The sequence below is a fragment of the Podarcis tiliguerta genome, assembly GCF_965153285.1.
Source record: "Podarcis tiliguerta genome assembly, chromosome: 6".
NCBI classification, from domain to species: domain Eukaryota; kingdom Metazoa; phylum Chordata; class Lepidosauria; order Squamata; family Lacertidae; genus Podarcis; species Podarcis tiliguerta.
In genome coordinates, this window is record NC_139539.1 from 61,160,433 (window position 1) to 61,448,790 (window position 288,358).

The window sequence follows — 288,358 nt, forward strand, 5'->3', positions numbered from 1 at the left end:
AAACCAGTTTCTCAAGAAGCGCTTTTCGGGGTGCGGGGGTGGGGGGTGTATGCAATAGATCTAGATTGTGTGTATTCTGCATATATAAAAAATCTAGTCTCCATGGATTCTAGAATATAATATGTGTACACAGCCTTCTACCGAGTCAGTCCACTGGTCAATCTAGTTCAGCATTGTCAACACTGAGCAGCGGAGTACTAGGTCAGTGTCTCAGAATGTCAAGGATTGAACATGAGAACTTCTGCATGCAAACCAGTTATTTTCCTACTTCTCTGCAACATTTTTTTTTTTTTTTGTAGAGAAGAGTTGGGAACAGTAAGATCAATGGACTCTGCTATTCACAGATCTCATCTCAAAACCAGTTATAAATAATATGTAGGCGATATGACAGGTGTACTTTGAGTAGACTAACTGTAGCCACTGAGACTTCAGTTAGTCATGACTAACTTACATTCTGTTGGTTTCAGTTGGTTAGCTCTAAGCATCACTAAGTCAGCAACTAACCTAATGTTTCAAACAATTGCAATATATATGAAGGTTCACAGGATAGGTTCCATGTCTTCTGCTTCCTTTCTAAACATTTTGACATGGCACTTGCTGCTTCCAAACTAGATTAACCTTAGTTGGTCAATGGTTTAACTTCCCAATGAATTGATATCAATAAGACTAGTTCAGTGTACTGTAAGTGTGAATGAAATGTCCTCTAAAGAACACTTTGAAAGCACCAGGCATATATAATTCAAAGAAGTAATATTCCAATAATATTATGCTCAATTTTCCTATAGCAGGTAATGTTGACAGAATTTAAGACTCTGTATTTCATATTCACAGCTGCAGGGGGAGCATAATGGGGTTGAGGGTGAGGTTTAAAGACTGTCTTCAAGGCAAATCTTTAAAAATGTAGTATAAACACTGACAACTGGGAAACAATGGCCTGCGAGCGCTCCAGTTGGAGAACAGCCTTTACCAAAGGTGTCATGGGTTTTGAAGACACTCAAACTCAGGACGCAAGGGAGAAACGTGCTAAGAGGAAGGCACACTTGGCAAATCCACACCATGATCAACTCTTGCCCGGAAACCAATGTCCCCACTGTGGAAGGACATGTGGATCCAGAATTGGCCTCCACAGTCACTTACGGACTCATTGTTAAAGCCGTGTTTATGGAAGACAATCTTACTCGGCTACGAGTGATCGCCGAAGAAGAGAAGAAGAAGATCTGGGCAGTCATGTGAAAGCTAACTATCCATGGTTGCCCGATTTACACAGTCACTGAGATTAGCTGGTTGGACATCCCAGGGTAATTGTAATAATAATAATAATAATAATAATAAATTTTATTTATATCCCGCCCTCCCCAGCCGAAGCCGGGCTCAGGGCGGCTAACAACAATTAAATAATCAAACAATCAAATAATCAAACATTCTAAAAACATTCCATTATAAAAATTAATTAAGGTCAAATTAATGGCAACCGTTGAGCAAAATTCTGTGCAGGTTGCCAGAGGAGGGAGTCAGGCTGGGACCTGACCAAAGGCCTGGTGGAACAACTCTGTCTTGCAGGCTCTGCGGAAAGATGTCAGGTCCCGCAGGGCCCTAGTCTCTTGTGACAGAGCGTTCCACCAGATTGGAGCCGCAGCCGAGAAAGCCCTGGCTCTAGTTGAGGCCAGCCTAACCTCTCTGAGGCCTGGGACCTTCAGGATGTTTTTATTTGATGAGCGTAGGTTTCTCTGTGGGGCATACCAGGAGAGGCGGTCCCGTAGGTACGAGGGTCCTAGGCCGTATAGGGCTTTAAAGGTTAAAACCAGCACCTTAAACCTGATCCTGTACTCCACCGGGAGCCAGTGCAGCTGGTATAGCACCGGATGAATGTGATCTCGCAGTGAAGACCCTGTAAGGAGTCTCGCTGCGGCATTCTGCACCCTCTGGAGTTTCTGGGTCAGTCTCAAGGGCAGCCCCACGTAGAGCGAGTTACAATAATCCAGTCTGGAGGTGACCGTCGCATGGATCACAGTGGCTAGGTCAGGGCGAGAGAGGTAAGGAGCCAACTGCTTAGCTTGGCGGAGATGAAAAAATGCCGCCTTTGTTATAAATGGTCTAGCACCATTTGATGTTCTCCCATTGCTGAAGTTGAGCCAAACTAGTTATTATCCTGATGTCTGGTTTCTGCTAAAAACAGTGGATGTGTTGTTAACCATTTAATCTCTAACATTCAGTAGAATTTTATATTGTGTCATGTGGAGCTGAATCCACCCCACATAACTGGCTGCTAGTGGGGCTCAGGGAGACAGGGGATATACAAAACATAGTGATGTCTAGAGTTCTGCTAGATAGTAAGGGGACTGAAGATCTAGGTGAATATAGGGCAATATCTCGTTTGGGTGTGGACGTTATTCTAGAGACTGCCCTGTGTTAAAGCTCTTTTGAACATTCTAAAGGAACAGTACAGTATTATAACAATAGGAAAGGAATAACGGCGGAAAGCATATTTTATGTGAAAGTGACTAGTCTAGCTAAATGGTTACTAACAAATCTTTTCAAGTAAATGAAACTGCAAAGCAACACCAACTAGAAGACCCAAGTCTAACAATAGAAGAAGAGGAAAAGAAACTGGTGATCCCTGCAGTCTCAGATTCTCAGTCAGTTTTTGCTCATTTTGCTATCTTGAGGTTAATAGCAGTGATGGTTTGGAAACTGACATTAAAATTGTATCCTTTGTAGATAGTAAGTTATACGTTGTACAGAGAAATAGATTGCTTGTGCTGCTGATTCCCCACCCCCCAAGGTTCACTATTTGTTTTACTATATTGAAAAGAGAAGGTGGGATACATCTTACAAACATCTGTTTCTTTATAAAGGTAAGTAGTAAATTGTAGTTTGTTTTTTGTTCTCTCTCTTTCTCTTGCTTTTTCTTTCAACACGTATCTCCTCGTGAAGCTAAGTGGTAAATCAGAGTTTACTATTACTATTTATTAAATTTGTATACCACCCTTCATCCAAAGATCACAGGGAGGTTCACAACATAAAAATACAAAAGAGGAACACAAAATACACAATGAAAACCAGAACAAACCAAACCCCCAGCTCCCACAAACCCAATCAAAAGGACATCAAATGTTAATCAGCCCAACACCTGGTTTTTCTGGAAAATGCTTTCAAAGTATATGATGAAATTTTACAAAACTCTTGTAAAACACTTTTTTCTAAAACTACATACAAGAGGCACTGCTACAGTATCTCTGAATCAGTTGGCCATCCTTAAACCTTGGTTTAAAATCCTGCAATGAAGGAAAACCTACCACCTTCTGCAACAGTCTTCCCCACTGCTGAGCAGCTTGTATCAACAAGGAGTTCTTCTCCTTGTTGGCCAAAATCCTTTTTTGGCCAAAATCCCCTTTCTTGTCATTTGATCCTGTTGGTTCAAGTCTTACCCTCTGGAGCAGAAAAAAAAGCAAATCGGATCCATTTTTTCTAGCCTTTGAAGACAACTTTCATTGCATATCACACTTGTATCTTCTCCATGCTAAACATACCCAACTCCTTCAGTTTTTCCGTGGTCCCTAACCATCTCTTCCACCCACTGTGTATTCTTCTTATTTTCTTTGTCACTGTGTTGTACTCGCATTCTAAAATCACTTTCTTCAAACAACTTCAGTAATTACAAATGGAATAAAAATGGACTTTTTCCAATCCCACTTAGTAAAAGATGAGGGCTAATTCAGACTTGCATTTGACCTGTACCTAGAAAGCACAAGACAAGTGGGAAACAATTCAGACCAGGGCTTTCTAAGCACACCTGGTTTTGCCCTTGCTCTGCTGCTTTCCCCAGGAAAACCAACTCTAGCGCTAAATCAGAACAAATGTCAGTCCTAAGAAAATCTGATTGATGTTTGCTCCAATTCAGCAAGAAAGATCAGGTTTCCGCAGGGAAAAGTAGTGGGGCAAGGGCAAATCTGGAAGAGCACAGAGTTGTCTTTCTGAACTTGATTAATTTACTAAGAAATAAATCAATTGGAACAATAGATGAGAAAATAACCAGTGACATATGTTTTGAAAAGGATGGAGAGGATAAATTGCCATTAGACACACAAACATACACAAAATGGGTCTATAGGTTCTGAAAGATTAACATGTTTGTTCAAACAGTTGCGAGAATGTGACCTGAAATGCAGAATATGGATTATGAGTTGTGTTGGTTCCCAAACAAAACTTGGGAACGTGTATTGTTTTTGGTTGTTTTTAATCAATGAAACAGGAAAGAATCACGATCTTGCTAATGTAGGGTTCGAGCCCCCCATTAGGCAAAAGAGTCCAGCATTGCACCTTTCCAACTCTGCAGTTCTATCATTCTTTGATCCCATCCCAAATGGAAGATAGATGCACCATGAAGGAACTTCCTGAATAGCAGGAATTGTTATTCACATCACAGATATGCAGTGCCAATGAGAAGAAACTAGTGCGATGCTAAACTGCAGCACTGACCTGCCCCCCCCCTTTTTAACGAATGATTTAAAACCTCACTATCAAGTTGGTTTATAACTTGCTCCTTTCCTTCCCTTTCCTAAAAAGGAATTACTTAGCACCTCATGATTAAAGTTGGTTTATGAAATATATTAGAACAGCGACTGCTCAAGAGGTGGGAGGGGGAGAGAAAGTGCAATGAAAGGGTAAAAGAAGCCACAGTTTTAATTTTTATCCCCATTCACCGTTTTGTAGCCTGAAGCCAACCAGGTCTGACAGAGAAAGCTGAATGGGGGGAAATAGTCACCTGGGACTGAGTGAGGCTCAAGGCACCTTTCGTGCAAATGTGGCTGTACATGGCACCTTACTGACAAGAAACAGAATTGTCAGGTGGTGAGTGAGGAAGCCAGTATGGGCGGAGAGAGGGAGACTGATGTCTAAGCAGGCAGGAACTTTGACTGCTGCTTTCACACAGACACACACACACAGCGCTCTAAGCAGCTTCTGTGAGGCCAGCCCATGAGGTGCCGATGGGAAGAGGAACTTACATCTGCAGTGAACCGGGGTGAGTTGCCGCATAGATGCAGATAATAGATATATACTTTTTTTCTGGGGGGACGACGCAGGGGTATGCATACTCCGAAACATTTTGTGAATCTTTGTACTTTTGTCCATTTACTGTATTTATTTTTCCTGGTTTGAACTATAAAATGGTGATTTTGAGTCGCAATGAGAGTACCCCTAAACATTTTTTAAAAGAAAAAATAGCCCTGGATATATAACTGAAAAGGAAGGGGAAGAAGGAGCTCGTATTTGCTTGGCACCTGAGGAGAAATCAGGGACATAAGCTTCCTTACTGGGCAAAAGTATAGTGGCTTGCTCCCCCTCATTTTTTTTAAGCAGAAAGAAGCCAAATTGTTCCCTCTGATTCCATAGTAAGATCTATGGTTTTAAAATAGAGAGTCCTATTTGGTTCACAGAGTCATTGGGTATGGGTTTAGAGCCCTTCTTGAACATAGTGCAGGTAAGGTCCCAGCTGGGAATGGGCAGTGCCCACAGAAATGCTACAGCTCCTGGTGTATCAAAACTTTTGCTAAAGAGAAAAGTTGAGGAGTGGAGAAGGAGTCAGAAGCATGTACATAAGCAGTGGAGATGCCTTGCCAAAGAATCAAACAGGTGAACAAGGCATGGAAATGCTCTACTTCACACCTTGTGTGGAAGCAGCTCTCTTAAGGGAGAACTTGTAGGAGGGAATAGAGGCCCTTTCCAAAAGCTTTCCAAATGCTTTTTTATTTAATTTAATTTTTTAATTAAGCTAGCCTTGAGCCAGTACAATAAACTAATTGCACCAAGTGGATAAGCCAGGTTAAATGGTGTTGCAGTGGATTCATGTTTCAAAAATCTCTAAATGGTGTGTGTATATTTCCCCCCCCCCAAAAAATAAAAAAAGATGAAATGCAGAGCCTACAAATAATGCATTGTTTTTAAAATAAAAAGTTTTGTAAACTATCAGGACACTGATGTGACAGGAGATTTGCTGGTGTTTGCCATTTCACAAATGATTTTGGGGGAGATGGGGGTGCTGAGCCCACTAATTTTGCCTTAAATAAATCTAAGTGGTGCAGGCATGGGGCAGAGAGGAGCTCATTATTATAGTATGATCGCTATCCAAAAAGTGCCCACCTAGTCTTCATACAGCTGGGTAACAACTGCAAAGTTAATAATAAATCAGTGGAAAAGTCCCTGGCAATGATGGGGAAGCTGTTCTAGGCAGGTGCTTCATGGCAAAGGACTCAGTTGAAAGAGCAAGGGGCCAAGGAGAGATGAGTTTGCTGTGCAAAGCATGGCTGCAGCAAGAAGCAGGGGGTGGGAGATGATCAGCAGGACAAAGTGATTTCAAAGTGAAGACTAGAACATTAAAGCTGCTATACAAATCAGGGTATCACTTGCGTGTGTCTGTGTGTAAGACGTAGTCAAAGATTGGGGAATGTGGAAGATTACCAAGCAGATTCCGTTTTAAGAAATGTGTAGTACTGAAAAGGAATGCCTCAAATTCCCTGATCCCTTTACGAAGGATTTAAGCATTTGAAAACCCCACAGCTGAATGCACATCTTCTTTGTTCTCAACTCTTCCCCTCTTTATCACAAATGTAACAATTTTAAAAATCATTTGTATGCCCACTTTCTTGTTTAATTCTCCTCTTGATGAAGTTGGTATAACTGGCACTTGCAAACAATTGTTGTTGCTCCCACAATTTTTCCTTCCGTAACAATCCCATTTGTGAAAAGTACTTTTTCTTTATTTTTAGGTTTCTATATTGTTTAGAGGGTGTGGAGAGAGAGGGAAAGAGGTTACAGTCTGTGCGTAGATATATTTGAAGATCAGAGGAGCTTTATAAAGCTGCTGCCTTATATTGCCCCACAACTGGTTTCTCACTTTCCCATCCTCACTCCCCTCTAATTTTTACATTAGGAAAGGACCATGGCCCAGTGGGACAAGATCTGCCTTGCATGCAGAAAGTCCAAGGTTCAAGGTTCTGGGGTCTTCAAGTAGGGCTTGGAAAAACACTTTCCTGAAACCCTGGACAGCAGCTTCCAGTTGATGTAGGCCAGGCATAGGCAAACTCAGCCCTTCAGATGTTCTGGGACTACAACTCCCATCATCCCTAGCTAACAGGATCAGTGGTCAGGGATGATGGGAACTGCAGTCTCAAAACACCTGGAGGGCCGAGTTTGCCTATGACTGATGTAAGCAGTACTGAACTAAATGGAGCCATAGTCTGACACGCTATAAGGCAGCTTCCTATGTTCTCATAGCATTGGTGGACTTGGAGACAGTATGGTACCCAGTAGGCTTCTGGGTATATGGTTTCAGGCAAAGGGACATATGATTCTAAAGACAGAATTCCATGAATTGGTCCCCACTGGAAGAATTCCAAAGAGGATCAGTTGATATTTTCCGACTTAAACCTGTGAGGTATTTTCCTTTGCTTCCCTCAACAAACTGCCTACATTAAAAACAATTCTTGTAAAAAGGAATCACACTTCTTTCTTGTAAATGGCCTGGACTGCTCACTCATCCATTTCTGAGTGCTTGACAGAAAAAGAAACCAAAAAGAAAAGCAATTCATCTGGTTTGCTTTGTTACCTGACGTATCAACCTGAACAAGCCAGATAGCCATGCACCATCTCCCAAAGAGACTGTGGGAACAAGATTTAATGAATAAATTTATATTCCTTCCTGATGGTGAAAGAAAAGGCTCAAAAAGAAGGTCCAAATTTCCTACAAACAACAATTTTCTACAGTGACTGTGGAGCTGGAAGCAGTCTGTAGTAATCCCACTAAGGCGATCATTTTATGCTGTTGTAGACAGCAATGTGCAATAGTGGCAGGACCAGTGATATTTGGTGTGGAGACACTAAGGAGAACACAAGACCATCCTTACCTTCATTTTGGAAATGCTGGAGGATGTGGAAATATAAAATATAGCACATTATTGAAGTACTACTATTACATAATACTTTTGTTGGCAAAATATCCTCCATTTCAGTTCTATTTTTCTAGAAAAAGAGTTGCCGGAACTCACCACAAATGCCTCCCCTGTTCTCTTAGAATGGCAATGGCACCCACTTGAGAGATGCCGGAACTTAGTTCTGGTGAGTTCCTGCTGGGGAAAAAAGCCCTGCCCTATTTGGTTGCTCCTGCCTCCCTCCCCCCCCCCCAAAACAACTGTACTCAGTGACGGTATTGTCACCCACATGAGATGGCTTAGATATTCAAAGGCGACATAATTAAACCATTTTTGTTCTTGGCACACAAGCTATTTTCCTTTCTCTCTAGCTGGGTCCTGTAATTCTGAAATGTTAACAGAAATCTGTTAAACCTGTTTGAGCAGATGTGGGGAGGGAGGGACTGATATTGTACACACAGAGACACACAAAGTGAGCGGTGTTGACTCTCTTGTCATACCAATTCAAAATCTCTGGAGAAACTATCATGTGCCCAGAATGCCAGCATAACGGAACACAACCGGTGGTGTATGGTTACATAAAAAAAGAACACACTGCAGTGTAGCCAGAAATGTCATTTAAAGCTTTTTCCAGTCACAGAAGGGATGTTTCTGACTTACAGATTAGCACTGTGTGAGAAAAGAGGAGCATCCAGAAAAGTAGGTTGTTGTTTCCCTCCCACATTTGCACAAGTTCCAGAGTAAGGCTTCTGAAAAGCCAGTTCTTAATATATTCTTTTCTAAATGGACACTTTATACTTATATTTTCCTTTTTCACAATTTTTATATTGTAACACAAAATAGTATGGGGAACCATTGGTTTTCCACATGTTGCTGAACTACCACTATCATTCCTGGTCATTGGCCATACTGGCCGGGGTTGATGCGAACTGTAGCCCAACAACTTCTGGAGGGCCAAATGTTCCCACCCCTATGTTAAATAGCTCATTGTCTGAAAACATTAATGGTACACATTTAGCTTTAGATCCATGTGGGTTGACTGAATTTTCCTTCTTGTTGATTCAGGTCAATTATACATTCACACTTTCACTGTCAAAAAGAGACCTGTGCAAATGATGATTATAATAAATGAAAAAAATCCAATTTGTTACCGTTATTATCATTATTATTTATTAATTTTTTTAAACTGCCTTTTAAATGCGACTCATTTACAAACGTACCATAAAAACAGCTTTGCATCATTAAAAAAAGTACCAGAAATAATAACTAAAGATAGATTTAGTAACAAAATGAACACCTAAAGGCAGAGACATTTTCATCCAGCTAAAAAGGCTTTTCGAAACAAAAATGTATTTGTTTTTTCCAGAAGGTATAGATAATGAACACCTGTTCTAGTTCAACATTACTAGTTAAGTTGTTACATTTTTATTGCCAATTATATTACCTATGGCACAAAGCATATGAAAGCAGAAGTAATTTTTGCAGACAAAAACAACTTTTGAGGAACTTTTCCATTTGTGCAGATTTCTGCTGACAATACTCCCCAATTAAGTATACATATGATTCCAATTGGATTCATTTGCACTTGCAATTCCTCTGAAAGATTCAAAGATCAATTCATGTATATTGTACCTTTTCTCGTAATGTGTAATCTAAGTTATTTCAGCACAGCAAACAAAATAGAATGGGACTGCTGCTCTTTAACAACCCTTCACAGTCCTAACCTGGCCCCACTATTCTTGCTCTTCCACCTCACAAGCCTGCAGAGGCCAACAAAACCCTAATTTTGCCCCTTGGCAGGTAAGGGGTGGCAACCATTTCAATGGTTCCACCATACATGAATATAGACCACAAGTGAGCAAACTATAGCAACTGCATCCAATGCAGCACTGATACTTCTTTGGTTGTATGGCTTAAGGGAAAGGTTTCCCACCCAACTAACTGACAACAAATTAGGAGGATCCAGTTGTGTGTGTAGCACACTAAAGTAAGAAAGTAATTACCGGTACTTTTATTTGCTTTTCAGAACTGGCTGTAGCTGGTCTACTGTACAAAATGAATCAGTAAATATCATTAGACAATAACCCCATTAAACCCAGTGGGGTATATCACATAGGATCTGTGGTAACCATGGTGAAAATGGAAGCAAGACAGTCTATATCTGAAGTATACTTATATCTTGTAGTGATTTCATGCTCTTTACTGCAGCTTGTAAAAAAGTGAATCAATTGCCCCCCAAACCTCAGGCTTTTATATACATTATTTACACAATGAGTCCCGTCTGATTGGCTGATTCTGCTTCCCTCCTGGAGCCTGATTGGTCTTTTCCTGCAGGCCAATCAGTTGTTGCATTCTAGGATTCTACTTGCCTATTGTTCTAGGATCCAAGGTTAGTACATAACAATATCCTGGATTAGTTAATCCAAAACATCTTCATCTCTGGGTCTGCCTGCCACCAGCAATGTGATTTTTGAAAGAAGGAAGGTTGCCCACTGCCCTGACTCAGGCACCCTCTTTTCAGAGAGGACCTGGCAACTCTAACGCTATGAGCAGCACATTTTGAAAAAAATCAGCACTAGGATGTTTATCTGAGTTGATGCAACCCAAAGGCTGCTATGACCTTTGGAATGATTCTGTTTCTCTGTTTTTGTTTAAGCACTTGTGCTTCCAGAAAAGACAGAGAAGCAGCAGCAGTTGGTCACGAACCAGAAAAGAAACCCAAGAAATATTGCTCATGAAAGGCAAAATTAAAAAATTACAAAGAGCTGGGGAATCCCTAAAATTAGGCCCTGCTGCTAGAATGAGCTTCATGTTTTATTGTAACTGTCTTGTAAAATCCAGATGCTCAACGTTGCACTGAAAAGTCCCAGGAGCTTGGGATGTGGTGGTGGAGAAGCTCTGCCTTCCTGTTCTGAGAAGTAGAAAAGATCCCTCAACCCCATTACCTTTGATGAGTAGCTAAAGGGTTATTCCCCCTCCCCCACCACAGAGATTTATTTGTTTGTTTTAAAACAGGGCAAGCAAACCCCAGCAAAAACCCATGCATCAAGATGTTCTTCACGGCACATGTTCCCTTAAAGGTTTGGCTTTTAGTACACATGGGAATAGGTAAGTATTTATAATCCCAAACAAATGCAGTGGCTTCACTATTTGGGGTTGGGGGGGATCCTTGGCCCAAACACCCTCAGTAGGATTCCTAAACCTAGAAGTGTTCTGTGCATGGCAGGCGCAAACATGAGAATCTTCTCATGAAGATGCTCCTACCAAGTAAGATGATTGGCTCCCTTTGGCCCAGTACAGTCTACTCTGACCTATTGCAAGTCCCAAAGGCTTTAGGCAGAGGTCTCTCTCATCACCTGCTGTCTAACGTGCTTTTAACTTGGAGGTTTCAGAGGTTAAGCCTAAATCCTCATGAATGCAAATAACATGGCCTGCTATCACCGTGATGCATAGTACCATCCCCAGCAGGGAGTGATGAGCATAACAACATAAGGAGTGCCTGCTGGATCAGGCCAGTGGCCCAGTTAGTCCACCATCTTGTTTTCCCAGTGGTCAACTAGACACCTATGGAAAGCCCGCAAGCAAGTCCTGAGCCTTCTCGCCTCCTGCAGTTTCCAGACACTGGTATTCAAATGCATACTGTCCCCAACCAACCTTTTATCAGGCTTCCACTAAATCCCAGTCTCAGCACCCTTTGGGGACTACTGTCTTTGCCACAGTGAGTTTCCATCTGTTAAGAAACCTTGCCCATTTGGGGGGGGGGGGGACTGCATGTTCTGGGGGGAAAACTCTTCCTTTTATTTGAACTGTTCTATCAGAAAGCATCACATTTTTCTTTCCTTTTCTCAATCTAGGAGTACATTTTGGGAGCTCAGTTGCTTGCATCAGTAAACAGTTGAGTAGCATTGCTCTCTCGCTTTCTCTCTCTCTCTCTAAAACGAATATTCTGTTTATGTATTAGGCTAAAAACATTGTTAAGAACCACCCATCAGAGTTCCTAATTGTATATCACTCTGCAGAGCCGATACATAGATTTACCTACTAGGAACTGCATATTGACTGTGGGGCCTATTACTGCAGCAATTGTAGTTGCAGATAAGCAGACAGGCTGAATTATCTCTAAAGAACCTGTATTGATATTGACACAGGAACTACTTATGCCTTAAGGGATATGGTTATTTCATTTTCTGTAATTGTTTCCAGCCATTTTCAGTTGTGTGCGAGAGTGCAGGAATCTGCCCTATGGCCATATATACTTTACAGTTTATTGAGAAGTCCTTCTACAATAAAATGGCTCATTTGTTGCTTTTGATCGCAAGTAGGGGCTCATCCAAACTTCCGTATGTCCCACAGCTAGGGTTGCCATGTTTTGAAGAAGAAGAAAAAATGAGGACACATTTGCCAGCAACTGGGGTAGGGGGGAGGGGATGTGTGAGCAGGGCCACGCCATGGTGGGGTGTGCATGGGAGTAACATTGGTGGGCACCAGAGAGTGACACGGGAAAATTCGGTGTCAAAGGAAACTCCCCGGACATTTTGGCAAATTCAAAAAATCTACCCAAACAGAAATTTAACTCTGAAAAAGAGGACTTGTCCTGGAAAAGGAGGATGTATAGCAACCCTACACAACTTTCCCACAGGAAAAACCACTCTTTAGCGCTGAATCGAAGCAAATGTCAATCAGGTTTTCCATGCATTGACATTTGCTCTGATTCAGTGCTAAAGAACAAGTTTTCCTGGGTGAAGGGGCAATGCGAACAGAAAACTGCTCAGACCCCCTACTTAGAAAGCACAGGGGAAGCCAAAAAATTAATGGACAAGCCCTAAATTAATTAATTAGGATCAAATCACTGGAAAATATAACTGTTCAAGCTAAAATGAGCACCAACTGTATTATTTCTGTATATACACTGAAAGAATTCACTTGCTCCCTACGTTGTAATTATATAATGTCAGACCTGCCAGGCACATACCGCATTTTCCCATCTATTAGATGCCCCCATGTAGAAGACACCCCCCCTATTTTGGGGGACTCAATTTTAAGAAATGGAGGGGAGATGGCCCAAAGTTGGACATGGTTTTTGAGTAAAAAAAACCTTGTCTAATACGCAGAAAAATACAGTAGTTGTAGAAGGGATCATTTCCCCTTAATCTCCTTTCTTCACAAGAAGCAAGGCTCAGTCCCCCTCCAAACCCCATGGAATCTGGCTGCCCTGAGAGACACAGGAATTCATTGCAAGGGAAACAGACACCTGTAGGTGGGGGTTTTCTGATCGTCTGCCTGAATCTAAAGAATGATGGAAGCAAAAGCAGCAGGCATGCTGGTAGCACAGGGTTGGGTGTGTGCAATTAGTTATGTAAAAGGCTAGACAAGAGGACCTGGAAAGCCCAGACCTGTGTCTAGAAAGCACGGAACAAAGTTAAGTGTGGGCGATGGGGATCCCCTGTGAAGGGGATGAAATTGATCCCACCATTCTGCAGCTGATCAGTCATCTGAGAGAGGGAGTTTTCTTCCCAATCACAGCATGCTGGACTGGCAGGTTTAAACCTTAATTCTAAAGTTTAGCAGTATATGGTGACAAAAATATCCTTTCATTTGGGGGGGGGGGTAACAGCTGTCAGCATCAGGATGGTTGCTCCAGACACCCTGATTTAGAACACATCTCTCTTACCATATAAAGGCAATATGTGAAGCAATTTTCCATTGCGGTATTCAAAGTTGATTAAGTTTCCAATAAATTATTGCAGCACATGTCATGTTTGTTTCCTGCATTATAGGGGAGGCATGAATGCTAGTGACACAGTCGTGTCAAATGGATCAACTGTGATTCTGTCCTGCTGGCTAAACAACAGTGGATCATCTAGCAATTTGCAGAGCAAACATACAATAACTATTTTACACAACCACTCAGCAGTAAGCAGCAGCTCTGGCTTTTTGGTCAGTGCTCACATTTCACAGCACACATTTGGGAGGCAGACATTCAAATGCCAACGGAGTTCTCCGCAGGGAAGGAAAGTGATCGTATGTGGAGTTTACGTCGATGTTGGAAGTAAGGAGGTGCTTTTGTCTGTAAGTGTTTTGCCGGTGTTCACAGACAATATGTGTGTGTGCAAACAAAAAATATATAATATAACACGGCAGCAAGGATGGCAAAATCAAGAGACTCTGGTGCCTTTCACTCAATAACTTTCATTTATTGAGGAATGGAATGTTGTGTCATAGAAAAATGAGGTATTATTCTTTCCATATACTTTTTTTTTAACCCAGTCGGGCTTTTCACAGAGACATCCCTGGATTGCGCCCAGCAGCACAATCCAGCTAGAAGTCAAGCATTTATAAATCCCATTCTCAATCAAAGAGATTTAAGCCAGTGATTTACTTTCCCATTGAAATCAATGGGACATAGCTTGGGGTAGTCATTCCATATTTTCAGACCTGTGTAAAGGGAGGGGGGAATCTTATTTTTTCAGCTATTTTATTCTTTAGTAATATTATATTGTGCACCGAACTCTTAGCATAAAAAGGGCATCAGACTCAGGGCATTCCTTGCCCCCCACTTTCTTTTTCTTTTTGCGATAGATTTACTGTTGTGCAGCATGACTTTCCTCAAGGCATTTTTTTTTGTTGCAGGGAGAGAGTGTTTTACAAGCACTTTTGCACCAGGCAAAATCTGATCATCGCTAGATATCCATCCCCCCCTCTATGCCTCTTTACCATTCATTCATTGATGGACTCTGAATTATGCTTTAGAACTTTGGGTCAGCAGCACAATCCTATTTTGCACTTAACACTTTCTCCTAATAAAAATAATGAAATAAGCAAATATGAACTCTTTACAAACATGTAATCTACAGGCCTATTTAATTAAGAATAAATGGATAAATACAAGTCCTAGATGCCAAAGGAAGGATTCATATTAACAAATATTAAGCCACTTACGTTGTCTCCTTTTAAGTTCCTCCAGCCCAGCCCAAAAATATACTCTGCATTCAGCATGGAAAGGATGGAAGTACTATTTGCACTTGGGATAAAGGACACTATACCTACCTTGATACTAACTATACATTACAGTAAGTCTCACTTGTGTCTCAGTTTTTACTGTATTCCTGTTCACTTGCACCTGCCTGTTGCCTGAGTTCTTGCTACCTTAACCTCCTAAAGCCCCACCACCACCAGCATATTGCACTTGTGCTGGAGACATGTCTCCTTGTGAAAGCACCTTGTGAAAGTGTCCACAAATGGACTTGCATGTATTGTTTTGTACTGTTTCCTTCTAGGATTTTCTTGCTACTTTCTGAACTACTTTGTGGGTTGCTAATTGTGTCATCTGCTATGGCCCCAACTCCTGGACCTAAGCAGCTCTGGGTTCAGATCATGTAATCTGCTTAACAGAAGTGTCAATTGACTGTACTGTATATAATATGGTACTGAGCAGTATTCCATTAACTGTCGCACAATGTTTTATGGGTGTGAAATTATTCTAATCTCAGCAACAAAGCAACATTCTTTGAGGGTAGAAAAGGGATGACCTATTCATCCAGGTTTATCTTTCTATTGCAGGCTAACAAATGGAAACACCAATGAAGCAACAGTATGGAAAGATGAAAGGAATCAAAATAGCTCATATGGCTCAGTAGAGCTCAGAGTGAAGTTGAATTTTCAGTCCACCTATACAGTTGTCATCAATGCCACCAATGGACTGGGAAAGGTTTCTTCCCAACCAATTCAATTCACATTAATTGACATAGGTAAATGTCAGGAATTTGCCTCCATTAAATTCATATTATTTGGCTGGCACTCCAAAGGCTTTCTAGAGAGTATTTGTTTGGGTGCAATTTCCTTTCACCCACCAAAAAGCCAATGAAACAAAAGAAACCTGTGCCAAAATTCACTTGGTCAGTGGCAGAGGTGCCAGCTTGAATAAAATATTGGGGGCGGGGCAGATAAGCCCCACCCACATAATCAATTACAAGACACAGCACACACACACACTATTTGAATGACAATGCCCGTCAACTTTGGGGTGGCCTGGCCCCCTCAAATATTTTAGGGAGGGCGCGAAAGGACCTTGCCCCCTAGGATTTGGCTCCTACCGTCAGTGGTGATTTTTTGCTTTCTTGTCTAAACGGCAGGCTCCCACTCTATCACAGTATATCAGAAATAGGGGGGTTGTGTGCACAATTGTTCAGAAGTGAAATTAAATGCTGTATACAGAGAATGACGTGTTAAACTCGGACTACAGTTCAGTAGTTAACTTGTGAGAACGGCAGTATTATTAATCAGCACTGACTCACACACGAAACATTGAATCATCTTTTTTTATTAAAAAAAAAAGCCTTAATTGCAGAGTTCCCATATGAGTGAGTCATGTGAAGAGGGAGGACTTCACGTAGTGGCCATATTGCTTAGCATGTTTTTGAAAAAGCACATGGTGGCAAAGTCCTTTGCAGTGGAACCTGCTTGTTTCCATTAAAATCTGACGCCCATAAAGAGAAAAAGAGGTGCTGTTTATCTTTTAGATTTGTTAGCCACCTGTACTCCTAATTGTCCCAAGTAGAGATATAGTTAGAATAATAGGTTATCAAGAACAGTGATATATAGCAGTGGGAATAAAGAACAGTTGGAGGTGAAAATGCAGAGGGGCTAATGCATGCCAGCACATATCAGCATTTTACCAGTCAGTCATTTGTATTTGACTGGTACATCTGTTATTTATTTTTGTGAGGGTGTGGGGGAAAGGAGTTGGACTCTGTCTTCTTTAAATGAACATGGTCAAGGCTCCCCATGTCATACAGTTGACCAGGCAGCTCCTACTGCAGCAACAGGAATGGACTCATAAAATAGCATACGTTGCTGGACGCAATATGTTTTCACGAGCAGTTCCCAATCCAGCAGAGGGGTCTATAGCTCATTCCTCAAAAAATAAGGATCACTAGTATAAGCTTTCTGCGTATGGCCACTGGCAATTTCAAGAATACTAACTTCTGTGTTTTCATTTATTTCATTTCCTTCAAATGTAATTTTTGGTCTCCATAAATCAGTGAAGCCACGTGCACCCGTGAACCTCTCAGTAGCATTTGATGGTTTTGATGCAAGAAACTGCAGCATTTCGTGGCAAGATCAACAAGAGGCACAACACTTTAGATTAAGATACCAACCAATGAACAGCAGCTCTTGGACCACGGTAATGTCTTCTAAATGTATTCTTGTATTACTAAATGGCAAAACAACTTGGTTGTTTACAAATTATTTAGAGTAATGTAAATTCCTCTTTCCATACCCAAGCTAAGCAATCCATACTGAAGGAATTAAGAACATGTTATACAGAATTAAGTTTTGGATATTTATCTCAGAATTACTAGACTTGGAATATCTCCCAGGACAACCTGCTCATAGATGATCCTGTGTATACATACTTGTTTGAACACTGCAAGGATGAAAAAGAAGCAGCATAGAAAAATATGGTTGGTGTGTACACAACACACACACTTCAAATTCTGCAGTCATCCTAGTTTCAGATCAGGAACAGGCAACTTTGCATAGACTCACAACCCAGTTACCAACTTAGCTCATACTTCTAAATGGATTTCTACTGATAGAAGCAAGGAACCTAGAAGTTCCTGGGCACTAGGCTCCTCTATACATTTCTTCGCCATTTTATAGGCCTACAGATAATATGTAAATCTTGCATTCATAGAGTTCATCATAGTAAAAGCAGTACTGCATTTAGAGAAAGGTTTTGGGCTGATGTCCAGGGCCCCTGTCAGCAGAAGGAAGAGGAGGGCCCCTAAACACAGAAGGGCTGTCCTAAAACACTCTTAAGGAAATGAAGCGAAAGTCCATTAGCATCTAAAGCAGGGGTGGCTAACCTTGTTTGGACTCCAACTCCCATCAGCCCAAGCTAGCATGACCAACAGCCAGGGACGACGGAAGCTATGTGTCTGAAGTGCCACATTCTCACCACCCCAATGCAAATAGATGCCCCCACCAGGATCATGAGGTCTAAAATTACCTAAATGTACCACCACCAAGCATAAGGTAAAAAATCATGTGATTCTCCAGGTGACAGTGAAAGAAATGACCTCACAACCTGCTGTTCCATTCAACTTTAATGGGTTAATGAGGTGCTAATGGCGCCAACACTGCTAATTACTCCTCAGTTACACACACTCTGAAGAGACAGGATGAGAGCTTGTGGTAAAGGAGACGCACCATTCGTTCCATTCAGCAATTAGTAGTATACAGTACTGTGATCCTGTATTGACCTAGCAAAGTGTTTCCCAAACTTAGGGTCTCCAGCTGTTTTTGGACTAGAACTCCCATCATCCCTAGCTAGCAGGACCAGTGGTCAGGGGTGATGGGACTTGTAGTCCAAAGACAGCTAGAGACCCACGTCTGGGAAACAGTGACCCAGCACTTGGTTTAGAAAACAGTTTTGATGCTCACTGTATTTTCCTTTTCATTCAAGCTTGAAAATATAAACAGCAGAAGATATTATCTACATGACCTGAAGCCAGATACAGCATATGAATTCCAGGTTTCCTGCAGGTTCCTGCCCAACACAGGATTATGGAGTGACTGGAGTATGTTGTTTCAAACAGAAGCAGGTGATACAATTTTGAAATGCCCAGCATTTATTTTTGTACCTATGTAGAAATCAGCTACGGATAACACATTCATGCTTGCAGCCAAACTATCATCTCATAGGAATTCGGTGAGGAATAGAAATAATATTCATATGGCCTGGAGACCCAAGCAACAAAACAAGACATAAGAAAGAAATATTTTTCTCTGTTCAGTGAAACAGATACACAAGACTAGATCAGAAGAATCAAGGGTCTATAGTGAAAAGCTCTCATAGCAGTCATCACAAATCAGCAACAATACATGCAGAATACCCACTAACACGGCAAGGATGCGGAACCAATGTTGTGTGGCCTACACAACAGAACTTCCCAGCCTTGTCCTCTCCCTGCAGGCTCCAATATCTGTCCCGGAGGGTCCTCCAAGCCTCTAGAGCAGATTTTGAGGGTATACGGGGGGCTGCAAGAGGGAAGTAAGAGGAGAAGGTTCCACTGCAGGAGTAAGTCTGATGCATGAGCACAACAGCCTTTGGCCAGTCTGAAAGGTATTCAGATTCTAACATTCAAGACCTGCTTCATACTTATAAAAAACATTGTCCACTTTCCTTCAAACTGGACCATCGCACAGAACCATGCCACAAAGTCTTCATTTCCTCTGTGACTTAGAAAACTTTTAGCAATGATTTGTAGCTATGGCAATTTGTAGCTTATGGTCTTTGATGTCTTTGTGGGTTTCTGTCAAGCACAGAAAGACGTTACTATAAATTGTCACCCTTGCATCACTGACCACTAGTGACATAATCAGTTCCTGTCAATGACAGATGCAGCAAGAGGTGTGAACGTCTCCCTCTCACCCCTTCGTGGCAACTGACATTTTATAGTAGTACCTGCAAACCTTTTAAAAGGGCTTGGAATAAATGGAGGATAAGGGTATCAATAGCTACTAGCCATGATAGCTATTGCTGCCTCTGGAATCAGAGACAGCATGCATTTGTTTGACAATTCAACAGTGAGAGAGGGCTGTTGCCCTCATCTCGGTTTAGGGGCTTCCCAGAAAGATCTGGTTGGTTTCTGTGGTAAACAATGCCATAGGTCAGCATGGAGAACTAGCCAAAAAATTGCTCTGGTTGTAGAGGAAGTAATAATACAGTTACCCAAGAAAACAGAGTAAAGATGGCGAAATAAGGGGAGGAAGCAACAACACATGATGATTATGCCATTCAGGCACATCACCATTCCACTATCCCCCCCCCCCCCCGCTTGATCCAACAGTGGCCCAACCACCATGACATCTTTTGGATGAAAATATTCATTTGGCTAGGTCATGGTTAGGTGAAGTGCAGGGGGGCTTTTATAGTTGCTTGCCAGGCAACTACACCAACCTACCTCATTCTTCAGTGGGGACCCGCTACTATATAAAACAACTCTTCCTTCCCATTTGTTTTCTATGTGCTGTCCAAATCAACTATGCAATGTGTTATAAAGCTCTTCTTTCTCCTTTCATCCAGTACCACTTCAGCCAATTGATGTCTGGTATTTAATGGAAGATGTGTCTTCTGAAATGCAGAATATCACACTTTTTTGGAAGGTAAGAATATCCATGCACCTATACCGTTTTGAGGGTGTTGCTGTATGCGTATCTAAACCAAAAGCATAATAGTTCTTTACCCTAATTTAGGGGTGGGAAATCTGTGGCTGCCCAGGTTTTGTTGGGACTACAACTGCCAAGCTGGCTGGGGTTGATGGGAGTTGGGTAAGCGACCCCATTACTGCATTAGAAAAGCAACTCCTCTTCAAAGAGCAAAAGTACATAGCAGAGTTCCCAATTTCTCTGGATCCGCTGACATTCCATAGAATAGTGAGCTGCCAAAGGGTGGTGTAATAGTTGGCCTGTTAAAACTTGACTGGAGAGACCTGGGATTGCATCCCTGATAAGCCATATGGCATGACTGCAATCCTATGAATAGCTTGCCCCATTGAATTCAGTGGTGCTTTTGGTGGCCTAGGTGTAACTTGTAAAACACATCAGGTTGAATTCAAGGAAGTTGTAGCCAGAAGAGACCCATTAAAATTGATGGGCCTAAATTAGTCATTTCCATTCATTTCAACAGGTCCACTTTGAGTTTGACTAACATGGCATACAACCCAAAAAAAGACCTTTTCCTAGTGGAAATGCAACATTTGACTTTTCATTGCAAATGCACAGAAGAAATAAGTACATAGAAGTACAAAACACAGAGAAGTACAAAGAAGTGCTACCATTTAAACCACTAACATGTAGTATGAGAATGAGGGAAATAATCAAGGGCTCGGGACTGATTTCCTTTGATGAGGATCCAACTCTAGGTGCCTCCAGATGAGGCGTGTTTAAATACTTAGCATTCATCCTTACTTACTGGCACAAAGTTTACATGTTGGTTAGACTAGGTCTGATCTCCATGAAACACTCATTCTGATTTCTTTAGAAAGTGTTACACATCATCTTGTTGATAATTCATTCATCCCACATTTTCAATGCATTTCCCTGTCACTTTCCAAACTGCAAGAAGTCTTTTCGCATATGTGGTTTTGCACTAGGGTAACAGAGCACCTGAATCCACTTTAAATGCGCAAACTTAAAGTTCTGGAATGTGCTTAAATCCCCACCTCAAAATACATGCACCCTTCCTCCAAGCCAATCTCTCCACAAAGCAAACTTAGAAACTATGCACATGCCAGACCAATGAAGGTACATCAGTTGCTCCGGCAGATAACACCATTCCTGCCCTGAGAAAAGGCCATAAGCAAAGTTCTCTCCCCACATACCCACTTCCTGTTCCACTATACCACTGCCTTCCCCTCATTCCCCTCTGCTACTCAATTCTTAGTACAGCTTTGCTCAAACAAGCAGTTTCTTACCTGTTTTAGTTATTCACACTGAAAGCAGATTCTCATTCATACTGGCTGCTTCTTAGAAGAGAGGAAAGCCATGCTGCAGTTTCACCTGTGCTTTCTTCAGCTTGTGGTATTCTTGGTTCCACCCATTTGTCACCTTTGCCTCTGTTTGAGAGTTAAGAATCCTTAATGAGGCACACCCTACAATTCTACAATGAAATGCACTAGTAGACTATGATGTCTTTCCCTCACATTCCCTCTGAGAAGTTCAATAATGGCAATGTTTTGCTTCATAATACTAGCATCAAAACACACACACAAACACACACACACACGACTTCCCCAAATAATCCTGGAATTCTAAGTAGTTTAACAATCAATCCCTCTTCCCATGGAACTCTGGGAACTGTCGCTCTCTGAGGGGAGTTGGGGTCTCCTAACATCTCTCAGTACCCTTCACAAACACCAGCTCCCTGGGTTCTTTAAGGGAAGCCATGATGGTTTAAAGTAGCATGAAACTGCTTTAAATGTGAAGGGACATGGAGCCTCAATATAAGGGGAATTAATAAGGAGAGTTTGTATTTCATGTACCCAAGTCTGCTCTTAAATGAAAGTAGCCTGTGCCAAGCTAGTGAAGTATGCTCTTGACTAATTTTTTTTTGTCAAGAGCACTTTGAGAGGGGTTTTTTTTGGGGGGGGGGGGATATACTTGCTACAATTGGACCAGCCATGGGCCCACTTCACCTTCCATGAAATGCATTGTGGGAGGTGAAGCTTCTTACACACACACACTCAGCCACTTCCCTCAAGCCAGCTTCTCATCAAAATGAAAGGAGTCTGAGGGAAGAAGAGATGTTTTCTTTTGCCACGGCAGCCAAATTCATTCTCTCTCAGCTCCAATTCCCCATCTGTCAAATTGGAACAACACCAGAGGGCTTTTGTGAGGGCAGTCTGAAAGAAACCTGCATCTTAAAATGCTGCACCGATACTGAGGGACAGCAGCTTGCTTCAATATGGGAAGCCAAGTACCACATCCGCACTCACCCCAAAATACTAACAAGGATTATTTGAACAAGCCTCCTTCTCTCAGCCTGGCTTCCCTTGGAAATTTCTTAGACTGACACTTGTGTGTTAGAAAATGCTGTAGAAATTCCTTTTAAAATATAACAAATGGTAACCTCTCAGGAGCCTGTCATTTCTGCCCCACCTTTTCTTAAGGCGGCTTGCATGACTCCCCTCTGCTCCCATTTTATCCTCACAATCTCCCTGCAAGGAAGGCCAGTTATGCTTGGAAGGGGTATATGTGGCTGGCCCAAGTTCATCCAGAGAGCTTCATGGTTGGGGGGGCGGAGGCGGAGAGGAGAGGGAATTTGAACCTAAGTCTCTAATGGCCAACTAAATGAACACTGGCTTCAAACTGCTGCTAAAACTTGTTTCGTGTGTGGGCGTTGGTGAAACATGCAAAGAAAAACATACGCTATTTTATTTTTTAATAGATGAGTGTATTAGAAGTGAGAAGGAAAAGTCTTGAGTATAGAGTGACGTTTTCAGCCCTAAACCAGATGCGTCAAAGAGACACGGGAACAAATTCTACAGTGCAGACCACATTCTCACAAATCATTCCTAAGACAGACTATAGCATTACAATTTGTTCTCACAACTCACGGGGAATATCCCAACCCATTTATATCACTACTAAACTAGGAATTACAGGTAAGACCCTTTCCTCCGATTCATCTGATTTCAATATGTTTCTGTCTATTACAAAGCTGCACTGCGATGTTTTATACATGGCAAACCATCATTTTAAGTTTATTAGATTTTTTTACTCCAGTTGTAAGTAATAGGTCAGCATTGTCCTGAGGAGGGAGGAACACATACAGCTTTGTTTAGATTTGTGTTTAGTATTTGATCACAGGTACCCCTCCCATAATTTCCTAGTGGAAAGAGAAAACCCTTAACTGGCAAGGACCGTGGCATTAACTAGGGTAACTATTATGTTCCTGTATAGTGCCTAGCAATTTTAGGTGCTTTATAAATAATGTATTATTGTTGTTTTACTGTATTTGTTATCAGTGCTACACAAATGACTTAGAATTACACTTGAGTCCAGGCTAAGAAAGTTCTGATTTAGTCCCACTTGAAATCGATGGGACAAGTTAGCCATGATCAACAGAACTAAAACATGATTTATTATAGTCTAGACTTAATCCATATTGCTTAGTTCCAGTTCTTATTCCATCTCAAGTTACTTTTACTCTTGGATAATTTTGATTTCTGATGTTGTACTCCTGTGCTCAGCTAAGGATTTAATATTTTTCCTGGTCTCTCTCTCCCTCCCCCCCAAAAAAACTTTTCAAAAGATCTGCCACCCCCAAACCATCTTTCTGCTGTATCACTGGGGAACGGAAGAATCTCTGTTGCATGGGAAGCCCCTATTGCACCTTTCCCTTTTATCAATGGCTATGTTCTACAGTGGGCAGAGCTCCATCACAGCAGTGACTGGAGAACTCCCATAACCTGGCTCAAAATCCCCGTCTCCAATCTCACAGCAACAACAGGTAAGTTGCACAGGAGAGCAGTGGGCATCGCTGTGGGCTTTGTTAGGGGGAAGGCTGGCTCTGTGCACCTGGCAAAGGATGGACAATTACAGTTTTTTGGATAGCGCTTCACCCTCACACACATTAGGCTGCAGCTTTGCACTGCACAATAGTTCGTTCTGCCTTCCAATTTTTCCAGATGGCATGAGATTATCTCTTTTGAGCTGCAGCTCTCATCATAGTCACTGGAGGCAAAAGAGGAATTTGTGTCCTGTCAGTCTCAATGAGCTGAGCTCATCTAATAAAAGCAAGCTGCTCAACACCTTATTACTACCAAACTCAATGCTAGCTTTCGGTTTCCTCCATGTCCTTTTTTATTATTATTGCACATTCGGGATGATTTGTGCTAATGATGCTCTCAGGGTGGGCATACATGATCCCACATTCAATACCGTTTGCAACTGGAAAGGTTTTGGGGTTTGGAAAAGCTTCCTTTCCAGTCAGTGCATAGCCCATTGCTTCCAGCTGAAATGCCATAACTTTTTATATCACAAAAGTTGTGGTTTATTTTCCTTTCGCTTTTGAAGTTCTGTAGCCCCTCCAGACAGCAATAATGTAATAGCATTGGGGAAGCCTCACAGGACTGGCAAAACAGAACAAATCCGCCACTAAAGCATTATCATTATTTTCCTTTGTTCCCTGTTTATTCGGGTCATTCCATCTGACTCACGGGAATAGCAGCTTTGTAAATGCAGTGCTCTAAAAACCATGCTTTATACCTATGTCCAATCCATGACTAAATACCAGGTGTTGTTCAGCCCATGCTTTCTCAAACTAGGCTTGGACTCGGTCTCACAATAGACAGATTTGCATCAAATACCATTATTGTCCTTTCTAGAGAGCCTAAAGCCTAACACCTGTTATCAAATCAGTGTGTTTGCCCTCTACCAGAACAGAGCAGGAAGAGCCGCTTCCACAACAGAAGATGTATCAGCAAAAGGTAAGGGCAAAGGCACTCCAGATCTAAACATACCTTTGAGACCCAACATAGTCAATTCAGATTTCTCAAGATGATTTCATGTTTTGCAGCCCCATTAAAAGGACCTCAAATTAACACAACAGTAAAAGAAAGAAGCATTTTGGTCTCCTGGCAGGAAATTCCGGATGATCATCGATTGGGCTGCATTGTTCACTTCAAGTTATACTTGCAAAAGCAATTTGTCATGGTGCCCCCTAAAGTCTATGGTAGGTATCTGTTAAAATTAGGGCTTGGATCCCTCTACTGGAGGTGGCAAATCTGTGGCCATACAGATGCTGCTGAAACTTCCAACTCCCATTGGCTCCAGCCATCATGGTCAAAGGTGATAGGTGTGGGGGGGGGGCCTTGCAACATCTGGAGCTGTCCCTCTATGGAAAAAGATGGGAGCAAAGTTTCTCAACAGAGGGGAGGAGTGCTCCCATCCCACAACATGACAACAGATGCACAAATCACTTCGATACACTGTTGTCATTCTTTTGTTTTAGCTTAGATTTTGTTAATTAATGCTGGGCATTTTACTGTGAAAGCAAATTTTGGATGAAAAGATATTGGGAGACATCCAGTGATGGTGCCTGCTTGCGTAAGGGGACTTCGTTTCTTTCCCCTTGATGCACCCTCAAAATACGCTCTGGAGAAGATCCCAATCCTCTGGAGCAGATTTCAGGGATGTGTAAGGAGGAGCTGCAGAGGGGACGGGAGGAAGGACAATCTCTGCTGCACAAGCAGGAGCCACACTGGGTTTCACTTCAGAAACAAATTAACTGCTGAGACCCTAGGCAGAAATGGTTGGCAGCAGATGGAGAAGCTCAGAAGTGCTTGTTGAAGTTGTAGACTACTGCAAATGCTTGGTGAAAGATGGCTGTGGATGGGAGAAAGTACTTGTGACTTGATACTAGCTGATACTCCTATTTCCCTCGTTCTCTTCCTTTTCAACCCTCTCCCCGCTCCCAACAGATATACCTAGCACAGCCCCACAGCCGTTCTCTGTAAGAAGTGTAGAGCCTGGTGCTGCATATGTTTTATGGATGACAGCTTCCACAAAAGCTGGAGAGAGCCCTGAAGGAAACAAACAAGAGGTTTACATAAAAGGTCATTATTGGGGGTGGGGGGGAATTAAAGGTTTTGGCTCCATAGTAGTACACTGAAGGCACTTCCAACTTTGCACACCACAGGATGAGCTACTGGCATTGAAGACAGGTTTGGGGAAGAGTTTGGTCACCGGTGTGGGTGGATGTATCAGCTTGGCTCAGATGTAATTCTGCCTATCAAGCATCATTAGGAATGCAAAAGCTGGCCTATACTGAATCAAGCCATTTGTCTAGCTCAGTATTGTCTGTAATGACAATGGCTCTCCAGGTTTTCAGGCAAGGGTCTCTCCCAGCCTTACCTGAAGACTGAATCTTCTGCATGCAAATAATTTGTTCTGCCACAAAGTTGTGCCATTTCCTCAACATAGTGAACAGCATCATACATCTGAAATAATACTAGTTCTGCATAAGAATTGCTTAAGGCATCAGAGGAGCGCACCTCTGATTTTTAGCAATAGGTTGGAGAATGTTTTAAAGCTCTCTTCCCATTAGAAGTTGGCATAATTGTGATAAATAAGTCTTTCTAAAGTAACAGATATCTTGCACTTACAGATGCACCCAGCTGGGGTTCTGCTCTAACAATCTGCATTATTGTGGGTCTTTCCATCTGTCTCTGCTTTGTGCCATCCATTAGGCAAATGTAAGTGAATGCTTTCTTTCTAAACATTTAACAGCATGCAAATGGTATACTGAAGAACAGTAATGATAAAAAAAAAAAAAATGTATACAGAAAAAGGTGTTCAGGTTACACAGTCAGGCCCTACGCTCATTAAACCCAAACTCCAAATCTCCTGTTGCCTTCTCAATAGGTTTTAAACTGAAGACTCCAAAGAGAATAAAAAATGCTGTGACTTTCACAAGCTATCAATAAATCTGATTTTGACAATTTCAGTACTTCAGTGTATCTCTGAGGAATACTTTGGAAATCTATGCTACAGGAGAGTGTTAATGAGCCAATAGTGGCTCATAGGCAGCTTATGTCAGGAGAACTAAAAGATACACAGCTTCATGATGTGACCCTCCCCCAGCCAAGAGTACTAGCAGGTAGAAGGTCCAACCGAAGGGGCTCCATGGATACAGCAGTTTCTTGGAACAAGAAGAAACAGCACAGAGACTGGCTTGAGTGTGAAGGAAAGTAAAAGGAGAAATAAAAGTGAGCGGCCACAATGTGGTTGAGGAAGCAGAATTAGTGGTAGGGGTGGTGTATGTTGCATTTATAGATAAGGGACATTTTGGTGGGAGTTTCTTAGGTTTAGGAGCATCAGTAGTCCCTAAGATTAAGGACCATAAAGGTAAAGGTAAAGGGACCCCTGACCATTAGGTCCAGTTGTGGCCGACTCTGGGTTTGCGGCGCTCATCTCGCTTTATTGATCAAGGGAGCCGGCATACAGCTTTCAGGTCATGTGGCCAGCATGACTAGGCCACTTCTGGCGAACCAGAGCAGCACATGGAAACACAGTTTACCTTCCTGCCAGAGCAGTACCTATTTATCTACTTGTACTTTGACGTGCTTTCGAACTACTAGGTTGGCAGGAGCTGGGACCGAGCAATGGGCGCTCACCCCGTTGTGGGGATTCGAACCACCGACCTTCTGATCGGCAAGTCCTAAGCTCTGTGGTTTAACCCATAGCGCCACCCGCGTCCCATAAGATAAAGGACCATAGCTGAATGCTAACCATAATTACCACAATTTTTAACTTGAATATGATTATCATAAAACAGAGACATAGAGGCCGAGCCATTTAACTTCATTCGGCCCAGCAGAGACCCCATCAACATAAGGAAAACAGCATCATGTATAAAATCCCAGCATATTGTGCTAGAAACATAGGTAAAGGTAAAGGTACCCCTGCCCATACGGGCCAGTCTTGCCAGACTCTAGGGTTGTGCGCTCATCTCACTCTATAGGCCAGGAGCCAGCGCTGTCCGCAGACACTTCTGGGTCACGTGGCCAGCGTGACAAGCTGCATCTGGCGAGCCAGCGCAGCACACGGAAACACCGTTTACCTTCCCACTAGTAAGCGGTCCCTATTTATCTATTTGCACCCGGGAGTGCTTTCGAACTGCTAGGTTGGCAGGCGCTGGGACCGAACAGCGGGAGCGCACCCCGCCGCGGGGATTCGAACCGCCGACCTTTCGATCGGCAAGCCCTAGGCGCTGAGGCTTTAACCCACAGCGCCACCCGCGTCCCTTGGTAGAAACATGTCTCCTTGCATAACTATCTGGATTGGTATTTCACAAAGAGATTGGCAAGTACTATATTGTTTTGTACTGGTTCCTTCTAGGCTTTCCTCGCTGCTTTCTGTTCTGCTTTGTGGGTGGCAAGGGAAAGCTGTTCCAGATCCAGCCAACTCTTCATGTACTAAAGAGTTTGCATCTGTAGAGGTAAGTTTGCCTGTCACTGGTGTCACCTCTTTGCTGATGAGCTAGTTTCTGCAAAGAGCCAAATAGCTGCCTTAAATACCTGGCCAGCAGAGAAACAACTGCAGAAGATGCAAATAATTTTGCTACTCCCAGTTGCCAGGAGGGGGAAAGGAAGGAAATTTACCAGGAACATTTTGTTCCTGGTAACTTTCTCTCACACAAATTTCATAGCCTGCTACATGCTGTAGCAAGTCCCCGGCCATCACTGGCTTTTATGCAAAAGCAGTTTGCTTTTAGGGAAAGGTAGAAAATACTTGTGCATTAACTGAAATTTCTCCCCTCTCTCCTCAAAAAGGGTGAACACAGCTTCTATTCTACACAGTTCCTAAAGAACCAGAACAGCACTGAAGAGCCTGAAACTCTACAAATAGAGGAGGTCCTCATGAAGAGGCAACAGATGCCATCTGTGGATGTGTCCCTCTTCAAACCCACAGAAGGAGGAGGGAGCCACAACTGGCCAACTGCTGTCAGCTTCCAGGAAGAGGATCCAATTGTGAAAAACTTGGACTATGACCCTTTGATCACCAGCAGGACAGATGATGCCAGCCAGCACCAGCTGCTGCCTTTGTACAGAAAGGTTGGACCCGAAGAACCAACTCAAGGCCAGGAATTTTCAGTGTACCTTGCCAGTCCACATGGCAATGTAACAGTGGACTACTTACCGACTATTTCACCTGCCATTATGGACACTGGGGAAGACAACGGCGAATCTGAACTAAACCCATTATTTATTTTCCAAAGAACCTCTTTTCTACCACAGACATTCCCCTTTGGTGGAAAGCTTACTCTAGACGCTATACAAATGGACTGTGATTCTTTCGGAGAGTAAGGCCACATTCGTGTAACATCTTACCCAGGAATGCTTTAAACTTAATGGGAGTAGGCATGATAGGATATAGCACAACAGGCCTTCCTTAATCCCCTCACCACCTTCATGTGAAACCTAGAATGAGGAAGTTCATGAGGACAAAGGCCCTTATTTAGGTTCCAGCATAAATATGAGGCAGTAATTGCTGCACTAGCTCAGTCACACAAGTTAAAAAGTTGCCGCATCTAGAATACAGTGAGAATGTACAGTGGTACCTCAGGTTAAGTACTTAATTCGTTCTGGAGGTCCGTACTTAACCTGAAACTGTTCTTAACCTGAAGCACCACTTTAGCTAATGGGGCCTCCTGCTGCTGCCGCGCCGCTGGAGCACGATTTCTGTTCTCATCCTGAAGCAAAGTTCTTAACCTGAAGCACTATTTCTGGGTTAGCGGAGTCTGTAACCTGAAGTGTATGTAACCTGAAGCGTATGTAACCCAAGGTACCACTGTATATCAAAGGTGGTTTCAGAGAACTGTGGGTTGTAGCCAAGTTAGCCCATTTAGGCAAGGAATTCTGCCTATGCAGCCAGACTTCTCCCCGTGTGCCCCCATCTGCTCCCAAGGGTTGAGGGAACCCCTGGAACAGATGTGGGGACATGTGGAGAGGAAATCCTGTTGTGCAGGTCAAAGTCCTTGTTCTAACAGGGTGTTTTCATTGGATACAATTCTGAATGTGTATGAAGCTCCCAATTAAAAAACCAAACAGGCTGCAATGCAGAGGAGTGTGAGGGAGATGTTTGATCCCAGTGGGACTTTCTGGTTGTTGGCTCTTCTCAAGTAGAAGCCCCCTGCCTCCTACTCCATTGCACAGCAAGCATCCATTGTCCACAGTCCATGAACAATGTGGATGTGATGCATTGCCCTTGCCTCTCAAGCCTAGAGGTAATTATTTTGAGACTGGAAAACCTGAAGTCCAGCACAGGCATGGAGGTCCACCATCTTACCGACACAGTTCATTGTCTGAGGATGTATCTAAATCAACATCATGATATTGTGTAATGATTTCCCTACACAGTCTAGACTATTGGGTTTAGATGCAGGAAAAATAAGGCCCCAATTCTTAAAAGGGTTGCGGTAAGAATAACACACTACCAGGATAGGATACTAAAGTGACAAAAGATACAATTATTAACAGATATCCACTGAATATCCTCAGAAAAGCATCACTTTATAGCCAGCTATTATGGTAGCAGCATAATACCATCATAATAGTTGCCTCTCATCTTCTACAGGTTATTAAGACTGCCATCATCTCTTCCTCATCTCACACATGGCAAGGTAGTTCTAGACACTAAAGTGTAGTGATTATTTGCAGTTTTCATTGTAGCAATAATAAAAATCTACCCAAAACAATGTTTTCTGTGTAATAAACCCTTTCCCCCCCAACAGTAGCAGCACTAACAAAGGAACAGGGAGAATGAATCAGCACTGCCAGAAATAAATGAATGAACCAATGCAGATTCAGAGCTCATTGCATTAATTAAAAAGTAAAGAGCTAAAAACATGGTTTAATTTTCAAATCCTATGCATGCATTTCCAAGTGATTCTCCATACATTTTCAATGTAGGAAACCTGAAACAGAACCCCATACTTTCCAATAGACACCAGCATTGCCTAGCTTGTAAGACCTTCCACAGTAAAATGTGTTTACTAAAACAATCTTACCTTTACAGCATGCTCTCTCTCAATTTTCCGCCTTCTTTAACATTTGCTATTCCTAATTTGCAATTTCTAAATGCTTGTATGAAATGCCATATGGCGAAGATCTCAATGGAACAACTCGGTCTCTGTGACAGTGGAGCAGAAACCTTCATTTTTCTTGCAGACATGAAATGAGTTCTGCAGCTATTTAATCATAGGCACCTGGCAACTTTTGCACAACTTCAGCTGACTCCTGTTGACAGAGTATCACTGCTACTAATTCCTTGAAAGAAAATTCCAATTATTGGGTGTCCTCAGGTAAGGCAGGTGAGGCTCTTATAGTAGTAATGAGTAGTAACTTAAGGCAGGTTTGACCTGTTATGGCTGCAAAATTCTGAGATTTCTACTTTGCCTTGTTATAAAAATTGTCATTTTGACAAAGCAGCCATTCCTGGTCACCTGCAATGCCTAAACCATACATTTTATTAAAAGAACAAGAACAAGGTTTGGCTTAAAGCTCCAAACCTGAAAACTTGTTCCACCAGAGGTCAGTTTATTGTGATATTGATGCCTACTCCCAAGACATACCTTGGTCATTGTGTTTCTCTAGAGCAGGGCTAGCCAACCTCTCCAGAGGTTTCAGATGAAAACTCGTCATCCCTGACCCACTGGCCACACTGCTTTGGGCTGATGGGAGTTTTAAACCACATTACTTAAGGATAATAGTTCCATCACCAGTTAGCTTGCCTCTTGTTCTTTCTAGGGTAGGAGATTAAAGCCAAACTATAGTTTTCTTTGAGCCTTTAAATCTCTTGAAGTGAGCTCATGGGTTGCTCTCCAAGAATAACTGATCGTTAAGAGCAGGTCCTTAAAACAGAGCTTACCAAGTTGAAGGATTTACACTTTTTGTTACACTTGCTTCCATTATCACTCCCTCTATTTCCAATTCACATCTTTCCCAGTTGTCCAGATGTATCAAAAACTGCATAAACACACACACACACAGAGAGAGAGAGAGAGAGAGACCCAGAGGTTTGCAGGAATAGGGGGGAAATAACTAGAAAAATCCTAAGAGGGGGGACCCCAGAAGCAGCCCAATGAGGACTTAAGAGGGCATGGAGTCGTGTGTGTGTGAAAACAGGTTGGAGGGGGAAAGGCATGGAGTGACTGGAAAATGAAAGCTGAGGAAGAGACTTATCACAATGTAGACAGAATCAGCTCATTGTCTGGATAGTCCTGCTTAACAATGAGAAGCTATTTTTAAATGTTCGCAAGGACAAAGTGAGAGCTATTCACATAAACCGGTGGAGAAATTGAACATTTTAAGGTAGCTGGGATTGGATGTGTGTGCTAACCTCACCCAAAAGCACCGTGTGTGTGTGTGTGTGTGTGTGTGTGTGTGTGTGTGTTCAAAGCTGCCTAGTGAGAACAGTGCATGCTCGTGGGGAAAGGGAACTATGGACTATAGAATGGAGTGACTGGAACTTTGAACAAAAGCACTTCATACTGCAACATATTGTTACAGGGCTCCCAGTTCCGACTGCCAGTCCTTGCATAACCAAACTGACCACCAATGCACAAGGGATGAGTGTAAGCAGACTTTGGGGAACCCAGAAGTTGGAAACACTACAAAAGGTCTGTAAGGGGGGGGCGAGGGAGGAGTAGAATGCAGCAGCTGGAATCCTGAACAGCAGCACCTCATGTTGCAATGTCTTGTTAGAGGCTCCATGGGTCTCTGCTAGTGCAAGATGACCAGGTTAAAATGGTAGTAAGATGACCAGCTGCTACACTTCCAGCACAACAGAAGTGGTATTGGGGGAACCTGCAGAAGGAAGAATCTGCAAAAATCACACAGCGCTCCAGTGGGGAGTTACAACTAGAGTGGAGCCCTTCCGTTCATGGAACTGGGCAGACTGGATCAAACATTCTGGATTTTGTACCACACAATTCCAAGACAGCAAAGATATATTGCAACAGGACACAAACATTTACATCAACAATGTCTTAACCCCTCCATACTTTGCAGTTAACAGTTGCATCAGAAGTACCATAACAGTAGAAGACTGCTCTTTCTATGGCACTTAAGATGAATTACAACTCTGCCTTTACATGCACACCTTGTTCATTTAGATACACTTCTTAGGTAGCCTTGTGAGCTCTTCTCCAGCACCATACTGCAGTACTTCTGAGCATTGCACACAGAGAACCTTGCTGCTATTGATTTACGCAAAGCGTAAATGCACCTAAAATGCAATTGTGTTATCCTAGAGTGATGGGTCTCACCACTTTCCCAAAGAAATTTGTATTGATCCAAGGTTGTATAGACCAAATCTAACAACTGCCATTTCCCAGGTGTTGGGAGCATTCCACCATGCAGAGTGCCACACTTGACAGAAGCTTGTGTCTGAAAGCAGCTTAGATTTGCAATGTTTTAACGCTGATATAACGTAAGAGGCATCAAATGCCTATTTTTGACATGCAACATCAATCTCACCCGTATAATGGGAACGGTAGCTTTCTTTGTGGTCAATATCCCCTTACAGAAGGGTTTTGGAGCTGTCACTGACTTGTATGATGATTTATACACTTTTGAAAAAGGAAAAGCCTGAAGATTCACGTGCCAGTGGAAGCTTTCTGTTGATAATACCATGTAAATAATTCACTCTCTGGCTGGGCACCTACTGTTAAGAGCACCATGGATCAACCCCTTTTCATTACCCCTTGTGTCTCACTAAATCTAGCTCAGATTATACCTCTTTTTCAGAGGAAGCAATCCCCGCTTCTTTAGAAGTTCACAAGATGGTTCTGTCGAGGGAGACTACCAACTCCATCTGGTACTCCATCTGAGATCCTACCTGGCTACAGCACTGTCTTGCCAGAGTGGTGCATGCTTTGGTTATTTCCCACTTGGACTACTGCAATACGCGCAGCATGGGACCACCTTTGAAATGATTTGGAAACTACAATTAATCCTGAATGTGGCTGCCAGGCTGGTGACTGGGAGCAGCCACCAGGACTGTAGAACACTGGTCCTTGTTGTTTTTTAAAAAACTCCCAATTCTCTCAACTTTGTACAAGATCACCTCAAGTAGCATGAAACATGAGGGGAAAGAAGAGCTGGAACATATACCGTATTTTTCGCTCTATAGGACACTTTTCCCCCTTCAAAAATGAAGGGAAAATGTGTGTGCGTCCTATGGCAGGAGCCTCTAAAGCCGCGCACCACCTCTTCAGCTGGGACAGCATGTGCGGGGCTAAAGAAGCCATAGCCCCGCGACCCTCTCCCAGCTGGAGAAGTGATGTGCGACTATGGCAGCAGCCTCTCCACTGCGCCTTTCCGCTGCTCCCTGACCTGCTCTTTGGGGCTGGTAGTGGGCTTCCCCCCGCCAGCCCCAAAGAGCAGGTCGAAAGGAACCTGAAGCCTGGAGAGCAAGAGGGGTCGGTGTCGGTGTGCACCGACCCCTCTCGCTCTCCAGGCTTCCAAGGTAGCTGTCTGAACGCACCTTAAACGGCACATTGTTTTAGAGCGGGAAAACAAGAGGGGGAAAATTCTCCCTCTCTCTGCGCAGCGCCTCCTGCCGCTTCGCTGAAGGGGCGAGGGGCAGAGAGGGGGAGTTTTTTCTTGTTCTCCCCCCTCTAAAACAAGGTGCGTCCTATTGTCCGGTGCGTCCTATGGTGCGAAAAATACGGTACTTTCAGACAGTGATTTTCCAAAGCACTGGCTACATATTATGAGGATTCCAACAAGAGCTGTATTTCAGCTTTCTTCATCACTTTTATACCCACAAAGTCCAATATGCTATGATCGTATCCATTCTTGAAGAGATCATCTCTACAGCCCCTAAAGTATTCAGAAGACGTTTTATATACAGAAACCCAAACAATCCACTGCATGTTTGCTTAAAAAGAAAGCCAGTGTGAAGAAATAAATGAATTAAAATGGTAACTAGACACTTTTTTGGTGCCTACAACCCAGGTCCCAGGAGCCACATGGCTCCTACCTTTACTATCCCAGTTTTGAACACTGCTTCAAAGCCTACAACATTGAAGTCAAGTCATTGTGACCGGCAACCAAAATGACTGTATGACATATGAGAAATGTAGTCTGTGTATTTCCCAAATGGGGATTGTTTTCTGTTGGCTAATCGTAGCAGGTTGAGGGATCCTAACTTCCAGAGTATTAGGTTCATAGCAAGGAATGTTGAAATGTGAATACATGAATAAAAATATGTGGATACAAGCAACCCAAAATCTCTACTGCAATGTATGCTAAATTGCGAACAGAATTTGATCTACACATCCTATTTTTTGTAGAAATACATGTTCATTGATTTCCAAACACTAAGACTTTATGGTGCTCTGCAGTCTATATTCTTCTAAAAATATTTATTTGCTCCTAATTGTCTCCCCTCCCATTATTTTAATATGCTAGAGCTTACTGTACAGCTTGTCTACTTTACTGTGCGCACAAGTGAAAACTATTTCAAAACCTCAGAAGCTTCAATGTATGCATTTTCATAGCAGAGGCAGGCAGATTTCAGACTTCTGTTTGTTTGTTTTTTTACTAGAATTCTGGGTTCTGTCAATTAAGAGCCAAACTGGTGGCTCAGGGGGCAGAGCCAGTGACAATATGCTGCATCCTTCAAAGTGTACACTTGTGTGACCACACCTACTGGGATCAATTCACATCTGGAGCTACTGATGGAGCAATGATTCCAATTAAAAATATACCAGGGGAGCTGCACAACTTGGTCAAAGACAGGTGAGGAAAATAAAAATGAGTGAGAAGTCAAAACCAAAATGAACCAACCCAACTAAAGCTGCATGCAATTCAAAGTACTTACACAAAGCCCCATTCAAATCAGTAGGAAAATTGCTTATGAACAGATATGCAGAGGCTCAGCCTGCAAATTCCAGAAAATGCAGAGTATTTCTGCACACAGCTATTCATTTAAGTCTCGTCCACCCCTATCAACCTAGAACATAAAACACTGTCCAAGTTCAGAAAATTTTAAAGACAAGCTGAAATATAGTTCATACAACCAAATGTAATAATATATAGCAATGCACAATTTACCAAAAGAGAGAGAGAGGTCGTCACTGGTTAGTGTTTAATGCATAAGTGCTTTAAGGCTTTAAAAACAAACAAGTTTGTTTTTTCTCAACCAGGACTTGAGTTCTAAAATATGGAACTAGGGGGGGGGGAAATACCTCTAAGCATCTGCAAAGTACTCTTTCCCTCTGCTTGCCAAGCAACCAGAGTCTGTTCCCACACACTTAAGAATCAAACATGTGGTGGCTGCAATACTATTATACTAGCTCCACTTCTGATTTTCAACCAAGGCACTTATTAAATTATGAGTCAGCTCGCTTTTAAAAAAAGAAAGTGACCTTTAACTGTTATTTGTACCCTCCCAACTTTAGTTTTTTAACCCAACAAACGAGTTTTGCCTATTTAACAGATCTCCAGAAGGCAGCAAGAGCTAACAGATTGTATTTCTATACGGTTCTCATTCACCCCTTCTGCACTGTGTTTCTGAGATATAAACAGAGCTCAAAAGTTATCCAGTATTCTTTAACTTGTTTTTGTTTACGCCTTCCCTTATGCATTGCCAAGTCTCAAGACATGCCGCCCCCCAACTTACAACAAATTACAAAACTGAGCCAAGGCCAAGTGTTTACAGATGCAGTTACGAAATAAAAGCCTAAACTGGTGGAAGCAGTGACAAACGCAATGAACCTGAAATCACAGGCAAGAAGCAAGTGAAATCATGCTTATTGTAAGAGTGAAGACAACCAATGCATCCCTTTTAGAGCTGCTGCCCCCCCCCCAAAATCTACATAGCCCTTAGTGGCTTTTCTAAAGCTTCAACTGGATTGCATCAAGAAGTAGTAGGGTAGCCAACAGTTCTCTTCAGTGCACCGCAAACCTTGTGAATTAGGATAGATGTTCTGCCCATGTCTGCTGAAAAGCAGCAATAAACCGTCACCATACAGTGATCTGTGCATTTTCCAAGATCACACAAACCTGCAAAAAGGCAGCTGCCTTACTACAATTTCTTATTTCAGCTCACACCCCAACTAGTATTCAGCTGAAGGTGAATGCATATCTATACTCTGAGCACTCAAGACAGCGAGAAGCATCAGTCCTGCTTTTATTAAGTCAACAGGTATGGTATGCAAGTGAATCTCATCGGGCAAGATGTAATCAACCATTAGATGTAGTACCCATCCAACAGAAAGACGATGTATATTCACAACAGACATAGTTTTGATCCTTAGGGTTACCTTAGAAGGTCTTGTGCTCTTTTTCTTTTTCCCTTTTACTAATTTGGTTAACTTCTCTGCCTGTCAGTTGACACAAGATGAACTTTCATGCTCAAACATTAAAATAAGTCAATTAATTCATATTCAACTGACCCATGTTTTTTAAGAGAGGCATCATCTCTAAATGCAGTGGTGCAACAGCAGGATAAGCAAGCAGGAGAAAATGAGGTCAAATTTGTTAATAGCTAATACTAGAATTAGAATATACAGGTAGGTATTTTGCCAAACCTGCTGCTGATGGATCCACAAGGGCACCATCCTGTGGGGAAAAGATTTAGGGGCTTGTAGGCCGGAAATCAAGTAAGAAGCCTGACATTAGAGGCATTCATAATGCCTACCTTCCATTACGTTTTTATAAAAGAGCATGAAAATAAACCTGTATTTAACACGCACCAATATTAAAGAGAAAAAAATTCACAGCTTGACACAAATTAAGAACACAGCTATTAAAAGAACAGCAAATGGGTAGTCTTTAAAAAGCCTTCCTATGCCTGTTCTATATTACATATATGCTATAAGATGAAGAAAGCATGTGTCAAGTATCAAATTGGCATGGCATGGGATGTGTGGCTTTCAGGAATAACATGTATAAAAGGGCTATGGTTTGGGGTGGGAAAAGTCATTATTAGCCTGGAAAGGGGGGGGGGGAGAGAATATAAAGAACAGCAAAAAAACTATTCAGTAAGCATGTCTTTGGGGACCAGAATACTCACACAGCGGTTATATGAAAATGCTCTTTAAGGATACAGACAACATCCACTATTTTCCAACATATTCTGAACTATGAGATGAGGAGGGGCAGGGAACAAAGAACTACTGAAAACGTATGTACCTGTTGACGCAAGAAATTTGACTACCTCCAAAATGGGATATTTCCATGCTAAGCACCAAGAAAACTTTGAAAGAATGCTTAGCATTTTTAACAACCACCCTCCTAGGGGCAAAATCGATTTCATACAGTTAAAAATGTGATTATTTCTTCTTCTTCATCTTCCTGGCTGCAAGGATGATTTTGAGTGTACCAGAAGTCCGATAAAATACAGTAACCTTTGCTTATGTAAACAAATGTTCATTAAAAAATCATTCAGATAATGCAAGCCAACTGAACACTGCAATCGTTGAGTTTATATTCAGCTGTCCAATACTGTTGCCCATCCTGTAGCTTTAAAAAAAAATAGGGCATCACCGTTAAGCTTTCTACCTAAGAAACCCATGAATGCTATACACACTACTCAAAGTGTCGAAACCTTAAATAGATGGGTTATTTCCTGCTCTAGCCTCCTAACAAAAGTTGCAGACAAAAAGCCTAAGTAGTCCTTTTTATTATTTGCTGTTCAAGTCCTTTTGTGTTTTGAAAGTGGTAACATTCCTGTTCACAGGGATTAAGTTAAACTATTAAGAAAATTCTACAGTGGAAGGAGAACTTCTTACAATCGCCCTCTGAAAATAAAACATTCACTTGTCAGCTAGCAGAGACCAGGAGCTGAAACAGTAGGAGCAAAAATCCACATTTCAATTAGGTGGAGAGGTTTTGGTTTCTGTCCCACGGAGACCACAGCCGTCCCACTTTGATGCTCTTTGTTCTCCAACTTACACAAGTCAAGTAATCCTCCTCCCAAGTAGCACACAGTGCCCTTTGGTTTCTTCTTTAGGCCCAGGGTTGCATCTAATGAAAGTGTTTGAATGCATCCAGCATAGGTGCATTTTTTTGTGTAGATATACTGCACTGCCAGACAAATATCAAATGTAGTTTAAACGAACTGTATTAGAAATAGATGCCGCTCCCCAACCTCCCATGTTTTGAAAAAAAAAGTTGCTCCAGTCTACAAAGTATTTTTGGTAGCAACAATATTAACAAGTTTAAACAAAGTTTACCAAACAAACAACTAGTTTTGTTGAAGAAAAAAAGGGAGTAAGATAAAAGAGGTGTATATGAGAGGTGTAACACCGAGTTTTTTTAAATGGCTTAGACCAATTATCCAAACAGAGCTGCTGGATTCATAAGAAGGTATTTGAGTAAAAACCAATGTGCTTTGACTATTTTTCAAGTATCTGATATCAATTTTGTATAAAGACTTTGAATACACAAACTACCAAAGATAGAAGAAAATTGACTTTTCCAAGTTTGAATTTAAGTATTAAAAACTTAAAATACTTCAGAAGTTAGTATTCCACACAGTACTAACAATTTTCCAAATTATTTTTGTACATATCCCAGCTGACTGTGGACTGAAAACAATCTGCTAAGCAGTATTAAAAGAGTGTGCAAGAGTTAAATTGTTTGTAGTTCGGGGAAAAACATCTAAAAACCTAACTTAAAAAAATAAAAACAAATGAAGTGAAAGCTTTAACTGGTACACACTGTTCACACCTATATTTCAAGTTTGGAAACGCATATTTTCAAGCAGCAATACAAAAAAGTATCCATGAAGAATGCATAATTTCTGAAAAAAATTATGAAAACATCCCTGCTACCATTACATTTCTAAATACAAAACTGACTACCATATTGTTGCTTCTGTGTAGCAAGAGAAGTTCATTTTCAAAACAGGTAAAATTCAGTCTTCAGGTGTGAATGGTATGAATGAGAGTCCCCTTTTTAATTTCTTAAGTTGTTTTTAGGATCCTTAAGCATGCAAGCCTTGTAGAGGAGGGCCCAACAAGGGGCAGGGTTGGCTTAGGGCATCCAGTTTAGGACAGAGCTGGGAAAGCTTCTGGGTCATCAACATCAGGAGCAGAAGCACTTGACTGAAAGAAAAACAGAATGTACGTTATCCGGAGAGTCCACGTAACCATTTTCATTTGCGGCATTCTGTAAGGTAACAGAACGTTCACATTGAATTAATACACTGAATCAGGGCCTGGCTGTAATGATGAACTGGATGAGGGTCAACAAACTGAAGCTTAATTTAGACAAGGCTCAGTCACTGCTAGTGGGTGGTTGTCTTGTCTGGCTGAGCAGTGTGCAGCCTGCTCTAGATATCCACTGCCATCACAGATGGCCTTGGTGGTTAGAAGTACCTTCCATCAGTTTAGGTTGGTGGCCCAACTATGACCCTATCTGGCCTGGAATAACCCAGCTACAATAATCTATGCTCTGTTAACCTCAGTATTTGATCGCTTTACATGGGGCTGCCTTTGAACACTGTTTGGAAACTACTACTAGTGCAGAATGTAGCTACCCAATGCTGATATGCTCATGGCAAACTGATCATATAACACTGAACTTGGCACAACTGCACTGGCTGCCTATAAGTTTCCAGGCCCCATTCAAAGTGCTAGTTTTGACCTATAAATCCTTATATGGCGCAGAACCTTGAAATATTTTGGAACACCCCTCCCAATATAAACCTACCAGACCCTGATCTTCTTGGTGCCTTCTCTGAGCTTACTCACTTTGTAGACAATTATGTGCACTCATACACAAGTCCAGTACAAGAAAATCTTGAACTGGGATTTTTAATTCTATTCTGTTGTTATGTTTAGAAGTATGGAACCATAAGTAATCCAGACTTGAAGTGTATGCTCTAGTTATTATGTACATTTGTATCACACCTCTCTTCCATCACGGAACTCAACGTACTGTAAATAGGATTTCCAGTTAGTCTCCTGCCAGGCACTGACCAGACCCAGACTTGCTTAGCTTCAAGCAAGGTGGTTGCATCATTTACCTTCAGGCCATGCCTGTGCACATTGCACACACACAACTTTTCAGTTGTAGAAGGAGAAAGAGGCATGAGCACAGGTGATTTGGTGTTAAATGGAAAATCCATCACTAGCAAAAATATTTACACCTGTGCTCATGATACAATTGAATCTATGTTGATCTGATAGAAAGGATGCCAAGTCCTGTTTATGTGGGAGCTGTATACTTTAATTCTACACATGTATCTTTTGTCTTCAGCTCAGTAACATCTTAATATAAACCCCAAATGAAGTTGAAGAAATTTGCAATATGATACAGCTCACTTGCTTTGACAAGGACTTTCAAGCTTTGATCGGCTTCACATTATAACACTGCAACACTCCATTTATAAAACCTATTTCTGGAGATAGTGTGCAGAAAAATGGATTCTTAGAACCCATGTAACTATAATAAATTATAGTAAATTATGAAGCCTTGCCTACTTCCACATAAGGACAGAGTTTCATCCGGATGCTACTTCCAAGACAACCTACATGTAAATGCTATGTTATGTTGTATGCTGATGGTAAACAGGTATCTTCATTTTAGATGACATTAAGAAACCCCAATAGCCTAGATGCCAAGAACAATTCCCAGAATGGAGGGAAACTGTTACTGTGGGTTTTGTGATCTGTCTAAATTTTAAAAACAATACCTTAATAACATCATGGTTACAGTTACAGTGTTTCTATTTTATACCCAATACAACCTCAAACAGCCCTGACATGCAAGCATTACAGAAACAAAGACATGTCAAAGCCGGGGGGAAAGTCCAGGAGGGTTAAAAAATGGTTGTCATCTATAAATGCTGCAGGCAAGCAAAAAAAAATGTGAAAGCAGGTTGTCGTTTTTAACCAAACAACAAAGACAAATTAAGAGTATCAAAATGCATGCAAAAACTAACACTTTAACCAGAAATTCTGATAAATGTTACATATGATTTAATTCATCCTTAACACTGACTTTCACCAATGAAAAATGTCTGAGCAGGATTAAGGCTACAATTGTATACACATCCTGAGAGATTTATAAACAAGTCACCAACCTGGCTGGGTGTGTGGATCACATCAAACTCCTTAACCAACTAGAAGGAAACACAGCCAAGACACAAGTATTAGTGTGGATCTGCACATTCATAATGAGCAAAATCACAAAACAGAAATGCTGGATTCTCAATTAGTTCTAGTGGAAAAGCCTTTCAAAAAGAGAAATCCAGCAACTGAATTCATAGTGAAAATAGACTACTCTCTCTCTTTTTAAACACATTAAAGCCAATAAAGAAAAACATTCCCGCTTATGATCGAGAAATCACTGGAGTATCAATTGCTGTTTGCAAGCTGTGGTACCCACCCAGCATATTTGGGAACTTCATGTTTTGCATGAGAAATAGGCATAATTAAGTTGCATCCAAAGTGTGCAAAGACAACACATGAAATATACATGGTAACATCGTGAGCATGTCTACATTTTGTCAAGAAAACAATGTCTTAAATCCAAATTTGTATGAGGGTGCTTCTGTTCAGTCTAGAGGATGTTTCAGTCCCTTCCTTCTAGCTATATCCCTTAGTATTTCACAAAGATAAAAGATTCCATGAAATAGTTTTCAGTCATGCACATGTGGGGAAAAGCTTAAGTAACACCCAAAGTACTTGCAGAAGTGTCTACTGTTCAGACAGGTGATTTGGATTCAAGCCTATGTCAACTTTCAAACTCATGGTGGCAAACTAATGTATTCTGCACACGCACACATGGATTAAAGCCACCAACATTAAAATAAGTACCACCTCTTAAACTAAATTTTTGCTCCACTACAAAGGACTATTAATTAGGGCACAGGTGTAAAGGGAAAGACTAGGAGGATAGATCTATGCGTAATATTATGGTAACTTGCTCGGCGGCAGCTTAGTCGCTGAAACATGCTCATGTTGTTTTTAAGTACCATCAACAGGTATACAAGAAACCTCTTTCGTTTAAATAGAAAGAACTGTTACCTTGTCAGTTCTGCTTCCACGATTAGCTCTTCCCCCGCGTCCGCGTCCTCCTCTTCCACCTCTGCCACCACGCCCAGGACGACCAAGATCTCCAAAATTGATTTCCAGCTGAGATGTGATATCATTTGCTGGCTTGCGGAAGTGATGATCCATTGCAGAGTCTTCAGCATGAGACTAAAATGAAAATAAGAAAGTCAGGACCACCACTGAAAAGGTATTTTCACTAAATACCAGATACAACCCACAATGCAAAACTGGGTGTGGGGGAGGGGGGATTACAGCACTCAAACATCACTTGTATGAAATGCTGGTCAAAAACTGCCACAAATGGCCCCAGCCCTTTTGACTACAGGAAGGACAGCCAAGAGCAAAAGCAGAATGTAGCACATGTACACCTAAGCACAGTGTGCTTTCATTTATTGTTTGCTTATTTAGCTGAATGCTGGAACTATATCAATATACAGTAAATATTTACCAAATTCCAGGTACTGGTACTTATTCATCTCTATTTTAGCATTCACTAGCTAATAAGAGATATGATTGTATCCAAAACATGCAGAAAAAAATGCAGAGGTGGGATGGTGGAATCCAGTAGAAGCAGCCATATTAGGTAAATCGTACCCAAGCCTGCCTCATCCTCTGCAAACCACCTTGAATTTCAGAAGTGATACAGAGAAAATTGCTCAGAAGCCTCAAAAACAAAATATTGCCTGCCACTTAATTAAAATGTCCTATTCAACGCATCTCTATTAACTGGAAAGGCTTCTACAAGCTAGAACAGGCTTCTGGGTGCCAACCATCAGGTGACAGGCAGTATGTACTTTTTAAAGTCACTGTCTCCTGGAGCGCCCCATATCCTGCAAACATCTATGTTTAGCCTCAAGCAGACCTATACTGACCTTGCTGCTCTCAGCTTCTGCTTATCAGTTAGGCTTGTGTTACTGAAGTGTCCTCCTATGGCAGAGGTGGAGAATGCTTGGATCTTTTAATTTAATCCCTAAAATAAGATTGCATATACCTGCTAATGTGTTACTGCATCCAAACTGCCAGGCAATGAACTTTAGTATACAGATCACAGAACAGAGATCAACTGAGAGACAAAACTTAGATGACTGGACAGTAAAAGCAGTGAACACAATGGGACTTTCTCCTTTATGTTGGCTCCTCACTTACAACACAGCCAACAGCTGTCTCAGGCATGGAACCTGCTTCCCATGGCCATGACTGGGGAAGGTGTAATAAAAAGGTGCTTCCCTAGACCTACAGAACCAAAGTGAGGCATAGGCTGGCCTCTTGCCACTGTGGAGAGCATCCAGCGCCACTGGCAGGCTGCACCACCTGATTCCCAGGAAGAACTTCATGGCAAGAGGCAGACCAACCTGGCCCCATCCAGGCAGCCAAAGAGCAGCTGCTCCAAAGCCCTTTCCTCTTCACTCCTTGCTCCTTTCATAAGACAGCTATTACGTAAGGAACCTTCCACAGGTTCCCTGTCCTACCTTTTATTTTATTTGTTGGCATTTACAGACTGCTCTTCACCATGCAGGAATTATATTCATATATTCATTCACTCACACAACTTAGAAAAATGTAATGCTTTATAACTGTTTAAGGACAACATCAACATTACCACATATAGTGTTCGTACCTCATTGGATTCCATCTGACTCCCTTGCATCTCTGTCACCCCCTTTGTCTGATGCAAATTGTATGTCAATACACGAGAGAAAAAAGTAAATGAGAATTTGCATATTAAAATAACATGCTCTATGGTTCAAGGTAGGTGAACCCAATAGGATACAAGTGACTAAACAAGTGGACAGAGCAAAAGAAGTAAGCAGATTATACAAATATAAAATTTGGGCAAAATCTAACATCACATCAGCAAATGCAACATTTCCCCTTCCTCTCCTCCTGTACCCCGCCAATCTGTTCCAGGAGTCCCCCAACCCTCCGGAGCATATTTTAGGGGCACACAGAAGCCTGCTATTTCTGTATTTTTCGCTCTATAAGACGCACCAGACCATAAGACGCAACTAGTTTTTGGAGGAGGAAAACGAAGAAAAAAATATTCTGATTCTCAGAAGCCAGAGCAGCAAGAGGTATCGCTGCGCAGTGAAAGCAGCGATCCCCCTTGCTGTTCTGGCTTCTGGGATAGCTGCGCAGCCTGCATTCACTCCATAAGACGCACACACATTTCCCCTTACTTTTTAGGAGGGAAAAAGTGAGTCTTATGGAGCAAAAAAAAACGGTAATTTCTGGCTTGCACATTACCCTAAGGGTTATAAGCTTTTTTGTTTTTTGCAACATCAACACCAATTAAGTGTTGAGAAACCATTGGGGGGGGGCTAAACAATGGATCACATTAGAATACAATGGGGTGAATAACTAAATCTGGCAAATGGGTCTGATGTTATCTCCTCTGTGGAACAAGTTTGAAAGGAGGGTGGGGCCAATCACCTGACTCAATTGCCAGAATGATGTCAGATGACCTTTTCTGACCAGTTTGTGTAATCAAACTGCACAGCAGATGCTGCTGACAGAGCACCTTTCAAAGTGCTTCACAATACCAGACAATCAGCTGATCTGCAGTACCTACAAGGCAGATTTTTACCAGCCTCACACCTGACATCATGTATAACAAAGTGTAGGGCAAGTGGGCGTCGCTTGGCCAAATATGGAGGACTGGCAGGCTTAATCAGGTCCCTACATTGGTTTCCTAACCATGGAATAAAGTAGTAATCTTTAGTTGGTCTTAAAGGAGCTGCACAACTGTAAAACACATTTAAAGGCTGCAATTCCAAGCAAACCTAACCAGGAGTAAGCCTCAACAGTGGGAAGTTACATCCAAGTAAATATGCAATGGATTTTTCAGTTAGGTGTCCATTATTTCCCACATTTATGTGCCTTAGCAAATATTCCAAAATCAGAGAGAATTGGTGGTAAAAATAAGTGTAAACTCCAAACCACTGGAATGAAAATTCCAAGTCATTTTGCAAGTATCTGCACCAGCATAAAATTAATCACATTGAAATTTCACCAGGTACTGAGAGTTGGACAAGCAGAACCCCACTCACAACAGGACTTCCGAGCCTAGGTCAACTAAAAGCACCTTTTCCCTTGACACTGCTAGCTCTCTGTGGACTTATAAAATGGTGTCTGTGGTGCGTGCTTGAATTACTCATCAGAAGTGGTACCATAATAGAATGAAGTATCCCACACATGAATTCTACATTTTTTAATGTGCCCTAGGATTCAGGTTTCAATAAATTATGGACACAATCAATATCCCAGTGGTAAACCTCCCACTGAATTCAGCAGAGCTGGAATGCGTATTTTCATCTAGACCTTGAATGCCCACACACCAAGAACTGAAAGCTTTACTAAGCTTGACCTATGTTGGAGACTTTACCAGATAGCAACTGGGTCTCCATGGTTTTCTCTCAAAGAGAGAAAACTTCTAGCCTTTCTAGCAAAGGCTAGAAACGTTTGTTTCAAAGTGATTAAAACAGGACTGGTTTCTGCACATGGTAAAGGCAAAACATCTGCTATAGAGAATGTAAATATTGATAGGATACCTTAAACTACTTACTCTTAAAGGTGTGAGTAAAATGAAAACATCAGATAGCACAGTTAGTAGAGTATGAGACTCTTAATCTCAGGGTTGCGAGTTCGAGTCCTATGTTGGGCAAGATTCCTGCACTGTGGGGGGTTGGACTGGATAACCTTTGTGGTTCCTTCCAACTCTACAATTCAGTGATTCCATGAAGACAAGATAATCCAGAAAAACCCACCTCCTCACTCTTTGACTTATGAAGAACAAAACCTTTTTTCCATTGTCCATCAGCACCTTCATTTGGTTTACGGATGTTGAATTCAACTTTTGCACGATCTTTATTTTGAATAGCTTTCCATTCATCCAGAGTCATTTCCTTAGGACCTTCTTCCTTGACTTCTTCTACTTCATTCTCTCTGAAATAAGTTTACAATGGTGGAAACGCATTTCATAGTCTTTGTCACACTCAGAATGGTGAAGTCTCAATATCGGAATGCTGGAAGCAACCAGGAAGGCCACACTTCTAGAATTTATTGTTCACACAAAAAGCTGTACTTTAATGGATGTTATTTTCAATTCAGACAAAATACTGTGCTATTCGAAATCACGTGACCACATAAACTCTGGCTTCATGACAAGTTGCATTAATCCAAGTGTGCAACACATTGTTGATAACTAATAGCTGGCAGCTAACGATAGTCACCTTATATGCATTTTAGCAGACCACAGAGATAGAACAGTTCTGCTTAATTCCTCCTTACCAGTCCTTCTTCAGCAATTACGAAGCAATTGTTTCTCCCAACAGATACAATACCTTAACAATTTTCAATGGTTTGCCTCCCACCCCCTCCAGTCATGTCATGACAGCTTGCCATATGGAGAAAGACAAGTTAAAGCACAGACTGTATGTCTTACGTACATCAGTACTAAGGCATTCCCCCAAAGCAAGATTTTGCACAACAGCTTCAAATGCTGATTCTCCCAGAGGCATTATGACTTAACTGATATATCAGTATACCAATTTCATTGCCATATCTATTTTGGGAGGGGGGGGGAAGGAAAATGGCTTCAAAACTTCACCAGCAACAACAATGAGCAGCTTGCTATGTGCAAAACAAAATGGAAACCTGTCCCAAGTAGTTACATCAATGATCAGCTGTAAACCTCCTGACTTAAAAAATGAATCAAGTTGTTTCATTCATGACCTCTGGTAAGGGCTCACAATTAAAGTTAGTTAATGTTAAATGAAATCCCAGCTTATACTTAGTAACCAAGAATAAAAGACTGATTTCCGAAGTAAGTATTGCCTGAAAGCTCCCAAAGTGCATGCATGGGCCAAGTTCACATGTAGGACATCCAAATAATGGCATTGCATGATTGTGCTGAGTTATCTACAGCACAACAGCCACTTAACCAAGGCATGTAGGCTTCCTATGCTGCTGAAAGATCTTTTCCACTCTAAAAGTTCAAGTCAGTAAGTATTGTTATCTGCGTCAATGCCCATCAGTCTATGATAGTCCTGCACCTAAGTACCACCTCCACTCCCCATTTCTCATCCAATTTTATGATTTTACACAGCACTTCTGTGACGTGTCAAAACGAAGTGGCAAATGCATGACAAGCCACTATGCAAGAAAGAAATGTTTAGCTAGCTCAAAATGCCAATAGGTTCTTCAGCATCATTGTGCAACTACAAAGGCTCAAATAGGAAGGTTGGAATCCAACACTTTGTGGATTGCATGCACAACAGGGCTCCCTCGTCCTTTCATCATGCAGTTCCACAAACCTGCTCTGGAAGGTCCTTTGCTGTCATTCATGGACACCATCGGATTCCATCCTACAACCTTATTTACACAGACAATCCTGTAGTTTTTGAAGTAGCTACTTTTTAGCTAGCACCAATGTTGGATTCCAGTTTTATCACTGCCAATTCAAGACCAGAGCTTCTCAACTGGACTCACCATTTCACAAGTTTAGATTTATGAGGATTTTAAGCTAAAATTCCACGTAAGCATCTCAACCTGAGTCTGCCAATCATGTAAAAAAGGAAATTTAAATAAGTAAACAGATTTTCCTGTTTTTAGAGAAAAACTTTATACAAAAAACAACCAACCACCTCCTTTTGACATGAAAGGAGCCTAGCAACCTCAGAAATGATCAAACAAGGATTCTGGCAATGTAATACTTACTTATTCTCTGAGTCGGCAGGTGGATGCTCCTCCCCCTCTGGTGTTTCCTCTGTCACATTTGATTGATCCAAATCACTGGAATTAAAGACAGTTTAAAAATATCTGATGCTTCATATGAGCACTGCCTACCCACCTGATATTCAATGACCTCAAAATTATACCAAAGCTTACAGTGGAACGTCAAAGAATATTCACTCCACAATATAAACACTGCCCCACCATCAAACCCTAGCTGCATTGCTGACAAAAGCATGGGTGATTTTCTATGCCAACACAACAGAGGCAAATTTGGGATCTAGAGTTGTAATTCCAAATTTTAAAAAAAAGCTTGCCATTTGCTATACTGCTGCTATACTGATGCCCCTTCAGGAAAGCACACAGGCAGGATGCATATATATATATATATATATATATATATATATATATATATATATACACACACACACTGATAAATGGAAATGATCCTGCACTAAGCCAGAAAAATGGGTGATGCATACATTAGGGATATCCAACATTAATCATACTCACGAGACCACCTACTGAAATCAATGTGCTGGCATTCCTTAACTCCATTTATTTTAAAGGGCCTACGGAGGCTATCTATTAGGTATCACCAATAATGTTTGTATCAAAATTGAGTATGTTTCTTATAAATCTGCTCTTCTTGGGGAACAGTAAAGAGCTACTCAGAACAATGAATGGGAAATCCTGCTCCTTTTCACTACCTCTCCTGAATTTTTTCACTCATTATGTGATCTTGCAAACTTAAAATACCCATGGTCTTTTCTTATAATTTAGTTTATTCTGAACAAGTATTTCAATACAAAATACTAACGTTAGTTCATCTTTGACAGTTCCCCAGTTGTGCGATCCACTTCCACCACGCTTGTCCTCATGCTTTAGACCACTGAAATGTGAATGTGAAAGAGAACTAACAAAACTGAGTTAACATAATAGTGTTGGAATACAGATTTTCAAAAGCAAATTTTCAAAGTATTATTCTGATATGAATGCACTTTAAAAAAGAACGAGTTTAAGACTTACGATCTGTCGCTTCCACTATGCCTATCAAATTCACGTTTGCCTCGGGAGTCAAAACCATCTCCTCTGCCCATTCCACGTCCTCTGCCACCACGGCCCCCTCTTCCACCTGGTCCACCACGGCCACGCATTGGACGATCAATAATGGGTCTATTGTAAAATAAAGCGAAATTAGGAATGACACTAAAAACTCTACTTCTACCTTGGCAGTGCTAGTAATCATCTTTCTTAATATTATATCAAGTTCTAAAATTATGCTGCAACTACTTAAGAGCTATTAATGTTATTTGTATCTTTTTCCATTTCAGTATTCACCTACTGCCCAACAACAAACGTTCCCTGGTCAATGTAACAGTAATAATTATAACCATAGATAAAATACAGCATGAAAACATGAACCAGTACAAAGCAATGAAATAAAATAAGAAGCAGAGATTTTTTTTAAGTACAGCTGATTTAAAAAGCCTAGGAAAGTAACATTTTTACCTGACACTGAAAAGACCATAAAGTAGGTGTCAGGCAAGTCTCTCTGGTGAAAGCATCACATAGCTGTGGTATCAACAATAAAAAGGTCCTCTCTCAAGAAGCCACCCACCCCATCTCACTTGGCAGGGTACACAGAAGGCTTGAGAAGATTTTGTTTTACTTATTTAATAAATTGTATACTAATTTTCAAGTGAAGTCCTCTAAGACTTGACTTCTGTATAAAGCCAGATGATCTTAGGCTTCATGTAGGGGTGTGTGTATGAAAAGGCAATTCTTCAGGTACCCTGGCCCCAAGTCATTTATGGCCTTTATGCTTTATAGAGACATTCTGAATTGGCCCCAGAAACAAAATGGAAATCAGTGTAGATGGCAAAGCACAAGTGCTGTATCCATCAGTTCTTGTCAGTAATCTTAATCCTATTCAGGACCAGTTGTAGCTTCCATATTGTTTTCAAAGGCAGCCATACATATACAATATTGCAGTAATCCATATGAGAGACTACCCAAGTGTTAATAAGAGTGGCTAAGCTATATGCTGAAATACAGTGTTAGAAATTCACGAGGCACAGGTACCATGCCGAGGTCTCTCAATGCTAGGTTGGCAACTGACACCTCTTTCTTAAGCAGGTAAACAGAAGAGCTTAGTTACTGCGTTTATTTCCCACCTTTTCTCCAAGCAATACATGGTTCTTGCCACTCCTCAGTTAATCCCTACAACCACCCTGTGAGGTAGGTTAAGAGGCTGTGACTGGCCCAAGGTCACAGTGTGAGTTTCATGAATGAGTGGGGATTTAAACCCTGATCTCCCAGGTCCTAGTCAGACACTCTAAACACTATATCACATTGGCTTCCTAGAGGACTTCTGCTATGGGGCAGCTAAAAAAAAATTAAGGTGGTAAATAAATTCAGGGACAGCATAGAAAAGGAGCTGAAATATTTTCCATTAAGCTTAATTTGTTTTATTCTGGGTTGTTTCATTTGCTGTTTTAATGTGTTGCAAATTGCTTGGATTTCTTTTCTTTAAAAGATAAAGTGGTATAGAAATGATGATGATGATAACAATAATAATAATGTTCATTGTTTGGGGAAAAAAATCATGGTGTTTAGACATCCCGTTGTGGCGACCATAGCCTAGGTTTAAGGTGCCATTTGACAATTAGCTTACATATCTGAGTTTCTAACAATGCTGATAGATAAAATGCATTTTGAGCAACCAAGGCTGTCTGTGCCTCCAGTGACAGTAGATGATCCAGGAGAATGCTTATACCAAAACTTTGATCCTTTAGGGGGAGCACAATATCCTAAAACAGGTTCATATTAAAATACAAAAGCATGCCACATTAAGACAAATACATACCGCACTACCTAATGAAAACCCATTAACAGACTAATCAGAGAACATCTTGCTATAACCAGAGGACATCCTGCATACAATTTTCTCTGCCAATCAATCTTAAAATGTTCAGTTCTTACTTATCAACAGAAAATTCTCCTCCTTCACCCTTTTCTTCAGCAGGTTTGTCAAACCTGCGTTCACGAGGAGGCCGTCTCTCTTGCCTCCTCTCAATAGGCTTGCCTTCTCCCTGAGGCTGCTGTTGATCAGGCCTTCTGCCAATTCGCCTTATCCCTAAAATAGAAAGCAATCCGCATCAGTAAGTTATTTAGCTACTTCCACAAAGCAACTGTTATTCTTGAACACACAGCAGAGGAATCCTGTAGAAGACACTAGTTGTTCTAAGGCTTGGAGGTAGTATCATAAAACTACTCCACATAACAAATAAAGATATCCAAATTTTAGCCAAGTAACACCTCTGCTGTACTAATGGAAGTTTTCATTTAAAAAATAACCATGTTATTTGAAACTTACACGGCAAAAAATGTGGCAATGTGCCTTTAAAGGTGTGGATGAAGGTTGCGTCGTGTAAGGGGCATGGTGGGAATACAACACCAATATAGCCAGTTGTGAGGGATGATGAGACTTGTATTCCAACATCCTCTAGAAGTCAGCTCACTGGCTACCCCTGCCCAAGCTGATATAAGTAGATATTAGGTATTGGGTGAGTTTATTCCTTCCATGGGGCAGTCAGGAGTTCTAACATTTCAGACAGATTGTTTTGTACACTGAAGCACAGCTGGAAACTAGGAAAGTGTGTATAATTTTGCTTTGATAGTTTGATATCATACAGAACATGATATAGACTATAATAAAGCAGAGAATTGTGTGTACCTTGCAGGAAGTAATTTTCCAATATAGAAGATTTATCAAGTTCGAAGAATTACAACACACAACTATCCTGGAAAGACGAGTGCACATCATGCACTGAAATCTGGTAAGACACCCCCCACCCCCGCCTTCAAGAAATTAGAAGTTATAATTCATTTGGAGAAACTTGAAAAAGACTACTGAAACTGATGTTTTACCAATGACCTGTAATATTTAGATATTTTTGTACGCAATTAAAACTCAATTAGTATGATTTGTGTCTGTATTTGTTATGCAGACTATTGTTATGAGACCCTCATGGGGTGTATTTTAATCATAGTATTATAGTCTCATAGTATTATAGTCTCATAGTATTTTATGCTTTTGAACATAAAAATGACTGCTTACCATGGAGAATGACATCTGGTCAAACTAATTTTTCAGCTTTTTAATACTACTTCAACCTGTACTCTGGAAAAGTCAAATCTAAGCCCCTAGAAGCATACACTGCCAAACCCCTTCTTTCTGTTTAAAGGAAACCCATAAGAAAATTTTCTTATTTTTAAGCTCCTCTGGTGGTGTAAAGGGGTGAAGCTGTTTCCAATCTGATCTATCAATACCACTCCACAGCCTTATAAAAGAGTAAGGAAAGCAGCCATAGTTAGGGAAGGAGAGGACCATCACTCTCCTCACTACGTATGAAAATGTACTGAGTTATTTATTCTGGATGATGGCTTGTGCTGTGGTAGGGTAAGAAAGTTGGACCCATAGCTCCAAAAAGCGAGCTGCTAGAGCAGCAATAAGCCCTACCTTGTGGCTATTTCCTTCTTTAGGAGTAGTTGTGACAGCACCAACAACTCCCATCATCCCAGACCACACTTCTGGTCACAATGGCTGAGACAAAGAAGCTGTAGTCCACAACATCAGGAGAGCATCTGGTTGGGGGAGGCTGTCTTAAAGACTCTGTGTATCAGCCCCCAAAGGTTTCCATCCAAATACAAAATGAAATTTACATTAATTTATGTGTTACAAAGGATTTTCCTCTTGGCACCAAGGGCTGCTGCAAACATTACTTTACTACCAATATCATGTGCAAAACCAAAAGGCCTAAACCCCCAATTAACATTAAAATGATACTCTGGAGTGGCTTCCAGAACTCTGTTGAATGCTAAATCCATGTCTTCACTGTGAAACAGACATGTATGTCAACTTTCTACCTGAGCTCCTGTGCTCAACTTGCACGTAATGCTCAACCATGGTTTATGAAGATAGCTTATTTAACTACTCAGAGATTATTTCAAACCTGGATTCCTGGTTTCAATACATCTTTTAAAGCAACATTAAGTTATGCCATAGTCCTCCTTCCAGCGATGAGAGAGGGAGCTTGTGAGCCGAACACTCTTTTCAGGCTCATTCACATAGCACTAAAATATGGCCTAACATTACATGCAGTGAACTTTGCTGCACTCCAGAAGGTTCCTGTACATTACAGTTAAGAAATGTAGGCTACTACCAAAAGGTAGCTAGAAGAGCAGTATTGTTAATGAAAATCAATGGTAAAATTTAATACTTCTTTTAAGCAGAGGAGAAATAAAATCTGCTCTCCCTGAACAGAAATGGATCAAAGGTCCACTCAAGAGGTTGCCACTGGTGACTGGGTCTTTTAATATCTATGTCTTGATCAAGTCCACTATTGAGGCTACCTGCTGTGGCTTCAGATTACAGGAAAGGGAATTCTGAACTACCACTGTTATTATACTCCTTCCACATGTTTAGGAATCATGGGGAAAATCCTCCTTGTCTATTCTCCCTGCTCCCTTTCAAACTCCCAAGCAGGTCAAACATGCTCTCTTCCTAACCCCTGAACTCTGAAAAGATCCCCAGGCAGCTCATCCAATCCATGTTCTTCCAAAGTCACTGCATGCTAGAATGTGCTCATGTTGCCCTGACAACTCTTCTCTTCTATGCCACTCTGTGGCAGCTTGTCCTGGCTTGTCTATGCAGGCCTAGAACTGAGCTTCTCCTCTACAAAGTCTACTTTAAAATGTGGTGGAGACATAAGCAAGTGTTTTGTCCTGACAGTCACACGGGCCTTTGCAGTTGATCTTTGCTTCCAAGTACCTCTAATGAGCAGAGTGAGAAAGCTTTGATTTGTGAGAAGAGGCAGGAATGTTCGCTATCATGAAATTAAGGCTAAAATGGTAAATTCGTGGAATTCAAAGTACTATAAATTAAACATGCACTTAAAGCTGTATTTGAATAATTGAATTTTTAAATAAAAAAATAGATGTGGTACCAATTATTCAGATGAAATGCTTTCCTTAAGCAGTATATAGCTGGAGATTACAGTGTAAGTCTGTGGCTCTTTTGCTGCTGTTACATACTTTGTAAAATGCCTTAATGTGCGGGATATAAAGCTGGAGAAAACAGCAGTGGGAAGACTAGTTAAAACTAGTTTTAAGGCAGTTAAAAGGCGTTCTTGTGCCACTGAAGCAGCAGATTTTAAGCTGTGTTTACGGTTGAAAGGCTTGTTTGATGGTTATCCAACACTCTCCCCTCTAGTATAACATACACTGAATTACACACAACTGTCACTTAATAATTTGAATAATTTGGGACAAACTTGTGCGCATATCAACAGATCCTTGATCTCAAGACTGGTCAATGACTGAAATAAACAACTGACTTTTAGAAGACATCTGAAGGCAGCCCTGTACTGGGAAATTTTAACGTCTGGTGTTTTACCATTTTTTACATGTGCTGTAAGCCGCCCAAAGTGGCTGGGGAAACCCAGCCAGATGGGCGGGGTATAAATAATAAAATTATTTTTAGGCCAAAATATCACCAAAATTTAAAGCAAACTTTAAAAATAGTCTTAAAGCACAGGATGAGAGTATAGCAGCAAGAGCATGTCAGCAGGATTACTTGCACTACCTAATAGTTGTCCACAGCACTCCTATGAGATGAACTCTTCTTCTGTCAATACCAGTTTTGCAGAATGGCTTCAAAATTTCTGAAAAATTATAATCTGTATACAACCCTTATGTTCCACCATTCTTCAAAGGAAGTTTACTGCACATTTTTTAAAAAATTAAGTTTCCCTCTTCAAGTGACAGTATAACAAGCAATCCATAAATTACCATTGCCACTGGCCCCAACAGTCCTCTTGTTCAAAATGAGACACAAACACATTCTTTCGTGTTGAGGAAGGAGAAATTATCATGTTATGCCAAGCAGGGACCCTTTGCTAACAGTGGAAATCTATGCTGGACTAGATGGGCAATAGGTCTGATCCAGCAGGCCATTGTTATGTTCTTAATATTGATTTTATGTTTGTATCAACTGCACTATTTTTTTTTCCATTTTCAGCATTTGTACTTAGCCTCCCATTTATGGAGACCGTTTAATTGTTTTTAAAATCAGGGCTGTTTTATCCTGTTTCAATTAAAGCTTTTGCAATTTTTTGGTTATTTCATTTATTACAGATTGTCTTTTACATGGGTTGTAAGCCAACCAGGCAATATGTGCACTTAATAAATACAGGGTTTTTTTTAAAGCAACAACAACAACCCCCATCCCATTATACTGTATCAATGCCCAAGGTAAAATGAGTTATCAACATGAACAGATTGTTCATCTCTTTGGAAGTTTGATACTCATATGTGAAGAGGAGTGATAATATGCAGATGGGTCCCCCCCCCCCCCAAAAAAAACCACATCTTTAATTGCTATAACAAAAAATTAGCATGAAAATGGGAGGACGTGGCATGGCTTATGAAAAAGAACACTGTAAAAACCTAATGGCATGGATTGTTGATGGCACACACCATAACACTCTCAAGAGGGTAAGCAGGACTGGCCCTGGAAAGGAAATTTGCCACAAGACTTCCTGAGAACTCCACAAAGATATTTGTGAAGGAATCATTACAGAAATATGTGCCCATTAATATATGAAACTTACTTAAAACCATGGGCCTGAAATGGATTTAAGTGCCTTAAAATTTGAAATATTTTATTTCTTGCAATGAGCAGAGCACACATACCCCAGCCAGGTTGGAAATGGACAATGATATAAGAACTACAGTGGTACCTTGGGTTAAGAACTTAATTCGTTCTGGAGGTCCGTAATTAACCTGAATCTGTTCTTAACCTGAGGTACCACTTTAGCTAATGGGGCCTCCTGCTGCCGCCGCCCAATTTCTGTTCTCATCCTGAAGCAAAGTTCTTAACCCAAGGTACTATTTCTGGGTTAGCGGAGTCTGTAACCTGAAGCCTCTGTAACCCGAGGTACCACTGTAATGTCAAAAAAAAGTCCATATCTCGCAAAAAAACAAGTCACCCGAGTTTCCTTAACTAAAGCTAAACATTCCACACTCAAAGTTCATGTAAAAATGTGTTCAACCATGACTGACTCAAAGGGTTGAATCCGGAGTGCTTGGGAATTGAACTCTACACACAAGATGCTCCTCTGCTAGAGGAAGGAGGGAAAAGGCAACATTCCTCCTTATTAATTTATTTTCCAAACTTTCATAAAAATGTATCAAAGTAGTATACAACTTATAAAAATAAAATTAGCAAAAAGCATCCACAAAAATGTCACTAGGACATCAATAAATACTAATTGCTTAAAAACAGAAAATTAAGATAGCAAAGGTCTATCTAAACCAGGGGTCAGCAAACTTACCACACCTCGGGCTGGTGTCTCCAGCGCCGATCGCACAGCGGGTGGAGGAGCGCATGCCCATACGCGTGCGCACACCCTACTTCCGGGTCGGAGGAGCACCAGAAATAGCTTGTGCGCATGAGCATGGGCCTTCTCCAACCCAGATGTGCACTGGAAATAACACTTGTGCACAAGCTATTTCCGCTGCTCCTCCAACCCGGAAGTGGGCAGCCGCACAGCGCAGGTAAGAGCGGGCGGCGGCAGCAGGCATGGCCACAGGCCGGATAAATGAGTCCCTCGGGCCTTATCCAGTCCACAGGCCTAAGTTTGGTGACCCCTGATCTAAACAATAGTTTTCAAAAGACATCTGAAAGGAGGGAGGGATGGTTCCTGCTGAACCTCTACTGTAGCTCCCTGAAAAGCTGCTCCAGAGGGCTGCAAAATCCTCTGGAACCATGAGGGAGGCTGTGGGAAGGGGTGTTTGGAGGCTCCAGTGGACCTCAGGCCCTTTTGTGAATGAAAGAGGTTCTTCCATTCAATGCATGGGAATATGCATCTAGTTACTTCCTACAGGCACTGGTGCTGTATTGACATTTAAGTTTTCAGATTCTGCCACTCTATTTTATACGTGCCTCTGACGGTCACACAAGACACTGTATCCGTATTAACACAGGGTGTAAACTTAAATATTCCAAATCTTGGTTTTTAATGTGTTAATTACAAAGTCATCTCCCTTCCTGAGGAACAGCCTTACTTACCATTTGAAGCTACTTGTATACAAAAAACCTTTACTTATAAGCACAAAAATGTAAATGCCACAATAATTTTGAATTTCAAAATTTTACACTTTACTTTTAGAACTGTGCAGTTTCAGAACTGCTTTAGAAGTGTTTCAAATTATTATTAAATATATATATTTTCTTGCATTTACATCCTCTGCCTTTCTTCCACTGTGAAGCCCAAGGCATCATACACGTGCACAGTCAGTCATCCAGGTACCTCATGTGCCCTCAGACCATCATCACCAACCTAAACATACTTATTTATTGGTTAATCCACTGACCACAGCTAAGTTTTTTCTTAATTCATTGAGCCAATATTTCGCTATAATAATTTAACATTCATTTGCTGTTGCCATTCTACAATAGCCGGTTTTATTTATTTGTTAATTGTCAAAAAGCCAATCCTCCCACCAACACCTAACTAAGCCACATGCTACTGCTGCCACTACTCCAATATTCACAAGTCCCCTTTCCCCCTCATTTTTTTTCCCTTTTTTTTTGCTCAACCTGGTAACTTCATAGTCTAGCTGAAATCTACAAGGTTCTTCAATTTTCCCTCCCTGCTGAAAGAGAGTCACCACAAGATTACAGTACAACTGCAAGCTGGTGGTGGGAAGAGAAATTAAGAGCCTCCATAATTGGGCCAACAAGCAGTTTAAAAAGATACATATGACACAAGGACTAGCAGTTACTGATTACAGCTCAAATGCTTATTTCATAGCATATAAAAAATAAATGAAGTGCCTTATTTATCAGGTTCTCAAATACTTTGGACGGTAGTTATGACATTAGTACACTGTCAATTAACAGATGTCAGGTCTGCACTATTCAAAAATCTTAGCACATTTGCTGTTGGGATACAGCAGCGTTTCCATGATCAAGAGAATGCTTAAGTACTAAAGCAATTTTTGAAAGAACACACTTCATGCTTTTTGCAAATTATTTGTAAGCATAAAGCAGTGAATTACTCACACTAAGTAGCTATTCATTTGTAGCAAGTAATCTGGAAAATGCACACTAGCAGTCCAGTCTTAAGAAAAATGTTACTGCATTAAGCCCAATACACAAAAGGTTTTTTTTAAAGTGTTTACTTCATTTGTAACCAACTCTTAATTGTTCAATTTATGTACTTTAGAATGTTGTATATGTCACAACTCAATTACAACTTGACACTTAATTTTTATCATCAAGTTACAGGCCCACGGTTCTCCCTCCTAATTAAAGTACATGGGAAAACAGTGCAACACATGGTTCTTTTTGTCTTATTCAGGTTCAGAGAAATAAACCCAATTATCACCATGAAGCTGGGTACTATTTACCAAATGTTCTGAAAATTTAGACATTTATAGCCCAAACCTTTATGTGCCTACTCAGAAATAAGTCCCACTGAATTCAGTAGGACGTATTCCGCGGTAACTGTAATCTTAAGCACATTAAACATGTGGGTTCCTTAATTAGTGCAGAGTGACAGAAAACTATCAATACTTTCTTAGGTCCCAACTTTAAAACAAAAAATTGGTGTGTTCTGCATACTACACAAGTTACAAAGGGGTGAGAGGTTCACATCGGTGCACAGTTCTTAAAATTTCATCTCAGAACATGTACAACTCATTTGATATCCACATCAGAAAAGAAGTGCAAACACTGAACTAAATAGAGACCTCCATGGCAAATCCTAGCCGCTCTCAATTGGAAATAACACCTACTGAAGTGAAGATTACGTCCTAATAAGCATCCCTAGCATTGGGTGGCATGCCTGCAATTAAAACTTAAGACCTATATTCAAAAAGTGCCTTTTTCACGTTAGCCTGCAAGGCCCAACTTAAAGCACACCAAGGGCTCACTCCATTTTGTCTCTTCCCTCAGCTCCTAGTAGGCGGCAGCAGCAGATAGCTGGAGCCAAGCAACACGCGGGCCACGCACGTGGCCAGGTGCAAATGGGCTAAACTTCATTAGCAGCGGCAATCCAGGACGCTGCTGCCTGCGCGCTTGCAGCTTGGCAAATCTGAGCCCCTCTCCTCGCAAAAAGCACTCTCCGCTCGCAGGCCTTTTCGCCCTCAAAGAAGCGCCACCATTACAAACATTGGAGGCCCGCCACTAACTTGCCCCCCTTCCCGGGCAAGGCCTAAGTATCCTGACACACACCTGCCCAGCAACCCTCACCTTCCTTGCTTCCCTCCCTCAGAAGAAGTGCAGGGGCCCAGCGAGCCGCCTCTCCCCGTTTCCCCCCTCCCATGAGGCGCGCGTTCACACGGCGCTTGGTCGACACGAGGTGGTCGACCCTTGCCTGCACGCAAGGCAACGCGAGCACAGCACCCCAGGCCGCCCTAATAAAGCGTGGAGGAAAGGGATCGTGTCTTTTCTAGGAAATCTATCTAGGAAGGGACGGGGGGGGGGGATCCTGCTCCAGCACCACGTGCTGCGTCAAAGGCGGGCCGGGGGCTCTTACTGCGGGCCGGACTCGCTGGGTGACGGGGGGGGGGGAGGCTGCCTCCGCCCGCGCAAGCGAGACGTTGCCCTGGTTTCTGGGGAGGGAGGCCCTGGCTTCCCCCCTAAAAGGAGGCACCCCTCCCTCCACTTACCTTCCTTCCTGAGGGGCGCGGAGCCAGGCTGCCCGCCGCCGCCGCCATCCTCTCTTCGGTCGCCGGCGCCGCCAGGCCCAGAGGAGGAGGAGGCGAAGGGCGGCAGAGGGTTTTTGCGCTCCTTCTGCGACTCCCTGCGCAGCTGCTTGGCCGCGCTGCCGCTCCCGCCGCCGGAGCCGGGCTGGCCCGACCCGCCGCTTGAGGAGGAGTTGGCCTGGGCCGCCTGCCCGCCGCCACCGCCGCGGCCGCCCTGATGGCCCCCTCCGCCGCCGCCGCCTCCCCCGCCGCCGCCGCTCTCTTTCTTGCGGCTCTCGGCCGCCTGGATCACCTCGAAGGGGTCGGATTCGTCGTCCAAGAGCTGGTCAAAGCGGTTGGTGACGACGCAACCGAAGCCTTCCTGCAGGTGTCCGGGCATGATGGGCCCCTCTCGGTGGGATCCTCCTCCGATGCTGCCCAGGCCCCTGGCCCACCCCCTCCGCGCTCGCTTGCTGCCCACACAAGATGGCCGGCCCCCTAAGAAACTCGCTTCTCTTCCGGCGAGAGCGACATCCGGGAAACAGGCGGCAGGAGGCCGCGGGCGCCCGCAAAGGGTCTCGGGAAGCGGAGGCCTGGCCCTCCGACTGCTGGAGTAATCGGCACGCCTCGAAGAGCGGGACCACAATTCCCGGCAGGCACCGCGGCAAGGAGAGACAAGGAGGCAGAGGCGAACATCCCAATGCGTTCCCGCCTCCCCCAGCCTCAGACTATCCTCTTGGGAGGGGAGCGGGAAAGAGAGCGGCAGGCAGTTGCCCCCTTTCTTAGAATGATTTTAAACAAAAATCAGGCTGAAAACCTGAAAGGTCAATAAGGCTCTTTTCTGCTAACTCAAAAGACTAGTGAGGGGGGGGGGGTTATTTTTTGATAGCTTCAGCTATTTTGTTTTTGTGGATATATGTAACACCCATATAGATATAGACGGTATAGATACCGTCCGCTGTAATGTGCATGCAGTACAGTAAATGTTTGTGCAAGTGAAGAAGGCAGTGTGCAGATTGCCAGTTTCTCTTGCTAGTTTCTGTGCAGAATTCGATCAAGGCTGCAATCCTATAAAATCTTACTTCCAAATACGCATTAATAGGATTGTAACTACAAATGACAGCCTTCAGGTTCCTGGAAAGAAAGAAAATCAAGCTACGAACTAAAAAAAATGGTAGTAAAATTGTGGTCTCTTCTGTATTCAACATGATGCTTGTCACAGGATCTGAAATCAGTATTAAACTGTTCTAGAATTAACAACCATGCTTTGATTCCACGTTTACACATAATCAGGTCACCCATAAGCATGAAAGAAAAAGGCAGACGAGGTTAGCCTTAATATCCCATTGGGGGGAAAAATTATTTGTTTCTTTAGAACATTTGTATCCACCCTCATCAGCCCCAAAGGCTGCCAGAGGGGCTTACATACAATCACTGTGTCTCTTAAACAATGCTGCCCTTCTATTAGAGATCATGCACATCTAAGTATTTGTGGAAGCAACAAATTGACCATGCAAAAGAAGGTTGCTGCATCAGATTCATCTAGATATATAATGAACTAATTATTAAAGTTTTGTTCCACATGATATTCCCACATTAGGAAAGGAGGAATGGGAAGCCACATGTACATGTTTAAAAAGGTAAAGATAAAGAACCCCTGACAGTTAAGTCCAGTCGCGAACAAGTCTGGAGTTGCGGCGCTTATCTCGCTTTACTGGCCAAGGGAGCCGTTTGTCCGCAGTTTTTCCAGGTCACGTGGCCACCATGACTAAGCTGCTTCTGGCGAACCAGAGCAGTGCACGGAAACGCCATTAACCTTCCCCGCCAGAGTGGTACCTATTTATCTACTTGCACTTTGACGTGCTTTCGAACTAGTAGGTTGGCAGGAGCTGGGACTGAGCAACGGGAACTCACCCCGTCACGGGGATTTGAACCGCCAACCTTCTGATCAGCAAGTCCATTTTAGCAGGAGGCAAAAAGAGTACAGGGAAGGTGCCTGCCTGATGCCCACAGGCAGGGAGTCCCAAAGTTTTAGGCAAATCTTCTTCCTCAGTAGCCCCCCCACACCTCACTTGACATTGTTCAAGAGAGCTTTAGGCTGTAGACAGGAGCAGGGTAACAAGAAACACTCACTTCTTTATTTCTTTATTAAATTTGTATACTGCTCTACATAAATCTCAGGGCGGTTCGCAACATAAAATTACAATACAAGAAACAAAATACATAATAAAAATGAGATTCTAAGTTGATGCTCTCGTGCAAAAACCCTCAGCTGTAGAAAAAAAAATTATTAGTCACTCTTCAAAAAATAAATTTTAAGAGCAGATTCACACAATTTTTTGGTGTTCGCTTTCAAAAAATATAATGAAGGCAAGCAGGTGCATAATTACAGGTATGGCAGTCAGAGAAGTGTGGTTGCTATTATGGGATTAATCATGCACCCAAAATGTAAGCAAAGGCTAAACAATAGGCGTGTTTCCTCCATAATGTTTCCTCCATTCATACCTAAAGCAGAGCTTGGTCAGAGGGGAGAATCTGACAGGAAACTCTTGCAAAATCCTCCTTTCCAATTTGTAGGAGTAAGTCAGATCAAGTTTTCTCATTTTTTTAGCCTTGTCTGACAAGCTGTACAGAGCAGAGCTAGAGATGTTGGTTCCAATTATTTATGTGTATAATTAGATATTATAATGTACATGTTTTTTAAAAGGAATTCCAGAGACATATGCAAAGCCAGTTGCACATTTGTAAGTTTTGCAGGTATATCTTCAACTCACAAGCAGGAGGAGAACTAATAATCGAATAAAATGCCACTCCCTTGTTTTGTATAATGGTATCTGTCGCTTTCTTTGTAAAACACACACAAGCACACAATCCAGACGCAATGGACACACATATTCCAGTCTTGTGACCTAAACCAATGTGATCTGAAATTTAGAAAGCAACTAATGGAACAAAGCGAGACTTTATTCTTAAATCTAATTCTCTCCAAGCTGGAAAGGAACGAGGAAAAGAAATAAAGAATGCTTAGTTTTGGTTACCCGTCACTGGCCTTTGGCTTAAATTGCTGCAGTCAAGGAAAGCAACCATATTAGCATCACTTAAATTTAAGATTTCATTTTGTAACTTTCCCCACTTTAGCCACCTAAACTGCACCCTGGTACCTGTTTGCCTCTGGGGCATATTTCTGAATAGACATTTATTGGATAGGACTCTTAAGCACTGTAATAAATTTATCTAGAAAGTTCTGCATTTTCAGTCCATTTCTTTGAGCCCTGAGGTATTGTTGAGTGACTGAGTCCAATAGCAATCCACACACACCAAGTATTTTGGCTTACTCTCCATAATGGTATTCACTCTTCAGAGCCAAAGTCCATCAACGGAAAGATGGAACATTCTGAAGCCTGCAATTCACATTCAGGGCTGGCTTGAATTGGTGTGGTGAGCAAGCAAGATGAATGGCTCCATATAGAACTCTGAAAATGTAAAGTCGTCATGCAACTGCTATGTGGTATCATTGCACGTCAAGTTGTAAGCACACGGTAAAGCAAGCATATGACTGCTTGCTTAATACTACAATCCAAGATCTGTGTAAGAGCCAACCCAACCCACACTCTTAATTTACTAATCAGCTCTACAAATGATTCCTGAATTACAGCCATCAGGCCAAAGTAAATAAAATGTTTAAAGGCAAGATGTCTGGATAGTGTGGGAGGAATTAAGAGAACAGGAAAGGAGGAAGAGGCAGGAAATAGTGAGAATTCAACATATTGGAGTTGTCGCTCAGAAAATTAACTGAAAACATGGTACAGTTCTCCACAGTCTTTCCCAGCGTAGTGTCCTCCTGGTTTTTTAGACTACAACTCTCAGTCCCAGCTAGCACAGCTGAGGTTGATGGGAATTGTAGTCCAAATCATCTAGAGGGCACCAGCTTGCAGAAGCTTGCCATAGACTGCACTACATTTATCTTTGAATTATGTGCATGGATTACTTGTATGGGGGGGGGGGGCGCCAACACCAGCAAAACCTACTTTATTTAAAGTTCTCCTTGCATGTGAAAAGGCAATGCACCATTGAGTAGTCTTGCCTAAATGCTTGAATTAGCCACAGACTGAAGAGTAGGGTTGTGGTTTTTTAAAAAAGACGTTTCATTGCATGCATTCATGGAACCGCTTCCAACACTGAGATTGGATATTCATTGCCTACGGCACACATCCTCATCTCCCTGTAATCCTTGGTCAAAATTAGTTTTACAACTCTTTCCTGCCGCTTTAAACTCCTCGAATCTTGTTTGATCAAAGGCAACAGCAGGGCAAAAGAAATTAGTACCCACGTGATAGAAAGCAAGGCTTCCAACATACCACCCTCTAAGTACTGTATGCCTGGTGGAGATCATCCCTCATGATCCCAGTTTTTTCTTCTCCACAAGCCTTCCTTCACTCTCTCTAGCTGGTTACTCAAGAACCTCCTTTGAACAGCTGTCACTGTCTGTCCATCTGGAGCAACTCACTGCATACTACAAGCCATGGATTGCGTCACTCCAAATCACCTTTTATTTTAAATTGTTGTCCATCAAAGGAAACAAATTAGGAAAGTGCATGGAAAATTGAGCCAAGTTTCCTCAAGACTCCATTGCTAAATATTATCTATCTTGAGGGCAATTGCATTGCTTTCTTTGAACTCTCTTGTATATATTCACTATGAAATGTTAACTTGTATCTGAATAACATACCATTATTATTTCTGTGTTAACATCGTCCTTTAGTGTTAAAAAAGTAATAATCGCCATCCATCGAGAGGATTCCAGAATGTCACAAAACATACAAATAAAACATAAAATCAAATACATAGAACAACATACTGCAAAAGCACGAAGCAGATTGAAAAGCCTAAAACTAAAGGGAAGACATATACAGATGTTGCTCTACCGCAATAAAGCTGAGTAAGAATCTGGTCGTTTTTTATATATCTATATCATAAAAAGTAGATTACATTTGCAGTTTATTCCTTGTGACTTTCCAGGCATTCTCAGGATTCCGAAGCTTTTGCTACCTGTAACATTTGTTTTTAAGCAGTGTTCACAGGGGTGGGTGGGTTTGAAAACCTGCGCCTCACTCTTCAAATTAGCTGTGCACCCAGAAGCATTAACAAACTTAAATAAGTCATTTTCATACAAGCTGGAGATTGACGATTTCTAAGAATTCAATCAATTTCTGAAGCACTGAGCTTCTGCAGAAGAAGCTTATTCTATTAGTCACTATTTAGCCCTGGAGTAAAGCCAGCACTTCCAGCAGCTACAGAAAGAAGAAGCTGGAGCTATTTATGGCTACAGAATGAAAGCAGCATAACTTGGCTCACATGGACTCGTCCATAACCTACCTAAGGAACTGCCCCTGCACTCCTTTACCAAAAGTGGAGCCCAGTGCTTTGTGACACACTGTGCTGCTTGTGCTATTTTCAAGCAGGGAGCCAACAGCTGCTGTCAGACTCCTTATTAAAGCAGCACCAAGCAAGCAGCAGCCAATGCAACAAACTGATCCTGGAGACCCAGGGCCTCTCCAGGCAGGAGTTTTATTGCACGTGAATTTGGCAACCTATTCTTGGCACAATAATAGTGAATTTGTTATTTTGTTTTACTTATTTACTGCTTTATTGTAGTAAAACCTCAAAACAGTCTACAAAAAGACCGGGGGGGGGGGGGGGACACCATCCATTTAAAAAGCTAAAGACTATTTTAAACCTTTAGATTCTTTTTTTTAAAGGGGGAAAAATAAGCTAAAAAACAAATTAAAATACCTGCCGACATTTGATATGTCTGAATAGGTTTGCCTAAACAAAACTAATTTTAAAAAGGTAAAGGGACCCCTGACCATTAGGTCCAGTCGTGACCAACTCTGGGGTTGCGGCGCTCATCTCGCTTTATTGGCTGAGGGAGCCAGCGTACAGCTTCCGGGTAATAATAATAATAATAATAATAATAATAATAAATTTTATTTATATCCCGCCCTCCCCAGCCAAAGCCGGGCTCAGGGCGGCAGTAATGTGGCCAGCATGACTAAGCCACTTCTGGAGAACCGGAGCAGCGCACGGAAACGCCGTTTACCTTCCCACCAGAGTGGTACCTATTTATCTACTTGCACTTTGACGTGCTTTTGAACTGCTAGGTTGGCAGGAGCTGGGACCAAGCAACAGGAGCTCACCCTGTTGCGGGGATTCGAACCGCCAACCTTCTGATCAGCAAGTCCATTTTAGCAGGAGGCAAAAAGAGTACAGGGAAGGTGCCTGCCTGATGCCCACAGGCAGGGAGTCCCAAAGTTCAGATGCTACCACACTGAAAGATCAATTTCTTACCAATGTGGAATGATGATGATGATGATGATTATGCGGCAACCGGGGGGAAATGGCAGTTCTGCCGACCAAATCAGTCAAGTGGGCATATATGAAGTAAAGCAATCTAGCAAGTACACTAGTTCCAAGCTGTTAAGGGCTTTCATCTACTAATAGTAGCTATGGGAGGAAATTAGAATCCCTGTGACTCGTGTGCAGGGTAAATAACAAAAGAATCAGCTGGGTGCCTGGATTCAAAATGCAGGGCTAAATTCACTCTCCAGTAGGAGACAGTCCTAAGTAGCAGAGTTTAAACTCACAAAAGTCAAGCATCTGTAAAGTGGTAGGAATATAAGTTGTTATACCCTTTAATACTATTTAGTCCACTTGCAAACAGCGCACCTCTCTTTCTATTTCTCTTGCAGTGAACAGACCACACACTGTTAAGTAAGTTTAAAAAGCTGTACTTACAAAACGTTCCAAGGGTCAGATTCATGCATTTAGCCAAGCAGCAGCAAGGAGATCACAGTCAGAATATTCTTGGGTAGAAAATTCAAAAGCATACTAGCTAGTACAAGTAGATAAATAGGTACCACTGTGGCGGGAAGGTAAACAGCATTCCCGTGCACTCTGGCTTCTGTCTCGGTGTTCCATTGTGCCAGATGTGGTTTAGCCATGCTGGCCACATGACCTGGAAAACTGTCTGTGGCTTCCTCTATCTGAAGCAAGATGAGAGCCACACCCCATAGTTGCCTTTGACTGCCTTTAACTGTCCAGGGGTCCTTTACCTTTGACCTTTATAACTTCAAACATGTGCTCTAATCTTGGGGCTTGCTTAGGCATGTCTTCCTTGGTCAACACAGAGAGGGAACAGGAAGAGTACTTCTGCAAGTACAGTACTTAGATAAACCCCTGGAAAGCAAACTGTAGCACCACTTTCAGCAAAATTCAGTGGTCAGTGCCATTTCTTCCACTTCCAACATACACTTCTCTTCCTCTTAGCATTACCAAGCAAAGGCTTTGCTGAATCATATTCAGCTTCTATAAGCATATATAAGTTATACAAAGTCACAACAATGCAGCAGGTCTCTAGCAATGCAATCTCATATACAGTGTGTCTAACTCAAGAGGTAAGACCCACTGAGTCCAGTAGGGCTTCTTCCTGATAAGTGGGTATAAAATTACAGTTTAATTGACTTTACTCGTTTCTCTTAAAAGAACCCGTAGAGCAGGTCATGTTACTTACTCCTCTATTAGAGGGACAAGCAAAATGACTTAAGTAAATGAAAGATATGAGCAGACAGAGACACTCCCCATTACCTTTTCAGCTGTGTCTGAAACATCATCACTGCTTCTTCCATTAAGTGCTTTAGCAGAACTCCCTCATACATTCTCATGCTTTAAAGTGGGCATGCTCAGTTACACCGAGCATTTTACCGCTGCAGGAAGTTCAGCTGAGAATCCTAATCCTAAACAGACTGACAGCTGGATCCCAAATCTCACCAAATTAAACAGGATTTTGGGTTTCTATTGTGGTCAGGACTAAGGATGCGCAGATTGTTCCGTTTCAGTTTCTCATTTTTTCCAATCAGAAGTTCAGTTCCTCACATTTCAAGATTGGTCTCCATATCAGCAATTTGCTGCAATTTTTTCCTGATATACACACGCTCCTTTTTGAAAGTGATTTCTCCTAATATAATGCATTTTTGTATGTTATTTTCACTAACACAATTTCTCCAAGTATATGCTTTTTTTGCATACATTTATTGGTTGGAGAATCGCGCTGTGAAATTCACATGACTCTGAATTTTGAAAGGTAGCTGTGTTTTGGCTCCAGTTTTACACAGTGTGAATTAGGTAGGTTCGCCTTTAAATGTGAACTGAATCAAACTTATCCCCCATCTCAACTGAAATTCCACTTATTTCAACATATATTATTGCACACCATCCCAATCTCCAAGCAGCAGAAGATCCCTGGGGTTCCAGGTGCTTACTCAGGGTTCATGTTTCCTTTGGAATGAGGGACAACAGAGACTGTGGTGTCTTTAGGATATATGGTTTATTTACACACACACACACACACACACAACCTGAGCCTACAATGGAGGGGTTCACAGATTAACACCCCAAGAGGGTCTCACATCTTCCATTTCCACAGTCTTTGATTCTAGCAAAAATCAGGCATTGTTCTGTTTCCTGTCTGCCCAGCCTATCTACCCACCCATTTGTTATCTGGCACAGAGGCACTTCCTTTGTTGCCTTAATGGCCTATACTTAGAGGACCGTTATCTCACCAGGAAGCTAGCCTGGCTATTCCAGGAGTTGAATCTGTGTTGGATCCAGGAATTAGAAGCGGGCTCAGGCACATAGCCTACCCCCGCTCCAAACTTTTAACCATATGTTTAGACTGCTTTTAGGATATGGCTGCAATTTTTCCCTAGCAGGATTCTGTGCCCTGAGTACCACTGTGACAGGCAGAAATCCATCAGATGAAGCTTTTCATATCATTTCATCTGCATATCAAGAAACGCCTACGAGCTTTTCTATTTTCATGTAATGGCTGGGGCTCCACATTTGCTGCTTGGCAGCAAACATAATGTATAAATTGTCCCTGGACAACTACGTAAAAAACAAAACAAAACTATTTTCACTGTTTTGCTGTAACTTAATAAATGAACACTATTTGTATGCTTTTTTAATTTACATGATGCCAGTAAGAAGCATATACAGTGGTACCTCGGGTTACATACACTTCAGGTTATATACGCTTCAGGTTACAAACTCTGCTAACCCAGAAATAGTGCTTCAGGTTAAGAACTTTGCTTCAGGGTGAGAACAGAAATCGTGCTCCAGCAGCGTGGCGGCAGCAGGAGGCCCCATTAGCTAAAGTGGTGCTTCAGGTTAAGAACAGTTTCAGGTTCAGTACGGACCTCTGGAACGAATTAAGTACTTAACCCGAGGTACCACTGTATTAAAAAATGGGTCATTTTCTTCAGTAAAACATCATAGACTTTGATAGACTGTGCAGCATCATTATTTTACTGAATGTACATTAGTAGACATTTTATTCATATCCTTCTGCAAAAGTATCATTTGACACTAGCTCAGAGTTCTCCAGCAAACTGTAACAACAGTTCGTGCTACTTTGCCTCCTTTCTCAAAGAATGTGTGCTTCAAAAAAAGGAATGATCTAGTTACTTTTCATTGACATTCTTTCTTTTTCCCCTGCTCTGCCCATTCATGCAAAAGTGCTAATTTATACAAATGTAACTAGGTACAACCTGCATATTTCTTAGGGACAGCCCCTTGTTACAGTCTTCAAATGTTGCAATCTTGAAACGGATTAACCTTTTGCCCTTGTATATAAGCATAAGACATGCTTCTGTTTGCTGTCTCTCTTTTTATAATATACATGGTTTTTCCTTTCAGATAACTTAAGCTATCAATTATATCTGGCTTATTACCTTAGAACTTTTCAGTTAGAATGCTAAGGGAACATGAGATCTTTCTAGTAAGCTAAGGGAACATGAGATCTTTCTAGTAAGCTGCTTCAGAACTTATTGAAAACACATCACTACGTAAACTGATTTAATATTTAGTTTCCAATAATCTTGGGAGTGGAATTTTAAAAAGAGAATGATGATTTGCAGTATTTTGGGGTGGGATTCAATTACATGCATACATATTATTTATAAATAATACCATTATTATTATTATTATTATTATTATTATTATTATTATTATTCACAGTGGTGCCTTCGCTGTGGAACGCCCTCCCATCAGATGTCAAGGAGGTAAATAACACTACAACTTTTAGAAGACATCTGAAGGCAGCCCTGGAACAGGAGATTTTATAATGTTTTTCTATGTGTTCGAAGCAGCCCAGAGTGGCAGGGTATAAATAGTAAAATTATTATTTTTTATTATTATATTATTATTATACCAGCAAATTCAAGTTGTGCTGTTGCACAACAAACCCTCCCCCCCCCAAAAAAAAGAGGAAACCCCCCCCAGGAAATTGTGGTGAGGAAAGTGACTAGGAAATGCACTGGGAAGAGTTGTGTGACAATTGCTTGATGCAATGTTATATAACCTCCCTATAAACAAATTCAGAATGAATGAACAATAAATAGCTGATGTCAGCCTCCTTCAGACTTTTTTTTTTTTTTAAAAGCAATAATGGCGCATTAGTGGAGGACATACCTATTGGACCATCCACAAACCATTCTACTTTGTTTCCCCAATGTTACTGCATTATTGCTGTTTGAACTCTTGTGCTGTAGCAGAAGAAAAGTGGAACATTTGTGATGTGAACAGTTACAGGATTTTAGCAGGGAAATATTGTAAACGAAGCGGTCTGACTGCCACGTATTATTTGGAGGTGCAAATGGTATTGAAAGCACAATTGTGGGGGTTGTGGGGTTGGTTTTGTTTCGATTATGCATGTTGTGTTTTTATATTTTGATTTTATCTTGTGAACCGCCTTGAGACCTGTGGGTATGGGGTGGCATACAAATTTAATTTATGATGATGATGATGATGATTATTGCTTAGCTGCCCCAATAGCATATGAGCACAAATTATTATGAATGCTCAGTATCATCAAAATTGTATGGAGGCGTTTATTGTCTAACATTGCTGCAGGCAAATTGGGATGGATGCTCAACAAGGTCACCTGGAAGCAACCCTACAGATTCTCGGCACTCTTCAAAAGGATTCCCTGGGGGCCATGAAGGTGATGGCTATGATCCAGCAAAGTGCCTTACATATGTGCAATAATTATTTGCAGGCATTGGGGTTTATCTGGTGCTTTCTTCTTTAGCTCTCTCTTCTTCAACCACAATCTACATTTTAAGCTTAGACTTGCAGAAAAATAATATTCTAATAAGCCTTGTCACATGCCATTGGATTGCAGCCAGCATCTCTGATTATGTCTAGTTCTGCAGAACCTGCAAACTTTACCAGCCATATGCCGGTTATTTGCCAGGTTTGTGAGCAAAAGTAAAAAATAAAAGGGCATTATGGGCTTACAGTCTTCTTTCATAATTCAAAATACCCTCTAAGCATTTTCTAGGTAAAATTGAACTTTGAAAAAGTTCTCCAGATAGAATAGGTATGGGGAAAGGTGGTGTTGCTGCTTATAGCAAGAGACGTCACAGCTACTAGCCAATAGGTGATGGTAACTCTCTAAAGATTTGACTCTCTATGCACTCTATGTGGGGCTGACCTTGGGTCTGGTTTGGAAGCTCCAGCTGGTGCAAAGCTATACAGCCAGGTTGCTGATGGGAGCTTCAGGCCGATAACATGTGACACCATTGTTATAATAGCTGCACTAGTTGACCATCTACTACTGAGCCAGGTTCAAAATTAGTTTAGGAACCCCTGGACAATTTGGGTCCAGAGTACCTAAGGGACTGCCTAAAACGCTTCCTCACTCTCAGTCACTGAGATTATTTGTAGCAGTGCAATTGGTTGTCTCCTGTGTTGGCAAGGCTTGCTTGACACCAACTCGAAGTAGAGCTTTTAGTGTCACTGGCCCAGACCTGTGGAGCACCTTGCCAACAAGAGATCCAGTGGGTCTGAAGCCTCTTACCGCAGAGACAGCTCATTTCCATCATGCCATCCCTAGCACGTTGCTGAGAGGTGTTCTTGTGAAAATTGCTCCTCCACACTATGAGCAGCTACACATGGAGAGCTCAGCTGGTTAGAGCATGGTGCTGATAACACCGAGGTCGCAGGTTCGGTCCCTGTATGGGACAGCTGCAAATTCCTGCATGGCAGGGAGTTGGACTAGATAATCCTCAACTCTACAATTCTGATTGACTCACCATGCTGAAGCCACCATGCAGCTATTGGTGGGAACTGGGCCTAAGAAGCCATTGCTCTTGGCCCTTGAAGTTACCACAGACAGCACATCTCCTGTACGTTCTTTGGAGTGCCTCTGTGCTGCTGCAGCTACACTTTGGGGTCACACCCATTCTTCCCGAACCTGTCTCACCACACCCAAGTATTTAATTGCCCAAAGCTGGCTTTTTTTCTGCTGAGCACTATTCACACTGCTCCCCTCCCTTCAACTCAGATACTCTCCACAAGGGCATGCCACAACTAATAAGCTTCACTGTTATCCTCATATGCAGTTTAACTGTGACTCACTTTAGAGTGGGCAGCACAGCTTTCCTTCTAAGCCTCCACACAATGTATTCATGCTAAAATTCTGGCTGTGGCATTTGTTTTCTTATTGTCAAAGGCATGAGCGTTTAACAGAGAGGAGAGGACACTGTTGGGTTTTCAAATGTGCTGTGTGGAAACTGAAGGCAGCAGTCAGGGCAAGGAAGGCTCTGTTGTATACCCCCAATGTTGAAATCCTATGAATGTTTATGCAGAAGTAAGCACCACTCCCAAATATGTGTGTATATAATTGCACCCTAAATGCTGTTACTTCCAACACCTTTGCCAGGAACAACAGTGTTTGTTTTACTTTAGTTTGAGTTATGTTGTTGTTGTTTAGTCGTTTAGTCGTGTCCGACTCTTCGTGACCCCATGGACCAGAGCACGCCAGGCACTTCTGTCTTCCACTGTCTCCCGCAGTTTGGTCAAACTCATGCTGGTAGCTTCGAGAACACTGTCCAACCATCTCATCTTCTGTCGTCCCCTTCTCCTTGTGCCCTCCATCTTTCCCAACATCAGGGTCTTTTCCAGGGAGTCTTCTCTTCTCATGAGGTGGCCAAAGTATTGGAGCCTCAGCTTCACGATCTGTCCTTCCAGTGAGCACTCAGGGCTAATTTCCTTCAGAATGGAGAGGTTGGATCTTCTTGCAGTCCATGGGACTCTCAACAGTCTCCTCCAGCATCATAATTCAAAAGCATAAATTCTTCGGCGATCAGCCTTCAGTTTGAGTTATACACCACCCTATTTTAGAGACTAACAGTGCAAACCATGTATAGTCAACAATAAGTCCTATTGGGGCTTACTCCCAGGTAAGTAGGGTTAGGATTATAAAATGAGGGATTGGGGGTTTGGTGAGCCAAATCGTTGCATTCTTGTGCTATACCATTCCTTGTCCACACTGGAGTTTACTGTGTGTTGGCAGCGGTTTGAGTTCCCATTTAATTTGGACAGCCCACATGACATTATGCTCGAACGACACCTGTCTTGATGCAGACCAATACATCTACTCTCCTGGAATAATTATTTCCTTCTGACATTAGTGTGCTGCATACACACACACCTATAGCAAGAGGAATTTTAATGGACATAAAGCAGCATTTATTTATTATTATACCTCCCCATTCTCCAAGGAGCTCAAGGTGGCATCCGTTGTTCTCCCTCTCCCCATTTTGTCCTCACAACAACCCTGGGAGGTAGGTTACTCTGAGAGACAGTGACTGGCCCAAAGTTACCCAGTGAGCTTCAGGGCTGAGTGGGGATTGAACTCTGGTCTCCCAGGTCCTAGTCTGACACTTTAACCACTACACCACACTGGCTCTTTCCAAGTGGAACTAAGGTGGTCAGATATAAAAGAGGCCATAGCTGCTGCACTTTAAATTCCCTCTTCTAAACCATGACTGAAGATGAAGGAACCCTGGCCTCTTTTGTATCTGTCCATTCAGTGAGAATCTTGTAACCGAAATTGAACTATAAACAATGATGTTACATTCTGAGTCTGGTTAAAGAAGAATGTCCCGTGCTATCAAAACTAGCTAAATCATTGCAGCATGAACTTTTGCAGATAATAGTCTGTATTACCACATGGGGACAGTGCAGCTGATAGTTCTTTAAAGTATAGGAAGATTTCAGCCATTACTGCACTACCCGAATTACAACCCATGTGGGTTTGTGAGAGAGATAAAATGACCCCGCCTTCTAAAACCAAGGAAACAAAATAATCTCAGCAAGGTTTAGGGGAAATCCAGATTTAAATGGAGAGTGGGGAGTCGTTTGCCACGTGGCTAACTGAGCCCCCAAATTATACAAAACTAGAGAACTTTTGCCTGAAAAGAAAACGATTCCATACATGATTAGACACAAATGATGCTGTTGAGTCACAGGCAAGACTTGCTGTGTTTGGCTGAACAGCAAATTACATGCTTTCCTTCCCAACTAAAAACACCTGTCCAACTAGATCACCAGGTTACTTCTGAAGGAAAAAAACAAACAAACCAAAAAATGATTCCCTTGGAGCCATCCTTGTGGCACCACGGCAATGTACTATAAGAGAAACTGGTGGCCACATCCTGTGCTTTGCCATCTGCATTGTACATGATTTGAGAGAAAACTCTCCATTTGATCTCTTGGTCACACCCAAATCTTATTTTGGAGGGCGGACTTTCTTTCTCCAATTTCGCTCCACAATGCCCCACACATGCTAAGGGGCAGCAGACCAACTGAAGATCAGTTGCTGGAGAGGAATAGCAGGAAAGGGCTCTTGTCTTAAGACAGGGAGCATCTTAATTTGCCCAGAGATTTGTGTAGTAGCTGGATGTGGGGTGTGTGTGTGTGTAAAAAGGAGATTAGGATCCCATACATGCACCATCACAAAAAGGATAAGACACAGACCTGCATTCAATTGCATAAGCTTATTTATATGCACGGATACAAATTTAGAAATACAGTCATACCTTGGAAGTCAAATGGAATCTGTCCCAGAAGGCTGTTCAACTTCCAAAATGTTCGGAAACGAAGGCACAGCTTCCAATTGGCTGCAAGAAGCTCCTGCAGCCAATTGGAAGTCACATCGGATGTTCAGGTTCCAAATAACATTCACAAACCAAAATACTCACTTCCGGGTTTGCGGCGTTTGGGAGCCAAAACGTTCAACTCACAAGGCATTTGGGATCCAAGGTACGACTGCAATTGCTATCGTTTGCATAGAAATACATCTCGCCCTATTGGGGAAGACAGTGACCTGTGTGCTTGCTCTGTCTACTGTCCAAATGCTGGCTGCTGACAGGTAGGTTCCAGACCCCATTTCCCCTTCTGAGAGTCCTTTTCTTTAATCTGAGCTTGGGACTGGATAGCCCTTCTGGTAGAGGACACCTTCAAAGAGAGGCGTTTCCTCTGACAGCCCTTCAAAAAGCGGATTATTATTCTCTGTGAAGTATGAAACATGACCACCCTAAAGGAGATGGAGGTAAGTGTGCGCGCGCGCAGGAAAGAGACAAAGTACCTAGCAGGGTCCCTGCCTTCAGGCCCTCCTAGCAGCCTCCTTCTGTGAAACATCTGGCCAAGCATTGCGGGAAGCTGAACGCTGGATGGGGGGGGGCTTTAGGACTGATCCCAGCAGGCCTCTTCATAGGACTTCCAATTCTAGAACATAAAGCACTACAATGGAGTATGCAATAGAGTATTGCAATAGAGTACATAAGTGATACAATTAATACATGTAAAAATTATTAATGAGACTATATTGTACTGTATTTTATTGGTTAATTTATCTCTTTCTTTCCTTTCAAATTATCCACATTCCTTTCCTTTGACATTATTTTTTCCCACTGAAAACTTTTGAGATATGCTTCTCGTCTTTATTATTTGCTTTCGGGGAAAAGAACAAAACAACGCAACGCTCATGAAAAGAGGCAGTGACTCTCATAAGGCAGGCTATTGAAACAGGGGGATTCAAACACTTGATTATACCTACAGAAGAATGGTGCTCCCATTTGGCGCCCTAGGGACTTTTGCATTTAGAGTAGAAATGTTGAATGCTCTGCACAGCAGACCCCTTTTCGGCTTTGCGAAGCAAGCGCTTAATATCTCTGAGTCATGGAACACTTAAAAAGGTATGAAGCAATTAGCCAAGCATTATGTTAAAAAGAAAATCAAGTCAAACCAGTAATATTTTTGCATGGTTGCCAGGTTTTCCTTTTTCTTTATTAGCAGAGCTGGCAGCTGCCCATCTGCAGGACAGCAGCCAAATGATCTGACAAGATGGAAGGCAAAACCAGCCATGGCAGCAGAACATCATGTATGCAAAACAGAGGTTGCCACCCAATCCCTGTAAAGTGTGTGCATGTGAGTGAGAGATTCAAAGTGGAACATGGGTAGATAGGCTGATAAAATACAGCAGAAAGCCTTAAGCTCACTCTGTACGTGAATCCTAGAATATACAGCACAGAGGGGCCCCCTCCTGAGGGTTTTTTCCTCCAGGCTGCAGCACTTTTCTTCCTGCAACATGTGGTGGGATTCTAGTAATTATTACATATGCACACCCACTGGATGCAAATGGAATAATAATAATAATAATACCACCAGCAAAACTGCAGGCACCTTTAAACTCAATTTCCCAAGGTGCCAAGGCAAGGAAACTCAGCAAAGGAGCAACAGGGTGGGAAGCAGAGAGACTGCCATTTTTATTTTATTTTTGGGGGTAGTTGTTGCGCATACAATGATAGTGTGTTGGTGGCAGATTTATATGTGTGGACCTGACTGTCCACACATCGTTTCCTTCATTCGTTGTTCTGCAGTCCCTCCAAAATCTTGCAAAGCAAACAACTCCTCCAAGGCTGCGCCTGATGTCTGTCATTGGACTGAGACATTGCACATGCATCTGACATCTCCACCCTGGAGCAGCCCCCGCCCTGCCAGGCAGTATCAGCCCTGCGTGCTGCAGATAAGGCTGCAAGAGCATGGTGGGTGGATCTTATCATTTCTATAACCTTCATGATGTGCCAAGCATTTCACAGACTTTACTGTGTCGCACTCGCAACAAGCCTGTGTGACTGTTACTACCATTTTGAAAAAGGAGAGAGAGAGAGCAGTTTGGCCAAGGCCAGGCAGCAAAATGCTAGTTTTGAACCCGGATCCATGTCCACAAAACTCAATCTGCCAGCCCAGGCTCAGCTCTCAGGCAAGGTCCATCAACCTTTTAGCCTGGGTATGTCTCTCTCAGTTCTCAGGCCAGCTCTCACCCCTTATATGGCCTGTGACCCACTGTAATCATGTGACCATTTCTGCCCTGCCCCTTTTCTTTAAAGGGCTATATGCAACACAATAAGCACAGGGGTCCATTAGAACTTCAGAGGAGACAGCCAAATTACCTCAGAATCTCTCTTATTCTGAGTAAAACATTCCCATTTCTGTTCAAAGCTTTACATTTTTCTAAGCCTTTGGCTTCACAAGTTAATTTTAGCATGTTCAGAATCCCCCACGTGTTAAGCATCCGTCCCATCTCATTGTTAAATTTCCAATACGTCAGCTTTTTAAAGAGCTACTTTCAACTGCTGCCTGTAATGTCTCATTGAAATTACGAATGCATTTTTCAAATTTGCTTCTGTTATTTGCTTGATTGTGCTTCAGACTCCATCCCAGAATATGTGTGTGTGTTCTTTCCATCTTCTAATTTTTATACTTTTGCAGATCTAAGATGCTCTCTTTTCTCTTCAAGATTGCCAGATGTATTTATAATAGTGGTTACTTCAGAGGATAGCAGAACTATTCACATTTTTCTAGAAAAAGAGGCGCGTTCACCATGAACACCTCCCTCATTCTCTTATACAGTAATGGCAATGGCGCCCACCTGACAGGTGCTGGAACTGGGTTCCGGTGAGTTCCGGATGAAAAAAGCCTGGCACATGACCAAGTTTGACATCATTCTCATCAGCTTGGGATGGTGAGGAGGAGGAAAGAAGTAGGCATGTAGATTAGAGGCTTTATGGTGCAGTGAAAAGTAGGACACATTGTGCCAGACAATGGAATGGCTCCTTTGAAATTTGACCAGAACACTGCATTCTACTGATTTCATGGTGGCTCAAGACCTTGGCAGTTGAGAATGCAAATTTATTTATCAAGACTTGGTGGGTAGCCACTGGCTAGTAAAGGCTGAAATTATGGTGCTCTGGCTAAGTCATTCTGTTATCTGGGGCATGATAACAGGGGGCTAGAAAAGAAGATGGAACTTAAAAGTCATCAACTGTAGACATGTTTACAGAATTAACCACTATTATAAATATACGGACCCATTAAAAAGTTGAGTAGCAGCTACTTCTGTCCCAAATATCCCACCTGAAACAAATCCCTATAGAATTTATGGTGGGCGTACCTGAAAGTAATTAGGCACTGGGCTCAGATTGTACAATATATAAAGTATAAACTCTGCGTACATCACATGTATAATAGAGTACATTTGACTACTTTGATTGCAGTTACAGTCTTACAAGGAGAACAAATCCCAGTAATACAAAGGGACCCTGCTGGTCTTTTATCAACAGCAGCAAAATTTCAATTACATGATTGCTGGAAATGCAGCCGGACACCTTCCATGGAGGAATGGTTTGATGAAGTATTGAAAATGCTTGATACAAGAGAATTCTTGAAAAGTGTTTCCCCTTCCTAACACATATGGACAACAAGAAGAAAAAAATCAGAGATGTTAAGTCCCATCCTTATTCTATAACACGAGCACCAAAGTTTCAGAATGACTTGGGGGACAGACTGAGAGACTGGTGTTCTGATATGGAGTTTGGATTTTGATATCCCGCTTTATCACTACCCGAAGGAGTCTCAAAGCGGCTAACATTCTCCTTTCCCTTCCTCCCCCACAACAAACACTCTGTGAGGTGAGTGAGGCTGAGAGACTTCAGAGAAGTGTGACTAGCCCAAGGTCACCCAGCAGCTGCATGTGGAGGAGCAGGGAAGCGAACCCAGTTCACCAGATTATGAGTCCACCGCTCTTAACCACTACACCACACTGGCCCAGGGAACCCTGCTGAACCCTGAGAGAATTTGACCAGAACATTGCATTCTACTGAATGCTGAACCCTGAGAGTTAATTCTTCCAAGATGGCTCACGTCATACTAATACATAAATAATTACCGGTATATAAGATAAACACGAGAACTTGGGGAAAACGCTGCTAGAGCTGACCAGTGGCCCATCTAGTCGAGCATCCTGTTCTCACAAATCAGATGCCTATGGGAAGCCTGAAAGCAGGACATGAGCACAACAACACTCTTTTGTCATAAAACATGCAGTGCCAGCCCAAGGTATTTTGCTGCCTGAAGTGGAATCTACCGTAAGCAGTCCCCCAGAACCAACACTTCACAAAGTTTCCCTGCACTATTCAGATTTCAATTCCTCCTTCCTTCATCTACAGCTATTCCAGTGTGCCTCCTCCCACCATGACCACCTGAAGCAGGTTGTTTCCTCTTGTCAATGTGGCAAGGCTGCCTTCATCAAAGTGAAATTTCCCTCAGGTTTCGACTTTCTTTCTTCTGGAACTTTCTCTTTGTCTTGAAAATACAAAGCGTCACTCTAGCGACTTGAGGCCTTCCTGTCAACAACACCTGCGATGATTCAACTTCTTCCACCCATTTCGCCTCCTCTTGGGAATTTCACACCAATAAGCTTTAACTGTTAGAATTTTTCTGCAAATCATGCAGTGAAATATGAAATCTACATTGATTTGGGTGGTGCTGGTGGGGTGTGGATCTCCACACGTTAGAGGTTCATTGATAAGACTGATGATATTAGGAATATAACTATTGCAGGTGTAATTTTTCTTTGCTTTATAGCAGGGATGGGGATCCTTTGCCCCCCCCCCCCGATGTTCTGGACCTGCAACTCCTACCAGTCTCACCCAACATGGCATGTGGTCAAGGATGATAGGCATTGTAGTCTAGTACCTCAGGTTGTCCACCCCTGCTTTAAAGAATTTAAAGAAGGCTGAGAATGATTTAATGTAGAACTATTTCTCGTTGGGTTGATAAACAGCTTTTGTCGGGATGTTTTTAATGTCTGATGTTTTGTTATGTTTTTATATATATTTCGTTCTGTGTATATGCTGTAAGCTGCCCAGAGTGGTTAGGGAAACCCAGCCACATGGGTGGGGTATAATTAGACGAAGAAGAAGAAGAAGAAGAAGAAGAAGAAGAAGAAGAAGAAGAAGAAGAAAGATGGTGAGAGTTAGTTTTATAATTAAAGAAGGTTACAAACTAGGAGGGCCAAAAGCCCTGCATCTATGAGCTTCCTGGCTGAAACAGCATCTCTTAACCTGAAATAGTTCCAGAGACTATTTCTGATGAGAGATATGTAAAAGTGTCATTATTTAATTTAAACACTAGGCGGCACTGGGCTTATTTGTAGCTAGATGGCGGCCCACAGTTCTTATGGCTGTTCTGTTTTTGTCTAGACATTCTGACTAGACTATTATTATTATTATTATTATTATTATCATCATCACCACCACCACCACCGTTATAGCATTAATTTCCTCCCTTTGTTTCTAAGGCGCTCAATGTAGTATACATGGTTCTCCTCTTCATTTTTTATCCTCACAACCAGGGGGGAGGGAGGCAACTGCACCCCCATCAAGTAAATCAATAAAAAAACTTAACTAACTGAGGTTCGTCCCCCCCCCCGTAAAGCCTGCCCCCCTAACATAAATCCTGGCTATACCAGACAGACAACCACCATGTGATGTAGGCTAGGCTGAGTGAGAGACTGTGACTGGCCCAAGGTCTCCCAGCGACCTTCATGGCTGAGTGGGGATTTGAAGCCTGTGGTCTCCCAGGTTCCAGTCCAACACTCTAACCACTACACCACGGTGCATCTGCTTCAACCTCTGAGTGCTGCAAAGCACATTGGAAAGGGGGGGGGGTTTCAAAGGGAAGGCTGAGATGAGCCTGTCACCTTCAGATGCCTGCTCCTCCCAACACACACATCATGGTATAAAGTATGAATGTGACAAAATAGGCATCTGGAATCACATATATCATACAGGTTAAAAGGTGTATGATGAGTTGCATCTCCTTTTGGAGTGGCTGGTGGCACTGTGTTTCTCCATCTCTTTGTTCAGTTTAATTAGTTGTACCTTACAGTGCAATCCTAAATGGGGCTGGACTGGGTGCAAAGAGGTAGATCTTCTGTCATTCCTAAAGCCCTGGACTAGCGGGAGCCGGAGTAGGTGATATTGGGAGATCTACCTTCATTTTTAACTCCAAGCAGGTTTCTTTTGCAATCTCCCCAGCTGATTCCACTAGGGGATGAATCAATATTTACACCCACTCTAGGTTGGTGTGGATTGATTCTGGGACCTCTTCAGGTCATAATTCAGCAGATTCCAGTCAACCTCACCTGCCCCTGCAGAATGCACATTTCAGAGCCCCACAACATCGCTTGTGGTTGATCTAGGCTGGCCCTATTTCCCATGGTGTCTGTGTGCTCTGTGAGAGGAGCAGCCTCCCTGTCAACAAGACAGGGCTGCTGTTCCTAACTCTGTCCATCCAGCAGATCATTTTAATATTGCTCAACGTTTGGGACTGGATTTCTCCTATTGATGTTGCAAATCCCTTCCCTAGAATGAAGTGTCCGTTAGGGACAAATCTGGGGAAAACTTAAGTAACTAGGTAGGGGTGTGTGTGGGTGTGTGCAGTAATTAGCATAATGTTTCAACAGATCAATTTGGAAAGACAAAAACTAGGGTTGGAATTAATGTTCAAGACAATAATTATTAGTCTGCGAATGAAAAAAATAGCCACAAGATGGCACTAGAGATGTAGGGGAAGCACTGCAAATGTTTTGCTTCAATAATATGATGGCCCGTTTTAGCTTTTCATTTGTTTGTAACATTTTATTTTGCAGGATTTTCATGTGTGCAAAATTGGTGCACAAACAGTTTAAGTACCTAAGGTTGCCACTCTTGAAAAAAATGGAGCTGTACCACAGAGTGTTTATCTTTATGCTTTGAAAAATCACATACAGTACCGGTACTTATTGCTCTTAGGTTTGAGTTTCTGTTTTTTTACCTTTTAGTGTTGGTTGTGTTATTTGTCCTGTGATATGCTTTTCATAAATTGGTTGCACTTGAATTGTATTATCTAGAAGTGAAGTGTGTACGGGCAACAGCAGAGAGAGCAGAACCGTGCAGCGATTAAATTTCCAATAGTGCCGAACACTAATCCTTGGTGTTAGAACACGAGTGTTGCAACTACACAAGAATGTCTTCCTGTCGTTTGTAAATCCACAACTGGTTTTCTGTCCTGTAGGAAGGAAGCCCTTAAAAAACACACTGGGCCTTCTTTTTTTTAATCAATATGCTCCCACCCCACCCCAATAATTTAGCTATCTTGTTGGCTTGTTTGAATGCCTTGCAAGTTTCCTTAGGCTGCAGTCCTATGAGTGAGCTCTGTTGACTTACTTCTGAGTAGACATGTATGCAGAGATTGTGCTGTTTGTCCCACAGGCGCCAACCCTGCCCCAGCCTCAGCCCGTGCCCTTTGCACACTTGACTGACTTTTACCCAGCTGCAGAGTGCTTAGCACTTAGTAAGCTCAACTGTCTGACCAGCCAAGGGATAAAATACAAACATGTTTGCTCTGAAAACAAGAATATGCACATCCATACCCTTACAGATTTTTTGGACAGACAGATGACTTGTGCCATCTGCTCATCCACATCTTTTATTTAAATCAGTACAAGGGTCTGTCTTTCCTATATTCCCATCCACCTTCAGGGATCACTTTATTTTTGAAATCCCTTCCACAATCTGTGACATCTTTGCAAATCACACCTTCCTTGCAGAGGTGCCAACTTTTCAGCTGAGCCCTGTAGCCCTCCCTTCAACAAATATTTTTATCAACAGCAGTTAGCAGGTGATGATGTTTACTTCCACACCAGGGCAAGAGACAGGAGAAGGACAGGCCTCTTCCTTCTTGATGCCATTACCTGATCTGCTGTGATGTCACAGCAATGTCAGAGGTCCTCTGGTCCCCATTGTCTTGACTGCTCTCTTCTCATGTGCTGCTTCCACTTCAGCTCATTGCTTTTCTGCAATAATCTGAAAACCAAATCAAAACCATTGTTCCATATGACTCAACACAGAAAGAGTAGAAGTTATATTGCTTGATTTTATATTGCTCTAAAGTTTCCATATGAATTGTTGCATGATTAGTTTGATTTCATGCCCCATCTGCACTGTATATTTATAGCAGCATCATACCCCTTTAAGCATGACTTCCTGGGAGCTGTGGTTTGTTAAGGGTGCTGAGAGTTTCCTTCAAAGAGCAAAAGTTCTCAAAAGTTCCCTGGAAAGAGGGATTGACCAGTACTACATCTCTGTGGGGGGAAATGGAGGTTTCCTAACATCTGTCCCCCTCCAAAAGCTCAATAACAGATTTACACTTTTGGGAATATGCTCCCTGCAGGTGGGAACTTTTAATTTCTGGCTTTCTCTTGTTCTTCCACTGCCTTTTTAAACTGTAAAATGGTGCTGTTGGATGCTAGCCAATTAAGATAAGCTTTGCTGGGTTGCCATCATTATGGTTCAATTAAATAAATCTTAGTCAGTAAATCACCAATTGATTGATTAAATTCCCACTAATTGTGCATCTGCAGAAAAATCAATAGTCCTCATTTAAAATGAGAAGGTTCCCCCCCTTTTGACAAAAAAAGAGGCTTTTACAGGCTTCCCCAAAGTGAGGGATCTAGGAATAAGGCCCAATTACTACCCCCCAATTGTTTCATTATAGCAACCCATAATAAGCCTAAGTGATAGACTACAGCCCAGCCCAGGCTGTAAAATACAATAAATCATGAACAAACCAGATGGAAGAGGTATGTCTTTAGGGCCTTCCAAAAGGCTTGAAGCATGGGAGACCACCACAGATCCAGCGCAGGAAGTCCCAAGGCTATGAGGCCACCACAGAAAAGGCCCTCTCCCTTTTTCCACCAGGAGACCTATCTTCATCATCAGAGCGAAGGAAGCCTGGATCCTTGATGGGCCCAGCATGCTATTCCCACGCCTCTGTGGCTCTGACAGCAAGGTAGTTGAGTTCATGCCTGAGGATCCTTTCCCGCTGGTCCCCACATGGAGCAGCTTTACCCTGCTGGACCACAGCCTAAACTCCTGTGTTTCCTACTGGGCCAGGGGTAGAGGCCATGAAGAGCTGGGAATTTGTCCGGCTGGCTTGGGGAGGGGAAGCCACATATAACCGGGGTGGAGGAATGTTTCATTTGACTGAGATAATTTTAGTAGATCGATTTGCAGCCCTATAACTATTTATTGATCACACTCGAGCCTATTATTGGTTTAGAAATTTGAATGGCTTCCTAGCAGATCTCCCACCCATTAGCTGGATCCAGTCCAGACCTCCTTAGCTTCACCACACTACTATAGGATTGGTGTTCCCAGACCAGGCACTTGGCTCAAATCCCGGCAAAACATCTGCTGCCATAGGTAATCTGACCCCAAAGATCAGACATTTTTGACGCTGTATTAAGTAGCAGTGATAAGAGGAAGGCAGCAGCTAAGGCCGGGGAGGGGGGCCTGAGCAGTGCTGGTGCCATCCACTAGAATTGCCAACTTGAGAGCTCTTGTGCTTTTCAGAGCAGGCAAAAATTCAACAGGTGTAGCAGGCTTTCACAGTAGGCAGAGGAAGCAACAAGGGCAACACTTCTGGCTGTTGCGAAGCTGCAAACCTTGAGTATATGGGTTTCATTTAACTAGTGCTCCTTGCCAGAGCTCATGAAAGCAAATCCTCTGGCCAAGGAGATTAGCTATGGCAAGCAGTCCTGGCTTAAGTTAAGCCCTGGACATGAGTTGGGGGCAGAAAGGTGAATATGGCTTCTAGCAATCTCCCCCCACTCAAATGAGCAGCTGCAAGGTCTCTCTATCTTTCTCTGTCTCTCCCCCACACAGAGAGACACAGAAAAAGGAAAGTGTGTCTTATCTCCAAAGTAGAAGCCATGCTTGTGTTTTATTGTGGGTTTATTCTTCAACTCTTCTTGACACAACAACAGTGCATTAGTGGCAAATTTATTCTGCTTTATCAGTTGTTATGTGACGCTTCCCCAATCCTACCACATTTTGCTGTCCGGAGGAGTTGCAGCACAATAAATGTAGGACGACAAAGAGAAAAACAAAAACCCCTCAGACTCAGAACATTGTGGCAAGAAAAGTTATGGAACTTCCGAAGGAAGTTGCAGGGTCTGCACTGATTGGAAATGAAGTTGTATGACCACCCCAAAACGTCTGCAGGCACAAACAATATTGAAAGAAGATCATAAGCACAAATAATCATAATTTTAAAAAGGATGCTTGGAGGATTCCTGTTCTGTTTCTGGGTAGAGGCCAGTTCAGGTGAAATTCTGTCTTAAAACAGTTAGGTTACTTGCATACGATGCATATAATCCTGGGAACCGTGTTATGTTGAGAGTCTTGGTTGTGGTAGCTCTATGAGAGGCAAACTCTAGCTCCTGGGGGGTCTCTGGAGAAAGTCATGTGCTTTAATTGTATGACGTGGGTGTGATCTTAAAGGCACAGCGTCTGCTTCCAGCCCTTCAGCAACATCCTAGCACACCTCATGGGGCGATGGAAGGGGAATCAGCCCTAGGAGGTCTCACTTGAGCCAGAGATCCCAGTCCTCGACTAGGGTGGGCAGGTGAAAAAGAGGACAGGGCAGCGCAAAAGAGGGAATTGCACCTGGTGAAATTCCCTCTTCTACACAACTACCAAAGGTGCAGGGAGCCCAGCTCTCTTTTTCACTCGGCTACCTTACCCAGGATATAGGTTTAGAAGGATGGGGGTTCACGGCAGCATAGTGGGGGTCCTGAGCAAGTGATTTTCCATTTCAGTTCCCATCTGTGAAATGAGAGCAACGATTTTTACCTAATGTAGGAGGCTATTAGGAGGAGGGAAAACACAAGCAGGATAATAAAGCACTTTGCAAAAATCAACGCTTCAATCCTATGCGCACCAATCTGGGAGGAAGTCTTGTTGAGCTCAGCAGGAACTTGCACCTGAGCAAACATACTTTGGGCCTTGCTGCACTTTACAGTATCTCTCTAGGTTTCCCTGCCGTTTCTCTTCTGAAAACTTTAAAGCTTCATCCAGACGTCAGGAAGTTGCTTTGGGAGGAGTGAGCAACACACTCTTTGTCCTGCACGACTCAACGATGTCCTCATGCCACACAGGCAAAAAGAAAATGCTCTTGCCTCCCTTTCCCATCCCAGCAGGCCTTTTGAGCAGCAGTTTCCCATGTTGTTTTGTTTGCCTTGATAATCTAGCTGGACGTGGGGGCTGACACAGACAAACAGCAACCAGCCCTTTTCAAAACACGTTGGTAGGTGGCTGCAGTTCACGAGAAGCATTTTGTGTCAAGATCACCACAGGGGAAAAATATCAAATGGCAGAGGACAAGGATATTCTATCAGCCTTTGTGCAAAACTGTGTTACTTTTTCCCAAGGCTTCAGCAGCTAAAAAGGGTGGACCAGCGAGCAGCACGAGAGGAATGCCTCGTCTCCAATGGGTGCCACTTGTGGGATGTAAAAGGATATTGTTCAATGGGCCAAGAGCTCTACTTGAAACACTGTACCAGATGACCTTTCAGGAACATGAATAAAATGAATAAACATTCTGCTTAAAAAAGGAGGAAAACTCTGCAAGCTACAACTTGGAATTAAATCATATAATCCAGGCTCCACCCCTGATTGTGGATAGTGGAGAACAGAATATCATGGCAAACAACAGTGCCATTTTTAGTTCTTTTCTCTTTAACGGCGGACACTTTGGGTGCCAAAGGAATTAAGGAAGTGGCAATAACTAACTGCCTGTTATAGTTTAACTTTCTTTCCTTTTTTTGCCTGCCTGATCGGGACAACCAAAATACCCAACCGTTTTTTGTCCTTGAAAAACGTACCAGGAAGTGCAGGTTTGCTTCAGCTTTGTACAGTCACTCCCTTCCAGGAAAAGCAGAGACTCTGCTTCTGCCAAGTCAGCCTTGCTCTTGCCTCATTAAGTTCCTGAGCAACCTTTTCCGAGTATCTGCTGTGGTTTCTCCTCTCTTTCTTTCTGCAGAGGCCAATTATAAGCAAAGGCTTCAATGGCAATTGGAGGTTGCAGATCGCAGAGGCCAAAATACTGCAAGCACTTAGGTAAGCTTCGCTCTGTCGAAAGCTGTCAGTTTATGCTCCTCACCAACCTTCCATAAAGACCAAATTAGATATGGCAGGGGTCAGCAACCTTTTTCAGCCGTGGGCAGGTCCACAGTCCCTCAGACCATGTGGTGGGCCAGACTATATTTTTTTGGGGGGGGGGTGAACGAATTCCTATGCCCCACAAATAACCCAGAGATGCAGTCTACTCATGTAAAAACACACTGATTCCCAGACCGTTCGCAGGCCGGATTGAGAAGGCGATTGGGCTGCATCTGGCCCCCGGACCTTCGTTTGCCTACCCCTGAGATATGGCATTTACCTTGCATCTATGCAAAGATGCACTTGGGTTGCAATCCTAACCATGCCTCCTCAGAATTCAATTGCTATTGAATTCAGTGGGACTTATTCCCAGGTAAGCGGAGTTAGGATTGCACCGCTTATTAACGCCGCTTATGCAATGTCCCTGTGTGTGTGCGTGCGTGCTGCTGTCCAACATTTTGTCAGTAAAATTATCCGCATCCACCCTGGTAGCTCTTGTCTTCTATTCTGCTGCATTAAAGGTGCAGATTTAGGACGGCCATGTGAATGAAGATGACACACATCTGCTGAAATCCCTTCTGGATAACTATTAAAGGTGCAGAAGCTTTGTCCTGTTTTCCATCTAGCTCCCTCCCCCTCCAATTCTGGTGGTCCCAGCCCTGGTTGGAGGAGACAGCTCTCCCTATGTTTCAGCACTGGGCCAAACCTCTCCCAGCTCGAAGGATTCATCCTTCTGAGAATTTAACAGAATGACAAATTCCACCCAGTTCAATTTTTCACGTCTTCGATGCACTCTAATGAGAACAACCTGAGAGAGGGAGTTCAGTCAGCCCAAAGCATTTCACTGCCTGAACTGAAGGACAAGATGTCTCTCCCACTCCCAATTCATGTGCAGAATCCAGCCATCCTGGCAGGTGAATCTCATTTCAAAACTTATTTCAGCATCTTATTTCAACATTCGCAGATATTGCAGAGATGTGCAGACCAAAACAAGATTAACACATTCTTTTGCCTTGCTCTTTCAATAGACACGGCACCGTTCATCACCACTCAGCTATGTATGTAACTTGCTGGGCCAGACGCACTCTCAGACTGACCTATTTCACAGGGTTCTTGTGTGGATAAAATGGGGGAACACAGGGAAATGCCTTTCACCAAGTCAGACCAGTGCTCAATACTGTCAGACTGGCAGTGGCTGATTCGAGGCAGGAATCCTCCCCAGCCCTATTGGGAGTGAGGATTGATCTTGAGACCTTTTTGCGTGCAAAGTAGCTGCTCTGTCCCTGAACTATGGCCCTTTAGAACCTTGCCTTGAGTTTCTAGAGGGATATAAGTAAGATAGCATTATACTTGCAATGCTAAGTGACTAGTAAGGGGAAGTATCCAGTGACCAAGGGGTCGCGTTGTAGGATCTGAGTTGCCTTGCACAAAAATGCTGCTTTAGTTGCCGCAGCCCAAGCCTTTGTTTACACCACAGCCACTGAAGCAACACTATACAACTGGCCTGTTGAGATGCCACTCAGTTAAGGGAGGACAGAGGAAACTGTGCAGGCCTAAATGGGTCAAACCCTTTGGATTCCTACCAACGACTCTGATGGCAGCCTTGCAGGGCCCCTCCCAGCCCCTCAGATGCTGTGACCTTTTCCAGCCCTTGCTCTGCAGGTTCTTGCGTGCATGCTGACCACAGGGCTTAGTCACCAAGCTCAGTGTGGTGGTCCTCCCTCACAAGCAGTGCAGAGGGTAAACAAGCGGCAGAAATTATACTGTGGAGCGCCCTGGACTGGTTGCTCCCCAGCACTCTGCACGGAGCAGAGCTTTGCAAGCGACGGCAGTTGACGGCGTAAACAAGCCTCCCCAGTGGACTGCCTTGACCCAGACTTTGAGGAAAGCAGCTGGCCAACTGCCCGTGCTCTCATGTTCAGCCACATGGCGCAGGAGCAGCCAAACAGGCGGAGAGGGTTGCATTTTCCCAGCTGTGTGATCCACTCTCTACGCTTGGCCAAGAATCCACATGCAAGCCCAGCGAGGAGAAGAAAGGAAGCAGCAGCTCCAGCTCCATTGTGCTCCCCCTGCAATAGAAACCAAGGCTCTGCAGGTTGCCAGATGTCTCTTTATTTTAATAGGCATTTGTAATGCTTGAGAGCTGGTTTCTCTTCCAGAATATTACAGCAATTATTGCTGCAAGATCTTTCTGGTTCAGTCAGTCTGCCAGTCTGCAGAGAGAAGGATACTATCAGTCTGGGGGCTTGGGTCTAGCCTGTTGGCCTCAGTTGCTCACCCCAACCCCCCAATCAGAAACCTTAGCGCCTATCTAGGTATCCTTTATAATGCACATGTATGATTATTTATGCTCATGATGGCTATAGGAAACCCCACTTTCAACACCGTTTGAGCCTTCTAAAGTTTCAAGATAGACATACTGCTTCATTTCCAATCAGCACCTGTTGCGTAGCTTCTTGCTGAAATTCTAGGGCCTCTGGCTTATATGTGCTCATGATGGTATCAGGCCAGTCAAATGCAGTTTCAATTCTGATTTCACTGAAACTGTTTCGGAGCAATAACACGGCTTCAGTTCCAGTCAGTGCATATCCCATAACTTCTCGCTGAAATTCTGTACCTTTTTGTTACCAGACATGCTCTGGTTTTGGGTTTTGTTTTTAAACTTTTTGGCCTGCTTTTCATAGAATGGTAGTGCTGTAGAGTTGGAAGGGACCCAGAGGATCATCTAATCCGACCCCATGCATTGCAGGAATCTCAACATGCGGTTCCCCACCCAATTGGAAACTGTACCGGACCCTGCTTAGCTTTGCAAGCTATGCTAGTTACTGCTGTGCCACTAGGAGGACATAGCGGTATAGTTCAAGACTGCACCTCCAGACAGCAGCAATGCAGTAACATCATAGAAGCATCGCAGAACAAATTATGAAGAGAAATGATGTGTGGACAGTGCAGTATAAAAACTGCTGATGCACTATTATTGCATCAACTACATTGTGCAAAATGCACCTGCCAAAAAACAACATTCTGGAGTGACCCGTTATGCACACCCCTTAATTACCCCTTGGCTTTCTACTTCTCACCCTGTGCACAGCCAGTTATGTTCTAAGAGGGGTCCAGCTCGTTCTCGCCCTGACAGCTCCCCATTGCTCAATATGCCCTTAGAGTAAAGGCAGCATTCCCTCTCTAGCAAGGCTTCCTTCCTGGGCAGTGAAGCTCCTGGCAGCAGCTCCTGTGCATTGCCAAGCAAACAAAATATCCCTGGGGCATTTTATTCAAGCTGTGCCATGACGATGCTTATTCCTTGGAAATCCAGTGAGGTCATAGCCGCTGGAAATGTCCAGCAACAACTTGGTTACGGATTATTTATTTACCATCAAGCTGTACTTATTGATTTCAGGATTTTGCATAAGCCAGGGTTACTGTGGGTAATGTGAGAATGGAGGGGAAAGTGTAATAAATTCCTATGTTTTCCTGACTTCTGTTTCTTGTGAACCGCAGGGCTACTGGGCAGGGATTGGGCTGCTTCCATGCCTAGGACACTGCAGGAAAGATACAAATGCTAATAACCAGTAGTGTGGTAACTGGACAGTGTAGTGTACTGGTTAGAGTGTTGGGTTAGGACCCGGGAGATCAGGGTTTGAATCCTCACTGAGCCTTGAAGCTCATGTACTGAGTGACTTTGGGCCAGCCCTTGCTATCCTACCTCACAGGGTGGTTGTGATGGTAAAATGGGGAGAGTGAGAGTTGTGTACACCAGTTTGAGCTCCTTGGAGGAAAAGATAGGTTATAAATATAAGAATAAATAAATAATTGCATGGCATAGTGTAACTTTACTTTTTTATTATTAAAATAAATAAAATAGCCACCCTGGGCTGCTTTGTGAAGCTGAGATGTAAAAATAAATAAAAATAGCGGTGCTGTTGAAAATATTTTGTATTGGTTGAATTTGAAAAAAAATGATATTGCAACCTAGACACTAAAAAAAATAGAACAAGCCCCAACATTGGAGGACGGGATGGGCTGTATTTAATTTCCTCTTTGGGACCCCGCAGAAAATATCCATTCTTTCTTCTTTTGTATGGACATGTTTATATAGGAGTGGAGCACAAGGCTTTTACTCTGCCGTGACGTGTCTAAAAGAGGGAACCTGTGCGGTTGGGGCAAAGCTGTAGAGTCAACAACAGGAAGGATGCAGTACGGTGACTGCAACACGGGATATAGTCGAGAACTCATGGCGTGGAAGAAACTGGGCTGGCAGCAATTGCATCAGTAAGGAGGGGTTTTTTTGCAGGTAGGTGGGGAGGAATAACCCATGAAACAGGAAGAGAAACAGACAGAACTCATTGTCCCCAGTAAAGAAAATAAATAACAGCTCCCTTGTACTCTGTAGGTATCTAATACGTCAAGACTTCAAGAGTGAGCTTTCAGAGACGCATCTTGCTTCAAAACCAAGTTGCACCTTTGCATCTTGTATGTTTAATACCACTTTTCTGTTAGTCAAATAGTTCATTTCTAATTGCTTGCTCGATTCATTAGGCAAGCCAGGACATAACCTAAGAAAGGTGCCCAAATAGCACGGAAACCTGACATGCATTTCCTCAGACCTGATTTTCTTCTGGCAGTTTCTCTCTACGCCCACCCCCCACAAGCGTCATTCCTCACAGAACAAAATAGGGTTTCCAGGCCTCATGAAGAAGGCAGCTGTTGCTGCTGCTTCCACCAGCGCACGCTGCTCTCAGGGAAAACCCACACTAGTTGAAAAATTGCCTTCTGCAAAATGACAGGCCTGCAGTTTACTGATCAATGAAGGAAAGAAGATAGCAAGCTCCTGTTGGCCAGAATGGACAGTGTCATCAACAGCCCATCTGGGATATCCCATTTCTTTTTAGCCCTCCCACACTGACTGCCCATTTCTCTGGTAAATTGTCTGAGAATACCAAGGTTGCAGAGGGTGCTTTTTTATCCTTCTTAAAAAATGTTGAGGGGTACTCTCATTTTCCTACTCATATTGAAATACTGCCCCTCAATGAGTCCAAACTAAAATGTTTAGGGGTATGCGGACCCCTGCGTCCCCCAAGAAAATAAACACTGGTTGCAGGTTTGATCCCCGTTTGGGACAGCTGCATATTCTTGCATTGCAGGAAGTTGGACTAGATGAGCCTCAGGATTCCTTCCGACTATGATACTATGGTTCTATGATTCTAAGAAATGGAGCCTTCCCATTAACATCTGCACAGCAGCATACAGATGTGTGTGTGTATGAATAAATATGAATTCTTGTTCACCTCTGTACAGTACAAGACACTTCTGAAGACTCTGATGCTAGTGTTTGATCTACAAATCTAAAATATGCTTCATGCTTTTTATAGGTATCTAGGAATGCAGCAATTGCTTGCTAAAATGCTTCTGGAAACAGAACAGGCGTGAGGTCTGAATGAATTTGGCTCACAATGAAAACAGGAAAAAGAAACACTGGTTTGCAGTATCTGCCTTGTTCAGTCATCACTGTTACTAAACTGGTTTCCATTATCGGCTCCTCTGCCAACGTGACTGTTATGTACAGTCATACCTCGGGATGAATACGCTTCGGGTTAAGCATTTTCGGGTTGCGCTCTGCAGCGACCCGGAAGTAATGGAGTGCGTTACGTCCGTGCTTTGCCGCGCGCGCATGCGCAGACTGTCAAAATGTGACACGCGCATGTGCAGATGCGCAGAAACGGGTTACGTTCGCTTCGGGATGCGAACGGGCTCCGGAACGGATCCCGTTCGCATCCCAAGGTACCACTGTACTAAGCTTGGATTCTAGAACAATAGGCAAGTAGGATCCTAGAATGCAACAACTGATTGGCCTGCAGGAAAAGAGCAATCAGGCTCCAGGAGGGAAGCAGAATCAGCCAATCAGCCAGGACTCATTGTGTAAATAATGTATATACAAGCCTGAGATTTGGGGGGGGGGGGCAATTGATTCACTTTTTTACAAGCTGCAATAAAGAGCATGAAATCACTACAGGACTCCGAGTGTATTTCAGTGACATTCCCTCTTGGAGCAGATAGTGGTTTGGGGGCACAGTTTAATGGGGCCATGAAGCAAGGCTTAAAGATTCAAGCCATAGTTTCCTCACCCCTGAATTAGCCTGATTCACAAAGCCCTGAAGAATATAATATGATGGACCAGATCCTCTTGGCCATGGTGATTAAGGTTTGGCCAGCTTGATGTTCTAGTTTCTATTTTTAACTCTTATGTTGAGCAGTCCACAAAAGTGGGAGATGGCTGGGTTGTATCTGTGTGTGCTGCGTTGTGTCTTGCTAGTTAGCATGAGAAGGGGCTAAGTCCACAGAGCTCTATTGCTGGTAGGCAGCTGGTCAAACCACAGAAATACAACTGGTAGAGAGGGATCTGTGTGATGTCATTTCCCCTCCTCTCCTAGAATGGAAGGAGCATATAGTACTTCCTGTTCCCCTTCCTCTTCCTTTGACCAGCATTGGTTACAGACATGCCTTCCCCTTTTCCAGTTTTAGGCCCATGCCTGAAGCTGGTTATACTGTAAATATAAGTATTTTGACTGCGTAGTTTTTACTGCTGCCATTGTTGTGAACCAATGCATAATTATAAAGTAAGTAAATCTTATTTTTAAACTTACTTTACAAGCTGTTGCCTGATTCTTTGTTAAGCGGGGTAAGAAGGGGGGAAACCAGCTTACTTCATTAGCTGGCCTTCCTCAAAGCAAGGCTTTACAGCCTAATTCCTTTTAATTCTGCTGCCAGCAAGGATGGAATTTTGAAACTGTTCAACCCACACACGTGGGAGCCTGGAGGGATAAGTTGCAATTAATATGTCCTCTCCCGTTGAAACCCATGCCATAATTGACACATTGCTAGTGAATAAGTATGTTGACATTCTTTTGTTTTTAGGAGGCCACAGTGGAGCTAGGATGTCTAGGATGGTATGAACTGACCCAGTTTAGTAAGAATATACTTCTAACTATGGTCCACCTAAAAGCTTCCCAAGTTCCTGACTGAGTGCCTTTAGCACACACCAGGATGACACAACCCAGAAGGAAAGGTCTTGCTCAGGATCATTGCATCTTTCTGCTGCCTGTAAATAAGCCTGCAATTCCACCAATCTGCAGTGCCAAAAGTGCAAGGGCCACTAGGAACGAGCCAGGTCGCTTTGGTGACACGGATGAGAATGCGTTTGCCCACATGCTGAACTGATGTGTGTCTGTTTTATTTCTAAAATATAGCAACTGTTTCACCATGAATTCAGTGTACACAGCAAAAAACAACAACCCACCAACCCTAAATGGCAGATAGTCATAAAGATGCTAAAATCAATCAATCAGTCATAATACAGCAGAATGGCATATCATAATTCACAGTCAGAGCCCTTTCACTACTACAAATCAACCACAGTTAGGCATCATACCTGAGATTTGCTGAAGGGGCAACTTCCAAGCTTGGTCGCTCACTCTAATTTTTGGAAATGAAGCACAGGATGTGAACACCAGACGACTTTTCTTCCCCATCCTTGAAACTCAAAACAGATGCCTTTAGCCTATGGGAATAGAGGGTATATTATGCAGGGCTGCTATGCACTCCGCAGTTCTACAGTGGTGCAGAAGAAGTGTTTTTGTTTTTTCTTCTTTTCTATCCTGCCTTTCCTCCAAGGAGTTTAGGAAAGTGTACATGGTTCCCCACAACCTTATATTCACAATAACCCTGCAAGGTAGGTCAGGCTGAGAGATAGTGATTTGTTGAAGGTCACCCAGTGAGGTTTATGGCTTTATGGAATTTGAATGCTGGATCTGCTTGGTTTCTGATTTGACACTGACTTCTGCACCACACCGCAGGCTGATAAATCTCAACTTGCATTTAAAACTGAAACAAAACCCTAGCCATGATGGCTGGGAAGATAAGATATACTTGGAAGTGTGTAAACAGAGGTGGCTGAACAAGAGTCCCAGAAGCTGGGGTAGGGCTTCAGTGCCATGAACAGCTCCTTGTCTGTTCTGCAACTAGAAAAACCAGAATAAGTTATGCACAACAGTCAAAATTGTAGAAAAAGTTCTGAAAAATAAGACAAACGATGAAAATTCTGAACTTGCATAATTTATACGGATAAGAGAATCCTAATGTTCTTGGTGCAACATTTGGATTGCCCATTAATAGAATTCGACATGTTTTTGGACAGGGGAACTATCCTTGGAATTGCTGATGGCTTCACCTTTCCTGAGTTAGAAGTAAGAGGAACACCAGAAAGCATGAGATTTATTATCACAGCGTATTTGTTTAACGCAAACCATACACAATTTGCATAAATTTCAAGAGCATTTTGAGGCTCTCCCATCGAGCGGATGCAAACAACTTCCCAAAATAGCTTGGAAAACCAGTTTAGTTTTCTTTCTTTCATTTCTATACTGCCTTTCATCCAAGGATCCCAGGGCAGTTTACATTATAAAAGCACAAAAATACATAATATAGTAACAAACAAACAATACTGTTCCCTCCCGAGCAATAGCTGGGGTTTTTTTTTAGAAGCCCAGTTTATAAATGACAAGGAACTTTGCTCAATTTATTCTTGACATGGTTACTGTTCAAACAGCTTCCCTTACACAATTTACTATTTCCCCCTCCACCCCGCCCACAGAGCTCAAACAGATGGCTCTTGCTTTGACACGCAAGAAGCTTTTTCACTTTTAATGCACCTCTTCTGTTAGTCTACCTAGCTTAATGAAGCATGTGTGATTCTTACGGTTATACAAAGGGTGGCATAAGCCATCTAAGGACTCAGGTTATGTACCTGTGCATGTCCCCTCTTTTTCACTTCCCACAAAAATTTGTAATTGCTAATCACTCTCTTAAAATTTCTTTCTGAAAATACATGTACCTCTTCTCATATATATGAAGATGTAACACCTCTGCCTGGCCTCAGTTTTGTAAATACATGGGGGTTTTCCTCCCCCCCATCAGGACTGCAAAGCCGTCAGTAAATTATCCAGACAAAATGACCTCAGCAAGCACTCCGCTTGCGGGGGAATTGGTGTTTGCCCATACTTGAAACCACTAAGTCAAGTTGCTGGTCAATTGCTACTCTTCATTCAGCAAGCGCAGCTCTCATGGCTGTTTTGCTCTGGAGATGGCAGTTGTGCTGGTATAATTAGCGACCCTCTGGGATAATGCTCATAATATAACAGGGGACGTCAACAGTTCCATTTCTGCCTCCTGCACCATTTTGAAATCCATTCCCGTCAACAGTCCCGATTTGACTGGGACACTCTGGAATGACAGAAGGTACCCTGGCTTCGGTGCTGAGCTCTTGCATGAGTCAGCTGGCTCCCATGTGAGTTCGGCACTAAAAGATGTGTCTTTCGCACTAAAGAAGGCACCCGAGCTGGAACCCATGGAGGGGGAGCTGCTGGTGGTGCAGACCAGGCACAGAGGCTACGCCACCTCCTCCTGACGCCACCCCTGCTGAAGGAGGAGAAAAAAGCCAGTGAAGATGAGGATGATGAGGGTGGGGAAGAGGAAGAGGAGGAGCTGGAGGTGCCGGTGTGGTGCTTGCTGAGGGAGCTGCTGCCAGTCAGGGGCTGGGGTAGGGCAGCCCCAGCTGGCTCACACAGGAGCATGGTAGCGCAAGATGTGAGTCCCGATTTTGATCGGCAGAATGTTGGAGGGTACAGAAATCCCCACCAGTTTTGAACTTCTCCTCTGCTTTTTATTTCTTCTTGTCAAACTTATTCCCTAGAGGCCTTGCATGTATTCTCTCCAATGCATGCTTCCTACAATTAAAGCTGGAGTGCTCACAGGTCTCCCACACACTTCCATTATGTGAACGCTGCATGATACAACAGGCACAAACAGCTTCACAAGTAACCAGGGTTCTTTTTATTTAATTTACGCAACTTTCCTCTTATAGTAGCTCCACCATTTCCAGGCTCAGTTCAAAAGGCTGCTTACCTTCAAAGACCCAAACTGCGTGGACCCACAATACTTCTGTTGGTGGCAAGGGATAAAATAGGTATAAAAAGGAGAATTCCTGGAAGCCAAGATCTTAGTTTGGGGCAAGTAATCTTTGGTAAGAGAATCACAACATAAGCAATAAAGTAAAGCATGGAAATATAGGTAGTTAGTGCTTTAAAATATGCCATTGTGAGTTCGAAAACTTCACTCTTCCCTTAGCATTAAAAAATAAATAAATCACACATTTGGTAAATTTAAAATGGTTTACTTACGAACTCCCCAAAGGTCAGATTTATGTGCTTTTCCATACAGCATTCATAAAAAGTTACACTGGCAGTAAAACATGGCCTAGTTACAATGGTGAAAGTTCCTAAATTATTGATATAGGAACACCTGAATGGCTTGTGAAAGTCATGCAGCTAAGCTGGAGCAACCTGTTTAGCCTCTTCACCCACTGAGCTTCTAAGGGAGACTGGAGGGGAACAGTGGCTTGATTACCTAGTCCCTCCCAAGGTGAGCTAAGCCTGGCAGGACAGCTTATTCAATTGTCTTAAGTCCTTCATGCACTAATTAGACTTAAGCAGGTTAGTTATGAGGTTGCTTATCCTGCAATTGAAAGGTCCATGTCCTCTCCATATTACTGCCTGCTCATTTCGAATCTCAGTCTCTGAAATCCTTCTCAGTGTCCCACTGCCACTTTCAGAGGAGCCCATTTTGCACAGCTGAATGTGCAGAAAGGTGTCCTCTGTTGTGGTACCCAGGATGTGAAACTCCCTGCTGCAGATGATCTATCATGTCCCTGTTTATGTTTTGATGACAGCTAAAGACGCCTCTGTTCTGACAAGTCTTTCAGCCAGGTGAGCCTTCTTTGAATTTATAGCTCCTGCTTCCCCAATTTTCTTTGCTGCTCCCTTTGTGTGGGTTAAGTTTTGAGTTAAATTTTGATATTTGTGGCCTTGGGCACTGCAATTTGAAATAGAAAGGCAGGATAGGAACATATGAATGAGCAAGTTGCAGAAAGCAGCATTGCTCCCGTGGGAATCTTGGCTTGGAACATCCGAGAGTCAAGGTTGGGTTGTCTCTTTATGCCTTCATTGCATTAGCACATGTCCATGATTGGTCCCTCCATGGATATAACCTGCACAGTTGGCAGCCCACTACCATCCCAGCATGACCCAGCTCCACTCTGCACTGTGAATACCTGCACTGTAAACTCTGCGCCAAACAAAACATTGCACACAATGCATGTCTATTTTTTTAATAGGAAAAGCAGCTTGCGGAGGGGGGAATTTAGAGTGCAACAGCAGTGTAGGGCCCTTAACCCTTTCCTTGCCCACCACAACTTCTCTCCAGCCTCTTCCATCCCCCACCATTGGTGGGATTCACACTTTTGCAGATATGTTTTTAGAACCCCATTGGAGGAGAACAGCTTGGGGGGGGGGTTGGATTTCAGAATAAAAGCAGCTGACTAAGGTAATATTAACTTTGGCAACCCACACCCACCAACAGGCTACTTCCCCGCTTCAAATCACTCCCTTTGCCAAGCAGCTGTTGGGAGTTTCACTGTACACATTTCTGTATAAAGCGTCGTTTGGCCTGGAATCTAAATAACTGGATGAAACCTCCTCCCAATTATATTACATTACATAAGGCATGCTCCAATTTCCTCCAGTTGTATTGTTATTTATAGGTGTTGCATTGCATGACGAGGAACTAAGACGGGTCTGCAGAAACGGCGTAGTTAAGACTGCTTTGATTGTCAACTCTCCTTTTTTTGTCAGAAGATTCGATTGAGCCATTTTGGTGGCTTATCTGGTTAGGAGAATCTGGAACTTCTGATTCCCATGTAGACTCTTTGGGTAAATGAAAGACTTCAGCTTATCCTGTCATGCAAACACATACCACCCATATTCTTCACTCCTCCACATACTCTCAGTTGGACCATTAAGGAAGTCATTCTCTGCGGTTTGCCAGGAAAGTGTCAATGGCTTTTGCTTTGGCATGGGCATCATTAAGGGAAATGAGAGAACAAGCACTACCATCCTGATGGTTTGGATCACATGTGATTTCACATAAAGTGTTTTTAAAAAAAACCTAACCACTACAAATGCACCCCCATTGCTTTGAGGCAATTTAATATTGAATATATCTGAGATCAGGGCTCTTGAAATTTGCCCTGCTTTGCTGAAATTCATCTCTCTTTGGGATTCTAAAATTTGAAATAGTACTTTGGATCTCATTTAAACTATTCTATGTTGGTTGATGTGGGGTAGCAGAACTTGGTATACAAGAACAGCCACACCACAAGAGATATCTGTGATAAAGAAGTGTTCACTCATTGCTTACTCGGACCAGAATTGTTGCACCCGGACTCAGCTCCTACACTTCTGTAAGCTGTTTTTACATGTGGCAAAAGAATCAGGGGAGGACATTCTGACATGTCCTTCATGAGCCAAAAACACAGAAATTTGTGGCTTATGGGTTGCCATCTCTAAGTGCAAGGACATGGAGTGGCTTTCTGAGACTTTGAGTGGCTTTCAGAACCACAGGATGGGCAAGCAGAAGCTGCTAGAGTGTGGCCACTTATGCATTGCCAAAAAAGAGGTGTGTGTGGAAAAGAAGCTTATGACTGCACCACAAGTGCCCTTTGGTTCAGGTCAAGGATCCATCTAGTCTCCAAAAGTGGCCAGCAAGATAACCTCTGGAAAATCTACAGAGAATGTAAGCCTAAGGTTGCTGGTATTCAGAGACAGACTGCCTAGGGACAGTGAGCATTTAGAAATTAGAGCTATTCCCCAGAAACCAGCAGCCAAGGCTGATCATACTATATTTTGCTGCCTGAAGGAAAGGAATAGATGGCAACTTCTTCACAACCTGGAAACTAACCAGATTGGCAGCTGAACATTACCTCACCAATGGCAATGGGGCAGAGTCCTCCACAGCACATGAGGGCAGCAGAGCAGCCTTAAGGCATGCAGAGTGACTGCTAAAGTGGCACAGTCTAAGAGTTAATGCATAAGTGGTTTTCTGTGCCCTTTCCAACTCCTACCATACCTCATTTGCGATTGGCTGATTGGTATTGTGCGTCATATTTATGGAGCCAATGAGCTCCATAAAAAGGGAGTTCCAGCCAGGAGCCTGGCAAATTATGAAAGTAAAGATTAAAGCACAAAGGTCCATATGGGGAAGAAACACCCTTTGCAGTTTCTTGGCAGGTGATCTGAAGTACTTTTAGTGACAGCTGCCAGATGGAAACCGATGTGCGAGTATGAATTCATGCTGGACATAAGCTTGTTGGAAAGCTCTTGGACTCCTCTCCTGGTGAGGCTGAGGGGGGAAGTTTCGTTTTCGGGCCTTACTGCCGCATAACCAGGATCTCCTCAGGTTTACCCAAAGAAACATTTAAGCCTTGTTATATAAGATAAAACTTTGTTTGCATTAGCCAATGGCCATAGCAACAGTAAAACATTACAGTATACAGTGGTACCTCGGGTTAAGTACTTAATTTGTTCCGGGGGTCTGTTCTTAACCTGAAACTGTTCTTAACCTGAAGCACCACTTCAGCAAACGGGGCCTCCCGCTGCCGCCACGCCGCCGGAGCCCAATTTCTGTTCTCATCCTGAAGCAAAGTTCTTAACCTGAGGTACTGTTTCTGGGTTAGCTGAGTCTGTAACCTGAAGCGTATGTAACCTGAGGTACCACTGTACGCAGAAAAGGAAATTTGATATAAGAGCACAATTTAAAGTCCTGAATCAGCCGTCAGTTAGTGGCCCTTATTCTGACTGCCCCTGCTATGAACCTAGCAACCTTTGCTGTTATCTACTCATTTTGATCTGATAGAAGAAAGGACATTGTGGCAGTGGTTGAGCACCCTGGGATGGTTAGTATAAATGGGAGCGCCTCATTAAGTATTTAAAACACCACCCATACCAGCTACTTATTCATTCCCCTTTTCCTTGCTTCGGATGCACAACCCACGTCGGAGAGTCTGCCTCCCTAGTCGCTTCCTTCCTCAGCCCAGCTCCGATACACCGGTACTTGGCTGGCACAAAGTGTTATGGGAGAAGGCCTGAGGGGGCATAAGCTGCCAACAGACGAGACTTCTGTCTGCCACGCCTCCCCTTTTGCTGTTAAATTCAGACCCATTACTGCTTGTTTTCTGTATCTGGGTACAAACTTGCTTTTACTCCACATCCATAGTGTTTCCACCACAATCAGTCTCCATGGGTGTAGCCAGGGGGCGGGGGGCAGCTGCCCTCCTCCTCCAATCAAGTAAATAAATAAAATTGCTTAACTAAAAGTAGAAATAACCAGAATATTTCAAACTGAAATGCTCCCTGCGGTCACTTGGATGACGGTGTGGTGCATTCTAGCAACGCAACTGGAAACCTGACAGGAGCAATAGAGAGAGCTAGACAGAGTGTGATGACAGGTGAATATCCCGCCCCCTAAAATAAATGCTAGCTACGCCTATGTCAGTCACTATCATCAGCCTGGATAGCTCGTTTAGTTAGAGCATGGTGCTGACAATGCCAAGGTTGCAAGTTTGATCCACGTATGGGACAGCTGTGTATTCCTGTGGGGTTGGCCCAGATAATCCTCTGGGTCCCTTCCAACTCTACAATTCTATCCTGTCATTTCTGATGAAAATACTGCTTTTTTACAAATCTACCCTCTGAAACCAGCTTCAATCCGTATTGAGGAAAAGAACAACTTTGTCTGCATTTCAAGCCGGTCATGTGTAGTACACAGCCGATGAAACCGAGCCAGATCTGTGTTTACACACCCAGGTTTAATTTGGTCCTAAGGGTGAGGTTTTAATGTACATTGGGCTGGCTGACCTAGCCTGCCTTTCTCCCACAGCACTTTCCAGAGTCTATTTCTGGCTCACACCTACAACCGTTTTTGATATGCTGGCACAGTGCCTCTCAGCATGCGCAGAGTTCCTTTTCCTAAAGGTGAAATACAAGGGTTTTTTTTTTTGTTTTTTTTTAAGGGCCAAAGGGTACCATGGTGCTGCAGAGTGTGAATAAAATGCTCCCTTGCCTGTCTGGAGGGTAAACAGGCATATTTGGGGATCTGGTGTCCTGGATCAGCTTGCTTGCCTACGCAAGAGAAGCACAGTGTGCTGACTGAGAACAAACAACCTGAAATGTGGCATCAGGCCGTCAAGCAACTGTTCGGAAAAAGCTTAGGCGCTACTCTGGGTGGATGGGCAAGACAATTGGGATACAGTCGTACCTCGGAAGTCAAACGGAATCCGTTCCGGAAGTCCGTTCAACTTCCAAAACATTCGGAAACCAAGACGCGACTTCCGATTGGCTGCAGGAAACTCCTGCAGCCAATCGGAAGCCGTGGAAACTGCACTGGACATTCGGGTTCCAAAGAACATTCACAAACTGTAACACTCACTTCCAGGTTTGCGGCATTCGGGAGCCAAAACGTTCAAGTCACAAGGCGTTCGACTTCCGAGGTATGACTGTACACACACACAACCCCCCCCCAATCCACCCTGATACATGGTCCAACAGTCTATGAAGGTCTATTCAGAGCACAAAGTTTTCACAACATAATTGCATAATTGCAGCGGGTTGGACTAGATGACCCTCAGGGTCCCTTCCAACTCTTGGGTTCTATGTTATATATCATTTATTTATTTATTTATTTACTTCATTCATTCATTCATTCATTCATTCATTCATTCATGTAAACAATTTATGTACCGCCAAATTGCAATAGTACCCACACATACCCTCCAACACTTTGAAGCCAAAATCCGGGATGCCATCTTCCCAAACAACATCTCCCCCCCCCCCTTCCGTGAGAGCATGGCATCCATGATCTCACATGATTTTGCCTTGTGGTTCCCCCCAAAAAAGCACTTTGGGAGAGCCTGGTGCCCCAAAATGTGCATTTTGGGTCACCGTGCAAGATTGTGGAGGGGACATCACGCGCTCATGATACCCCCCCCCAATTGTCCCAGTTTTTCCAGGACACTTGCAGAATATGCCCACATGGTTTACAATGATACAGTACCAAAAAAATTAAAAACCGGGGGGGGGGGGGGGATATTAAATTGCCTGCTGGAATAAAACTCTTCAGTAGGTTCTGGAAGTTAAGTAGAGAAGGAGGCCTGTCTGACTTGAATTGTAAGGGAGTCCTGAAAAACGGGGCCCATAATACTAAAAAGGATGGCTTCTGGTGGAATCGAACCATGGAGGACCACTAACAGTGACTCCCCCAAAGACACGTGTGGGGATGCACACACCTGAGATGGGCAAACAGGTGCTGTAGTCTTGTGTGGAGCCTTGCTTCCAAAGAATCATCCTATTTTGCTCCTGGCTATTGGCAAAAGCACCAACCAGTAGGACCGAAAGAGCTTGTAATTGTGGCCCCAAAGTTTAAGACAGAATTGGTCATGCCAAGGAGAACAGAAGGATTCATTTCAGCTTCTGCCATGTCACACTTTTTTTTACTTTAGAACTCCTTTGCATTGCTATTCCAGCTCTATCGAGTGTAGGAGTGGCTTGAAGCAGATTCCCACATCAAGGCTGCAATCTCAGCAACCTCGGAGGCCCTTGTTTTGGAAAATGCTTTTCTCCTTTTGGAAGAGGGCCCCAGTAGAAAGGCAAACTCTGTGACAGTCAGCGGTCTCTTTTGCACTTCAGCCAAGTGAGAAGAGAAGGGAGTTACCCTCCAGCTGAAAATACTCCCAGGAAAATAAACATTTTTCCAAGCTCTGCAGCGTATTTTCTCATGCCCTGGTGTCAGGGGCTGTTCTCACCTAGAACGAGCGAGAGGGAAGACATTTGTTTGGTGGCTAGCTTTAAAGAAGATTTAGCACAATAAGTGATTACAGATGGTCTAGTTCTGACTGCTTGCCCGCTGGATAAACCTGATGCTGCGCAAGAGACAATCGTTGCTGGGATTTAGCAGAGATCCAACAAAATAAGCAAGCTTAATTCAGGCTATCTTCAAACAATGCCTCCACCTGTTTTACTGCTGCCTTACCATCTGCTGCTCCCTTTCTACCTGCTGCAAGAGCAGCTTTCCCAGGCATCAGGCTTGACGATGTGTCACATCACATCTCGTCACGAAATACGGCGGTGGCGTAGTCTGAGCTATCCTAGCGAGATCAAAAGTTGAAGTGTGGCCCTCAGTTTGCAGATCTGTGTTTTGCCCTGGGAGAAGCGACTGCCTTATAATCACTGATTCACCCAGGATTACAGGAAATAACGTTATCACGATCTACTGGTAACAAAACGGACATTGTGTTTTTAAGGGAGCTTACCAGCGCATAAGAACTACATTATAAAGATATTCTGGTTAAGAGCGTGGTGCTGATAATGCCAAGGTTGCAGGTTCAATCCCTGTATGGGATAGCTGCATATTCCTGCATTGCAGAGGCTTGGACTGCATGATCGTCAGGGGCCCTTCCAACTCTACAGTCTATGATTCCATAAATCTGATTTACGTTAGACTACACTGAATGTTTCAGATCCAACACAGCAGCAAAAGGAGGGTGGGGTGACGGCATTCACCTCCCCAAAACTGAGTTGCTGCTGCTTATTGGGAAGGAAAGGGGGGCAAGGGGGCAGGGAGGTTGGTGCCAGCACACTGGCAGCGGCCCTGGACTGGCACCATGCCAACCTTGGCCCTCTCTTTCCCATTAAGCAGTGGCGACTCAGCTGTCAGGAGGTCAGGTTAAGTGCCATTGCCCCACTATGCCACCCACTTCTGGCCTAAAGACATTCCTCTAGCAAAACATGCCTTTGTGGTGTAATGGTTAGCGTGTTGGACTAGGACCTGGGAGACCAGGGTCTGAATCCCCACTCAGCCGTGAAGCTTGCTGGGTGACTTTGTGCCAGTCACTGTCTCTCAGCCTAACGTACCTCTCAGGGTTGTTTTGAGGATGAAATGGAGAGGAAGAGAACCATGCACACCGCCTTGAGCTCCTTGGAAGATAAATGTAATAAATAATGATCAAATGACATGGGATAGCATTAGGCAGGGATGAGAACCTGTGGCTCTCCAAACGTTTCTGGATCCCAACTCCCATCAACCCCAGTCGACATGGACTGATACAATGTGGACAGTATTTTTGTTGGGATTATTGTTTCTCCAGTTTTTGCAGTTGTGATATTATGGTGGTGGATTCGGGGAGCCCTGAAACAGGAAATCAATGTCACGCTAGCATCACTCTGGGCAGTGATGGCGAACTTGTGCTCTCCCACAGTTGTTGTTGGACCTCAACTCTCATCAGCCCCTGCCAGGATGGGCAGTGATCAGGGATGATGGGAGTTGTAGTCCCTTGGAGGGCACCAAGTTCCCTACCCTTGTTCCAAGGCCGCAGAAATATTCATAGAATCAAAAATACTCAAAACAGAGAGAAATGCTAGAACTGATTAGAATGTCTTGATAGTACAGCCTGTTCAACAGCAGAACAGACTGCCTTATCAGAAGGGGGTTGACTCTCCTTTGCAAGAGGTTTTATTATGAGGTAATCGGTTTCCTACATTGGCAGCGAACTGGGCTAAACAATCTTTGACTCTGATTCTATGATAAAGTACCCATAACCTTCATGTAAAGTTCTGGCACAGTATGAACTGCTTTCTTCCTACCAGCAGCCCAGTGATACTAAAAAGACAGCTGAATTTGGTAACCAGTAATTTCAGGAGTTCCGATATCTGCACATCTCACTGACGCAGAAACCAGACATGCTGCTTTATCTCCGCTGCTTGAGAAAACCCCTTCCATTTCCTCATCATACTTCCTGTCCAAATGCCCCAAATGCGGTCAAAAGATCTCACTCTAGATTTTGCCATTGGGACTTTGAAGAAAATTTGCGGGTAGTGAATCCTCCCTCTTAATAATTATTCCTTTATTCTTATTTATTCCATAATCTCCTCTTTTTTTTAATGCTTTCTTGTTCTTTGCCTTGTAATGTTTGCATGAAAGGTTGTATAGAAATAGCTTGAATAAAGAATGGCAAGAATCTTTTTCTTTAAAGTTTCATTCCAGTCAAGCAGAACAATCACTCTCCCCTTGGTTTGTCTACTCCAAACACCCACCCCTGCAACTCTCAACATTTCATGGCCGTTTAGAATGCTCAGTCCTCACAGAGCTGGTTTGGAGATACTCCTCCAGAGTGGTTTTTTAAATGGACTTCTGCAAACTTCCACTCCCCCTTGCCTTCAGCAGATGGCCTCATATTTTCAACTCCTTTGAAATCTCTTTTTTTTTAAGTTGACAAATATTTCAATGACTAAAAGTATTTGAGCACAGCTGAAGCATAGCAGAAGACGCAAAACTGACTGACCCAGTACTCTTATCAACCCTGCTTTGTACCTCTGTAATCTGCATTCTAGCTATAGAAGGAAGTTGGTTTCCCTTCTATAACTCCTCTGTGCTAATTTCTTTGTCGTGGCCAAGGGGAGGAAATGCTGACTCAAGGAGGTGAGCATATCAAGAACTTTGCACCTCCTCTAACATGTAGCTAAGGAATGTCAATGTCATTGGACAACCAGGGCTAAATCTGCAAGTAAAGGAGGGCTGCCCATAAATCACATCATTCGTTTTTCGATTAGTTATCAAGTTCCCACAGAAAAGGGTTTGTTGCAGTGTTGCACAGGTCAGTGGGTGGTATAAAACAAATCATTTAAAGAAAAATAGGTAGTAAACCTAATTATTCTTCCCTTCCCAGTGCCAGCCCTTCCATTAGACAAAGTAAGACAAGGGCAGATGCTGGACAGCAGCAGCAGCAGATGCTGGCTGTCCCTCCTAAAAGCTCTAACTATTCCCATCTGAATATACTAGATGACCTGCTCTGCTTCCCCTACTCTGCAAACTAGACTCCTGCTTCAGGTGCACTGGAGGATGCAATCCCATCATCATTGCATTGCAGGGGATTGGACTAGTCAAGACACCCCCCCCCGCCTCAGCCTCAGCTGATGTGGAAAGCAGAGCAATACATTTGGTACCACCTTGGCTGCAGGAGTTGCTGGAAGGTGTACAAGGCGCCGTCCAACTGAGACTCCACCCCAGATTTGTGTAGCCTTTTCCTCTCCCAAAGATATCCCACAAGGCTTAGGATCAGAGTTTTCTTTTTCCTAGATAGGCTACTTTCCCAGGTTGACAAACCTCATCTGCCCCTCACTTCCCTCTACAGCATGTGCAGAAACCACCTAACTCACTGAGGGTTTGAGACTTATCAGCTACCCTCATGTGGTTTAGCTGACCAGGAAAAGCCGTTTCCCAGCCACTGTTGCATACTGACAGCTTCTAGGAGCTGAGTGCAGGGTGGGGACCAAAGGTGGACAAACTACCCCAGAAGGAACATGACATGTCCCCCACGAGAAGTACTACCCCTCCCCTAACACCCCATACACCCCAAAGTTGAAAGCAGAACTTAAATAAAAACAATTTCCTTTGCACACAAACCCTTGGATATCTAAAAACCTGTCTTACATGTAGTTTTGTCCCTTGCCCCCCCCCCCCAGGAAAGGTATTGAACAAAATGCACCCCTTTGTATTGTTTGCTAACAATCTTATGTGCTTCTCTCGGGCAGAAAATAGGATACCCATTTATATACCTAATCCTTTTTTCCAGGACCCGGTTTCTCAAAGCAACCCTTGTGACATTAATAGCTTGAGGGCTCAACCCTTCCTGTTTCGACAGAGGTACAAAGTTTCTCACCATATCTTCTGCCTCAGCTCTTACGTCAATAATTTACTGGAAAAAGAAGGGAGTGAGAAAATCAAGATGTTGACTGCGTTTTCAAAAGGAAGGCAGTACGAAAGGCTATGTGGCCCATTCCCTAATGCTGAGATGTGGGCGCTTGTCTACGCATGCCGAGTTGGGGAAATTCAACAAAAGAGGTATGGCTGGCCCAAGGCATTTTGTTATCTGAGACGAAACAACAAATAGTGCCCCCACCATCCATGTCAAGGTGGATAGTTAAGAACATAAGAAGAATCTGCTGAATTAGGCCTGTTTACCTGCACTCTGCTCACTTGCAATTCCGAGCAACTTGTATTCAAAGTCATACTGCCTGTGATAGTGCTGGTGGAACATATTGGTCAACAGTCATTGATATCTAAAGCAGGGACACCACATTTTCCAAGTGCCCTGGAACAAATGGGCCACCCTGTTTTTTTCTTGCAAGATCTCGGCAGCAATTTTGGGTCCCATGATCTTGCTGGGAAAAGTGCCTTTTCCAGGGCTGCAACATTGTGCAGTGCCCCCAAACACACATTTTTGGGCACCGTGTAAGATCTTGCACACCCCAAAAGGGTGAGGAACAGGAAGTGCGTCCCGGAAGACATATGTCCCAGTTTTGCGTTGGAAGGTATGAAGCCAAGGCTGGCCCAGTTATCTTGTCACATGAAGCAGAAAATCCCATAAATGTCTCTCATGGAGAGCAAAAATAATAAGTTAAATACCTAAGAATGTGCAGCCCTTTCGTGACACCACCTTACTCCCTAAACCTGCTCCTGAAAAGAGGGCTGTCTCCTCACCTGCTTGTTTCTTCCTGGAATGGCAAGGAGTATGCACCTTTGCACTTGTTCTTCCTTGCCCCAGTGAGTTATTGGGGCACCCTTTGTGAATGCAGAGTCCGCACCAGCAAAGACTAACCCAAGGATTATTTGTATGTATGAAGCTCACTAGTACACTTTTCAAAACCTTGCTCCATTTGGCTGTGCTATTCAGCAGACTGCAGATCTTCTTCTTTACAAATGGGAAGGAGCCAAGATAGAGCCCTTCTGCACCAGAAGGTCTGCTCCCTCTTAGAAGATCCCATTTGTGGGGAGCAGCTGCATCCGGATGTACAAAGCAGTGGGCTAGAAAACCTCCTGGCTACAGGATGTGGAGGAAGGCTCCAGCTTGCCATTTGCAAGCAGATCCACTTGCAGAGAGCATTGTTTGATAGGCTGGAGAAGATGGCTTCGTAGTGTTGTTGTTGTTTAAATTTCCATACTGCCCTACATTCTACCAAGAGGAATAGCCCAGAAGCCTGCACCCTAATTTGGGACACTACCGGATTGAGGAGTGTTCCACGACAACTTTTTGTGGGTCACATCTCCCAGGAGAACCATGGACATGGATACTGATTAAGACAAATTGAATCGTGACCCTCTATATAAGCATGCACTGAAAAGTTGGGTAAAATATCTCTCATTACCACAAAGATAAAAACACAAAAACGGCAGATATATTGCTTCCAAACTCCAGCAGAGCTAGGCTGCAGAACTGAATCCAGTTTTTAAAAAGCATGCAGAAATGTCTCCATTATTCCCCTCTTCCAATTTTCCCCACCTCCTTTCCTCTACTTGCAAAGAAAATTCACACACACCATGTAACCATACTTCCTTATTACTCCTTAAAAATCTGCATTGCAATTACCTTTCCTTTGTGCTCTGTCTCTCATCCATTAAGCCTCATAAGGCTAATGCACATTTAATAGTACACAGTATACACAGTGCAATCCTACACGTTTCTACTTCAACACAAATCTCACTGAGTTCTATGGGACTTGCTCCCAAGTCAGGCTATAGGATCACAGCCTAAATCAGCTATATCCACCTGCTTCCTTCTTCTATGGTTCTCAAAACCTGCCCTTTGCTCTAAACGCACACGTACCCTATTTTTATTTTATTTTATTTATTTATCTTGTTTCCTCTCTCCATTCATCTTGGGGTAATTAGAAGAGGCAGAACTTTATCCTACAAATGCAGTTATGGGTCTGGAAAACAGAAATGAGATGCCAGATGGAGGGCAGAAAGGAAGCAGACGGATTTGGTTAGAACGGATTTCCTAACATGGAATGCATCAGTGAATCGTGGGAACCTTCCAACAGCAGGTGAAAGCAGAGCAGCACCATTAAAAAAAAAAAAAAGTTTTCTCATTCCAGTCAACGATGTGATAAAAACGGATGTTTCACATTTCTGTTCCAAACCAAATCAAAGCTGAACACACTTACTAAGGCATATGCCTTGCTGAACTACACAGGGTTGACTTCTGAGTAAACAGGCAGAGAATTGCATTGTCTGGTTGCAATCCTATGCACTTACTTGGGAGAAAGCCTTATTCAATAATTACTTCTCAATAGACATATATTGAATTGGGCTACACACACACACACACAAAGCGAGAGAGAGAGAGAGGATTGAGTGTCTACCAGTTTGAAACCAACCAAGATAGCACTGTAGTTTCTCTGTACTTAGGATATTGCCTAGAAAGGCTGAAGTATTTATGCCTATAAATTAAAGGGGGGGGGGCCTTTAAAACTGAGAATGCTCAATGGTCTCTATGAGCCATGATATTTTGAGAGCTGGTTGGAAAAGGAGAAACAGAAAACTGGGAATTTACTTTCTTTCACCCCTAACATAGGGGTGGGGAACCTTTTTTTAAGAATTCCTCCCACCCCTTTTATTTTCACTGCTTAGTGACTCCTTACTTTCCTCAAGCTAGCCAAAGGGCCCTCTGGTAGTTTTCAGCTGTTTTCTCTCAACTGGGTCTTGTGCAAACACTCCAAAACATCTTCTGTGTTTCCTTCATTAACACTTCCCAGTGTACTAAATGTAAGGCTGGATAAGAAACTACACACACACACACACACACACACACACACACATGATTAGGCTGCATATATAGAAGAATATATCATTTGTGTGGGTTTTTAATCTCTGTAGTTTGAAAGTGTAAGCTTATGTATCTACGGTGCTGATTTTTTATATAGGACCCCAGGCAGAAATTAATATTTGGGAAGTGGGTATTGTGGCCTTGAAGAGGAAATAAAAAAACAAGTATGGAATAGAAAGCATCCAGATTATGGGGGGCGGGGACAGAAAAGAAAAGAAAAGAGAAAGAGTTTTGAGACTGGCTCCTGGATCTACTAACTAGAGGCATATTAAAGTCATTGCATCCTTTATGTATGTATTCTTTCATTTGGAGGTTGCAAAGGAGGAAGGAGCACATGCAGCATCAAGCCTGCCTTGCTCCCCTGTCACCAGTCTTGGAGATTTACAGAAAGGCACACTGCAGTGGTCAGGGCAGCACACACGGCACATGCTCAGAGGCACCTTTTTATCACTTCATGAATGCCGAAGCTTAGTCCTGACATTCAAAACCAGATCCAGGAATTAAAACCTGGCACAAATAACACTCTGTGTGGCTCTCCCCGCTCCCCAGTAACTATAGTCCAACTGCTCCAACCAGACATGACATTTCAGCACGTTTGAGTTGTTCTTGCCATGAATAGTCTTGCTCTCTGACAGGCCTCCTAATGACCACTTTAATACAGTGGTGTGGTTGCCACTTAAAAGGGAATTGTGTAAATTTAATGCATAAAACAATTGGAGTGAACCAGGTAGTTGTGACTTGTGACACTCTTTTTTTAAAAAAAGGGGGGGGGGATTCAATTAGTGTGACTGAAATTGCCACAACTGCGTGAGGAGTTAATTCACACAAACAATGTTCTACATGGAACCATCTCCTCGGATGCAGCTCCGTTTTGAAATGAACCGGGCCTAACAGCCGCCTCAGACCTCAAGGCCTCCATGAGGGATTTACTAACAAGAACAAAAGTCACGTTAGCTTCTTCTCAACATGGAAGCTGTAATGTTTGAAATGTGTTTTACTCTTGGTTTCACCTAGTCACATGGAAACGCTCTGTGCCTGCGTTAGGCACCTCATGGAATGGGTGCCTTCGAAAAACAATCACCTGTGACCTCCATGTGAGGTGATTAGATTCTGGCCAACAACAGTAATATCATTAGGAAGAAAATAGGAAGCAGGAAACTCCTCCCCTTTATAGGCCTTTCAATTGGAGAAGAGGACTCTTCAATGCTTCACTTGATTGTCAGTCAGACCAGAAGCTTTCCTCATTGGCCTGAATGCAAAAGGGATGGGAGAGGAGAATTCTTTTACACCAAGCCAACCTGCATATTTTGCCCTGAGATGACAGGTTTAAAAATGTCATTAACTTGCAAAATTATCTGTTGAAACCATGTGCATTTATGCATATAGATCCACACCAACCCCAGTTAACAGGGTGAAATGTGAAGAATGTAAATTAGGGAAGGGAAAGAAGAATGCGTACTTCATGATTATTTTGTCCTGTTTGGTTCTTATTCTCCACTTCTCCTGCACCGAATGATTGAATAAAACATATTTTTCACACAGTTTGTGTAAAAAATAATAATTCCTTGGCATTACTAGTGAACTGTTGGGTTTTCATTCTGCTTCAGAGTGCTTGCTGGGAAGAATAAGGGAAAGTGCTTTTGCCTTATCAGTCTTTTGAAGATCTGCTGACAGATCTTAAATAGCTGCTCTCATCCCGCTGCCGCCCCCCCCGACCCCAGTGTATAGAACTATAATATTTGGTTTAGTGGTTAGAGCATTGGACTAGGACCTGGGAGGCCAGAGTTCGAAATCCTGCTCAGTCATGAAACTCGTTGGATGACCTTGCACCAGTCACAGTCTCTCAGCCTACACCTCAGGGTTGCTGTGAGGATAGAATGAGGAGGGAGAGAACCTTGAGCTCCTTGTAGGAAATATGGGGTAGAAATGCAACAAATAAAGAAAAATGTTATTTGTACAATCAGGATTGGTTCATGCATGCATGTATTTAACTTATGGTGTTCACACAACCCTCCCCATGTGGCAAAACACTGGTGGAGGGGGGGGGCTGGGGGCTGCACTGGTGCCTCACTGCTGGGTTGCCCCTCTACTGCCTACACATTCAAACAGTGTGGGAAACGGCTCTCTCCAGATACTGGTGTGTGCAGGTAAAACTCCTCCACCCAGAGTTGGATTCTGGCCCAATCGTGGCCCCTCATTGCTTGCAGCTCCACCCACATATACCAGTATCCAGGGGAGAGCCCTTTTACACACATTGCAAACATGCAAAGGTGTGGGGAGGTGGGGCAAGAGGAAGTCTGCCAAGTGGGGCTGGCCTCTCTCACTGAGTGAAGCGGTACATGTTGTTCATGTTCCCTTTTATCAGGCAGCTGAAAAAGCTAATGGTATAGACTGAACTGCATTGGGTTGTCCCCAACATAGGGGTTATCCACACTTACCTTTTCTCTGCTCTTTTCAGGCATCTTGGGAGCCAACTCCTAGGGGCTGAGGTCCCTTGCCTGGCCTCCAAATAAAATATTTGAGGGGGTGCCCCCCCCAAGTTGATGGGCATTGCCATTTAATTGATGTGTATGTGCCACATTTTGTGATTATGCAGGGTGGGGTTGAACTCCCCTGCCCCCCAATATTTTATTCAAGTTGGCACCCTTGTCAGGCATTGTCCACCGGAGCAAGAAAGCTTGGGGAGGTGGGGAGTGCAGAAATCTTCCTGGAAAGCAGTGGAAAAGTTAAGTGTGGAGAAGCCCTCAGAGCAGACCTACGGCTACCAATGCCCTTTAGTCTGTGGAAGGTGTGGTCGCAGTGCTTTATCTTTGATGGCTCACTCTTCACACATGCAATACCTCACTTGGGGCAGCTGTCATCGAGTGATAGTGCAAAGGCCTCAGCTGACCCGAGACAAAGCTGAGGCAAGAGGAGGCCGCCCTGCCTCTTCCAAAGCTTGGTTACCTCAATGTCACTTGCCTCACACACACTTGGAAAACTGCAGTATAAGCACAATTCTCCATAGACTAAAGCGGTTTGCTTCCCTGACATTCACCTCTACAGTAGGTAGGCGGGCTGGGGTGTAAGTGTAAGTACCTCTGGTACTCTCTGGACGTTTTGCTCAGCTCCCAACACCCCGGAGCTGGGAGAGGCGGGAGCAGGAGCCCAACACCACCTGAGGGCAAGTTCCCCATCCCGGATCTTGAGCAAGCGGCCAGCTCCTCCCCATTTAAATCAAGCTGCATCTTACGACCCAAAGGTCACACAGATCACTGCCCGCTTAAGAAACAAGAGCCCGAAACTCAAATCCCCGCAACCTGTCTAATTAAACGCGCCCATAAAATTCTGCCGTGCGTGCCATCCTAACAACCCACAGTGTCCTTAGGAGCTGGAAAACAGCGGCGGCAGCAGCAAGCGGGGGAACAGGACTCATTCCGGGGTGGCGATTCCCATATCTACACGAGCACCAGGCGCCGATCGAGTTAAAACAGCCGCTGCTGCGAGCCCGCTCCCTCCTGGCTTTTGCAACTTTGCTTACTAACAACTATTTATTGTCAGGGGTGATCTGCAGAGCATTAAGCCCACAAACAGAAGCTCGCGCGCAATCCCCCCTCCCCTTTCTCAAAACAAAGAGAGAGAGGGAGGGGGGGGGAATATGCAACCAGCAAAGAAAAAACAGCTGAGGCGGGAGAGCAACCAGGCACCCGCAGCAAACTCCGCCCCCCAAAACTTCTCCCTCTGCCAATCAGCGCCGGGCGAGGGCAGGGAAAGTTACTGACCCAGCTTTCCCAGCCTGGATCTCTCCCCCCCCCCCGGGTGGCCCCAAGTCGAACGCCCCGGCTCATTTGCATGCCCCAATAGGGTGGCCGCATGCAAACGAGCCGGGAGACGGTTGGCTGGGGGTTGGCAGGATAACTCCTGCCCGGGGAGCCCTTTGTCCCTCAAAGTGGCAGCGCCGTGTGGGGAGAGGGAGGAGCGGGGAAGTGCGCGAAGGGATCGGCCTGAGCAGCGGGGCTGCAAGTGCCCGGGTGGGCGAGGAAGGCGAAAGGCAGGAGCGAAGCAGCGCCGCCGCCCCGAAGGATTTGACTTACTGGAGGGGACACTTACCCAGATTCCCCTGAGGGCAGCCGGAGGAGCCGAGAAGCAAGGCAGAGGGCGCAGGGCGAGGAGGAGGATTGAAGGCTGCCTCTCCCGTTCCCCCCGTTGGATTGGTTTCTTTGCAGGGATCTGCAGCTGCAATATGACTCTGGAAGACCTCGCTGGGGAGCACCAGACTTTCGGAAGGTACGCGATGGCAGCAGCTGCAGCTCGGTTTTGCGATGCGTGGAGGTTGGAGGGACAGGAGTTTGCCCGCTGCAGATTTCGCTGAGCTCTCCGGATCGAGGCAGTACAGGGTCGCCCAGCTCGCCGCCGCGACCGCCAGTCGCCTCACAGCTGGGGCCGGTGGCGGGGAGGGAGAAAAAAATGCTCTGGTGCAAAAAAATAAAATTGCCTGGAGGGGATCTGCGGAAGAAAGTAGATCCGCGCGTAAGGAAGAAAACCGGGAGTCGATTGCAGAGTGTGCGTGTGTCAGAGAGAGAGAGAGAGAGAGGCGTGGCGGGTTGTAGCCTTTTCCCTTCTTTTCTTTTTCCTGACAGGATAAGCAAGCGCACCTTTAACTCCAAATAACCTGCGCTTGGAAGCGATTTTCCTGTGGGAGCACTTGGCTCCCGCTTATTTCTGAACAGATCCCATTCAGGGGAGTTTCCAGCTCAGCTTCCCCTCAGTTTTGCAGGGCATGAGGGCGCCAGGAGGGAATGTGGGCTGGGGGGGGAGCTACTTAAGGCAAGGTGATCTATTCTCCCCCCCCCCCTTGGATTTGTTTGGTGTGTTTTATTTAAATAAAAACGCTAATTAGAGCCTCTCGCTGCTTCCCCACCCCCCTTTTTATTTTTTCTTCGGATGCCATCAGCATGGAGAAGGTAGGGGATGCCCTGGAGGAAGTCCTGAGCAAAGCCCTGACTCAGAGAAGCATCACCATCGGAGTGTATGAGGCTGCCAAGCTGCTCAACGTGTAAGTGAGAAACTGGCTTGCTGGTGCCCTTTTGTATTGATGAGTAACAAGAAACAGGTCCTCCCACCTCTCTTAGGGCAGCTGTGCCTGAGGACTTTTCTGAAGAAACACTAGATCAGTTAAGAGGCAAACTTGCACTGTGCAGATAGGAAAACTTCCGGGCAGCTGTGTGGACATTGAATACTTGATCATGCATAACTGCCCCTACTTAGGCACAGAGTTTCGTCTGTGGGGCAGATTTCAGAAAAAAACCTCTCCCCTTTTTACCCACAATGCCAGAGTTCCAAGCACCCAGTTGACAGTTGACACAATGGGAACTGCTGAACAGCGGTTTTGAAAATGTGCCCGTCCCCTTTAGTTTGGTGCTGAAATGTAATCGGGTTCCCCTCCCCCTTTGTGTCTGTGTGTGTGTGGGGGGGAGAAAGTGCAACAAAAACCCTCCCCCTTGCTCCACAGACCTTAGATAGCCCTTGAAAATTCAGCTCTTAAAATCCAGGGTGTGAAAGGTCAACCACATTGGGTGATAGCCAATGAAGTTTGTCTTGAAATAGATGTAATAATCATGTTCATTGATTTCAGTGGTGAGTGAAATTTAGCTGAGTACAGTTCATAGAAAATAACATAATAGGACCCCACCCCCCCGTGTATAGTATATAGACAGTCGCGTTACCATGTGTTCATATGCCCTGTGACTTTGGTTCCTGTTTTGTCTCCCTTATGTCGTTGAAAAATGCATCATTGTTTGTTGGGGCTGTGACTAACTTAGCTGGCATTGTTTTATCCCTCCAGGGATCCAGATAATGTGGTGCTTTGTCTGCTGGCAGCCGATGAGGAAGACAACCAGGATGTTGCACTACAAATTCACTTCACCCTGATCCAAGCTTTCTGTTGTGAGAATGACATTAACATACTCCGAGTGAGCAACCCAAGTCGGCTAGCGGAGCTGCTGCTCCTGGGGGCGAGTGGAGGGGGCGAGCAGCCTGCAGACCTGCACTGTGTGCTTGTGACAGTAAGTGCTGTGTTTCATTAACATGTTGGGCATAGAGGGCAGCCAGCATGACCTCACTGTTGCTTCAGAGTCTCCTTCTGGACTGTACAGCATTTCTTTGAAAGAAGCTGAATTGCAAATTGTAAAAATCTGTCTAAATACTCTAATCTCACTCTGGCTTAAAACAAAAACTGTAGTGGTTTCTTCAGTGTCCTTGCACTGGTGCACCTCTGCTTCTGTGGTTTGAAGGAAAGATCAGCATGACCTCTTTCACTAACCTTTTCCCCTGCACAAATCGTACCACGCTTCCTACTTTGCTCATAGGGATTTTCGAGGCAAAGACATGTTCAAGCATGTTTCATCCTGCTGTCAGCAGGAGAAAACAACCCCATGAGTCACTTTCTACAGTAACTCCCTGTCTATATTTGTCTTTCCTTATTACTAATTGGCTCAGAGGTCATTATTAGATAACTCAGTTGAACTGTGATGAAAATACTCAGTCACTGTTACTCAATTCACCCAATTGAATGGGAATTGTGGACTTGTTAACCATAGCACAGGAACATTGGTTTGTTTTTGAAAAATGATGTTTCTTTTACTGGTTTTAAAGAAAATAATTCCAAAATACCCTGTTGAATGTGCTACAAACTCAAAATTTACGCAGATCATTTATATTCAGTCTCTTTTACTGTTAGCAGTATCATTTAATTTTATTTTGTGCTGACAATGATCCTTTTCCCTTTCTCCCCTTTCAGAATCCACATGCCTCTCAATGGAAGGATCCAGCCTTAAGTCAGCTGATTTGCTTTTGCCGGGAAAGCCGCTACATGGACCAGTGGGTTCCAGTGATTAACCTTCCCGAACGATGACAGCATATGGATGAAGCTGAATTGAACAGAAAAATTGCACTGAAGTTTCAAAATACTTTAGTAGCTTGCTCAGGAAGCAATTTCCCAGCCTGACACAAGGATTACAGTAACTGATGTCAAGTTGAGGTTGAACTACATGTTGTGAGAAACGGAGAGACATTTGACTTTGCTGTTGGAAGATGATGGACCCGAAGCAGAGCTATGTTGGGGAGCAATAGGAAGTCCTTGTGGAGGAAGTCTGAGTTCTGCAAGAAGGTTGCAAAAACAGTGTGCCGATTTCCTTTCAGAACACACCAAATGTGCTTTGTTGGAGTTGTAGAAGAGCACCTTTTAGTTTCCGTTTTTAAATACCTTTCACTTGTAAGAGCTAAAAGGATTAATTATTCTTAAATCTTTGTTCCAACATGCTTGATTTCTTAAGTTTTTATTCTAAGAAATATTAACTTATTTTATGATACCGATGAAAGATTTATTTATGCTTGGGATTTTCAAGAGCAATCCTGCTTGCACCCCTTGTATTAAAAATGTTTGAACTGCTATATTTTAATAAATTGTTTGAAACTGGACTGTGTTCGCTGAAATAAAATTTTCAAAGCTATGGCAAATCAGTGTTTTTGCTTTTGTAAGTGAGCAGAAGGAGTTGGTTTTGGCAAAGCAGTTCTTGGAAAGCTGATAACTGCAAATGCCTGGATCATGCTGATCTAGGACCATGCCTCTAGGACATTGCACACAGAGCACAGGGTGTTCAAAATTTGGCTGGAAAGGTCCTAGATGTTCATTATCATGAACTGCATGGCCACTCCTGCACAAAAGATGAACAATTCACAAACAAAATGAAAGAATTTGTGTGGACATTGGGGGAAGAAGTTGTCACTACCTGCCTCCCAGGAAGTAGCTACCGGTAAATGTGACACTTGACACTCTTCAACTGTATACAGTCAGAGCAAATGGATTATTTTACGGAAATGTATTTTCCCAGATAACAAATCTTTACACAGCGTATCTGGAAAAAATAAAAATGTGGCATCGCTGGAATGCTGGGGAAACATACGTTGTGTGCAATAAAGGCACATTTCTGATAAAAGGACCTAAACATCTATGAAGGGCCAATTATTATTTAAGATCTGCAAGTTGAATAAGCAACAAATCAAATTGCAAATGTTCTCTGAAAGTCTCCTAGGATGGATGATATTTGAAAGAGAAATGCCACATGATAAATGTCTTAAAAAGATTACTGTAGCTAGCTGAATCAGGAAAGATATTTTCAAAATTGAGTGGAATCTAGGGAATGGCATGCACCAAACTCAGTAAGCTACATCACATAACTTTTTCAGAGAGATCAGGCCACTTGAAAACCATCCCAATAGCTACATACATTATGATTTCATTTTTACAGGTTGTTAGGAAAGACCCATTGAGCTGCTTGTATTATGCACAAGAGATATGTTTTGAAGAGGGCACTGCCTAAGTATATACATATGAGAAGCAAATGAAAGGCAAAGACTTTGCAGAAGCTTTTGAAAGTAAAGGGAAATATTCTGGAACAAGGCAAAAAGATCAACAACACTAGGGTTGTAAACAAAGAGAGGTCAGGGCATATTGTGAAGGCCAGTGAGCAGGAAATCAAATTTACAATTTTCTGGGTATGAGCACTCACCGGGGACTTTAAAGGCTAAACCATCACATTTATAAAAGCAGCAGATGCTCTTTGTATTCAATACAAGACCAGATACAGCCCAATGCATTTTCATATATGAGGTAGAAACTCTCTTAATGGCATCCCATAATCCAGTATCTGCTGCAGACTACTTACATCCTGAGTAATGGTACAGCTGCCCCGTAGCAGATGCCTTATGCTGCTCTCATACATTGCTGTATATACTCCAGAGAACACGTCCGGATCTTAGCTTTTTCCTAGGCTGTGGCAACTACATTTAAAGGGCAACTTGTAATCCTGCAGATGTTGGGACTTCCATTTCTCATCAGTCTCAGCCAGCGTGGCTGTGGGTCAGTATGATGGGAGTGGCAGCCTAGTAACCGTTGCTCTTGTTATTTAATACAATTTTTTTTGCACCCCAGCGGCTCAAAGTGACTTACGCAATAAAAATAGAAATAACAAAGACATTAAAATAAGGCATAAATGAACAAAACACTCATCCAAAAATATATTTAAAAGAACGTGAGCTACCCACCCCACTTAAAAGATGGGCACCCTCCCCAAAAACCAAAAGCCCAGGTAAAGAAGGTTTTGCCTTGTGCCCAAGGACAGATATGGATGGTGCCAGGTGTGCTTTCCTGGGGAGAGTGTTCCACAAGCAAGGGGCCACCACTTAAAAGGCCTGCTCCCATGTTGCCACTCTCAGCACTTCCCTTGGATAGAGTACACAACAGTGTGTCTGGGTTGGTTCATGTGGACAGAGGCAGTCCTTGAGGTATTGGGAGTCCTGGCCTGCGGAAGGTGTCATAGGTCAAAACCAGGACTTTGAATTGAGCCTGGAAATTAATTAGCATCCAGTGCAATTTGAGGCAGGAGACAGTCTTGCCCCAGTCAGCAATCTGGTTGCTGAGTTCTGCATCAGCTGCAGTTTCCAAGCTGTTTTCGAAGGCGGCCCCTTGGACAATGCATTGCAGTAATACAACTTAGCGCAGACAACTGAAGCTAGGCTATTTCTGTCCCATCTGGAGGGCACACAGGTTCCCCACCCTTTGCAAATGGGACATGCGGAAGCAGCCTAATTGTGCAAATCTTTCCTCGGGCAACGTGTTTCATAAAGGAGTATCTCGCATGAGTGTCCCATACAATGATACAATAGAGCTGGTTATCATACCACTCTTGCACAGGTTCCGATGCTGCACCGAACAAGGAAGTTATGCTGCCCAAGGCCAGACTTCGGTGCAAGGGATGTTGTTGTGAACCTGGTCAGTACTCAAGGCCCAGAAAGCATTAGTGATATGTCAAAAATAATGTTATTGGGAGCTAGAAAACAGGGATAAAAAAAGCACACATCACTCATCAGCTTACCCTAAGCTATTGAGCCTTGAAGGAAAGAAGAAGCAAAAGCACAAACTGCAGCACAAAGAACAACAAAAAATTAGCAATGAAAGAAAGCATGCAATTATTTGAAACATGACACTGTCCCTTGAAACCTTGAATTGCTGCTTTGCATGCAGTTTTAAGTATCAGTTTGACACTGAAATATATACAATTAAAGCATACTGGGCTTCCAAAAATATTTTTCCACTGTATTTTAATCGTAAAAATTTAGAGGCAGAAATGCTGCTCATTAAAATAATTCTGTGAAACTTTATTTATTTATTTTTTAAAGCTGGTAGTAAGCAAGAGAGCCATCATTCAAGGATTGCTGGTATGGAATGCTACATGCCTGAATGAAAGGAATGGAATGGAGACTGCTCAGCAGCATATGCCAGATGGATGGAACCAGATGGCCGAGAATCCTGCACGCAGTTAAAGAACTATGACTAACTGCTGATGAAACTGAAGCTAAAGTATGTGTGTAGCTGCAAAAACTTGAAAACTAGTTTGCTAAGTCATCACTTGAAACTGCCGAAACGAAAACCTGAAAGGTATCAACCCCATCTTATCCTCTGTGCACACACAACTGGAGCTCTGTACACATTAGGAATGCTGCAGGTGGAGAATGCCCTTGGATCTTTCTGCAGGCGTGTCTAATTGTGCCACGCAGTGTCACTTGAAACATGTTAAAGCAGCATGCACAAAACATACACGAGTGGTATATGGCATGCATTCTCTGGATGAAATTTACAAATATGCCTTAACCAGGGAGGCAAAAAAAAGATAGGAAGGGTAAATGAACACCTTGCTTTTTCAGAAGACTGCAGCTCCGTCATTCATCCCAACTCTCCCCATGCACAGTGATGAGCAAGCAGATTATTCAGTCGGAGAAAATTGCCTCCTACTGCATTGAGAGCAGGGAAAAGGGTGTGCTAGCTTAACAAGCCTTTTTTACACAACAGGCTGCCGCAGGAGCCTTCACACAGAAATATATGCAATGTAAGAAGGGACCTCTATAGGCTGCAGACTGCCAAAATCCAGGTGAGCTCCCTTTGTGCACTGGTGAAAGCAATGGAATGTCCACAACTTTTGCTAGCCGACGGCATGTATTCCACTCCACCGATTTCCACTGCTGTCCACAACTCATTGTTTCTTGCTGGACCAGAGGCAGGCACACCGAGCAGAACAGCAACCACAGGCAAACTCTCTAGGTTGAATGAGAAACTATTGAATGCCCATATCTGCCTGCTCAACAAGTAGCACTTCAATGTTGACCCCAGGAGGCTATCGACAGGAGTAAGAAGTGGATCTGGGGCAAGAGGGATGGCACCTGTCTGTGGTCATGGGCATTTAACCAGACATCAGAAAATGGATTTGTTGCAGTTTCTACCTGCTGGTCATTACTAACCCTGAAGGATTTTGTTTTCCCACAAACTAGGTGGACAACCAACACGCACAGATGGGAGGAAATTCCACATCCACAGTTTCATGCAGACTGAGCGTGAAGCTTTCAGCAGCAGCAACCGCCAGTGGGGAAGCAAATGCTCCCTTGCGTGGGGGTGGTGTTTATCTTCTCCGGGCTCAGTGACTTTCTAGAGAGCTTGACAGGCAGCAGTGTGCCAGGTACATTGGGACCCAGCACAAGAAGACAGTGAATGGGAAAGCTGAACCTGTTGCTCCTTTGGCAAGTGGCTTTCTCAGGCACAAACGCCCTGCAGAAACAGCAAGGTGGCAATCCCATTCCCCATGTGGTGCTGTCAGCACTCACTCCATCACTGATGCTGTGCAATAAAACCTGTCTGTGTCAGTTGCACTTCTGTTCTTTGGATGGCGAGCATCCCCCCTCTCCTCGTTAGTCACCATGTCTTCATGTTGAGCACACAGAACTGAAGGAGGCGCACTGAGTTTACTGCCACCAGGTGTAAATTTGATGGTATATATGTTACCTAAGGCAGTCCCATTGGAACATTCATAAAGAATGACTATGTGGAGGCCCAAGCAACTCAAAGTCTCCCTGAATCAAGCAGTCCTGCTGCAAAACATGGAAGTGAAATCCAGGTACCGGCATGTACTGATGAATGCATGGGACATAATGGGATGAAGATGGCTGGAGCAAAATGAGCCACCTTGAAGAATAGGTCAGTTACCTGAGTGAGGACACAATAACCTCATACAGGCAACTGCTCCTGTGTATGACACTCATTTTGCTCTAGGCCTTTTTATGTCACTCAGCCATTCTTCCCTCTTGTTCAAAGCACTTTCAGGAACACAGATTGCAAATGTGGCTCTTTCTTCCGGGAGTCTGCATAAAGGGGCTGAACTTGGAAGGATGTACTCTGAGGAACAGAAAACAGCTTCCCTTTTAGCCAGAAGGGACTCATTTGAGATTTGAATCTCATTGATTGAAAGCAAACAACAGGTCAAATTTGTAGAAGTCCAGTGGAACACAGGATTCTGAACTCAGAACTCCATTGGCCTTATTTGGCCTTCATGAACAAAACAGAAAGCCACACTCCCCAGCCCTCCCAACTGATAAAGTTGCAGCACAATGCCACAACACGGTGTTAATCAGCAGTCTTAGAATATGATGCTACCTTCACAGGCAGGTCACCAGCATAACTGAAGTCAACTGAACTACAATGAAAAGCAGAGAACCGTATGAAAAGAAGTGATGTTTAATTAAAGTGTTTCATATCCATGGTACTATATTAATTGTGAACAAGTATCTTAATTACAGGGTTGTTGTTTTTTTTAAACCCCTCTAATAATGGCAACCGGAAGCCATCTTTTAAGAAAAGATCAGGTTGTATGCAGATGCACAAGGTATGCAATCTTATTAGAGAACGATTGCTTGTGAAAGGCAAAAAAACAAAACAAATTAGCTCTATTCAAATAATTTCACAAATCCTTTTCCATCCCCCACCCCAAAGGCAAATCATGGTATTATTCTTGTCAATCTAGGATTACAAAGATAATACAAGCAATATTTTGTGAAAGCAATTCAAAGAAAAACCAGAGAAGAAGTGTGCCTGTAAGAAGTAAGCAGATTACAATTTTTTTAAATAAAAAAGACCAAAAAAGAAAACAAAGCGTTTACTGGAGTAATATTTTACTTCTGAGGCATTTCTAATCAAAGCATGAAGACGCAGTGTAGTGGTACAGTTGTTGAAAACTCTTGTTTAAGTATCATAGTCTTTAATTTCAAAACCTCACAGTGGTCTAGCAGTAATTATTTTGGTTGGTTCAGTTTTCCCTGTTGAATTCTAGTAGGTGCAATTATCTAAGCACCATTGTGGTCTATGGGAGCCTCATACAAGCCCCACAGAAATAAATGGAAAATGAGAAGTGGGATTGCATATGATGGCAGTATTTTCTACGCTTTGCATTATGATTATAACCATCACCGCAAAGTTTGCTTTACACACAAAAAAGGAAATGTATGCATGTTTTGACTCTTCAATATGCCATTATTGGAAGGCTGGAAAAATGTGACAATGCATTTAGCAGTTATCTAAAATCTGATAGAAGTGTCCCGAAGCAGCTAGCTGTATTTTGGTGTTGTGTTTACAGCTGTTCTGTGACTAAAAACTATGAATGGCCCAAAACTTAAAAAGAAACCAATACTGGGGTGAAAGTTTTCAAACCATGTGTTTTAAAGAGAAAGTCAAAAGGCATTTCTGAATGCAAAGTTGGCACAATTTTTACTTAATTAAAATTGTGTTCCCACGCCTTACAACATGACATTTTTAATACTCTCCTTCAGTTAGTAAAATACATTATGTATAATACAGTTCTAAAGCACTGCTGGTGAAAATATTGGTTTGGATCCAAAGCACCGTGAGCAGAAGTAAAATAGCTACTAGCTCTGTGCTGTAAGAGCTGGCAGGTCACAGAGTGTCCAAACAGATAAGTTCTAGAACAGTTCTCATGCAATCACTAGTCCAAACAGAACCATCAGCTTTAGGTATGCCCTGCAATCCTATGTACTTACTCAAAAGTAAGTCCTATTATGATTAAGTGGTGCTTACTCCACAGTAAGTGTGTCTAGGATTGCAGCCTCACGGCACAATCCTATACCTGTCTACTCAGAAGAAAGTCTCAATGAGTTCAGTGGGGCTTATTTTCAGGTAAGCAGGTACAGGATTGAAGCCATAATTTCACTTTTCTTGCGCAACTCTTTAGCATGAGGTATAAAACAGTGCCCACCTGGGAGCACAAAACACCTTCTGCCATGTGCGAAAGAGCACCTTTGGATCCAAGCTATTTTGTCCTGGTGCTGCAACACATGAGCATGCCAAATACGTGAAAAGGGTTTTAAAATACTCTTAGATTATAATAGCATTGGTATCAAGGAAAACACAATAAACCCAGAAACTGGGTCTGGCATCTAGGGGTACGCACCTCTAGACATACATAAGGAAAACTAGGGCGTGGGAGTGGAGATGAGAGATTAGAAAATAGGAAAGGCATTGGATAGTAGCAATGCAGCCTCCGTAGACTTCTTTTCCATCTTTCCTGCAAATCTTACTCTAACCAGCCTGAGAATTTTCTGACAGAGAGAATGGTTGTCCAGCTGGAACCATGCCAGCTGCCTAGGTCAGCAAGTGCCGGCACTGGCTTTGACAACAGGTATGCAATACTTATGCATCATTTAAGCTTTACATATTTGGGAACTGAATAATTTGAAGATATTCTAAATGGGTTCTATCGGCACTGTGTCATGTTTGATTCTTTGATTTTAAGGTTTAAGGACATGGCTTATCTCAAGCAAGATGGAGTGTAAATGGAAGGCAGGGAGCAATGCACGGAACATAAATTTCTCGCCTGCAACAATGGAATGTGTCCAAATTTATTGTCCAGTAAAGCATACACAGCAGCAGTTGCTGGTGACAGTGTAGTAGTGTATGCAGTACTGGGGGGAAAACACTTTGTGGAATTAAAACACTTAATATGCAAGCAATTAAAAATGATTGCAAATGATGACATAGCATCTTCATTTTAAGATGAAAGTACCAAATTGATTAATGCATCAAAAACTATATTTTTGTTTTTTCTATTTTAACAATAACAACAACAATCCTCCATTAATTTAATGAGTTAAAAACTGAAATAGCTTGGCTTCTGGAGTAAGGCGAATAACATTCCTAGGACTAATTCCATTTTAGGGAGCTAGCATCATTTTAAGACACTGAGACAGGATTTCCCCCCCCCAGCTTTTGGTCCAGTATAAGACACAAACACTCTTAGGGAACAGTTACATAACAATTGTGCCCATGCACTTCTCCACATTTAGACCACAACCCTATATGCACTTATCTGTAGCAAGGTCCACAGAAGTTATGTCTGAATAGACATGGAGTTGCTGCTAGAGGCTTACTTGGAATAAGTGCCAGACAGACACAATACTCACATTACATGGTAGTGGAGACACAGCTTTAGTGCATGTCATGTCTCAGCACAGCCATACAAATCAGTATGTTTTAAAAATTGGTAAAAACCACAACTTATGGCTTCCCCCACTGATTTGTAGGTGGTGAACTAGTTCTATGAATGGGTATTAAGATGGCAAGACACCACATTCTCATTTGACACACTTTTTAAAGATCTTTGTATGTAGTAAGGTCATGACCCAGACCCATGCTTGTACTGGCATGACTGATTCAATGTGAACAAGCCTACAGAAAATGCGATGCTGCCCATGTAATAATATGGATGTGTGAATCAGCCTTTAGAAAGACAGATCTGGGTATCTCACAAATCAAAAGCTGCCCTATATTTTGAAATAAACCATATTTTGAAATAAACCATCAGAGAAAGGAATGCCGCTATTTCAAAATGTGTAACCGGGAGTATTTGTTTCGTAGGACCTGTTATCCTGGTTCTTGATGAAGTAGCCATTAACTACATTTCGGGTAGCAAGTGAAATGGCCGCAATGGATAGCACAAATACAGATTATTTGCAGTCAAATTAATTAATATTATCAACAAACATACATTCCTTTTGAGAGGGCAGACTGAAGTATATGGCAAGCAAAATCAGTGTGAAAGTTTATAGAGCAGTACTAAAAGAAACAAAGGCCAAATCTGCCTTTAGACAGAAATCTGCAAGACCTTGCTCCTGCAATTTCAAGTTAATATATTGCAGAGCATTATGGAGTGGAATAGGCACCTTGCTTTGCTGGCTCTGCAGCCAGCTTCTCAGGATCCAGTCACAGTGAAGTCAGGTCTTTTGGGGCCCTTCCCCCCATCTGCCGCGAACCAGCTATTACTCCTGTTAGTTTAAAGCGAGAATTCTAGTTCTTTGCAACTAGGGAGGTTTTTCTTTAGTTTGGCTAAAGATGGAAACCTTTGGGCCTTGCTGTAAAAACAACGTTGAGTGGCTTTGCTTTCTGTGCTACTTGAGCACTGCTAAGGTTGTATCTAGCCATGCATCTTAAGTCTCCTTGCACATGGAACAACCCTGAACCCCAAATGTTTAACACATTCTGCAAATATACAGCTATGGCAGACCACAAAGTTAAAAACATGAAAGGACTGGCAGCGCACAGAATACTGATACATACCTGGGCTTAGAAGAAGTCGATATTGATTCATTCCATTCAGTATTCCATCAATACACGAAGGCTACACAAACGTTTTAATACCATTTACATTCATCAGAGATTTAGTACTGTGCATTGCTGCAACCCTTCAAGCATTTCCTCAGCACAACCACCAGTGTTTTCCATAGGCCTTGTGCAGAAGCAATAGCACCACGGATTGCACCCAGAGTCTCCCACTCCTCTGTAGATATTATTTGGCATTTGATAGACGTGAATTTAGCAATGAGAGAGAAAAAATAGCCTGGATGCTTACCGAAAAATTAACAACAGGGAAGTGCGTAGGAAAGTTAGGCGGCAGATTCCCCCTTAAAGCACAACGAAAAAGGAGAAACTTATCTAGGCTCCATTTTCAGAATCCATGGGTGACAGTCTAAATTTCAGAGGAAATGCGAGAAGGCAGAAGAACCAAAGGCTATAAATGTCACCTTTCAAAATCATTTTGAGAACAAGAATTTATACTAAGTACAAGTCTACAAGTCCTTAAGACATTGTGAAAAAGCTTAAGACATACTTGATGGTAAAAGGCATGAACTGCAGGAGTTATTGATAAATGCAGCAATAAACTTTGAAGGGCGTACTTAAAGAATGCACTTGGTAATGCGTGTATATATCTAAACAAACATACGCACGGACCATAGATACAGACACCAATTACATATACAAGGCTATACGCTGGTATAAAATCAAAATGTTAAAAGTAAGCTTGATTAGGACTCTACGCTGGTCTGCCTCACTAGTCGGAAAATGAAGCTCAGGCAACTTTGGTCTTGATTGTTCAACCTCACACCTGGAATTGTGAACACTCATTGCACTTTTAAGTAAAACCCAACCCAACCCTCTCTTTATAACCCCCAAAGCCAACATAATCCAATTCCCAACTATGCTCTTAGAACCATTCCATTGACAAGAAGTAACTTTATAAACCTTGCATCCCCATTTAGAATGCGATAAAGAAAAGAGACCTTTTTAGAAAACTTAAAAGTTCATTTTAACACAAAATGTAAATGAGTTGCTGTTTTATGCGGTTGATACCAGGTAACCTTCGGGTTACTTCTCTAAGGATCTGCTCGGTTGCAGGGGAGGGTCTTGAAGGCATTTTGCTGCTTAGCCTATAGGATAGTGCAGGTCTTTTTATCCTTGAAGGGGTTTTCCGAAGCAGGTATTCCCATTAGTAAAGGATCCTTCCTGGCATGCTCCTCACAGTAGCACATTAGATCTGCCGATGCCTTCGACACCTGAGGAATGTGTGAGAAGGGGCACGGTAAATATGGAGCAGGTTGCCAACAACAGCCAACAAGCAAAATCTTACGCGATTTCGAAGTGATATTTTTACGTTTTGTGTGGGGAAAAATTCCCGAGGCAGAAAAAAGTTCATGTTGATTGAGCCTTACATGGATTTAGAATAATACTGCATGCCTTTGTAAAATAATTAAAAGCAGCAGAAACCAGCAAATAAAAAAAGATGTGAAAGAATAAATCGATGGTCAGATGTTTTGTATATTCCCCACTGTATTGCTGGAAATTATGTGCACTGACTGGGCGATAAACAAAATCTCTTCCTCGTGTTCTTAATTGGTGTACATTTCTTCTCAGTATGTACATCAATTTTCACACAGCGGCATTCTTTTTTAAGTACAATTCTCCACTAAATTCACACTGATGGCACACATACTGTACATATGTGAACACAATCCCAATATATATGAAGAGAAAGATATCGCTTCTCTCTGGGACTGCCTAGACTAAAGGAACGTGTTCTTAACAGTAGATGCTGATGCGATGATCCTGGTCCGACTGCACTGGCTACTAATTAAGTTTCTGGACCCACTTCAAAGTGCTGGTTTTGACCTGTAAAGCCTTAAACGGCTCAGGACTGCAATACCTCAAGGATCACCTCTTTCCATATGAACCTACCTGGACCCTGAGATCATCTTCTGAGGCCCTCTTTTGTGTGGTTCAGAGGGTTCAGAGGGTGGCAAGACGAGAATGGGCCTTCTCTGCAGTGGCTCCCTGTCTGTGGAATGCTCTCCCCAGGGAAGTTCACCTGGTGCCTTCATTATACACCAGGCAAAAACATTCCTTTTTAACTTGGCCTTTGGTTGATCTTACTGACATCCAACACCCTTTTAGAAATGTGTTTTTTGTGGGTGAGTGGGGGGGCTATGGGGTTGTTGTTTTGATTTTTATTAGGTTTTTTGTGGTTTTATATCTTGATTTTATTCTGTGAACCGCCCTGAGACCCCCGGGTGTAGGGCAGTATATAAATTCAATTATTGTTGATGATAATAATAATAATAATAATAATAATAATAATAATGTGCTCTGGAAAAGCGGGGAAAATGAGGATTTTTTGCTTTATAAGGCAGATTTAAATAAATTAATAATAATAAGTTCTTCTTACCTTTATTCTTTCTATAGAAGCTTCTATTCTCAACTGCTGAACAGTTCTTCTGGCCTGAGCTATGTTGTTTGTTGTGCCGGATGTTTTGCTAGACATTTTCACTGAGTTCTTTCAAGCACTGTAAAGAAAAGCCAACTGGTTATTTTTCTACATATCAACAATGGTTTCTGATTAACACTGGCGATGGTTGTTCAGAAAATCCATCTGTTCAAATGGTCTTTGATCTGTGGTTGCTACTAAGCTGGAAAGAAAAAATGATTTCACAGTACAGTAATAAAGCAGCAAAAACTATTGGGAATGTTGGGTTTATAGACATAAATTTTCAGTTTAACAGCTATTCCAGTTCATAACCACAGACATTTTCATTTTCAAATGTGTTACAGAGGGAAACTACCAAGGGAATTTGACTTCTGTTTAAGATCTACTTGTTCCACTACCTTAAAAAATAAGAAGGGACAATATGTCATCATTATCATCAATAGCAATAGTTCTACGACATGAATGTACAAAGCGTTTTATTCTTCAGTTGCTCCCCTGTGAAATTAGGGTTGGGATCCCCATGATTTCATCTGCCCACATCTGCTTGTGCCAGTATCAATTAAGAGGAATAGAACAATTTCATCTTTAAAAAAATAGTTTACAGTCATACCTTGGTTGCCGAATGCCTTGGAACTCATACGTTTTGGCTCCTGAATGATCGAAAACCAGAAGTGAATGTTCTGGTTTTCAAACGATTTTTGGAAGCTGAACGTCCAGCGTGGCTTCTGCGGCTTCCGATTGGCTACATGAGATTCCTGCAGCCAGTTGGAAGCTACACTTCGGTTTTGGAAGTCGAACGGACTTTTGGAACAGGATTCCATTCAACTTCCAAGGTATGGGAGGCTCCATTAGCTAAAGTGGTGCCTCAGGTTAAGAAAAGTTTCAGGTTAAGAATGGACCTCCAGAACAAATTAAGTTATTAACCTGAGGTACCACTGTACACTGAATTCCTCACCTTTTCCTCCCCTTCACAATCCAAAGCAGAAACATTACTTCCTTTCCTTTTTAAGGTTTGGGGTGAATGTGGCAGATCACGCTAACAGCACTTTATTATCTTAATCATTTGCTCAAATGCACAACTTTGTTTCTACTTATCTTTTCAATATTCAAGTTCTAATAGACCCACTTCCCCCCATTTAAATCCGTGTTCCTTCAGAAAATGACGGTGCTAAAACTGATTCAAAGTAATGCTCATCAGTGTTTATTCCAGGGATGGGAAAGTGGCCCTCTAGATGTTGGACTCTTTAACCTTTGTGAACCCCAGACAGGGTGGCCAATGGTCATGGGAGTTGTATTTCCAACATCACCTGGCGGTTCCACCACTAATTACTATCCCTAGGTTATTCTCCAGTCCCATGCTGCAAAGGACCTTTTCAGAACTCAAATATTTCAAAGGCATTTTTCAAAATACCATGTAATTTCTTCTAAATTCTAAGCTCTAAATACATCTGCAGAAGGTGTCTCTGTGTTGGAAATCTGCAGTGATGTGAGAATATAAGTGAGTCAAAAGCAGAAGAAAGATACTATGGTGTTTTTTTTTTTTTTTAAAAAAAAATCAAATCCCTTTTCTTTAGCCAATCCAAACAGTATTGTTCCTCACTTTTGGACTTGACTGCATAGCCGAGAACAAGAGTTCAAAGCAGCAACTGAGTCACAGGGTTTTAACAATCCTACGACTGGCTGCCTTCCAATGAATCGTCAAGACTTTGATCATCGTGTTTAGCCAAAGCCTGACCACAGTAGCACATGACAGCCTCTGCAATGGCATATGAGTGGCTAAAATGCAATTCCTGAACAGATTTCAAGGTTATATCTGAAATGGTGCCAAATACTAAAATGTTTACTGATAGTTACGTGCGTAGATGCTCTGTTACAGCCAAACTCTACGAAGTAATAAACAAGATTCTTGCATCTTGTGTAAGCAAACAGAAAAAACACAGAAAAACAATAACAATACCAAGTCTGGCTCTGACTGGCAAAGACAAAAAATCCCAACTCCTAAAAACCAAACTGCAGCACAAAGACATTATCAGTCTGAGCTCAGGCTGGTACTTTCACCCTTTTGCAGTTTACAGTAAGGTGTAAATCACTTAAGGCTTTGAAAATATTTTTTCATCACTATATTCCCAATAGTGCATTCTGTTACAGCTCCCCCTCCCCCCCCATTAATACTAACACTTTGTATGTTGTAAACCTACTGAATTACAGAGCTGTCTTCAAAAGCCATAGCCTTATTGAGATGTCCAACTCAGTCAAGGGGGAGATTCTTAATGGGCATCCAAGATTAGTAATGGATTGGATGTGGGCTGACAAACTGAAGTTTTGTCCATGCGGCAGAAGATCAGCTAATCCAGCAATAAGGTTTTGGCCCTCTAAAAACCATGTTGACTTTTAATTAGGCAGTAAACGGGTGGCGCTGTGGGTTAAACCACAGAGCCTAGGGCTTGCCGATAGGAAGGTCGGCGGTTCGAATCCCCCTGATGGGGTGAGCTCCCGTTGCTCGGTCCCTGCTCCTGCCAACCTAGCAGTTCAAAAGCACGCCAAAGTGCAAGTAGATAAATAGGTACCACTCCAGCAGAAAGGAAAACAGCATTTCCATGTGCTGTTCTGGTTCGCCAGAAGTGGCTTAGTCATACTGGCCACATGACCCGGAAGCTGTACGCCAGCTCCCTCGGCCAATAAAGCGAGATAAGTGCCGCAACCCCAGAGTGGTCCGTGACTAGACCTAACGGTCAGGGGTCCCATTACCTTTACTATCACCCAGCCCCTTTTTCTGTCTTGCTTGTTTTTAGTTGTTGTTTCGTTACTTATTAGATGCATTTACCCCTTTTGATCATTATGAGACACTGGCACTATAATAGCCACCTACACCGGCACAGCTAGTTTTTCTTGTGAACACATGCCAATTCTGTGCATATGACACCTATAGAAAAAGAGCAGGGGCTCCATAACAAAACATGTACACAAGTACACAGCCAGTATAATCCATGAGAAATAGTGTCCAGAAGGGAGGGAGGACTGTAATCCAAAGTCCTGCAGTAAGAACATGTATTAACGGGATCAGCTGCAGTGTAGGTGGCTATTAGAGTATCAGATCTCAGCAACGGCTTGTGCCAGACTGCACGAATGTGTCATCGTCCAAGCTTCCTGGCAGCAAATTCAGTTCCTACCCCTTCCTAGCAAAGTAATCTCTCTGTGGGTTGGAGGTGAGAGGGAATGCAGCATAGGACATGCTGTTATTTATAAGGGAAGGGAGGGCCACTTTCAATTTGTTTTTTGTTTTTGTTAGAAAATCTCATCTGATGAACTTGGTTCACTTTAGAAAGCCAGAGAAGAGCGCTCACTATTGCAAGCAAATACCCCAGCCTTAATGGTGACATACACGAGGGTCACTAATTGTGCAGTGCAATAGCTTTTGCGTAGCTTGCATGCCAGACCAATGCCGCAGGTTGTGATGGCAGCTCGCCACACCCGAAGTTTCAGCTCCGACTGAGTCACTGGCTGCCTCCATAATCCTGAACAGCAAAGGATAGGCATGTTAGGTTAAAGGTCTTCTGATAAAAACTCATTTCATAAAAAATGTGGTGAACTAGAACAAAAAGCCTTGTGGCACCATAAACCCTATCACATTTATTTTGTTTGCTTTCTATGATTAGTTTTTTTATGGTGCCACAAGACTCATTCGTTCTTTTTGCTAGAGCAGCCTAACATGGCTACCCCTCTCAAAACGGGGAACCAGGACTGTATGCATACCAGATATTTAAAGCCCCTCTCCCCTGGGAACTGTAGTTTACCTCTCAAATAGCTATGGTTCCCAGCACTCTTAGCAAACTACACTTCCCAAGATTCTGTGTGTGTGTGTGGGGGGGGTGTCTTCCAAAGCATTCCAATCCATTTTTTCTCTCTGCCCAGTTTGCCTCTCTCCAAACAGACTTTCACCATTTCAAGCTGTTCCTCATTTGGCTTGGGGGGGGGGGGTTGGAATTTTTTTTAAAAAAAGTATTTGCTTGTAATTCCACAAAACATGGAGTTCTCTCAAACCTACCAATATATGCTGCTGCCATTTTGGCTACATAAAGCTCAGCATTTGGACAATGAGATCATTGTTAGATTTGGGATCTAAGGGGTACTCTTGCCGCTGAAACTTACTATAAAACTGGAGGCACAGAAAACGGCTATACAATACATTTATTGCAAAAGCGTAGTCCTGTTTTGCAGAGGAGACCCTGAGCTGATTGGGATCCCATACAGAGCTAATGCTATTGCAAAGGTATGAGTGATGGAGTGGAGGAAGGGGTGGTGTCAAATTATGCCAAGTACTGCAGCTCTACCATTTGACCTAATGAACTGCTTTTACCACTGGAATTTGGACAATTAATCAGAAATTGCTCATTTCCACACATATGGATGATAAGGCTGCTCAGAACAACCGTTTTGTTTTGTTTTTCCAAAAACAAAAACTTTAGTCACTGAAGAATGCATAATACCATGTACATTTTTTGTGTGTGGAAAGGATAAAACGTTAAAATCTTACTGACTCGCTTTAGAGGTTCTGCTAGCTATGCATGTAAAACGCTTGAGTACCACAGAATCAGGAGTGCATGCAGTTCACAGACAAAAAAAAACAACCCCTGTAACAAGATCACATTTCCTGTTGTGAAACTAAGTAAATAAAAGTCTGAATGCCGGCTGCCCCAGTGTGCGTAATCAGGAAGGTCTTCAAAAGACTCCTTACCAGAATTTCGACTGCCCACTGCCAAATTTCTCTTGCCACTGTCCCAAGGGCACCACCTGAACCAGTAAGTTTATAATTCTACCAGTAACACAGTCAGTATAACTATACTACTCTCTGGCCAGTTGAGTCAGGGGGATGAACATTACCAGACAGTGACTTGTCACTATTAAAAACAACAACAACAACAACTTGGAAGGAGACATTGCTTTCACAGGGCAGAAAATCTGGCTGTGTGCCCATTCACGAATTCTCCAGTACTCTAAAACCACAGGGCATAACGCAGCCCAAGCTCATCATTTTAACATTCCAATGAATTCAATGGAAGAAACTGAAATGCATGCTCTACTCTCTAGTTGGAATCTTAATTAAACAGATGTCTCCAATGCCCTGCTTCTAAGGAATTTTACAAAATTTAAGAGTGCAATCCTGGGCACATTCATGTAGGAACAAGTTCCACTGGACTTAAACAGGATGACTAAGAATCTATATAGGATTGCACTGTAAAGCTTAAAAGGGCATTGCTTCACTGTATTTTATCTAGCTTTTCAAATACGTACATATTAAACAATTTAAGGTAGAATAGTCTAACACCCATACAAACCCCTACCTCTTTACGCCTCTTCAATTTACGAAATATTAAACTCTAGTCAATGTGGCCAGAATGTTAAAAAGCACACCAAACTAAACATTTTAAACATCCATTATAGTTTAATTATAGTTTTTTGTAACGAACATTTTACGGGATTATCACTATTACAAAATATATATCCTAAGAACTTTTAAACACTAGCTGCCAACAATCTGGTCCACAACCTAAACAAAACAAAACAGTTCTGACTTATGTGTGAACATTTTTTCAAGCCAGTTTTTGAAGATCCAATTCAGTTTCCGAAGCCATTTTATTTTCCGTTAAGTCGTTTTATTTTTATGTGCACAAAAAGATCCTTAACAACGCGCCCCCATTTGTTCTGTTGCTGCTTCAATAAAATCTACATGGCTGGTGAAGACTCTTGACACTGATTGGCTGAGCAGGTGGGGTGGCACAAAACATTCAATTGCTTAGAAGTTTAAAATCCACTTCTGTGCAACGGACAGTTGTCTTTTTAGCTGGAATCTTGCTTTAACACAAACAGGCTGAGGACAGGAAAGAAGTTCCAGAATGCAGGGAAGCTAAGAGACGGAGAAGTCAAGGAAGTTGAAGGAGGTTTGGTACACTGTAGGCAAGTGACTGGCCAAGAGGGGGAACTTGAACCGCTAGATAGAGAATGAGGTTTAATATAAATAGCTGAGGAAACAGGAGGCAAAAGGCGGCTAATGAAAAAAGACTGGAGAAATCTTTCAACACTTCTCACCTGGAATGGTCCACTGGGGGTGGGAAGCAGATGGCAGCTTGAAAAGCAGAAATATAAAGAATAGACACCAGTTAGCTTTGTGGTTAGAGCTTGGTGCTGATAATGCCAAGGTCGTGGGTTCAATCCTCATATAGACCACGGGTGGGGACACGGGTGGCTTTGTGGTCTTAACCACTGAGCCTCTTGGGCTTGCTGATCAGAAGGTCGGCGGTTTGAATCCCCGTGACGGGGTGAGCTCCTGTTACTCTGTCCCAGATCCTGCCAGCTTAGCAGTTCAAAAGCACGCCAGTGCAAGTAGATAAATAGGTACCGCTGCGGTGGGAAGGTAAACAGTGTTTTGGTGCGCTCTGGTTTCCGTCATGGTGTTCCGTCACACCAGAAGCAGTTTAGTCATGCTGGCTACATACCCCGGAAAGCTGTCTGTGGACAAACGCCGGTTCCCTCGGCCTGAAAGCGAGATGAGCACCACAACCCCATAGTCGCCTTTGACTGGACTTAACCGTCCAGAGGTCCTTTACCTTTTTACCCTACCTAGGCAAACTGAATACAGTGGTACCTCGGGTTAAGAACTTAATTCGTTCTGGAGGTCCGTTCTTAACCTGAAACTGTTCTTAACCTGAGGTACCACTTTAGCTAATGGGGCCTCCTGCTGCTGCCGCGCCGCCGGAGCATGATTTCTGTTCTCATTCTGAAGCAAAGTTCTTAACCCGAGGTACTATTTCTGGGTTAGCGGAGTCTGTAACCTGAAGAGTATGTAACCTGAGGTACAACTGTATTCCTGCATTGCAGGGTATTGGATTAGATGATCCTTGGGGTCTCTTCCAACTGTATAATTCTATGGTGTGGGAAATGGGAGCTGAAGGGTGGGGCGGGAGAAGAGTCAAGGAGAAAGTAAGACTAGCTGTAGCCCTACTGGCAGGAAGGAAGGAAGCAGGCTTGGCTATGTGGGCCATAGGGCGCAAGTTGCTAGGTATAGAGTTTATATTCTAATCCCAGAATTCTGTACCTGTGGCTTCTATTGCCATTGCAAGAGGTATGACTCATGAACCCCAAGAAAACAAAAGGAGCGAGTGGAGGATTAATCCAACCAACTCTTCAGCTACAGCCTTCTTCTACTACTATTTATAAATTATATACTTCCTAGGAGATTTTATAGAGTAGATACTCAAAGTACATATGACTTCACCTTTGAAAGGAAGGGGAAAGAAGCATGAGAGCAAAAGATATGACTCAATTACTGTGGAAATTAGATCAGTTTTCAGCAGGAAGAAATGCAAGTGTACTTTCAGATAAATATTTGGCTTTGAGCCAATTGCAATGTAATTACATTAGTCAGAACTCAAGAACAGGAATTCAATCTAACAACCCATACTATGTGCTACCTACCCACCAATTGAAATTATGAAATACAGTAATAAATTTTAGTCAGTCAACTTGCCCAGAAAGCTATAACTGCCAAATAGTGCATTTTAAACATCCAGTAGCAGATATTTTAATTATAGTTTAACGCAGTACTCCCCCCCCCTAAAAAAACGTTTAGGGGTACTCTCATTTTGACTCAAGAAAAACATCATTTTATAGTTCAAATCGGGAAAAATAAATACAGTAGATGGACAAAAGTACAGAGATTAACAAAATGTTTAGGGGTATGCGTACCCCCAGAAAAAAAGCACTGGTTTAATGGTATGTTTTTGTACCCAACATTAGTTAACTTCACTGTGCCCACTGGAAGTGTTTTGCTAATTTCACTATACAGTCCAACTGGAGGGAAACTGACCAGACAAACTTTGTGGAAATGACAAACTAGAGGCTGATATTATGATTTTATAGCATAAGAGCTGAATAGTCATATGCATCATAAACTATTGCTCATTATAATTGTTCCTCCTCTTCTCTTAAAAATAATAATCAAAGAGCAAAAAAACAAGAGCTGGAAGCCTGGATTGTGAAACTCTAAACACTAAAACACCACCAAATTACTTGCTCTTCCCAGAAATTCAAAGCAATTCCAGATCATTTCAAACTCACTACTCACACATTAAAGCTTTTTCTTTTTCTTTTCATATACAGTAGTACCTCGGGATGCGAACAGGATCCGTACCGGAGCCCCGTTCGCATCCTGAACGGAACGCAAGATGCAACGGCGTGTCTGTGGGTCGCGTTTCGCAGCTTCTGCACACGCGCGTGATGTCATTTTGAGCGTCTGCGCATGCGCGAGCGGCGAAACCCGGAAGTAAAGCGCTCTGTTACTTCCGGGTTGCTGCGGAGCGCAACCCGAAGCGCATTCAACTCGAGGTATGACTGTACTCTATCAACTAAGAAACCTTTAGAAAAAGGTTTTCTATACATGAAGAATTCAAGTTTCCATTCCATATTTTTCTTTATTTACTTGTCAGAACAGCTAATAAACATTACATACTAAACTGCACTGTGTTCAGCAAGACATATACACAAGGATGTGTATTTGGTGTATTTTTCTCTTAAGAAGAATCATATGCACTAATTTTAGAATATTGTTCTGCTTTTGTTTACAAACTATGTGAAATTTGCCCAAAGCCACAGTGCAAATGTTTAAAACACTCACAGTAGGTATAAATTTCAAAATTTAAAAGGTAAGCTCCAAATGAGGTGATTAAAGGTCAGCCTAACTTATTTTACTGACTCTCTTAGACCATGAATGTACAAGCTACCTACTGAGTGAAATGCAATTAACTCACAATGACAAAGCATGCAGGAGATTGTGCCTGTGTCGCTTTGTGGGCAGCCTTGCTGTTCACTACAATTACAAACGTTTAGCTCATACAACTTTTCTAAAATCAAGTACAGTAACTAGAAACTGGGTTCTAACAAAAGACAAATATAGAAGACTACAGTTAGTTACCATTAATTGCAAGCTTTCACTTTGGTCTGATTTGAAGCCAACTTGCAGTGATAACTTGGTAACAATGGAAAAACGAGATCCAGTATCTCTGCTGTAAGTGGCTCAATGGCACAAGGCATGAGAATGGGGTTCTGCTCCCAGTTCACATTTGATGCTGGGTTCTCTTTCCCAGCCAGTTATTTCAGAGAGAAAGATGGTGCTACAGGAAGGTAAAGCAGCTGTGACGCTCACTATCCAATGCATCCTCACTAACTTTTCCATTGAGGATTAACAGTGTCTCAAAATGCGAATAGCAACAATATTCTGTAATTGTGAGAAACAATCGTGCGGTAGATTTCACAAAAACAGGGAAACTCCAACAGTGCACTATGTTCAAAAACAACTCTGTCTTCTCTGGGTTTTTTCAAAGGTGAGCTTCTCTCTGCACACTCAGAATGAACCTTGGTCCAGATTCCTGATCTAGCCTGAGTTGAATATTTTTAGGTTCAGTATATGCCACCTTCGTTGAACTCAGCAGATCTGAAAGTGCTTAACTCTGGCTGGATTATGACCCCTGTGTTTAAACTTTAATGGAAAGATTATCAGCCAAGCCCCAACGAAAAATAAATAAAATCAAAACCTCTGGATGACATTGCTTTATGATTGCAGCATAAGCCTTTCCATATAAGGCAATTCACACGCTCCATTTCTGGTCTTGCATTACTCAGCATGATTTGGTCATTCTAGGCTTACTCACTGAGGCAATACTGAAGTGACGAAACCACAGACTGACAGAGCAGAAGTGATTCTTTCTCCAAAAAATAGGATCGTGTACTCTTCAAAATGTTACTGTTCATGCTATTAATACTTACTCCTCCTTCTTACAGACCAATATTTCAGAGTGCAAGAACAGAACAAAGCAATTTAGTGTTCAGCGTTTAAACACCATCTTTCAGTGTCTATTCACTTCACCACCACCGTAAAAACTTAAAGCTCTCACTCATTTAAAGGTCACTTGATTCTGTCTGAAAGCAAAAAGCTTAGAAGAAGCCAACGATCTGTGGATTCAGTGTCAGACTTAAAAACTTGTATGAACCTGGTGCTGATTCTTTCAAAGCAGGGGTCTTAACACAACCCTCAGCCAGGAAGGAGGTGGCCCCCCCAGTCAAAAGTTGTCACAGTGCCCACTGAGTATCCCTGAATTAACCCTTGACCAAGTTTCTGGCAAGCGGACAGGAACCACCCAGTTAAAGAAGAGATTTAGTGACTCATTTTATTCCACAGGAAACCTCTGAAGTCAAGAATAAGTCTATGAACTCCCACTTTCCCCTTCTGTCTTATAATTCACAAGCCATCCTTCCTCCCCATCTGTTCACTAAATGAAACACCTAAAGAAAGGGAAGTTCAGAAAAGAGAGTATCCAGCTGCAAAGGAAGACAGGGTTCCCAAACTCATGCAGATGAGGAATCTTGGCAGGTGCAGTTAAACAAAAAACTGCAGTACTGTTCCATATAAAGCTGCGTTCATTTATGAATTGCTTCCCATGAAGCATCACAAAGTGACTGAATGACACACACACATTGTTTACATATATAATCTAATGCAGGTAAAAACTGGGATGACAACCTCCATTTTAAAAGCATGTTGAAGGGTCTTCAGTAGGAGCCAAAAAGACTGTAAAAAGATGGCAGGTGCCACCACATTAAGCCAAGAGGGGCAATGGTTGAGGGAGCATATGGTTAGGTGCACAGATGCAAACACTTTGTCTATGACATCAGGCTGCATCAAATGAAACCAATCCCACAGTGTCACTTGCAAACCTTGTGGTAGGCACCTCTCTGGAGGCTGCAGTAAATTCTCTCTTGTACTAAAAGCATGAAGATGCTTCTCTGGTCATCTCAACAGGAAAATGGCTGCAACTAGCTGTAAGCCCCACCTGATTCACAATCCCTTTGTGAATGTTGTCCAGTCATTTGGAATCACAAGAAATGATCCTTTTTGAAGAACATGCACACACACACACAAAAAGCTACAGGAAGGTACCTTTTAGGGATGTGCATCTAGCCTTCATGTGTTTACTAAAGAAACACCGAGAGAACACCATTGTAGTTGCGACAAGTCATGACTGTTGCATGAAGTGTGAAGAAGCCCTTATAAACTGGCTGATGTGTCTTGTTTGCAGGGCTTGTAATCTGCAAGCTACCTCTCAATTTCAAACAAAAATCTCTCTTCCACTTTTAAGTATTATTCAATAAATGGGCCACATTCATTCTGTTATGAAACAATTAAAGGTTTGAATAGAACCTTTGGAGGTTATGAATATCTTTGTTTAATGCCTGCATTCATTTGCTGCAAACTTCCACGACCCTTTCCTGCTTCATTAATACTCCCCGCACTACTTCCAAGTTTCTCTTTCCTGGCTCCAAATCGACCTTTGAGCAAAAGTTAATAGCCCCATAGCCAGGCTCAGCTCACATTCTTTTACAAATGAATTTGGACTACTGAACAGCTGTCACTCAGAGTGGAATGCAGAGGACTGAAGGAAACCATAAAGTATGGCTAACTATCTTTACTGGTAGATTAAAATATAACTTCTTCCACTTTAACATCAAATTCCAGACATATATTGGCTCAGTTCTGATGTTCTTCATTGGCCAGCTGCCAAACCATTTATTTTTGAAGTGTGTACCCCAGTTTTCCTAAGAAAAAAATTCAAAGCAGCTTACAAAATAAATCATAAAAAGCAATTACATTAAAAAAAAAATTTAAAACCGCCAATCTAGCAATAAGAAGTCACAAAAAGGTGGATATGGTGAGAAGTGCAACACCTCTCAACTGTGACATGTGAACCGGCATTTGCAATCCCATCCAATGTGGGCTGCACTTCTTTTCAGACCAACAGTTCCCCCAAACCAAGGTGTGGCAAAAAGGAGTCCTCGGCAGACTATCACACTCCCATCTCTCCTCATAAACCCAAATCCCCTCCTTCGAGGAGAACTAGTGTAGAGCTTCGCCCCAAGGAAATGTAGCTCTTTGTGGGGCTTGGAGACCTGAAGCACAGAAGTTCCAGCACTCTCATGGCACCAATACCTTTGGCTACTGGGCTGGAGGAAGCGTGGCATTGTTGAAAAACTGCTTAATTTATGTATGTCACATAGACGCCCCTGAATTCAAGATGGCAACAACTGAACACTGGGTTTGTTTTTTGTTTTTTTAGTATGCCAAAGACAACTAACAAATGTGCAGCAGAAACAATGGACCCGGAGAAGATATTCAACATATTCCCACTGATAGTGAAATCCTAGTCTGGTAACTACTTTATAAAGAATACATCTAAGTTTAAGGCTACAATGCTCAGCGATATTCTCATAATTCTAAATGATTTTTCAAAAACAAAGTTCTCGTATATTAAATACAGGGCGAACAGGGTGCCAGCCAATGTGAGTCATACTCAAGAGTAAACTTGTCCATTTATTTAAATAGCCTCTGAGTGTGACTAACACAGTGGCTGTCACCGTACTGTCTAATAGTAGTTGTTTGCTATTTTCTTAACTAAATGCTGGCATTTCAAACCATCTGCCCATCCACTTATTGTACCTAAATTCATGCACCCCAAGGATACACGCAATATTTAAAAAATAACTTAATAGCTCTACTTTAACAAAACCTTTCACTAATAAGCTTATTATGCTAGTTACTGTATATTCTCCATGTTTAATTGCCAGCTACAGAGTCTTACTAATGACTAATTTGTTTATCCTTAGAAAGTTGCAGTCTATTGTTTGCAAGGACTACATACTTCATTGCTCATAGAAGACTGAGCTCGTGATCTATGACTAACCAGAGCTCAAGCCAAATTAAAATGTAACTGGACCCTACAATTAAGAATACCAATATTGTGCCCATGCCCATTTTGTCCTAGACAATCCCAAAACTCATTTGTGTTCCCAAAGGGCAACTGCCACCATAACAGTTTAGCTTCCCATTCCATGGATCCCTGAATCCATTACACAATCCATTATCATAGATCCCTGAAGCATTTGTATGTTTCTTGAAAAAATTTCCAGTGAAGCTCTGAGCTTCAAAAGGCTATCTGGACCAAACTCTGGTATGGAGCCTAAGTCCTCTATATGCAAATGTCTCTAACAAACTAGGCAACATCTCCCAGAATTTATTTGCCAGAAACAGAAAACAGATGGGGCCAAGATACACTACAGGAAAAAGTATCTCTATGACAGAAAATATGTGGCATAAAACACATGAAGAAAGCAAAAACTCTTTGTGAGCTAAACCACAATGACCAGAGTGAAATGGCTTCTCAATTCCAAATCAGACAATTAGTTTTCTGAAGACTGCCATAGGAAACATTCATCCTGGTGTCATAAAATTGGAGGCCCACAGTGCCTAGAAAATGTATGGCACTTTAAACGTCATAAATATGAATAAATAATCTTTCCAGAATAAAAAAGGAGGATGCAACACACACACACACACACACACACACACACACACACACACCTCAGCCTTTTCCTCAGAAATACTAAAATAGTTTACAACAAGGAGATTATATAGGGCAGTATTTGATGTTAGACCTACTCAGAGTAGACCCACTGAAGTTAATAATCACAACTAACTTACGTTCATTTATTTCAATGACTCTACTCTGAGTGGGACTTAGCAGAGTTGCTGGACGCCAAGAGGAAAAAGGCAGCCTGAAGTCTATAAAAATCATGTTTCAAGAGGCAAAATATTCTGCTAGATGTATTATCCCTGTCTTCCCTTATTTCACTCCCACCTGAGTTTTTTTTAATGAAAAGCTTACTGAATATGAAATACTAACCATCTTGCCATGCCCATGATCTCTCTCTCTCTCTCTGCACCTCACCCTCAACTTTTAACTACAGTGGTATGTCGGTTTTCGAATGTCTCAAAAGTCGAAAGTTTTCGAATGAATGCCAAAAACTCGGAAGTAACTGCTTCGGTTTTCGAACGCTTTTCAGAAGTGGAATGGTCTTCCGGAATGGATTATGTTTGAAAACCGAGGTACCACTGTATTTCCCTTTAACCAGAAGGACAAGATATACGGTACTCCAATAACTGATCACGAACTAGTCTAGGTCTCCAATTCACAGTGAAGCAACCTTTTCCAGATACTGTATAAAGTAAGAATGGGAAAAGAACATTTCCCCTGCACAATTAAAGACAGCTTATTCACAAACTGGCATGCAGGGTAAGTTTAAGAGTGTGTTTTTTAAAGGGGGGGGAGGGAAAGGCAAGCCACACAAGCTTTCTAGTCTAGACTAAACTCTTGTTCTCTCATTCTTTCCCCATAAATGTTCTGCAGGCAAACTAATTCCTTCAGTGGCATTTTGTGGTCTTTCAGTTATGAATGCAGACACCTGTGCAGTGCTATTACTAAACTCCTGGATTGGGTAAACAGTTCCGCTGACAATAACAGAAAGGAATGGAATCTAGTTCAGTCTGCTTTAGCAGTTGTTGTTATTACCATATAAGATTGGCAGTTTTCATTCTTAAGGTGTTCCAAGACATTAAGGTAAAGGTAAAAGGTAAGGAGTTACTTTCCAAAAACTCTATTTAAGGAGCGGGTTTGATGTGTACATTTGCCTTCTCACAGAAATAGTAAAATTTCTACTCCTTTCTAAGTATTTGTGAAAGCCGTTCTGGTAATGTCCTCTTTTGAAGGTCCCTCTGACAATCTTTACATGAAACTTTTTTTTAAATGTTACAAGTTTCGTTCATTGCTATTTGCGTAGTGCTTTCACAACCATTTCCTGTTCATACTCACTAGACTTGTCATCCACAATCCATGATTTAGTGTAGGTGGAAAGTTCAGGTTTCAAAATTTTTATTTTACACAATGTTGGTTAATAGAAGAAAATGTGTCACGCGTCACGGGATGTCATCTCCTCATCAAAAATACATTTTGCAAAATCCCAGGATTTTTAAAGTTTGCTGCTTGTCTCACTGGTTGCAACGAACAAATGCCCTTTAGCAATGAAACTATAATACTGCACCAGACCATGGCAGATTGTATATGTAGTTTTCTCTGGTCTGGCTCCCTTCTAAGTGTTGCTATCACTACAGAGGGAAGCCGAGGGGCTTTATCAGATAATAGGAGACTGGCTGCTCCTTCTATTATTAGTTGCAAAGCTGCGTTAGCAGGCAGATTTTATATGAGCTGGTAAAAACTGAATTTGGGAATACCAAAAATGGCACGCAGAGAGACTAGGATTAAGGAGGTCAGGCAGCAGGACAAAGACAGGCACTCCAGGAAAATTCTCTGCGGAGTATAATCTTGTCATTCCCTGGACATTTGGACAGTTGACCACCAGCCTCTCTCCCTTATGTAAAAACTTCTAGAAAACTGTGTCCAATGAGGGGTAGGCAACCTAAGGCCCAGGGGCCAAATGCGGCCCAATCGACTTCTCAATCCGGCCTGCAGACGGTCTGGGAATCAGGGTGTTTTTACATGAGTAGAATGTGTGCTTTTATTTAAAATGCATCTCTGGGTTATTTGTGGAGCATAGAAATTTGTTCACTTCCCTCCCCCCAAAATATATAGTCCGGTCCCCCACATGATCTGAGGGAGGGTGGACTGGCCCACGGCTGAAAAAGGTTGCTGACCCCTGAGCTAGGCTATACCACCCTGAATCAAAAGGTTCAAGCCCCAACCCTGTTAGGCTCCATATAACATTTTGCCATTTTAAACTTAAAATGAGACTCATGTCTCATCAAATAATTATTAGAGAAAACTGATGTGGCACAATTCTGAAAGGTCAGCAACACAAATTAAACTCCCGTGTGTTGCTTTCAGAAACGCCTGTAAATTGTGGAACTTGACAAACTTGTTATAAGTCTATCTTGTTTATTCCATTGAGATCCCCTAAGGGAAGTATTAGTCAAAGGAAGAATACTGGGGAAATGCCTGCCCTGAGAAAAAGCTGGTTCTCTGCACTTGAAGGGTAAGAGCATAAGAACATAAGAAGAGCGCTGCTGGATCAGACCAAAGGCCCATACTAGCCAGCATCCTGTTCTCACAGTGGCCAACCATAAACCCACAAGCAGAACCTGAGTGCAACTGTCCCCTCTTCAGTTGTGATTCCCAGCCACTGGTACTCAGAGGCATATACTGTTGGTATAACATACTCATCATGGCTAGGAGCCATTGGAAGCCTTAATCTACATGAATTTGTCCAATTCTCTTTTAGGTTGGATTTTAAAAATTCTTAAATCTTTTACATATAGCCCCCCCCCCCCCCCCCGGTGGACAGGTAGAATGAATCAGCATCAAGCATTCTGTCGTTCCGCAATGGACATACAGGCTAGAAAGCAAGCCATCCGATGAAATTGCATCTGACCTTTCCGTAACGAGGAATGATACTTATTATACATACGAGTCAAAGGTAATTACGTTAATAAGCTTTCGAAAGCTCGCCCTTCTTTTTTCTTGGTGGGGATCATTCAGTTATTCAAGATGTCAAGAAATGCTGCGAAACATTTTGTCTTATTCCCAGAACAACGGGCACAAAGTCCAAAGTTTTTTAGTTTGGTTATTTGTACAAACACTCTTGTTTTTAACATGATAAACTATAATGGCCAAGCAGAAAAACTCTGGGTTGTGCATTCTGAAAAAAGCAAAACCCCATACACTTCCAGAACAAGGTGTGCTGGTACACTTAAAGGTATAATTTGTGTCTCCTATGTTTTGAAATAAATATTGCACCTAACATCTCTGGAGCTATGTGTAGTTATATTCTATACTAGTTCTCAAACCTTTGTGGGTAGATTATAAAAGAGAAAGCTTTGTTTACAGCAGTTGTAGCCAAAGAATATCAGACAAGTTATTTTTAAAACTATCAAATTCTAGCTGTACACTGAAAAATTCCAAAATCATGAAAAGTGCCCAGATTTAATGAAACGGTCGGGGTGTAGAAAAAGCAATTAATCTATACAAGGAAGGTTCAAAACTAAAATACATAATGTAACAAAAATCTGAGTCAGATTAAAAAAACTTCTTCTAAAGGCTATTTTATGATTTTCAAATTTTTGGGACTGGCAGCCCCAAGATTATTCTATGCCAGCTCCACAAATCTTTCATGAACTATAATCTTCTTCATCAGAATAAAAACAATAAGCACTGATTTCAGATGAATTATCACATTTCAGGTGATGAAATGTTAAACAGGATGGATTATCAAGTAACATTTTATATGAATAAACATTTTATCAGAATATATATATATATATATATATATATATATATGCTTTCGTAGATTTTCACGGGTACAGGAATGCAGGTTTTGGTGTCCTCGGGTGTCTTCCCGTGTAAAAGTTGGGGTGTCTAGGCGACGTTTCGACGAGGTCTCACTCGTCATCTTCAGGCTGGTGCTTTCGGCTTCTTGTTACTGGAACAGAGCAGGATCTCAGTGTTTGAGTTCCTATAAATACTGTTGAGGAGGTGTGGTGTATAGCCTCCAATGTTCTGGGCAGAGAGGAGGTTCCCAGGCTGGTGTGCCTTTTCTTCTTTTGTTCCTTAATTACTTGAGGGATATCTTGAGTGATTTCTTGAGTGATTTCCTGAATCCCACTTAGGTGGGTCATTAGGTGTGGATTAGTTGCTAAAGCCTTCGTGTCTTGAACTCTTGAACTTTGTGAAGAGTTTTTCTGAGAAGATGGCTGTACTGCACTTGGTTGTGCTCTGGCTTGGCTTCGTGTATAGGGGCGAGCTGTGGTTTTGTGGCCTGTGCCAGCCAGATCTGTGTAGGGATTGCAGGGGGGTGCAGCATCCGGAGGTGCCACCCTGGTTTGGCTACTGGATGGTGTCTGTAATTTATCTGTGGAGAGGGTCTGGGTTTGGGTCTGGTGTGGTTGATTGGTGATGGCGTTCTGTGTGCCTCTGGATCTGGTGTCAGATTTTGTGGGGAGGGCTAATTTCCAGATGTCTGGCAAGCGGGATGTGTCGTCACGCTTGTTCATGTTGTGAGGGTGTTTCTCTATCTCGATGGCTTCCATGATTATTCTCTTGTGGTGATGTTCCATGTTAAAGAGCAATTTGGAATCTGCAAAATTAATTTCGTGTCCTGTTTCTTTCATGTGTTGGAAAAGAGAGGAAGTTTTTTCTTCTTTTTTGACGGCATTCTTGTGTTCTGCGATCCGTGCATTTATTCGTCTGTTTGTTTGTCCAATGTACGTGGCTGGGCAGACTTTGCAGGGTATTTCATAGACCCCTTGGTTTTCCAACTGAATTTTATCCTTGGGGTTTCTGAGGATATTGGCTATTTTTTGGTTGGTGCACCAACCAAAAAATAGCCAATATCCTCAGAAACCCCAAGGATAAAATTCAGTTGGAAAACCAAGGGGTCTATGAAATACCCTGCAAAGTCTGCCCAGCCACGTACATTGGACAAACAAACAGACGAATAAATGCACGGATCGCAGAACACAAGAATGCCGTCAAAAAAGAAGAAAAAACTTCCTCTCTTTTCCAACACATGAAAGAAACAGGACACGAAATTAATTTTGCAGATTCCAAATTGCTCTTTAACATGGAACATCACCACAAGAGAATAATCATGGAAGCCATCGAGATAGAGAAACACCCTCACAACATGAACAAGCGTGACGACACATCCCGCTTGCCAGACATCTGGAAATTAGCCCTCCCCACAAAATCTGACACCAGATCCAGAGGCACACAGAACGCCATCACCAATCAACCACACCAGACCCAAACCCAGACCCTCTCCACAGATAAATTACAGACACCATCCAGTAGCCAAACCAGGGTGGCACCTCCGGATGCTGCACCCCCCTGCAATCCCTACACAGATCTGGCTGGCACAGGCCACAAAACCACAGCTCGCCCCTATACACGAAGCCAAGCCAGAGCACAACCAAGTGCAGTACAGCCATCTTCTCAGAAAAACTCTTCACAAAGTTCAAGAGTTCAAGACACGAAGGCTTTAGCAACTAATCCACACCTAATGACCCACCTAAGTGGGATTCAGGAAATCACTCAAGAAATCACTCAAGATATCCCTCAAGTAATTAAGGAACAAAAGAAGAAAAGGCACACCAGCCTGGGAACCTCCTCTCTGCCCAGAACATTGGAGGCTATACACCACACCTCCTCAACAGTATTTATAGGAACTCAAACACTGAGATCCTGCTCTGTTCCAGTAACAAGAAGCCGAAAGCACCAGCCTGAAGATGACGAGTGAGACCTCGTCGAAACGTCGCCTAGACACCCCAACTTTTACACGGGAAGACACCCGAGGACACCAAAACCTGCATATATATATATATATATATATATAATTTGCAGGAAAGGTTTTTAATCAGAATATTATAATTCCTGCTCTGGAGTCTTAGTGGCAAAATCTACGTACTCTTCTGTTCTGACGTATGATTATGCAGCTATCTTCCTCTGCATTTGGATGCTGGTTGCAGAACTGTTTAATGGTGGATTTAGTATCAGAAGAGGACTGACCTCTAGTGGACAAATTGAAGAGCCAACTCAGCAGAGTTGACAATGAACAGAAAACTACCTGTAATTCCATTTTATATTAAACTAGAATAGATGAGAATAAAACAGAGCTGAAATTGTGTGGTGAAAAAGTCAAACACGTTTTAAAATCAGTATTTATCTACTGCACAGCTAATAAATTATTTGATGGATAAACATAACGTAAATTATTGAAGGGAGAGGGGAACCCCCCTAGGCTTAATTCAGAAGTCACAGAGCAGATTGCCAGCAGAACAGGGGACAAGCAGAGGAGCTCAAGGAACCGCTCTGTGGTCTTTCATGAACCCAACTACAAGCAGCAACCCAGGTACTGACACACAGCGAGAGGGGCCAGCTATGTCTGAAGCACCAATGACACAAGTGGCAGGGGTGATGTCCCTAGGCCTCACCACCACCTCCTGAGCTTGGCCTGGTGGAGAAAGTAACCCCTGATACCCCGGAGCTCTTGCTACCAAGAGTGTAACTCACTGCAATGCCTGTTTCCCAACACACATAGAATGAAATTATTAGAGACTGCCCTTTTAAAGCTTTCCACCCCTCAGGAAGGAGATTGACCGTAGGATACATAGTGAACATAACAGACCGAGTATGTAAGTGCTTGTCTGGAACTAGGAACCCATCAGAACAAGTTGTTTGGTCTCTAAGAATTGTCCAAGGTTCTGGAGGATGTCTGACCACTCAGCTTTGGTGCAATACGCAGCCTCCGCAAAGGCACTTATTACTTACTGCCATCAGCTGAAGACCAATTGCTAGTTCTACTTTCTCCCAACCACCCTATGGGCACAATCTTGTCAGGAGTAGGCACTATTCTGAATTAAATATCACTGTCCTCTCTGCAGTTGTAAAATGAAAACTGAGCAACAAAACATTTTCTTTGTCTTTCAAAACAGGTGAAAAGTTATATAAACTTTAGTCGAGGGGTGAGAGTGTGGGCACGTATTCCATATGCATCTACACAGTCCTATTTGTAGTACTGTGCAAAGTAAAGGTAAAGGGACCCCTGACTGTTAGGTCCAGTCGCGGACAACTCTGGGGTTGTGGCACTCATATCGCTTTCCTGGCCGAGGGAGCCGGCGTCCAGCTTCTGGGTCATGTGGCCAGCATGACTAAGCCACTTTCTGGCGAACCAGAGCACAGAAACGCCGTTTACCTTCCCGCCAGAGCAGTACGTATTTATCTACTTGCACTTTGACGTGCTTTCAAACTGCTAGGTTGGCAGGAGCAGGGACCGAGCAACAGGAGCTCATCCTGTTGCGGGGATTTGAACCGCCAACCTTCTGCTTGGCAAGCCCTAGGCCAGGATGGTATTAGTTAAAGGCAAATTTAGAATTCATCACAGAATTGCACTTAATATTTCTATGGAAGATTTGCTTGTTAAACCTCCAGGTGGCACTATAAACCTCATCTCTGAATTTTTAAAAAATGGCAATTATCTATAAAGATACAAGGAACATCTGGATTCAAAAATAAGGTTTCTGCTGTGGTATAATATTTACCTTCTAGTGTGAATGACAGGAACAGTCTGGCTATTAAAGCACCAACTAGGAATCAGGTGATTAGCTTCCAATTCTTGCTCTACGACAAATCTTGCACTTGGCCTTTGGAAAAATCTGGAAAATAGATATTAAGCGGAATGATGAGAAAAGAAGACAGTAGCATCTGGAAAGGAGAGAGTGTGTTTTCCTATTGCAACAGTATAAAATTACTTCTTAGGATGTACAAATTTACCAGTATTATTAGCACTAAACATGACCTGATAAAAAGACCTGGTGCTTAAAAAAAAAAAGGTTTTATGAACTGCCATCCTAACACAAAGTTAAACAAAGCAAAGGATGGGATTCAGCTAACCAACTCTGTCAACAGAAGCCCTGTGCAAGGACTTCTGCATGCACAATGGGGCTTTCCCGCCCCCCTTCCCTCCAAAATTGACCTTGGAAGGGTTGGGACATGACCATAACATTGCACAGAGGAAAGGGGCATTGCTGCATCTAGCAAGCGATAATGCATGCGCAGGCAGAACGAATGGAAGAGTGTGACATGGAATTCCGCAAAATATCAGAAAAGCAGCCTTAGTTAACTCCAAATGAACAGAATGTTTAAGAAATATATAGGCAAAAAGAAAGTGTCTACAGCAGAATAATGAAGATGTGTTCCATTCATTAGTTTTATACATGATCTCTGTAACCCACACCCGGTTTCAAAATATCCCAAATCCCATGTCTCTTCTCCTGAGCCCCAAATATTTATCTTCCTAGAAATAACTGCAATCTTAACTCTTTTCTCTTTCTGCTGCTAGAAATCCTCACAGCTTCAGAATGTCAGTGACTAGGCAGCACTTTTGTACCAGGAGCCAGAGAACAAGAGTTCTGGTTCACACATTACGATAAGCCAAATGATGGTTTAGTGAGAACCTGCAGGCTCCTGGGAAGGAGATTGTGGCTGTTTTGCTCCTCCCTGGTTAGTTTGTTACCTTGCTTTACTGAGATAAGCCAGGAACTGACTTAGCATATTGTCGAAATCCAGGGCTCAAAATTTAACTTTCTCTGAACTAACCACAAGCAGTAACCAAGGTCCACAATTTTGCAAGCCACACTCACCATAGGAAGAAGTCACATGGTCTCTGGCAAGTATGATGAGCCCCAGACTCCCTTCATATTTGGAGCTGATGATCCCAGATTTCTACCCACCCACAAGATTCAGAGGAAACACTGGATTTAGTTTACTCTCAAGAGCACCTGGCAAAGCCAAACCCCCACTTCCATAGTTTAGAGCAGGTCTCATTAATTAATGGATACTGTTTTGACCAAGACAGATAAAGTATACAAGAAAAAGTCTTCAAAAATCATAAAGGTAGTCATGGGAATGAGAAAGCAGAAACAATGAAGTTTGGAAAATGTGAGATTTTTCTTCCTGATGTTTAATATGTCCCAGGATGTATGTTTAACTTAAGATAAACTGAAAGCCCAGCACATACTGTAAGCTAAAACATGGCACTCAGGATCAAGCTAGATGCCAAACCCATGCAGTTTTCTTGCTGAATGGGAGGCCACTCTTACAAACAGGTGCTGATCACAATTCCCCAGTCAAATGCAGCATCCAGGGCTCTGTCAAATAATCAGTGACAAACATTCAGGGTTGACAAGAGCTGTAGTTCAACATCTGGAGGGCACGATGCTGGGTACCCTACCCTCTGTCATAAACTGCCTATGAATCTTAACATACAAGCAGTATATACCACCAATGTAAGAATGAAATTCTCAATAATCTTTGAAGTCCAGGTTTTGATTAATCTGACTTCTCAGGTTATCTTCCATCTTGTTTTCTTCTCAATTCTACAGTGGTGCCTCGCAAGACGAAAAGAATCCGTTCCGCGAGTCTCTTCGTCTTGCGGTTTTTTTCGTCTTGCGAAGCAAGCCCATTAGCGGATTAGCGCTATCAGCGGCTATTAAAGGCTTAAGGGATTAGCGGATTAGCTGCTAAAAGGCTATTAGCGGCTATTGAAGGCTTAAGGGATTAGCGGATTAGCTGCTAAAAGGCTATTAGCGGCTTAGATCAGCTGTTAAGCGGCTTAGCGATCAGCTGTTAAACGGCTTAGCAAACAGCTGTTAAGTGGCTTAGGGGCTTGGGAAAAGGGGGGGGGGGAGGGAAAAAAAACTCCAGGAATCGCAAGACATTTTCGTCTTGCGAAGCAAGCCCATAGCAAATTCGTTTTGCGAAGCACCTCCAAAACGGAAAACCCTTTCGTCTAGCGGGTTTTCCGTCTTGCGAGGCATTCGTCTTGCGGGGCACCACTGTACTTAAATTCCTTTAATGTAAGCTTTGGAATTTTGCATTCATAATTTATATTTTTAAACAAAAACAAGGAGAAAGAGGACCCATTGCTCAGTGATTGAGTAAGTGCCTCATATGCAAAATGTCCCAGGGCACAACAGCTGAAATAATCTAAGGCAGCAGAACTGGGAAAGACTCCCGTCTGGTACTCTGGAGAGTCTTCACCAGTCAGAGATTCAGGCTAGATCAGGGGTAGGCAACCTAAGGCCCGGGGGCCAGATGCGGCCCAATCGCCTTCTCAATCTGGCCCGCGGACAGTACGGGAATTAGCGTGTTTTTACATGAGTAGAATGTGTCCTTTTATTTCAACTGCATCTCTGGGTTATTTGTGGGGAATAGGAATTCGTTCAGTTCCCCCCCAAAAATATAGTCCGGCCCACCACATGGTCTGAGGGATGGTGGACTGGCCTACGGCTGAAAAAGGTTGCTGACCCTTTGGCTAGTTGGTCTGACTCAGTAGGAGGCAGTTTCATACATCCCACCCCCCGAAGATTAATAATAATAATAATAATAATAATAATAATAATAATATTTACTATTTATACCCCGCCCATCTGGCTGAGTTTCCCCAGCCACTCTGGGCGGCTTCCAATCGAGTGTTAAAAACAATACAGCCTCAGTACCATTTAAATATACATCTAATACCCAAACACTAGATGCATTGGCTGAATCTCCCACTGTCCAGTTATTTAATGAAAGCATATTATATCCTATCATTCAGTTTCACAATGTGCAGGGTGTCTTACAATTAAAACAATCAAGGATATTTAAAAAATACTAAAAACAGCAGAGTGAGAGCAAGAAAAAACAGCAACATTAAAACAGATCTGAAAAATTGTAATTGTTATAAGTGGTAGATGAGCTAACAGTCCCACAACTCAGATTAAACTGGTAATTTCTCCTTTACTTGGAGCAAATACTGCCAAACCAGAGGAGACTTCTTGATTTACTTCGCCCTACTGCAAGTGCAGCCATTTTTAATGAATGGAACTCCTACTGTGGGGAATATTCCCAGAATAGGTTACTAGTCACCAGTACTGGCATAAAACAAATTATTTTGTGGATCAAAGGCTTTTTGGCACTTTAAATTGAACTTAATTCTATCTGACTTTTGAGGATGCTTCGATCATTAATCTCCAAAATCTAGTTAGGCAATCTCTTCTCTCTTTCTCTCTCTGGCTGAGTAAGATTGTCTTCCATGAACACAGTCTTAGTGGTGTGTCCATAAACGACTGTAGAGGCCAATTCTGGATCCACACATCCTTCCACAGTGGGGATGTAGGTTTCTGGGTGGGAGTTGATCACGGTGAGAATTTGCCTAATGTGCCTTCCTCTTAGCTCATTTCTCCCTTTCGTCCTGAATTCGTGCTTCTTCAAAATCCACAATGCCTTTTGTAGAGGCTGTTCTCCAACTGGAGCACTTGCAGGCCAGTGTTTCCTATTATCGGTGCTTATATTGCATTTTTTTAAAAAATTTGCCTGGAGAGCGTCTTTAAACCTCTTTTGTTGTCCTCCAGTATTTCATTTTCCTTTCTTAAGCTGGAAATAGAGTAGTTGTTTTGGAAGACGATAATCAGGCATCCAAACAACATGACCAGTCCAAGGACGTTGGTGTTGAAGAATCATTACAATGCAATTATTGAGACTAGCCAAAGTGTCCACAAGAGTGGCAAGGGAGATGAGGATAATTTTTTAAAGTACAAAAATTAGGTTGATGTTGTAGCCATGAGGTCAGGTTGACTTCATAATGGAGACTGCAGGCTGAGTCCCTTCCTGTTACCAGGTTACAGGTATCAGGTTACACACCGAGGATGCACACCATACAAACGATGCTGATTACTGGGCTGCTGTTAGGGCAAATTATATTTTAACTACTCACTTTAAGTACATTGTGATATCTCAAACTTAAATGAAACACACTAGTTCCTGAGCTACACAGACAACAGAAATAAAGAGAAACATGAGAGTCTTTCATTTACCAAAGTAAGGGATTAATTTTGGGTGGTGCACTTGACAACCATCCAAAGTTCATATTAAAATTATTTTAACATGAAAATTAAAATTAGTACCTAGAACACCATCCAAAGGTAATCCCTGATTTTGCTAAATTAAAGACTGCCAAGTTTCTCTTTACTTCTGCTCTGTGCCTATGCCAGTAACCTCTGCATTTTGTTTAAGACAATGATGGCTAAATCTTTTACAGGCCTTGGGCCAACAATCTGGGGCCAACTCTTAAGCACCAACATGACTACCTTTGCTTATTATTGCTCATTAAAGTATTTTAAAGTTCTAGAGCCTTTGGGCCTGGACAGACAGCATCCATTTAAAAATGTCAAAGGGCAAGAAAACATGTATTGTTGTTAACCTTAGATGCTATTATAATGCATTACAAATACTTCTCATGAAGTCACATTAAAGGAATAGAGGTAGAAGAAAAGTATACAAGCTTTAAAAAACCCAAAAGTGTTTGTGTTCCCATGCCATTACTAAAAAGAATATGGTTAAGGTCAAAAGGATATTGCAGCAGAAAAGTGGTATGTAATTAATTTAAATTGGGGCAGAAATGGGATAGGAAAACAGCTCCCTCTCATGAACAATGGTACTCAAGTTATTTTGTGGACTAATGAGGACAAATACATTTATACGATATACTAGAATAGACTAATAAGAGATCAGCTAATGCATCTCATTGCCAATGGTTGATTTATTCCTACAGAAGCATTATCAATGTTTCATACAATTTAGATTTTAAAATGCAGAATATATTATTTCCTTAGAAATATGCTGTTAAAAATGTAAGCCTCACATTTACCTTTTGAATAATATCTACTAGATGTAGGAATGTGAAGCAATTATTTAATACAGTTCAAGATGCTATCATCAATATTCATGCAAACACTTCTTTTGATTTTCCAGTATTCCCACAAATTTCAAACACAGACCTGGAACTGATTCAAACAAGCATCTACTAAAAAAAACCAAAACCCACAGTGCAGTATTTCTAAATTAATAACATAAAAAAGTCTGCATTGCAAAGTTAGTATACTGTATTAGGGATATGCGTGTGGCACTGTGGTCTAAACCACTGAGCCCCCTGGGCTTGCTGACTGGAAGGTTGGCAGTTCGAATCTGCAAAACAGGGTGAGCTCCCATTGCTCTGTCACAGGTTCTGCTAACATAGCAGTTCGAAAGCATACCAGTGCAAGTAGATAAATAGGTAAGGTAAAAAGGTAAAGGTAAAAGATAAATAGGTACCACTGCGGTGGGAAGGTAAACGGTGTTTCCGTGTGCTCTGGCACTCATCACGGTCCTCCGCGCACCAGTATCAGTTTAGTCGTATCAGTTTAGTCATGCTGGCCACATGACCCAGAAAGCTGACTGTGGGCAAACAACAGCTCCCTCGGCCTGAAAACCTAGATGAGCACAGCACCCCTTAGTCGCCTTTGACTGGACTTAACCGTCCAGGTGTCCTTTACCTTTTAGCTTATTAGGGATAATGAGTTAAGACTGATCTGCACCCTGACACATGAACGTTGTTGTATACATTCAAGCCTGTCTTTCCCCAACTTACCACTATTTTTCTGCATTTCTGAACTTTAAGTGACTTGACCAAGAACAGAAAGGAACCTTAATTACTACGCATGGCTCTGAGCCTGGATATTTCTACATCCAAGTATGTCAGTGGCTCGTTTAGTTTATTTGCCTACATACAATGCATCCTATTATTCCTCCAGGTGAGGTGGAATGGGATCAAAGGAAAAGGAAGTTATAGGCACAATATGTATCTGTTTGGATATAAAAACATTCACAGATTACTACCAATTAGAAATGCAAGATTATGCATGGTCCTTTTTTGTTGCAACTCTGGTTTAGCAAGGGTGCATCATGAAATGGGAGAACAGTTAAGCACATTAACTGACTCTACCTGTCTTTTGAGCCTTGGAATACATTGTTTAGCCGACATATCAGCCACTTGTTTATTTTTCTGACTGCTAACACAAGATCAAAACGATACTTGCTTCTTCCAGACCTACACTGAAAGCATAAACTTTTACCAGTGCCTAAATCTCTAACACAACAAGAACAGGAACGAGGAAAAAAGAGCAACTGAAACTACTTGCTTAAAGTGAAAGTAAGATGTGGCAAACAAATTGTAGTACTCTTAAACTGCCAAAAAGGAATCTGATTAAAGTAGGCACAAATAAAAAAATATTACGTGTTTCTGTTGTACAGAACCCCAGCTGAAATTTAAACACTTGGGACAAGACTTCCCGGTACATAATCCTCATGTAAGCATCACATCAAGGCAGCTGTATCGTGTTCAGATCAACATCTACAAGGCTTTTCCAGAGGAGAGAGGCTCTTGCATAGTTTCATGTCCCAGAGACATAATGAAATTCTACAGGTGAAGCATAATGAGACCTTTAGAAGATGGGAACATAAAAACAGAAGAGCGTGTTCCTCAGTAATGGTGGCACCCAAAGTTGAAATCCCAAAACAAGCACTGCCTTCTGGGTGCTAGCACAATATATGGCAGTTTTATTAGTCTTAGTTACGGATTTTTCAGCTTGGAGATGCGCCTCTTTATCTCGAAACCTAAGTACAGTGTGGCATGAAGATTTATGATGTGGCATTTAAGGAGTGCTGGATTTAAGATGAAAACCAGGATTCAAATCCCTGTTTAACCACAAAACGCAATGGACAGCCCGATCAAGTTATTGCCTCTCCCCAACTGTACTTCACAGGGTTGTTGGGCAAATATAAACATATAAAGCATGATCCCAAGTATGTTACCTTTGGAGGAACTGAAGAATACCCATGTGACAAATAAAATTAAAATTCTTGGGTGGTGGGCTATCTTCAAATGCTTCCCTTCACTATAATACATTTTATTGAGCTGTAATTATTTTTTGCTGTCTGGAAGTCAGACAAAAATGCTACTGATGTTCTCAAGCAATGGGGGCAACATAAATGAATAACTGTCTGATTCCACAATTTTCAAGAACACAGGACAAACTTTAGTACACAGAAGCCCCATGTTAAGCTGAAGACAGCTGCTTTTGTGCGGCGTGTATTTCCATGGACCCCCCCCCCCTCAAGCCTCCTGACATGGAAACAAATTGTAGTAAATTTAAAGTAGGATGAGCACTGAAAATTGTTCAATAGCCCTGTCCTTCATACTATTAAGTACTATTGTGTCCCATGGCCACAGATACTGAACTGCATACCAGTCTACGTGTAAGCAAGAGCTTGTCTAGAACAGGCAAGAAATAATAGGCTTGGGAAATATATTGAGTGTATAATTAGTTATCATAATATAGCAAAACTTAGCATGAGTACTAAGTTTTCAGACGGCAAGTCTAAACACTTTCCCAGAAGTAAGCCTCACTGGGACTTACTTCTGAGTAAACATGCACAGGATTGGACTGTAATGAAACAGCCAACATAGCCCTAATTACCGCATCAGACACATTAGATAAGACAAAAATTGCTTTCTCCCAGTGCTGACATGAGCGAAGATGTTTGAGTCGTGTACAAAAACAACTAGGCAATTACTTCACAGACACGAAGAATAGGTCCCTAATGCTGTAAAGAATGTGGTTGCAGAAGTATTAAAGAGCAGTGCTGATAATGAGCAACACTGGTTTGCCACCCATAACTAAACTATTTTGTAAATATTTTCACAAACCTAAGAAGCTATTTTTATCCAAACAAGAACGCTGATAACAATTCAGCCATTGCTTTACGAAAGTCGTCATGTAACAATGGTAATTTTCGACAGAATAATCTCCAATTTAACAAATTCTCCCCTTCTGTTCTCCACCCACTCAACCCACAGGAACTATTATTATTCATGTTCCTACTGTGAATCACAAGTTCCTTAAAAAAAAAAAAAAAAAAAAGAGCCTTCCAGAGATTTACACCGATTATACGGAATCAGATCATTAGCCCACCTAGACTGGGGTTATGTACCCCCGTGAGCAGCAGCTCCGTAAGTTACACTCAGAATAATCCCACTGAAATAAACAGACTTAAATTAGTCACGATTAATTTTTGTCCATTCTTTCAACAGATTTGCTCAGAGTGCAGCTTTGCTTTAAACCAGAGCCTAGGAATGGCACAGTCTCTTTAAAACCAGGTACGTAGTTTGTGGTTGCTCCTGAATCTGACACTGTCCCTGGGTGCTGAGTAAAGGAAGGGCACCTCGATCCAAACACCCCACAGCCCAGAACTGCAGGGTGGGGTAGGGGCTGGAATGCTCTGCCCAGACGGGCACAATAGCCATAGCTTTTTCTGAATAAAACAGACTTGGCCACTGCCATTTGTGTCTTAGTATTATCCAGATTAGGGTACAATAACACACTTTTATGTGGAGCTGCCATTTGCAGAATTTTCATGAAGTACAATGGATTCAAAACACAGTGGTCACAGTATAAACTGGGGCTCATCGTGGACAGCATATAACAACTTTGATATCTGTAATTTCCTGGAACTGCAGCTCAGACATTTATTGAAATATTAATTGCACAATTGTAGAAACTGTGTTATTGTTTTTAGGGACTGTATAATTTTCAAATCTCATTTATTTTATTGTACATTGCTTCTAGATGTGAAGTGGTTTATAAATACTGTAAATTGTAATTGTATTGTATTGTAAATATTGTAAAGTATTGAAACATTCAGAAAAACGTCTCTGGGTGCTGATTTTCTGCATTGAGCTGACGTATCTTTAGGACACCTACCTTAAGAGTTTACCCCGGATCTCAGATTAACATCAGAGGCTTTGCTCTGACTCATCTGAGACTCAGCCTGCTTATGAACAAATGTAAGCTTAGTATTGTGATGAATTTCCCTTGACATGGTAGGGCAACTGATTTGGTTATTTATTATTATTGAAATTGTAATATGTGCCTATTTTACAGCTTTAGGTACAATTTTCCAATAGACCATACTCCTTTGGTTTGTTTAATTTGCTCTATTCAAAGATTTAGTTATTATATATTTTGCAGTTTATTTTCAAATACAATGACTGCTTGATAATATACTGTAACTAAACTTTAGAAAAGTAAAAAGCTGTTTTGGGTGGGATATTGGGACAAATGTTGTATATAACCACTCCTGACCCCCCCGCCCCCCCCTGTGGTCTTATTTAGTTTCAGCTCTATTCTTTTACTGAGTTATCTTGTCAGCTGCCTTGATGGCCTTGATGGAAAATAAAAAACATGTGCACTGCCACTGAGCTAGGGATCTTCCTCTATTTGGAACATATTTAACTCTGTTCCTAAGCAAGAACTTGCGCGGGTTGCTTAAGACACAATACAGTTCTGGATAACTGACAGGATTTATGTTTTCAGAAACGGGGGTCACCCATTGCTTCTTTATCACAGAACCTTAGACGTAACCCGATATTTGCAGCACCTAGCAGACAGCAATTTATCCTGCAATCTCCATTTTGGAAGAGAGTCTAAACACAGACTTCATGGCTACAACATCTCCCTACTTTTTTGTATTGTTTTGTTTCATTTCACAAACACACCCCTTCTGCTTTGCTTAAGAACTAGCCTGATAAAGAGTTCTTGAGAACTTGCTCTCTATTTTGTGAATCATTTGTTATGATTTTAACATTATTATCTAGAGGAGACAGGCATTTATTTGGAATCTCACCATGTTTAAGGGCACAAAGTTTGCTATCCAAAACTGAGACAAACTTCATTTGGTACTTGCATAAATCTTTCCGTTTCTGGAACTTTAACAACAGTTAATAAAAATATAAAAGCTGCAGTTTAAGTAGCAATTGGGAACATCAGGCCTGGGTGGGGAGAACCACATTGCAGCTTCTCTACTTAATAAATATTAATAATAATATTTTTTTGATCCTCCAGTCTGCCTCTTCCTTGACTGGAGGATCAAAAAAATATTATTATTAATATTTATTAAAATTCTATGCCGCCCATCATCTCAGGTTTACAGGGCAGTTTACGGTATAAAATATACATAACAAAATAATGAACAAAAACAATGCATGCGGAGTGTTTATGCAAAAACCTTGGGGGGGGGGTTGTAGCTAAAAATACAGGTTACTATAAGAGTCACACCTATTGCTCCGCTCACTTTTCTTTGTCTCTGATCCTGCCCACAGCTAGCAGGTGAGCCCATGAGGAAATGTGACCCTTAGGCTGAAAAGGGTTCCCCCAGCCTGAGAGAAAGCTTTAATGGGGGTGGGGTTTCAAGCGGAAAGAGGTAAAAATGAGTTGATGATTACAAGTATACGAATTTTGTACAAATGTGTACTAAATGGAAGATTCCAGCATTAAAAATGTTGGGTCTGAAACAGCTCAAGTGTAAGAAGAAGCAAAGTTTAATCCCACTCTGCAAGGTTTCACTATCCAGTAAGCTTTATGTTTCACCTCCATAGCAAGCAAGACTATCATTAAACATGACAGAACTTGTTAAATAAACTCCCTTACGTTCTCGCTGTGAGATTTTTCTTGTGACTAGGCTTTCCGATCAGTAGGCGTCCATAAATCCACCTGTGCTGCAGCTTGCTGGGTCAAGGGCCCCTACTCAGTGTAACCTGAGAAACCCTCTCCTGCCTCTCACCTTGAGAGGGAAGAAGGGGGCCTTCGCCCTGTGCAGTGCTTGTGGGGAGAGTTAAGAGACACTCCCGCCTCCCCCGCGACAACACACACACTACAGTCAGGAAGGGGTGTTTCTTTTAAATTACACTGAACAGAAGCATACTGTGCATGCAAGATTAAAGCCCACTCCCAGTGTGATATGAGATGCCCCCTTCTTTTCCCAAGCTCTCTAGCAGATGCAGAAGGCTAAGGGGATGGAGAGAGTCAGTGGCAACTATGGAGTACGGCTAGGTAGTAAGTCAAGCCAACATTTTGTGGACTCTTCCCTTTCATGCTGTTTCCTTCGGGAGAAAAGTGCACTTAATATCCAGAAGACCCCAGCTATATGATGCTTATTGTTCTAGCAGCTCACAGTCAAGAGTTACACTAAGTTCAGGCTAGAACAACTACCACTCTTTTCCTTTTGCTTGCAACAGCATCAAGATGACTTACGGGAGCAGTTTTATCAGGTTCTCCTTCATAAAAGCATGGGAGTTTGGTAGAAACTAAACACAAGCAGCTTCAAGGAGCAGAATACGGAAAACCTCACCACAGACCCCATAGCTTGCTTTGTTTTCCTTGTATTTTATTTCCACGGAAGCAGAGGTGGCTCACTGGGTGGGGCAGAGTTGCTGCACTAGCTTCCCTGTAGGCTGGATGCTGTTGCTTACTGGGAGGGAGGCAGGCATGGCACACCAAACTCTTTGCCACCTTGTCCTCCCCCCGCCCTCTTGGTAAGCAACAGCGACCCACATGCTGGAAAGCCCAGCAGCTCTGCCCCACATGGTGAGCCACTTCTGCACAACTGTGCATTAATTTCTTGCTTTCGTTTACAAATTCTACCCTTCTGAAACTCCCAACAGAAGAATGGTGTGTTTCTTACAGAAATGCAGAGTTCAAACACCACTAGGTAAATGCTGACAACGTGTCTTTGGTGCAGCGGTGGGGATCCGCTGGCCTTCCAGATGTTATTGGGTGACAGCTACCATCATCTTTGACCACTGCCCACGCCGGCTGGGGCTGATGGGAACTGGAGTCCAACATATTGGAGGGCCCCCTGCTTTAGTGACCCTTTCTCCATGGCAGTCACCACAATGTAGCTCAGCACCAACCATCAGCAAAAATGAGCTGGGAGTGTTGCAGGCCAGCACCATTCATCGTCTTTTGGACACACTGGAAACCAGGAGCAGCCACACTGTACTAAGGAAGCCACAGAACTAAAAGGGAATAATTAGCATCATTAAAGCCATAATGGTTGGCAAGGACACCAGCGATGCAGTATGGTTATGTAGGTAACCACCATTTTATTCAACATTACATCCAGCCACATTATCTTCTAGCCAATAAATATATATCAGTGCCGAATATCCATCATCAAGCAAAAGCCGATCTGCAGCATAATAGGATAGCAGCCTTGTATGCAGTGCTTGCCTGCTGTCTGAGGCACTGATACTGTTTCTGACCCTACTGTGAGGTCTCACTGGTAACTGAAACTCAGAAATGAAAGCAGATAATGCACACGGTGCGAGAACTCAACAATGCTTTGCTGGTACTCTATTCCAGCTGATGGGAGTTGTAGTCCAAAACATCTGGAAGGCACCAGGTTGGAGAAGGCTGGACTAGTCTTATATCTGTCCATTGTATCTACTTTGGCCTCTGTGCAATTATGGAAGACAGACCCATCCAGCAACCCAAGGCACCTCAGGTAGCAACCTCACCTTGCCCTGCTTCTTCCCATCAGAGCCAACAAGATGTGGCAACAGCAGAAAACTCAAGATGGTTTTAAATGGGGATTCTAGAAATGCACCATTGGCAGTTCAACACTACCGTAACAGTCATAATAGCTAAATGGAAGCTCCAGGTTTAGGTCCTGAAACAAGTTTTACTGTTATGATAGGTATGTTGATGCAATTCTTTATCAATATTGTGGTGGTGGTGGTGTTGTGCACCACCCTAGAATCAACCAGAATCTATAGGCAAGTTACTAGATTAGCACTCTGGTCCTTGCTTGGGGGCTTCCCAGAAACATCTGGCTAGCCATTTTGGAAATAAGCCACTTTGGAAACAAGACGGACCTTCAGCCCGAAAACTCTTCCGACGTTCACACGTACACAGAATCACCCTCCATGTTCTCTAACACGGGACAAGAGCCACCCTCCGGGTGCGGACTCCCTAGCACACCTCGTTTCGAGAAAAAGGAGCCAACCCACCCTCTCCCCACGACCCGGCGCTGGTGGCGTGGAAACAGTGGCCTAGCGAGCCCGGGAGGCGCCCGCCCGCGCGCGGCAGCCACGCCTCGCTCAGCGCCCCGCACCGCGGCCAGGAAGAGGCGGCGGGGGCAGCAAGCCGAAGGCTCTCCCGCTCCCCACGACGACGGCTCTGCGCGCCTCGAGCGGCCGAGGAAAGGCAGCGGGCGGCCGCGGAGGGGGCAGTCCTCGGCCCGGCGGCTGCAATGGCGGGAGGCGGGGACAGCGCCCGGGCGGAGAAAGAAGCAGGAAAGAGCAGCGCTGCCTGTGGCCCGGGGAGGCCCTCCTCCCTCGCTCCCGCTCCCTCCGGCGGCGGCGACTCCGCGCCGCCCCCGCCCTCCTTACCGTGCGCCTCGCCGCCTCAGCCCCTTCTCCGGCCGCCGCCGCCGCCCTCGCAACTCGGGACTCCGCCGTCTCTATGGGCGACCGGAGCTAGCCGACCTCTCACCCGCTGCTCCTCCTCCTCCTCCTGCTGCTGCTGCCTCCGCTGCTGGCTCCGCCTGGCCCCGGGCGGGGAAGGGACGAGGCTCCTTCCTGGGCCAGGACTGCGCGCTGCTCTCGTCCGCCCAGCAGCGCCTCTGCCAGCGGGGAGCGGATCCGGGGGCGGGAAGAAGCGCCCTCTCCTTCCTTCCTCCCTTGCTCGGCTCCTCGGAGGCAGCAGGAAGCCTCTCTCCCGGGCAGGGTCCGCGGCGCCTCCGTCCCCGGCCGGGTTGGGGAGCGGCGGGAGCCCTGAGTTACCCCGCGGCCCTAAAGCACCTCTGCAGAGTTTCGTTTTAAGGCAGGAACAGGATTGAGCCCGTGGCCACCGCCAAGGGCGGGCGGGAAGTGGCTGCTGGTCGTTTTCCCTCCCTAAGAATTATAGGGTCATCTAGTCCAACCCTCTGCAGCGCGGGAATCTCAACTAAAGCATCCATGGCAGATGACAACAACAACACCTTTATCATTTGTATGCTGCCCCTCAGACTGGGTTGCCAAAGCCTCTCTGGCCGGCTCCCAACAAAATGTTGAAAACACAATAAAACATCATTAAATACTTCGAGTCTGAGGGAGCCCATCCCACTGTCAAAAAGTTAGTTGGAATCTCCTTTCTTGTAACTTGAAGCCAGTTGGTTTGGGTCCTACACTCAGGAGCAGAAGAAACCAAGCATGCTTCCATCTTCCATGTGATAGATATTTGAAGATGTGATATGATACCTTCTCTCAAGCAGGCTTCTCCTTTCAAGGCGAAAGGCAGGCCTCTCCTGCGTTCATTCTCAAATTTGGGGTAAAACTAGGAGGCGATGTTTGTGTAAGAAGCTGTGTGAGCTCCATTCTGGTATTGAAAAGAAATTATTGGGCTGAGCATGTGCTGGATTTCAGATGCGTAAAATTGCCTTGAGACAATTGTGAATAAAGCAATTAATAAATTAACAATTATAAAAATAAAATAATAACGTTTTGCACCTGTTGGTGGACTTCAGGGTTCTATAAACACGGACACACACAGTAGATCCCACCAGCCTGAAGTCTGCCCACTCCTGGTAGGCCTGCATGTTGACTGTATCCGGTTCTTAGACATACACCAGAAAAGTCCTAATAGGTCGGACCAAAGATCTCTTTAGGCTATCTAACCAGATGCCCCCAGGAACCCCACATGCAAAGCATGAGGGCAACAACCTTCCCTATCTATTCATTCACCAAATACCCCACTGCATTTGATTGTTCCATTTACCCATCATAGCTAATAGTTGGAAGACTTACCAGGAAATTGGGCTTCTTTTAATATTGGAAACCCAACTGGCTTGACATGGTTCTGTAGTTCTGGCTATTGACATATGTTAAAATCCATGCCCAGCCATAACTCAATGACCTTGAACAAACTGCTGTATTTATTTTTATTACATGTACTTGTTAAATTTATACTGTCTCATTTAGTCCAAAAAGAGTCTCCCCCATTTCCCTGTCAGCCCAATTCCACAACTGTATATAATAAATAAAAATGACCTCATGTGGAAGTATGAACTAAACACAGTGAAGAGTCGAAAATTATAATCAACACAGAGGAAAGGAGCTGACATGAAGCTTCAAAATCTTAACATAACTGAACCGAGACATATTCATTAGGCTAGATCATGTTGAAGTCTTAATTATGTATTTGAACGTCTTCAAAAACAAAGCAGAAAACATAATCTGCTGCTGAATATTATATTATTGAAAATGATTTGCAATGATTTTGCTTAAAAAACAAACAAGCAGGTATTTATAGCCTATGTTCTTCTTAGAACACTTACTAGTTGTGAACTATAGCTGAGTAGTATATTAAGAGTTCAGGGTCATGTAGATTCAAAATACTATAAAACCTCTCTCTTAAATGTGAGTCAAAATGGTTGAAGATGATAATAATGGAACAGTTCCTCAGAACATGTCTCATGTTTGTCTCCATTTGTTTCCATCCAGTCATGCTGACATACTAAAGAGGAAAGGTGAAATGCTTTTCTCAATTGATATTATTTATTTAATCTATTTATATCCCACCTTTCTCTCAGGTTGGAATTCAAGGTTACAACGTTTTAAAAGCATTGGTATAAAATGCAGAGTAATAAAAACAAGCTAGTTCAAAACAATAGTTGAAATACAAGAGAATACATTTTGAAGCAGCATTAAAGTACTGATTGCCCTGATAGCAGCTCAATAAAGATTGTCTGCATCTATTGCAATATAGGAAGCTGTGGAAAGAGGACAAAAAGGGAGCCAATCTAACCTCTCTTGGAGGCAGTTCCACCATGTGGGAGCAGCCACAGAAAAAGCCCTCTCGTTACATCACCAACTGGGCCTCTGGCGGTGATGGGATGGAAGAAAGGTGTTCACCCAAGAATCTTTAGCACCTGGGCAAGGTTCGTAAAGGGAGATAAGTTGCTCGGGTTACCTGGCCCCAAGCCATATAGGGCTTTATATGTCATAACCAGTGCTTTGAATTGTGTCAGGAAATAGACCTGTTGTAGGCAGTGTAGTTTTAACTGGAGGAACGTGCTCCCTGTAACCTGCACCGGTCAGCCGTCCGGACCAGCTGAAGCTTCTGAAGACTTTTCAAAGGCAGCCAAGAAAAGTGCATTATGTCCCACTGGGATGTCACTCAGGCATGTGCCACCATGGCCAAATCTGACATTTCAAGCAACAGGCCAGCAAAGACAAAATAGTATATGATGAACCCTAAGATGGTAACATTTGTACAGAACAACTTTGCTAGTGGAAGGCACATCTAACCTAATCTAACTGAGAAATAATGTCAATGTTCACCATAATATATATATATTTAAGGGTAGCCTTGTTAGTGTGGTTTTTTTAAGTGCTTAATTTAAACTTCTGGAAGGGATTGTTCAAATGGTGCAAATATTCTCTCAGTTGATTACAGATGGTACTACTGGAGATCCATCTCAACCCAAAATTCTCCCATTGTTCTGTTGCATCCATGATATCTATTTGCCATGTGTTGCTTTAAGTGGTTAATCTACACATAAAGGCATTTAAATCAGAGCATTAAATTTTAGATCCCTCAGACAATGCACATACTTTTGTAAACCAATAAAATCTTTAATAATTTTATATTAAAAAAAATAAAATAAATGTTTTTGATGTGTTTAAACTGCTATAATTTAAACATTCTCAAAGGGTTGCAGTCAACTAACCTTTACTCAGAGTAGTCCCACTGAAATGAATGGACCTAAGTTAGTCGCGGTCGCTAATTTCAATAGGTGTACCGTGAGTGCAAGTTGAATGCAACCTAAAGGCTCGCTCTTACAGTGGTGCCTCGCAAGACGAAATTAATTCGTTCTGTGAGTTTTTTCGTCTTGTGAATTTTTCGTCTTGCGAAGCAAGTCCATAGGGAAATTCGTCTTGCGAAGCAACTCAAAAAACAAAAAACTCTTTCGTCTTGCGAGGCATTCGTCTTGCGAGGTACCACTGTACATTTATTCCTAGGTGGCACTTTGTGCAAATAATCACATTTGGCCAGGAGATGGCACTATCTTGTTTGAAAAGTTACCATTAGGCCCACTAGTGGACTATCCTGAAAAGGCAAGAATGTAGGCACTACCTTTTTATTAATGTGTGGGCAGATGAGCCCTAACCATGTAGGACTTTCTTGGAAGGTGGTGCTGGACTCTGTGGTTTGGTCCATTGACCTTCAGGGTCTCTCACGGTTTCATGCTTCTCCCATGCTATTTAGCATCTACAGGAAACAGCTGGAAAAGGTCATCCAGAGGTGGGAGTTGGGTGGCATCAGGGTCAGCCCACACATGAGGCCTGGTGAGGTGAACACATCTGGCCACAGGATCCACAGGGGTAGCAGACCTCAAAGTCAATCTTTATTCCCCCCCCCCCTATTCCCAGTGTAGATCTTCGCTTCCTCCTGGTTTCTGGTGTAGATCCTTGTTCACCCTTACCTCCATGGTGAGTGGGTGGGGCACAATTTTGTGGTTATCTCAGGCTAGCCCTGGGTACCACCGATATAAAATGATCCTGAACTACGCATGCCGTATATAACAAGTCAACAACTTCTGTGCCACCCTGCAAGTGAATCCGAATGTTGCACTCAAAATAGACTACCCAAAATTACGAAGATTGCAGATAAGTATATTATTTGCATAAATTATTCTAAGGGGGGAAATGTTTTCGCAGAATGGATTTTTTAAAAAGTATGAGTCATAAAAGGCAATAAATGCATGTGCAAGGACAGCAAATATCAGGGACAAGATTTAGGAGCTAAAGGTGCAATGCTCTACAAGTATAGGGTTGCCTATATGTGTCAGAAGTAATTCCCATTTTGTACCATAGGTCTTGCTTCCAGGTAAGTGGATACAGGATTGCAGCCTGAAGGAATGAGAAATGTGGGGGGGACATGGTCTCCCATTTCCTTACCACTGTCCATTCCAAATGCTTCTTTAAGTTCGTGAGTTTTTAGCCAAGCATTGCCTTCATATATTCCATCTGTTCTCAGCAATCATGATGACTAGACACTTTAAAGAAAAAACAGGGGAGAAACTGGAATTCACAACTGGCTATGCTGTAAGACTTAGAATTCTGTTTTACATGTTTAGTAATAATAGAAGTAGTAGAAGATTATCAGAACTCCAGAAATACTTTTGAAACATTTGCTAGATGTCACTCAAACATAATGGTAATCTAGAAAACGTTCTTCAGCAAAAGTCCATAAACAGTTGTTTTTATTCTTATAGCAAAGATGAAAGCACTACAGATTCTGCATTTCACTTTTGTCATCCCCAATAAAGTTTCATGGCAGTTTTTTTTTAATTGGATACTGGCTGTGAAATGGAAGTGGAATACATGTTCTTCTTAAACATTAGTGTGGATTATTTGTTTTAGAGATAAAATACTTTCCCTAAACTCTTTAAATGGATATCCACTCTTACAGATAGCCACTGGTTATTTTCCCAACACCATGACTATACATAGGATCCAGACAGATCCCATTGGTGGGTTTGGGAGTGCCATTTTTCCTCCTTACAGTGGCAGCCCCTCAGTGCCCCATAGAATACTTCCCTAGAGAATCTGCTACCTTGGGTGTGGCATTTGGGAAATAGAAACCGTTGCTTAAAGGAAGAGACTTGAAAAGCCTCTGTGTGCACACACAGAATCACATGCAGCACTTGGATGTCAGCCCGAACCCACAAGCCTAGACAACGAAATCCTGCTTGATGCAATGGGATCTAAACACTGTACATGTCTTGAATACAAATAAGCTTATCTGTGACATTAAAATAAAAAAATTGATTGGATATTTTTGTACGTGTGCATGTGCAATTAAACATCTCATGCAAAGGCCGCATGAAATCCTGGAACTATTTTTTGTAGTCTTACTTCACCGGCAGGATAGATTGTGATCTCCTGTTTATATTATGTTCTTTTTCCCTTTCCTTTTGACTTCTATTAGTTTTCAAATAAATAAACGTGAAAAACATTTGAAAAGTTGAATGGAATTTTTAAAATGTATTTTTATAAAAATATTTTTTACAGTTTCGTGCTTGCAGACCTCTTAGATCCAACAATGAAAAAGGCAGATATATTTGGTGTTACTGATGGCTAATCTACTGAGGCAAAAAGATAACCTCTGAATAGATCGGGTAGTCTATCTTCAGATAGTGGAGACTATGGGAAATATCACATAGATTATTGGCATTATTGTATCAACAAGTCAATCCAAGTCTAGAGTTCCCTCTCAGAAGATGCCTTCCTTGGGAAGGGCAATCCTACGGTATATTCGCGTTAGACCAGATTTCTGCCGGTAGAAAGACTGCCATGTCATGTTCAGCCCAGGAAAGGAGAGGGGAAACAGCCGGAAAGTGCAAAAATGTGCAATGATCACAGACACACATCCCCCACAGTGACCTTGAAACACCATCAGTGACAACCAATCAGGGACTGCTTGTGACCACACCCAGGTCATTCTTACACATGGAGCCAATGAATTTACCTGTGGCGATCACACAGGGTCCCCGGACGTTTCACTGTCTATTGATCCCTGGGCCACCACTTTATTTCTCGCTGCCACCACCCAGGCCCTTACCTGGTACAATACTGAGTCCAGTCAGGGTTAAATTGGAACATAAACTTCTGTTTATTTATTGCAGTTTAACAAGCGTGTGGTTTCATAAATGGAATCGGTCAATTACAATCATGGGGTGCCTATGCAGACCTATAACTTCTGCTACCTGCTCTCACTTACTAAACCACCTCTCAGATATTTACTTGTCTTCCTAGCCCCTAACGGTTTCTGACTCAGCTTATTTCACTACACTAACTTGACCTACCCACAGACTCTATTCCAGTTCACTCCCACTCCAACCAACCACCCAACTCCCAACGAACTCCCTCAGAGCTGGTTTTATAGTCCCTCTGACTCCACCCCCTGGGTTCTGATTGGGTAACCTGTTTAACTATTTCACCTCCAGCACTCTCATATGTTAATGTCACATAACCATGAAAGGGATACAGCCCCACCATATCACCCCTGCATTACCACACACAAAAAGCAACACAACTCCTCCATAGCCAGAAACTACTGCTAGTGACCACTAGTGCCCCAGGCAGCCATCCAGGCAGGGAGTTGAATTTCCATATGCATCCTACAACGGAATGTTCTGTTTAGCTTAAAAGATTGCAAACTCTTTTACCAATTGCTTTGGGCTTTTGGAGGCCAGCAGAAACACAGTGGCCAGAGATACTCTCCACTCCAAGTAACAGTTCTGCTGCTGGGCTGTTCAGAGTTTCTCAGTGCCTAAATTGTATGTGATTCTCCCTTCCAGATAGCTCTCACACTGGTAACTCGGTTGCTGTGTGTTCATGACCTGTTGGACAGTGTCTGTGCCACTGATGAGTGATAGGCTTTTCCCTCCCCTTCTAAGGCAGCCAAATACCTCTTCACAGGAAGCCCGTGAAATGTTTCTCATGGTTTGCTGTGTTAAAACAGACATGGTGCTTTACTGCAGGCAGTTCTAAATCACTTAACCTTCTCTGCGATAGGGGAACAAAATGAAGTGGATGTTAGACCATCCTCTTATGTAATGCCGGATGCGTGCATTCAGAGAGCTCAGATCTATCTAGGATATCTTTCCAAGTTCTCCAGGGCTCACCTCTATCTGGAATCGCTTGGGACGGAAGGGACAGGGCCACCAGGGATTCTGTGGACTGCATGAGATATAGCCACAGGCCACCAGTTTCGTCTAAAAATTAGTTTCAAGGGAAACACATTGGCAGGCTGCTGAAACTCTTTTGCAAGGTGGTGCCTCCAGGCAATCCAAAACTGTGTACAGTATAGAAAGGGGGTGCATGGGTATGTGTGTAGGTGGCAGAATAAACATTGGCGCCAAATAGCTACGAAATGCAAGACTCAGTGGCAGCTCTGTGTCAGATTCATGATAATGCACATTTTCATGAACTCTGTTATGTACTGAAGTTCTCACCCTGGGTCAGCAGGGGGATACTGTAGATAGTTTTCACTCAGGTCCACATATGCAAATAGGGGATTGAAAGTGACATTCAGTGATTGGATAGTTACAGGAAATGGTTACAGTTGTGTTGTAGTGGAGCTCTATATAAGCAGGCTGGCTGAACCCTTCAGTTCAGTTCTGTTCTGGCCTGTGAATAAACAAGAGCTGTTTGAAGAATCGCTGTGTCGTCTGATATGTTCACCCACAACTTAACAAACTCCAGCCTGTATCTCTTGCCCTCTGAGGAACGGCTGCAGGTGTTCTGCAAGGCTGCTGTGACGTGCAAAGTGGCCTGCCTGATTGCGCGGAGGGTTTCCATGGCACTGCCAGCCGTGAGAGTCTCCACACAGCAGGCTGCACATTACAGCAATCGCTCGGAGCAATAATCACACGCTGCTTCAAGTGGCCACCACCACATGGCTATGATAACATGTAAACTAGCCCTAAGTAAGTAAATGAATAGATCAAACGTGTCTTTAATTATATCTCTTCTTGAGCCGCTGCAGAACCTTTAGGCTGCTATAGGATTCTGCCTGGCCCCCCTCTAATCTTCTCTTGTTTGCCCATGAGGGAGACAGAGCCTAAAATCAGTTTTGAGCGTGAGTCACTTCTCCCTCGGGATTTGGTGCCCCCCAGAAGTGCATCTCGGCCTCCTCCATTTTGTGCTGCAATTACTCACCTTCGCAGAACCCTTATTATTTCATATGTAACAGGGGGTTGAGTTCAGCCAAAGGACATGTTGGCATAATAAACCTTGAAAACAGAAGAACTGGCCTCAGCTGTACATTGGTTCAGACTAATTCTATGTATGGCTCTTCACCTTGGTTTTCAATAGCGATTTTCTGCCAAGTGCACTTTCAGTCATACAAATATAAAAGCTGCTTCCTAGGGATGGTACATCTAGTTAATAAAGAAGCTGAGATGTAGTACATGTTTTTGAGCTTTGTGCTACTGTCTCGTGAATATGAGGAGAAACAATATTTACCTCCCAAAGATGACGAATTCGAATCAGGTTGTGCAATTTGCTGTGGGATCTCAGATTTTAAGAACTCAGGAAGGGCTTGGCACTTCGTTACAGGAGGGGGGCTAGTAAAATGAGTATCAAATCTGAGGGCCTTTCCCCTAGGCACAGGGGTGGGAAATGCAAAATATACACTTTAGTGGTAATGTAGCAGTAACAGGAATCCACTGGCAGGGGCACAATATCCAACTTGCATTTAAAACATGGGTAGAAGGAGACGATTACTTCAGGGAACAGAGTTTTGCTACAAGAGGTTCCCTTTGCATACCTGAAGGTGTGCAAAGCTTGCCCACCTCCCCCTAAATCCCTCCTTGCATTATGAGGGAGGATTATGTTTTTATTTTGCCACTAATCTATGTAGAGATTGGCATGGGGCATGTTGTACCATTGACACACCAGCTGAGACGGAGACACGGAGGGGAGGGGGTGTGACACATGCGTGCCAGTTTCACAAGCAATGTCCAGCAGTTTTTCTACGAAAAAAGCTCACAGGTGGATATTAATCCCTTCCCAGAGGTTCCGATGCCAAAAATAGAGCTTCCTTTGTCACTCTCTGTTCCCAGACTTTGACTCACCCTATGACTGAAGTTTAATGGCTAGATCGGATTATTCCAGTTGTCTCTCTCACCTCCCTAGCGCTTGATCATAAAAATGTTCAGCTGAAGGTGACACGATGGCCCTCTAGTTTATTTCCTTGTATTATAGCAAGGTTCCTCTTATCCAAATATAGCTTGCAGGTATATATAATGGCATCAGATGCGCTGAATAAGTACCCCTGGCTGGCACCCAATAAAATCCTCTGGAAGTAGCTGTAAATAGATTCCCTATACAGCAGGAGAACCTGTGACCACTCTGGGTGGATATTGCTAGACTACATCTCCCATCATCCCAGACTATTGAGCATGCTGACTGGGGCTGACTGGAATTTGAGTCCAACGGCCTCAGAAGGACCACAAATTCTCTATTCCTGTTTTACACAGGAATGAGAAAGACCAGAAATTTTTTCCATGTTCTTGAGGCACCAAATCATGACCGTTTCTCATCTGCGCTGCTTTCTTTATTAGAGCTAGGAAAGTTTTAGGAACGATGTTAATGCATGTTTCTTAAATTTCCCACCTCCTGTTCTGAAAATCCACTCCTTGTGTGTTTTCAACTCCTTGTGCTCAGAACCTCACCTGCAAATTCACAATACACTCCTATGTGAAGATGGCAACTAGATGACAGCTACACAGTCCCAAGCCAAGTATTCAAGGTTATGCCTGAAGGTGCAATCTGAAAATAGACAAGGAGGCGGTATAACCTTGTCCAGTTTCTTGATAGCATTTCACTTGCTGTTGTCATCAGTGGCTCTTAGCACAGAAAATGTATGAAGATTAGTAACAGGACAATGGTGGAAAATTGGAGATAAATGTCATCAGGGAGTCTGCGTGGTTCTACTATGGGGAAGAAATGAAAGCAACAAACATCCTGTTTTTGCCTAATTGAAGCTTGCTTTCAAATTTTGTTCATTCTGCTGCATCAGTGAGAGAAGCAGAATCTGGGAATGGACGGGAGAGACAGGCTTATGACTTCAAAAGCATCCAAACTCATAGACAATATAAAATGTACAGGAGCTGTGATTCTATGTGAGTAATCTCCATTGAACACAATGGGATTGACCTCTGAGCAGACACGTATAGAATTGTGCTGTAAGCATATAATAGCATCAGACAATGTAAATCAAATTACCAATTGGTACAGGTAGTGGGAAATTGCTGCATCATTTCTTAAATGCAGTAGGACTACATATTTTTTTTTTATTATTTTAAAGAGAGAGACAGAGAAAGAAGCCATGGGCCTATCATCTTCTGATTTTCCTAGGGCCAGCCTTTGAGCCGTTAACCCACATTTCTTGAGAGTTTGGGGATGAAGCACAGTTATGATTTGCAGTCCTCAAACTTCAGTTTTCACAATGTTTCCTTTGCTTTCTCTCTGAGGCTGAAGAATCTGTATTCCTGACAAGCCTCTAGGGCTGGGATCACACTACTGTTAGAAAGAACTTACGCAAGGAGGAAACATGGCAGGCGTCAGAAAGGAGCCAGTCCTCTGGAGGAAACCTGTCTGATTCATGTTTATGAACTGCAGTGTATCAAAGGGAGCCAGCCCTGTGAATAATAGCAAAGCGTGCGCACGATGCTGAAATATGACTCAGACGGTGCCTCATCATTAAATCGTGCTGTCAGAAATATTGATTTACTGCTGGCTGCAATTGCTTAAAAACAATAAATAGGTCCTGGTGAGAAATTTCTCCAACTTGGTTATATAGTTTTAAAACCCTACTCTTAAAAACAAGTTAGCTGCATTTTAAATATGCTCCCCAATTTGCATTTATATGAGTAATTACTTTATAGCAGTCTATATATTTTATAATGTTCCTGAGTCTGGATGCTTCTTAAGTCATAAGATTAAGCAAAGAGCTAAAGGACCCCTAGAGAGAGAGAGAGAGGAGTGATTAAATATTACTAATTAAGTAGTTGCACATTCCATAGCCATGTGTTGCAAATGAGGTTTATAAGATTAGCAATTTGCCCTGTATTTGATTCCCCTAGAACCCTTCACTCCAGCATTGTGCCTCCCATCCCATAAACTAAGTGTGAGCAGAAGGTAGATAAGGATCTATGTAGATCTCTGGACCATAGGAAGGTGCATTATACCACATCAGACATTTACTCCATCTAGTTCAATATTGTCTATGCACAGCAGCACAGGTCCTCCAGTAGTTCAGAAAGGAGTCTCTTCTAGTCTTGCCATGAAGCTCAGAATTTGTGCTTTATCTCTGGAAATGGATTTTGGCGTTAGAAGCAGTTGAACCAAGGCTTTTCTCTCTCTGCCCGAGCAGTTCCTTTCTCTCTATACTATATTTATATTAGTCTGTCGTCAGGCTGATGATGGTCTGTGCATGCTCCAGGGTGAGGGGGGCATCTGAGACAGGCAAGTGACAGGGCGATGGGCAAGCAAGCTGGTCTTGCAGTAGGGGGTTGAAGTGGGTGAGTGGGGTTGTCTTGTGGCAAGGGAGTGAGTTGAGCAGGAGGAATGGTGTGGCAGTGTGGGAGAGCAAGGAGGCAGGTGGGACAGGTGAGCTAACAGGGCATGTAGCTGTGGGGCAGGTCAAGCGAGAAGATGCATGGAGATGTGAATGGGATTGGAGAGGGTGCATGAGCGAACTGGACTTGCAATGGCTGGGCGGTCTGAGCAAGGTGGCACAATGGAGTGACTGAGCTGCAGAGGGGAGGGGCCTAGGGAAGGGATTGCTTGGACAAGGAGTAAAGGGGCGGGGCCTGCGGCAAGCAGTAATGGGTAAGGAGAATGTAAGGGGGCTTCAGAGGAGAGGGGCTTTGGTGGCAAGCAAAGTGAGCAGGGATGTCATCCCCTATTCGTTTTATTGCTTCCTACCAAACTGCAGGTTCCTCATAGAGCCTAGAGGCCAATTCTCATATAGATTTTGTATTCATGTAGCCCCCTAGCAAAATATAAGTCTACCACATTGTGTGAGAAGTGTATGTATTTGGGGTGCTTGTTCCTTTTGGAATACAGAGGGTCTGCCCAGTCCTTTTGCCAATCTGGCCACTGCATTCTGGATTATTAAACTGAAGTTTTCCTGACACTTTTCAGAAGCATGTAGGCAGGAACATATTACAGTGGGTGATTCCAGATTCCTCATGCAGGCAAAGTGTTCTGTCCACATGATCTCAGCATCAAAATGCCAGACCATACCCCTCCCCCATTTAACTCAGATTTACTCTTTCTGGGCGAAATCCAAAAAGGTAAAAAAGCAACCTGTTGTGAAGAAACAGTATCTCAACAAGTCATTTACAGAAATAAGCCCCATCTGGAAGCACCCACTGACATTTCTTTTCCATCAAAAGTTCTAACGTGTGTGTGTGTGTGTGTGTGTGTGTGTGTGTGTGTGTAGCAGGAGGGAGAGTGTTAGTCAGTAAACATGAGCTGGAAAGTATAGAGTTTTCAAAGCTGTACTCACATTTTAGTAGAAATGGTCATAAAACACAATGTTAAGCATTGATTCAGGCTTTCAAATCCGTTGTCAAATACTGTGTCATATATGAGGCAATTTCATTGCCAATGTTACCCCGTTGTCTCCCCTCCTTGTGATACAGCAGTGAATCAGAGTCACTTCACACATTACACGTCAGAAGCGGTATGAGAGGGTGTTTGTTTTCATGCTCTGCTTCAGGCATTTCCAGAGGCATCTGGCTGGAGTCTGGACACTGGATAAAAGCAGAAGGCTGAACTGGGTGGGCCTTTGGTGTGCTCCTGCAGGGTAGGTTTACACCTAAAAAGCAAAGTGTGACTGCAACAAACACAACCTTTCAAACACAGCCGGGGCCATGTTGAGCATAAGCTGAGTTGCAAACTCAAGCCTGCCTCTGTGTGAGAAAGCATCCCATCAGCGGATCATTCGGCTTCGTGAGATTGTGAGCACAGCTGGAAAGTCAGTATAACATTGAAGTGGAATTGAAGTAGCTCAAATGTGATCTGAGAATAGACTATGGGTCCCTGCAGACTGGTGTTTTATCTGCAGGAACATATTCTGCAATGTGTTCCCGACACAATAATAGTGCATAGGTGGTGGAGTTTCTCTACTTTACTTTGCTCCGTGATGCTTCTCCCACGTTGCCACACTCTTGCTGTCTGGAGGGGCTATAGTGCAACAAAAACAGGGGGGAAACTAAACCGAAACGTTTATCAGATTTCAGCAGGAAGTGACACTGCTTGGAAATGAAGCAGGTGCAAGCGGTATGCAAAGTGGGATCAAGTGTGACTGTCCCGAAACCGCCAAGAGAAAAACCAACCATGAATGCCCCATAAAAAGGAATCTGTAGGGGCCCTATGTTCTTTGGGGCTCCCTCCTCTGTGTTCACAAAATCACATGATTGTTATAGGCCAGTGGTGGGGAACCTTCTTAACCCTAAGGTGAAGCTGGGAAGCCACATTCCAGCAGTGGATTGTGTCACACCATCAAATTACACAGCCAAAACATAATACCATGCACTCCTTAACACAAAACACCATCACACACAGATTTAACACACCAAGAGAGTTTAGTCCAAGGGTTTATTCTATTATTCGTTATCTGCTACTACAGTGGTACCTCAGGTTAAGTACTTAATTCGTTCCGGAGGTCCATTCTTAACCTGAAGCACCACTTTAGCTAAAGGGGCCTCCTGCTGCTGCCGCGCTGCCAGAGCCCGATTTCTGTTCTTATCCTGAAGCAAAGTTCTTAACCTGAAGCACTATTTCTGGGTTAGCGGAGTGTGTAACCTGAAGCACATGTAACCTGAAGCGCATGTAACCCGAGGTACCACTGTACTCAGAAATGAAGCATCCTCACAGATCACTCTCCTTTCAAATCTACTTACATGCTGCAGACCTCACCCTACAGCAGGTCCTACAGCAGTCTAATAAAGATCAGGCTTACTAGCTGCTTTGCTTCTCAATCTTCTCTGGTTGGCCTCTGTTATTTTCTGCTACTGATAGGGAACCCACTTAAGAACTCTGTACGGGCTCTTGGATACCCCATAAGGGAAAAGGAGCAGTTTTTTCTTATAACAGCCCCAAGAATAACAGCCCCAAAGATTCCCTCACACCCAGCCCATCAGATGACTTCTAGGGCTTATCCAGAGAGTATAATTCATACCAGGGCTCACTAGGAATCACTAGCAACAAATGTCCTTTCCAGGGCTCAGTCCTACAAAATGTGAAATATTAACAAAGGCTTCCTTTGGATAAGGCACAGATTGATTTTCTCTCACTGACGAGAGCCAAACTAGACTTTCGCTTAATATGCAGTAGGCAGCTCCATAATGGAGAAGGCTCCCCATGCAGCCAGGAGGCTTTGTGGGGAAAATCCCCATCAATGCCAATTGACTTTTCCTTAAAATCTCCATTCCAGTCCCAGCAGGGGAAGAAAGAGATTAGCCTCTCCGCTCTGCATACTGCCTTCCTTGTAAAAGGACCCTGTAAAGAACTGGTTAAGCAAGAACCCCCCATGCCTCCAATTATTTTAGGAAAAACAAGGTATGTAGCTGCCTGCAACATGTTAAATAAACATTTAATTGGGCTGCATCTAGTTAGCAGAAAGGGGCATAGATCAAAAAGAGATTTCAATAGGAGGCTGCTATTGACTGGGTCTGGCCAACGGTCCGTCTAGTTCTGTATTGTCTAGGATAAGGAACATGTTTCAAGCCATGGACTGCAGCCCCTCATGAGCAACTTTCCAGGGACTGAATATTAGTGGTGGATGGGGCCAAAGATGTTGACTCTTCACTTTCATTTCACTTTTAATTTGTATACCGCCTTTCTACGTTACTATATGTAAGGTGGTCCACGGGCTGAAGAAACAACCACACACCTTAGAGCAATCTGGTCCAATACCAAACATGTTATGTACTGAAGTTCTCACCCTGGGCCAGCAGGGGGATACTGTAGATAGTTATGCAAATAAGGGATCGGAAGTGACGTTCAGTGATTGGATAGTTTTAGAAAATTGTTACAGTTACGGTACATTGTACTGGAGCTCTATATAAGCAGGCTGACTGAACCCTTCAGTTCAGTTCTGTCCTGGCCTGTGAATAAACAAGAGCTGTTTGAAGAATCGCTGTGTCATCTGATATGTTCACCCACAACTTAACAAAACAAGTCATAATAAAAAACATACCTTCAAGATAAACCACTTGCCGTATATCAAATAAGGTAACATTCAAGAACCCATGAGAATGTAACAGTGCACAATAAAATTAAATATCAGCAAACAATAATTAAACGGAAATTTACTCTTAACAATTATAGTGGTACCTCGGTTTTCGAGTGTCTCAGAAGTTGCCTGGTCCAGGGCCTTTGAGAGATAAAATATTTGAGGCAAAACTTGTCGAAAAGACTGTATGTTGAGCTGGTGCAAAGGGTTAGGGCTCCTGTACATTTACCAGTTGTGGAGGGGGAAATGGAAGATTTTTCAGCTCTCCTTTACAAGCCACACCTGCCAAAATTCCTTCATCTGCACCACTTTTTAAAAAATGCACTGCACTTTTCATTTACAAAGCCAAGAAAATTAAACTGCTTTAAAGCCAGTTTGGCTGTGGGGAGCTGTGCTTTTGGATGCTGACATATTTGTTATTTAGCATTTATATTGCTGCAGAATCAGGCCTTTCAGCAGCTGAAGTCATAAGACTTCAAAAATATTTTACTGCACATCAGAGTTCTAATTTCTGCTTACTATATTCTGCCAATATATTATGTTTTCTGCACTGCAAAATAATTTTTTTTTTAAAAAATTTACATCTCCCTCTACCATAATGTATTACTGCCCAGTATTCGTATTTGCTGAAATTTTGGTGTGTGTGTTGTTGTTTTTTACTTTCTTGGCTGCAAAAAGATTCCAGCTGTCCCAGTCATCAGTGGCTACACGTCTTCCACACATTTCATAATAAATTAAATGACGGTACATTGTACCCCAAAATGGAATGGACTTGCTTCACTGCATTGGTTCTTTATTTTTGGTATCTCAAAATTATAGGCATATATTTTATTTATTTAACCAGACGGCAGATCATCAACCTCAGAAGGGGATTAGGAGATGCCTTTGTTTTAAGTTGCTGGTCATAGAGAATTAAGGTGTTCTAGCTATTGAGTACTCTTCCTAGATTTGACATACTTTATTGCCCCAGTCAGGCATTGAGCCAGAGCACCCCCTCTACTCCCAAGCCTTCAGGGATGCACGTTGGTCTTTCAAACATCAACGACTCCCCGTCCGAGCCCCAAATTCGGTGCCTGCTGCCTCATGTCTTCTGTTCTGCTCAATTCACTACGTCATAGCCCTGCAGCGCCCCCTAGGCTCAGCGCCCAGCGCAGCGGAGCCAGTTGCATTGCCTTAAGTCCGCCTCTGCCAGCCTTTGCACAGGTTCCTAACTGCAGAGACGCTTCCCTTCAGATTCTCCTTCAGACTTTCATGTTAAATGCATCTTCTCTAGTGGGGACATCACTGCTGGCTGCGGGCTTGCATGGATGATCCCCCCCCCCCCCCGCCCCGCACTGCCCTATTCACATATGTTCAAACTAAATGTCCTTTTAATATGGAATCTTTGCCATTCAGATATATTTGAAGGTCTAACTGCAGCAGGTCTGCTGCAATGAATGAAAGATTTAAAATGATAACTAGAAGCCGAAACGTCAACTGTGACGTATAAAAAGTTTTATTGTGGTTTTCCATTCCGTTTGTTTGTTATCAGTTATTATGCATTTACCAGTTCTGATGGATTTATTATAACTGTATGGCAGAATGTTAGTAACAATAAGGAGCCTCAACTATGCCAGAAATAAACTGTCCATCTCATCAGATGGCTGGACAGACTTGAGCTGCTAAACACCAACGAACCCTCTTGCTTATTAGAATTCTTAGGAGATGCCCTGCTCTGGGTGTTAGCCTCCCACCACCAACCAACCATCCACCACCTTTGAACACTTGGGGAAACAAAGGATGATTACAAATGGACAGCGCAAAATAGGCGCCCTGTAAAATGTGAGCAAAGGAGGCATAGCCATCTCACCTTAAACGTTTTGTGTGGAAGCTTCTCTGAGCCACATCTTTGTTCTACAACTTAGCCATTGCTCCATTAATCTTACTCGGCTATGAGTGGTCGCCAAAGAAGAAGAAGAAAAGAAAACGACAACAGTGGAATACGTTTGCAGCCAGTTGTAGCAAAATGGAGAATGTTTAATGTGCAGCATGACTCAAGACCAGGTATGGTGGATCTGTAGCCTTCCAGATGCTGCTTGGTGGGTCATGGAGGCCGAGGCTGTTGAGAGTTGGAGTCCATGACTAGAGGAACGCACTTTCCCCATCCCTGCCCAAGGTACACCAAAGTTCACCTCTTGGCCATCCTCAATTTGAAAAGCACAGTATTTTTGACCACAGATTCTATCTTTTAGGGGAAGACAACCTTGGATCTGCTTATGGTTAAGAAGTCAACAGATGCACACTAGGTACTCAAATCACTTTAATCGTTCACATAAAATCCTTGCCAATATACAAACACCACAAATGAAGTTTTAACATGTAATAGGAAACAACAAGCACTTCTTTGGTGAGGAATGCAGCTCCTCCTTCCCAACAAGCGTGCAGATTCTACGGTAAATGATCAAAAGTCATCATTTACCGCAATCAGCATTTGATTTTACCCTGGTGATGCATCCATCTGAAGAGATCCCCTTGAAGTATATACAAAACATCAGACACAGTACTGTTTTTGTTTGTTTCTGGCTTACTGACCGGACCCCAACTGAGAATTGCTTGGTTCCTTGAGCATTTGCATAAGGGCAGGAGGGGAGGGGCTATGATAACTTGGAGGTGGTTTCAGAAGCAGTGGCAAAATGCAGGACAAGAGTGCCCTCTGTTGCTTTTCCTCAATGCACGTGACCCTAGCGGCTTGTCCTGTGACATAAATGGCTAATACTGGTTGCTGCAGGGACAGGAGGGCATGGAGAGCGACAGCGGCTGTTTTGGAAAAGCCTGCTAGTGCAGAACAAACATGCAAACCCCAACTTCCATCAAGGGAATATTCAAACAGCCTAAACAAAATTTAGACTATAAAGCAAAAACATCCTGGGTCAGCTCCTCGGGAAGTCGCTACTCCAGGCACACCCCAGGACAGGCGAGACAGTTTTCAATGCAAGAAGAAGTCCTGTTTCAACCGCAAAGGCGGCGCAGAACCCAGGCATCTCACATGACTGAGCATTTGCCTTTCAGTTTATCCTTCTTGCGCTGCTGCTTGGATTTCTTACCGTCCACCTGGAGGCTGACGCTTCTCCTCTTCTCCAAATTCAAGAGCTCCTGGAAAAGCTCCTGCACGTTGTAGTTCATTTTGGCCGACGTCTCCATGAAGGAGCACTTCCACTTGGTGGCCAGGACCTCCCCTTCGCTGGCCTGCACTTCCCTCTGCGGGTCGTCGCTCTTGTTCCCCACCAACATGATCGGGACCTTCTGGATGTCTCCTTTGATCTGGCAGATCTGCTCGTAGATGGGCTGAAGCTCTTCAATGGACTGCCGGCTGGTCACGGAGTAGACCAACATGAAGGCATGGCCTTTGGAGATGGACAGTCTCTGCATGGCAGGGAACTGGTGGCTCCCGGTGGTATCTGTGATCTGAAGGGTGCAGATGCTCTTGTCGCAGCTGATCACCTGGCGGTAGGTGTCCTCGACGGTGGGAATGTACGTCTCCCGGAAGGTTCCCCTCACAAAGCGGAGAACCAGAGAACTCTTGCCAACGCCTGCAGCTCCAAACACGACCACTCGGTAATCATTACTTTGTTCGGGCATATTGCTCGCTCGGCTGGAAACCAAGGAGGAGTTCTGTGTGTTTACATAGCCCCTTGGGGAGCAGGTCTGGAGAGAGAGAGAAGAGGGAAGGCAGAAACTTCAGCATAACAAGAGATTCCACAACCTTTGCTGAATTCAACAACGCCCCCTCCCAAACCCTCCACATTTCAAGGAAGCAGCAGAGCCAAGTCAACCTCACACTTTCCACAGGCAGCCCTCCTATTAGCCGTGAAATATCTGATCCGCCTGCAGCTGTAAGGCGAAATAAGGTTATAATTGCCTATGCGAGTGGAGATCAATTGGCCCTCCTCATTAATGCTCTTCAGTCCCCAAGCAACAGAACGCCCTGCAGCTGGTGCAAAACCTTCAGGATCGCCCTGCCCCATTAAGCTAGCCTCAGCACACAGCTATTTTCATTTTCTGCTGTGGTGGGGGATGTTGTTGGCTGCGAATCCCAGGGGTTTGTCGCTTCCATTTCTCCTGTTTTCTGTACACGCCCACACTGGCTTTCAAGAAGCAACAGGCTCAGCAATCCAGCTGCATTACTCAGAAAGACCGATGCAAATGAATACAGACAAGCCCAGCATGCTGCCTCCTGGTGTAATCACAGCTGCCAACAGGCAGGCAGGACAGCCCCCTTGTAGGTTTGACCCACCAACCCTGTCAAAGAAAGGCAACACCGGCACAAGCCTGCTGTACGAGAGTCACCACCTGCACGGCCAGAAAGGAAGACCGTGGAATTTTAACTATTATTTCACCTTCCCTCTGCAGTACATCCATGCATGTATACCAAGGATCACAAATTTCCTGTGCTGTAAGTACTTAAGTTGGGAATATGCCCCAGGATTCTCAGCAGCATGGGATGTAAAATCACTAAAAAAAATAAAAATGAATTGCAAGCAGTCGCACCTCATCTTGTTGACATTCATTTTAACTAATTACAAGGAATTCTGGGACTACTGGAATAACAGTGGAATCAGAAGTAAGTCCTGTTGAATTCAGTGAGGTTGCTCCCAGACAAGTAGGGTTAGGATTGCAGACTAATCCATTATCACAGGGGTCAGGGAACTGGGTCTCTCCAGATGATGCTGGACTACAACTCCCATCATCCCTGACCATTGGCCACACTGGCCAGAGCTGATGGGAGTTGGAGTCTAAAGTATCTGAAGGGCTACGGGTTCCCCACACCTAGGCTATCAGTTTCCTCAAGGTCTAGACGAGACGTTCATGGAAACATTCCATTCAGCCCAGCCAATATTCTCAGCATCCTGCAGACCTGCCATAAGCCATGGTGTTAAGCATAATTTGTGGGTAAACACTGCTGAATTCAGTGGGGCTTGCTTTTGAATAAGTACACACAGGATTGGGTTGTCTCAAGAGTATCAAAACCAGGTCTTTTTATGACAGTTTTCACTAGTACAGAGGAGCAGCACCTCTCTCTCTCTCTCTCTCTCTCTCTCTCTCTCTCTCTCTCTCTGCTCCCCATGACAGCCATTTTGTGCTGTGCTGGCACCCACAGCACTTTTATCAATATGTGAATAACACAAACACCTCATTTTTAAAACAACAACAACAACAAAAATAGACTGATCAAAATACTTTTTGCACAGGAGATATTGGCTACGCTGTTTGCCAAGATGACAGAATCAAACTGTTGCTCGGGTTGGGGGAAATATTTCTACTTCAGGAAGTTTAGGCATCTGGGGGTTTCCCTTCAGTCCTGATTCTACCAGCCAAAAATCCAAGCAAAGAAGTCGCAGATTTTCAAGCCTTCAGGGTGAATCATCTTTTGGTTCCTTTCCAGTGAGAAAATTCTGAAGGTAAAGTTATCAGAATGTTTTTCAAGTAATTCATTTATTACTTGTGCCGTTGTTTTAGCAGCAGAATTAACATCTCTTTAATAAAATTGTACTAAAGCATGTATTATTGGTGTACTGTGATCTTCAAATGAAGGGTACTATATAAATCTAATAAATAAAAGTACACTAAAAATTTCACTATTAACAAGGCTAGGGATTACTGAATAACCAAACACCACATAGTTCAAGTTTAAATCTGCCAAAGCCCCTCACCAAGTTCATTTTTGTCTCCTCCTCTGTGTTGTTTCCTCAAACAGCACGGAGGACAGCCAAGGCTTTTTGAAAACACTAGCATTGAAAGAATCTGAAGCACTTTTGCCAGGTGATAAGAAGAAACAGGGTTTTAGAAAGCAAGAGTGCTAAAATGGAACAGAACAGGGAGCAGGGTGCAGGTGCGCCAGCTGTTTCTGTGACAGGGCCCCTGTGCCTTTAACAGCCGCAGGACAGAAGGAAATTCAGCAGGTGATGTTTGCCATCGCAACATCCACATTCTGAAAGCATTTCATCTGTTGACCACACAACCTTCAAAGGGGTAGGAGGAGTCCAACGTGCTCAAGTATCTCCTGGAGCTTGGAGTTAGTTTGGAACCCATGTGCTGATCATAAATAGACAATTTCCAGTGCTGCTCTGCCCCCGATATCCCCCCCCCCCCGGCCAACTTCCTCCCCAAGCTCTAGCAGCTGCCCATTGGGGAGATCTATGTTTGCCATTAGCAAGCCCAACAGAGACAGAAGATTTCGGACTTGGATCTGTAAGACCAGAACTCAAATCCTAGGGTGCAGTCAAGTTGCTGCTGCTTTGGTGTGCTTCACACTTCCCCACCCTTCTTCTGCTCACATCAGCAGGGCTTAAATTCATTTCTGTTTGTGTACACACCCAGGAGGTGTGGAAGTGGGTGTGGATGTCTTTCCCGTATGTAACAGTGCTCACACCTTGCCTAGAGAGAATAAGGAACTGGTGGCTTAAGGAGTTTGAAGAACAACAAGCATCAAACAGTAGCATCTTGCAACAAAGTACAAGAGATATATGCATTTTGGAGAATGTTGCCTGAAAACAGATTAAAAACTCAGCACTGCAAACACAGTGAGTGCACACCATAAACAAGAGTAGGAGCACAGCCCTAATTTAGTAGTCCCAATAACAATAGCCAATAGCATGTTGGAGAGCACTCTCTAGAAACCTAGGAAGTTGCCTAATACTAGCTAGTATATTTGTCCAGAACCTAAGGCAGAGGTCTTCTCCATCACTTGCTATCTGATCCTGATAACTGGAGACATCTAGGACTGAACAAGGGACATTGTGCATGCAATTCATGTACTCTAGTCCTGAGCTATGATCCCTCCCCGCAATCTCTCTCTTTCTCTCTCTCTGTTCCTCCAGCTGAAGGAACAGGAGTAACAGCAACCTACCTCACTACGTTGTCCTGTTGCAAGCAGGTTCACAGCATCTGCAAGGAACGCCCCCACTCATTAAACCTCTCAAGTTTCATTGGAATGGAGGCTTTTCTTCCAAGCAACTGTTGCGCAGGGCCGCTGCACACTGCACATATTCCCGCACACTTTATATCGCAGCGGTGAGAATCCCCCAAAGCGGGGACGTTGCCACGCGGCAGCCCCAGACCCTATCCCAAGGGGGTAGGAGGGGAGGGTGGATGATGACCCCACTACGATGGGAAGGCAAGTCTCGGCACGATCAGCCAAGATAGACGCGTCACGGTGGGACTCAGATTTGGGGAAACCAAACAGGCGCGGGTGCCTTCCAGAAAGCACTCCCTCTCCACCAGCCAGGAGGGAAGAATACCCCACCGAGGGCTCTCTCTCCCAGCCCCCAGGCAGCCAACGAGCAGGCCAGGCCTCCTGGCAGCTCAGTAGCCCACAGGGGCGAGGCAGCATCCGAGCAGGAAGCCCAGCAACACGCAAACACACAAGCACAGAGGAGCAAAGCTCCCCAAGACTGTCAAGAGACGCAGATTTTGTCATACACCGACGACATCACACACACCCCCTCCCCCTCCCCAAAGTGAGGACCCCCCCCCCTCCACCCTCTGGGTGTTCTCTTTACCTGGGTCTCTGGCTCTTCCAGAAGCCTGGGCGGCCAGCCTCTCTCGCTGCCTGCCGGGCGTCACCAGGGGAGGCACTCCCGGGAAACGCGCTCCCCGGCGCCCCTGCGGAGTAGCCCAGGCAGGGCGGCGCCATCGCGCCCAGGGAACCAGGCGGCCTGCCTCTCCCCTAGTGCTGCGGGCTGCCCTGGAGCTCCCCAGCTGAGTCCGCCCTCGATGGCGGCGGAGGCAGCAAAGCGTCGCCCCGGTGGCGCTTGCTCAGCCTAATAACCCTTCTCCAGAAACAGCAGCCCGCTTCTTTCCCCGCCCGGCCACTCTCGCGTTCCAGCTGCGCGGAGCATCCCCAGGCAAGCGTCACCGTGGAACGTGGAGGACAATGGCTGAAAGGCGCCCAGCGCGGGGGAGGAGGCGGCTTTCCCTTTCCATCGAAAGAGAAAGAGCGCGCCCCAGTTTGTTGGGCGGGTGGGGGCTTGTTTTTGTCTCTTTTTTGGCCGAGGAGTTTTCGGGGGGCTGGCTGTTTTTCAGGGAAATAAACAAGCACCACTACCAGCCCGCTCTTTGCAATAGAAAGGAATTGCTCTTAAGATCTCCAGGGCTGCTCCGAGTGAAAATCATCAATCTAGCACCTCCACACAGGTGACAGCCCCCCTTCCCCCCACCTCCGCTGTTTTTCCGTGCGGCATCTCTTGTGCTGCACCTGTTGAATTTCCGCTTTGTCGTTAAAGATATTTAGAGTCACGGCCGGAAAGAAAGGAAAGGGGTGGGGGAGAGCGACCTCTTTGTTTCAGAGCTCTCCCACCACCTGCAACTTTTAGGTAAAGGCACACACATTTAAAAGCACTTCCATACGATACGTGCTGCCCTGAGTCCTTGCAAGCGCAGCTGCACATTCGCCAATGGTGGACGGTGGGGGAAGAAACCGGGCACCTTCTTAGCATTAGCAAAGCTTTAAACACAAACGTGCCCACACGCGATAAATAACAACAGACTTCTGTGGTGGAGTCTTAGTGATGCATGGAGAGTGTTTGTGTTTAAAATATTGATAAATCCCATTTGGATAGCTGACCACCATTCATTCATTCATTCATTCATTCATTTATTCATTCATTTTATTTTGTCAATGACATGCCACTAGTGAGACAGCTCCATTTCCCTTGCCACATCTCCATCAATGATATGCTACTAGTGGGAAATCCCAATCTCCCTTCTGTCCTACATTGACTATGAACTTGAATTTCCCTGTCTTCCTCCTTCTCCTTTGAGTTATACAGCGCTGCACTCTCAGGGCACACTCTCCACTTTACAGAACTGCATAGGCAAAAACAAGATGGGACTCTGCCCTCAAGGAACTTACAATCTCATTATCCCAGAGATCAGGTGTGGATAGATTTGAGTCTTGCAATACCTACTTTCTGCAGGATCCAGCAGAACCCCAAGATCCTCAGACAAAAGCTTGGAGCCAAAGACATACACTTAGAATTAAAGAATTAAAGAATTAAAGAGGAGGTTAAGGGGTGATATGATAGCCATGTTAAAATATATGAAGGGATGTCATATGGAGGAGGGAGAAAGGTTGTTTTCTGCTGCTCCAGAGAAGCGGACACGGAGCAATGGATCCAAACTACAAGAAAGAAGATTCCACCTAAACATTAGGAAGAACTTCCTGACAGTAAGAGCTGTTCGACAGTGGAATTTGCTGCCAAGGAGTGTGGTGGAGTCTCCTTCTTTGGAGGTCTTTAAGCAGAGGCTTGACAACCATATGTCAGGAGTGCTCTGATGGTGTTTCCTGCTTGGCAGGGGTTTGGACTCGATGGCCCTTGTGGTCTCTTCCAACTCTATGATTCTATGATTCTATGATTCTATGAATGTTGAGCCCAGGAATAGAATGTTGAGGAATAGGAAAAGAATGTTGAGCCCAAGTTTGAGTAGCAGAACTGAATGGAGTTCTTCTATACACACACACACACACACACAAAACTCCTGGATTTATTCCAAAGTTCTTCCTTTCAGCAGTGAAATTTAGGAGTCATTTTATTGCTGCTGTTGTCAAACAATTGGGAGTCAGAATTCTCCGCCAATCTCCTGCAAATTGTCCACGTCTCTACCGTTAGGTACAGATCTACCTTCTTCCCACTCCTGCATAGATCATAGAACTGTAAAGTTGGGAGGGGCTATGAGGGTCATCTAGTCCAACCCCCTGCAATGCAGGAATCTTTCGCCCAATGTGGGGCTTGAACCCACAACCCTGAGATGAAGTTGTGGGTTCATCTCTACCAATTGAGCTATCCCAGCACTACTTATGGCAGAAAGTAAAGAGAGACAGAAAACAGGCAGGGCAGCGAGAGGAGTGGGGAAATATGTCTTTGAGTATGTACAGCTTGGGAACAGGTGGAAACGAGGTTTTAGTGGAGAAGCCCATGGCCTGACACAAAAAGGTTGCTGCTTGCAAAGTGATGTGCATGGCATAGGGTTTTGGAGGGGCTGGTGATTGGTCCCAGAGGTGTCTTTACTCTCCCCCCCCCTGATATTATATGTGATGTCATCTGTAAGCTGTGGGCATGGCTTGGCCAAAATGGCCTTGTGGGCCACATGGGGAGACCTGGAAAAATTAATTAGGGCTGGAGATTCCCCTTTCCACTTATTTAGGAATTTGAATCCCATCATGCTGAAATGGAGGCCCCTCTCTTTCATTAGCAGCAATATGCCTCCTAATAAAAAGGCAAGGAAGGAGGCCTTTGGCACTTTAGTATTTAGATTATCTATGCCTATAAAAGCTGCATGATGGCCAACCCCCCCCCCAAACCAGGGTGCAGCTTTTCCCAGTATGAGGACGTCTTGATGAAGTGATCTGCCCCCTGGCATTTCTCCTTGCCACTCAGCTGTTACAGACAACCCTAGATAACTACCACAAATAAAAGCAAGATTTTTCTCCCCCGCCTGAGCTTGTGGGAGTCCAGTGCTGCTGTCAAGCAGTTTATTTCCCCTTGACTCATACTCATGGTTATTTATTTGCATCTAAAAAGCAGACCAATTAATTACAGTCTGTATCTTGGCTTTTATGCTGTTTCCCAGCATTTATTCTTTAGGGCAGCTGCAGTTTTGAAGTTGCTGTTTCCCCCAGAGAGTGGAGATGCTGCATACATAAACCTCTCCCCCGCCCCACAAAGATAGAAAGAGGAATTCTTTCTACTTCTACTTTCATATGAAGCTACTTGTGGAATGCTGAGATCTAGGCATTACTGCATCATCATCATCATTATAGCATTTCTATAGCATTTCATTTATAAAATCTCTAAGCGGTATACATTAAATGGTACCAAAAATATCATTAAAAATAGCAATAAAAGCAGACTTTTAAACAGCAGGCGCAACAAAATGATAGAAATGATGATAAAATCCATGTACATAATAAAATTACATGTCTGGTTAGGCTTTAAAGAAGCACAGCTGCCTTTGTGGTTGAAGTCCTTATTTTCAAACTTTGTACCATTGGGTGCTGGGATTGCTTCTTACCAGCCCTTCTCCTATGCCTTTAACCATGGGTAGGCAAACTAAGGCCTGGGGGCCAGATCTGGCCCAATCACCTTCTCAATCTGGCCCATGAACGGTCCTGGAATCAGCGTGTTTTCACATGAGTAGAATGTGTCCTTTTATTTAAAATGCATCTTTGGGTTATTTGTGGGGGTATAGGAATTCATTCATTTCTCCCCCCCCCCTAAATATAGTCCTGTCCCCACAAAGTCTGAGGGACAGTGGACCAGCCCCCTGCTGAAAAAGTTTGCTGACCCCTGCTTAACACTAGATGAAGAACTACACACATGAAATGGTTTACAGTGGTACCTCGGGTTACAGACACTTTCACAGATGCTTCAGGTTACAGACTCCGCTAACCCAGAAATAGTACCTCGGGTTAAGAACTTTGCTTCAGGATGAGAACAGAAATTGCGCCGCACTGGCGTGACAACAGCGGGAGGCCCCATTAGCTAAAGTGGTGCTTCAGGTTAAGAACAGTTTCAGGTTAAGAATGGACCTCCAGAATGAATTAAGTTCTTAACCCGAGGTACCACTGTATATACATATAAGATGAAACCGTGGTAGGTGTTTGTTAGGTGAAAAAGCAGACAGCTGGAAGAATGGCTTAATGGCAAGTGAAGGATGTCAACTGGAGACTAAATAAGAAAGGAAGCAGCTATGGGGAACTATCTTGGACATAGGATTGCAATGGGAGCAGGAAACCTGATTTTAAGAAATTGTATTAAATTAAAGTAATTTGGTTTGATTTGTAATAATTTGGAATCATCATCACCATCATCATCTTAGATACAGAGAAGAAGCAGGACCAGGTCAAACAAAACAAAACAAAACAAATGGTTTTCATTGGTTGCCAGTGTAATAGGGAATAAACCTCTGACTTTTGCATGGCTCAAATATAACCTACTGTACAAAGGTAAGAACCACATCTGTTACTCTGCTTTTGCTTCTGGTCTCCCCCATCACTGGCATGTGGCCCTCAGAGTATTACCCATTAGAGAATGCGGACCTTGAGATAGAAAATGACCCCCTCCCCTGGTTTCTTCCCGTTCAGCTTGTGAACACTGGGCTCTCGATTGTTGCTTTGTCTGTGATCCTTGTGGTATATTGTAGAGGCTTCAGGAACATAGACATTGCTGCATCTGAAACATGCTCTGTGGATTGACTCATACCTTTCAAGCATGTGCGACACTGCGGGTTTGAGTCTTTCTCCTGCCGCCCCTTATTGACACAGGAAGCTCTTTACCAGGTGTGTTCTTGGATCGGCCCACCTCTTCTTCTGAATTTCACCAGCTCTGTTGGTGGTGATAGTCTCTAAGAGTTGTCTCTCGGGACAAAACTGAATTTCTATAGGGAAGAGCTTTCAGTGCAACTCTGGTTGGGTAGCAACCAGTTTTCTGCACAGATAGGGAAAAGTTCCTGGAAATAATATTGAAAAGACAACCCGAGCGATGGGTATAAAATTGAAACTGGAAACTAGAGAAGAGTCCCCTTTAACAGATGGGATACAAGAGAAATTGTGTAACTGGAATTTCACCAGCATTTTATTTTGAAGTATGAGCCAGCCTGGCCCAGTTAAATTTCCACAACATATAAAAGGAAGAGACAACAACCGCAGGAAAATGGCCCTAAGAGAGTTTTCATTTTTATAATGCAGTTTTGAAAGCATTCAAGAGCTGGCAGAGCTTCCTGAATATTGCCTTGTTCGCCATGCCTGCCCTCCTCTCCACTCACCCAAAGCCATCAAGCAGATTAAATTAAAGTCCAACTTCATCCAAAGATTTTTTGAGAGAGATTTCTCAGCATGATGAATGGAAAAAACATGGGTTTAAGAATCCACTCTCTCCACATGATGAGCTAAAATTAAGGAGTCCAAGACCAGCTGCTGGACAGGTAGATGAGATGAAGAAAGTTGTAACTCATTTTGCAAAAACAGAGAGCGATCAAAACTGAAGAATATTAGGGGGGAATCTTATAGAGCAATGGATATGTCCTCAGGGATGGAGGATAAATTTGGGTTTTGTTTGCATTTTAGGGAGAAACTACTTAATTTGCACTTCTAAGTCCAATCCACAAACTAAAGCACAATTATTCTTTGAAACTTACATTTCCTCAAATTTTGTGGCACAGTTGTCCAACCAAACAACATGTGCAAAATTGCATATATATTAGGGGGAAAGTGTGCACAAAATACATGCCTTAGTGAAATGAACATACAAAAAAAAAATGCATTCAATTAAAGGAAATTGCTTGCAAAATGTGTAAATTAGTCAAAACCGCACCTAAAAATGTGTATATTGGGGAAAATCCGCAGTAAAATGTTGATGAAATTTCATGAGGTGTTTTTTTAAAATTTAAATTGCAAAAACATGTTATCCTTCTCTACAATAAAATGGAGTTTGTTATCAAGTAAATGTGTTTAACATCAGGTCAGCAGAAGCCAGGACTACTTTTTTCCCTGTAATGAAGATGGTGCAGCCGTTTAAGTGAGTTTTTAAAGGGGAAACTGTGCATGCTAAGAGTATATCTTCCTTTTAAAAAAAATAATAATAATCAGGGTTGACCATTTGTTGGTGGGGAATATTTGCTCTAATGTATCAGAAACGTGGGGACAGTTTTTATTGTAAATAATGGAATGGGTGTGGGTGTATGAAATAAAGAAATGTTACTTGTGTGCTTCACAACATGGCTGCCTAAGGCAGGTCCCCATATGTCCGTTTAAGTCCAGGATCTAAAATGATCCAGCTGCACCACTGGGAGATGCCAGCATGGATAACGTGCAGGTGTGGTGGATTTGTTGTCTAGCAACCTGAGTCTAGAGAGTCACAGATTCCTCATAAAGCAACATATCTGAAGCCCAAACACTTCCATGACAAAGGAGCCCAAAGTTTGCAATAATTTCAGAGAAGCTATGACTAAGTCTAGCAGTGGGGCAAAAGGAGAGAGGAAGCGATAGAAAGATGGGAGCCAAATCACCTCTCTGATTCTGAAAAGCCCATCAGAGCTGGGTTATGAATGGTGTCCTGAAACCAAGCTAGACAGCTTCATCTCTGCCTGGTTTAACATTTAAAAAAGGAGGAGATAGGAGGACAGGCAAACAGCCAATATGAAACCCTTTCCTGGAAAGGCCTGCTCAGGGGAAACTGTATGCTAGGCCTAGTCAGAACACAGGCGAAAGACTGATTCTCAAGCATGCGCCCCTTTGATATGCGAGCCATAAAGCCAGGCTGGCAAAATATGTCACTGCAGCAGCTAATATATGCTCAATAAGTACTCCCACAGTACAGGGTGAGTATGTGGGATTTCCATAACTACAGAGAGGAAGCAGTACTTTTTACTTTTTGTTATTTTTTGTGAGGGGGAACAGGAGAGTTGAGATGATCTTCTGAAAGGCTTTGGTTTAAATTGTTCAGCATCCATCCTCCGTCTCAAAAAATAAACTAAACAGGGAATGGGAATGTGGACGGACCTTTCCCATTTCAGCAGGGAGGGCCTTCCACAACACTGAGGTCTCCAGGGAAAAAGCTTGCCTTTGGGTTACCACATCGTTCCTGAAGAGGCGCCATGAATTGCCAACCCTCTGGAACCTGTGGCTGGTTACCATGAGTTCCTTTTTCTCTCTCTCACCAGGGTCTGTGTGCTGCAGTCATAGGTAGGCAGGAGAGAAAATATCCTCATTAATTATCTCTTTTATATAATGTTCTGGAAGAACTGATTTGCATATGGGACCGAAGGCATAGGCACTGTTCCATATTTAATAGAACTTTAACTTTTAGGAAAAAGAAACGAAATCACGTCACAGCATGGGCAAAGAGGCTCCCACATGCTGCTTTGGAATATATTTCCTGGTTCCTCTCCAAATGTCGCAGAAGCCCAGCAGCAGAGAGCTAATTCATCAAAGGCAACGTGATCGTCAGAGAGAGGCAATCCCCTACTAACGTTGGAGCAAGGAAAGGAAGCTGTCATCAGGGACTGATTTTAGTAGGCGCTTGTGCCAGAGGTGTTACATTCAGAGCTATTAAAGCCAGTAGGATTTGCTGCCAACTCCAGTGGGCTGTAGAGTGAAGCTGGTTATCTTGCCAGCCGACATCAGCCACAGACACCTCTGCCTAATGGTGTGAATTGCTGAGTTTACCTCCTTGTTTACCTCTGCACAGTAGCAGCTCAGCCTGTTCCTCTTTGCAACTGATCCCAACGCAGCACAAATCTGAAGGGAGGATTTCGCAGCGGATATATAGCAGTCCGTGTCCTTATGAAGGGGGAACAAATTTAGGGAGCCTGACCTGACCTTGTTTCGTGGCCTCCCTTCTTTTTAACTGAAAGGGGATATATTAAGAGGAAGGCTTGTCCTCTTCTGTTCGGTATAATTTAGTGAATGTGGATGTGGGAAGGGGTCAGCCCCAGGTCATAATCTGTGGCAGGATGTGGCTGAGCCTGAGCCACTTACATCCCCAGTAGGTCCAAGGATCAGAGTCAGGAATTACCTGTGCAAAACAAAACAGTTTAGCATAGTTACCTGGACAGAGTTCAGATAAGGCCTAACAAAAAATGTAATCTTTGAAAACACATCCTGATAATGCCCCGTCCCCCCGTAGGATAAACACAGCTGTTACCAATCATTTATATCTAGCACATATTTTGACTGCAATCCTTTGCAATCCTTACGAGATCTCAAACCCATTGAACTCAGTGGCATTTACTTCTGAGTAAAACAAAAAACATAGGCTCAGGTTGCAAGCATATCTTTACAGCTGGAGCCTATGCCTTTTTTGTTCAGAAGTAAGTGTGCATGAGACTGTAGGCTTAGATTTTCTTCTCAGGGTCAAATTTAATTGTGGTAGATTGCATTATGTGTGCATGCATTTTCTTATCTACCGTATTTTTCGCTCTATAGGACGCACTTTTCCCCCTCCAAAAATTAAGGAGGGCTCCGTCTCGCTGTTCTGGCTTGGGGACGGCTGCGCGCAAAGCCTCTCCAGGACAACGGGGTGCCTTCCCCCCGCTCTCCTGCAGAGTCTAGAGAGGCTGTCCCCAAGCCAGAACAGCGAGACGGAGGGCTCCGTCTCGCTCTTCTAGCTTGGGGACGGCTGCGCGCAAAGCCTCTGCAGGGCAGCAGGGCGCTGCGCTCCAAAGGCTTCAGGGATCTTTGAGGCTGGGGGTGGGGGGAAGCAGCGCTTCCCCCCACCGCCAGCTCCACACGCTCGGGTGAATGCACCTTGTTTTACAGGGGGAGAACAAGGAAAAAATATTTTTTCCCTGTTCTCCCCCTCCTATGGTCCGGTGCGTCCTATGGTCCGGTGCGTCCAATAGCGCGAAAAATACGGTATTTACCTTTCTTGTGTCATGGATCCCAAAGTGGCCCGTATGTGTTTCCCCAAGCTCTGACCATATGCAGACCAGATGAGCTTGAGCATGATGGTGGCTTGCTTTGATTTACTTTAATAATAATCATAGAATCATAAAATTGTAGAGCTGCAAAAGCACTCTGAGACTCATCTAGTTCTTGCAGTTCAGGAATCACAGATGCCCAGCATGTTTGCACTTCTGTTTTAGCTGGCTTGGTCATTGTCCACAGAATGGAAGATGGTAGGATCTCCAAGGATGTGCTCTATAGGGAATAGGCTTCAGAAACCAGACAAACTCTGCCACTCAAAGATGTCTGCAAATGTGACATGAAGTCTGGCAATTTTAAACTTGCCATGTGAGAATCCCTGGAAGATGATCACAGTGTTTGGAGACAGACAGTCATGTTGTGCATCTATAGCAGTGACCAGAGGAGGAATGACCACTGGGAGGAGCGCGGTGAGAAGAAATACCATGGTGCATCTGCAGCAGCACAACTGGATGTCTTCATCTGCCCCAGCTGCAACAAAACATGTCTCTCCCATATCGGTCTCTAAAGCCACAGCAGGCGCTGTAACTCTCCAGCGTTTTGACTTCAACCCCAAAGGTGCACTGATCCATTGTCTCCCGAGACAGACAGATTCCAGCAACAACAACTACTGGAATTAGAATCCATGCGCTATGAATATGTTAGGGCACAGCAATGGATAAGTTGCTGGACTCCTGGCTCCCATCAGCCCCAGCCAGCATGGCTAATAGGGATGACAGAAGTTGTAGTCCCTAAACAACTGGAGAGCCACAGGTTCCCCTGCTGCTCTTTTGGGGTTAGACAAATGCCAGCGCCTGCCTGTGGGATGAAGGGGCCTGTATTCCCAGCTCCTTTTCTGCTCTTCTCTGGCCCATGATCAAAAGCACCTGCGACCTGCCAGCTCAAGGAGCGTGTGGGCTCTGTGAGTCTGGTCACGATCAATGCTGATTAATGCTCCCGCTGGCTTTCTCCCCAGAGAGCGGGAGTACATAACCATGGTGACTGAAAGCCTCTCTCGCCTGCCCTTTGAACAGAGATTGTTTCCACTTATTGGCAGAAGGCTGCTGCAGGCTAATTCTACCTGTTTTTGGTGAGCACACATGTGCCTCAAACACGGAGCCACTGGCTCGCTGCTTTTTCTCTCCACACAATTCTGCCTTGCTGTACTGTATATGTAATTAGAGGAAGATCGCTAACGGCTTTCTCCCCTTTTTCCATTCGAAGCATATAAGCTCCAGTGACATCACCGATTCACTGTGACCATTTTGTAAGTGAAGGCTGGGTAAGCCACAAGTGGCCTCCCTCTGAGAGAACTAATCCACTTCGCTTTTGCAGCACAATGGGCCCGTGTGTCTGGCTGTTAACTGTAAGACTGGTGGCTCAAGCCCATCCAGTGACTTCTGTGGGCAGGAGTCCTGCATTGCTGTGGGTTGGACTAGATGACTCTCAGGTTCCCTTTCAACTCTGATTCTTAGTCAAGTTGCAGTGCCATCCTTCATAGGATACCCTTGTATTTATTTTATTAAACCCTTAGCAACGCAGAGCACCTAGAACCACAGAATCAAAATTAATTCAAAATTCATTGCAGGAGTTCTGCAGCCACATTTTCTGATGGAAGCTTTCTGTGAATGAAATATTCTCTGCCGGAGAGTGTATTTTTAACTCAACGTGCGTTGGGTTTCACAATATACTTTGCGCACCTATCGCTTCCTTCCTTTTTAGATCAGGTTGCTAGGTTGCATCCCGGAGACGGACACTGCGTATCTACATCTCCCAGAGAAGCTGGACCTGCAGCAGCTGCAATTTCACCAACTTCCTTCATCCATTCACTGCCCTTCTCTGATTGATGCAAGCAATACAACTCCTTGGAGAAAGCAGTTTTTTGGTTTTGTTTTTTTAAAGTGTAGTCAAAAGGACAGGCCATTTAATGGCTACTGAGGCTGCGATCCTCTGCCCCTTTCCCAGGAGTCAGTTCCACTGAATACCTCTGACTAGGCATGCAGAGACTTAACTAAGGAATTCAAACTTGTAGACTCAGTATGTAACCTGGCAACTCTGCCATAAGATGCTGAGAAGAAAACAAGCACACATCAGGCAGCTGTACCCATCATTCTCCCATCTCGCCACTAGATGGTCTACTCTGGTTAAAATATTTCTGAGTCCAACAAAGGTTTCTGAATCAGGGCATCAAAGAATTACTCAGAAGACTGGCTTCTATGCCCAAAAGCCTTGCAGGGGCTGATGGTGCTTAGCTAGAGTGGCCTCTTTTATAATTGGTGTGTGTGTGTGTGTGTAAAATGGTTTTAAAATATTCATTTGGCTTCATAACACTTCCTATCCCTTGGGCTCAGTAGCAATAATACCACCCCCTTGACACTAATGCGGGCACATTAAGTCCCATCGATGGAAAATGTGGAGAGCACTCAGAGGTTTTGCAGCTGCAACAACAAAAAAAGGCCAAAGCACTTCTGTCGGGCAAGAGGCCTTTCTAATGAACGAACAGTTTTAAAAAGAATGATTTCGGGAAAGGAAATGACATACAGCATAGCTGGGAATCCAAGGTGATGCAGTGCATAGTGGTGGTTTTTGAGCAGGGGACGCCAACTACCGGTAGTTTGAATCTCTGCTCAGTGTTGGGAACTCAGTAACCTTTAGCTGAAGCTACTTTAGAGCTGTTGCACTGATACACATAATGCAATATGCGGCTCAGGATCGCAATACCTCAAGGACCGCCTCTTTCCATATGAACTTACCCAGATCCCGAGATCATCTTCTGGGGCCCTCCTTCGTGTGCCTCCTCCTCGATAGGTCTGGAAGGTGGCAACACGAGAACAGGCCTTCTCTGCAGTGGCTCCCCATCTGTGGAATGCTCTCCACAGGGAAGTTTGCCTATGCACCATTAGGCACCAGCAAAAACGTTCCTTTTTAACCAGGCCTTTGGTTGATCTTATTGACATCCAACACCCTTTTAAAATGTGGTTCTTTGGGGGGTTTTTTATTGGGTTGTTGTTTTTATTTTTGTTATATATTTTGTGATTTTATATATTTTAGATATTTTATTCTGTGAATCGCCCTGAGATCCCCAGGTATAGGGCGGTATATAAATTCAATTATAATAATAATTATTATTATTAATAATAATATTGTGACCACTCATAAAACCATAGAGTTGGGTCATCTAGCCTAACCCCCAATGAACTGGTGGAACTCACTGCCACAAGAGAAGTGACAATAGGTTCTCAAGCTGGGTAACAAATTGATCCACAGACGGCTACTAGTACATTATGGCTGCATGGGAGCTCCAGGTTTTGTTTTCTTCCTGTAACTCTTCTAAAATTGAGTTCACCCATGGGATACAAATGCAAATCAATACAAAAAGAAATAAATGAATTGGCTTAAACTAGTAACAGGCTCACGTTTTGAGGCCAAAAGGAGAGGAACAGTAGAAGGCAGCTATTGCTTCCAAGCCCTGCTTGTGGACTCCTTGAAGGCCACTGGTTGGGCAAGAGTGGGCAGCAAGATGCTGGACCTTTCGTCTGATCCAGCAGGGCTCTTTCGTTCACAAAAACAACCGGAAACCAAAACAAGATCCCCAGCACAGGGTTCCACCCAGCAGGCTATGTCCTGAGAGCCAGTGTGGTGTAGTGGTTAAGAGTGGTGGACCCGTAATCTGGGGAACCGGGTTCGCGTCTCCGCTCCTCCACATGCAGCTGCTGGGTGACCTTGGGCCAGTCACACTTCTCTGAAGTCTCTCAGCCCCACTCACCTCACAGAGTGTTTGTTGTGGGGAGGAAGGGAAAGGAGAATGTTAGCTGCTTTGAGACTCCTTAAAGGGAGTGAAAGGCGGGATATCAAATCCAAACTCTTCTTCTTCTTCTTCCCTCTTCCAATTCCCCAGCTCAACAGTTGTATGCAGGGACTACCTAAGGATCCACATGTGGAGAAGGGAGTTCCACATTAACACTCCAAATTAAACCACATGTTCTTCCTGCACTATAGAAGTGACCCTTAAACTGTGGGGGCACTGAGCAATGGAGAAGATCCTACAGCACACAGGAACTTTCTAAACCCAACCATCGCAACAACAGACCCTTCCAAGTGTTTCTATTTTCCTGGGACATCCCTGGTTTAGGGACGCCAAACTGGATTCTTATTTGATCCCAGAATGTCCTACTTTTCCTTAGGATGCCCCTACTTTCATTGCAGAAATGTTGGAGGGTATGGAGTTATCCGACCCCCGAGCCATCTGAAGGCAATCCTGTATAGGGAAGGTTTTTTGTTTTTTTAATGTCTTAACACTTTATTTTGCTTTTATATCTGCTGGAAGCTGCCCAGAGTGGCTGGGACTACCCAGCAAGATGTGTGGGGTATAAATAGCAAAGTTATCATTATGGAATGGGGCGTCCCTATTATCATCAGGGAAATGTTGGACGGTATGCAATAAGGTATTTTTGCCTGACAGTATAAAACTCCCTTTTGTGTTGGTTCCATTTTAAATCCCAGGTTACACTACCCTGCTGCCAGCAGATGGCAGCAAACAGCTTCGACATGCAGGATGAGTCACTAATTTTTAAATCAGATTTCCCAAATCAAGATAGGCAGCTAGAAGACATAAAGTTCTTTGGAACAGAGATGCATCTATTTGGTTTGATTTCCAGGAGTCTTTTCTCCTTGGGGAAAAAAACCAAACTCATTTAGACATAGGGATTTAGCTGGAGGATGGGTTGGAACCTGGATAAAATAGGCAGGTGCTTCAGAATACCCCAAACATAACTGCATATTTTGGAGTCTGCAAATTTGGGGCAAGATGATGCCTCTTGGAAAAATATGCCGTTACCACAGAATAGTGAAAAGGAGCAGCAGTCCTCAAACTCTTGCTTCATTGCCCCCCCCCCCAACATTTCCAGTGACTATTGAAAAAGGAAGATGTAGAAATAAATGCTGCTGTGCTCAAGAGAATGGCACTCTGCACATGCTTGAAAATGCTCTTATGTTCTGTACGTGTACCAGGGCTGGGCTCTGAACCAAAACCTAGTGTTTCCTGGGAAGAGGGAATGGTGATTACACCAGTCTGGGAATTGTTGTTTGGTGGGAGGAATAGCAACACTCAGAACTATACTTCCCAGGATTTATTTGGGGGGGGGGGTTCGTGGCTGTTTAGAGGCAATGATACTGCTTCGAAGCAGCATGGTCCAGCTTTAAATGCACAAGGATACGGTGCAAGAACGATAATCAGCCTACAATTCAAAATTTGGATATGTTCAGGTTTTCAGAAAGACTGCTAGCAAACCCTGGACGTTTACGTGCTCAGGATAGGGGCCCCTGCTAGGCTCTGGTGCAGCAAAATCTAAGCCATCAGACCGCTGCAGTGTGAGCCTTCTTGTTCCTTGCCACTTTCCCCCATCTTGCTTCTTATCCTTACCCATACCTTTTGGTTATTGCCTAGCAACCAGGTTTCTCCATGGATATAGCAGAACAGCCTTCCTGGTGAGGTGTGATCTTGGCACAAAGTAGCCGACTTCTGATTCCATGTGACAGGGCAGCCCCTGAACCTTGGAGAGCAGTGCAGAAGCGATTTCAGCAGGCATTGCTTGCCAGAATTCAGACATTAAGATATTGTGTGTGTGTGTGTGTGATATCGAGAGAGAGAGAGCGCGCGCTTGGGCCAGTCAGTCTCTAACTAGCCCACTTCACAGGGTTGCTGCAAGGATGAAAACACACACAGAGAGAACCATGAAACCCTGAGCTCCTTGAAGGCAAGGCAGGCTATAAATTTAATACATCCTCCACAACATCATAAACACATGGAGAGCAAATCCACATGTGCTATTCCCCTCTGGGAGAGGGCTCATCTTGGGTGGGGGGCTGTGTGGAGGTAGTGGCTGTCCCCTGTTTATTATTTGACTATCCTCTACAGACCTACAATTGTGCGGAAGATAATGCTTGGGTTGTAGCCTTTCTCTTTGTCTTTGAGGCGGTGTGGGTTAAACTGAATTACATCACTAAGAGCTGGAGACTTGGCTTCTTGCAGTGTTTGCACAACTTCCTGCTCTCCCCCCACCCCTTGATGATAAAGGGATCCCCTTCTTTCTTCTCCAGAAAACGTGAGTCCAGCTGTGTGCGATAGACAAAAAAGGGGAATGCTGCTTGGCCCAATGAAAGATCACACACAAACACACACACACACACACTCATCACCATCCATTTACCTGACTTAGGTTTACAGTTCTGAACCTATGCGGGGGCACTGGTCCACTGGAATGCACCCAATTTCCAGCAGATGTCAGCATTCTCTTTTCCACTCCTTCCCACAGGTAGATTTAAGGAGACAGCTTAAAACAGAGCAGCAACATTTGCTTATATGTTTCCCTACCAAAAAATAAATAAATAAGCAAAAGCCAGAATTATCTGTATATTTTATTCATAGTATAAAAGAAAAAAAGATCTACAGTATTCCCCAAGTTACATGGAGCATTTATTTAAAAAAGAAAAGGAATAGAAACAGAACAAAAGAATTAAACAGTGCACACGAACAGCCCTTTCACCTCCGTGGGTTATGTATCATACAAGTAAACAGGGATTCTTGGGTCATATAAAAAGATATCTACACCAGATAGACTTGTTAGTATTCACAGCACGCACGCACGCACGCACACCCACACTTGCACACAAATAGCCCGACTTAAAGCTGAAATGACCTTATTTGTACCAAAACTTTACAAAAAGTAGTTTTATACTAGACTAGAAAAGAAGTCATGAATGTGCTTATTAAAGCATGTAAATGTTAACCATTACCGTGTGATATAAATAAAGAACAAAAAATGGTTCTAAACGTAGGTTTTGGGAGTGTGGAATAAAAAAACCTTGACTTGGGGAAGCACAAAGTATTCCAACTCTGTTTCCCAATCATGTCCCTATATCAGAAGGAGCAGCAGTTGAGTGGGTAATGAGTAAGGTATTAAATCAAAGGTCCTACATGGAAACGGGCACCTCTCCTTTCCATACATCAATTCTCACTCTCAATCATCCCCCACCCCACCTTCTGCAGTTAACACCCAAGACAAACTAAAGAGTGTCGTGGGGGAAAAAAGTCAAAAGAAAGATACACTACTATCAAAGCAGCATTTCCACCAGGTTGCCACCGTTCCGTGAAAATGCCCCGTCAGTGCCAGGCACTTTAGGGATGATTTTAGACACAGATCATCACCCTTTCCATGTGTCACCCACAGTTTGTGCCTGTTGAGTCCTGCTTTAGTGGTTACTCCTGGGCTTCCTTGCGAGCCAGTTTGTAAACCTCTGTCGGTCCGTCCACGTGGGTTATGGTGGTAGTGAGCTGAAGCTCTTCTCCACTGTTTACTCCCAGGTCTCCTGGAAAAAATAAAATAAAGCCATGTTTCAGACAAAAGCTCAGTCTTGGCATGAGGACAGTCATGGACCAGGCCTCCACGAGGCCTTTGGAAGAGAATATTCTTTTTGAAAAGCTGGCAGTAAGGGAACACCTTTTTAAAAGTCTGCATCAAACTTTAAAGCAGAGATTTAATTCAGGAATTGCCTTTGAGAGTTCTGTCTGAGGCAGGATTTGGTACATAAGAACACATCCTCAAACTGATCAGTCCACACGATCAGTACAAGCCAAAAGAGGTGAGTCCACATGCCATTTCTGAGTCACAATGATCTAGCCACAACTGGGCACAGGCAGACTTTAGGTTAAAGGGTTCTACTATTTTAACTAAAACTTTGAGGTGAAATAGAGCCAGTTGAGAAATAATATACCTCAAATACCAAACCAGCATGGACTTAATCATGGCTTGTAGCCCTGAATGCTTCTGGCAATTAACTTTTTAGGACAGGCCTACATGTCACTAAAGGAAAAGTGGGTTTCTGTCTGAATACATGCTCAGCTCGGGATTTTGTTTTCTGTACAGGGGCTTAACAGTTCTGTTACAAAAAAATCAACTCCTGGTTTTCCCCCACCATCTCAGCAGCCTCCGTTAGAAGGGGTGGGACAAGGGAGAGAAAGCCTTTTTGCCACTGCCTTGGTGGCAACACTGCCCATCACCCGGAAATCGACCAGCAATTACAACTTCCACACACCTTACACTCAAAGAAACATAGAAGAGAGCCTGCTTTATCAGGTCAGTGGCTCATCTAAGTCTAGCATCCTGTTCTCACCCAATGCCTATGGGAAACCCTTCATGATTAGAACAGGAGGCAGAATGATCCCCAAAACCACAATATAGGTTTTCCTCGGCTACCCTCAACATAGGAACATTCATTAGCAGTCACAACTCCATGCTACCAATACAACTAGGCTACCAATGAGAGGATACCCAGACTTAAAACACAGAAGCCCCCGTCTTCTAAAAAAAAAAATAGTGAGGTGACTTCAACCCAAGCCACTGCTGCATCAGCCCACCGTTTGATTGCTCTTCGACGTAGTTTTTGTGTGAGGGAGCATACAAGAACATCAGAGCAAAGACGTAAAGATTCCACATCCCGTAGATCCCTGTGAAAAAGGCACTGTTCACTTGGACGGTGTAGTCACCCCATTTCCAGCTGCCTTCAGTCACCTACCCAGGAGAAAGAGAAGGTAAAACCAAGTGAGGAACAGAGCAAGCAGGAAAAACAAACAAATCCCAACCGCACACTTAGAGAAACGGCCCTTTCTGTGTTGGAAATCGCAACTCCCATTCCTTTTCCAGAGTCCTCATTCCTAGGCGTGACCTTACTGGTTTGCTTTCTCTACATACAATGACTAGAAGAAAAGGAAACAGGGCCAATCCTATCTTGAACCATGATGGGCCACGTGGCTCAGGCGGTGGAATTGTATGCACCATTTGACACCTGCAGAGCTGGCCACACACTACAACCACACTTACATGATAGTTAGTTGTTAGGAGACTTCAATTCCCCTCACAGAACTACACTTCTTAAGAGTGTCTTAACCATGGGTAGGCAAACTTTGGGCCCGGGGGCCAGATCCGGCCCACTCGCCTTCTAAATCCGGCCCGTGGACGGTCCGGGAATCAACCTGTTTTTACATGAGTAGAATGTGTCCTTTTATTTAAAATGCATCTTTTATTTAAAATGCATTTGTAGGGCATAGGAATTTGTTCATTTTTATTTTTATTTTCAAAATATAGTCTACCGCCCCGCCCCCCCGGAAGGTCTGAGGGACAGTGGACTGGCCTCCTGCTGAAAATTTTTGCTGACGGTCAATCCTTCTTCCCAGGGAATTATGGGAATTGTAGCTGTGTGAAGGGAAAAGGAAAGGCCTTCAAACAACTTTCAGCACCCTTAACAAACGGCAGGTGACGTCATCTGCAGCACAGCCAATGGCATGTTACAGTTTAAAATTCCCTTAACGGCGTTTCAAACTGTAATTTATCGCCACTGCAGCAAAGCAGCAGAGGCACTGGCGCTTTCCGGGTGACATTGGCTGCAGTGTGTCACTTGGAAGAAGGAGCCGTTTCTTAGTAAGGGAGCAACTGTGCTTTGTCAGCAGCAAGCAAGCAGGTGGAGAAGAGTGGAGTACCCCCAGTTTTGCCAGCTGGGGGCAGCAGGAGATGTAGGGGCCCCATTTCAGGTTGCACAATGCGTTGTGCTGCCCCTGGAAGCAATGCAGTGTGGGTAAATGTTTCGTAGGGGAGCACTTCTGGGCCCCATTCGCCCATGCTCTCCAACATCTCCGCTACATGGTTAAAGCTCCAAATCCAGGGGGGGAAATGCACACAGTCTTGTCTCGGAAGAATAAGCGACCCCAATCCTGAATGCAAAGGTTATTTGTTGATTCCAACAGGTAAGTAGTGAAGGACCAGATGAAAGCCCTTACCCAAAAGCACCATAAAGTTTCTCCAGCGGGTTTTAAAAGGCCACAGCCCAACCACCACATAGAAAAAATTTGGGGGGGAAACACCTCTGTGGATACTCACCTGACTGACAATGAAAAATATTATGGTCATGGCTGCACAAGCTAATGTGATTAGCATCAAGAACTTGAATCTGAAAATCAGCCCCTAGGGAGACACAGAAACATAACAAGTGTGTGGTTAGGGGGAATGTAGCTTCAAATATTTCAAAGATTACTGGGAAAGCAAGCAAGAGTGAGACAGTCAGGTCAGCACCTTTAGTCTCAAAGAACTTTGCTGTCAATATCTTGATCTCTTCTGATGGGATAAGCCTTTGTTTTGCTCACCACCCTTAAAGCTTTGGCTTGGTGAGGATTCAACATACAGAATGTTTAACCCTTGCTGCCTGGCAGCATCTCGATGGGGGGGTAAGAAGAGAGGGATATAAGATGACCACGGCAAGTGCTGGACCTTTCACCCAGCACAGGGCAGGGCGGTGTGGCTTCCCTGGCTTCCCAATGCACTGCTGCTGCCCATTACCAATAAAGGAGGGCAGGGGAGCTAGAGGGGAGCAGCCAAATGGCTCTGCTGTGTCTGCACTGTGCTACCTGCTGCCTCCCTGCTCTACAACGGGCAGCGACACACCCACATTGGGAAGGCATCACACTGAGCTCCCACCAGCCGCTACCAATGCAAAGCTTGAAAAACATGGCCAAGGAATGAAGGAAGGGGAAGGGGCTCCCGGGACAATTGCTTGAGCAGCAGCTGCAGCACAATGGAAATCACTCACTAGGAAAGCTTATTCGCCACTGCAACTCTTCTCTTTGTGAAATTCTGCTTTGCGGAATCCCAGGATTCTAGTTTCTATGTAATCAGGTGGTTTTTTGGGGGGATGGGGAGAATAATGCCCAGGACAGTGGTTTTTCAACCAGGTCCAGACTTGGCACTGTTAAAACCATCCTGTATCTTCTTCTCCCCGCAAAGCTCTTGTTAGTGGCAAAACAAGCTCTGCTCTTTGGTTACAATTCACTAGTAACCTGATCAGAATATTGATGCAAAGTGGCCTTTTAAAAAGAAGACATTACTGCTCAGGCTCCTTACCTCATAGTGAAGCCTGCGCACTTTGCTCATTGCTGGGAGGCTGGATTGCTTGCCGCTGATATTTCTGAACACTTGAAACACCATGAAACACAGGAACAAGAAGTAGAGGCAGAGGCATATTCCGGCAACGATAATAAATGCCATCTGAGCAGTAAAGTTAAGTTACTTGACATACACACGAGGCGGAGACAGCAACTGTGATGGCCTGGGAATCCGATTCAGAGGCTGAACCGGAGGAATCCCAGCCTGCACAGGAGTCCCCGCCTCCAGGGCCAGCTGAACTGGGGCAGGGCCTTGATTCTGAAGTGCCTGCACCTCAGGAGCAGGCACCAGGTGAATTCACTCTGGCTCCAGAGGTGGTTGAGGACTCGGTGCCTATAGCTGAGTCTCCCCCTGGGTCCAGTAACCCTTCAGCCTCTCCTGAACTGCAGAGGCTCAGGGCAGAGAGGCGAAGGGAACTGGTTTCTCCCAGGAGGAGTGCTTGCCTTAAGGCCAGAAGAGGTGGGTCTGGCCTTAGAGAAGATAAAGGCCAGTCAGCCCGGCCCCAGGTTGCGGGAGCAATATCGTTGAAGAGCTGTTTCAGCCAGCACCCAGTCCGGTTCCCCCAGAGTTCCTGTCCTTGCCCGGCTCCTCCCTGTGGACCCCGCTTCGCCCGTGGAGGACTGTCTGCCGACCCTCGACTCAGGTCCTGGACCTCGCCCCAGGGTAACCTCCCCCCTGGACCAGCACAGCAACAACGGGCAATTCAGTTGGCTTTGTGAAGTTAACACAACATGGCTCTGTTCTTAAGGATAACGGGGGGGGGGGGGCGTGCTCCATTTACTAAGCGTGTAAAAATGAGGCAGAGCATACAGGAAGTCCCAGACCTGATATGCTGTTATTGTTCCCCTTGGCTCTTGACAAGGCATTAATGGGGGATAAAATATTGAAAATGTCAGGAGGCTAAAACAACCTCAGCTGGAATTGTCAGCTCTATTCTGCTGGAACACAGAGAAGATGCTCAGAAGCAGCAGCCACCTTGCAATCTTAAGGAAAGGCCTGTTGCAAGGAGGGGTGCAAGGAAGCCAGAGCAGAACATTAGCCTAGTAAGAATTTAGTGACCGTTTGAAAGTGCTTCTGGCACAGGCATGCGGTTTCCAAAAATGAGCAAGCTTAGTAGAAATGTTTTTAGGTTCACAGGCATGCCAGAAAAACAAAATATTTAAAAATATAAAAACAGGAGGGGAGGTACACAAAGACAAGCAGCATGAGGACAAAAGGAGATCCAGAAGAACTCCAGGAAATTTCCAGCAGATTGGCTCCGACTCCCAATTGCTTAGTAACAACAAGCCTGCTGCACAAAAAGTTCGGCTGCAGAAACAAAAGGCATGGGAGTGAAAACCATGGGAGGTAGGTAGGGTGTGGATTTCTGCTGTTGTGCTACAACAGGTAAAGGTAAATGACCCCTAGACAGTTAAGTCTAGTCAAAGGCAACTATGGGTTGCGGTGCTCAGCTTTCCGGTTCATGTGGCCAGCATGGCTAAACCGCTTCTGGCACAATGGGGCACTGTGACAGAAGCCAGAGCACATGGAAATGTCCTTTACTTTCCCACAGTTGTGGTACCTATTTATCTACTTGCACTAGAATGCTTTCGAACTGCTAGGTGGCAGAAGCCGGGACAGAGCAATGGGAGCTGACCCTGTCCCACGGATTGGAACTGCCAACCTTCTGATCAGCAAGCCCAAGAGGCTCAGCGGTTTAGACCCCAGCGCCACCTTGTTGTGCTAGAAACAAGATTGCTGGGCGGAGAATGTGACCTGGCCCTTAACTCTCAGTGTATGTCTGCTCTCTTGAGCAGGTATGGTTGGCAAACCTTAAGGTTCAAGCAAAAATAACCCAAACAAGAATACCGTGGTACCTCGGGTTACATAAGCTTCAGGTTACAGACGCTTCAGGTTACAGACTCCGCTAACCCAGAAATAGTACCTTGGGTTAAGAACTTTGCTTCAGGATGAGAACAGAAACCGTGCTCCGGCGGTGCAGTGGCAGTGGGAGGCTCCATTAGCTAAAGTGGTACCTCAGGTTAAGAACAGTTTCAGTTTAAGAATAGACCTCCAGAACGAATTAAGTTCTTAACCCAAGGTACCACTGTACCCCCACCCCAAAAGCAAGTGGATTCCACAAGCCTGAAGTTTACCTGTTCCTGATTCAGTCTGCAAGCTTAAAAGCACAGCAAAGCCATTCAACTTTTATCACCGCCCTTGTAGCTTGATAAGTCTAGTCACTTTTGTGCCCTCCAAGTAGCTACCTGGGTAGACAACCAACAACATGCTTGTTTCTTGTTCTAGTAACATCCCCACAGAAAGGAGCCTCTGCAGGAGAATCATCATCAAATCAATTGCCAAATTCATGAAATACAGAAAGTCCCTGAAGAAAATGCAGCCCCTTTCCCAATACCCTATGACAAGCAAAACACACAGCTTTTGTTGATGCGAACAGCGAAAGGATACAGCCAGTTCAGTGCCAACATCTGTGGTCCAGATACTGTAGAACGGATTTTTTAATTGTACCCCTCTGGAAATTGAAAGGAACAAGAAGATTAAATTACACACTGCAGAGTATACAATAAGGCAGCAATTCCCCTTGAGATCTGGAAGGACCAGAGGCAGAGCAGTGCTCTGTTGGTTTCATGCAAGCAAAGCTTGACTCTATATATTGGAAAAATTCAAAGAACATTTACAGCTGGAACAGTGTTCTGGCATTAATAATTTTCTTATTATCATAAGCCGCTTTTTAGAACTAAAAAAAAACTAAAACCAAACACATTAAGATTATGTGAACCCTCTTAAAAATAAAAAGTCTCCAGTTACCTCTCACACATGTCAAAGACAAAGAGGCAGAAGGCGCCCACAGCTATTGGTCCAACTTGTTTCCAGTAAGCGGAGAAATGGTTTCGTTCACTCTGATCCTAAAAATAAAATTAGGAGACAACAGAATGATTTGCAAATGGGTAGCAGGAATAATAATAATTTATTATTTACACCCTGCCCATCTGGGCGGCTACCAACAGAATAATAATAATACAGGAAGAAGAAGAAGAGATAAAACATCAAAAACTTCCCTAAACAGGGCTGCCTTCAGATGTCTTCTAAAAGTCAGTTGTTTATTTCCTTGACATCTGGTGGGAGGGCGTTCCACAGGGCGGGCGCCACTACTGAGAAGGCCCTCTGCCTGGCTCCCTGTAACCTCACATCTCACAAGGATGAAACGGCCAGAAGGCCCTCAGCGCTGGATCTCAGTGTATGATGGGGGAGGAGACGCTCATTCATTTATACTCAGCCAAAGCCGTTTAGGGCTTTAAAGGTCAGCACCAACACTTTGAATTGTGCTCGGAAACGGAGCCAATGTAGGTCTTTCAGGACTGGTATTATGTGGTCTCAGCGGCCACTCCCAGTCACCATTTTGCTGCCACATTCTGGATTTAGTTGTAGTTTCCGTGTCCCTTTCAAAGGTAGCCCCATGTAGAGCGCATTGAAGTAGTCAAGGTGGGAGATAACCAGTAGGAAAGAAACAATAAGAATGATTTAACCTGTGTAACCAACGTGCCACTCAAGCAGGTGAAGAATATTACCGAAGCACACTTTGAAATAGTGCTAGTTCCTCAACACCATCTCTGAGGGTGAAGCGGGACTGAGATGACCCGGGATCCATTTGTGATGGCATCTGGCACAATTTGGGCCCCGACTGCCACCCCAGTTCCAGGATAGTGCAGAATGAAGCAGGGTTTCTACCAGCCCCTTATCCCAGACATCATTAGCAGGGGGGCTTTGGATGTGGTGGAAGCCATGTGGCTCCATCATGCCCTGCTGCTGCCAGGCCAGGGTTAGGATTGCTCTGCCCACCTGATACGACTTACAGAATTACCTTCTCATTGCTTCAAATCCATGAACTAAAAACCCCCTCATACATTCATCCTATGTTTCTGATTGCCTGCCTTTATTCTACAGAAAGGGGGAAGAAAACCCTCTTAAAATACTTTCTGCATGGCCAATAAAAAATACACACATACACAAACAGTATTATGCCCAGAAACGATCATACCCACCATCATATGCTCTCCACAGAAGATGATCCAAAAGGACAAAAGCATAGCGTAGAAGATTCCTTGGCGAATGTCTCCAAATAGCAACATCCACGTCCAGTCAAATCCAATAGAAAACCACTCTACTGGAATATTTATGAAGGTCATAGAGATCCCAAGAGCAAAGATAACTCTGGATAACAACAAGAACAACAACAACGGTGCTTTCAGTGCTCCCTTTCAGAGAAACTGCTGCTGCATTCACCCCAATGAAAAATTTGTGAGGGATTTAATAATGTAGTGTTGGGGATGGGGAAGGAGAAATGCCAGAGAGGGGGGGGGGGATCCAAAGGGAAGGAGGAGAGCTCTGAGCAGAGACAACATTCCACACACACTCTCTAATTATACACTGGCCACCTGACTTCTTTTCAAAGAAGCTATAACTTAATGCACTCTTTGCAGAGAGCAAAGGATTCCTAGCTTTGGTAAGAGGGTTCCTCCTTAAAGCAAGATTCAGGAGGCTACACCTGTGTCATCTATCTTTACTCACTTTTCCAGGAGCACAGGTGGTCGCGTCATCATCATGATCCGCCTCCAGTACCAAATCATGATGATGAAGATGCTCGGAGTAAGGAAGGTTTTCATCGCAAACCACACCTTTGTAAACCCTCCATTCTGATGGATACCCTGGAGAAGAGAGAGCAAATTGAAAATGCTGCCTTTCTTCCCTTTCCCAACATTAAGATCCATTTGGCATTAACTACAACACCTTGCAACAAACATCGTGAAGCTCAAGTAACAACTATCTTTGTGGCAGGAAGAAAGCCCTGCGAAGAAGCCGAGCACATGAAGCAAGTTCTTCAATTAGCCGCTTAATCATGAAAATATTGTAACAAACAGATTAACTTCGTCCTGGAGCGAATATTTTGAATAATCTTTTTATATGTAACCGACAAAGAATCGGAAGTAGTTTCTCTCTTTGTTTTCGTCTTTCATTCTTACATTGTTTTTATCTTTTTTCTTCTCTTTTCCGTGTGTGTGTGTCTACTCTGAGTCACTGAGGGAATTGTACACACATGAAGGTAATGGCTGGCTGGTGAAAGACCCTGTGTGTGAGAGGCAGGAAAGGGAAGATACTGGGGTGGGAGGAGAGGGGCTGGGAGAAGAAAAGAAAGCTCCCAGGAGGAGCTTGGCGAGCCCACCCCTTTCTGTGTGAGACAAGAGTTCAAGACCTACCTTTGAGAGAAGACTTTGCATCTTGTTTTTCTTTCTTTCAATTTAGATTAGCTTTTTATTGTATTGTATTATGAAAAACATCAATAATTTTTTATGGTGGGAATATTAACTTCCATATCAGATAGTCCTAACAAGAGGATCAAAATGAGACCCATACTTAAGACCCTCAGTTGTAATCCAGTCCCGGTATACCTATTTTTCTCAATATCCCTTCCCCACCCCCACCCCCTGCGTTAGTTCCTCCAGAGACCTGTTTCTCCAGTGGAATTCGCACACTTTCACCCAAAGGCAGACGGCATGTGACAGGCAAAGGCTGGTGGCCAGGCGGAATTGCTGGCAATCAAGAGAGCCATTCCTAGCACAGCAAGTGACAAGCTAGTTAATGCAGTGGGGGAAGGGGAGGATAATAGCTGGAGCAATGACAGAGGGAGAAATCCCCAGGGAGCAAGGAGGCTCTGAGCAGGGACAGCATTCCACACAAACTGCCTAATTATACACCCTCACTTCGTTTTGAAGAAGCTGTTAACTTCATGCACTCCTTGTAGAGAGCAAAGGATTCATATTTTTGGTAATCTGTTTCTTTCTTAAAGCAAGATTCAGGAAGCCACATCTGTGCTTATTTCATTCATACTATAAAACTGTGGCTTAGTTCTCTTGAATGCCCGTTTTAACATGAAAAAGAATCTTTAAGCAGAATCAAAAGAAAGCTGGCACAAAAATTCTTGGGAGGTATCTTGGCAGGGTTGCCCATTATGATGGGTGTGGTATGCCACCAGTACCCATCTTTCTAATGTTCCTATCTTATTCCATTCAACAAATCAGAAGAGTCTCCACCTTCCAAAGGCTATCCCATACAAAATACGTTTTGACACCCTAGCAATTACAGTTGCTTTTAAGTTTGAAGGGAACACTTACCACTAGACTGATATCTTTGATTTCTCCAATTCCCACATTGATGCGTTCCCTTTCATTCACAGGTAGACGGATATTGATAAGGTAGAATTTGTGAGCAACAGTTCCAATCTCCATGAATGGAAGCACCTCACAGTCATAGAACTTGCCTTCATTCTCTATAGTCTATTGGAACACCAGGAGAGGGAAAGAGACAACCGTCAGCATTGGTTTTTCAAGTGCTCTTAAAAATGCCTACGTTTTGTAAAATGGCAGATTATTTTAGCTCAGGAGGGCAACGAGAGATGGAGATGTTTCTTAAAAAAAACCACACACAACCCACCCCCTGCTCTTCCCATATCATTAGCTTAGGCTTAGGATGCGTGAAACGTAATAGAAATACATTTACCTAATACTTTCCTCTCAATAATTTTGCCTTCCACAAATGGTAACTAAAGGTTCAAAAATCAGCCATTACAACTATTGATGGGGAAAATATCCTTGCCGTTCCCGCTTTGGGGGAAAAATCATGAACATCTGTGAAAACAATACATTCAATATATGGGAAGTCCAATGCCACATCCAAAAGGAGTGTAGGATGTTGTAAGCCGTGGTTGAAAAAAAAGCATTATGCAAACTGTTTATAATAAAATAAATAATAATAATAATAATAATAATAATAATAATAATAATCCTTTGCTTATTTTGCTGCAAACGGTTGCTGCTATTTACTTCGTAAACCATGACGTAGCAGGAGAACTTGTTCATAACTTATGGACAGAGTAAAGGCTCCCATGTAATGGGGGTACACTTTGTGTGCCCACAAGAGATGTTCTCCAAACCCCATTTTGTCTGAGATGGGAGACCTAAAGATCATACTGAAAAGCCAAAGCACAATCCCATGGGGACAGCAGTTATCTTTAGCAAATATCCTATTTTACAGCCTGATGAACACATATCTTGACATCAAGGGGATACCTGCTTTTCCAACGCTCTTACACTAGCAGGTTCAAGAAGATTTTCTCTAACAGATACTGTGCAGGCAGGCTCTTGGAACAGCTTATTGCTGACTTTAAATTGTTTTTTGAACATTTTAAATAGCTCTTTGTTTTTACTGATATCTTCATTGTTTTATTCTTTCTTTGTAAACCAATTTGAGGTTTTATTACAACCAAGTGTTATATAGAACTTGTGTAAAAATGGGGGGAAAGAACCTAAGTGTTGCATGTTTTTGAAAGCGAAAGTTACATAAAGTCTTTTGGGAACAATACTTTTTTTAAAAAAACAACAACCACCCGAAAATCCTAGCAATATCCAACAAGAACCAGAAGGAACCTACTTTTGGAGCTCCAAATTTACATTTTAGCTTTCGGGTCTCAACTTCGTGTGCCATTTCTACCCACTCCTCGCTCATGTCGTCACGGTACGCTAAGGACACATCAAGCATAATTTCTGCATTTTCTTCTGTAAGAACAAAGCAATCAAAACTTGTTACAGAAAGAAGCAGGTAGAGCATGACAAGCAGGATAAAATTATTGTTAAAATGTGTTAAGTCACTTTATCTTGCCCAAGGCAACCCAAAGCAACATACAAAATCGCTCATTGAGGCGATTAGATTATACATAAAGCTTACTTGTTGCACATTTGAAAGAAAAAAATCCAGGCTGTTAGATCTATGATGCTCTGGGATAAAGTCTAATCCTTGCTGTGTACATGATTTAGAATGGAGCCCTTTTTCACAGGTCTACACATTGGCCTAGATTCTTACAACAATGTAAGCTTCCTGGGACTATGTGGGACTCCCAGGGGACTCTGCAGCCTCTGTGCTCCTTCCCTGGTCCTGTGGTCACTGCCACACTCAGCAAAGCCAAGGTTTCACTTGGTGTGCTGTTCGAACCTGGGCTTGCTGTTGAGCTGCAAAGTGGTCTACAAGCTTGTCTGGGCCCTGTAAAGCCATAGTTTGGCTTCTCAAGTCATGCAAACCAAGTAATAAATCCTCAGGCTCTTAGAAACATTCCATTTGTTGTTGTTTAGTCATGTCCAACTCTTCGTGGCCCCACGGACCAGAGCACACCAGGCACTCCTGTCTTCCACTGGCTCCCACAGTTTGGTCAAACTCATGTTGGTAGCTCTGAGAACACTGTCCATCTCTATATTCTGGGGCGGGGGGGAGCCATGGCTCTTAGAAGTGGAATGAGTTTGTTTTAAATGTATGGTGTGGATGTGGTCAAAATGTTCTACTGATTGTGACAGAATTAGAAACCCAATCAAGCGACTTTGGCACTCTGTAATTCTTAGCAGGGACAAAATTCCTTCCTCCCCACTACCCCCAAAGCAGGAGGGAACATACATCCTTGGGAATTCCTTCTGAGCTCTTTAATGCAGATTCTATCCTAGCTACCCCCATTCTTCAGATTTCTACAGGAATCCTAGATGGCACATGTTTACAAACACCTGCGCCTGGCTTAAATTACAGCCAGCCGACTACAACCTTCGCTGTCATTCTTTTACAAGACCACAAATGCCACTTGGATTTGGCATAAATATAATCCATCTGCAAGCTCAACCTTGTTACATATCACCAAGAGTCACTTGACATGCAAGAAGCTGCAGCCGATTAAGACTTCTAGTCCCAAGAGTCAGTGCCAAGCAGAAGACAATTGTTCCTCATGCTTCACAAATGCATCTTTCCAGCCTGCAGTTGAGAAAGAAATGTCTTTGAAGCTCTGCCGGCCTAGACATCTGTTACCGGTTTCAAAGTTATAATTTATTGGGATTACGTGGAGGGACGCTCATCTAGCGTGCTGGGAACGGGTGTGGAAGTGCTTTGTGGTTCAGACCATCTATTTATACAGTGCTTGGAGGTGGTTCTCTACTGCATGGGAGCAATGACATTTTTTTCAGGGCTTTTTGGTTCGCTCCCTCCATTAAAAACAAACAAACAAACAAACCAAAACCTTCTAGATTATCTACAACCTGCACATTCCAGATTTAAAATGAGAATCTTAATGTCAAAGATCACTACATGAGTAATAGCTGAATACATTAAGTTTACTCCGATCTCTTAGCATGGCAAGATATAAGGGACAACTCTAAATGCAGGCCACACATACAGCATATATTTATTATTATTTTTTTGTAAATCTTAATAGAGGACAGTACTGGAGTACTGAAAGTTTTGCTGTTGTTTGGGCAAAAAGATCCTCAACACAAAACAAGACCTCCTCCTTGTGGGCAGAGATTATTTGTCCACCCTAGTCTTTGCTCAGTAACTAGATTACTGCAACACGCCCTACCCGGGACAGCCCTTGGAGGTTTAAAATGCAGCAGCCAAATTACTCACATAGCCCCCATTTTAGAACAGCGCCATTGGTTGCCAGTTCATTTCTGAGGCCAGTTCAAGGTGCTTAAAACCTTAAATGGTCCCCAATATCTCAAAGACTGTACCAATCCTCTCTGGTGTGAAGACAAGCAGAGGAGGTCTTAACGGAAGTTCATGAGGCAGCACCCTGCGAGAGGGCAACCCCTAAGTTGCAGAATTCACTTCCCGTAGAGGCACATCTGACTGCATTTTGACTGTGTAGCTCTATAACTTGGCCTTTGACATCTGATACATACATATGTGCGTGCGTTAGGACCACTCTATTCTTCTGGTGGAAAATTCTTTTAACCGATTTTAATCCTGTATTGTTGAGACCTCCTGGTGAAGGACGGAGAAGAAATCAATCGAATAAATGAGTTAACGCCACTGGTTTAGAGCAGGACACCGTTTCTAAAATGGGAAGCACTAAGACAGGGGTAGGCAACCTAAGGCCCGTCCGGGAATTGGCATGTTTTTACACAAGTAGAATGTGTCCTTTTATTTAAAATGCATCTCAGGGCTTTTTGGGGGGCATAGGAATTTGTTCATTCCCCCCACCCCAAAAAAATATAGTCCAGCCCCCTACAAAGTCTGAGGGACAGTGGACCGGCCCACAGCTGAAAAAGGCTGCTGACCCCTGCACTAAGACTTAAAGCGGCCTAGCACGCTCCTGCTTCCCCCTCTCCTGGAAAAACTCTTCCTTAACTCCATGGTGGTGAAAAGTCCTCAAATGGAAGTGCCTCATCTCCTACCAATGTGAAGCTGTACTTTGGCACATTCTTCAATCTCAGTCCTCACAAGGAGGGAGAAAGTGTGGCTGTAGGGAGTGTTTAAGAGGCAACAACAGCTTGTGGATCTTGTTGTCTGCTAAACCTTCTCAGTTCAGCAACTCAAAAGTAAAACCATAACAGTACGTGTATTACAAAACTTTTACCTCAGAACCACTCATGTGTGGTCAGACAGCTTTAAATGCTGGAACATCTAACTGCACTACACTTGCCTGTGAAACAAGAGTAAAGACCAGCATTGCCTTTTTATACAAGACACTCATAAACATCCTTGATGCATTTTCTGACACTCGCCCTTTTTAAAAAATATATACGTATACAAAGTCTTGCCTCTGAATTCAACTTAACATTTCACAAAGCTTTCCTCCCTTTGCAGGTAAAGATGTAGTTTCAAACACTTCCCATTCCCTTTCTAGCTTTACACATTCAAAAATCTTTTGTTCACACCACATAGATCTAAAAATAGAGATGCCAAACAATGACAGGACTTGCAGCTAGTACATCCTAATCACATCATTTGGAAGTAGGAGAGAGCCAGGCCATTTCTGGACCCCAAATCATTCTGCTCACCACAGAGTGATCAGTCTTCCTACCAACTTCAAAGCTGCACAGGTGGAAAGTTTTGAATGGGGATACCTGCCACCTCACCACCTCCACCATCAGGAGAAAGGCCAAGAGCTGTTTGGCAGCCACACAGGCAAGGCCTCTGGGCTGCCTTGGCCATGCAGAGCGAAAAGCGCTACCCTCCCTTGGTGTCTTTACTGTTCTGAAACAGGAAAAGCAGGTAGGATATGACTGCAGTTCCCTGGAGGTGCACCATACTCCTTCAGGCACCCATGTCCAACTCTCCTCAGCTCCTTTCCCTGACAAAAGGAAGCAGGCAGCACAGAAGTGACTTGGCATCTACAATTTCTTTAGCTTGGCCAGCAATAGCAGCCAAAAACTTTAGACTCCCCAGTCATTTTGCTGCATGTGAAGAGAATCCACGTGACATACTATATCAAAAAAAGTATTTTTCAAGGAAAAAAGCGTCCCACCAGATCATGGATCATGCAGTGTTGACATCCGACCAGTGAGACATTGTTCATGTTACCGTGTATCAGACTGGCAGCACCATCATTTAAGTACATGGAGCATATCTAAAGCTAGTAAATGGTTTAGGGTACCTACTGTATATACAAACTTAAGTCCTGCACAGGGGGAGATGGAGGAACATGAGGCCATTTCCACCTTCCACTAATAGCTTTGGGGTGGCCCAATTACAGAAGCGGAGATGAAAGCACCCTTGTTTGCAAGGATATATAATCCATGATGATATTCTGTAACTGGACATAAGCAAATGCTTGTATGTGTTTTGCTTGCTGAAGATGGTGGAGAACCAAGAATACTTTCCAGTTCTCATTGAACAAGGAAGTGGTGGGATATCAGATACAGCCCAATTTATTGAGTGCTAGATGTATGGTGCAGTGCTGTGCACCATAGGGTGGGGGTGGTACAGCCCAATAACAGAGCAAATGTTTTTCAAGCATAAAGTCCGTAGTTTGATTCCTGACTCCAGTTAAAAGTTCAAGAGCAGGTGATGAGAGAAAAAAATGCATGAGATATTGGGGAAGCCACTGACAGAACAGTCAGTTGTACAACACAATACAACAAAGCTTTATCTGTTTGTCTTGCTAAGGGTCCTTCCTTTTCCTTGGTCAAACTTTTAGTGACCTCTTCTTAGTTTGTTGCGGCTACTGCATTGTAGAAGCACCTGCTCAACTATTTTGTCAGGCGAGAGAGCTGGGTTGACCTCACTCAAGCTGGGTACAGTAAGAACTTTGTAACTTTAATAACCGGTGCTCAAGTTTGCCCGTTTCCTTGTTCCTTTCTCACTGCCTCACTTTTTCCTTTTGTGTCGTGTCCTTTGTAGATCATAAGACTGTAAACAGCACCAGTCTTGCTAATCAAGGATTATTATTTTTTGCAAGCCACTCTGGGAGGTCTTCTGGCCTGAAGAGCAGGGTAAATGCAGCCAGATGGGGATAACTATTCCCAGGCAGCATAGTAGAAAGTCTGTTTGGGACTGTGTGTTCTCCCTCCCAAAACGTGTGCATCCCCTCTCATTGTCAAACTTGGGGAACAGCCTATAATAGGAGCACATTAGCAGGACATTAACAGTAGGGAACTAGTTTACCTTGCAGTTGATCTAACCAAACTGCTAGCCTAAAAGCAACAGCACCCAAAGCGTGGCAGGTGTTATTTCACAGAAGATACAAGGCAAGAAAAAAAATGAAGCAGAAGGCCTTTTTCAATGGTTCTGGTGTTGCTCACCGTGAAAAAAAACCCCACCATCAATCAGCAGAGAAGGCGGCTAATGCCCCTTACACTTAGGATTAAGGATTATTCAGGTCCATCCTTCTGCCCTCTGCTGTTTATTTGCAAAGTTTTCAAATGCACATATATACACAGACACATATCCACCTAAAGACCAATTCTGAATCAATGCAACCCTACTCTTCAAGTTTCCTTCGATACATCAACCTGCCCAATCTCCATCCCCAGGTGCAGGGTACAAGGCCACAACAAAAAGGAAAATACCACTGCTGCTTAAAAGCCCATTTTTGTTTTGGTCACACTTGTGAAGGCTCATCAGTGTTCGGGACACCTCCCGTCCCGATGGAAAAGTTGAAGGAAGGGTTTACATGCCCCAGACATGTGACACCTGCTAGTTGCACAGGAACACTGCCAGCTCCCCAGGCTGATTCCTGGCTAATGGAAGTGGCAAGGTGGTATCTGGGTTGTGCCTAAGTCCATGAGAGAATTACAGCCGAAGCTGTTTGGAAATAACCAGGGAAACAGCGAGGGACAGAGGGATGAAGTGCTTAATGGGGAGGTTGAGAGAGCTGGAGTTCTAACTCATTGAGAGGAATAAGATTGCTTACAAAACACTGGAGTGGCCTTCCTTGTTTCAGAATGAGCCTTTTGTGCCAGGCCCCAAACAGGGATCTCTTCTGGCTAGAGAACGAGAGAGCCTCTCTTTCTCTCGCCTGTGTTCCACCCCTTCCGATTCAAGGTCCCATCTAGTCAAATGTCAGGTTGCTGCATACAAACATTCCCCTTTCAGAAATGCCTCCATTGCCTGGGTGACTAAGCCCTTTCAACAGCTGTGTTATTACTGGAAGATGGTCAATGTTATTCACACAGAGCACTTGTTTCATACGCCTTGTGAGAAAGGAGGCTTTGCTGCTGCAACAGAACAGGACTGGAGATCAGTTTGGAGATTTTTGATCAATCTCTCTCTCTCTCTTTTAAAATCACTATCAAGTTGCACAAATCGTTTGACATATTTCACTAGTTAAAAGCATTTGAGAGAGCTGGTAGCTACTTCCAAGCAGATACCAAGCGATTTCTTCCACTTGTTTGGCAAAGAGCATTACGTCTACTCTAAAACAAAAAGGTTATCTGTTTTCAGGTTCTGCCTGGAAAGGAATATGAGTTATTATAATGACATAGGAATTGATTGTTGCCCGTTTTTGTACACTTTCTGGCAGGCAAGACAACACTTCAAAATCAATGGAAATTTGGAGGTTGCTATTAAAGTAGCAATCAATTAGAGTCATTTAGGATTAACCAATTGGATATTGATGCTGCTTTAGCAGTTGAGGTGCCATATATGAAATGCATATTCTGTGCAAACTTGGGGAATTTTTGGCCCTTCAGAAGTTATTGGCCTCCAACTCCCATCAACCTCAGCAAAACGGTCAATGGGAAGGGATTTCAGAGCTGCAGCCTAGCATCATCTGCAGGGCTATGGGTTCCCCATCCCCAATGTAGTATATACAACCACTGCTGGGACTCTTGCCGTTTAATTCCAGAACAGGGGTAGTAATCAATATAAGCAACTCATGCCCTTTCAAGAGCAGGGGGTTGGACTAAATGGCCCTTGGGGTCCCTCTTCCTAATCTACAATTCTATGATCAAGGTAGAGGAGAGAGGGAGGAAGAGAAGATTCAGAGGTACATGTGGCCAGAGGAAAATACAAAAGAGAAGCATGGCAGATTTAGGGACCGCAACCTGTTCACCCGTACTAGGCACCAAGTCGAGAGGGTGTTGCAACAATGACTTAGAATGGAAGGCAAGAGGCAATTAATTTTGGCGCTGCACAGGGCGCCACTGAAATCTGAAAGCTCTAAAATCTGCTACTGGTGTGCATGTCTGTATGAAGAAGAAGAGTAGGAGTTTGGATTTGATATCCCGCTTTATCACTACCCGAAGGAGTCTCAAAGCGGCTAACATTCTCCTTTCCCTTCCTCCCCCACAACAAACACTCTGTGAGTGGGGCTGAGAGACTTCAGAGAAGTGTGACTAGCCCAAGGTCACCCAGCAGCTGAATGTGGAGGAGAGGGGACGTGAACCCGGTTACAAGTCTAGCTCTCTTAACCACTACACCACACTGGCTCTCTGTGTGGGGGGTTTGGGGCTTTATGTGAGAAAGACTTGGGGTAAGGTGATGATCTCAAGTTAAGGCAGGTGTGGGAATGTGTGACCCTATAGATGCTGTTGGATTCCATGTCCCATCAGCAGCCAGCCTTGTTAGTAGAGCATGAGACTTTTAATCTCAGCGTTGTGGGTTTGAATCCCCCACTGGGCAAAAGTTTCCTGCACTGCAGAGGTTTGCAATAGACGATCATTATACCTGTGGTCCTTTGCAATCCTATGATTCTATGATTCAATGGCCAGGAACAATAGGAGTTCAGTTTAACCACATTGGGAGGGTCATAGATTCCCCAGCTCTGAACTAAGTTCACCATCAATCCTCCCCTCTCTTGATCAATATTCTTAGGGAAATGGGAGTGGCCCTGCCTACTGCCTGTCCATGTGAGTGCCAGACTATTTCTCCTGAGGGAGTGTGGTGGGGGGGGGGGGAGGTTTTCTCACTTTTTGAGGACAAGACCAGAAGCTGCTGACTCCCATACACCTCAAACCATCACACATACACAACAGCCTCCAAACAATAGATTGTCTTGTCACAATCTGTCACTTCCACAAGAGCAGCTTATCTCCACATTTAAATACTAGCCATTAATTTGTTCGCAGCAATTGTTGCAATAAACAGCATAAATATTTAGTCAGTGGAAGGACCTAATTTCCATAAGCATGCAAAACAAACATATCCCTCAGAAAGAAAAGCACAGCATCCTTCAAGGGCACCAATGTCAGCCTCCAAGATGTTTCAGTTACAGCATCACAATCAATCTGCATTATCTTGAAGTTAAAATGAAACCACTACAAAGATCTATTCAAGGCATCCTGCCAAGACTGGGGTTTTATTCCACTGCCAGAAAATCTTTTGCTCGTTAAACGATGAATTTGTAAGGACTCAACAATGCTAGTGCCTGGTTGCCGGGTTTCTGTGCACAGTAAAGAAAGAAACAGTAATTAAACTGTGGTAAAACGGTGGCTTTTAAGGCACCAATCATCTTCATTTGGTGGTTCAAGCAGCCGAGGGATACTGGTTGAAAGAAGTGACTGGACTGAGTCACACAATGAGTCACTGCAGCCATTTTTATTCCTCCGGTGTCCCCCCAATCCAAGCATTCTATATATGCCTGTACACACCCTCTCTGAATCCGAATGTCAAACACCAAAATAACTCTGCCCACCAGGAAACAATTGGAAGCAAAGAATTGCTGCAGACATCTTGGGTCTAGCTTTCTGGACTGCATATTGGGATTGCCCTGCCGTTCCTGAGAGGGAGAAATGGATGGGTGTTCAAAAGAAGTGAAAAGCCAAGTCAGTAAATTACTATTGGGGCAACATGGAGACACCATGTTTGCAGATCATTACAGGTATCCCAGTGAGTTCAAAGAAGGCATCCTGTGGTTGCCACAGCCCTTCTTGTGGCATGTAAAAACAAGGGGCCACTGAATTAGTTATGAAATTCATGAGAACAATTTTCGGTGCAGAGCAGCAAAAGTGTTCAAAGGTAGAATCTGAAGGAGCCAGCACTTCAGACCATATAGGCAAAGCATGAGTGGCTGGGGAAACGAAGCCAGATGAGCGGGGTATAAATAATACAATTGTTGTTGTTGTTTTCTGTGCGATGGAGCACATGTCTGCACAGCTAAGTTAAAACGGCTTAACCAACACAGCTGCCTCACACTGAACACATCCAGGACCTGTGAGGAGCCAATATTTTACATAGCACTCATTTTCTAATCACAGCCCACAAAGCCAGTCAGTCTTGTTCCCCAGTTACAGATGGCAGAGCTGAGGCCGAGACACACTGGCATACCCAAGGCCAATCGGCAAAGCTCATTACAGAGCTGAGATGTGAATGACAGAGGTGGGTATGTGCATGCGCACAGAAAGAACGGGAACAATTCCAGATCAGATCACAGCTGAGACCTCTTCTGTCTACACACTGAGCTTACAGTCCTCCATGTCTCCAGTAGCTTTACTCTCTCAACCTTTCTGTGTTGGGAAGCTCTGAAAGAAGAGCCAACATGTGCACAGCTGTGTGTGCACAGCCCCCCTTCTCCTGCACAATATGTGGAGGTCAGGGAAATGAAGGCGGACAATGACGTTGGGGAGGAACCAGCATCGGAGAAGATCCCATTCTCCCCTCCATACATTCTTGGAGTGGTGCAAATGTATGAAAGGGGGGGGGGGGACTCCAAAGCTTTTAAAAATGCCATGCTACGCCAGTTCCGATGATCTCAGAAGGGTCTCTGCTCTTACATGGACCAGTGTTTGAAGCGTGGGAAGAAAGAAAGGCAAGGAACCAACTGCTCTCAACACATTCACTTGTATTACACTCAAAGGGACACTTTGACAAATTGATGCCCAAAGCAGCTCACTGGGTAAGGCTGTAGGCAGGTCAGCCTCTCACAGCCTCATTCTATATCACGAGGCTTCTGCTAGATAACAACCTAATAGCCTCATGTGTGCTGCCTCTTGGAGGAAGAGCAGGATACAAAATAAAGTGTCACCTGCCCACTGATGAGGAACAACAGAGGCAAATGGTTGCAGATTTCAGCGGCTCGAGGTGAAACAGCTGGGGATGGTTTTATACAGTTAAAGGCATGACCAAGTATCACCCAATGTCAATACAGTAGTTTAGTAGAGGTTGGGAAAAGGGGAGCATTTGGAAGAATGAATTCTATAGAAATCAGGAAATCTGCTAGAGTGAATTCTGACCTGGACTCAGGCCAGTCTGTATACTCCTCCTCCGTCTAGAAATGGCAAAGCCAGGGCAGAGCTACAGTCACTCAAATTAGAGCAGGAAAACCAAGCCAAGAATGATCTCACAATGACTTTCACCTTCACGCTTCTCCTTGATTACAGGAGAAAACTACACTTGTATTTTTTTTTCTTGGTCACCAAGACAGAAAAGAAAAAGCTATTTGGGGCTGGTGAGGTCAGATCAATGTGAATAAGCTCTCCCCCCCCCCCGCCCCCAAAAATTAGCAGCCAACTCCAGTCCAGCGATTTTAAAAAAGGGAGGAAAGACATCAATCATCCTAAGACTCTATCTCCTTTGCTTCCACACATTTCTTGCCAATGCAGAAAGGAAATCTCTCAGGATCATGGTGCTTGTCAAACTGAATGAAGTCTTTACAAACTGAGTGGAAACGCTGCTCGTGGAATTATAACTCGGCTGGAATGTGTGGTTCTAGCAACTTTCCACATGCTATGCACAATGCTTAGAATTAAAACAGGCCAGCCTTAAGATCTGCGACACCGCCACTTACCGTATTTTTCGCCCCATAGGACGCACTTTTTCCCCTCCAAAAATGAAGGGGAAATGTGTGTGTGTCCTATGGAGCGAATGCAGGCTTTCGCTGAAGCCTGGAGAGCGAGAGGCATCGGTGCGCACCGACCCCTCTTGCTCTCCAGGCTTCAGGAAGCTATCCGCAAGCCTTGCAAGCCCTGTGGGAGTTCCCACGGGCTCACAAGGCTTGCGGGCAGCAGCCTGCCGCCCGAAGCACGGGGAGCCCTCCTGAGGACTCCCCGTGCGGGCAAGTGTCCGCAAGCCTTGCGCGCCCGACGGGAGGTCCCGCCGAGCGCGCGAGGCTTGGGGCGGCAGCCTGCCGCCCAAAGCACGGGGAGCCCTCCGGAGGACTCCCTGTGCTTCGGGCAAGTGTCCGCAAGCCTTGCACGCCTGACGGGAGGTCCCGCCGAGCGCGCGAGGCTTGGGGCGGCAGCCTGCCGCCCAAAGCACGGGGAGCCCTCCGGAGGACTCCCTGTGCTTCGGGCGAGTGTCCGCAAGCCTTGCGCGCCCGACGGGAGGACCCACCGAGCGCGCGAGGCTTGGGGCGGCACCCTGCCGCCCGAAGCACGGGGAGCCCTCCAGAGGGCTTCCCTTGCTTCGGGCAGGTGTCCGCAAGGCTTGGGGCAGCAGCCGCAGCTGGGGGGGGAATAATTTTTTTATTCATTCCCCCCCCCCAAAAAAAAACCCGAGGTGCATCCTATGGGCCGGTGCGCCCTATAGGACGAAAAATACGGTATATATTAAGGAAAATGTAAACATTGCTGCAAGTCACAAAAGCGGCATGACAGTCTACTATATGGTGTTGTCACATATGCCAGGACAACAGTTCAAGACCACACAATGAACACATCTATCATGACAGCATCCCCAAGCACAGACTTCACAGTAATTTTCACAACAGCGTATTATAATGCAATCATATTAAAAATGTGAGCCATGGCACATTCCTAATTTCATAAGAAGCAGCCTGAACCCAACCACGTTGCTGGATTAAATCGTGTTTTTTAACAATCCCATCATACAATGATAAGTGGCACAACATCTGGAGGGAGCAGGCTCTTCTGCTTGATTTTGCCCTTGCAGCAATCTGTCGTGGTGGTGAAGCCACGCCTCTCTGGGTGTCACTCAACTCCAGCTGCCATCAGCCCCAGATAGCATGGCTAATGATCAGGAATTATGACAGTTGTAGTTCAGCAACAACTGGAGGGCCACAGGCTCCCCATCCCTCTTACTGCTTCAAAGGGAAAGATGAGGAGGACTTTGATCTCTTCCTACTGCTACCCATAAACCTTCCCATTGGCATGAGCATATTCTGGAGAGGAGATGAGCTCTCTCCTTGTCCACTGCAGGACTTTTTAAAAGGGAAACTGAGAACCGCCCAGTGGTACATGATTGGAATCTGCGTGCCTCGTCTGTGTGTAAATACAATGCTTTCTTGCTTGGAGTCACATTCCATGACATTTAGAAGACAACACAGATTTTTCCAGTTCTGAGGATTTTCTCCAACTCTAACACCGCTACCACAGAAGTGTGCTATCATCAAGCTTCACGCAAGACATGTCATGAACTCCCAAGGGCAGCTGCAGAATCTGTGAAAAGTGTTCTTGGCAAGGGAAGGAGAAACTAATTTACTTTCAAGTTGTTCTCAGTCACTTTTTACATCACCCAACATAATACAACTTTTGCATCACTTGAATTTCTGAACTGCTTAAATCTTTTCCGGGGGGGCAGGGGCGGATCAGAAACAAATGTTGCTTTCAAAGGAAAATAGGCAAAAACGACACTGCCGACATGGGTTGCCATACATTCAGATTTTCCTGGACATTTCACCAATTTCCACACAGACACTGCTTCTGACTACAATATTCCAGGTATTTCTGGAAAGTTCTGGATGTACGGCAACCTTATCTTTTCAGAACTGTCTTTCCCCCTCACTGGAACTAACCCATTTTGAGTCTGGCTGCCCATTAAAATAAGCCGTGGTCCACTGCAATCCACAAGTCAGAAGGGAGCCCATGTGGAAATAGGTGAGTGAAGCTGTCCTAGATAACCTTCTCTCTTGCCTTAATACAAGGAAGGACGGGCCTTCGTTCTCCTTTACCACCTTCTTTTAAAATACACACAACATACCCACTCAGTCCGACTTACATCAAAACCCCTTTTCAAGTTACTACATTAACTACGTAAACAAGAATTCTTCCAGGTACTTACTAATTTGGTTGTCGATCTTGAAAGCAATGTCCATGTGCAAAATGTAGACCATAAACTGGAACCAGGGGCTCATCTCCCTGTGGGGGAGCGGCATGTGAATTGAGAAGACAATATCGTTGGCTTCGATTTGCCTGCTCATCGCTTCATCAAAGTCTCTGATTTTTTCACACTGGTCAGGTCCCCAGGGCATAAGCCATTTGCTCCTGTGGTGGTTCTTCCGGACATCTATGCACTTTATTGCCACATAGGGCACAGCTGCAGTGGGACCTGGAGCTGTGGAGGAGAGGGGGGGCGGGGGGAGAAACACAAAAGAACAGTTTATAAACTGTATTACTAAACAGTGGCCAGCAGCATCTGAAGCGGAAAATTTAGTTACTCAATCTCATGTGAACACCTGCAGCAGATCTAGAGGCACAAAAGGTGAGGATGAAATTATGTGCCAGAGGAATGAAAACAATATTGAACCCCATTTTTGTGCCCTTCCATGGCTGTAGCTTGTGTCCCAGCTATGTGGTATAGGCTGAAGCTGGAAAGCAGAACTCCTAGCTACTGGGTGATGGCACTAACAGTACTTCTTCTGGGAGAATGCAACCCCATCAAGAATAGTCAACTGGTCAATTTACCAAACTTAGCAATTGCTCGCTCACAAAGCTTCTGTTGTCTTGCCAGGATTCAGCTTCAGTTTACTAGTCCTCATCCAGCCCTTCATCTACTCCACAAATCAGTCCGTGAATTGCATGGTCTCATCAGGTTCAGATGTTATAGAGAAATGAGTGCCATCAGTGAACTGGTGACACCTTGCTCCAAATCGCCTAATGCCACTCCCAATGGTGTTAAAGAGTGTCTGACACACATGCAGAAGATCCATTCAGTCACATGTAACAGCTTTAAGTGGGTTTTAAAAAGAATTTGGGACAATATGGGACCCTGAGGCCACTCTGCAAATGGTCCTGCAGGTAGAACAGAACCACTGAAGGACAATGCCAGCAACTTCCATCTGACAGAGCTGGTCTAGGAGGATACGGCGGTTGATGCTATCAAAAGCTACTAAGAGAAAAAGTAGCAGAGTTGCAACTCCTCCTGCCCCAATGAAGAACATCCATCAGATCAACCAAGGCCAATTCCGTCCCAAAACCAGTTCTAAAGCCAAAATCAAGTTAGTCAACAAAACCTGCATCTTCCAACAATGTCTGTAGTTGTGCTGCCACAGTACTCTTTTAGTCACCTTGACCAAGAAAAGAATATTGGCATTCTACTGTAGTTTTATATAGGCAATGACTGTTTTGTGCAGGGGTTGTGTTCCTGACCCCCATGCACATTGGTGGAGCATGCCTAATCCCAACCCCTTTTCCAGCCACATCTGGGTTATGGCAATATGCACATGAAAGGGCACACGTTCTCGGAACGCCTGCAAAATGGGAGTTGCCTGTATTTCGTAATAATATAAATAAAACAGGGTGCAGCAGAAGGGGAGAAACAACAACAAGGAGCAGGAAATCAACAAAAATAAGAGAAAAGTTGAAACTGTGTTATGACTGTATATGTTAAAAATGTTGTATTTTGCAATCCATGCATGGAATCCAATGCTTTTGGTCAGTCTCCTCAAAAAAAGCTCAACAACTCTTGCTTAACAAAACAGCTCCATATCCTAAACCAGTGTGCTCCCCAAAGAAAGGTCAACAAGTCTGGTCAATCCAACGGGCAGATCACTGTCGGTTTATTTATAGTGGGAATAGATCGCAGTCTCTAGGCCATGCCATGCTCCCAATAGGCCATGGTGGAAGAATGGCCATGAAAAGAAACTCAAAATACTGCTGAATCTATGCCAGTAACAGACCTTTCAGGATGGGATTAGAGGGATTCTGCTATAGTTGTGTACAGAAGATAGCTGCATAGCTCTCAAAAGGTCGGCGGCAGTGAATGGCTCCACACATCCTGCCTTTTGTTTTGCCCCATGGAGCACATACTTGTATCAGTAACTCTGGTCAATTAGCTGGTCATATGAGCTTCCTAATCCTGCGCATCAAGCAATGACTTGCTCCAATGAACCAGAACAGAGCATATTCTTGTGCTTCTGGCCCACCAGAGAGAGGGCTATTCCCTTTTGATGCTGGATCACATAAAATTCTTTCCAAAGCGGGATGTGCAAACCACTGAGTAGCTGGTGCTTCACTGGATCAGATATGCTGTAATACAGACACGTTTCCATGGTCAAGGGTCCATCGATTTTTGGCTCGGCTTTGTAGTCAGCCCTTATTAGTGGCTCCCACCAATCCTTACCGCCTAACAAGCCTCTGGCATGCAGGGGGCTCAGGGAAGAGGCCAGGATCCTGTGTCATGCAGAGCTGCTCAGCAGACAGTAGAGGGACGAGGCCAAAAGCCTAGAGGGCAGCGCAATGTGTGAGACCTCCCCAGAGTCATCTGAATCATAGAATCATAGAGTTGGAAGAGACCACAAGGGCCATCGAGTCCAACCCCCTGCCAAGCAGGAAACACCATCAGAGCACTCCTGACATATGGTTGTCAAGCCTCTGCAACTGGGAGAAGACTCCAGGGAGGGAATCCGCCACTGAGCATGCTGGCAACCACAGATTTGTGGACACCTGTACAAGGTTGCTGCCTTTTTTTAAAAAAAACACACCTAGATTTTATTTTGTTCATAAAGATAAATGGCAGGCAGGGAAAGGATAAGCAAAGTCTCCCAGTATTTAAGCCACAAGCCCATAGGTCATGCAACTACTTCAGAAGCAAAGGAAATCTGCAGGCTGTTAGCCGACCATTCCTAAAGCCACACACATGGCATTGCAGATTATGCTAAATGTCACAAGCAAATTAAACCATAGCACAAGAGTATTCTGGTAAGGTTCCTATTACTGTGTGTATGAATCTCCAGGCTTAATTTTTAATATGCAGGGATGGGGGATTAAAAGCACATTCCCCCCCCCCCTGCACTTTCCCCCAAAATCATCCTCTCAGGCTGGGGGGCGGGGGAGAGAATGCCCAGTAATTGCTTTTTAAAGAACAAAGGACTAGAAAAGTGAAACAAAACCAGATTCCAGTCCTCACCCGCCTCTTCTCTCAGCCCATTCGTCTGCCCCTGCAATGAAATCAGTCCTTTAAAGCACCAGTCTGATTATTTGTAATGGGTTTCCGTACGTTCCTGCTTTCCTTGCTATATGTCCAATTGCAGCAAATACTTAGCATACAACCACAATGCAAAAAATGTTGTGTAAAGAAATGTCTGTGTCCTGCTTGGCACAAAACCGGAGCACAGCACTCTCTTCTCCCGAGCTTTGTTCCGCACCATGCTTTGCAATCCCGTTCAACCGACTCTGCTGCCATTCCAAAGACATCCACCACCATCATCACCTTTTGGCTCAACACTTCTTTCCTATTGTACAGCGCTGAAGCCAGATCTGTCATACCTGCCAAATGGTAATGATGCTTATCTACTGTACCACCCCCAACAAGTCAAGAAAATAATGCGAGTTACCTCTTCTTCACAGTTGTTTAACATTACAGTGGTACCTTGGGTTACATATGCTTCAGGTTACATATGCTTCAGGTTACAGACTCCGCTAACCCAGAAATAGTGCTTCAGGTTAAGAACTTTGCTTCAGGATAAGAACAGAAATCGGGCTCCAGCGGCACAGCAGCAGCAGGAGGCCCCATTAGCTAAAGTGGTGCTTCAGGTTAAGAACAGTTTCAGGTTAAGTATGGACCTCCGGAACAAATTAAGTACTTAACCCGAGGTACCACTGTATTTGGAAAGGCACTATGGGCCAGAGGTTTTCAATCATTCTGAGTCCACGGCTCCCTTGACCAACTACATTCTTTCTGCGGCACCCCTGAGAGGCTCAGGAGCCCAGTTATGTCACCCCTTGCCTGCAGAGCTGGCAGCTTCTCACCCTTTTTCAAACACCCTTCCTTGTGGAGTGTTCCCTCAGCCTCCTCTCCTCTCCCCTCTCCTTGGGAGTCCTCTGGGCAGCAGCCGCAGCTTAGCTGCCCCCCTACCCCAAAGAGAGGTGCCTCCTCACACAGCCCCACAGTGGCCTGGGAAGCCCCCCCTGGCCAGCCCCAGAGGCACCATTCACCTGGGGAGTAGCCAGGACTGCTGCAACAAACAGCACTGCAAGCCTTTGGGAGGCAGAGACGCAAGAGGACATCAGAGGACGGAGGGACAGAGGCCAGTGTTGCCCATGGCACTCCTATCATTCAGCGGTTGAAAACCACTGCTATGGGCCACATGTTTAAAACAGTGTTAAAGTTATGGCAGGGTATCTAAAGTCTTGCTGAGTTCATGGGTAAGAAGGAGGGGAGGCAGGAGGAGGGTTTTTTTGAGGAACAGCATTTGTTTAATTGAGAACTGTCTACTTCAAATACAAAGACCGCACAGAGTTTTTTATCTGAAGAGCTGTGTCTGGAATGTCTGGCTCTTCTCAAAGAGTATTGCTTGAATTCAAGCCATTCATGCAGAATGGTGGCTGTAATGTTCCCCTTTAGATGTTGGGGGATTTGTTGGCCAATACAAAAAATAAAAATAAAAGCAAAGTGGGTGGAACAAAAGACCTCGGGGGCAAAAAAAAAAAAAGAGTCTGTTGAAGTTTGGACCAGATGTCCTTTAAAACACAGCACGAAGACAGATAAAATCTGGGTGACAGTCAACTTGTGCATCTAACTCAGAGAGATGCTCTGTTTAAGTTCAACCTAGTTTCTGGCATTTTATATGTTTGGCACTATTAGCTGAACAAAACATAACATTTACTGAAGTATTTGATTTGTTTACAAAATTATTAACTTGGGTAATTTTGTAAATAAATACTTAAGAACAAAAACTTACAAGTGAGAAGCTACAATGTCAGAGAGCACTAAACAATACAGCCTCTGCAGTTCAGTTATATTCCCATCCATTCTGTTCAGCAGTTAACAAACAAGTATTCATCACATGTGCTCCCCACCCAGTCCCCTCCACTTGGGAAGGAATGAGAAGCATAGCTACTACCCCTTTTCCTCAAGCAGGTCCTCTGCCTTTCCTCACTGGAATTATCAATCTGAATTGAATAGTTTGTGTTTCCAGAAGAAAGTGTTCTGATTTCTAGAGGGATAGCAGTGCTAGTGTTAGCAACACTCTTGTGTGTCATCTTAAAGACTAAGAAATGTTACCACGGCACAAGCTTTTCCAGGCTACAATACTCTTCAGATATGGTGATGGGGAAGATAAAGTTGGAAGCCTGGGGTCAGAGGGAAAGTACAGATAGTGACAACTCGATCAGAAGCAGAATGCATGCAAAGTAACCGCAGTGATTGCTTTATCACCCATCAACTTACCATGCTAATTAACATCTGTAGAAGAAAGGGAAGCCACTGTCCCTACTGAGACCTGAGAGAGGAGTTGAACTTCTATCACTGGTTTATGAATATTGCCATTCCTCATATGGGATTTGCATCCACCAACACAATTGCTTAGGGATTGGCCTGATGGACCTACGCAGAATGCAGAAGGGCACTGTATACAGATGATGGCATACATGGAAGATGAGCAAGGGGGAATAAAATGCTGACATTATTAGCTCCTATAATGGTATTGACAAAGAAAATGTGGGGACAAATTTGCCACCTGGATTTTGCACGGTCTCATTATTGTGCTGATGTTCAGCTGGAAAGATGATTTAGGTCAAAGGTTTTCAACCTTTTTGAGTCCACGGCTCCCTTTCCCAACTACATTCTTTCTGCGGCACCCCTGTGGGGCTCAGGAGCCCAGTCGTGTCAACCCTTTCCTGCAGAGCTGGCAGCCTCTCACCCTTTTTTGAACATCCTCCCTTGTGGAGTGTTCCCTCAGATTCATGCAGCTGCTGGGTGACCTTGGGCCAGTCACACTTCTTTGAAGTCTCTCAGCCCCGCTCACCTTACAGAGTGTTTGTTGTGGGGGAGGAAGGGAAAGGAGAATGTTAGCCGCTTTGAGACTCCTTACGGTAGTGATAAAGCGGGATATCAAATCCAAACTCTTCTTCCTCCTCTTCTCCTTGTGCGTCCTCTGGGCAGCCATTGCTGCCACCCCAGATCTCTGAGCTGCCTCCCACCCCAAAAAGGTGCCTCCTCACACAGCCCCACAGGGGCCTGGGACTTATCTGTCCATTCCCAACAGCAAGGGCTGGCAGACTGACTGACTGAGCTTCCTCGCCTGCTTGCTTGAGTACTCCGAGGCCACCTCAGCTCCTGGCAACCAGCACTCCCTGGTCAGCCCTAGAGGCACCATTCACCTGCAGAGCTTGTAGCCAGGGCTGCGCAGAAGCTTTAGGGAGGCAGAGACACGAGAGGGCATCAAAGGAGGGAGGGAAGAGGGGCAGAGGCCAGCGTTGCCCACAGCACCCCTGACCAACATTCAAGGCACCCCAAGGTGCCACAGCACACCAGTTGAAAATCACTGGTTTAGGTTACGGAGCTGTTTGTTAAGCAAGTATAAGCCCACAACCCAAGGCCTGAGAGAGGAAAGTATAATTCTACAAAACTGGTTTTAGATCTATGATACATTGGGGTAGTTTTAATTGAGAGCAATAGCTGGCAACAAGTGGTAGCCTGCCACCTTATCTTCTGGGTCTGTCTTATAGGAGGCTATTCCTGGACATCAATTCACCCTTGTTAGTCTTCGTTAGATGGCTATTGTACTATCAGATGTGCCTGGTGTCAAGTTGTGAGTCTATTTGATGGGTCAGAACAAATGTGGTTTTATTGCAGGGTTTGGCTATTCTACACAACAGGCTGCCCACGTTGTACACTTTCTGGAGAAGGAACCCAGGGCTTTGGTCCTTAAAGTACTTCTTGGTTACTGACCATTTTTGGTCAGTAACACTCTGGTGATGATGGTACCCACAAAGTCATAACAAGTGTTTGCTAGCAGCTCGCCAGAGGCACAGTCTGAATGTTTGTAGACATGTGCAACAAAATTCTTCTTCCCCTTAATAATGGCATTTATCATGTGCTTTCCTGAAATGGAAGTTAGAAGGGATCCAAATTAAACACACACATGCCCTGGCATGCAAAAATGCATTTAGGGTACTGCAGACAGTTGTTCCACTGCACTAACTCTAACACTTTAGCCCCCTCAACCAATCTTTGCTGCAGTGATTCCTGGTCTGCAGTCCACAGCTCTTGAAGGAAGCTTTCCTTGAGAAAGCTGTGCTAAGAACAGCGGCTTCTCAACTGCTTCCCAAATCTATGTTTTTATGAGGTCTGACTGGGAGTGAAGTGTTTGGCATTCCACACCTACTTCCAACAGCATTATGCAGACAGTTTACAATGAGCTATATGTGATTCAGACCCTACTCCACCCCAGTTTCGTCTTTAAATGTGGGCTGTGATAGCAAGGGGAGGGTACAGTTCTTGCGACCAGAAGCCCATAGCCTCCCAAAATGGAAGCTCAGGAAGATTCCTCTGACTAGGCCCCTTGAACCTTTGCTAGAGTCCCACCACATGTCTGCAGCCAATTTCTTGGTTTTACCTCAAGACACCTTTCTGGAAACTTTCAACCATGGGGGGGGGGGGTGTTTGCTCTAATAGTGAAACACAAACTGCTATGGCCTGCGTAAGTACTGTTTAATCTAAATACACCACAGGCTCCCAGATCAACATTTAAAATGTATCTGCAGCTGGAATTTTGCCCTTCTTTTATTTTTTACAGCTCCTTTCTGTGTTTCAGATTATTTACCGATCTTTGTTTCATGCCCCAATGGATCGTTCGGAAAAATCTGAAACGCAGGGTGTCCACACTGATTAAAACTTGAAGCCTAGTGACCTCGTGTGATGTTAACTACTCCCATGCTCCAAGAGCTCTCTGCTTTTCTGTTCAATTACCCCCTTCTGCGCAGAGCTATCGCTACCAAATGAGTGCATACAATGGGCTTCTGCTTCATTACACTAACCAACAGGAGGGCAGGAATAAACAAGCTAATTTATCATCCTCAACTCTCACATCGCTAGCCTACATCACAAATCTGTTTCTGTGGAAAGAATTAAAAAAAACCCCACTGACTTGCAACTCGCTCAGCTCATAGCACTTTACAACCAAGTCAGACTTTTAGCAGACGCTCTTCCCTTTTGGTAGTTTTTGCAGAGTTTGGCTACACTTCTACACATCCTTACATGTGAGACTGTCCCACTGAAATCAGAAGACCTTGCTTCCCAGTAAAGAGGTTTAGGATTGTGCTTATGTATGTTGTGTTTTTCGTGAGTGCGACTTAATCGGTATAAGGTACACTGAACATAAGGGAGAGTGGCCTACTTACTTTTTACTGGATTCAGCAATAGGATTTTTTCTGCAGTCTCTCTCCCCCAATTCTCAACCAGTGCTGCCATAGTTCAGTTATTTCCCCATGTTTGTGCCTTTCCTATAAAAGTATCAAAAGGCAGCAATTTTCTACACCCTTTTCTCCTAGAACATGCTGCCCCCAACCAGAAGCACAAGGCAAGCTTGTTTCTCCAGAGAAATCATTATGACCAAGTTGATTTTGAAAATTTTCCAAAGAAGCACTGTTGACCATGAATGATGTCATAAATTGTTGTTGTTGCTGCTGCTGCAAAGAATTACATTTGTATACTGGCCTTCATCTGTAGAACTCAGGGCCGTTCACAAAATAACAAGAATAAAAACAACAACAAACCAATAATCTCCCCTCCCACAACACATTTAAAAGGGCATTAGATGTCAACCAGCCAAAGGCCTGGTTGAAAAGGAACAGTTTTTGCCTGGCACCTAAAGGTGTACAATGAAGGTGCCAAAGAAATCTCCATGAGGAGAGCATTAAGTAGGATTAGATAGCAAGTTTACTACTATATACTTCTTGAAGCAGCCAATGACTACAGCAGTTTGAATTCTGTAGCATATTTTCACTGTGACCCTCCAAGCCAATTCAACACACACACACACACACACGGGAAACATTTGCTAATTGCAGCATCGCATACCTGGGCCTCGTCCAAGCCCTCCTTTTGTCGATTTTTACTCTGGATAAAAACACATTTCCTGCTCCTTCAGCCAGACTATTAAATCTCTCACAACACAAGTCTAAATAGCAGTGATGACCCAACATTATTCACAGCAGAGGCGAGAGCACAGCTCTGAGGAAAAACAGTGTCTTTCAAGCTGAAACATTTCAATTCTACAGTGTCTAATCCGCAGGTAACTACTGGTACCTCATAAAACAGTTTATTTAGACTAGCCTGTCCCCCCCTAGACATAACTCTGCATCTACCACATACATGCCTGAAGGAATACTAAAGTATCCTTGGTATGTGCACAGAGCCTTTTCATCTCAAGGGAAGCATTCCTAGCTTACAGAAAGAGTTTGAATTTTAGCTTCAGGCAAAACAGAAGCCTTCTTCGCTGGAGGAGAAACCATTTCCCTTCCCAAACACGCCAAGATCCTTAAAGCAGGGGAAAATCTTCATTTTTAAAATGAGATTAGGGTTTCTGACACTATCATAGCACTTTTAGTCTTGTTTTATCTTCTCAACCACTCCCATGATAAGAGGTTAAGCTACAAAAGAGCGACTTTGTGATGGGCTTTTAATCGGGATCTTCTATATACCAAACCCATCAGACTCCCAAATCAGATTCACTAACAGCTTCAGAAGGTGAGGGGGGTTATTGAGAAAGAAACCAGCAGTAACATTTTACTTTGGCCTCTAGTAATAGCTCTGACAATCCTTCCTAGTATCTGGAAAGAACTACAGCGGAGTCTTGTATCACATAAAACTAAGCAAAGACACTATTATAGCTATAAAGCCGTTTACTGTAAGTTATGCCATTACAAGAGATAAAGGCAAGGCAATGCAGTTTTGGTAGGATCTGAAGTATTCCCCCTCAAGTCCTTATTGTCTATTCTTCACCACTCTTAAAAACAAACAGATTTGTGCCAAGTAGTTTCATTTTCCAGTGCATTTTCCCATTCAGCTGCAATTAACAGATATTCACTGAAGAAGGGAGTAGACATGACCTTTCTTGTCTATTTCCTATCTCAAGAATCTATGCTAAGACTGCAGGCTGAATATTTTCAAACAGAAGGGCCCCCATGCAGCATTCATACCCTGAGTACAGCATGTACCTATTCAGCAGAGCAGCCCTAGCCACAGATGTGGCAAGGGATCCCAGTGTTTAAAACTGCATGACGGAATAAAATAAGCAAAACTAATCTTGAATAAAGATAGGCAATCTGATATAGGGTCATCCATGAAGCACAGAACTTGATAAGTGTTGACCGAGGTAAACCTTGTTAACTTCTAGGGACTTTCTTTTAAGGATCAAAGAACAAGCCAGTCCCACCTCAGCCAAGAGTTCACCCTTGGCCATGAGAATCACCGAAATGTAGAATGGGAAGGGATCCTGAGGATCATCCAGTCCAACCCTGAAATACAGGAATATGCAGCTGTTCCATATGGGGAATCGAACCTGCAACCTTGGCATTCTCAACACCATGCTGTAACCAGCTGAGCTATCTAGGATTTTGTCACGAACATGGATCTTCTATGGGAGATTGCCAACACACTATAAACCATTACCAGTTGACTGAAAAAATGATGAATGGAAATTACTATTAGGGGACTGAAGTGCAAGGTTACCACTATGAATTCATTAAGCCACAATCTTAAGTATCCTCACATAGACTGGGATCAGAAATCACACTCCTCATTGAACTAACCATATTTTGTTGGATTTGGAATGTGCAAACTCCCGTCCCTCCTTATATACCCTCTGTAAAACAAAACTTCCAAGTTTGCAAAACCACAGTTTACCATGATGTCCAAACCAGTAACTTGTGGTTTGAAACCTCCCTGAACACAAGCGTCATTCAGTAGTAAAACAACAACAACCCCAAACCTCCAACGTAACAGCGCGCAGAATTTTATCTGGAAATTTAGTATTCAAAAGTATTCCACAGTCTTGTATTTGAATTGGAAGCTATACTTCCGAAGGATGTATTCATGGCTCAAACATACCGAACCAAAAAACCTGAGTTACATAATGGCATACAACAGCAAAATCATGTAGCCGCTATTCTACAATTTGATCTAAAGCAGGCATGGCCAATCTTGGTCCTCCAGCTGTTTTGGGACTACAACTCCCATCATCCCTAGCTAACAGGACCAGTGGTCAGGGATGATGGGAACTGTGGTCCCAAAACAGCTGGAGGGCCAAGTCTGGCCACGATCTAAAGCAATCTGTGGCCCTCCAGATGTTACTTGACTACAACTCCCATCACCCCTGGCTACTGACCATGGTTGTTGGGGCATATGGGTGTTCAACATCTGGAGTCCAGCAACTTCTGGAGGACCACAGGTCTCTTACCCTCATCTAAATGTTCTATCATGGTGCCTTAAAATATTTTCCAGGCTTTCAGAACTTGAAGGTGGAAGGCATTTTAAGCAAGCACTGTGCATTAGGACACACTAAATCAACTTTCAAAAATAAAAATATAACCCCAGCACATGATGTGGTTAAGATGAGGTGGGATAACCAACTGGCATGATCCTCGAAATAAAAACCTCTGTGAAGTTTGTTGCAATATTCCTCAGATTTGCCTGTAACAACCCATTAGTGGTGTCTTGCAGACTCGCATTGGGGAAAGCCTTCATGCTATGAGATGAACCTTAAAACTGAGAATTAAAACAAAGGATTTGGGGTATGCTTGCTCCAGAGCCGGAACAATTAAAGGTTACATCACTGCTTAAGAAACTGCCTGGAGCAAGAGTTTTCAGAGTGCTGAGCACACTCGAAGGAGAGCAAGATTTTAAGTAGTCTCTCTCCCTCCAAGCATTTGCTCCACTAACATTTCCCATAAAGGTCACTCCATATTCATTTTTCTTAAGACATAAGCAGATTTGCCCGGAAAGGGGTTTTTTTCTTCTGCATCTTAAGACAGATACAGAGTGTGCAGGTAACAAGCAATTTGGATTGTGCTTCTTAATTTAAAACAAAAAAGAAAAGAAAAACAAGCAAGCCCTAAACAGAATTATTTATTTGCGAAGCAAAGCAAGGGCACTGGGTTACTAGACTATTCACCATATCATTTCCCTGTACCGTGCGACAGATGTCAGAATAAAGGTGCAAGTTTGGGGGCACCGATAGATAATAAAAAATAGTGAGTACCTGACTGAGCTAGAAGCAAGGATTAGCACCCAGGCTGGGGATCTGAAAAGAAAAAGCCCTCAAATAGGATGCAACATGCTTTCCACTTTTGTTTGCCATTTCATGCCCCCAAGTTGTTTTTAACACAGCTTGTTGAATTAAGCATTTCCTCAGTTCCTACCATTTAGTTATCTGTAAACGTAGGAATTTCGACTTGAGAGAGCAGCAACCCCATGAGTTTCAGACAGTCAAAGGCAACAGAGGGAAGATTTTTGTGGGAATCGCTGGATGAAGCCAATCTTCCTATATCCCAGAAATGGGAGGGTTACGAGGGAGACAGTCGAACTGTGCACCCATGCAGCACAACTTTTACTTCGCCCGGAAGGAGGGCGCGAGGAGGGTGGGAAACAAAAAAAACCTTTTGTCCACCCAATAGGTTTAAAGAAAGGTGCGCCCCCCCCCAGCAAGATTTCAGGTAAGTGGTTAAGTTGCCTCCATCGAGACAGGAGCAAAGAATCGAAGGGAGTGTGTGCAATAATAATAATAACCCTTCACCCTCCGTGTTTGTGTGGGGGGGTGTCACTTCCTCCTTCTCCCGAGGGAGCGTCCTTACCCCCCTTACAGCCTTCAATCCAAACTTAGAGACTGCCTAAGCAAATGTAAGCCTGGCTCGAGAAAGAAAGAAACACAAGAGAAAGGCAGATCCCCGTCAAGGAGGCACAATGCGCAAACATTCCTTTCGTGGGCTCTAGCAGCTCCTCTTCTCATTGCAATTGAAAGAGATTAGCTCTCTCCCTGCAGCCCAGTCGGAGAGGAAGGGGAAGGGAGGGAGATCGTCGGGACGAGGCTGAAGTAATAGGGAATATCAACTTCGCGTTTCACACAATCTCTCCCCCCCCCCCCCGCCGGCTTTCTTGAAGAAACCAAGTCGCCATGCTTAAAAGGTTTCGCCTTTCCACTCGCTTCCTTGGAGCAGATCCTGGAAGCGAGGCCGAAACACACACACCCAAACACACACACACACCCCGAACAAACTTTTTTCTGCCCCGAGCCTGTGCGCGCGCCCCTCCCTCCCTCCTTCCTTCCCTCCCTTCTTTCTCCTTCCTTTGCAGCCACTCGAGTGCAGGGGGCACAAAGAGGCCCGTGGCGCGGTGTTTTCTTAACTACAATAGCCGGGCTAATTAGATCACAGAAGCAAAGTCTCGAAAACAGGGAAGAGAGAAGCCAGAAAGAGAAAGAAAGAGAGAGAAAGGCGAAGGAAAAGAAGGATAAAGTTTGCCCCTGCGACGCACTTACCGATCAGACCTCCCACCAGAAAGGCGATGATTTGGAAAATCAGCAAGATCACGCCAACAATGCACAGCTTCTTAGTGCTCATGTTCTCGATAATTGCCCCTGCCATTTTTTGCAGCTTGCTCCCTTTGCACAAGCTACTGCGGCAAAAGTTAAGGCTGTCAGGGATGGGGAGGGAGAGCGGCGGCCGCCTCGGCACTGATTGCCCGGGCAAGTCCGGATCCGAATCCCGCTCTGCCGGGAGCTGTGATTGTGGCCGGCGCTCGGCTGCATGTGGCTGCTTTAAAGGAGCAGGAAAGCGGATCACATGATACCCACCTCCCTCCGTCGCCGCCTCCTCCTCCCGCCTTCCTCTGCTATTCAGCAGCAATTGGTGTCAAGTCTCGCAGAGCGGTGGGGGGCAAGGCGGAGGAAGGGGGCTTGGCATTAACAAGTGGAAAGAGGACCAGGCGGGTTCCCCCAACTCCAGAGAGGGTTCTCTGGGTCTCTCCCGGGGCCTAGCCCGGCGACAACAAAAAGCCCCCAGAAAGTTCACCAGACTTGGGGATGGATGTTAAGGAAGGATAACACGAAGATGCTATTAAGAGGTGTCCTTTAAAAACGATTTTATCACAGGTTCAGCGGGGGCGGGGAGAAAACTTTGCTCTTTCTGTTTCAGAATTAGCTACCCCTCCGTGTTGTGTGGTTGGTGACTTCTGTCTTACCTCCGAAGCTGGTTGAAAGGCAGAAATACCACAACCCTGTCATATTCTTCTGCCACATAACCACATGGATGTACAATCTAGCAACAATAGTCACTACAGGTGACAGAACAGGAAATGGTAGTGGTGAAAAAGGATATCCACTCTAGACATCACACTAATGTCCAAAAATAATCTGCCATGAACTTGGCTTAATAAGTGATATCATCAAATTTCAAATGCTGCGGTTACATTTCCAAATGCTCACCACCACCACCTGTAAGAAGTTCACTAATTGCAGAGGGGGAAATAGAAAGTTCCAGTGTAAGTTCCTTCTTTTATCTTTAGAAGTGCATTATATACAAACTTAAGAAAGGGCCCTCTTCTGTGGTAGCCTCTAGAAGGAGGTACATCTGATGCTGATGATGTGTTGAAACCATTTTAGTAGGTTAAAACTATTTTACCTGCCATTGTCGAAGGGAAACTCCCCACCGGAGTAGAAAGCATATATGGAACAGATGGAAAGCTCTTCAATCTGAGCAGGCTGAAAGCAAAGAGTAAGGTTACCGTAACTTCCATCATAGACCTTTAGTATGCTGATGACAACGTAGCGTGCACATGCTCAGAGGATCCTCAGAGGATCCAAACCATCCTAAATATCTTTGCAGAAGCTTACAAAAAGCTTGGCCTATCACTCAACATCCAAAAAAACAATGTGCTGCACCAAAACGTACAAAATAACCCCTCTGCAGCGCCACAAATCCAACTTAATGGCGTCATGTTGGAAAATGTCAATCACTTCTCCTACCTAGGACAGTTATCTTTCCACAAGGGCCAACATTGATGCCAAAATCCAGCATCACCTGAGCTCTGCAAGAGCCGCTTTCTCCAAAATGCTTGTTTACAAAGCTATTGTACCACCAGCCTTATTATATGCTTGTGAAACACGGACCACTTATAAACGCCATTTCCAACTCCTCGAAAGATTCCATCAACGGTGTCTCCGAAAATTTTTACACATCACTTGGGAAGACAGGTGAACTATTATCAGTGTACTGGATGAAGCAATAATCACCAGCGTTGAAGCAATGATTCTTCAACATCAGCTTTGTCAGACTGGTCATGTTGTGCAGATGCCTAATGATTGTCTTCCAAAGCAACTACTCTATTCCGAACTTACAAATGGAAAGCGTAATGCTGGTGGTCAACAAAAGAGGTTTAAAGACTGTCTCAAGGCAAATCTTAAAAAATGTAGTATAAACACTGACAACTGGAAACACTGACCTGTGATCACTCCAGTTGGAGAACAGCCTTTACCAAAGGTGTCATGGGCATTGAAGACACTCGAACTCAGAGAGAAACGTGAGGGAGAAACGTGCTAAGAGGAAGGCATACTTGGCAAATCCACACTGTGATCAACTCCCACCCGGAAACCAGTGTCCCTACTGTGGAAGGACGTGGATCCAGAATTGGTCTCCACAGTCACTTACAGACTCATTGTTAAAACTGGGTTTATGGAAGACAATCTTATTTGGCTACGAGGGATTGCCAAAGAAGAAGAAAAACCTGCCATTATTCTAGATGTTGGTAGTTTTAGAGGGTTGAATAGTTAAATTTATTGTTGATTATGTTTTATAATTTTACTTTTTTTGTACACCACCCTGTGATCCATGTATGGATGTAGGGTGGTGTATACGTTTTTAAAATGTCAAACACACTATTCACTGCTACTACTCACTGCTGTGTGTAGTAGATTAGAAGAATCACAATTCCTACAGAAAAGAAACTGAGGCAGCAAATGATTGGCCAAAGCTCCCCTACCAGATTTCAGAGCTGGTATCCCTAGTCTAAGATTCCATCTGCTACATCAGACTGGCTTTATGCTAAGGAGATGACATTATTTGCCTTGGGAATTTTTTGGTTTCTTGTTAAATAGAATGTTTTTAAGGCAGAGGATGGGCAATGCAAAATAATTTTACTATTCTATCTAGCTCAATGCCAGGCACAATTATCTAGGATTGAGCACAGTGGAGCTTATTTTGAGTATACATGCACAGGATTGTACATTAAAAAAAATATTGTTAGAAAAACAATGCTGTTAAAACGGATTACTGAATACAGGGAGAATTGCAAGCACTCGAGAATAATATTACATCTTTCACAGAAGTTTCAGTCCTAGACAAATATTAAAGAGGATTTCTTCTTTTTCCTGCTGTGGAGTTTCCATTTGGGCAGCAATGGAGAAAAGCAGTCACTTCAGGAGGAAGGATATCTGAGACACAACCCTCTGTCAAAACATCACTGAATAAAAAAGGTGGATTAAATCAGCAGCAAGTCTTCCACTCCCACCTTTCTATGTGCCCTATTCTTTCCCACTCAAATTGGTTCATGTCCTTCTAAATTCAGTGGCACTTACTCCCAGGGAAATGTACACAAGACTGCAGCCTTACACTTTGCCTGTTTTTTTCAGGTGTACGTCTAACATTTTTCAGTAAGAGTGATCCCCAAGTATGTGTGGATAGGACTGCAGCTTAAAATTTGTAAAAGATTTCCAAACAGAAGAAGAAAATTTCCACTCTTGTGGACCTTTCTAAAAACTGCTCAAAATGAAGGCAAAAATTAATCAATATTTCCATTTTACACATTTCCCAATTATTTTAAAAAGGGCAAAAGTATGGGGCAATGTTGCTCAGACGATTTTATTTGGTCATGCAGTTATATGATTCATATGATCACAGCGTGGTTCACAATACTATAGCAAAACAACAAAAATATGAGGTGTTATGGGGAGGGGTGGGAGACATGTTGTGCTCCTTCTGGAGTAGTTTGTCTGCCTTTGGTCCCCACCCAGCACTCCGCTCTCACCTGTGGCTCCTAGAAGCTGTCAGCATGCATCAGCAGCAACACCCCGGGAATGGTTTCCATTGGCCTGCTAAATCACATGAGGGTAGCTGATGGGTCTCAAACCTTCAGTGAGTTAGGGACTTCCCCTGCAGGCAAAGACAGGCTCTGGTAGATTGAGCAGATGAAACCAATAGTGGATCCAAGAGTCAAGAAGGCGGTTTCTGCCCATGCTGTAGAGGGAGGTGAGGGGCAGATGGGGCTTGTCAACCCTGAAAGCTAGCCCATCTAGGACCTCCACTGCCTTGCAAGATATCTTCAGGAGAATAAAGGGCTAAGAAAAACCCCATCACATATTCAGAGTGAAGTCTCTTAAGAGAGTTGGAGGGCATGTTGTACGCCTCCTTCTGGCAACTTCTGCAGCCAAGCTGCTGCCAAATGTATTACTCTGCTTTTCTTTGGTCCCGCATCAGCAAGACTAAGAGGAGGTCTTGTCCTCTGGGCAGCCCAGGACCTCCATACACACTGTCCTTGCTTACTTCAGGGAGGTCACTTCAGTGCTGCTAATGCAGCAGTTTGACTTCACCTCGGAGGAACACTCCATTGTCTCTCGAGACAGACAGATGCCCACAACAATCCATAAAACCATTAGCCATTGAACATTAGATAAAATCAGGAGTTTAGAAGTACTTATGCCAATACAGCAGATAACAAGAACAATGCAGATAACTTGACTTCAATATAGCCCAAAGGCCTAAGTGATGCAACATCAGCCATGAAAACAGTTCGCATGCATATAGCACCAACACAGTACAAAACCAGTATCTTGACTGATAAACCCTGTGCTATTAAGTTACTAGCTAAAGCTCACCTCTTCATAGATCTCAGACTTTTAATAGGATTGCGCTAGCAGAACACTTTGGAAACTAAGCTATACACCTAACATTTTATTGACTTTTTCTGGTTCATTTGAAGGATTCTATTCTGCATTGACACCTTTTGTACCTATCCAAGAAGTGAAAGGATATTGATGTACTTGATACTCCAATCTTCACTGTATGTTTACTGTTTGTGTTGCTTATTTTGTTTTTGTCATCATTTTTCCAGCCCCTGTTTGTACTGGATTTGAAATTATTTTTATAACAAATTTTTATTGTTAATTGCTTCCAGATGTTTCATGGGAAGGGATTAATAGATGAAATGAAATACTGTGCATAAAATGATATCTGATACCTCAATAAAAATAGTCATTTTAAATAAATACTGTATTGTTTCCCCAAACCCTTATATTATAGTTGCCAACTAGAAACTAGAGAATGGGGGGGGGGCTGGGGGCTGGTCTGCTTTGGCGCCTTTAACAGCAGCAGGGAAATAAACTCTGTCACTTACTAATGTTTGGGCGTTTAGATACACTGAAACACTAAGGACAACTTATCTCATACAGGTGAAAACTTGCACTCTTTTGTCTTTAGAATTCACTATCTCATGTTGAGTGATTGTTTGCTGCTTCACACTGGTTACATTCCAGAGTCTCAGGATAAAACACCTAAGTATTCATGAGCTTCAGGTGCCCAAACGTTTCCACTTCTCTCCTCCCTCTACAGGAGTGGCAAAACAAACCAGAAGCTGCATTTTCCCCTGGCTTCCCATTACCTCCAAACTAGGAACAAAAGTGGATGGCTTCCAAACGACAATTTGAAACCCTTGCTTCATGCATTGGCTTGTCTAGAAGCCATGAACTATAGTTCCCCAGTTCAGATATAGTGGGAAGCTATAGTTAACTGTGATCTCCCGACTTGTTTTGCTATTTGTGCAAAGGAAGCATCTATATGTGGTGGGTACCTGAAGTTTGTGCACATCTGGGCTTATTACATCATGGCCAATGTGTGTCAAAGACATGGCACCACCATTGTGCCTCATTTCTAAGATTTCTAAAAGCCTAGCAAAGCAATTATTGCTTTGTAATTATGTTTATAAGAAGAATTTATGCTTTTGAATTATGGTGCTGAAAGAGACTCTTGAGAGTCCCATGGACTGCAAGAAGATCAAACCTATCCATTCTGAAGGAAATCAGCCCTGAGTGCTCACTGGAAGGACAGATCCTGAAGCTGAGACTCCAATACTTTGGCCACCTCATGAGAAGAGAAGACTCCCTGGAAAAGACCTTGATGTTGGGAAAGATGGAGGGCACAAGGAGAAGGGGACGACAGAGGACGAGATGGTTGGACAGTGTTCTCAAAGCTACGAACATGAGTTTGACCAAACTGCGGGAGGCAGTGGAAGACAGGAGTGCCTGGCATGCTCTGGTCCATGGGGTCACGAAGAGTCGGACACGACTAAACGACTAAACAACAACAACAAATTATGTTTATGCATCATACCTATGGCTTCCTTAGTAGTTTCACCATCGCTTTTGGAAACACCTGAACTTTATTTCAACCATCAGGAAATGCGAGATTCTTTGCAATGCTTGGCAGCGTTGAAGCTCAAATAGGACTGCTGTTTCCATACCACTTTAGCAAGGCTATCGTTCCTGCTTTAAGGTTTTCGGCAGTATTTATCTAAAGCAAGGTCTAGAATAGAGTGGCCCAGTGGATAATGAACAACAACAACAACAACAACAGATCTGAGATGCCCCAAAGATAAATAAGGTGAAGCTCAAAGAGGACTGATGGTGCTCATTCATATCCCCCACACTTGACACATTAAAAGCTCTAAGACGCAAGAAGGAATGCAGTCACTGTGTGCTCTTCGCCCACTTTTCTTGACCATCTGCTCTGGGACTACATCAGAGTCTTGCTTCTCCACAGCGGAGAGAAAGAGAGAGATGAAAGGGACCAGCGACATGGAAGTCACGAGTCACGATAGCTGCATCCTCTCTTAGTGCCTCTTTCCCCCTCTCCGAAAAAAAAAAGGATGGGCACCAATTCTAAGGAAGGACATGAGTAAGGACCTTCCATGAATACTTGGTAAGCCACTCCACACAGTGCAAAATATTTAGGTTCCACCTCTGCTTTTGAAATTCTCACGTTTTGTCCCTCAGCTCCTACACAAGCTATGATGAAAGCAAATGCCAAAATCCAACAAGTATGATAAATGTCCTTTTCTCCTAGAAATCACAGTACTAAAATTCTCTTTTAAACAGACAAAACTTACTATAGCTAATAGTGAAGCTCACCTTGCAGCCCCAAATAAACCCATAAGGTATATTTCAACATAAGAAAGGGGTAGGCAAGCATTTCCCAACCCGGTGTCCTGTGGGGTTGTCTTCATTGAGGTCAAATCATTTCATTTTAATTTTACAAGGGGAGGAATTGCATCTCAACAGTGAATTAAACGGTAACGCTTTGGTTTTAAGTTGCTTTGGTTAAAAACAACAACTGGAAGCAGAACTTAAATCCCTCCATTACACAGGCTGAATAAAACATGCATGGCAAAAATTAATTGCAATTTTTTTCCTTTAAATTATCTGTCATTTTCTGGTACAGTAAAGGGGGACAGGGAGAAAGGGCTGAAATGGGCTTTCAAACTCCACTGCCTCTTTTGAATTGATTTTTTTTCCATAATAATACAGCTTTAAGAGAACTCACATTAGCAAGTGTTACAGGATTTCACAGTGTGGGGATGCAGTTGTTTGGGAAGGTGCAGGCAGTTTAAATGCATTTCTCTGCTGGCAGAAATAATAAATGCCCTGTGAAGAAAAAGAGGTGGTCTTGATGGATAATGATGTGAACACCCCCTGCTGCTAAGAATATTAACACTCCATTCCAAGCCTTTGTGCATTTCATTCCATCAGAGCTGCCAATATGAATTTTGCTCTTTACCTCTCTTAGCAGATTCCTCCAACACACCAACCGTTATCTCGTTCTTGCCTCAATTAAGCCACAGACAGTTATCTCTCACCCAAGCTCCAAATGCAGAGACATGCTGGATTATTTTGTGCCTCTGCTTCAGCTGAGCCTGACCGAATGGAAATGTAATGCAGACTGAACTGACAGAAACCGATGCTAAAAGGAAAAAAGCATTATAGGGCATGCATATATACACACACACACACACACACACATACATATATATATACTTTCCCAAAGTGACAAGAAGTTTTTAAGGGGCGGGGGACTCAATTTGCCTCCAGTTGCCCCAATATATAGGATATGAGTTAGACTTGTTTCTTCACGAGTCTGATAAAAAATGAAGGGACTCGCTTCTAAATTCATGGGCTTAGGTTTGCTCTGTAAAGCAGGCCAGTCATATAGGAGGCATGGATAATTGTTACAGAAATTACGGGGGGGGGGGGGGACATCTTTAAAGTTGTTAAATGTTACAAATATTATGCATAAATGTATCCTTTCGACTTGACAGCTCAGGGAAGTTACCTAGCTTTAACAATCGTATAAAATCAACTCCTTTGCCAATTTCCTCTATGTCAACACCACAGGCCCCACAAATAACCCAGAGATGCATTTTAAATAAAAGGACACATTCTACTCATGTAAAAACACGCTGTTTCCCAGAACGTCCGCAGGCCGGATTTAGGAGGTGATTGGGCTGGATCCGGCCCCCGGGCCTTAGTTTGCCTACCCATGGTGTAGACGCTCCTTCAGGTATACTGGACCGAGGATATTTCAAGAAAAACAAACACAATGTTTTTACCATTCTCCTCTGCTGACAAAAGCCAATGTGAACAACTATGGAATTTCTGGGCCACAATGCTGCAGGTAACTGCTTTATATCAGTGCAAAGCAGGGTAGCAATGATGGTAGTAATTTAGGGAGCTACATGGTTCTCACTGTGTTCCAATAGGATTCCATTGCATACTGGAAACTCACTTCCCCAAAAGATCATACATTTGTGACAAGGAAAATGATGGGGGGAATGCACTGGAAAGGGTGTGAGTAGCTGCCCACCAATCAGTAAAAATCAATACAAATCTTAGGTTCTGCCCCTCAGCAAAAGCCTGCCCCCCCCAAACAAAAATCCTGGGTACGCCCATGACACCATCTAACCTCCCTGCAAATAAATCAGAATGACTACTCAATTAAAAAGGTCATGTAGAAGCTCACACAGATTTCTGAATCTGTGGAACAATACTAGTAAATATGTCTTCCCCTCCCAAAATACTGGAGCTCAGGGCCATTATTTGAAGCTGGTTGGATGGAGCAATTCAGAACCAAAGAAAGTAGTTCTATCATTCAGTGCTTGAAATTTGTTCTCATTCAGTGTGGTGATGGCCACCAATTTGTAAGACATTAAAAAGAAATTAGATACACTCACAGAGGATAAGTTATCAACAGCTACTGGTCATAATAAGGGACGCGGGTGGTGCTGTGGGTAAAAGCCTCAGCGCCTAGGGCTTGCCGATCGAAAGGTCGGCGGTTCGAATCCCCGCGGTGGGGTGCGCTCCCGTTGTTCGGTCCCAGCGCCTGCCAACCTAGCAGTTCGAAAGCACCCCTGGGTGCAAGTAGATAAATAGGGACCGCTTACTAGCGGGAAGGTAAACGGCGTTTCCATGTGCGGCTCTGGCTCGCCAGAGCAGCGATGTCACGCTGGCCACGTGACCCGGAAGTGTCTCCGGACAGCGCTGGCCCCCGGCCTCTTGAGTGAGATGGGCGCACAACCCTAGAGTCTGTCAAGACTGGCCCGTACGGGCAGGGGTACCTTTACCTTTACCTTTACCTACTGGTCATAATGGCTACCTATTGCCTCAAGTATCAAAGGCAGCAGGTTTCTGAATCCTGGGGAGCATGATCAAGGGATTGTTGTTGTGTTCACGTCATGCCTGTGGCCCTACTATAGGTATTGGGTTGGCCACAATGGGCACAGGATGCTGGACTAGATGAACTTTTGGTCTGATCCAGCAGTGGTCCCTCTTACCATAGAATCCTAGAGTTGTGGCGTTGGAACGGTCATCTAGTCACTTAGTCCAGCCGCCTGCAATGCAGGAATCTCAACATGCGGTCTCCCATCCAGTTTGAAACCGGACCGGACCCTGCTTAGCTTTGCAAATGTGCTAGCAGTTTTATGTGCACTGAAGACATAGAGATTAGCAAATCAATATCCTTTGGTAGTACAAGCAGAGACAGCCTCTGTGTAGCCCCCCCCCCCAAGATATTGTTTGATAGAGTTAACACTATGGGATGCAATCCTTCCCCTACACATACATAGTATCTCTCTCTTCTCTCCCTGTCTCCTCCTAGGTGACAGTACAGTTGCAACTGTACACAATCTATTTGTGTAGGCTGCACATGGGCTCAGGCTGATTGATGGAAGCAAAGGTGGCAGTGCTTTTCCTTGCTAAGCCATGGTCTGCTTTGCAGAAGTGGGGCTGTCAGGGCTGCATGGTGGCAGGGACAGAACTTAGTCATCTTGTTGAAATTTCTCTTGCCGCTGATGAGACATTTATGAAACTAAGATTTCTTATTCAACAGACTTCAACTCTCTCTTGCCAGGCCCTTGGAGCACCCACAAAATCTGCTATATTTATACTGAGCAGAAGATCAGGTTCCATGCTTGTAATCAGCAGTTGGAAAGAGCAACAAATTAAGTTACATTTTGCCAAATAATGGAGACAATCTAGTGGATGACGCCAGAAACCATTGTTTTGCTTATTGGGAGGGGTTTCATTACACACAGAAGGAAATGACTGTTTAATAATTGCCTTGAGTGCCTTCAGTCCAAAATGCTTTAAACAGCAGAGCCAAATCATAAATCTTAATGTCTTGGCAAAGTCAAGCCCACCAAAAATATTAGTCTCCCAACAGTTCTCATAACAAAATCCTCTGCTCCTCCTTATGTTGCGTGTGTGCAAGGGTAGGTTGGTGGGATTGTGCAAGACACTGCTTAATTTGAAAAACAAAAATTATTAGCAGTGGGCTGTGGAAGGGGCCAAAATGTACCTCACTGTCCTTAGGACACATAAGTCTACTCATGTCTTGCTTCATGTGATAGTGAAGCACGAAACAGTTGTCAGATTCTGAACTCACAAAGGATGAAACATATTGTCTGCATGGCCACAATCAAATAAGCAGGGATAACTGTGCCATATTGGGTGGAGTTCAGAAAGCTTTGTGACTCATGAGTAGCCTTCGGTCAGACTGTTTCCCCCCCCCCCTTCCTAACAAGGACAAATTACTGCCAGCATTATTAAATTGGCAACTGCGTGTGAGATCTTGGTTTATTAGTTTTAAAAAAACTTAACTTCTAAAGTTTTTCTATTAAAAGATCTTTCAAACATGTTCTCAAAATTTACTAACCTGCTTGCTCATTCATCCTTATGTTAGTCATTTCTAGTACACAAATAACTTAGAGAGAAAAAATAAACAAAAAAGGGCCAACTCTTCTTTGCCTGCTAATTTTACTGGCTATTTACAAACCTCATTTGTAATTAAGAATTAAGAATTACGGTACTTTGCTGGAATAGAGACCTATGGATCAGGTTGCAAGTTAGAAACTGGTATTCCCCTTAAGCCCTGTTCTCATCTGATGTCCATGAGGAAACTGCTGATGATATCAAAACAATAGTCTGTCGTTGTTGTTTTTACTCTCATTTAATCCTGATTTACTCGGGGGTGGGGGGGGAAAGTCATTAAAAACCACCTGTTGTCAACATGGTTGTGATATCTGAACTACCTATTCTGCAATATTAACCACTGTCTGGAAGCATCTGAGGAAGTGCAACAAAATTCTTAGCTGCTGTCCTACATGAATACGGCATATGATCACAAAATAAATTTTGGGTTACAGTCATGTAGAATGCATACGGCCATGAAATAAGCTAATGCTTAAAGGAAAAACATGCAGTCCCAACAGAGTTCAAAGATAACAGTAAAATGTTGGGTTTATGGAGTTTGGTTTTGGGGAAATAACATGAGTGTAATACTAGTAATTTATGCGTACTTGATCTCTGTGGTTTTAAATATATATATACTTGTTTTAAAGGCATGATTATTGGGGACTGGTCCTCAATTAAATAACAAAAATATATTTTACAAAACAAAATTGGAGGCTCACAGGGAAAGACAGGCAGGGCATGTTTAAATAAAGATCTTGGGTAGATCCTACCCAGGCCTGAACAAAAGCTTTATATTTTCACTCTCAAGACAGCAACTCTTTGCTAATTATTATCATTTAAATGGATGGAATATGATGCATGAGAACACACAGATCACTGCTGCAAGCATGAGAAGATAACTTTTAGGAAATGAATGAGGTAGCAGTTTCATCTTATGGACTGTTATTTGTCTTTTAGCCATTCTGAGAACCCCTATTCAGCATTGCAACCACGTTAAGTTACCAGATGAGGCCAATTCATTGACTGGAATGTAACAGCACCAAGTAACAAGGATTGATACTGACAGGGCTGCTTTCATGCTGCAACTTCCCCGGACACCAGCTGTGCAGCAGAAAGAAAGAAATCTCCAGAATCCACAACATCCCCTCTCCAATTAATCCACAGTTTTCATGCTGTGCAGGAATGAATAGTGCTAGGTATTGATAGCTGCATGCAGGAGGTTTCCTGATTTTCTTGGAGTTTCCTGAGGGGGAAGCTATACGGAGAGCAAATAGCCAACCTGTTAAAATGATGCCCTGAACCTCATTTTAAGCAAAAATGTCGACTGTGCACTGTTTACATACCAGCAGACTTGTGTGTATGGGAGAACAGACACAATCTTCGACATTTTGCTTTGGGATACACCTCACAGGATGGGTCACGGGGGTGCCTTTTCTCTTTTAGACTGAAGATGCACAATTGCTAAAGGCTCTGGAAGGTTGGAGAGAACAGCTTGGATGGTTTGAGGTATTTAACAGAGCCTGGGTCATATGGGAAGGACAAGTTGTACTGGAATACCATCCCTAGAAACGCAGTCTGTGCTTGGAACTCCCACTGTCCATGCCCACAAGTTCCTCAATCCACTTTGCTTGTCTTCCTGCATAGTGTCATCTGTGCCTGGAAACTCTTTCAAACAAAACTCATGCTACTACAATCAATCCCCCTTCAAACTCTGTCTCATAAATCAGTTCTGAAATAAAACTCTTCTCACTCTAGCCCACAAACTTGTTGCATTGCTTTTGCATATCGCTGAATTTAATTATATCTTGGATGGTTTAAATAGCTGCTTTTAACTATTTTTACAGGTTGTTTATTTTATTGTTTCATTCTCTTTGTAAACCACTTTGAGGTTCTTTTTACAATCAAGCGGCATATAAGTTTTACAAAATAAATTGTTAGGAAATCATTAACTCTTGCTTGTAAACTTCTCGAAACAGGAAGTCACACTAATTTTATTTGTTAAAGATTGCACATTGATGGCAGAATGCTTATGACAAAACATTCACGCCGAAGTCTGAATAACTCTGTTACCTCAACATTCGAAACAGGCTTCAGTAAGCCTCAATAAAATTAAAGTCTATGTCCTCGTTACAAAACCTTCCATTTATCCAAATCCATAGTGTGTCTCTGTAGTGTTCTCAATTAAGTCCACAATCCTATGCAATCCCAATGAGTTCCATGGAACTTACTCCCAGGTAAGTATATGATATCTTAAGAGAGCCATAAGGATGATTCTCCTATTCTGGCAAGCTATCAGGACCAGTGGCTGACTTGGCTTTTATTTCTACCTGTAGGTTAGTCTTAGTTCCTTCTGTTTAATTCAGTTTTAATGGGTTTTAGCCATTTCTTCTTAATACTGATATTATCAGTGTGGATTAAAAGAAAGAAAAAAAGCACTTGGATGAGTCATATTGCAGGGGGGAAATGTTGAAGCCTGTCAATATCTCCATTAACAAGATTCCCATTGTTACAAAATGGAGTATTTGACAGTTACCAGACATTTGGAGGTACAGCCGAACAAGACTATTTTGCTAACCTAAAACTGCTGGCTAAGGGCAAAGGTTAAAACTGTATACATGGTTTCATTCTATCTCAGTACAGTCATTTGTTCGCAGAAGCAAAAATTTTCTTTTAGCAGACTGAAGGCTCTCTGCTGGACATCTTGAAAGATAACAAAACCATACAGAAAGATTACAAAACCATCCGGAAAGAGAAGGCAGAGAAGGAAGAATCTTCAGTGTTACATTGAGGGAAAACCTTGCGACCCACTTTACTGAACAAAGATTTCTAAGTGCTGCAAAGAAACCACAGGTGACCCTTGTTCAAAAATAGTTCAAACCCACATCTCTATATAATGTATCTTATGTAGTGCATTAAAGCCATAGCTACGTTTTAAGAACCATCAGGCACGATTCTTGCAGTTCTTGTATTTCATTACATTCCAGTTCAATTGGCAAGATCCCTGCAGAATTTCCTCTGGCAATTACCGATGGACAAATGCTTCCCTAGCTCCACTTCCATTGTATCAAGCTTACCAGAACAGGATGATCCAAATAATGCACAAAAGGATCATCTCGTCCAATCCCCTGCACTGCAGGAATAATAGATAGAGGAACCCTGACAAATGGCCATCCAACTTCTGCTTAAAAACCTGTGGACTCTCCTTCCTTGGAGGTTTTTAAGCACAGGTTGGATGGCCATTTGCCATGGATGCTTTAGTTGAGATATCCTCCTTCTATCACAAGAACATCCCCTAACCCAGGGGTCTGCAACCCGCGGCTCCAGAGCCGCATGTGGCTCTTTTACACCTTTGCCGCGGCTCCGGAGCAGATACTAGTGAGGGGAGGAGGCGCATTGTGCGCCCCAACACTCCCCACTGTGACGGGCGCTGTACTGGCTGTGACGTCGCATGGGGGCGGTGCGTGCGTTAGTCACGCACCGTCCCGACGTCACCTTCCCGGTTTTGCGGCTCCCAGGTGTTTTTTTTCTTTGGAAACGGGTCCAAGTGGCTCTTTTTGTCTTAAAGGTTGCAGACCCCTGCCCTAACCTCTCATTGATAAGACATCAACCAATCTTTTTGGACTATTAGGGAGCAATCCACCTAACAAGGAACTATTGGCCAGCAGCTGTCATGACATATACAAATGGGCTCTGAAACGTCCATAAAAATGAATATTCTTGTAGAAGAAATATGTTTAGTATTAGCATTAAAAATGTGTAGAACATTTCCCTTCTATGGCTGAATTGTTCATCCATTGGCTCCCAGCAACATCAGAGGTAGCAGCATTTATGGAACTCATTTTCCATCTGTACACAATTATTAGAAACTATTAAGTGATGCTATTAGGTGAAAAGTTAAATTATCCAGTTATTGCTACATTGCCAAATAGCTGGTTGCCCTATTAAAAACATACCAAGATAGCACACCTCAGCCCACTATTTTGAAATATTTATAATGAAAATTAGTTTCTGCTTGGCTAGATCTTCATTTTGACCGATGGTTCTAGTGAGTGCCCTCAAGCTATTCTGTGACATGACCAGCTCCCAAGACTCAACCTTTGGGTAATTCAAGGTAACACTAGAGTCTTAAAAAGTAATATAAGATACCAGGCATTTCATACCAGTGAAATTACAACGGCGACAGTGGTATCCATTAAACTATTTGAGTTTGCAAAACAATTTGCTTTGATTTTAAAAATTATTCTCCATGAAAGATTTACGATCTGTGACCATAACTAATCATTTAGTCTGGTAGTGACAGGAAGAGATACAGTGGTACCTCAGGTTAAGTACTTAATTCGTTCCAGAGGTCCGTTCTTAACCTGAAACTGTTCTTAACTTGAAGCACCACTTTAGCTAATGGGGCCTCCTGCTGTTGCTGCACTGCCGGAGCACGGTTTCTGTTCTCATCCTGAAGCAAAGTTCTTAACCCGAGGTAATATTTCTGGGTTAGCGGAGTCTTTAACCTGAAGCGTATGTAACCTGAAGCGTATGTAACCCGAGGTACCACTGTATTATGTTAAAGGGGGTGGGGGTGGGGAATGAGAGAAGCCACATAACTCTCTGACCAGAATTAATGGCTCTCCCGTTAGATGCCTCTAAGCCAGAGATGTTTTAGCCATGAAATGAGAACAAGAAAAGTCCATTAGTGCCATGGTTTCATTTCTTCAAATATTAAGCAAGGTTGTAGCTTTGGGAGTCAGAGGCCAGCTGCCTTTTTATCCCAAGTCCACTGTCACTCTGCTCTTCAGAGCGAAAGGGGGGAAAGCAAAGAACAATGTATTTGGAAGCCTGCAAGAAGGTATTCAACACTGCATGGAAACTACAGATATTTTCTAAACATCAACTAAAACTTAAAGAGCTGTTCATAATAGCCCCCGTTAAGCTTTTCTGAGCAAAGGTATCAAAAATTGTTATTGTTATTATTCATTTCATTTCTGTACCGCTTTATATTTTTACAATCTACATTAAAGCATCAAATAAAACAATTCAGAATAAAACATTGCTGAAGAAAGGCAAGTATAAAGTATGCATTCAAAGCAACACAATTCACAGGAAATGAAAATATTACCCTAAAGATTTCAAAATAAAACACTACAAAGGAGGTCAACAGCAGAATGTACATTTAACACAGCACTGTTAACCATTTTTTAAAAAAATCTAAAACACTACTAAAGGAAGTGCACATTTAAAACAGCATAACCAAAAAGAGAATAAAATATGATCATAAGCACAGAACATATCAATGGTGGTTCATGGCAAGCGGCAGCTGTGGAAGCTCAGGCGTGATGACAGGTGTCTTTGCACTAAGAGACAGCCAAGGCAGCCTGAGAATGGCAAGGCTAACAAGGGATGAATGCAAGCCAGGGAAGTTACAGGTAAACAGATTTTTGTCGTAGCTCGGGAAGAAGACTAGCTGCTAAAGGAAAGGTGAGTTGAGGTTTGAAGAAAGAGGTGGTTCAACCATAGAGGTCTTTTGGGAAGGAATTCCAGGCAGATGAAGTGGGTGGATTGAGGGGGAAAGGATTGCCCAGGATGGTGGTGGTTTTGCTTCTTTTATTATTTATGGACCTGGTTGAGAATCTCTATTTAATTTTTTATTAAAATTGTTTTATACCAATCATAGAGGGACCATGAGAAGCATTTAGTCAAACCCCGTGCAATGCATGAATCTTTTGCCCAATGTGGGGCTTGAACCCCACAATAAAGACTCCCTCAGAAGTTTTAAGACTCCCTCCGGGTATAGAACTGGTACGCCGAACAAATATGAAGGAATGACTGAAGAATTCCACTGCCTGCTTAGACATCATATCTTCCAACCTGGATATGGACTGCTAAGAATTGCTGAACAATCCTTATTTAGACAGGTTCTGAATAATTCAAATAATTGCACGTGATACACGCGGCATATTTTCAAAAACGACTGCTGCTTACATGTGGCAATATATGAAAGATTAGAGTCCTTAGCCACATCTTTTTCACTTCTTCATTATTGCATTCATGTACAATCAGTTGAGTGGACTGCTTGGTAGAGTTAAAGGAGCCAAAATTGCTGTGGTTTTGGGGTTTCTCTTAGTAAACAAACAAAACTCTTCTCTAATTTAGACACAATTTCTAAGCAATTATTGTCAGAGGGGACTGAAAGGCCTTTGGTGTTTTGTTTTGTTTTTAAATTTAAGCACTCTAAATAAGCAACTTGGAGTAGATTTTGGCAGGAATATGCTTAACTTTATAAGAACATTACAAGAGATTGCAATGTCCTTTTCCACTATAGCAGCCAGTGCCCATACGTGTGTTGGTTACTAAATAAAAGTGAAGCAATGGTTACACTAACTATGCCTTGCAAATATGGAGAACCTGTTAGTGTCTCTCTTTGCTATCTCATTTTGCTATTTGCAAACCTCCTATTCTATATGCAGAATACTGTATGCAATAATGTATAAAGAAGGGGAAAAAGGTTTACAAGCAAGCACATTCCAACTTGTTATTCAGTGTTTCAAATGCAAACTCCACGTGCTTTCACAAATTCCATAAAACTGCGTAAATTACATGACCAGCTCAAGAAGTTTGATACATAAGTGGGATATTTGTGTCTAATACAGTATATTTTCTGTCCGCAACTTTCTCCCAACTGAAACAGCAGATTTGCAGACCACCCCCCTTTTGACAACTCTTAGCAATAATCAACAATAATCAAACAACCAACAAAACTGTAATCCATCAATAAATATTTGCTTCTCATCGTTATAGTACACAATTAAATAACTTAAAGCTCTGTGGAGGCCTATAATAAATTGAGTAATAGCAGCTAAAAGTAATTTTCTGGTATTCATTTGGTTAAAAAAAATGGAATCGATATAAATGATTAATAAGCCCAACTATCTGCCCTTTCTGGCTGGCACTAGATGAAATCAAGCAGGATCATGGTTTTAGCATTTGGGGGGGAAATGATGTATATAGTTACAGAGAACTGATTAAAGATGGAACATTGATTCAATTTCCAGCAGTCAAAAAGCCAACAAAGAAAGACTAGCTGCACTGGTATGAATGTCTACAAGTACAAAATACAGAACAAAAATTTATAAGAGAGAATAAGGTACTGAGGGAGGTAACAGAATTTATAAATATAATAAAAAGAAAGACAGCATCCATTATCTAAGCTCTGTTGTTACAATATGATGAACAGGAATGAGTAAAGGAATATGTTTTGTTTTTAATTTATTTTTATGATTTTATTGTTTGGTTTTATTTTTTTTAGGTTGTGGTAAACTGCTGTGATAGATCTTTATGATACAGTGGTATATACATATTTCGAAATAAATAAATAATAAGCCAAAATTATTCTTATGTGGCATAAGGTGATTAGGATTTAGACAGGCATTCATACCCCACTTTTCAAGATAAACGCCTCTACATAGAGACAATTAAAACAGTTTGAGCACAATTATAACATTTAGGAAAACAGTGGTTAATGTTCATGAGTCTGGTAAAAGCATCTCAGGTATAAATAGCTTCCCAAAACATAGAGGCCTTCCAAGTGTGTCTGAAGGTGAGAGGAGAGAGAGCTTGGTGATTTCCTTGGGAATGAATTCAACTGTGGGGCCACCACTGAAAAGGCCTTTTCACTGATACCTGCCTGTCCAATGTTATTAGCCAATGGTGGGACTGGAAGCAGGGCCTTCACCATTGATATTTAAACTTGAGTAGGTTCATGTGGGCGAAGGTCCGAGTAAAGGAATATGTGATAAAGTGGGATCCGGATATGGGAAATAACATAGCTATGGGGGTATGGGAGAAAATGTGAAGAAAGGATCATAAATTTTCACTGAATGCAAATGTGAGAGAAAATTGTTTCAAGGTAATGGCAAGACTCCAGTAACTATTCAGGCAATAAACAGAACATATTCAAAAATCTGGTTAGAGTAAAAAAAAAAGAAAATGGAACCTATTATCGTATGTGGTAGACATGTATTTACAACAAAAATACTTGAAGAGGATTATTAAAATAACAACTAAATTTTGAAATATGAAGTTCATTTAGATCCAGTATTGATTTTGTTGAACCATGTCACCCAGTATAAGGAAAGAGCTTAGGGAAATTATTTCCTATTTGTTAACAGCTGCACAGATATTATTGGCTCAACAATGGAAAATTACATGATGCCATCATTGCAAAGAATGGTTTAAGTAGTAGTAGTAGTAGTAGTAGTAATAATGATGATGATGATAATAATAATAATAATAAATGACTTCTTATTTGAGAAGACAAAAGGAAAGTGAATATAGGAACGAGTTTTAGAAAAACCGGTTGTGCTTTATGCAGCATTACCAAAAAAACCATTGCTTCCTGCAATAGCATATTCACATAGATTTTGAATGTTTTCAATAAGAAAATTTGTGGTCTTGTGCTAATTTATATTTATTTAACAGACTTTATTAGAAGAAGAATATCCTTACACAGTATTTTCTGTTTTCAACTTCTATGTAGACAATTGTATGTAGCTTATTGATAGCAGTGTTGCCTCCAGGATGAAAGAGTAGCACAACTGACACTTTTAATTAAACTGAAATATGTTAATGGGAAATACAACATTAAGAAGAACTCTGATGTAAAACTTGTAAGCATCAGAAAGAAGAGAAATATTTACATAAAATATCCACATGTCAGTGGGTTGGTTATCCAGATGAAAAGAGATGGTGTTATTTTAGTTGACTCTCAGGGGGTCTTGAGAATTGTATGGTATTTGCCCCCAAATAACAGAAACTGCTGCAATTCAAAGGATGTAGTATATCTAATGCCTAACGCCTTCCAGCTGTGGCAAGAAAACAAAACAAAAGCTGACAGAAGAGAGGCTTATTCCTCTTTAATGCACCCCATATTTGCTTTGCCTCTCCTGTTTGAAAAAAAACTTGACTAGTCAGCCCTAACCCCAGACAACTAAGCACTCTTCATACTTCATGACTGGACAAGACAGCACCCAAATGGTACAAAATAAAAGGCCTTCAATATCATTCTAATAACTTATTATCAAAGACTATCAACCATTAGTCACTGCTCAAATAGCCTTAGGAATTTTAAAGTAACTTCTCATTGCTATATTATTTAATTTTCAGAAAAGATCTTTAGTGACTAAGCTACTGCATATTCACTTCTGGGTCTATTTAAAGGGGCAAAAAGGATTCCAGAGGAAATAATTAAGCTCCAGTGCTATTCATTAATCAGATAAGCCATCTTCCCTACATAGCTAACGAGTTATGAGTTTGTAGTATTTCAGACAGTACTCATATTAATGTGTGCTTCTCCCTTGTACATATTTTTACAAGTTATACTGACAGTAAGCATGAACAGAGTTTGTTCATTCATTTTATTCAACATAATACTGTTGTGAAATGAAGGTACCAATTATGCCTTTTCCCTGCTGAGTTCACAAAAACTTTTTGCTAGTATGAAGTTGAATCTCACCCACAAAACAGCAACAATATAGAAGCAGACCAAGTAAAATTGTAAGAAATTCTATGCCAATTACTTAGCAAGTCATGGAGACCTCTACAGGACAATTAATGAAATGCAAGTTCGATTGAAAAATTATACCATCATGTCTCTCTTTTTCCTTTGGGAATATGAAATGTTCATCTGGCCAAACCTCAGGCATCCAAAGCTTAATCTTGTATACAACTTTAGTATGTTGTATTCTAACACCTGCAAATTCAACTCATTTGTAGGTATGTTCTTTTGCTGTAATTATAATCCTCTAATAGTAAACTCAGCTGGAGAGCGCAGAGAATATTGTAAAAAACAAAACAAAAACCTGAACCACTAAGAAAGAGTGCTATGCTGCTATCAGTGTGCTATGGGAACTCCAAGGTTTGCTGATTTGTTTTTTTAAAACTTTATTATTATTGCTTTATTAAATCTGTATACTGCCCTTCACCCATAGATCTCAGGGAGCGGGGAATAGGAGAGAGGCAAAGCTTAAGTTCTTTTATTTCGTGTATGCTTGGGGTTTTCCTGTCAGCGTCACTTGGGGAAGTTCTCTTTCTATTCGCTTGTAATGTTTCCTTGGTGGTGAGAGAGGCTGGGGTGGCCTAGGGTGTGGTTGATCGTCTTTGGCTGGCTGCAGTGGGATTTGTTTGTGTGTGGGTGAGGGGGGTTGTCAGGTTAAGTTAGCCATATTGAATCATATGCTGTCAGTGGGTTATGAGCGCTTTCTAGTGTGAGCGGGTATTGTTATCTTGGATGATGTTCAGTAGGGCCAGTTCTGGGGTGACTTCTAGTACCTGTTTAGTTATTTTGCTTATTTCTAGTATGACTGCGCACACTCCTTTTCTGACTGGGTCCTCGATTACTTGGTTTGGTGAGATCTGCTGGTTCAGACACAGCATATGTCTGAGGAAGCACCACATGGGCTCATGGGGAGGAGGTGCGAGGAGAAAACTCTTGTGACATTGATTTATTTAGCAACATGGAAGGGCTGTGGTGGGATCCAGAAATGGCAGCCCCCGACCACTTAACTGCTCTCTTCTCCATCAGCTTGGGAGTTTTTTCTGAGACGCTTGCGTGGTATGATAGCATCCTTTGTTGTATGAGCATCTTTATCAAGATGCTAACAGATCTGCCTGCCTCTGATCAGTTATGCTTCAAAGGAAGCTCACCAGTCCTGATTCTTTAATATTTTCCAGCCCAGATAGATGTTAACCAAAGGATCTCACAATAGTCATCTCCTTGCAGGAGCAAGGAAGCATAGGAGAATCAGATACACCACAAGGGCATCTTGGGTGGGATGGTTTTCAAAGAGGGCTAGACAATTGCATGGAAGAGAGGCCTATCAAAGGCAACTAGCCATGATGGCTATGCTCAGCCTCCCCTGTTGGAGGGAGCAATGCTTTTAAAAAGCACTTGCTGGAAGCCACAGACTCCCCAAACGTGTTTCACTAGGACCCCTTTCCTTCCCTCTGCCCTAGTACCTGAGAGTCATCCCATCTCCCCAGGGATTTGGCCAGAACAAAGTATATGTTGGGGAAAGGCTCCCTTCCTGCAAAGAAAATGGAGGAATCAGCAGGCGCCTGGCTCCCAGCCATGCTAGCACCAGTCTGGTGCATGAGGGTGGAGGACACAGAAAGGAAGCATTCCTATAGTATAGGGCACTCAACTGGCATTTCCACCTACCTGAACTCTGAGCCTTTCCCTGCTTGTTCTGGACTGCCTCTCTCCTAAGGAAGATGCAAGCTCTTGCTGGAAGCCACTGGTGGGAAGAGTGTTCCTATGATTCCCAAATGTTTCAGAAGCATCCTTTTGTTCCTTTAGCAGTTTAGCTGCTTGATATAATCATAGCATGGCAGAGTTGGAAGGGATCCCAAGGGTCATCTAGTCAAACCCCCAGCAATGCAAGGATACTGCCCACAGCCTCCAAACTCCAGCCTTCTGGTTACCATTGCAATTCTGCATGGTATGGAGAAAGGGGAGAGAGAAATGTGTTGCTTACACTCTCATAACACTGATAAGCGATCCACACCATGCAGCCCTTTCAATAACTAAAGTCTAAAGGGCTGTCACATGGAGGATGAAGCAAACTTGTTTTCTCCTGCTCCAGAGGCCCTTAGGCCCTGAAGCAGTGACTCTCCTTCCTTGGAGGTTTTTAAGCAGCGCTTGGATGGCCATCAGCCATGGATCATTTAGTTGAGATTCCTTCATTGCAGGGGGTTGGACTAGATGACCCTTGGGATCCCTTCCAACTCTACAAGTCTCTAATACTGTGTTTTAAAGAGCATCCAATGCGCCTTTAAAGCACATGACTTCCCCCAAAATGATTCATGCCATTGTGGCTTCCCTCTCACAGACCTACAATCCCCAGAACCCTGAAGGAACTACAATTCCCAGGATTATTTGGGGGAAGACATCTGGTTTTTAGAACAGGGATGGAGAATCTGCAGTTCTCACCCCCATTTCCTAGGAACCAGGAATGGGAAGCTCAAGTGTTTCTAACAGTATGGTTATAGGGAGCAGTGTGTATAAAATATTGAATGTAGTAGGGTTATTAAGGTAATTGTATCAGAATGATTATGGGAATGTTAAGGAGGGAGGGAGGGGGAAAGAGATATTGTGGAATTCTGGTGGTGAGTGATGGCTGGATGAGGATTTGAAAGGGAGTTTGAATGTGAGGCAGTTGAGAGAGGTGGGTTCTGGAGGGGGTGGTTGGGCAACTAACTATTCAGCTTAGGATCAGTAGTCTAGTCGTCATTTTTGTAATAAAGCAGAATATAAGATAAAGAGAATATGACGTCATCCTACAATCATTTAGTGAATCATCCATACAGTCTCCTTTAGTGAGGGTGCAGTACCTAGGATCTGGACCAAACATTGATATTTTTTGCTCTTTTCTAGTTTCATAGTTTGGATGCGGGTGGCGCTGTGGGTTAAACCACAGAGCCTAGGACTTGCCGATCAGAAGGTTGGCGGTTCGAATCCCCGTGACGGGGTGAGCTCCCATTGCTCGGTCCCTGCTCCTGCCCACCTAGCAGTTCGAAAGCACGTCAAAGTGCAAGTAGATAAATAGGTACCGCTCCGGCGGGAAGGTAAACGGCATTTCCGTGCGCTGCTCTGGTTTGCCAGAAATGGCTTAGTCATGCTGGCCACATGACCTCCGGAAGCTGTACGCCGGCTCCCTCGGCCAATAAAGCGAGATGAGCACTGCAACCCCAGAGTCGGCCACGACTGGACCTAATGGTCAGGGGTCCCTTTACCTTTACCTAGTTTCATAAGTTTGTTCTGGTTTTAATGATGTAATAGGGGTGGGGGCTCTTTTAATACTGGGGGCTGTCACACACTCCTTTTCTTCTTTAAAAAAATAATAATTTCCCCTCATTTTCAAAAGCACATGCATTATCTCTTTCTTCAGGTTCTTCTGTTACATTTATTGTGAGACATTGGTGTTATATGCATTATAGGGCTGGGAAGATTCTCAGGGCAGTTCACAATATGAAAATACAAGATGAAAAAAACACAAAATTCATAATAAAACCAAGAACAAAACGGTAGGTCAGTAACATAAGTATTACATGATTGCAGATTCTGTGACCTTAGTCACACCTGTGTGCTGGAAGTCTAGAACCAAGACTGGAAGTCTAACTTCAAATGTCCATGCAGCTATAAAACTCAGTCACCATCCCTCAGCTTAACATTCCTCACAATTATGCTGTGAAGATAAGAGAGCCATGATTTATTTGGACTAATTAATAAGTCTGCAAAAGATCTGGCAACCTAACTTACACACTCAAACTCCCTCAGTAGTTACTGAGCTTCTCCTTGGGCTGTTTTATTTTTTAGTGGTTTCACAAGCTTATTCATGGTGTACTAAGAGTTTCCTGATCTTTCTTTTTTTGGCAGAATTTTAAAATTTTATTTCCAAATAGAATGCTACCGGGGGGGGGGGGGGGAGTAAGACTGGAAGGAAATGAACAAACATATAAAAGATGAGGCTCTTGCATCACTTCAGATATACCAGTCAATCTGCAACTAACTATACACCTGTTTATTATTTTTCATATGTTTGGTTATTTTAAATAACATATGAAAGACAAACTAATAAAACGTGGCAACCTTGTTTCCCCTTGCAATCGGCTCTCAGAATCAACATAAAGCCTTCCAGTGCAACTCCTCAGCCAGATGGAAAAAGGGTTTTCATCTGTTTAAACACTCTCTGTGTAAAAATAATTAAAGAATAAATCCAATATGAAATATAGTGAGAAACACGTGGGGGTGGGGTGGGAAGGGCAAGTTAGGCAAAGATAGCACAGAGACGGGATTTGAAAACATAATGAAATCTACTCAGTGAAACAAAATGTCCAGAGCTAGGGTAAAGGGACCCCTGACAGTTAGGTCCAGTTGCGGATGACCCTGGGGTTGCGGCGCTCATCTCACTTTACTGGCCAAGGGAGCCGGCGTACAGCTTCCGGAGGTCATGTGGTCCGCATGACGTAAGCCGCTTCTGGCGAACCAGAGCAGCGCACAGAAATGCTGTTTACCTTCCCACCGGAGTGGTACCTATTTATCTACAGTGGTATATCGGGTTAAGTAATTCGTTCCAGAGGTCCGTTCTTAACCTGAAACTGTTCTTAACCTGAAGCACCACTTTAGCTAATGGGGCCTCCTGCTGCCGCTGTGCCGCCACCGAATTTCTGTTCTCATCCTGAAGCAAAGTTCTTAACCTGAGGTACTATTTCTGGGTTAGCGGAGTCTGTAACCTGAAGCGTATGTAACCTGAAGCGTTTGTAACCTGAGGTATCACTGTACTTGCACTTTGATGTACTTTCAAACTGCTAGGTTGGCAGGAGCTGGGACCGAGCAACAGGAGCTCACCAAGTCGCAGGGATTTGAACCTTTTGATCCACAAGCCCTAGGATCTGTGGCTTAATCCACAGAGCCACCTCATTTAAACCATGGAACTGGCTCCCACAGGAGGCGGTGATGGCCACCAATCTAAAGATGGCTTCAAAAGAGGCTGGCTGTGCTCTGCGTCTAAAATTGGAGGCAGCAATGCTTCTGAATGGCAGATGCTGGAAACCATAGTGGTTGGGCGCGGGGAAGAGGACGCTTGCGGGATTCCCTACAGGTGTCTAGTTGGCCAGCGTGCGAAAAGAACGCTGGACTGCCTGGCTTTCCTTCTGCCCTTCTGCCCTCCCCGCTCGCTGTACTCGAGGAACAGGCGTGAGCAGTGGCGTAGCGTGGGGGGTGCCAGGGGTGCGAGCCGCACCGGGCGCAACATTTGGGGGGGCGCAAGTCCAGAGGGAAGGGACAAGCAATCGAGGCTTGGTTGGGGGGAGGGATCGTCGTCTCCGTTTGGCCGGCCCCCCTCGAGGAAGCGGGAGGGAAAAGAGCCGCGCAGCAGCTGCAGCAGCAGGGAGGAGGAGGTGGAGGAGGAGGAGGTGGAGGAGCAGCAAAGCCGGGAGGAGGAGGGCAGGATCCAATCCGAGCCTGCTAATCGCTTGCTCAAAGAGGCAAAGGAAGAGGTGGAGGCGGAGCCACTGGCCCGGCAGGGAGGAAAGTTGGAGAGAGCAGCGCGCCTGGGCGCAGCGAGGTTGGGTAGGTGCGTGCGCCCTGGCTGGCTGCCCGCCTCCCGGGCTCAGTGCCTCCATGACCCCTCCAGCGGCGATGGGAGAGATCGGGGGTCTGGGCTTCTGAGATACCCTGGAGTGAAATCCTGCTTCACCTTCTTGGGAGTCCCTCTCTTATGCTTTGGGGGGGGTAGCAAGGGGGAAGAATAATGATTTCCTCCACCACCAGCCCCAAATTCTATAGTAAGAGAAATTGGGGGCCAAGCCAACTGGGGAAATGCTGAGTCTCTAACTATAGAGCTCAGGTATTTAGGAGCAAGCTGGCTCTGCCCATAGGGAGGAAAAGCACTCTGTGCAAGCTCAGAAAACCCACGCCATGCCACTGCGCGCTCGCACTCGCAGCTCTCTGCCCCTACCTGGCTCACTCACTCTCTCTCACTGCAGTGCTGGCTGTGTGAATCCGATCCGAGCCGCCGGGTCGCAGCCCACTGTGGAGGGGAGGGTGCCAGGCGTGCGGTGTGGTGCGGAGAGAGAGCGAGGGACTATCTGGGGGAGGGACAGTGCAGGGGGGGGGCGCAAATTACTTGCCTTGCCCCGGGTTAGGGGGCGCAAATTACTTGCCTTGCCTCGGGTGCTGACAACCCACGCTACGCCACTGGGCGTGAGGAAGCGCCCGCGACTCAGCACGTGCTGTTAACTGGCCAGGGGGAAGCGCGTGAAGAAAGCGGGCATGCGCATTCCCACACTTACCAAGGGACAGGCGTTGGCTTCCGCCCTTGTGAGAGAGAGAGAGAGAGAGAGAGAGAGAGAGAGAGAGACGCGGAGGGGGCGGAGCCCGTCCTGGACGCGGAGAACGCTTTACGTACTGAAGCGGGGCCGGGGACTTCTGGGAAAAGCCAAGAGTTGAAAGAAAACGGTAACTTCGAACTTTCCTTCGGTGCGCCCCCGAAGCGGGGGGCGGGGCGGGTAGAAAATGGCCGTTAGAAAACGGTCGTCGGGTGACGCAGCTGGCGGTGGGCGAACCCAGAGCAGTTGTAGGGTTAACGCCAGAGACGGAGGGGACGGATAAAAAAGGGAAACAAGGCCTTGGTTTCGCCTACAGCGGACTTGCCTGTTCAGCTGTTTCCCTCGAAACTCCGGGGCCGCCCTTGGGGCCAGAGTTCTGAGTTGTTTCGCGGGGCCTTCGGGAAAGAAAGAGCTTTCTTTTGGGGCCATAGCAAGCACGCTCACTTGGTGGGCTCGCTCGGCAACCGAGACCCGCCAGTTAAAACAAAGAACAAAAACGAGCAAACATGAGGCGGACAGCAAAAAAAATTCGTCCATCCTCTCCATTAGGTGAAATGAAATGTAGTCAGTGTAATAAAAGCAAGCGACAGTCAGATCAGTTTTGGCCAAGGACTTGTTGAACGCGCGCCGAGGCAAAGCATTCAAGCTCAGTGTAATGCAGCTAGAACAAATAAGTTTCCATGAGTTGCATATATTCCTAATTCTGCATCAGTGCAGTTCAGAATACAACAACCATTTTAGAAGCAAAGAGACGAAGCAGACACAGAAGGAATAGCAGCCTTGCCTATCCTGTTGTTCTTCAGGGGTAGTACAACTCCCATCAGCCTAAGCCAGCATTTAGCCAATGATCAGGGAAGATGGGAGTTGTAGCCCCAAACATCTGGAGTGCTCTCTGTTGGAGAAGGCTGCTGGTGCACCCTAAATAGACTCCCAGGGTTTGTCTTGCCGCAAAATAATTCCGTATTTTTTTTATAGTTGGTTGAGGTTTAATTTCAACCCATCACTTTACAAAATAAAGTTGACCTGTTAATGGCTTAATTTAGCTGACAGGCTACAAACTCATGCCCACTTAACCTGAGAGTAAAGGTGCAGTACTAAGCCCCAGATACACCACATCTTAATTTCCCCTAAATTCTGCATGGTGGCTTCCTCCTAGTTATTGTGTTGTTGCACTGTTATAACTGAAATGGCATTCCTTCTTTTTTGTGTGTGACCCTGGTCCCTTCCTTGGCATAGGGAATTTTTTGCTAATGCCTGGGTTTTGGCAGTCAGAAGATTCAAATACCAGCCTCAGGGAAGCACTGGAGTCTCCTAACCACTGAGCTTTGGAATTAGCTATTTTGGATGGGGTGCTATGAGATTTCCTGGCACAGTGCTCATGTATTATGTGTGGAATGGGTTCAATCACATCATCATGATATTAATGCTGTTACCACAGCATGATTGATCTCTTTTTGCACTGAAAGTGTATCATTGGGAATATGTAATTGGTGGTTGGCAAAAGCTTTTTTCCAGTGCTTTTACTGTGCTATTGATTTTGCTGCTGGTAGAGTATTGCATCCCACTAGCGGCAGTGGTGTCCAAACTTTTTTCAAAGAGGGCCAGACCAAAGGGCTGTGGGGGCCGACCAAAGTTAGGCCCCCGAAACGGACTTTGGACATGTCTGGTGTAAGGTATAAAGGTGGAACCTAGAATTGTCCTTCCTTTCAGTTAAATTCTTTAACTGTTGAAGTGAAATGAAATTAACTAGCAGAGATTTTGCTTCAAGAAAAATTTTTGTGTACTTGCTTCCATACAGCATTGAAAATGACAACTGAAATGTTCTAGTCGTATGCCACATTATTTTATCTTGGGAGGGCTATTGATTTATTTTTGTATGAATTCAGGGATGATATTTGATATGCATTTAAAAAATAAGTAATATGTTATTTATGATTCTAGGATCATGTGGATCGCTCTCACCATGCTCTCCAGGTATTCACGACACCCCTCGTCTACTTCCTGCTCTTCATTATTCCAAACTTCCAAGAGCATATGTCAGGAAGTTGGCATAGGCAGACAACAAATATGGAGACTCCGGAGATGCAAGAATGGAGCAAAATGCACCAGTGTGGTTCCACATAACATGCTACATTCCTCCTCTATGAGCTTCAAAATAAACAATAAATATAACCATGCAAAAAACTTTCCAGTATTAGATGGAACCATCCCTTCTCTGTATAGACACGTAGTTGAAGGCAATGCAAGAAACAGTGAGATCTGCATTCAGAGGTAACTAATTAAAAAAAAAATATTTCTACAGCATTAGTCCCTTGATTCAACAGCTTTGAGTAAGGTATGCATTTTTAGGTTCTTGCAAACTAGCCTTACCTTAGGCCAGGATCCAAAATAATTCTCCTGGCTTCAGTTTTTTCCTTAATCGGTTTGCTGAATTCAGTTATCTATAAACTTGAAAACTGTTACAAGTTATTTCTCCTGCCTCCTGAAAGGTTTAGAATGATTTCTCAACTTATATACGTACCTGCATATGTCTTGTGAAGATTTTTGTTTTCACAAGTTTGGTAGATGCTTTAGCACTTTTGGAGTAATGTTAACTCATTTAAAAAGACATCTAGCAAGTCGATACCATAAATGTTATCTGTGTTATATGCTTTACAATTTTTTGAAAATGTCATAAAACCTGTCCCTTATTTCATTTTGAATGCAAAGATATATATGAGTCATATCTTCCTAAGAGTTTTCAATTAATCATGATTCACAGATAGAGAGGAAAGTGACTCACTACTTGTACGTATTGGTCCTGAAGAAAAAAATGGCAGCAGCCCAAGGGGCTTTATTCAAAACTAGTAGTGCAAGCTGAAAGAAAACTCATGAAAATGAGTACTTTGCATTAGTTATTTTAGTTTAACTGTTTCCATTTTATCTCTCGAGAAAGCCAGAATCCAAATATCAAATAATACAGTTAATTTTTGAATGATAGGCTGTCCTAGCTTTGTGGTTGGTCATAGGGCTGTTTGGGAATTTACAGTAAAATCAGCCAAGCACTTTTACTTTTGAATATGAGACTGGTTCCAGGTAAGGACAAAATTATATTTGCTCTTTTCATTTCTTAAGAAATATAGTCTTGAAGGAGCTGCTATATTTTAAATCTGTACTTAAATCTCTAGTCACAGTTCCATGAAACAAATGTTTTCATGTTTTTTCAGGATCAAGGTTATGTCTATGTCATACAAGGTTTCCCCTAATTTGACATGTGAACACATGTATGTGTCCAGTTTAAATTCTTATTTTTTTCTTTGTTGCTGAATTTTGAATAATACAGTCACACTATTTCCTTATAAGTATGATGGCAGTGTTGTTAATATGTGTGTTGGATTAACTTGTTCTTAAGGGACTTTTGTCTTTGGCAACAGAAGTTGGTTTTCAGTTCCATTGAGCTTTTCATTTTGATATCAGGTATTCAGAGTTGCTTGTGAAGGTCAGTAAAGGAGGAGGAAAAAATGCAGTATTGCGCCACACTCAGAAGAACAAAAAGTTGCTTGTTCGTGAACGCTTAAAGATGCTTCTTGATGATGAAAGTTTCCTTGAGCTCTCCCCTTTTGCAGGCCTTGATATGCCTTATGGTGATGTTCCTGCAGCAGGATGTCTCACTGGTAGGTTTTGCGTAAGGGATTTTTTAAAAGGTAAATCGCAGTATAGTAAATCTGCATGCACTTAATCAGTTCATGCCAATTGATAGTGTGGCCTGCCGCTGTTAATAAATAACAAAATCTATTCCATCTGTGCTATGCCTGTTGGAAGATGCAATAGTGAAGACAGAATGAGAGGGAGACATTAGAGTGCCTTTAAGCTACCTTTTCGACAAGCGGAAGCAAATGTTTGGATCAGGTTTGGTTTGGCACACATCAGATAAGGCTTTCCTAGGTGGGTATTAACGTACAGTAGACACAAGGTTTAATGAGTTAAATTCATAAATTAATCAACTAAAGCCTCAGTCAATTAATTGGTCAGGCTGTGATTTAGAAAACATTTGTTTTGAGGATGTTTTGGATTCTTGTCTGTGGAGCAGGAATGAAAAAAGTATTAAAGCTGGCCTTTAAATCTAATATCTCAAGCTGAAATATTGATAATACTGTATGTACATTTGATAGATTATCATGTGACTTTAACTGATCAGTGCAATCCATACCCAACCTTATATCAGATGTGGGGTTGAATTGAGCAGAGACACCCTTCAGCTCAGTTAACTGGTTGCCAGACATTCAGGTAGATAGAAGGCTTGCTGGTAGTATTCACACTTTCAGAGCCCAACAGAAGACTTCAAAATACAGGGGTTGGGAATCCAGACCTTGAGTTGGCCCAGGGATCAGGCCCAGTTGTCCTGCCTCCCCCGCTTCCATTGCAGCCACCATGAGCAGCCGGGCTGGGAATGCAGTGGTGGCTCCTCTTTAAGCAGTGGGGAGAAATTAGGATTGCAGCCTTTATTTAACTGGTTGAAAGAATTAATTTGTTCAGGACAGAAAGAATCAATTCTGTGACAACAAACAAAGCAATAAGGAGATTCTACACTGAGCTTATAGGACAGGGGTCAGCAAACTTTTTCAGGAGGGGGCCGGTCCACTGTCCCTCAGACTTTGTCGGGGGCTGGACCCACTGCCTCCTGAAAGCACCCCCCCTCCCGAAAGGCCTCCCCCGCCTATGCCACTCATGCCACAGCCACCGATGCTGCCTTGTCTTCGGCAGCATCAGCGTCCTCTGTCTTGGCGGGGCACAGAGCCCATGTCGCTGGTCTGGGCGGCGGAGGCAGCCTCCACACCACTGCCGCTCCCTTCCTGCTCGGCTGCTTCCTCCCGCTTGGCCACCTTAGCGGGAAGGAAGGGGCGGTACCCAGATTCCGATGGCCTGGGTGGCGGAGGCAGCCTCTGCGCTGCTGCCACTTCCTTCCCGCTTTGCCGCTTCCGCTGCTCAGCTACTTCAGCGGGAAGGAAGGGGCGGCGCCCAGAGGTGTCCGCAGCTTCTGATTGGCTTCAGGAGCTTGCGGGCTGGATTAAGGAGCCCAGTGGGCCGTATCTGGCCCGTGGGCCTTAGTTTGACGATCTCTGTTACAGGATCTTTTGATAAACAAGTAATTTTATCTGCATGTATTGAAAAATGTCACCATAGGATACCTTATCAGCTGACTCACTTCTTAGTTCCACAACTGTTCTCATTCACTACACATGTTCAAACTCTAGCAGCATTGTAAGTAAAAGAGGATAGCTGAAAGTTGAGCTGCATTCTTTCTGAGTTCTTTGGCATTTTAATATGCTACAAAAGATCTCTCTAGCATATTTATGTACTTAATTGCCTTACTTTATGACCCAGTTACAAAATATTCCAAAATGGATAATTCATACTGTTTGTAAAATGTAATGACAATAGTCATTGCTGCAGGTATTGGAAAAATCTGTGGAGTCTGGTGTGTCTTCATGGCAAATGATGCAACTGTGAAAGGAGGGACCATTTATCCTATTTCATTGAAGAAACAACTGAGAGCTCAAGAAATAGCAATTAAAAATAGACTTCCGTCTGTTTACCTTGTGGACAGTGGGGGAGCATTCTTGCCACTTCAGGTAAAAGACATGTTCTATGAAACCGGTTGATTTAATTTGCTTAAAATTATTCCCTTTGTCTTGTTTTATCGTTAGCTTTCAAGTCTGTGTCCTAAAAATATTGTATACTCGAAAAATAGTCAAGGTAACAAAGTCAAAGCCAGTTTGTCATTGAACTGTCAATGAATTAACCATGTCAAAGAAAGATGAGTTACCGGTATGTATAAAATTACTGCACAGAATATACTTGGGGTTTTTTGGGGGGGGGGGCCCAAAAAAAGGAAATACAGATTTTCAGAAAAATAATGATTCTTTCAGTATGCTAAAAACAACATTTGAAAAAGAAAGAGGCAGAACAACCGCATAGAACATAGGCTTTGTAACTTTTGAATTTTTACTGTATTTCCTGCCTCTGTATTATTAGGCAGAGTTGTTTCCTGACCAATTCCATGGAGGCCGAGTTTTCTACAATGAGGCTGTGATGTCTGCATTGAAAATCCCTCAGGTATAATATTGGGGAAAAATCTGTGCATTAAAAATGCATTTCCAAGTAGTATATAGTTAATAAGTAAAAGAATGCACTGCTGAGGAAAGCAGTTCATAGTGTTTTGGAAGAGTCATCCAGCAGTTTAAATTTTGCATTTGTTGCACAAGGAATAGGTCCACTATGATCAGAAACCATTATGGTAGATAATCACTGGCCATTACATTCATATCTTAAATATCTGACCATAGTTAGTCTTGCATTCTTGCATTAAACACCTGTTAGTACTTTCATCTCATTTGATTCAACAGACTAGAGAAAGAGAGCCAGTGGGTCACATTCTGAAACATTCCTTCTAAATTCTCTTCACATCATGAACACTGTGGGTCCCTGAATAATCTGAGCTGGTTACCCTTCCCTTTGCAACATGTCACACAGGCATGATACTACTACCTCTTCTCACTTGTGATAACACTGGAGCAGGTTCTGCCCACCTCAAAAAATGTAGACGTGGAGAGAACTTGCTGCAAAAACCCCCAACCCTGACAAGCTGTCACAAATCATAATACAGATTTTGTATCTGAGGTATGGCCTGCACATGCTTTCTTTGCTTAAGTAAGGATTATGTATTATTGCTGTACAATATAAAATTAAGTCTGATATATTTGATACTGCTCTCTAAAATAAAACTCCTGACTCCTTTTCCCTGTGGGATTTTCAGTGCAATTTCTCAATATAATCATATGCTTGATAACTCTTCCTGGAAATTTACAACATAAAATTAAATATTTCCTCATCTTTGTTCTTTTTTTCTTACCCAGCTATCTTGGTGTGTCCTCTAGGTGGCAGTTGTGTGTGGTTCTTGTACTGCAGGAGGTGCTTATGTTCCTACCATGGCAGAGGAAACAGCCATTGTAGACAAAATTGGCACAATGTTTATCGCTGGGCCCCCTTTAGTTAAAGCTGCCACAGGAGAAGATATTGATCCCGAGGCACTGGGAGGAGCCAACCTGCATGCTAAGTAGGTATAATATTTGTTCCTGAGCTCTTAATATTGATTGAATGATACCTTTAGTCCTAGTTTTTCTAGGTATAATGATCTCATTTTTAAAAAATGCCTACAAATGTCAGAAGCATCCAGAAACAAAAAAGTGCTGCATTATTTGCATTTAGTTGGCTCATATCTATTTCTGGGTCCAAAATCACCCCTCAACATACAACATTTGTTTGTTTATATCCTGCTCTTTCAGTACCTTGCACAAGTACTGTGCATTTTACATTAAAATGAGGGAGGAACAAAAACCAAATAGCAAACCGTACAACCCACTTCTAGAAAAAGGAAGTGCTGGAGCTCACCAAGAACACCTCCTTTGTTCTCTTAGAATGGGAGTGGTGCCCACCTGAGAGGCTTGGGGTTGAGTTTCTGTGAGTTCTGGCTGGGAAAAACAGCAAGAATCAGAATACAAAAAGCCAGACAGCATCACTGCACTATAGGCCTGATTGGAAAGGTGTGCTTTCACACCACACTATAATCTCAAGAAGAAAGCCAACCTTATCTCAGAGTGGAGTGGTGGTCCACAGATGGAGTGCTGCAACCAAGAAGACATTCCTTTGCATCACTGCCCCATTCCCTATGCTTGGTAGAGGGATTGTGAGATGCTGCTAAGATCCTCAGCACATCTGAAGCCATAGGCCAGAAAATAATGGGAGATGTGCTCCTTCAAGTACTTGGGACCCAGTGAAATTTGAATTGGGAACAAGTGCTATGGGGCACCATTCATAGCCCTGGCACCTGCATTCTGCAATAGCAATAGTTTCTGTCTAGAGCACATTGTGCTACTCTAAACATGAGAATTCATGAAGAAAACTAATAGCACTCCTCCTTCAGTACAGTTAATGCAAATTGATATTACAGTCTCACCAGCTTTAATATATTTTTTGTAAGAAATTATCTTGTCTGAGGCAAATGTTTATTATTTCCAATCACTTGAAAGACAGAAGATAAATATAAGGAATCATTTATTTTACTGTTAGTAGTAATGTTTTCTGATCATGTTTGTTGAATTTTATCTGTTGCCAAATATTTGTAAATTATTTTTCTCAGGGTCAGTGGCTGTGTTGACCATTTTGCATCTTCAGAAAAAGAAGCGTATGAATGTGTTAGAAATATTATTTCAACACTCAATTATGAAATTCCTACAGAAGAAACTGTAGAGTATGACAGTCCCTTGTACAGTGCTGATGAGCTTCTGGGGCTTGCACCACAAGATTATAGCTACACTCTACATATAAAATTGGTAAGGACAATGTTTGTTGCAATCTGAAGTTAGGCTCCTTGATATAAATCCCATTGATGTTAGTAGGCTTAAAAAATAAACAGTGTGACAGTATAGTTAACAGTGGTTGAACTACAAATCCTGTGGCTCAGTTTTCTTGGATCATTTATGTAAATTGGTGAAAACAAAAAAATCCTGTAAGCATTTTAAGGACTAACAAATTTATTATCGGATAAGCTTTTGAGAGAATCCACTTCATTGCATGAAGTGCGATCCTCAGTTGGCAGCACTGTTAATTATGCTTCATGCATCTGATGAAGTGGAACTTAGTTCATGAAAGCTTACGTTATAATACCTTTGTTAGTCTTTAAGGTGCTTGCAAGACTTTTTGTTGTTTACAGCCAACAAACACAGCTACTTCTCTGAAAGTTGTCCATTGCTGCTTGCTTTTAGAAGTACTTCTAGAGATGATACTGTATTGAGGTGCTGAGTTGAAAAGGTAGATCAAGGGTTAATTTGAGTATTTCAAATGGTCTACTCCTTTATGTGTGCATAGTCGAGGCCATGGTTTGTAGTTGGTTGTTATTTCTCATAAAACTCAGGAAGAGATGTGAGAAGTATTCACCATATTCTTCATGAATCAAAAAGCCTTATTAGTCTGAGTATTTACTGCTACTTAGTTTTTATTAGCAGTAAGGCTGTCCTACTCTTTCCCTACTCCAGCTTAATAGAGATGCCTGATCACAGGGTGTACTTCATTCCAGATCTAGGGTGCTACTGCCAAGAATACCTTATTCTGGATGCCAGTTAACAGGATCTCTCTTGATGTAAGAACAAGTAATAGAACCTGCCCAGCAGATCTCAGGTCATGGCCAAGATAGTATTGAGAGAGGTGTTTTTTCAGGTATTCATGTCCCAAGCTATTTATGACTTTATATGCCATATTGACGATGGCATACAAAGCCATAAATAGCTCGGGGCATAAACTGGGCTCAGTGACAAATAGACTGGCAACGCAACTGCATTGTAAGCAGTGTTGTATGCTCCTGAGTTATCATATTTGTCAGTTTCCGTGCTGCAACATTTTGCTGTAGTCTCTGAACCATCTTCTAAGGGTAGCCCTACTACTGTAATGGTAGTCAACCTGGGAAGTTACTACAGCCTGGATTACTGTGATCAGGCTAGCTCCATTAGGCTGTAGCTGTTGAACCCACTGGAATAATAGAATCGTAGAGTTGGAAGGGACCATGAGGGTCATCTAGTCTAACCCCCTGCAATGCAGTGATCTTTTGCTCAACGTGGTGCTCAAACCTATGACCCTGAGATTAAGAGTCTTATGCTCTACCAATACCTACTTAAATCATAAAATTTTACCTTTGGATGTACGGTCGGTATCTAAACAAGTAAAACAATTTTGAATGTTAAAGTTAAAATTTTGTGATCTAACAGAGTAGTATACCTGACTCAATCATACTTGAAGCCGACTCATTGAAATCATTGGATTTAATTTCAGTGTGTCTGCTCGTAGTATGACTTAGTTAGACATCATCCATTATCTTTGAATATTGAGCCATAATTGGAGACAGAAGACATGAATTTTTTTCCAGCAAGCTACCTACTATTGATTTTTCATTTCTCTTGACAATATTTTATAGATCCTGAGTCGGATGATAGATGGCAGCAGGTTCCAGGAATTCAAAGCTAATTATGGAACTACCTTAGTAGCAGGATTTGCCTACGTAGAAGGGTAAGGGAGAAGTTTAAACCAGCGGGCCACATTATTGCAACACTTTTTAATGATTAGTTGTTCAAGCAAATGGTAATTTGATCCCTGTTAGAGTCACCTGAAATTGCAGAATTGAGCTTAGATTTGTTACAGAGATAGAAATGTAGCCATGCTATATTATGGCTCCCAGGTTGTTTGGATCACTTATGCAATTGTTTTCACATTGTTACTCTTTTTTTGGAAGCCAAGGTGTATAACTGGATTTAAATTTTGTTGGATTCATTGTATTCCAAGTGCTTAGTGCTTACATTTTGGGGTTTTAAATTAATATAGTCTGTACTTAGCCACCTGACTAGACAATCAGTGTTGCTGATTAATAGTAAATTGTACCTGTTTTTTTTTTTAAAAAAAAATCATTGTATGTGTTTATAGAATTATTTACAACTGCAGTACTATACCCACATCTGTGAATAAGCCCTGTTGAATTTAGTGGGACTTACTTCTGTGTAGAATGCATATGATTCTACCGTTAGTAATTCTTCTTTTTAAGATTTATCTCTGCTAAATATTTTCATATTTCAACTTAAAAAGCATGCAGACGAAATTTTATTTTGGCATCTCAGAGCTCAGAAGAATTATCAGTATTACACTACTAACAAACCACCAGCAATTAAGTTCAGCCAAAGACCTGATTACATTTAGCAAATTAGCAATTTATTTAATAAACATAGAAATGGCTAGCTTTGGGCCAAGACACATACCGACACCTGAAAGACCATGATCAGCTCTAAAAGATACTGATCAGACCTAATTTAATATAATCTAGTTGATGAGTTTTTTCTAGGATCTTTCCAGAATAGTTGTCTTGCACAAATAACTTACAATCACATTCTTGCATGAGATCTAATCCTTCTCTCATGTAGAACTTTGATGTGTGGGGAACTTGCATTCTCAACAAACATCAATTTGCTGTTGCTAGAGAAATGTGAGTTCTCAGCTATCATCACCACTCACTAACACCTCGTATTCAGTCATACCTCGGGTTGAATGTGCTTCGGGATAAGCGTGTTTGAGTCGCGCTCCGTGGCAACCCGGAAGCAACCATATGTCAGGAGTGCTCTGATGGTGTTTCCTGCTTGGCAGGGGGTTGGACTCGATGGCCCTTGTGGTCTATTCCAACTCTATGATTCTATGATTCTACTTCCGGGTTTCGCTGCTTGCACTTGCACAGACGCTCAAAATGACGTCACGCGCATGCGCAGAAGCGCTGAAATGTGACCAGTGCACGCGCAGACGTGGGCTACGTTTGCTTCTAGATGCGAACGGGGCTCTGGGACGGATTCCGTTCGCATCTAGAGGTACCACTGTATGTGCATGTATGTGCTGGGCACCTGCTAACTAGAGTCCAGCAGCAAAAGCCTCCTTTCACCATTTGTCCATTTTAAAAAATCAAAATTTTAAGGTGCTATGGTTTGTGTATCCAGTGGGAATAGTTACATAAAACATTTCAAACTATTTGATGAAGGGGAAGCACTGGCAAGTCTACCCAAGTCCCTCCATAACTTTGTTTAGCAGTTTTGTGAGTCCTCCTTAAAATTAATTATAGGCAGTGTACTCTCTGGCATTGCAACATATACAACGTCTTCAAAACAAAATGTCAGTACGTTGAACAGGCTTTCCCCCAATGTGCAGCTCTCCGTGCAGCAGACCATTGTTCTTATCCATGCTCCTTCTCTGTCCAGTGAGAACTCAATGCCATCCTGTTAGCCTTCCTTGGGCAAGTGCTACACTGTATTTAAGTAATGCCTTCTTGTGCGGATAATCCATTTTTGCACATAGCTGCTTAAGTCAAGTCTAGGATCCAGAAGCTGGTAAGTGCTTGTGGTGCAGCCTGAAAGAGCCTGATGAGCTGCCACCTTCTGGGTTGTCAGTTGAATGGTTAAGCAGGCCTTATTCTCTAGGGCTGATAATAAGACTGCTTTCACTGACTCTAAGATCACTCAAAACTTTAAAAAGCTGAAATAAATATTTAAAGTCCGTTTTGTAAGTGAAAGAGAAGCCTCTTGTGGCCTAACCTTTTCCATTAATGTTAAGCTCGTCTCTAAGTAGCTCTAGAAAGTGAATTATTTTGCTAGGATTAATAAAGCATGCTGCAGACTCAAACTCATTGATTTCCTCTGAGATGAAAATATGATAGTTGAGATGGTTTGTCTTTTCATCATAATGGAAAATTACGCCACAGAGAATATGAACTGTATTTTGCTTCCTGCTGTAAGCAGACTTGAGAACATTAACAAATAAGTTCCATATTAACTACTTATGCAGGATCATCTGTTTATGAAAATGTATGCTTTTGTCACTAAAAGTACAAATTTGCATGATTAATTTGAGCTTTTTCAGCCTTGAATGTCCATAACCAGTACATAATAAGTAACCCATTAGATTGTTGCTTCATACTTCGGCATTGGAACCATGTTTGTCCATACATTCTAAGCTAGCCTACAATCTTGTGTGGACTGCAACTGCCATCATTCCCAGCCATCATGGCCAATAGTGAACATGCCTTCCCCTCGCATAAGGGGCTCCCTAGATCCCTCCTAATAATTTATGACAGATCTCTTGCACAAACATTCCCGCTTTTGAGAGTAAGGGAATTTAGACAAGAATTTAGATAAGTAATTTTCCATGCCTGCACTTCACCCAAACCATATTCTTTTAAATGACTTGTAGCAGCAGATTATTTATTGTAAACATTTCTAAGTATCTTGGGAGTTTTGAAGCAAAAGTAATGCAAATCATTTGTTGCCTATTTAAGGTGATATTATAAAGTTATAGTACTAAACACATGGAGGGTACTTACTGTGTTGATTTCAATGTTTCTACTACCTGTGTACTATAAAAAGTGTTTTATGTTTTTGTTAGACAGCTAGTTGGAATAGTGGCTAACAACGGTGAGCTGACTCATGAAGCTTCTCTGAAGGGTTCCCACTTCATACAGCTTTGTAGCCAACGAAACATTCCAATCCTTTTTCTCCTGAATACAGCTCCATGTGCAGCAGAGCCAACCAGTCTCACACAGGTAAAGCAGCTAGTACAGAGCACAGTCAAATGGCTCTGAATTAGGGTATCACGCTTTCAGTTTCAAATGTAAAAAAGTTTTTTCACTGGAAAAGTTTGCTCACTTCGGTTCTTCCCTGCAATAACAAATTCCTCTGCATCCAACAGGGAACAGGTTCTCTGAATGTAAAAAGTTTGAAAAATGATTGAGGGGATATCTCTCCACCTGGTATTTCCCAGGTTTAAGGTAGCTTGTGGGACACGGGTGGTGCTGTGGTCTAAACCACCGAGCCTAGGGCTTGCTGATCAGAAGGTTGGCATTTCGAATCTCCGCAATGGGGTGAGCTCCTGTTGCTCAGTCCCTGCTCCTGCCAACACAGGAGTTCAAAAGCACGTCAAAGTCCAAGTAGATAAATAGGTACCGCTCCAACGGGAAGGTAAATGGCGTTTCCGTGCACTGCTCTGGTTTCGCCAGAAGCGGCTTAGTCATGCTGGCCAGATGACCCGAAAAACTGTGCAGACAACGTCGGCTCCTTCAGTCAGTAAAGTGAAATGCGCATTGCAACCCCGGAGTCATTCGCGACTGGACTTAACTGTCAGGGGTCCTTTACCTTTTTTTTAAGGTAGCTTGTCAGCCAAATTAGGAGCCCAACAAGTTAACATCTGAACACTGCATAAGAAGTGCTGTTGTATACCTAGAAACTGTAATTTCCTTATAATGCAAGCTTCTTTGTTGGAAATTCAGTAGTAATGATTACAATTAACTAAATTCTTGGTATGTGAAAAAAATCAGAACTAGCAGATTTCACCATATACAATGAAAAATAATGTTCCCTACAGAGCTCAGTATTTCCAAGTAGTATACTTTGTTTTTGTGCCTGGAAAATGATGGACTGGCAGTTTTTGAAACTCCTGTTTCCTTTTAGTCTGCATGTGCATAGATAGAGAGCTTTGGTCTTGTTTTGAAGAGGAACAGATTAGAACAATGAATTTCTAGTGCTGAATCCTGCATTAATTACTACCATCTTCTTTTCCCCCCCTTTTACTGTTGGTAGGCAAATTAGTCACTTAAATATTCGTATAAAAGATTTGCAAATCCTGTACATGTTGAGACCAGGAATAAAGGGAACATCTGCATGTAAAAAGTAAAAGAAATAACTCTCACCATTCTTTCATTTTAATTCAGGCAGAGGATCACACTAATAGGCTGAAAGCACAAGCATCCATGATGGCTGCAGTTGCTTGTGCTGCTGTTCCCAAGATAACCCTTGTGATTGGTGGCTGCTATGGAAATGAAAGCTATGCTATGGTAGGTTGTTGAACGTAGGATCAGCTTCTCTTTCCTCACCCACATGCCCCATGTACACAGCTCCTGTCCTAGCTAGTTTCTTAGGGTAAAACTCAACATGGTGCTAAGTCTCTTGTTCCATCAGTGCAAAGATTTCTCCCTGCACAATGGGGCAGATGTTCTTCTCCCTCCTGGCCCTGCATCCCCTCCAATACTTGGATTGTTACTTACCCAAGGAGTAGATTTCATCATGCGGTCACTGGGTTGGGACAGATCTGTTCTAGGTGTTCCCCCAACCCTCTGAAGGGAAGGTTGTGGTCGTGGGAAGAAATGGATTTATGTGTAAGCATAAATCCTTGTGCTTACAAGACATGGTAGTGGAATGCCACACTTGAAACTTGATATAACTAAGAATCTCTAGCACGTAGTGAGGAAAATACAGAATTATTGTTGACACAAGTAGACATGGTACCAAAGGATCAGACTGTACTGAAACCAGAAATTGGTGTTTTAAATTAGATGGACACTATATTTCACAGTTCTTTAATGCCTTCTTAATATGTTTCCCTTGAGTCAATGCTTTGTTCAAGCTGGCTTAAATGGTGAGTTTTCATTTCTGAATTTCTCTGGTCTTGTGTTGTCTGTCTTTAGTGTGGAAGATCATTTGATCCAAACTTCCTGTTCCTCTGGCCCAATGCAAGAATAGGCCTTGTGGATTCAAGACATTGCCACACGCTCTCATTTATTTGGGATGCTGATCGACAAGGAGCAGAAGTAGACTTAAAACTATTAAAGGAAAAGTAGGTGCATTCAACAAAAAACTCAGTGTTATGATTAAATTAATGGTATTGATGTTTCTCTTTGGATTTCAGGGTGCTGCTTCTAATTTTTTTAATAGCTAAAAGAATTATAAATTTTTGGAGTTACTTGTTTTCTATACTAGCGATTATTTTACTTTTTAAAGCAGACCGTTGGCTCTTCAGTTTGGGGGTATTAAAAATGTGCTATATCGTCTTAGTATTCCCCAAAGTACAATATATCTTTACAAATGCAGTTGAGAATTGAAATTTTTCTTTTGTCTTTTAAGACTAGAGGAAGAAAGCAGTGCATTCTACTCTTCTGCCAGACTCTGGGATGATGGTGTAATCCTACCGCAGAGTTCAAGGAAGGTAAGCTTCTTTCTCTAAGTGTATGTCTCTATATCTCTTCCTTCCCAAGCCTACCTGTTAAAAAATACTGGTTTCTGGTTTTTTCTGTTAAAATAGTATATGGAGGGGAGGGGAAGAAGGCACATTTCCTTCCCCTGCCTTCCCTCTGGCTGTATGCTTGTTTGTTTATTTGTTTGTTAAAAATACACCCCCCCGGATAAAAACCCTTTTTTAAAAACAAAAAACAAAAACTAATTGAATATTAGTGTGACTTCTGAATTATTTTGGACCAGTTGTGGAGCAGGTTGGTCTGATGGAGGCCTTTTAGATTAGAGCCACAGGGCAGTTCAAGGGTAAGGGCGCTTTAGACAGCCCTAGTGATTAGTAAGGGAGTTGGTAGGGCAGACATAATTGAAGGTAAAGGTAAAGGGACCCCTGGCCATTAGGTCCAGTCATGACCGACTCTGGGGTTGCGGTGCTCATCTCGCTTTATTGGCCGAGGGAGCCGGTGTACAGCTTCCGGGTCTTGTGGCCAGCATGACTAGGCCACTTCTGGCGAACCAGAGCAGTGCAAGGAAACGCCATTTACCTTCCCGCCGGAGCGGTACCTATTTATCTACTTGCACTTTGACATACTTTTGAACTGCTAGGTTGGCAGGAGCAGGGACCAAGCAACGGGAGCTCACCCCGTTGCGGGGATTTGAACTGCCGACCTTCTGATCGGCAAGTCCTAGGCTCTGTGGTTTAACCCACAGCGCCACCCGCAACCCTAGACATAATTGAAACAGAACAGTTATTGGTAGCATACTTTAGGGATGTAATTCTCTCTGAAATAATGGGTAGATGATGTTTTTTCTCTTAATTTACTGCAACAATAAATTGACACAAATTCACTGCTTGTTTATCTGCTTCCTCCTATATTCCTTTGCTTGCCTTTCCTACAGTTTCTGCTTTACATATTTTTTCATGATAATTGCTTTTAGCATCTCCTTTATCCTTAGAGTGACCTTCTGATACGTTTTATTCAGCTTCTACAGTAATTGTCAGTCTTGTGAAGCACTTTAGAATGTTCCAAATACATTAATTTTTGTTGTTGTATTTGTTGTGTGTTCCTTTTGACAGGTTATTGCACAATGCTTAAGAATTATGAAACAGCAGAAATACCAGATCATGTCCCTGCAACAGTCTCCTCTTCCTGTCATAAGAATGTAAGCAGGAAAGCCTGCTGGTAAAAAAATGAATTTGAACATCTGACTCCCTGGATGTTAAATAGAAACAATTAGTATTTTAATATTGTCATCATGATTTCTTAGTATGAAAATGTTTGATTTCTATATATGTTTATATATCAGTCTTCAATCATGCTTCTATTACTGTCCACACCCAATGATAGGATACTTTAAATTGATGTCTTTTGTGCTGAATATAACCAAACAAGTATTATGGAAATCATTTATTAGCTGATATACCAAGGTTTAAGGTGTGTCAAGTTAATAATTTAAAACAAAACTTAAATAATACAGAAAACAGATTTAACAGCACCAGAAACACCAGAATATACTAACCAGCCAAGCCAAAAGCTACCGTTTTACTGTTTGGTTTTTAATTATTTACTTGTTTTTATCTTGTATTCTGTTAGCCACCCTGAGATCCTATGAGGAAGGCTGGTGTATAAACCTAATAAATTAAATAATTCTTTGCCACCACTTCCCAAAAAACCAAAATAAAGGGGAGCCAACTGATGTAAACACCTTATTTTTATCTCTGGCAGTTTTTACCTCCCACAGAGTTGGCCCCTGAAATTTGACTATATGAGGTGGTTGAAGCTGCAGGACGGTGCACAGAGGTGTGTCTTCTAAGTTATGAGGCTCTGATTGTAAAGAGCTTTTCATGAACATTTACAATTTTAATGCAGTTTTTACCTCTGTCTTGAAGACTCTTCAGGTTGGTGCAATAAAGACTTTTGGATTAATTCTTTCTGGATGTAAGATCATGAATGTGTCATTTTCCCTCAGAAGTGGGGAAAATGCTAAGAGATTTATTGTAATTATTTTTTTAACTTGTTCACAATTGTTAAAAAGTATTAGAATTCAAGACTATATTAAAGAATGCATTCTCACTTTGTTTCTGAAAATATATTTGCTAAGTGACTAACAGTTACAAAATCTGTCCATAATTAAGTTTTTTTGGGGTGTTAAATTGACTTGAGTCTCTTTACCCCCACCCACCTACACATTCATTCATTTGCTTTAAAAGTTTGTGTGTCAGGCTACCGACTCATGAAAGACTATTTTGCAATTGACAAGGCTTCTTTTCAGTTAAATTTATTTGTTGAATGAAAAATACCAAATGCTGACAGTTTCATAAACCATTTGTTTCTCTACAGTACATGAGGATCATAAAAGTATTCTTGAATTCTGTCAGTGTGCAGTTCTTTGAAATGTTAAAATACTTCTACAGGTCCTCGGGGCAGAAGGGTGTAAGTTCGTAGCTGCATCCGTTATGCTAAAAGTCAGGCATTTAATAATAGGTCTAGTGAAGGTGCAACCATCATGCTCGTTTGAAGAGTCCATGAAAAGTAACTGGGATGTTTATGTCCACTTCTGCCCTGGCGACTTCACTCATGTCCTTTGCACTCAAGATCAAAAGGTAGCCAGGCTTTGGTCCACTTCCAGGACTAATGACAATGCTCAGGACAACACCTGAACCAAAAATAAAAAGGAGTTACCTAGCTGAAGCAGCACCAGATACTTCAACAAATCTCCATTATATCATCCAAGAAAACTGCAACGACCATCAAACCAAAATCTGAACAAGTTTTCCATTATTCTATCAGTGAATATTTGTGTGCAAGGTTTCTTTTCTTGCAATTATTGTGTAAGACGGCTGGCATTCAAAGAAAGCCTTCCTAACTCACTGGAGAAAAAATGTGCATAGACTTGAATAAAGAAATAACCTTACCATCATCCTCTTCCAGGGCATCTGGGTGTGAAACAAAGATTGGTTCAGAGGGATAGGCATCTGGCTCTTGCCATACCCATGTCTCTCTTGTTTTGATATTCATCTTGCAAAGCTAGAAAGAGATAAGAGTGGGGGTCGATACTGAAGTTAATTTCTCCCTAGTATATAAAGAGTTGTTAGTCAAACACTGACTAACTCTTTAGATATTGCAAAATCACCACAAATTCAGCCATACATTTTTACACAATGCGCTTGCTATTAGAATATGGTATGGGATGTTATCTCAAAAATATGATAATGTGATGGTCACTTTGCCATATCAAAGCTGTGTTGAAAATTAAGTCTTAGCCCAACAGATGACAGACTTTCTTTAACATGACTATGTTTTATCATGAGGTGTAAAAGGAGAACAGAAATTTTGTGAAGAATGGATTTAGCCCAGTGCACAAGAACAGACAGATATTTGGCTAGATGTTGAAATACAGTGTTCATAAATTAATGTTCGTATTGATGGATTAGGTGTCTGTGTTTATAAAGAGCAAAAGAATATATTTAGTACTATGAACACCTTTTAATTGCTGGGCTGAGAATCACTTTAAATATATTTCAGGTTTGAGTGAAACCAGACGACTTTTTGATTGGGCTTGATGTTAATATTAAGAGTCTTTTGAAGATAGTGTTAAAATTGCACTAAACTGTGTTGTCTTGCACATTCCTATCAATGCTGGCCCTGACCATATTAAGGAATCTTAATTTGCACCCATCTTAGCACATAATACTTACCCTGTCTGGAACAAAGTGATTCAATCCAAGTCCATATGCATATGTGTACGGTTTCCCAGAATACTTTGCATAGTTTATTTGTGGAAACTCAAAAGCTATAAAACAAAACACAAGAACATTTACAGGAATTAGTGAGTCATTTTTAGTCATTTATTTATTTAAAGCATTTTTATCCTGCCCTTCGGCCAAAAAATGCTCAGAGAATGGCTTACAGATCACTTAAAAAACAAAAAACTACAATTCCTGCTGTCAGGTTTACAACTGAAAAAGAGACAACACAAAAGGAAAATAGATTGGGAGGGAGGAGGAGATTTACTAGGCTGTCTTTGTTATTCTGGTTGAGGATGATCTTACCTTGACGGGGCCCTGAAAAAATAACTTCTGGCTCCAGCCAGATGGTTTCGTCACTGTGCAGAACTGCAGTAGCTGTTGTATTAGGCAATGTGATTAAGTTTTTGCCAGTGTCAGCCTAGGATAAAAAAGGGAAGCTAATGAAAAAAGTAGTGAGGATGGAACGTTTTTATGCTTTCTTACAGGATATGCTCCATTTTCCAACAGTACTAACAGTGCTACCAAAAATCAACTTCGGACAAAGGTTGGAAGTTGGAGCAAGCTTGATTCACTGAATAATAACAGGCACTGTTCTGTAGTGCTTTCTCTCATACAGGCAGCTCCCCATTTGTGTTCAATATGTGTGCAACCATGTAAACGTGCATTGTGCTGAACCCGGAAGTGACCAGGAAACTTCATAAAGACGTCACTGAAACATCACTAAAAGGGCAGAATGGGGACAGGGTGGGGGCAGAATGGGGTGTTCACATTCTTTTTCAATGGGTTTCAATTTTACATGATTTCACAGATGCGTGCAGTGCCTTGGAACCTAACCCCTGTGTAAATGGGACTGCCGGTAATGCAAACACACTGGTCATGCTACCCTAAAACTGCCTCTGCCACAATGAGAGGCTAGGAGGGCGGAAACAAGAGAACAGGCATTTTCTGTAGTGG

General features: G+C 43.1%; 8 protein-coding genes and 3 long non-coding RNA genes across 20 annotated transcripts in view; 4 read left to right on the forward strand and 7 right to left on the reverse strand.

Moving 5' to 3' along the window:
* Positions 1-4,927: 4,927 nt before the first annotated feature.
* Positions 4,928-34,019, forward strand: IL12RB2 (interleukin 12 receptor subunit beta 2). Its single transcript, XM_083448299.1, has 18 exons — positions 4,928-5,023; positions 10,175-10,344; positions 10,918-11,036; positions 11,783-11,822; positions 13,706-13,977; positions 14,884-14,998; positions 15,489-15,676; positions 16,970-17,112; positions 18,397-18,535; positions 20,020-20,099; positions 22,882-23,098; positions 23,749-23,946; positions 24,824-24,925; positions 25,015-25,170; positions 25,919-26,053; positions 26,605-26,692; positions 28,338-28,437; positions 28,772-34,019. Exons 3-18 carry the CDS (start codon positions 10,979-10,981, stop codon positions 29,303-29,305), a joined length of 2,565 nt encoding a protein of 854 aa, XP_083304425.1. The 5' UTR covers positions 4,928-5,023; positions 10,175-10,344; positions 10,918-10,978; the 3' UTR covers positions 29,306-34,019.
* Positions 34,020-34,629: 610 nt separating this feature from the next.
* Positions 34,630-126,685, forward strand: LOC310681015. Its single transcript, XR_014513064.1, has 2 exons — positions 34,630-34,673; positions 126,597-126,685. It is a non-coding gene; the product is annotated as an uncharacterized lncRNA (long non-coding RNA).
* SERBP1 (SERPINE1 mRNA binding protein 1) lies at positions 37,123-62,441 on the reverse strand. Of its 2 annotated transcripts, none has more exons than XM_083448309.1 (10): positions 60,487-62,441; positions 51,730-51,883; positions 49,774-49,920; positions 49,565-49,636; positions 48,730-48,804; positions 46,779-46,956; positions 44,633-44,680; positions 42,988-43,161; positions 42,042-42,080; positions 37,123-40,059 (listed from the first exon to the last, which is right to left on the reverse strand). In XM_083448309.1, the coding sequence occupies exons 1-10, from the start codon at positions 60,899-60,901 to the stop codon at positions 40,003-40,005; spliced, it is 1,359 nt and encodes a 452-aa protein (XP_083304435.1). In that variant the 5' UTR covers positions 60,902-62,441; the 3' UTR covers positions 37,123-40,002. The 2 variants fall into 2 exon arrangements, with proteins under 2 accessions (XP_083304435.1, XP_083304434.1); XM_083448308.1 differs by having other exon boundaries at positions 49,565-49,660.
* On the reverse strand, positions 89,004-99,488 carry LOC310681017. Its single transcript, XR_014513065.1, has 3 exons — positions 97,964-99,488; positions 95,158-95,286; positions 89,004-89,944 (listed from the first exon to the last, which is right to left on the reverse strand). It is a non-coding gene; the product is annotated as an uncharacterized lncRNA (long non-coding RNA).
* Positions 115,131-118,830, forward strand: GADD45A (growth arrest and DNA damage inducible alpha). Its single transcript, XM_083448310.1, has 4 exons — positions 115,131-115,599; positions 116,267-116,368; positions 117,158-117,377; positions 118,112-118,830. Exons 1-4 carry the CDS (start codon positions 115,556-115,558, stop codon positions 118,223-118,225), a joined length of 480 nt encoding a protein of 159 aa, XP_083304436.1. The 5' UTR covers positions 115,131-115,555; the 3' UTR covers positions 118,226-118,830.
* On the reverse strand, positions 123,919-165,279 carry GNG12 (G protein subunit gamma 12). Of its 3 annotated transcripts, XR_014513063.1 has the most exons (5): positions 164,835-165,258; positions 151,291-151,404; positions 130,263-130,380; positions 128,287-129,096; positions 123,919-128,202 (listed from the first exon to the last, which is right to left on the reverse strand). XR_014513063.1 is itself a non-coding variant. In XM_083448311.1 (4 exons), the coding sequence occupies exons 3-4, from the start codon at positions 130,356-130,358 to the stop codon at positions 128,971-128,973; spliced, it is 222 nt and encodes a 73-aa protein (XP_083304437.1). In that variant the 5' UTR covers positions 130,359-130,380; positions 151,291-151,404; positions 164,835-165,251; the 3' UTR covers positions 123,919-128,970. The 3 variants fall into 3 exon arrangements, 2 of the variants coding, with proteins under 2 accessions (XP_083304437.1, XP_083304438.1); XM_083448311.1 differs by having other exon boundaries at positions 123,919-129,096; positions 164,835-165,251; XM_083448312.1 differs by lacking the exon at positions 151,291-151,404 and having other exon boundaries at positions 123,919-129,096; positions 164,835-165,279.
* Positions 165,280-182,532: 17,253 nt separating this feature from the next.
* On the reverse strand, positions 182,533-188,223 carry DIRAS3 (DIRAS family GTPase 3). 4 transcript variants are annotated; one of them, XM_083444685.1, is made up of 2 exons: positions 187,785-188,223; positions 182,533-183,930 (listed from the first exon to the last, which is right to left on the reverse strand). In XM_083444685.1, the coding sequence occupies exon 2, from the start codon at positions 183,862-183,864 to the stop codon at positions 183,268-183,270; it is 597 nt and encodes a 198-aa protein (XP_083300811.1). In that variant the 5' UTR covers positions 183,865-183,930; positions 187,785-188,223; the 3' UTR covers positions 182,533-183,267. The 4 variants fall into 4 exon arrangements, with proteins under 4 accessions (XP_083300811.1, XP_083300812.1, XP_083300813.1 ...); XM_083444686.1 differs by lacking the exon at positions 187,785-188,223 and adding an exon at positions 187,133-187,654; XM_083444687.1 differs by lacking the exon at positions 187,785-188,223 and adding an exon at positions 185,464-185,656.
* Positions 188,224-203,088: 14,865 nt separating this feature from the next.
* On the reverse strand, positions 203,089-241,646 carry WLS (Wnt ligand secretion mediator). The gene is made up of 12 exons (XM_083448319.1): positions 241,355-241,646; positions 227,938-228,210; positions 215,161-215,285; positions 213,846-214,007; positions 212,245-212,381; positions 211,719-211,887; positions 210,484-210,581; positions 210,124-210,187; positions 207,634-207,777; positions 206,617-206,700; positions 205,101-205,254; positions 203,089-204,052 (listed from the first exon to the last, which is right to left on the reverse strand). Exons 1-12 carry the CDS (start codon positions 241,458-241,460, stop codon positions 203,943-203,945), a joined length of 1,626 nt encoding a protein of 541 aa, XP_083304445.1. The 5' UTR covers positions 241,461-241,646; the 3' UTR covers positions 203,089-203,942.
* A 22,839-nt stretch (positions 241,647-264,485) lies between these two features.
* On the reverse strand, positions 264,486-268,046 carry LOC310681023. Its single transcript, XR_014513067.1, has 3 exons — positions 268,004-268,046; positions 264,950-265,899; positions 264,486-264,580 (listed from the first exon to the last, which is right to left on the reverse strand). It is a non-coding gene; the product is annotated as an uncharacterized lncRNA (long non-coding RNA).
* On the forward strand, positions 267,998-285,728 carry LOC310681019 (methylcrotonoyl-CoA carboxylase beta chain, mitochondrial-like). Of its 4 annotated transcripts, none has more exons than XM_083448316.1 (13): positions 267,998-268,169; positions 269,981-270,310; positions 271,496-271,692; positions 273,473-273,651; positions 274,055-274,135; positions 274,957-275,135; positions 276,219-276,411; positions 278,046-278,137; positions 281,039-281,195; positions 282,360-282,482; positions 283,113-283,261; positions 283,549-283,630; positions 284,732-285,728. In XM_083448316.1, exons 2-13 carry the CDS (start codon positions 269,985-269,987, stop codon positions 284,819-284,821), a joined length of 1,848 nt encoding a protein of 615 aa, XP_083304442.1. In that variant the 5' UTR covers positions 267,998-268,169; positions 269,981-269,984; the 3' UTR covers positions 284,822-285,728. The 4 variants fall into 4 exon arrangements, with proteins under 4 accessions (XP_083304442.1, XP_083304444.1, XP_083304443.1 ...); XM_083448317.1 differs by having other exon boundaries at positions 268,060-268,190; XM_083448315.1 differs by lacking the exon at positions 267,998-268,169 and adding an exon at positions 268,220-268,588.
* Positions 285,729-285,917: 189 nt separating this feature from the next.
* Positions 285,918-288,358, reverse strand: part of RPE65 (retinoid isomerohydrolase RPE65) — a 12,241-nt gene continuing 9,800 nt past the window's right edge. The window contains exons 11-14 of the mRNA XM_083448320.1: positions 287,708-287,822; positions 287,354-287,448; positions 286,571-286,682; positions 285,918-286,311 (exon numbers count right to left, since the gene is read on the reverse strand). Of these exons, the coding sequence (XP_083304446.1) occupies positions 286,160-286,311; positions 286,571-286,682; positions 287,354-287,448; positions 287,708-287,822 (474 nt within the window). The 3' untranslated portion in view covers positions 285,918-286,159. The remainder of the gene's footprint in view (positions 286,312-286,570; positions 286,683-287,353; positions 287,449-287,707; positions 287,823-288,358) is intronic.

Bases quoted from the DNA above. Each gene is read 5' to 3' on its own strand.
- IL12RB2 (XM_083448299.1), top strand. From the start codon at position 10,979: ATGTTCTTCACGGCACATGTTCCCTTAAAGGTTTGGCTTTTAGTACAC. The intron at 24,926-25,014 runs GTAAGGGCAAAG...CATGTTTTGCAG, and splicing joins AGAAGATGTATCAGCAAAAG to CCCCATTAAAAGGACCTCAA. The intron at 28,438-28,771 runs GTAAGTTTGCCT...CTCCTCAAAAAG, and splicing joins AAGAGTTTGCATCTGTAGAG to GGTGAACACAGCTTCTATTC.
- LOC310681019 (XM_083448316.1), top strand. From the start codon at position 269,985: ATGTGGATCGCTCTCACCATGCTCTCCAGGTATTCACGACACCCCTCG. The intron at 276,412-278,045 runs GTAAGGACAATG...AATATTTTATAG, and splicing joins ACACTCTACATATAAAATTG to ATCCTGAGTCGGATGATAGA. The intron at 283,262-283,548 runs GTAGGTGCATTC...TTGTCTTTTAAG, and splicing joins TTAAAACTATTAAAGGAAAA to ACTAGAGGAAGAAAGCAGTG.
- DIRAS3 (XM_083444684.1), bottom strand. From the start codon at position 184,250: ATGGGGCAGGGCGATCCTGAAGGTTTTGCACCAGCTGCAGGGCGTTCT. The intron at 183,931-184,058 runs GTTGACTTGGCT...CTCTCTCTCCAG, and splicing joins CTGCCTGTGGAAAGTGTGAG to ACCTGCTCCCCAAGGGGCTA.
- WLS (XM_083448319.1), bottom strand. From the start codon at position 241,460: ATGGCAGGGGCAATTATCGAGAACATGAGCACTAAGAAGCTGTGCATT. The intron at 214,008-215,160 runs GTAGGTTCCTTC...GTGTTCCAATAG, and splicing joins GTAAATTTGGAGCTCCAAAA to ACTATAGAGAATGAAGGCAA. The intron at 205,255-206,616 runs GTGAGTATCCAC...TCTCCTGGGTAG, and splicing joins TATTTTTCATTGTCAGTCAG to GTGACTGAAGGCAGCTGGAA.
- GADD45A (XM_083448310.1), top strand. From the start codon at position 115,556: ATGACTCTGGAAGACCTCGCTGGGGAGCACCAGACTTTCGGAAG. The intron at 116,369-117,157 runs GTAAGTGAGAAA...TTATCCCTCCAG, and splicing joins GCTGCCAAGCTGCTCAACGT to GGATCCAGATAATGTGGTGC. The intron at 117,378-118,111 runs GTAAGTGCTGTG...CTCCCCTTTCAG, and splicing joins TGCACTGTGTGCTTGTGACA to AATCCACATGCCTCTCAATG.
- GNG12 (XM_083448312.1), bottom strand. From the start codon at position 130,358: ATGTCTAGCAAAACATCCGGCACAACAAACAACATAGCTCAGGCCAGA. The intron at 129,097-130,262 runs GTAAGAAGAACT...CACATTCCTCAG, and splicing joins CTTCTATAGAAAGAATAAAG to GTGTCGAAGGCATCGGCAGA.
- SERBP1 (XM_083448308.1), bottom strand. From the start codon at position 60,901: ATGCCCGGACACCTGCAGGAAGGCTTCGGTTGCGTCGTCACCAACCGC. The intron at 48,805-49,564 runs GTTAGTATTTTG...CTTTAATTCCAG, and splicing joins ACTGTCAAAGATGAACTAAC to TGATTTGGATCAATCAAATG. The intron at 40,060-42,041 runs GTTGGTGACTTG...TTTTTCTTTCAG, and splicing joins TGATCCACACACCCAGCCAG to TCAAGTGCTTCTGCTCCTGA.